We start from the raw sequence: 239,234 nt of genomic DNA on the forward strand, positions 1-239,234 counted from the left end.
CTTGGTTTTCCCCTTTTCTTTTTCGTCCCCTTCCCCTCTCTTTAGTCAGCCACTCCCTTCTTATCTTCCCAGAATAAAAGAGAACAAAATAAGAATAAAATAAAATAAAGCAATTATCTAATAACCACCCAAAACATGTCAATCATTATATATATGCTACAACATAAGTTCTACATAAAGAAAAATATCAAAATAAAAGGTCTAACTCAAAGACAATAAATCAAAATCGGGTGCGGGATATCACAGTTATGGTTTCGATTTTCATTGGCATATGTAAGGGTAGGTGGGCTAAGTTTTATTTTTTTTTATTTTTATTTTTTTACAGAAAAAAAGAAGAAGAAGTTTTATGTGTAAGAAAACATGTAATTAGTGAATATTTGAAGCTTAGATCTTCTTAGGCTCTTCTGGGAACTCTCTCATACTGTAAAGAATGAAGCATTTGTACAGAAGTATATGTACCCCTTCAAATGATAAGGTACCTTTTCACTTGTACCATTTGACTTTGGTCATATTACTTCATTCAGACAAACCCAAAAGTTGCAAACATAAATGACATCTTTTGATTTCTTTAATAAAAATAAAAATTTTAAAAATTTCTCCAACATAAATTTATGATATCAGCACCTTAGATGGATTAAGTAATTAAACTAACCGAGGTGATGCTGCCTCATCAATCCTATGTTGTACGTTTTACCACTGTATAAAGTTTATGAGGGGAATAACAACCATGTATGACAACAAATTCTAGAGCATAAAACCTAAGCAGGTGATCAGCCTCCCTTGTGGATTTGTATTGTTGGTTTGTTTTTTCACTGGACCTTGGGATTCGTGCATTGAGAATTTTCGTTGGGCCTTGTTGGATATGAGAAAATTTTATCGAGCTTCGTCCAAAAAGAACATAGAAAGAATAGTTGGGTTGGAAAAATTTAAGAGATTGGTTGGTGGATGATCAGAAGGCTAATAAAGTATTAAAAGAGAAAAAGCACACCATCATCTGACTGAGAGTGTTTAACGAACAATACGGTTGGAAAAGTGGTGATGGCATAGCAATGAGATATCTAAAACTATATACCTCTTGATACGGTATCAGAAAAAACTCATAGCATAAAAAAACCTACCTCATATCCGTGGACATGCATCACTAAATATCATATCTATGGAATAGGCTAGGTAACCAATGAAACTCATAGCATAAAAAATTGTTAAAATAAAAAAACCGGTAGGCATAAAGTTTTTAGAACTTGAAAGTCACGCCTACTACCTTATAGCCATGACGTTAAACATACCTTATACCCATGACATTAAATAATATTAAACATACCTTATGGCCATGACATTAAATAACATACCTCTAGAATAGGTAACTAATAAATCACATAGCAATGAGGTATGTAAAAACCTCATGAGATGATATCAACAAAAACTCATATGACAAAACAACCTACCTCATAGTCATGAACACCACTAAATATTATACATTTGGAATAAGTAACCAATGAAATTCATAGCGTAAAAACATAAAATAGAAAGCCAGTAGTCATTAAACTCTTAGAACTTGGAAGTCATGCCTGCTGCCTTATAGCGATGACATTAAATAGCATGCGTCTAGAATAGGTAACCAAGAAATCACATGGCAATGAGATATCTAAAACATTACACCTCTTGACAAAGTATCTAAAGAAACTCTTAGCAGAGTATCTTTAGCAATGCTAGCTTTTTAAATTAAATTTTAGCCAAAGTAGCTAAAAAATTAAGGGGAAATGATCATTTACCCAATTTCAACAACAAAATTGCCCACTTGCTCTACTAACAGTTTTTTTAACCCCATTTACCCAAAACACTCTAAGGGATTATTTCCCTACTACCCAATTAATTCTTTTTTTATTCTTTTTATTTATTTGGGACTTTTTTGCCCTCTCCTTTTGTAATACCCCGAAAAATCCAAATTAAATTCCGTGGTTTTTTAGAAATGATTTTGCAGTAGTGGGAGCGAGTACGAAGCTTGGAGAAGTTATGGAATTAGTTCGAACGATTTTATTTTCGAAACCGAACATAATTTAGAGTTACGACAAATCGACTTTTGATACATACGGAATTTGGGAAAACTTCCTTCATGAAAGCTGTAGAGCTCGTCGATACGAGTCCGTGCTTTTGCGGAACATAAGGATCGGAATTTGTGTGAATTAGTTATCGCATTTAGAAGAATTTCCAAGTTTAGTACATATATTTTTGGAAACTTTCCCCATTTAGGGTTTCCATTTCTGTCAGCTGTTTTCTTCCTCTTCACCTTCATTCTCTCTCTCTTTCTCTCTCTCTCTCTCTCTCTCTCTCTCTCTCTCTCTCTCTCTCTCTCTCTCTCTCTCTCTCTCTCAGCCGAAACGAGCTCAAAACAGAGCAATTCTTCACCAGCTGATCTCTCCCTCCTCAGGCCACCTCAAGACGTCGGAACACCTCCATTAGCTTCGCCTCGACCTTGCACAGCTGCCAGTGGCAGCCTTGTGCGCAACACGGCATGAAGCGACGGCGGCGGACTTGGCTCCGTTTGAGCCGATTTCGAGTCGATCTCGATATCTCGAGCTACAGGCCACCAATTCTCTTGATTTTTGGCTCATTGGACTCGCCTCAACTTTTTGAACAAGCACCAAGAAGGACCAGACCTGGGTAGATCGATTTCACGTTCGTCGGAGCTCAACCCTTCTAGATCGAAAAGCAACCTTTCGATCCGGATATCTCGAGTTACAGACCACTATTCCTTGTGATTCTTGGCCTGGTGAACTCGCCTTGAGTTTCTGAACAAGTATCCAGAAGGGATCGAGGCGAGTGGTGGAAGTTTTGACGTCGAACTGGAGTTCGCCGTTTTCTGCAAATTTTCCGGCCACCTCCGGGGATCCCAGGGGCAGTTTCTGCCCATTTTTATGTTCTACATGTTCATACAATCATTTCGATATATAGCATGTGAATTTTGGAGATTGTATGATTTAGTTATGAATTTTACAATTTCGATCGATTTCGATCGTTCGATTTGTGATCTGTGAAGATCGGACCGTCTGACAGACTTATAGTTTTGATATAATGATCGCAGGACTGTCCCGAAGACTTTGTGTGGTCATGGGTGAAGATCCGACCGTTGGATCTTCATATAAGTGCGTTCTTGAAATGTACGCTAAGTTAATTATCGTATTTGGTTAGGTGATTGACGGTTTGAGTTGGTGGACGATTGGGAACCGTATTTTAAGCTGTTGAGAAGACGCAGCGGGATTAGAGGTGAGTAAATCTCACTTGGTTCATTTACGAACCGAATTTCATTATTTACATTTAATTGCTATGTGTGAAAAATGGTTTTGAGAAAATGAGTTTTTAAATATAAAAAAAATTAATTTCACGGTTTTCTGACGTGTGAACTATAGTTGGCATTAGTGGTCATTCCTGAGTGGATGATTACGTGTATATATATATTTACGTGATTATATATGGAATGGTGTGACATTGAGGTGTGTGTGGAATTGTGATAACTTGGTTATGATATGATATTGTTTTGGATATTGCCATGATTAATTGTGATAATGATTATTGATAAATGTTGTGATATTCATGACGATCTTGTGAGTTGAATGAAAGGTAGAGAATGTAGGGTTCCGAGGACTAAATGGTCTAAGGATCTTCGGTTAATGATAACCGGAGTGTATGTGCTCTGAGGACAGGGGAAAAGTCCAAAGAGCGACGGTTTAATGTTAACCAAAGTATATTGTTCTGAGGACAAGGAGGTCCAAAGTTCGAGGGTTATCAAGTTAACCTGGGCCGTTTACTTGAACCTAGGCCAAGGTGACAGGTGACGATGTGGTTAGAGCTATAACGTGTGGTGGGATAGGACCAAAGTGGTGATATTTGTGATTTGAGGATTTTGAGATTGTATTCCTTGTTGTTTTCCCGTGAGTTGGTTTGACGTTTTCTTTGTGGTTGTTGAGATTGTTGGTTGTTTACTTGAGTTAAAAGAATTGTGATTTATTAAATCAATCGTTCATTTCTTATTTACTCACAAGCTTTGCAAAAAGCTTACCGGGTTTTGTGTTGTTGCAATCCCGATACACTATTCAAACGGTGTAGCGGATAATTCTGCAGGTCAGGATAACCAGGGTGGAGAGCGAGCTGAGTAGGGCAGCGGGGTTGATGTCTGCACTTGGTCTATTTTGGTGTGTTTTATAGACTCTTTTGAGCATAACTTTTATTTATGGTGGAATTGTAATATTTGACTCGAGAGATAGTTTGCTACGAGGTTTGTTTTATGTTTTGTGAGACGTTGGTTAAGAAAAAAAAATTCATGACATTATTTGCATTGGTTATTATTCATGTTTCGGATTTGAATTTGTTATTCAAAATTCGGGGCGTGATAGTTTGGTATCAGAGCGTAAGGTACATATTTGGTGATATGTTAATACCTTCCGAGTGATGGCCCGTCTGCAGCGGATCCCCATCGTGTGCTCGTCGGTATTAACAATGTCATTGGGTATGTGGGAGTGTTAGGAGTGTTAGGAGTGTTAGGAGTTGTCTAGGACGTATTAGGAGTTGAATTAACCTCAATGTGTTAGTACCTTGGTTAATATGGACTTGTATTGACTTATGCTATGTTTAAGTGTTATACAAGTTTTAACCACGTATTGCTTTGCTTCTGAGGTAATGGACAAATTGGGAAGCATAACTAAGGGTCGAGGTAGACCCTGAGGTAGAGGTCGAGTCCGATGTAGGGACAAGATGTTTCTATGGAGACAGTTGAGGATGAGGTGGAGGCATCAGAGGTTGAGCTGCATGTTCCACCTGTGGTTGATGTGATGGATGCTACTCTCGGGTTGAAGGGGTGAAAAAGATTGAGAATCTAGGAGCAGTTGGAAAGAGAATTGATCTCACCAACTCAAGATGATAGGAGTGTGAGAGATTATGAGGCATAATTCTCAAGACTATATCGGGTTAGGAGACAAATGGATGCAAAGAGTTTGGCCATAAAGTTTTAGCTAGGGCTAAATGCTTCGCTTTTGCATGACGTAACTATTTGATAGAACTCTTTTTGGTTAGGGTGTTAGCCATTGAACATGATTCTCGACTCATGTGGAACTTTTGGGTAGTGTTGTGGTTAGGGAAGAGATTGTTGTAGTTTTCAAGTATAGTGATGTAATTTGGGAAATACTTAGGTTACCTTTAAGGAGGGTAGTAGAGTTTGCTATCGACGTGATACATGTATGGTACCTGTATCAATAGCATCTTATCGGATGGCACCAACTAAACTTGAGGAGTTGAAGGTTCATGAGCGGAACTACCCCACTCATGATCTACAGCTAGCTACGGTAGTGTTTGCCTTGAAGATTTGGAGACACTATTTTATGGAGAGAAGTTCAAACTCTTTTATAATCATAAGAGTTTGAAGTATCTATTCTCCTAGAAGGAGTTGAACATAAGGCATTGAAGATGGATGAAGCTCATCAAAGCCTATGAGTTCACTTTGGAGTATCATCCCGGGAAGGCCAATGTAGTGGCGGATGCTTTGAGTAGGAAACCCCGTATGATCATGGTATCTTGACTTATTCCAAGTCGTTTAAGGATCATGTTAAGCATCTGCGGTTTGTGCTAGAGATTCTAAGAAAAGAAAAGTGGTATGCAAAGTTTGGGAAGTGTGAAGTTTGGCAGAAATAGGTTAAGTTCTTGGTTTGATTGGATATTATTGGCGATTCACTAACGGACCCTCTAGTATTGCGTTCGTTGTGACCAAGTTGACCAGAAAGGATGTTTAGTTTGGTTAGGCAGTGGAATGAGAAAGGGCATTGATTGAGCTGAAGATTAGATTGACTACAGCTCTAGTGTTGATTATTTCCACTAGTGGCGATAGTTTAGTCACCTATGATGATACATCTAATCAAGTTAGGGTGTGTGTTGATGCAATATGGCGGTGTTGTTGCTTATGCCTCTAGACAATTGAAGATTCACTATAATGTTATCTGTGTAGTGAAATGCTTTTGTAGCAGTGCTTGTGTAGTAGCCATTGTAGCGGTGCCTTTTGTAGCAACCCTTGTGGTAGTGCGTATAGTACTCCTGTAGCAGAACTTTTTGTGTTGTCTGGCTGATAGTTGTTGAGGAGTTGGCTCATATGTTCTAGTAGGGACTGAATTATGAGTTCAGGGAGAGAGTGGTTCCTTTTCAGTTGCCTCCCATGGCAATGAACCTTGTTAGTGCTTTGGCAATAGAGCTAATACTCCAAGCTCCTCATAGGAAGATGACAACTATGAAAGATTTCTGAGGAAAAGGAAAAGAGTAATCGTAAGGAGTGATAGTGCGTTAGGTACTCGGGATGGGCCTTAAAAGAGGCAGAAAATCCTTCAGCAAACTCTGACTGTTGTAGCTGTTGAATTTAGTTCGACTACACACGTTGAGCAAGTAGCGCTCTTGTTATTCCTCGATTTTAGTGAAGCATTGTTCTCCGCACATTTGTTTTGTGTTGGTTGTTGGTTGACTTAGATGATTCTAGCTAGATCACTGGTTGACTTGTTATATTGGTGTACTTTTGAGAATGAATTGTGATGATACATCCTTATAATTGTGTGGTGTTGGATTTTTGCTTGATGTCTGTGGTTAGACTTTTGCGTGTGACTACCCATTGCAAGTGGTGGTTGTGGGTGGTTGGTTGTATGATGCACGCCTCATGGTTGGGAGATTGTATGGGTTGGTTGAGGCTACACCTTATCGTGATTGTGTTATGAGATGATAGAACACTGTTGAGTAGTGATACATGGTTCATTACTATTATGATTGAGTTTCTGTGTGGTTTTGATGCATGGAGAACTTGTTGTGATTTTGTGATTTGATGATTGTAAAAGAATGTTGTATTATTGATTTGAGTTGAATGGCAGGTTTCTTTTTCAAATTCTCATAGTGCTAGAGTTACATTATCAATGATGTGTTACATATACTGTTGTGATAATAGGGTTCTGGACTCTTGAGTAGTCTGCGTTTAGTGCAGTAGTTTCAGAGTCGTCATTGGGTTGTGTGCGGGGATGGAATTCAAGAGATGGTTGTGTTACCATCAAGTGCTATGGTGAGAATGACTAGTGCGGTGATACTAGGTAGGGTGCCAATTTTAATTGTGGGTCTAAGCAAATGTCATTTCGAAGTTTCGAGACCATCCTAGAATGTCACAAGGATCACTCGAGCTGTGGGTATATCATTTTACCCACAGAGTGAGTGACGGATTGATCGAATGTATGTTGAAGGCATTTGTTTTGAACTTCAAAGCGAAGTTAAGACTAAGGTCTGCTAAACCTGTTGCGATTTTGGTAAGAAGTGGAGATTTAACATTTGAGTTGCTTTATCTCCTAGTGTTTTTGCTGTGCGAAACCTAGTGATGTGCTGCAATTACAGAAGTTGTGATGCATAAAATGTTTGAATGATCACCAAGTGGAGTGGTAGAGTGTCGTAGTGTGGTGATGCTAGGTATTGTACGTACCTGTACCAGATGTTTGACCTAGACATGTCGTACTTCGTGGAGTGAGGACAATTCTAGAACGCTATGAGGAATTACTCGAAGTGTGAGTACAGTATGTTATCCGTAGAATGTTAGAGGTGATGTTTAAGGCATGCGGTTTTAACTTCAAATGTGAGGTTAAGAATGAGACTGTGTGAAGTGCCTTTAATGGAGAAAGATGTCAATGAAGGAGTTAGTGTGCTTAATCACAGTACTGTTGAAGTGGAAGTTGGTGCGACCATAGTTGGTGGTCAGTTTGTATTCCAGACAGGACTAAAGAACAGCGTTAAGTGAAAGTTTTTGACTTGTTTAAAGGTTGGCAAGGTCATCATGATGAGAGCAATGTTGTTCAAGGGCTAGAGGCGGAAGTGAAGATGTGTTATCTGTCCCTGGACAACCGGTATTTCGTTATCGATGTCAAAGGTCAGATACTGCTAGTAGGAGCAGGAAGTTCCTAGACTGCTTTTAGGACCATGCATGGACATTTGATTGTCGTCAGGTTTTTTAGTCTAACTAATGCACCTGCTACCTTATGGAAGTAATGAACGGTATGGTCAATCCCCACTTAGATCTATTTATGGTAGTATTCGTAGATGGTATCTTGATTTGATTCAAGTCTTTGGAGGATCATGATAAGCATATTCGGATTGTTACGACAGGTTCTGAAAAAAAAAATTTATGATGAGTTTGAGAAATGCGAATTTTGGCAAGAAAGGGAAGTTTACATCAAGGTTGTCGGACCTTTTGAGTCAAGAAAGTTGTAGATTGTGGGGTCACCAAAGTAGCTTCAAAGGAAGGAAGTTAACTTGGTCATGGTATTGTGATGTCACCATGGTGAGGGTGACGCATCTTGGGAGTTGGGATCAGATATGAGATTAAGGTATCCACTGTTGTTCGACGATAAGCGTATTTGAATTTCGGGATGAAATTCCTTTAAGGAGGGTAGATTGTAATACCCCGAAAAATCCAAATTAAATTCCGTGGTTTTTTAGAAATGATTTTGCAGTAGTGGGAGCGAGTACGAAGCTTGGAGAAGTTGTGGAATTAGTTCGAACGATTTTATTTTCGAAACCGAACATTATTTAGAGTTACGACAAATCGACTTTTGATACGTACGAAATTTGGGAAAACGTCCTTCATGAAAGTTGTAGAGCTCGTCGATACGAGTCCGTGCTTATACGGAACATAAGGATCGGAATTTGTGTGAATTAGTTATCGCATTTAGAAGAATTTCCAAGTTTAGTACATATATTTTTGGAAACTTTCCCCATTTAGGGTTTCCATTTCTGTCAGCCGTTTTCTTCCTCTTCACCTTCGTTCTCTCTCTCTCTCTCTCTCGGCCGAAACGAGCTCAAAACAGAGCAATTCTTCACCAGCCGATCTCTCCCTCCTCAGGCCACCTCAAGACATCGGACCACCTCTATTAGCTTCGCCTCGACCTTGTACAGCTGCCAATGGCAGCCTTGCGCCGCAACACGGCCGGAAGCGGCAGCGGTGGACTTGGCTCCGTTTTGAGCCAATTTCGAGTCGATCTCGATATCTCGAGCTACAGGCCACCAATTCTCTTGACTTTTGGCTCATTGGACTCGCCTCAACTTCTTGAACAAGCACCAAGAAGGACCGGACCTGGGTAGATCGATTTCACGTTCGTCGGAGCTCAACCCTTCGAGATGGAAAAAAAACCTTTCGATCCAGATATCTCGAGTTACAGACCACTATTCCTTGTGATTCTTGGCCTGGTGAACTCGCCTTGAGTTTCTAAACAAGTATCCAGAAGGGATCGAGGCGAGTGGTGGAAGTTTTGACGTCGAACTGGAGTTCGCCGTTTTCTGCAAATTTTTCAGCCAAACCGGACTGTTTGAGGTATTTTCAATCACTTGCGTTCATTTTCTGACTTCGAGCTAGTTATGAAAGTTGCTCAAAATGATTAAATGAAGAGGAAAAGCTCGGCCCCGACACCATAGGCGGTGGTCGGCAACGGATCTATCCCTAACTCCGACGGCCTTTTCCGGCCACCTCCGGGGATCCCAGGGGCAGTTTCTGCCCATTTTTATGTTCTACGTGTTCATACAATCATTTTGATATATAGCATGTGAATTTTGGAGATTGTACGATTTAGTTATGAATTTTACAATTTTGATCGTTCGATTTATGATCTGTGAAGATCGGACCGTCCGATAGACTTATAGTTTTGATATAATGATCGCAGGACTGTCCCGAAGACTTTGTGTGGTCACGGGTGAAGATCCGTCCGTTGGATCTTCATATAAGTGCGTTCTTGAAATGTACGCTAAGTTAATTATCGTATTTGGTTAGGTGATTGACGGTTTGAGTTGGTGGACGATTGGGAACCGTATTTTAAGCTGTTGAGAAGACGCAACGGGATTGGAGGTGAGTAAATCTCACGTGGTTCATTTACGAACCGAATTTCATTATTTACATTTAATTGCTATGTGTGAAAAATGGTTTTGAGAAAATGAGTTTTTAAATATAAAAAAAAATTAATTTCACGGTTTTCTGACGTGTGAACTATAGTTGGCATTAGTGGTCATTCCTGAGTGGATGATTACGTGTATATATATATTTACGTGATTATATATGGAATGGTGTGACATTGAGGTGTGTGTGGAATTGTGATAACTTGGTTATGATATGATATTGTTTTGGATATTGCCATGATTAATTGTGATAATGATTATTGATAAATGTTGTGATATTCATGACGATCTTGTGAGTTGAATGAAAGGTAGAGAATGTAGGGTTCCGAGGACTAAATGGTCTAAGGATCTTCGGTTAATGATAACCGGAGTGTATGTGCTCTGAGGACAGGGGAAAAGTCCAAAGAGCGACGGTTTAATGTTAACCGAAGTATATTGTTCTGAGGACAAGGAGGTCCAAAGTTCGAGGGTTATCAAGTTAACCTGGGCCGTTTACTTGAACCTAGGCCAAGGTGACAGGTGACGATGTGGTTAGAGCTATAACGTGTGGTGGGATAGGACCAAAGTGGTGATATTTGTGATTTGAGGATTTTGAGATTGTATTCCTTGTTGTTTTCCCGTGAGTTGGTTTGACGTTTTCTTTGTGCATGATTGTTGAGATTGTTGGTTGTTTACTTGAGTTAAAAGAATTGTGATTTATTAAATCAATCGTTCATTTCTTTTTTACTCACGAGCTTTGCAAAAAGCTTACCGGGTTTTGTGTTGTTGCAATCCCGGTAAACTATTCAAATGGTGTAGCGGATAATCCTGCAGGTCAAGATAACTAGGGTGGAGAGCGAGCTGAGTAGGGCAGCGGGGTTGACGTCTGTACTTGGTCTATTTTGGTGTGTTTTATAGACTCTTTTGAGCGTAACTTTTATTTATGGTGAAATTGTAATATTTGACTCGAGAGATAGTTTGCTACGAGGTTTGTTTTATGTTTTGTGAGACGTTGGTTAAGAAAAAAAAAATTCATGACATTATTTGCATTGGTTATTATTCATGTTTCGGATTTGAATTTGTTATTCAAAATTCGGGGCGTGACACCTTCTTTCTCACTTAGAGAGAAAAGTCATCCTCCACCTTGCTATGCTCCGGTGACCAGTGGCCGGTCGCAGACTCCGGCGACTGTTCACCGAAATCTGGCTACAGGACTGGTGACCGGATTCCGGCGTCTGAATTTATTGCCCCATAATAATACCCGGTAACCATATTTTTGCCCCCCAATACTCATATTATTACCTCTCAATAATCATATTATTGCCTCCAATAATCATATTATTGCCATCCAATGAATTGTGTAAACTCCCAAAACCAAAATGAATACACTATAGGCACAATTGATCAATTTGTAATCATATTATTGGCCCCCAATAATCATATTATTTCCCTCCAATAATCATATATTTGCCCTTAAGTGAACCAAAATGAATACACTAAAGACACAATTGTTCAATTTATATGTTCAATTGTACACGTTCACTTTTTTTTTCCTTCCCCATTCTCGGAGCTCACAGTATACAAAAAAAAAAAAAAAAAAAGGTGCTCTGGGCACCAGATCAGATCGACCGGAGCCGCTTCACCTATACTCTTCCAGAGCCGAGCAATTTTGCAGCACGACGTTCATTCCCTTGGCTCCAAAGGTGCACGATCCACAAGATAGCTTCTTCAAACCTTGGAGTTCTTTGTGGATGCCAGCATGCCTGCGTCGGTCAAATCGCGGCACGCGCGGAGCTTCAGGTTGGTGAGGTTCCGGCAGCGCAGCGGGATGGGAGCTTCAGATCTGTAATCGGTGATTGAGGGTGGTTGACACCAGATCAGTGATCGGCACCAGATCGGTGATTGGCACCAGAACGGTGATCGGCGATTGACGGTGGGCTTGAGGTCGACGAAGATGGGGCTTGGGATGTGCTTGCCGACGCCGGGCTCGAGGTCGACGAAGAAGGTGTTGAAGGCGTGGTCGCCACTGCCGGCTGGAGAGAGAGACAGAGACAGAGTCCAGGAGGAGAGAGAGAGAGAGTCTGAGAGGAGAGAGATCTGTGAGTTTCAATTTGATTAATAGGGGCAGAACTATCAGTAGATGTTGAATTGGGTAAATGGGGTTAGAAAACTCTTAGTGGAGCAAGTGGACAATTTTTAAGCTGAAATTGGGTAAGTGGTCACGGCCCCAAAAATTAATTAAGCTAGCCACTTTTAAAAATTCGTATGCATCAATTATCTCTAGTTTAGATAATTTTGAATTTATCTATACTATTATGAAGAAAATAGTGCTTGTCAGCCAAAATAGACGTGAAAAGACGACTAAATCTTTAGACCATAGATTATCTAAAATTATATTTTAATAAATAAAGGACATAATCGTAATAAATAAAATAACATAAAAAAATTCTAGTTTGTTTTCCCCTGAAGTCTCTCTCTATCACTTCTCAGTTCCCTAGCAAAGGAGGAAAAAATAAAATAAAAACTTCCAAACTCCCCACGTTTTCTCCCACGCTCTCAACAACCTACCTCATAGCCATGAATATTATTAAATATCATACGTACATTTGGAATAAGTAACCAATGAAACTCATAACATAAAAAAATAAAACAAAATAAAGAAGCTGATATGCATTAAATTTTTAGAACTTGAAAGTCACGCCTACCTACTACCTTTTTTTTTTTTCAATTGCCACATGAAAGTCAAGTGTTTACCCAAGTTAGTATGTGTATAAAAAGTACTATAGTAAAAAAAACCCCTATGTTAGGTATGATTATACAAACTTAATATTTAATGAAACTGCATCAAATGCATTGAGTGCACCGTAATGAAAAGTAAACAACATAAAAACAACCATGAACATTGTTATCCCCAATGTTAACCAAAACAAGAAATACTATCGATAGTAAGAATCATCGATATTGGTTATTTATATGAACTACCCCTATTTTTTTTTATTTTTTTTTACAATTTTTAATCGCACCTATCCATCCCATGCCATGATGCCAATAACAATTAACTTGTAACCTCAACGATATTGGTTATTTTAAATGACCAACTGGTTACAGGTTACAGGTTACAGGCTAGGTAGATTAGACTCCTTTCAAAGTATTTTCGCTTAAAGGTTATCAGACTTCCAAAATCTCAAGAACACTGAGACTCATTTATCATTGAAAGTTTCAACACAATCTTGAAGTATCACGTTGGTTTGATATCGGGGGTCCTTAAAACTATGTATATAGATGAGTCCATACATCACTATGGTACAATCTTGTTTCATATAAAAAATAGTCCTAATAATAGTTCTACCTTACCAAAAGAAATTTTTTGATATGGTGCTTGTCTTTATTTACATGTTAAAGGAAATGAATTGAGTACCTCCCTAATTATATTGTGTTTCATTGATACATTGATATTAATTATTGCTCTCTTATATTTTTCTTCTATGTGACATAAACATTCAAATATGTGGGTGAGATTTTCTCTTTTATGTGTGAGTAGCTAGACGTAGTGGAAGCATTTCTCAATAGTAGACCGTACTTGAGTAAGTTAGTGACATTTTGTAGACCTTGGATTTCACGTGAAATGCGAGCTTATGAACGGGAATATGACCAATAAAACGTCAGATGACTGTGCGCGTAAATCTGCCTATAAATACTCATAGAAAAAGGTTCACTTGCCACCCCCAACAATTTCTATAGCTAGCTCTTGTCGATCACATAGTACTTCAGTAAATTTTTAAACAACTATATCTATGGATTCTAGTATGCACTTGCAAGATCCTCAAGTTGATGAGCAACAGATACTGCAATGGCAAACGAAATCTGAACCCTCTTACTTTGTACATGATCAAAGACGATCTGCAAATTACAAGCCAAATATTTGGAAGTATGAGTTCCTCGAATCCCTTAACAGCAAATTTGATGTGAGTTCCCGCTAACTTTTTGCTACTTCTCCTATAGCCAATTTACTACATTAACTTATTAATTAATTAGAGTATATGTAAATGCAAGCAGGGAGAATGTTATCGAATTCAAATTCAGAAGCTAATAGAAGATGTAAAGGAAATGTTTGCTAATTGTAAGGAATCAGATTTAATAACCAATTTGGAGCTGCTTGACAGCATCCAAAAACTAGGCCTGAACAACCATTTTGGAAAGGAAATCAAGAAAGTCCTAGACACCATAACATCTGTTGAACTCGAAAATAACAGCAATCCTTACATTAGTTCAAGAGGTGATCTCTATGCTGCTGCACTACTCTTTAAGATTCTTAGGCAGCATGGTTATAAAGTTTCACAAGGTATACAGATGTTTTAATTGGTCAATGATTTTATCTCCTAACTAATCTAACGTACATACTAATCCAGTTTACTAAAATTTTTAGATATATTTGGTGGTTTGATGGATGAAATGGGTACATTAAAGAAGAAAACATTTGGGGATGTGAAAGGAATGCTTGAAATGTTGGAGGCCTCAAACCTAGCTTTAGAAGGTGAAAATATCCTAGAGGAGGCTAAAGCTTTCTTAATGGTCACTCTCAGAGATACCAATACTAGGTGTGATGATATAGACAATTGCACTTTCAAGCATGTGACTTATGCCCTGGAGCTTCCATCACAAAGGAGAGTGCAGTGGTTTAATGTGAAATGGCACATCAAATCCTACGAGAAAGACCATATTGATCAAGCCAACATGACCACTTTACTTGAGTTGGCTAAACTTAACTTCAACATGGTTCAAGCCACACTCCAAAAAGATCTAAGGGAAGTATCCATGTAAGTAGACCAAAATAATCTTTTGCTTTTGAGAATGAAAGAATCTTGGTCTTATTCAAAAATAGTCTTCTTCACTTTTCTTATTTGGACGAATGTGCTTTGTGGTTTCAATCAGGTGGTGGAACAATCTAGGTCTCAATAAGAACTTGGACTTTGCAAGAGATAGACTGGTCGAATGTTTCATGTGTGCCGTGGGATTAGCTTTCGAGCCTGAGTACAAGTCCTTTAGAAAATGGATAACTAAAGTCGTCAATTTAATTCTCATCATCGATGACGTTTATGATGTTTATGGCTCATTAGAAGAGCTAAAACATTTCACCAATGCTGTTAAAAGGTTAGTTTTTCAAGAGTGCTTATGTAGTAAGCACTTTTGCATAGTACGTTGTTGTTTCATAATGGTTAGATCAATAACATTGTTTTAAACTGAATAGGTGGGATATTAGGGAAACTGAGCAGCTTCCAGAGTGTATGAAGATCTGTTTCCAAGTACTCTACAATACTACTTGTGAAATTGCTTATGAAATTGAGGAGGAGAAAGGTTGGAACCAAGTGTTACCTCATTTGCGGAAAGTGGTATTAGCCTTCTCCCTTCTCATCTGTCTAATGGTAGCCAAATGAAATAATTGTCTTTATCCCCAAAGTCTCGGGGCTTCAAGTTATACTTCTTCGCACATATTGTTTTAGACAAATGCACATAAAAAGTCGAGAGCCCTATCTTTATAGTTTGTATCCATCGAATGGACCCTAAATACAACTCTAAATATTTATGTTGATGATGGGTAAAAAATGACAATTTGTAATCTTAATTAATCATGATTGAATTGAACTCTAATTGTCTTCAATTCATTTCAAACACTTACAGTGGGGAGATTTCTGTAAAGCATTATTGGTGGAGGCAGAGTGGTACAATAAGGCCTACACACCGTCCTTTGAAGAACACCTTAGCAATGGTTGCATTTCATCATCTGCTTTGCTGACTTTGACTCATGCCTTCTTCTCCATGACACGTGCTGAAGGGGCCAAAAACATTGCTGATTTTCTGCACAAGAATGAAGATCTTGTGTACAATATCTCTTTGATAGTTCGACTCTTAAATGATCTGGGAACTTCTGTGGTAATTTTAGTTTTGTTGGTTTCTCCCTTTTAGAGCTTATTTTGTTTTCTGAGTACTATGCTAATTAAGTGGTTAATTAATAGGCTGAGCAAGAGAGAGGTGATGTTGCTTCATCAATCCTATGTTACATGAGAGAAGCGAATGCTTCAGAAGAAATAGCTCGAAAGCACATCAAAGGCATGATAGACAATGCATGGAAGAAAATAAACGAAAAATGCTTCACTCAAATGCCTGAAATATCTTCATTCTTCAACATTATGACAAATATAGCTCGGATTGGGCATAGCCTTTATCAAGATGGAGATGGATTTGGTGATCAAGAGCACGGGACTCGGGGACAGATCCAATCTTTACTAGTTGAACCTCTCTTGTAATTGAGCTAAACTAGCTAGCTAGTAGTAATGATCTTAATAGTTTCTTACTGTCGTACTCATATTAGCTATAAATGAGGTGCTCAAATCATTGTAGGCAATGTCAATGTCTCTAGTAAGTATTGCGATTGTAAATAGTGTAATAAAGATATCGAGAGTGTATATATGATCCAATAATATATCTCTCGATCTTACTATATATGATTTGACTTCACCTATTCCCCTTCTAAAACCTTAAAACTGTGAACTAGCTATCTCAAAATCAGGAGAAGTCTCGAATATGCATGCTGCAACATACGCAGCCAACATTTGATTTGTACCCCAGATGTTCTTCGTCTGATGCTAAAGAGCGATAGTAAATCCTTGATCATTTTCCATATTAACCTGCATTCCAAGTCAATTGAGTTACCATGCTGTTCTATTCTGTACGAACAAATTGGGTTGATTACCATGCATAGTCATGGACATTTAACTCAGACAAGCCTCTACTTAAAGCTTCGTCTGCTAAACAAGAGTAAAGGGGAGAGAGGATCACCTTCATGAACTCCTCTACCACATGAAAAGAAGCCCACTATAATACTAGTGAAAACTTAACAAACCAACTACAATTTAAAACCCCACTCACGCATCCTATAATACTAGTGAAAACTTAATTAACCTATAAACCTCTACGATATAAAATAATCAACATGCTACAGATCACTGGCCTAGTAGTTTAGACTTCGCTGAAAGCATTTGTCACTTAATGGTATTCATACTTCCAAAACTTTAAGAACACTGAGAGTCATTCATGACCCAAAGTTTCAACAGAGTTAGGTTTCATTTTGGGGTTAGGAGGAGGCTGGAATGCGCAGGCTGTAAGTTGAAGCTGTTGACAAGGGAAAACGTGGCTTAAGCAGAGTCACACAATCAGTGAAAGTATGAGCATTTAGTAATTTTTCAATGGACGGTCATTAGGAGTGAAAGAGGTGGCCGTTAAGGTAAAAAGTCAGGGGGACTGATTGGTCTATTGTCACAATACGACAAAAAAGCCAAGCTTATTGGATAAGCCACCAGCCCACCATGTCTCTTGTTCATCTTATTGATCAACCTAGCATTTTCGTCTACTCTGCAAAAAGCACATTCAGAGTGAAGGAAAATGGTCGGTCAAATATAAATCGATGAGATCTTTGTGTAGTTGAATTTAAAGTTTGTTTAGATATGAGATATTGGAATGAACAATTTTTGACATTGGGTTCAAGTGTTCCCTGGTAATTGCACCCATTCATCGGGTTTGTCTAAGTTAAATATCCATGAGTATGCATGGTAATCAACCCAATTTATTCGCACAAAATAGAACAGCATGGTAACTCAATTGACTTGGAATGCAGGTTAATATGGAAAATGATCAAAGATTTTCTACCGCTCCTTGGCATCAGATGAAGAACATCTGGGGTACAAACCAACAATTGCTACCCCTCCGTCTTACCAGACGTTGGCTGCGTATTCCAGACTTCTCTTGATTTTGAGATAGCTAGTTCACGGTTTTAAGGTTTTAGAAAGGGAATAGGTGAAGTCAAATCTTATATAGTAAGATCGAGAGATATATTATTGGATCATGTATACACTCTCGATATCTTTATTACATTGTTTACGACCGCAATACTTACTAGAGACATTGACATTGCCTACAACGATCTGAGCACCTCATTTATAGCTAATATGAGTACGACAATAAGAAACTATTAGCATCATTATTACTAGCTAGCTAGTTTAACTCAATTAAGAGAGAGGTTCAACTAGTAAAGATCGGATCTGTCCCCGAGTCCTGTGCTCTTGATCACCAAATCCATCTCCATCTTGATAAAGGCTATGCCCAACCCAAGCTATATTTGTCATAATGTTGATGAATGAAGATATTTCGGGCATTTGAGTGAAGCATTTTTCGTTTATTTTATTCCATGCATTTTCTATCATGCCTTTGATGTTCTTTCAAGCTATTTCTTCTGAAGCATGCACTTCTCTCATATAACATAGGATTGATGAAGCAGCATCGCCTCTCTCTTGCTCGGCCTGTTATTTAATCACTCAATTAACATAGTACTCAGAAGACAAAATAGGCTCTAATATGAAGCAAGCAACAATAATAAATATACCGCAGAAGTTCCTAGATCATTTAAAAGTCAAAGTATCAAAGAGATATTGTACACAAGATCTTCATTCTTGTGCAGAAAATCAGCCATGTTTTCGATCCCTTCATCATGTGTTGTAGAGAAGAAGGCATGAGTCAAAATCAGCAAAGCAGATGATGAAATGCAACCATTGGTAAGGTACTCTTCAAAGGATGGTGTGTAGGCCTTATTGTACCACTCTGCCTCCACTAATGATACTTTACAGAAATCTCCCCACTATGTTTTTGAAACTAATTGAAGACTATTAGAGTTCAAATCAACCATGATTAATTAAGATTACAAACTGCCATTATTTGCCCATCATCACCATAAGTATTCAGAGTTGTATTTAAGGTCCATCCGAGAGATACAAACTATAAAGATAGGGCTCTCGACTTTTTATGTGCATTTGTCTAAAACAATATGTGTGAAGGACTATAAACTTGAAGCCCCGAGACTTGGGGGATAAAGACGGTTATTTTATTTGGCTACCATTAGACGGATGAGAAGGAAGAAAACTAATACCACTTTCCGCAAATGAGGTAATACTTGGATCTAACCATTCTCCTCCTAAATTTCATAAGCAATTTCACAAGTAGTATTGTAGAGTACTTGGAAACAGATCTTCATACACTCCAGAAGCTGCTTGGTTTCCCTATTATCCCACCTATTCTGTTTAAATCAATGTTATTGATCTAACCATTATGAACAACAACGTACTATGCAAAAGTGTACATTTCACATCCGCAAATGTACTCTTCTTTAATGTACCCATTTCATCAATGAAACAACCAAATATATCTGAAAAGTTTAGTAAACTGGATTAGTAATTAAGTTAGATTAGTTAGAAGATAAAATGTCACGCCCTGACTCAGATTAATCTTATAATCTCGAGTTAAGGTGTGAATCACATCTTAATTATAAAAGTAAAATTTCTATGACCAAAATGTGACAAAAAATAAATTAATAAATAAATCTTAAACTAACAACTAGATAACAAGATCTCAAAATTCAAGCAGAAGCATATATTACATAGTTTTTATCACATAGTACACTAGTACTCATTTCTTATTCCAAACATAAACATAAAGAAAACACAAGTTTCACAACCCATTTGACATTATATACATATCGGAACTTCTTGCTGTAATATCTTGATTCCATACCTACAAAATCTGTTAAGGGGTGAACTTAACTAGCGGCTTAGTAGGGACATAAAATGACAGGACCCGCCCCAGATTTCTTCTAAGGTAGAAGAAATTTTATCAAAAATTTGGCGGAACTTCCTCTAAAAGTGGACTACCCAAAACCTGTAGATAGACAATTACACTTCTAATGTCAAGCACCATCCTCAACTCCTGGACCCACCCTGCTCCCCAAATCACAACATCTCCTAATTCACATTACACAAATCTCAACTTAACAACATTAATCTCACAAGTTATCAAAGCAATTCTAAAACTCAAGGTATACAAGAATAAAAAGTAAAGTGGGTAAAAAATCGATAAATCCTACAATGCGGCAGCAATGACAACTATGCTTCAACTCCATGTACATCCGACCTCAACTAATCTAGCCTCCAAACTGGGCATTTGAAACCGAAGGGCCGAGGGGAAAGTATTGAAAAACACGTTAGCGTGAGTGGACGAATATAAATAAATGAGATCATTTACATGAAGCAATGCTTTAATACTTTCCCACATGTTCATCCTTTAAAATCCTGGATGCATGCAACGTTGATAAAACATTTATCTTTAAATCCGAGAATCTGGTAAAAATAAGTCAGCTCCGCTGGTTAAGCAAACAAATAATCTGGGGAAGATAAACATCACCATACAACAAAGGAGCCTCCCAGGCTCTATTCTCGACTTCGACCCACAAACACAAAGTAAGTGAGGAGCAGCCTTGATTGCAACTCACGTGAGGAGGAGAACTAAAATAAAGCAACCCAAGTATGGTGATGGAAAACATTGTGAAAACTGAAAGCCGAAATCCATAAAGCTTCCGCAAAATCTCGTAAATAAAAGCACGAATACAGTTCCCAACCATACTCGGAAAATCTCAAGAATAAATCAATAAAATTCAACGACGTGTCCCACTGTTAGGTCCATAATTACCTACTAATTATTCCCCTAATCTTGCACTGTTTCTTAACCTTTGTGTTTATTTATATATATTTATTATGTTTTCCTTATCATGCTAGGAAATGATGGAGAAGCTTGGAAATGCACTAAAAAAGTCAACTTTAGCACATTTTCCTACTCCGGCTAGGAGAAACCGAGCTAGGCAAGGGAGGAGGAGCGGCAGACTGACCAAATGAACTTCAAATGAGTTGAAACTTTCCATATCCATTCTAGACATATTAAGGATCATTTCTTATGAATATTGAAAGAGCTAGTTCAGAGTGGAAGGCCTTCAAACGATCGGCACAAATTTCTGACAAAAAGACGAAAACTGCAAAACCGGAACTGTACGAATTCCGGCAGCATTTCAGGCCAAACCACGGCGAAATAAGCTCTGAAATTTTATCTGGATGATCTACACTCATGGAGGAACATTTGGTATGAAGAAGTCAAAGGCCAATTCCGAACTCTCGGTGGAGATTCAATTAAAGGAAGAAAGGAGGACAAAAAATGGGTCAACAGTGGTCAACACCGGATTCCGGACATTTCCGGCCAAGAACATGTGTGGAGGACAGGAAAGAGCTGATTAGGGTTAGAGACTTTAGGTGGAAAGACTTTAGGTCTAGGTTATTTTGAAATTCAAAAGTTGAAAAATGACAAGTGGTCCAATTCTTACATCTTACATCTTTGTCTCCCATTTATTACCTTGTTCCCCTACATAATGACCCTTCTACCCTTACTTTTTCTCCTCCACCAAAATATCTATGGGCTTTCTAGGTCATTTCTATGTGGAGTTAAAAATTAGATCCATATTTTGTGCTTACACATTTGTCAATCACATCTAGCCCTTCATTCCTTTTGATCTCCACCCTTGATTTGAATTGCCTTGGCATTTAAATAGCACATTCTCTCTCCCCAAAACCATTCACCCTTCTACTCTCTCATTTTACAACACCAAAATCTCTCTTTTCTCTAATTCTAGCATAGTTTCTCTCTAGTTTTGAGTTCTAGTTCATAGTTGCTTAAGTTTGTGTGAGAAATAGGTGTGTAGGCACTTGGATTTCACCAAAACCGAAGTTACTACACACTCTAAATCAATCACAACACTTGCTTTCACATATCCAAGCCTTTGTTTTTGCTTGTTCTTGAGTTTGTGGATGTGTATGGTGTTTTGGGTTGTAAAAACCGAAAATCCCATATCTTGAAGCAATTCTCTCATCATTTTACATCTAGAGAGCTAGGTGGGATCTTTGACATCTTGGTTTGACTCCACCAAGAGTCAAACCCGTGGGTAGTTCTTCCTTTTCCCTTCCTTCTCTCTTTAGTTTGATGTTTATGGCTTGTACTTGTAATAACATGTATTGTGAGTAGTTGGATTTGAGGCTAGGGCTAGCCCTAGCCAAACTTATGTGCAAATAATGTAAATTTTCATGTGTTTTGATATTTATGCATGTTTTGAATCTATAGGCTTCTAAACTTTAATGCTTACTAAATGTGTTTGCTAGCTTAGTCACCTAGAAAGCATGTTTAGGAAACTAATGAATCGGAAACTTGAACTTGACCACTTCTTGAATCCATGAGCATGAGTAGCCTTTAGGTGGTGGCTTAATGATTCCTACGAGAATTGTTAAGTTGCTTGAATTTCTTACTTTAAACTTAATGCATAAACCGTGAGTTTAATTGCTCTAAGGGGGTGTTAGGCTTGCGGTTTATAGCCCACTTGTGTTTTAATGAAATATAAATGGGATTAAGGTTGTGTAATTTAACTTAGCTTCACCAAAGTTTGTTGAGTTGCATGATTAGTTGGTTTCTTGGTAGCTTCACCATAGCAGTAAGGGGAAATTTGTCAAAGCATGTTACTACATCAAATATGGGTTACATTTTGTGCATGAGTAAGGTTAGGTGTGATGCCCAAGTCTCTACTCCTCTCATTGATTTAGTCTCCACATTTTTATTAGCTTAGTTTAATTTTTGTGAAACTTAGTTTATCGTAAAACTAAAATCAACCAAGCCATTTACTACCGTAATTGTTAATACCATCCTTGCAATCTTTAGCTTCCAAAGGGCTAAGGTTGTGAACTTGTAAAAAGTTAAATTGCATGTTTTTCTAGGCTTTTGCGGGAATCTAGCTAGGTTTGAGTTTCTCCCAATCCTTTGGGTACGATACTCTTCACTTCCCTATATTAAAACTTGACCTGCTACACTTGGGAGTAGGGAACATCATACACAAATTTGCACACACTTTCATACTCAATGATGTCCACAACACCCACACGCCAAAATATTCTCGAATCAATAACAAATAAGCGAGATTAAAGTAAATTCAAAAATCCATATAATATCCATTTATCGGAAAAATTCATAAATCCCATCGAAAATTCCCATTGTCGAAGATCCTTTGGAAAACTCAAAATCGACGAATGAGAACAATATTTAATTTTGGAAATCACCTCGGAAAATAATTCGTCAAAAATCAATATAAATCATAAATCCAAATTCGAGCATAGAAAACTCACTTTCGAAAATCACAATGGAAAATCCAATCAATATTCCAAATAAATATTCCAAAACCAAATAATATCCGAAACTAATTAATATGCTCGACAAATAATATGATAATTAAATAAAGCATTAATTCAAGAAATAAACGCATGCATCATTATTTAAAACAAAAATCCACTCACAATACGATTTAGGCAACTACGCATACAAATTTCTTCGTCGAGCAGTAGCTTAGTACGCTGTCTTGTAGACAACAATACATCTTAAATAACCGAACAAAAGGTCCGAAATAAATTACTATAATTACGCTGAAAACTTGATATCGTCAATCTTCTGAAACCTAAAAGCTCCAAAACTCTTGGAAATCAAACCATACTCCACCAGCAACATCGTTTCATCAACTCCAGCATTCTAGAACAAAAACGAAGGAAATCCAAAGGTTGGATCTCTGGAAATCAACACCTGAAACTCCGAAACTTCGTAAATTCTCAATCGATATCAAACTTCTTCCAATTTCCACCAAACTCATACCTACAAGTTCTATACGCTATAAGGAACCCAACCAACAAAATAGGAGGCTAGAATTGGTCCCCATGCACCTCCATGCGCCACAAACAGTGGCGGCGCGTGGCCAACCCTCGAACCAGGTATCAATACCTATGCCAAATTCTTCATCACAACAAGCCAATAACTTTCCAAACTACAACAAAGTCCAAAATTACCTTGATTGGTCAGAAATCAGCTCAAAAGGAAAGAGGCCGAAATTCAAACCCTAGAAATTTCCAAACTTCGATTCTTCCTCCACACTGTTCAGTGATGCAAGAAACTTGTATGACTAGGAAGAGCACGTTGGTAGCTCTAAAACGCACTCGGTGACATGACTTGAAGTGGCCAAAAAAGGGTGAATCGATGTCGGACCAAAATAGTGGCTATGTTCGGAAAACACTTCTATTCTGTCTCCTCCAACCATACTGCCTCAAGCTACCGCCGCAGACTTAGAGGGGAGGAGGAGGCGGTCCTAACCGGACCGGTGCGGATAATGGCAAGAAAAATAGAAACAGGTCGAACAGAGAGAGAGAGAGAGGAAGAGAGAGAAATTTAACGCAAGGTAGGTTTTCAGAAATATAAACCTATCACAGTAATTTCTCCTTTTATAGAAATTTATGCAGAATAATAACTTTTGCTTTTGCGTCCATAACTTTCGCATCCGAACTCCGATTTCAGTGTGCCACATATCCACGGACTCGTTTAACGTCCTATACAACTTTCGTAAGAAAATTTTCTCAAAAACTTAGCTGAACAAAGTCAACTCTTAGGTCCACTAAATGATCCAAATGAAGGTAAAAGTAAAGATTTTAATCGTTTACTGTCCAAATGACCAGTAAACGGGTAAATTAAGATATGGGATGTAACAACCTCCCCACCTTATAAAATTTCATCCCCGAAATTTCATAAAGTCGAAATAGAGGTAGGGCGCACACACATCAATCCGAAGTACACATTCACGAAGAAGATGGCATGTATATCAAACAAAAGTGGTGATAAAAGTGTACAAAAAAAGATGCACAAAGAAATGGATGTGCAATAAACTAAATGACTAACTTGAGAGAAATTTCATAAAACCAAGCTCTCAAAGTATTGGTCACATGGCCGAGTTCTCAAGTGTCGGGCAAGTTGTCAAGTGTTGGGTGAGTATTTTAAATTTTAATGTCTTGAACAAGTTTTCAAGTGTAGGCCAAGTTTTTCAATTTGTGGATGTCTCGGCTAAGTTTTCAAACGTTGGATGTCTAGATTGAATCTTTAGTCTTCGACAACCCAGCCAACCAAATTTCTCAAATCTTGGATGTCTCGGCTAAGTTCTCAAGTTGTGGATGTCTCGACCGAATTTTCAAGTTCTGCATGTCTTGACCGAGGATCTCGATCACATGATCGAGTTGTCTTAAGACATTCTACTTTTATTTAAGTCTTATAACCATTTAGCTTCAAAGCCAATGCTTATGAAACTGGAAAGGCTATGTTTGCACCTGTTTTTTGCACGTCGACCTAGTAAGCTCTCGCTGTTGGATGAGAGAAAGTTTTGGCTGAGATTAAGTAAGGGCCAAGAATGAAGTCACTCGATCATTTGGCCGAGAATGAAATTAATTAGTCATTCAACCAAGATGAGAAAATCAGCCAAATAAGCATTGGGTCGAAGGAGAATATAAAGTTTAGATGGTACAATCAAAATGAAGGTATTGGCCACCCACTAATAGCCGGGTGGCCAGCTGGAGAGGTAATGATTTAACAAATTTTTGTTTTCTTTTTTCCTATATAGTTACATTGATGCTTGTTTGATAACTTCTTAGTGCAGTTTTGTTTTGTTTATTTAGTTACTTTTGCTGTATTAGCCGAGTTTCAGCTCTTTTATTTCTCTTTAGTGAGTTTGTTATATAGTTGTGTTGTAGCTATGAGTTGGGCTTGATGGCCGCCTCTGTTTTCTCTTTGAAGCTCCTAGTTTTGCCTTTGTGGCCCAAACCCTGCTTTGGTTTACTAGATGTTTATATAAGTCCAAAGAAAAAGGAAAAAGTGCGTTAACACTATTTCTCTTACAGGTTGGTCAAATGTATGAGTTATGGGTCATCGAGAACAAACCTGGACAACAATATGATTTAATGACCGTTACGTGGATGGAACATGGACTAATTGAATGGCCGGATATATGGTTAATCCACGGCCTGAATTTGTTTTGAATCACCAATTGAATTAGTGGAAAATTATGGAATCAATAAAAAAAGTACAGAAATTTTATATGAAAACTCCCAAAAGAGCTAAGAAGAGTTGGATGAATACTTTTAAAAGCATAAAGAGAAACTGAACGAGGATTGGCAGAAGTATGAAGAAGAGTCCATGGAGAGAAAGAGAAAGTCCGAGGAAGAATATCGAGCTTGACAAAATACATATATGATTTCAATGGTATCTCATCCACTTCACCCATTCATCCAATACAATGAGGAAATTTTTAGTTCAGTTGTAGAAGATGAAACCAGCCCAGAAGCTCCGCAACTGGCTGAATTAAAGATAGAGCCCAAAATTAGTCATTCAAGTGCGCTCGAAGAAGTAGACAATCATGTGGTTGAGTACATAGACAAATTGGTTGAAGAAATTGAACTTTTTGTCATGATTGTTAGAGACAAAGTTGACCTAGAAAAATCATAATCACCAAAATTTGAGGTAAAAGACGAAGTTTGTGATTCAAGTACATGTCCGAAGGTTGAAATATCGGCTTACATGGTGGCTGAAAATCAAGAACATACTACAGGTGATTTGAGTATAATGCTTCACGACCTCCAAAGGCTTGAACCGAATGCAGAAAACAAAGAAATTTCTGAGTTCGAAATAAAGCATCGTTGGCCACCACCATAACGGCTACAAGAATTTTTACATTTTGTTTTCTTACCTTAGTTTCGGCAAAAATGAATAAAAAAATATTCAAAAAAAGGTTGTGTTAGTAGTGCAGATTTTACTTCTATATTTGTTATAGGCCAAAATAAACTAAACTCAGCCGAGTCAGCTAACAAAGTTGGTTGGCTAAAGTAAAAAGAATATCTCAGCCCAATTAGCTAAGAGATTTTGTGGCTGAAGTAAAAAAAGAATTGTAGGTCGAGTTGACGAAGAATTTGTTTAGCTGAAAAAAAAAATGTCGGCCAAGTTAGACCAACAATTTTGTTGGCGGAAGTAAAAAAGAAAAGTCGGCCGAGTTGACCAAGAATTTGGTTGGCCGAAGTAAAAAACACTGTCAGCCAAGTTATCCAATAGTTTGGTTGGTTGAAGTACTTTAGAAGTCGGTCGAGTCCACCAAAGAAGTCTTCAGTTTACGAAGATGGTCAAAATCTATGTACTTGTGGATTTTATCATCCTCACTTCTGATTTCTCGCGGGCTTCAAATTCTTTTTGAGCCTCAAGATAAAGAGGAAGACTAAAACTCACAGTAGACAAGCAAGTCTGAACTTCATAATCATCCAAGTAAGAGAATTGGTTGGTTTGAAATGAGTATCTCAACCGCATTTATAAAGACAAGAAACACATGAAGCTTATGGTTGTGTGTGTTTGGGTATCATTTGAACTTTAGTGAGATACTGTGAAGGTGTGCACACATGCAAATAAAGGGTTATGATCAATCATGAAACCACCCGTGATCCAAGTTCATGCAATAAACTAAGTGACTAACTTGAGAGAGATTTCATAAAATCAAGCTCTCAAAGTATTGGTCACAGGACCGATTTTTAAAGTTTCGGGCAAGTTGTCAAGTGTTGGGCAAGTATTTTAAATTGTAGATGTCTCAACTGATTTTCAAGTGTAGGCAAAGTTTTTCAAATTGTGGATGTCTCGGCCAAGTTTTCAAACATTGGATGTCTTGACTGAGTTATTAAGTCTTCGACAACCTGGCCGACTAAATTTCTCAAATCTTGGATGTCTTGGCTAAGTTCTCAAGTTTTGGATGTCTCGGCCGAATTTTCAAGTTCTGCATGTCTTAATTGAGTTGTCTTAATGCATTCTACTTTTATTTAAGTCTCATAACCACTTGGCTTCAAAGCCAATGCTCATGAGACTAGCGGGGCTATGTTTGCACTTGTTTTTTGCATGTCGACCTACTAAGTAAGGGCCAAGAATGAAGTCACTCGATCATTTGGCCGAGAATGAAATTAATTGGCCATCCTGCCTAGATGAGAAAATCAGCCCAATAAGCATGGGTCGACGGAGAATATAAAGTTTATTTCGTACGATCGAAATGAAGGTGTTGACTGAAATCAGAGTCACTCTACCAAGATTAAAATTTTGAGTCATCAACATGTATTAAAGTTTTGAATCCTACGACATGAGTCATACAAAAAAAACAAAAAAATCCAGGAAAAAAACAAAAAAAATCAACTAAAGAAACATGACTGCAAGGTTTCACATGAATCTAAAATGTGGACAGCAAAAGAGCAAAGCTTAGCATTAGATGGAGCACACTAAAGAGTAATAGGGGAAACAAAAAGGGTGAGGATAAGGCAACAAAATTATCTAATAAGTAATAACCAAAATGTGCTCCACATTCCTGTTGTCTTCAATATAGACTTACAATTTTTGAATTAATTCTATATATAGGAGGTAAGCGACCAGATTTTCCACGAGGGAAGGAGACTGAAAACAAAAGACAGAAAAAAGGGTAGTGTTGTATTGACATGAACACCAAGCCTACTTAAATGAAAGCTTCCACACCTCTCGGACATTAGATGAGCCATCTGCAACTTCAGCAACCATGCTAGAAACCAGAACACCTGCAGACAGGAATTCCAAGGGAAATTTCAATTTCCTGTTTATACATCAGTAGAAATATCACTTTGAGACAAGGATGGAGGCATAGACTTTACAATAACAGAGTCATACGTCCAAAAACAAATAAAATAAAGCCAATAAATATGTATATGTCTGCGAATCTACAGCAGCTTCATACCTTTTATGCGTAAACATATCCATAATATTTAACATAGAAACCATATTAGTAACAAATAAATAAATAATTATTTTAAAAAAATTAAAAAATAAATAAAATAAAAAACCCACTCATGCATGATTATAGTATGCTATGTTCCTATTCACTTTCACCCAATGAATCAGGTAGACAGGAAACAAGCCAACAAATTCTATGGTGATATAATGCTCTGTAATTTTTTTAAACATGAGTCTAAATTTCCAACTAGCTCACCATCTTTCTCCACCACTGATAGGAACCTTCGAGTTCCCCCTCCTACTCCAAAATAATGCTTCTTGGCTGCCAAGTAGACTACTCCATGAGGACGAGTGATGCACTGTAATCAAACGTATTAGACCCAAAGCAGCTTCACGGTCTGAATCTATAAGCAATGAACAACTATATAGATAATACCTTCTTTATGAGTTCATAGAGATGCTGGAGAGTGGAGATTGAGTAAACTGTCTCTGCCATTAAAATAATATCATATTGAGCATCTGGGTTTTCCCTGAACTAACATTAACATCCTTGTGAGTGTTTTGTGCATAGGGAAGATGGTTATGGACTTCACGCCAGTCCCCAGCAAAAAAAAGAATTTCCGCCCCCTTATCACACTTTGTCTCTTGCAATGCTGGGGGTTGGAAGCTTGGAACATTTGCATTTACATTGGGTATTGTGAGACATTGCAGGACCTCAGCATTGAAGTCTTGGAAATGAATAGCAGCTGCACCCTGATGCAACATCAGAGGCTTAAGGAATATTATCTAAGATGCTAAATTTATAAGCATAAGGGACAAAAACTAACCTCAAGGCAGGCAAAGATACCAGGAAGTCCATGACCACAGCCAAGCTGGAAAATTAATCAAGGAGCACAGTAAGGCGTACAGAGGAACGGGTTAGAGGAGATAAGTAACGCTGGTCTCGAATTATATGTCAACCAGGAAAGTCATTCATTAGAGATATTTACTCATAGTGGTGATACATGAACTGTTTACCCGTGGTGATGCAAAAGACTACTTGTTATAAGAGTTTTAAAAGGCGAATGCGTGAGCGAGGCGTTTTGCCTAAGCCTTAAGCCTCAAAAGCTTTGAGGCGCTTTTGAGGCGGAAGCTTTTCACACATTACCTTTTAGGGTTTCTTCTAAAGAATTAGTGTGCTACATTGACGTTGACTTCTCCTATGAGATAGAGTTCTCTAAGGATGTATATACTTTGAAACATATAAATATATATATATATATTACTAAATAATAAATATAAAACTTATTCTGATCTTCATTTAAAAGAAAGAAAGGAAAAAAAAAATGCCTTTTGGAAGTAGCCTCGAGGCGTTTTGTTGAAGCCTCGCACGCTTCATGCCTAAGGCACGCCTCAAGGCGCGCTATGTTAAACACTACTTGTTATCATACAAAAATTTATCTAGTTAAAAAAATGAATACATAATTACTGAAGGATGGATCATTGGAGTAACCAAAATTGGACAAATAACAAAGGATTAAACTATCCATCAAGTTTACCATTGTTTTTCTAATTGACAGTTGACTATTCCAAGCTAGGACATTAGGCCGCAAAAGCTTGACATAGCCATCTATTAGGAATTATTAGGTTAGTTTTCTTGAGACATAGATCCTTAAGTTGACAAGCAAGACTCATGGAGGATGTTGACATTTATGATCATAACAATTTGAGTGCACTACTTAAGTCAACAATCTCAATGAAGTAGCAGGAATTTGACCAAAAACCAACAAGTTTGTGTTTGTAAGGTTAAACTGCATTTCCAGGCAAAGAAGCTCGTGTTTACAATTTAACAAAAGCACCTTGATGACTAAACGTATCTATACTTGTACATGTGACTACCATCCAAGATGCACGCGCACTACACTATTAAGTTATAAATTTCAATAGCCAAAGCAATAATTAGGAATCTGTATGAACAAGAACTACAGTAGCAAGGACCAAAGAAAATTAGCATGCTTAACTGGTAACATGTTTAAACATAGTGGGAACAGTATACAATCACCTGAATTTATCAGGATGCCCACCTCTAAAACTTGTTTACCGGCAAATGATAGATGTCCATTTTGAACTTCAGAGTTCAGAGCTAAGAGCTTTTACTAGATCAAGTGAACCTTCCCATAGCTTTAGTCCAAAACCAAAAGACGTACCATCATTACATTTGAACAACACATCATAAACAAGATTGACATCATTCAACAACTAATATACAACATCAGTTAAATATTTTGCAATTTATTAAATCAGTATTACCAAAAAAAGAAAGATAGAAAGAACAATATACACCTACCTTCATATTTCCCGGGAACTAAATCGGAGTTGGACAGCTTAAAAACATCTTGAGTACTAACTCGGCCCTGTATTAAAAGCATATATGAACTCTAAGTTACACTCACATTAAGCTAAATGTTACGGAGAACCAATAAATATGAAAGAACAATGAGTGACCTTGAGCAATGTAAGTCCACCCAATTCTACTGGCTCCACACTGTACTTCACAGACTGCGAAATCTATTCCCACAATAAATCAAATATTGAATGTTATAGCTTGAAACTCCATTTGTGCTTGTGGGTTTGAATTAAACTAATGTATACCTGAGAGGGAAGCACTTCGACGCAAGGAGGTGGAGGAGGAACAGGGGGCTCTGATTGGTCAAATAATCCTGACCCTGATGAGGAGAAGAGCCGAAATGGTTCGAAACTTGGTTTCTGAGAAACGCAGAAATCGTATTCAGTTTCAGATTGGAAATCGGTATAAGGGAAGAAAGCTAGCTCTCTCACCTCGGACTCCATTGCTGTCTGCTCTCTGCTCTCTGCTGAGTCTGCTACTCAGAGCTTTGGGGTTTTGGGGGGGTTTTTTGGAGTTTTTCCTTGTTTCGGTTTGGGTTACCAATATTTTGGGCTTTCCTTGTTGTGGCTTGTCCTGTCATTGTTTTGGGCATTTTCAATGACTTTCCAATATCCTAGAATTGCAAGGACTAATCTTCTTTTTGTTCCGATCGGGACGTGATTCTTCACTTTTGAAGAGCTCTATAATTCTTCAGGATAATGCAAAGGGCAAAACAACTTTAACAATGTAAAAGAGAGTTTCTACTGGGACCTCCAAATCTGCTCACTTGACCTCACTCTATTATGAATTATTAAATGACATATATAACCTACTATAAAATGACAATTAAGGACAATAATTATACTAAAAAATATTATATTTATTTTATATAGACTTTCTAATTCAATAATATTAGATTGTATTTCTTATTATTTTCCTTATCTATTTTCATTTTCCAATTTCACTATATACTCGTTAAAACATTCATATATATTTAATAAAAATTAAAAATATGATTAAGATCATGTGACATAAAAATGTATGATATATATGTTGAACGCATATTGGTGAGTGAAAACAAAATAAATTCTCTTATGATTTATGATCTAAATCTAAGTCAATTCATTATATTTGTACAAAATAAAAAATAAAAAAAACTAGTAGTTAAAATATATATATATTTAAATAATTAATCATGTGGTATAAAAAATACAGAAAAAAAATAAACATTAAAAAACAAATGATTTTTTTTTTTTGCACAACTAAAATAGAAAAAAAAAAAACAGAATAGTTCATGGCATTTTCTTATTGATTAGACATTAATTTTTGAAACTCAAGTTTGATTAAGAAATGTATATTTAGTTAAGATTTATAGAGTGATTAAATCATTGAAATGACTAAATTTTTTATTTTAAAGATAATAATTTGTTTGCAAATTATATGAGTAAGGTTATTTGAGGAAGTTTAGTGAGGTTGAGTGAGTAAATTTAGTATTTGAAAATTTGATAAGAGGTGTAAAAAGCATAGAGGTCAAGTGAGTAAATTTGGAGGTTCCAATAGAAAAACTCATGTAAAATGAGTATATGATGATAAAAAAATTATGTCTTAATTAGCTAACAACTTAGAGTAATAATTGCAGTGACCGTAAGTAGGTTGATAAAGCACATAATAGGTTACTTGGTATTCTTGTTTTTCACCACCAAAAACCACAAACACCACCCAAATTAAGGTTCAGACCATCGGAGCCAGAGGTGGAGCCACGTTGGGGCACAGTGGGTCCCGTGCCCCAGTCAGATCTTCATTATATATGTTTCTAGTTTCATATTTAGATGAAAAGCAGTTTTGATGCAGTGGTGGAGGTATTCAAGTATTTTAGCCTGTTCCCAGGTTCGACCGTTAGTACCAGCCACAATATATCAACCTTTTTTTTTATTTCTTCATTTTTATAACATTAGTACCATTCTAGCTTCTCAACACAAAAACATTAACACTATCCTTTCATGTAGTTGAATGTTTGATTAATAAAATATCTAATTTTTTTTATAAAAAAATTGATCTTTCTAATTTTTTATTTTTATTAAAATTTTAATATATTCTAAGTTTAATTTAAAAAATAAAAATTTCAAGTGCCCCAATAGAGATCAATTTCTGGCTCCGCCGAGCCATGAAGTTACTGAACAAGAATTCAAATGAACAATTCACCTATTCACAAAACCATGACCATTAGCTTCGTCAACACCAATCACTCTGACCAAAATAACTTAACATGTGACCAAGATGCACCAACATAGAATAAAACGGTTAAACCGATCACAAAGAAAATACTCAATAGAGTCGAAATTAAACTCCGAAACAAGCCTAAGACAGTTAAGAAACACAACTCCATATAAGGGGGAAAAAAAAGGCAAGTCCCCCATACTAATTTTAGCCGAGAACCACTAAAGATCCGGGAGTATTCAGAATATGATGTAGATTGTAGAAAATTATATGCGTGTTATTAACCAGAGCGAGAAAGAGAATGAAACAATTTTAAATTTTATTTAATTTCTACTGGAGTGTCATGTTTTTATTGACAACTTCCGTTTTGAATTAGCATTTTCCTACTTATAGAAAAAATATGGGATATTGACCCAATGCCCAAATTTGAGCCAATATACTCTCACTTACTCCACTAAGAGTTTTTTACTCTCATTTACCCAATTTAATATTTAATGACAGTTTTGCCCTATCAATTAAACTAAAACTCATCTCCTCTCAGACTCTCTCTCCTCCCAAACCCAGTCACCCAGACTCTCTCTCTCTCTCTCTCTCTCTCTCTCTCTCTCTCTCTCTCTCTCTGTGACAGGACCCGACCCAGGAATCACCCCAATTACCTGGATACGAGCCTGCGGGATCCCCTTTAAGCGAAATCCTACCGAAAATTCGGCAGAACCTCCCCTAAATATGGGCTACCCAAAAATTCCACAAACCTGGACATGATTACAACATTAACTTCTACTGAACCTACAATATCATATTTACAACCCAAGCACATAAATTACATCCGGAAAGTTCAAATCCCAACATAACCTCCATAAGCAACAACAATCCGAACAACAACATCCATCAAACTAAAGGAAAATGATTATCAGAGCAACACCTAAACTAAGCCGATATCATACAAGGTAGGTTAAGTAATAACCTACGGACAAAAACGGAAGCGCTGATTTCCAAGGTCCTTTAAGCCTGGACGCGATCTCTGCTAATCTGAAATCTGGGCATTTGAAAATGAAGGGCCCAGGGGAAAACATATAAAATCCATTAGAGTGAGTGGACAAAACCGAAACAAGAATCAAATAATTTATGGTATGCTTTCCCATTTCTCTTTCCAACAAAACAAACATGCAGCGAGACTTCATAAAAAATTTCCAACTCACTCTTTTTTTCCAAGAACTCAGTTGAGGACTAGGAAGGACTGCTTCCTAGGCATCTCATGCCATCGGGGAGGGACTGCCACCCGATGACGCACCGGAAGGGACTGCCAACCGGAATAGGAGGCGGTGATTAGTTGGGACTGCCAACTAGCCACAGGTAGTAGACGGGACTGCCGACTAACTATCTCAAGTCATCTGGAAGGGACTGCCAACCAGATGACGCATCGGATGGACTGCCAACAGAGCTGTAGTCTGGACGGGACTGCCGACCAGACTATTATCTAGAAGGGACTGCCAACTAGGTAAGATACGCATGCGCCAAAACTGGCCTCCTTGTCAACTGTTTCCTTTTTGATCCTTTTCTTTCCATAAAATCACATTTACTCAAATAACAATCCATTTCAAAATTTAATATCATGCTGCATGCATTATTTAAATAAAACAAAGGTCCACTCACAAGTGAGTCCCGCAGCTAACCCTGCTACCTGCTGGTGTCCTCCTCGCTCGAGGCCTCAGTACGTCCTGTCACAATAGAATAGAATATAATTGACCATAATAAGGAAATACTCTCAAAATCAACTCATTCCCCTCGGAAAAGCATCTGTTATTCCTAAATTGTTATAAAACTCCCACACTTCAATTCGGAATTAAATTCTATAATTCCTTACAATCTCAATGCCCTCCAACTCATAACAACTCAACCGCTTTTTAATTCGATTTCTTAACCATTCAATAACCTCGCTTTATCTAAACCTTCCCAAGGACCGTTCGATAACTTAATCAATTTAATTTCACTTCCTTCATCACAAATTACCACCAATAAATAAAATAATTCCTTTCCAAAAATTTCCATATTCTTTCCTAGCTTCCCTTATTTCCAATTCACAATTCCAACTCCAACATTCTCAAATTCTCTCTACTTCCTAACAAATAATTTACAATAGATTTCACCCAACACTACCAACATGACAATTCCAACAACCATGCTCAACAACAAAATCCAACAAAAACTCAATATCCAACAATACCAAGCTTAACACAAAACTCAAAGTTTAAAACCAATACCAAACAACCTATCTATTCCAAAATCAACTCCATAACCCACACAACCATCTCCATACCTGCAACAGCCACCAAAAACAAGCAGAAAAAGTCAAAATTTAAACCCAAAAATATCAAGAACTTGGCAGCACTGTTCACGCTACTGTTCACATCTCCAAACACCCTCAAATCTTCCTCCACCGGCCAACACAAGCTGCAATAGTTAGATATGATCATCAACAACAACCCAGCAACCCAAAACTTCAAAGAAATCCGGCGGAAATCGCCGGAAAAACCCAAATCGGAGCCAAACCCCGATTTTCCCCTTTTTGCAATTCTCTTCAAATCTCTAAAACCGAAGCTACCCAAGGTGAAAGACTTACATGGCTAGAAGGAGAAGGAAAAGAGGATCACGCCGTGCCCAACCTTTCGTCCTAGGGTGGCCGGACGGCGACGAAATCTCCGGAGAGAGAGAGAGAGAGAGAGCAGCGGCGGAAGAAAAAAAAAGAAAGGGGGAGGGGGCTCGGGTTCGTCTCGTTCTCTCTCCTTCTTTTTTTTTTTTCGATTCTATTTACTTTCTCTCTCTTCCCATCTGATTTTAACCCCTTTTTACCACAAATAGAAGCTCACAAAAAAAGAAAACCATGCCAAAAATAGAAATTTCTATTTTTGGTCATAACTTTTCCGATATAAATCCAATTTAAACAAACTACGTGTCCACGAACTCGATTTTTCGTATTCTACGACAATCTCAAAGAAATTTCCTAATTTAGTTGACTAAAGAAAAGTCACTCCTCAGTCAACCACGGTAAAAAGTAACTAGTAGGTACGGGGCATTACACTCTCTCTCTCTCTCTCTCTCTCTCTCTCTCTCTCTCTCTCTCTCTCTCTCTCTCTCTCTCTCTCTCTCTCTCTCTCTCTCTCTCTCTCTCTCTCTCTCTCTCTCTCTCCCCCCCCTCTCTCTCTCTCTCTCCCCCACCCCCAGCGCCTTTGTCGAGGCCCAATCCGAGGCCATCGGAATCGCGCCGTTGTCGACACTCGAATCGGTCCGGCATCAATCGGCTCTCAATCTTTTGTCGTGCAGTCGTTGAGGCACAAATCAGTCCGACATCAAGGCTCAATCCTTAACCGGATTCATGATTTCGATGTGAAAAACCAAAAATCAGAACTAACCCAGTAGAAGTCTCAAGGTCACAGAAGAAGAAGAAGAGATTAGCACATGTTGTTGTAGATGAGTTGGTGAGAGGGAAGAGATTGAGGTGGTCAGCTTGAACGACCATTGAAATACACGGAGAAAAAAGGCTTGCTATGAAGCAAGCGTTTCTCTCATCGGTGTCGGCACTTTTGGGTTTTTAGGTTGAAACTATGAAATATTATGTGGGTCTTTGTCTATGTATCATGCGTTTTTGCCTTTCTGGGAACTTGAGTCTTGTTTTGGGGATAGCTAGAAAGAAAGGAAGGAAGGAGGATGACAACACGTGTGAGGAGGAAATGAACAAAAGGCATGCAATAGAGGTGGCAAGCCTGGATGGTAGTGTTTATTTACGGTTTGGTTTAGGGGATAATAAAATGTGTGATGTGTCAATGCTCAATGGGCTTGTGGATTTTTATGGGAAATGTCGGACTTAGACCAATTCATTTTTCTCATTCTTATTTCAGGGGGCAATAATCATATTACTAGAGGCAATAATCATATTATTAGAGGGCAGTAATGTTTCTACTGGGGGGCAATAATCATATTATTAGGGGGCAGTAATGTTTCTACTGGGGGGTAATAATCATATTATTAGAGGGCAGTAATGTTTCTACTGGGGGGCAATAATCATATTATTAGGGGGCAGTAATGTTTCTACTGGGGGTAATAATCATATTACTAGGGGCAATAATCATATTATTAGGGGCTACTGGGGGGCAGTAATAATATTATTGGGGAACAATAATATTCTCCTGTGACTTATGAGATCTCCAACGAACTTTTTGAGAACTTCCTGCGACCGGTGACTGGATTCTGGCGACCAGTGACCGGAGTCCCGCGAGCATTGACGGGACTCCGGTCAAGTCTCCGTTGACTTCTCTCTAAGTGACAATGGGAGAGAGGGTTCAAGTGGTAAGGAGCTTGTTTCCCTTAAGCAAGGTCTCGAGTTCGAGCCTTGTGAATGGAGCTTCCCCCCTAAATGGGGTCCGACCCGGCTCGAGAGGGATTAGTCCTTACCTACGGGTTGGTTTAACCAAAAAATTGTCTCAATAATATATACAAAATAATATATATAAAAATACTTAATTGGGTATTAGGGCAAAAAATATATAGTTTGTTGGGTAAGTGGGAAATCTTATAAGATGCTTGGGTAAGTGGGGTTAATGAAGCTCAATTTTGGGTAAATGGACATTTTCCCAAAAAATATTAGCATTTTCCTTGCAGACGATCTTTTCTTATTTTTCTATTCAAGGGAGGTGTTTAAAGAGTATCTTCTTTTTCTTTTCTTTTTGGGGAAAGTAATAAAGAAAAGTATAGTTGAGTGCTTCATAATCAATGAATATGGTAAAAAGTAAATAAGTGAGAAAGAGATAGTAGTGACCGATAAAGGTCCATTACAAATAAATAATTTAATGAGACAAGGGAGAAGATTCAGAGCACCGACATGCACTTACACCAACATGAATGGATGGTTAGATTGCATTAAATAAACCTTTTGTTTTTTTTAAATAAGGTTGGTAATAAATATCAAGGGTTGAAATTATTTTATAAGTGTTGGGTTACTTGCATCATCAGTGCATAGAATAATTTCTAAGAATTCCAGATCATGCAATTGTAAAAAGTTTTGCATTTATGGGATTTCAGGGTTTATTAAATAAACAAAGGGGAAATGATCATTTACCCAATTTCAGCTTAAAAATTGCCCACTTGCTCCACCAACTATTTTTTAACCCCATTTACCCAAAACACTCTAAGGGATTATTTCCCTAATACCCAATTAATTCTTTTTTCATTCTTTTTATTTATTTTTGAGACTTTTTTGCCCTCTCTTTCTTTCTCACTTAGAGAGAGAAATCATCCTCCACCTTGCTGTGCTCCGGCGACCGATGACCGGAATCCTGCAACCGATTACCGGAATCGGGAATCCGGCTACCGGATTCCGGCGTCTGAATTTATTATTAATACCCAGTAACCATATTATTGCCCCCAGTAATCATATTATTGCCCCCCAATACTCATATTATTGCCTCCCAAAATCATATTATTGCCGTCCAGTGAATTGTATAAACTCCCAAAACCAAAATGAATACACTACAAGCACAATTGATCAATTTATATGCATATTATTGGTCCCCAATACTCATATTATTGCCTCCCAATAATCATATTATTGCCGTCCAGTGAATTGTATAAACTCCCAAAATCAAAATGAATACACTACAAGCACAATTAATCAATTTATATGTATATTATTGCCCTCCAATACTCATATTATTACCTCCCAATAATCATATTATTGTCCCGCAATAGACATATATAACTACTCAATAAAACTTTTTTTTTTTCATTCTTCTTTCTTCTTTCCTTATAATCCTTCTGCCAAATTTACAAAAAAAAAAAAAAAAAAGAACTTGAGAGAATTTCACAGAAGAAGAAGAGAGAGATAGTTTGCAATGGCGAACGAGAAGCCGCTGAGGAAAATTGCAGAGGCATTCAAGGAGCTGGAGGCAGCCGTGAAATCAGAGACCGGCGAAGTGGAGGTTGTGCCGATCTCGCAAGCGTGTTCTCTCGTCTCACCGCTGTTTCAAGACGGGCACGGAGCTGGAGGCGACGATGGGCATGGCACGGACGCCGGCGACCTGAGGCTAGAGGAATCGAACGTAGCGGCGCGCTGCCACGAGCATGGTGATGGTGTCCATCTTCTTCTCCCACGGTGGCAGCTTCTACAGCCGTCCGGTGCCTTCTGAGCCGCGAGAGAGAGAGAGAGAGAGAGAGAGAGAGAGAGAGAGAGAGAGAGATCGGGTCTGTGGTCAACATATCGCCGGCCGGAGGTGGGAGGGAGGGAGGGAGAGATCAATGAGGGGTGAGGAGAGAGAAAATAGATCGAAGAGAGAGAGGGAGTCTGAGAAAGAGAGAGAGAGAGAGAGAGAGAGAGAGAGAGAGAGAGAGAGAGAGAGATGTAATTTATTAATTAAAATAGGGGCAAAACTGTCAATGAATGTTGGATTGGGTAAATGGGGTTAAAAAATTCTTAGTGGATTAAGTGGGCAATTTTTAACCTAAAATCGAGTGAGTGGTCACGGCCCCATAAACAAATAGTGACAAGGTCGAGAGATTTAAAAGAACTAATGACCTTCGTCCAAGTACAAGTCTATTATATTGTTCTTGTATAAGGTACTTTTGTACATACCTAGATCGGTCATAGATGAGTTTTAACTTTCTGTGCACGATTGAGCAACTCTAAAAACTGTAGTCGACGGCGAATATACGTCACCTTTAGGCCGCGTTTGGTTCGCGGAAAGGAAAGGAAAGGAAAGGAAATCAATACCTTGCTCTTTCCATAGGCATGGGAAATTGCAATTCCTAGCAATTTCCTTTCCAGTGTTTGGAAAGAATAGGAATGTAGTCAGAATACACATTTTAGTTTTCATTGCAGGGGTAGTGCAAAAATCATACAAACAACAAATATAGTTGGTTATATTAGCAAATAATGATTTTGAGCATGGACAATTTAGTCATATAAGTTTGCAAGTGGGTGGGGCCGTGGAGGAGAATCAGTTTCCTAAGGTGGGTGAGGGGGAACAAGTTTCCTCCTCTTTTCTTTTCATTTGGGAATCATTTTCCCTTCCTTGGCCATCCCAAACGCAGGAAAATACAGGAAAGGAAAGACTTTCCTTTCCCAATGCCCAGATTCTGTGAAACAAACACGGCCTAATAGGAAGTTTGAGAAGTTCCATTAATTGTGTGCCGACACTCTTAATTTGCATGCATACATGTGACTAGTACGTAATCAATGATAGAGTATATAATGTACTAACGGGCAATTGCATTATAACACTCTTTATTATTAAAAATATGTTGCATATAAATATTAACAATAGGATTTGCTGATTCTTGCACCGTCAGTGCACAGAATATTTTTTCGTAATGAATAAATTTTATGTTTTTAACCAAAAGTTATATAATGTTTTGAAACGGTGTAATTTTGGAGTTGATAGTCATTGAACTATTAATCTTGTGTTCCACACAAATAGCTTTCTAGCGGTTCTTAGAAGTCGTGATTAACAAGACGATTGACAACTAAAAAAACAACTATTGTTATCGATACCGTATTAAATCAAAAATAACTGAACTCAATGTTCATTTCTAAGAGTGATGAAACATTGTATTATATCTCTTTGTAGCAAGTAGGTAGACAACTCATTTTCAAATTTTTTCAGAAGTGAAAATGGACACCGATTCAATATCTCCCGATTACCAAATTTTAATACTTTAGAAGCACAATTCCACACTATTTGGCTAGATAGGATACCAGAGTGTATCATTGATGTAATCGACTTTGATCATAGGCACCTCCATTGAGGTTGCCCTTAATGAAATCCTCTTCTTTGTGTCAAAAAATACTTTATAACACTAAATAGTTGATTTTTATCATGTAAAATGCATGAACAGAAGAACTGACTAGAAAGTACGTGGCAGCAGGAGATGGAGACATCAATATGACTCTGGACGGCAAAGTTATTAATGACATCAAATGGGGGCGCATGACATGGGAGGGAGACCATGAGGCAATGCCCCAATTTAACGCCCATGATTGTGGTTTTTGAATCTTTGTCTCATTAGAAATTATTCTATGCGCCGACGGTACAAATGACCCAACACTTATAAGATGATCTCAACCATTGATATTTATAATTAATATTTTTATTAATAACCTAAGAGTGTAATTAATCTATTTTAACCATCCATTTTTGTCGGTGCAAGTTGTTTGGCTCCAGTTTTTCTTGAGCTGGTCAACAGTCTCTTTTCTGCGCGGGTGTGCCAGCACCGTTCGGGTGCGGTCGTCGGGGGTGTCCCTTGACCTGACTTATTTTGAGCGATTGTGAACGAGGAGAGCACCAACCTCGTCGCGGGGGTCTTCTGTGCCTCGTGCTGGAGGACTTTGTCTTGTGTCACCAAGTCGATACTCGACGTTGTAGGTTGAGCATAGCGAAATCACCGGGAAGTAGAGAGAACTTACCAAAGCGTGACTTTAGCTTAGCTGGTTTGCGAGGGCGTTACCCTTACTTGGCTGGTTCCTTAACCATTGTGGTTGCGGTACTATAGTCGGCTCCCGAGGATACTAGGACCGAAGCATTTTGACAGAGGGTTTGGTGGCATTGACAGTCGGCTCCTGAGAAGACTAGGACTGGAGTGTGATCACCGACAAGAGAAAGAGAGGGTTCTCCGGAGAGACTTGAGTAATCGTAGAGATTAGTTGATGAATTGTGTGTGTCCTTTGTTACTTGTTGTAGCCTCTATATATAGGCTACCAAGCCATAGTGATTGGCCTTAAACAAATCATGATGGATTTTCCAATTAAGCACTAATGGAATCATGATAGGTTTTCCTATTAAGCACTAATGGAATCATGGAGCACTTAATGAAATTATGGAGCACTAAAATGACTAAATAGAATTATGGTGGGTTAGGCACTTAAGCACTAATGGAATTGAAAATGATGAGTTTTGGAGTGGTTTTGAGTCACTTTCTGCTCCTTTATTCCTTCAAGTATATCTCCATCAAGAATTTAGAATGGGCCTTCGACTTCTTCATATCAAATTATCCACCATGAGTGTAGATCATTTTGGTAAAATTTCAGAGCTTACTTCCATGTGGTTTGGCCGTAAACGCTGCTGGACTCCTTACAGGTTGGTTTTCCAGTTTTGTCTTTCGGAAAATTGGACTAATTGTTTGAAGGTTTTCCACTCCAAAATAACTCTTTCACTATTCATAAGAAATGATCATTGGGATGTCTAGAATGAATCTGAAAAGTTTTAGTTCATTTGGATTTCGTTTGGTTAGTCTGCCGCTCATCCTTCCTTGTTTAGCTTGGTTTCTCCTAGCTGAAGTAGGAAAATGTGCTAAAGTTGACTTTTCATTTCCATGCTTCCATCATTTCCTTTTCTTGCAGCTCGCATAATCTTCCATAATTCTGCAGGTAGGCTTTATTTAGCCTCTAAATAATATATTTCGAACTTGTCGACAATATATAACTTGAGCCATAAGCCACTGACATTGGCTCAATTTCTCCAAGACACGCCTTGTCAGGCCACTATGCTCATTTTTGGTTCAAACAACACGTCGGTGCACTGAATCCTTCCCCAGACTTTTTCTTTTATGTTTAACAACGTGATTTTTGTTTTTCATGTTTAAGTTCGAGGGATTCTATTTCACCTTTGACCGGTTGCATATTTTCAGATTGCCCCCCACTAGATTGATTACATATGCATAACTTTTTGACCAAGGTAGAACAAATTCAATGGAAAATTATGATGGACTAACAAGTCAAGAGAACTAACAAATTAGACATTTTCTCTGGCAATTACATAAGTGTATGGCGCTCTCGCTGACAGCCAAAACACCAGCACCAAAATGGAAACTCTTTATAGTCAAGATGGACCAAGTTTCACGACACTAAACACCTCCAATTATACATATACTAAAGCCGTTAGAGCACTGTTCATTAAAAAAAATATGGTTTTGCCCCATTTTGACTGAAAATACAATCTTGCCATAACAGTTTTTTTTTTTTGGAGAATAATTTTGTTTTGTAGTTGTAAATTTTTACAAATCATGGAAAAAGTTTATTTTTGTTGTCTCATTTGTTGTTAATCTATTATCAATAACAAAACAAATCATATTCTAAGTAACGTTGATGGTTTTTAGATTGCGAATATTGATCTATTACATATGAAACTTGAAAAAAAAAAACCACCGCATTGCGCGGGTCAGTTTGCTACTGATCTTCAAATTACCCTATTTTTGTGATTTTTATTGAATTAGTTAGGGCACCTAACTAACATGTCACGGTTCATGAGTAAATGATTTTTCTTTTTAATCAAATAAACAACACATATATTATAATTAGATTTTGTTAGTCAAACTCACGACCTCACTTATAAATGAGAAATTTATATCACTAAACCCAATAATAATGAGCGCAAATGATTTGATTGTGGGAACATAAACATATACAATTAATAATATTGATAATTTTTGAATTAATGATCCTTAATTAAAACTAAACCCAAAAGAAAAATTTAAGGGTTCTTGACTCAAAGCACTCAAATTAGTCAAAATTATCTCACTTACTCCAACAACAGATTTTTATTCTCTCTAACCAAATTTAAACTAAATTGACATTTTTGCCCTCAGCTTAATTAAAAAATTACATCCATGCCATGCGTTCTCTCTCTCTCTCTCTCTCTCTCTCTCTCTCTCTCTCTCTCTCTCTCTCTCTCTCTCTCTCTCTCTCTCTCTCACATATCTGATTGGCGAAGCAGTGCCACAGTCGAAGCAACCATCTCGGCGTCGCGACGCTAGAACTAGGAGCTGGTAGGCGATCTCGGAGTCGGACCTGGTAGGCGATGAGGACCGATCTCAGTTTCCGATTTCATCTCCCAATCTCTGCAGATCTGATTCTCCTTCGTTAGCCTTGAACTTTCCGATGAAGAAACCCTAAGAGACATGTTCCAATTGGAGCAGGGGAAGATCCGAAAATGAATTTGATAGCCCAAATCCATTTTCCTCTCTCAACAATCGGCAGAATTCCGATTACAACGACTGAGGAGGACTTGTTGTGATTGCTTCACATGGCCGACGTTCAAACTGTGATTCCGGCCGGCGTGCTTCCGGCGAAGATGTTGGAGTCGATGTTGATGCTTACTATGATTCCGGCTAGCATGCTTCCGACAAAAGATGGGTCGATGTTGGTGCTTACGGCGATCTCGACCTGCTAAAATGGTTTTGGCTCTATTTTTGGTTTTTTTTTTTTTTTAGAAAAGCCTGTATATTTTGGTAAAATGAGGGCAGAATGTAAAGAAAAAAGAAAAGAAAAGTTCTATTAGAGGGCAATACAAGTCTATTGAGGGGCAATAGACGTTTTGAATTGATGTAATCTTTTTTTTCTTTTCCTTTAATCAAAGTTTTATTTGTCTAATTTTAGGAAGATTAGTTCCCATTCTGGTGACCGAAAGTTTTATTAGGGGGCAATAGACGTCTATTAGTACAACAGATGTCTATTGGGGCGCAATAGACCTCTATTGCCCCTTTATTGGGGGGCAACAGACGTTACTTCTATTGGGGGGCAACAGACGTCTATTGGGAGTAATAAACCTTTCTGGCGACCTATGAGATATTCGACGACCTCTTTGGGGACCTCCAGTGAGGTTTTCAGAAAATTCCGGTAGGCAGTGGCAGAAATCTGGCTACCAAAATCTGGCGGCCGGTGACCGGTTCCGGCGAAGTCTCTTATGGTTTCTCTCTCTTCCACTCTCTCTCTCTCTCTAAGTAACAAAAGGGTGAAGGAAATTATTTAGAAAAAATAAAAAAAAATCTTAATAGAGTATTAAGGAAAACCTCCTTTTTGAGTGTCTTAGACCATGATCATCGGGTCAAATGGTCAATTTCCCTCGCTACGTTCTCAGGGCATCTCCAACAATGGAGTCAAAAGCCAAAATGACTAAGGGGCTTTTTTTTCACCATCTCCAACCCAAATCAAAAGGGTGTCAAAATGACTTTTGAGCCATACCTTGAGTCAAAATGACTAAGGAATAAAGGTAGAAAGCCAAAATGGCTTAGGGGAAGAAGGCTGGGCCCCACCTTCCACTATTTAAAATGAGCAGTTCTGATTCACTCCTTATGAATTCGATTAAAAATGGAAGGCCAACATTAATTGATACCAAAATTAAAAAATAAATATATAATTACTTAATTTCTAATCTGACAGTCAAAAAAATGCGATGAATTAAACTCAACGGCTAATAATAGAGTAATGTAGTTTTAAATAAGAAAAACTTGAAAAAATAAAATAAAAAATTTCTAAAAAAATTTTAAACGACTATATATTATATAAGATTATTATATATGATTGATAGGAGCATTTTAATGCGACGTTTTACTTGCTTTTCCCTACATTTTCTGCATTATTTCCTTAATAAAACTCTGTTTAGGAAAGTTTCCATTCTTTGATTTGGAAAGTTCCTATTTGTAGAAAGTTTCTATTTTTGTAGTTTCTATTTATCATTTTTAGTAAGTTTCCATTTTCGGTAGTTTCTATTTTTCATTTTTAGAAAGTTTCCCATTTTCAGTTTAGGAAAGTTGCCATTTTTCATTTTAGGAAAGTTTCTATTTTTCTTACTAGTTTCTATTTTCAGGACCTCCGAGCTAAAAAGTGGAAATGAACTCACAAATGGAAAGAGGAGCTTGCGAAAGTCAAGGGGAGCAAAAATGAGAAACAATGAACCACGGAAATGAGCAGAAATGAAGAAAAGAAGTTTTCCTGCTTCAACCAGGAAACCCTGCGAAAAGGAGGAAAGCTTACCTATGAAGTTTCCAACGTTACCATGAAAAAGAAATGGAAAAATGAAGTGTTATGACGTTGGAAGGTGACAAGGCTTGAACTTGAAGCAACAAGGCCCAAGAACTCTCAAGACTCATTAGATTTTTTGCAAATTGGATCAAAGGCCCACGAAAGCCCAAACAATTAGGGTTTGTGACGCAATGATTAAACCCTAGGAGAGTTTGCCGTCCAAAGCCAAGAGAGAAACAAGGAAAATGACGTGGAAAATCAGAAAATATAAAGAAGATTTCGATTGAGATTTTCTAGGGAAATATTTATGGAAAGATAATCCCTAGGAGACTCCTTGCCGTCCAAAGCAAGAGGAAAAGAAGGATTTGCCGTGTAAAACCCTAGAGAATTCGGCAAGGAGATATTCAAGGGAGAAATATAAGGAAAGAGAAAAAAGTGGAGACCAAGAAAAGCTCAAAAGAAGTCTAGATACATTCCTTAATTCCCTAAAGGAAGTTTGGCCGAATTGAACTACAAAAAATCAGAAATTATCTCTATATTTCGGCAAGATTATTTAGGGAATTAATATTGGAATTTTGTGATTGGTTGGACCACCTCATAGGGCTTATGTGGCACGCAAGCATTGGAGGAAATTATGTGGAGCAAGCATCACATGCCGTGAGGTTTCTTAGGGTTTTGGACGGCTTGGAGGCCTAGGGGCCGTCCCCTATATATTCTCACACTTTCTCAACGCAAGGGGTTCCATTCTTTACATTCTAGACGTTAGAAAAAAAATCAGAAAACTCTCTCTAGCCTAGCCGTGCTCTTCTCCATCCTCTAGGGCAACCACGAAGTGCAAGCAAGGCCAAGGAAGAAGAAGACAAGCCGTGCACTACCTCCATCACCATCCTTGAAGATTGCTTTCGAAATTCAAGAGACCCGTCATCACTTCATTCATCTCATCTTCATCACGGTGTAATCCGATTCTCCTTGTAACCTTTGCTTTGTAATTTTCGTTGGTCTTGCCTTAGTTGACACATATGTTTGAACACTTGTTGATTTCTGAAATTTTATGATCAATTGTTAATTTTCAGATTCATATATTGCGATTTATGGTTGCTTTTGTGTGAGTGTTTGATTAAATTTGCATGATAGAAATCTTTTGTATGATAATCTTGAATGGTTCGAAACATTTAGGGTTTTTATGTGAATGTTGCTACGAATTTGAGAAACATGGATCAACTTTTTGGTTTTGTGTTCTTGAATCAATAAGTAGTAAAGGTTTTGTGCAAAAACCGAATTTAATCAAAGAAGATTGCAATTAGGTGAACTTTTTCATACTAAGTTGCACATTTGAGTTGATAGCCTTTCTAGGTGCTTATTGCGTTAAACATGTATGATTGACTAGCTTTCTAGGGCTTGAATGCATGTTTGATAGGATTAGTCTATTTGCTTTCACTTAGATTAATTAGCATTGAAAGTAAAATATGGGGAATTGTTTGCTTTTAACGTTTCACATGATCAACTCCTCTTGCATGACTATGATGAACAATGATGAACTTGAATCAATTTTAATCATGAGTTTCGACTTTGATCCTTGTACTCACATCCCATTTGTGTTTTTATGTTTTTACATTTTAATTATTTAGTTAATTTAGTATTTATTTTCGGCAAAAGAAAACCAAAAACAAAATCCCCCCTTATTTTCGTAAATAATGTTTATAATTGTGAATACCTTTGCGAATATTATACTTTGTTTTAATTTTAATTGTTTAATTGTTTGACAATGACAGGTGTACCCTCAATCCCCGGAATAGAACGATCCCTATTTACTTTATACTACTAATGACATTTCAGGGTTAAATTATGCGCTCGCTTTCGAGCGCATCAATGATACATAAATTCATATTGTAGTTAAATAATTATCTAAAATAATTAAAATTATGAAATGGTTATGACTTTTGACTAAAGGGAGTTGGAGATGCAAAATATGAATGAATAGTAATGACACTAGGGGTGTCAAATTTTCCAAATGAATTTGACTTTTGACTAAATGGTTGGAGATGTCCTCATGCTTAGTCGCGTACTTTAGCTTCCAACAGAGTGATAGGGGTTTCTCCCTCAGTAGAAAATTTTCTCGAATCCATGAAAAGAAAAAGCAATAGTTTTCTGCTCTCTCCGTCTCATGCATAATGCCTCTAAAGTTAATTTTGTACTTGCACGCCACATTGGCCCTCTCAATCCCCATTATTAATGGAGTGGGGTTTTCAGTTTTTTTTCCCTTCTCTTTTCCTCTTTCCCCAAACCAAAGCAATTCCCAAATTCCCATCTTCTTCTCTTTCCCCTCTCACTCACTCCAACTCTCTCATGAAGCTCCAATGGAGAATCCACTCATAGCTAAGTGCTCTCATCTCCTTCATTTTTTGCTTTGTATTGCTTTCATTTGATTATTCAACTTTCTTGGGTGTCAACAATGGTGCCAATCTTTTAGTGAATAAACAAGGTCACCCAATTGGGTTTGTGAGAACCAAACCGTTTTGATTACTTCCCGGTCTAGCCTAGATTCTTGTACTGGTCGGTATGTTTATATACATGATGATCTTCCTTCCAAGTTCAACTCTGATTTGCTCAAGAACTGTAGGCTTCTTACTAGAGGGACTGACAAGCCCAATTTGTGTCCTTACTTTGAGAATTGGGGTTTTGGTCCTGAAATTGAAAACACTGAAGGGGTTTTAGCCAACAAGAGTTGGTTCTCCACAAACCAGTTCACTTTAGAAGTCATATTCCACAACAAGATGAAGCAGTATAAGTGTTTGACAAAAAACTCATCTCTGGCTTTAGCCATTTATGTGCCATTCTATGCTGGCCTTGATGTCAGTCTCCATTTGTGGGATTCCAATCTCACAGTGAGAGACGCTTCGGCTAGAGATCTCAATGGTTGGCTTTCGAAGAGGCCCGAATGGAAGGCGATGTGGGGGAGAAACCATTTCTTGGTTGTAGGGAGGATTTCATGGGATTTCAGGACGCAAACGGATGAGGTTTCGGATTGGGGGAGTAAACTCAGGTTCTTGCCGGAATCGATGAACATGAGTATGTTGTCAGTTGAAGGAAGCTCATGGGGAAATGACTATGCTATTCCATACCCAACAAACTTTCATCCTGCAAAGGATAGCGATGTGGTTCAATAGCAGAACAGAATGCGAAAACTAGAGAGGCCTTACTTGTTCACTTTTGTTGATGCTCCAAGGCCTGACCAGCAAAACTCGATTCGGGGGGAAGATTATTGATCAGTGCCTAGCTTCAAGTGTTTGCAAGTTGATAGATTGCAGTTCTGGTGGGATTAAGTGTGACAACCCGGCTAGTGTTATGAGGGTGTTTCAGAGCTCAGTTTATTGCTTGCAGCTTACAGGGGATTCATACACTAGGAAATCAGCTTTTGACTAGATTCTGGCGGGTTGTATTCCTGTTTTCTTTCATCCGGGTACTGCTTATTTGCAATATTTATGGCACTTACCTAAGAATCATACCAAGTATTCGGTGTTTATTCCGGTGAGGTATGTAGAAGATTTGAAAGAAGGCCTCATTGAGAGAACCTTGGTTGGAATTTCAAAGGAGGAAGAATTGGAAATGAGAGAAGAGGTTATAAGGCTAATACCAAAGCTGGTGTATGCAGATCCCATGTCAAGATTAGAGACCGAAGATGCATTTGATTTATCTGTCAAGGGAATTCTCGAGACGATATAGAATGTTAGGAAGGTGATTAGAGAATGAACAGATCCTAGCATTGGTTTTGCAGATGAGGATAGTTACAAGTACACATTTCCAAAGACATTAGAATAATTTTTTTTTTTTAGTGCAATTCTTTCTGATTAGAAAAAAAAGTGGTAGAATAAGAACTGCAGTTATATAAATGAAAATAAAATTGTTGCAGTTCTGGGTCTAGAAACACAATGCTTGTTCTTTACTTCTGAGGTTTGATGGAAAAGAAAGAGAAGCAAATAGAAGGTCCCAAATTTATATTGCATCTCTCAGAATATGTACTTGCATTGCCAGAATTATAAACTAAAGATCTGATGTTCTTATTGTCTTGAGATTGTTAGTCTTCGATTGATTCAAGTTGATTCCAATATGTAGGTTTAGTATGTTATAGAGTGAAAAAGTGTATATCTGAGTCCAAGATCTGAACAGCAGTCATGTAGAGACTACTTCAGGGTCAAACATCCTCCTTACACTACTCTTTTTCTTCTTCTTTTTTCTAGAAGGAAGGGTCGTCAATCCATTAAAATACCAAGAATGTAGGTAACAACAAGAAAATGAAGATTTTACCTTTGTATCTAGTGGAATTTATGGTTTTGGAAATTCAAAAATGGTAACTTTAAATGTAGTTTGGACATTTTACATATTCTTGTTTTTTAAATATCAAATCACGATATTTAAATTTGAAAAAATTGAAATCTCTGCCAACTTTTTGTCAGCGAGAAATGTTAGTTGGTGATATTAACATTGTCATTTCTTTTTATAAACTGTTGAAAGTATTCCAAAACGATCATACAAAATAGATTCAAGACTGACTTGGAATAGAATTCAGAAAAACTATGAACATAATCTTCCTTTTCTTTCTTCATCTTTCCAGATTCAGATAATCAAGTGGGTGACCAAAGAAGACAAACAAAAGCAACAAGTAAGGCCTTTCTTGTTTTCTCACTTTATTCTATCACTGAAACATTTCACTGTCTTTTTCTGGACAAAAGCTTGTGTGGTACGGAAAATGTCATATTTTCAACAGCTTTCTTCAGTTGATAACCGTCATATTCATGGACTCTGTCAAGAACAAGAGGCTACTACCGCATATGGAACTGTTGTCTGTCAGCCTCCTAAAATCCCAAGACACCCTCCCAGAAACCAAGAATGGTCTCTTCCTCACATATTCTTCCATTTAGTTTTCTTGACAGTGCAGTTTGAATCCAACAAATGGAGATTGGCATCAAAGCCAGCATAGAATGGCTATAACTAGAAGTCATTACAGCTATAACTGTTTAAGCAATAAGCAAGAGGCTGTAATAGGCTATTGATTGTTCTGTACTGCTTATTTGTTCAGTACTGCTTATTTTAAGTATTCATGATTCAGATAACAGGATATATCAGCTGGGAGTTCAAAGAAATTTGCTTTCTGCACTTGCAATGTTAAGATAATAATATTAGAAAGTGAAACTGATCAAGCATTTGATCAAATCAGAAAAGGAGATACATCTTATGGAATTATGAAAAGAAATTAAATATACAAATTTATCTTGCGGTAACAACACAATTCGAATATCCTGAACTAGCCACAAGCTGTAGAAATTTGTTGGCAATATCTTTTTAGTTTAAAAGGAAAAAGAGAAGATGTATTCTTTGGTTGCTGGAATATGGATCTGGTTTCATTTCTAAATCTGCACATCTATTTTTTTTTAATCATCACTTTTTGTGCTCTCTAAACACAAAGTTTTGCATACAATAAACTTTATTCTAGTGTCTCAGGAAATGTGTATTTTAAACTATCTTCATCTGCAAAACCAATACTAGGATCTTTTCCCTCTCTAATCAACTGCCTAACATTCTCTATTCTCTCAAGAATTCCCATAACAGCAAAATCAAATGCTTCTTCAGTCCCCAGTCTTGACCTGGGATCTGCATATACCAGCTTTGGTTTTAGCTTTATAACCTTCTTTCTCATTGATAATTTCCTCCTTTGAAATTCCAAGCAAAAGTTTCTCAATAGAGACTTCTTTCAAATCAGTCACATTCTTTGCGGGGATAAACACCAAATATCTGCTATGATTCTTTGGTAGATGCCATAAATATTGGTTATAAGCTGAACCTGGATGGAAGAAAACAGGAATACAACCAGCCAGCAAGCCCAGCATAGAGTCGAAAGCTGATCTCCTAGTGTGTGAATCCCCTGGAGGCTGCAAGCAATAAACTGAGCTTTGAAACACCTTCATAATAGTAACCGGGTTGTTACAATTGATCCCATCAGCACCACAATTTACAAACTTGCAAGTACTTGAAGCTCGGCACTGATCAATAAGTTCCCCCTGATAGATTTCTCCATGCCAGGCCTTGGCGCTCCAATAAAAGAAAACAAGTAAGGCCTCTCTGGATATCTCATTCTGTTTTGCCACTGGATAATCTCACTATCCTTTGCTGGATGAAAGTTCGTGGGGTATGGAATAGCAAAGTCATTTTTCCACAAGCTTCCTTCTACCGAAAGCATACTCATGTTATTTGACTCTGGTAAGAACCTAAGACCACTGCCCCATGGCCATTCCGCATTGTCGTTAGTCCTCCTGAAATCCCAAGAAGTCCGGCCAGTCACCATGAAATGGTCTCTGCCCCACATTGTCTTCCATTCAGGTTTCCCTGAAAGCCACTTGACTATATCTTTACCCGAAGAGTCTCTGTATCCCAAAGATGGAGACTGGCGTCAAGGCCAGTGTAGTATGGTACATAAATTGCTGAAGCCAGAGTGGAGATGTTTGTCAAGCACTCGTACTGCTTCATCCTGTTGTGGAATATGACTTCTAACAAGTAGGGGTTTGTGGTAAACCAGCTCTTGTTTGCTAAAACACCTTTAGAGCTCTCAATTTGAGGACCAAGGTATATTCACAAGGTAAGGACATATTTTTTTCGTCACCAGAATCACTAGTACTCCTTGAAGTAAGTGACTTACAGTTGCTGAGCAGGTCATAGTTGAATTTTGTAACGTCCCATATCTCAATTTACCTGTTTACTAGTCATTCGGATGGTAAACGACACTTACTTTCACTTTTTACTTTGTTTCAATACTTTTAGTGGCCCTAAAAGTTGACTTTTTATTCAGGTCAAAATTTGAGAAAATTTTCTTCATGAAAGTTGTAGAGGACTTTAAACTGAGCGTGTGCATATGCGGTATGTAAAAATCGGAGCTCATATGAAAAATTTATCAGCGAAATACTGAATTTACTGTTCATGGTAGATAGTATAAATTTGAAAAAGTTACTGTGGCCGGTAAGTTTTCATTTCTTCTTCTCTCTCCTTCCTCCCGCGTTTTCTCCCTCTCCTCGCTGCTCTCTGTAACTCCGGCCATCTCCCTCTTCTGGCCACCTGGAACGAACAACTGGCACCGGTCGACTCCTCTACTCCTACCCAACCTCCCTACGGTGACAACTCACGGCGTCTTGGCCGGAAAACGACGCATCGAGCCTTGAAAGTTCACTGTAGCCGATCAGAACTTTCATCGATTTTCGGCGATTCCGGCCATGTCCGACCACCAAACCGGCGTCGAAGGTTCAGTTTTTGCCAAGGATCATTTTGCCCCTAGCCTTGAGCCACGATTTGCAGTGTGGAGGTCGAATCGACGATTTCAAATCATAGGGTTCTTGGGTTTTTTCTGGAAAAACTTCTCCAGCCAATTTCGATCACTTACAGGTAAAATTGGAACTTGTTGTAGTTGTGAAAAATGCTTGGACTGTTGAGTAGGTGGTGGTGCCAAAATTTGGTGGTCATCGGAGCTGGTGGTGGTGGCGGCGGCTGCAGCATGTAGGGTAGTGTTTTGATTCTAATTTTTAGCCCATTAAATCCTATAAATGTTGTAGAGCTTGTATGTGAAGTTTGGTGAATTTTGGAGGAGTTTGGAATTGTTTGTGATTTTCCGAAGTTCGGAGTTTTGTGATTGAATTGTGGGAAATCCGGCCGTCGGATTTCCCTCATTTTCATTGTGGAATATGTAAATCGAGGAATTGGTGTTATGGGTGTGATTTGGGTTGAATTTGAGAAGTAATGGAGATAGGGATTTTTAGGTTTCCTTTAGGTTCGTAATTATTTATTCGAATTGTCATTTATGGAAGTGTACTTGTGTACAGGACGATATATTGAGCTACCGCTTGACGAAGGAACTCGTTTGCATGGTCGCCAACCAGTACTGTGAGTGGACGTTTGATTTTGAATATTGATGCATGCATTTATTTCTCTAAAGTAATCCTTTATTTAATTATCATCTTTTATATTTTGAGCATATGATGATTTGTTATCGGTAATGAATTGTTTTCGGATTTAAATATTGTATTTTTATTCATTGATTTGAGAATTTTGAAGGGTTTTCAAAAATGGAATTTTTGTTGAGGAAACGATTGATAGGAGCACAATGTGCGACGATATTAATGAGTATGTGCTCCATTTTAGCCTTGTTTCTCCCTTAAGTTTCATGTTTTGAGTCATCGAGTCATTTTAAGAGTCTTGTGGAGTGTTTGGCGTGAAATAGGAAGAAAACGCAAAATTCATGAAGAATCCTAGCGGGATCAGGATTCCTCACCGTCATGCTAATCTGTGGGCCTTAAGAGAGAATTTATGGGTGTATTTTTCTGAAATTAAATTGTTTTACTTTCTTTTATTTTCTCTAAAAGAATTTAATTTTGTGCCCTTTATTAAATCAGGTTGACCAAGCAATGAAGAAGGGAAATAAAGGAGAAAGACGTTTTCAGTTGAGGAATAAAAGAGAAAGATGTTTCAGCTGGAAAATAAAAGAGAAAGACGTTTCAGCTTGGAAATTAAAAGAATTGCCCCATTATGAGAGGAGTTAAGGCCATAAAGGAGACGTTTCAGTTGGGAAAGCCAACCAATGCTCCCCTATAAATAGACAACGTCCAGAATATAATTGGCATCACTTCCCAGCCAAGATAATTCCTTGCCTATCACTTCCCAGCCAAGATCACTTCCCAGCTAAGATAATTCATTGCCTATCACTTCTTGGCCAAAAACTTTTCCGATACTCTGCCCAATTCACTCCTTAAACTTCCATCACCTACAAGACCGTGACACCATCCATCCATCAATCTACAAAGCTCTTAGGCGCTGAGTCAAGGACGCTCCACCACCATAGCAGAGACGAGTTCATCACCTTGTTGCTAAGCCGCTGAGGAAAGCTTCAAAGTGTAACTATGACTCTACTTACAATTTTTATTTCGGTTTTGTGCGTTTCAATTTGCGAGTTGTGTAATTGGAGACACGGAATTTTCAGAATATTTTTATTAATATTTTTGAGATTTTCAGTTTATTATTGAGTTAATTTCGAGAATTCTTTTATGATGCATGTTACAATCTTGTGCCCTTTTACGTGTTTAGGTAATTTTCAGAGTTAGGTTAATAAGTTTGCATGCTAGAATAATGGTGAGAGTTCTTGTGTGTTTTCTTAATTTGCCAAGAGTAATTGTTATTTGTTAAGACGCTGAGTTAAACAAGTAGCAATTAGTTCTAAAAAGTGGTAAAAACTATGTTCAATGGTTAAACGATTCTGGAAATTACGTGTTAAATTCTATGTCTAATGGTTAATTTGCACGTGTGAGTTGATTCGAGGGTTAGATAATACTACTAGTTAAGAGAATTACGCTGAGTGTTTTCAAAAATTAGTAGTATTAGGCTTGGTAAGGACTTTTCCGATTCAAGCCTACATTAGAATGAATCAGATAAGTGGATTGATCCGCTGAGGCTTTTCATTTGAGCTCTTATCTAGGCATTTAAGGTGGGCACATTTTTGTAGCATGTTGAAATGAATTTTCTGTTTTTACACTTAGTAATTTCCGAGTGGTATTGGTCTAGGTTAGGGAAGTCGATCATTGTATATAGTTTTATTTGTTTTGTTTTTATTTTAAGTAGATTAGGAACCAAATTTCAAAACCCCTCATTTTATTCTTTTATTTGTTAATTGACCTTTTTGTGTAGGTGTACCCTACAATCCCCGGACTGAACGATCCCTGCTTATCCTATACTGACAACTACATTTTGCAGGGTTAAATTGTGAGGCTATTTCAACCGCATCAATTTTTGACGCCGTTGCCGGGGATTGTTAAAATCCCTTGCACTTAAAGTGTCATCGATTTTGTTGTATATAGAATGCATGCTAATTTTTGTACTACACTTGTGGAATGGTGACAAGTGCACAAATGGACCTAAACCATAAGCTCAGTGGGGTGATCTTGGCTGGGAAGTGATCTTGGCTGGGAAGTGATGCCAATTATATTCTGGACGTTGTCTATTTATAGGGGAGCATTGGTTGGCTTTCCCAACTGAAACGTCTCCTTTATGGCCTTAACTCCTCTCATAATGGGGCAATTCTTTTAATTTCCAAGCTGAAACGTCTTTCTCTTTTATTTTCCAGCTGAAACATCTTTCTCTTTTATTCCTCAACTGAAAACGTCTTTCTCCTTTATTTCCCTTCTTCATTGCTTGGTCAACCTGATTTAATAAAGGGCACAAAATTAAATTCTTTTAGAGAAAATAAAAGAAAGTAAAACAATTTAATTTCAGAAAAATACACCCATAAATTCTCTCTTAAGGCCCACAGATTAGCATGACGGTGAGGAATCCTGATCCCGCTAGGATTCTTCATGAATTTTGCGTTTTCTTCCTATTTCACGCCAAACACTCCACAAGACTCTTAAAATGACTCGATGACTCAAAACATGAAACTTAAGGGAGAAACAAGGCTAAAATGGAGCACATACTCATTAATATCGTCGCACATTGTGCTCCTATCAACGATTGATCTAATTATTCTTTTAGCGTGTGTGACACGCTGTTGATTTATGTGACTTTTTACGAGAATTTTCAGGTACGGTTGGGAATCGTACCCGTGTTTTTATTCGCGGGACTTATGGGGAAGCCGTATAGATTTATTGGATTTGAAGGATTTTTACCCACCATACCTAGGTCGATATATTTTATTGCTAGCTAGCCTATTAGTACTCCTCCCTGCTTACTATGTGTTTGTGGGTGAGTAAAGCAGAGCATGGGATGCTCCAGAGTGTGGGACACTCCGATCCGAGCCTGAGAGGCTCCCTTCTTTCGTATGGTGATACTTCTTCCCCATATCTTATCGTTGCTTGACTAGCGGGGCTAGTCCGATTTTCACTATAGCCAGCGGGGCTGGTCTTATCTTCTTGAGAAATGAGATTTCGGTTTTACGATATATTTTTCAAATGTTGTGACTAGCGAGGCTAGTCGGTTTATCATTTTGAAATTCTTGGATTTAAAGCTAAATGTGTTTTCCTATTGTTGTATGCATCAAAATTTTTAAGAGAATAAATGTGGGAAAGTATGAAATCCTTTTTCTTTTAAATTGTTTATTTTTGTCCATTCATGCTAACGTTTTTCTTCTACTTTCCCCTGGGCCTTTCGGTTTCTAACGTCTAGTTTGCAGGCGTTATTAGTTGAGGTCGGGCGTACATGGTTCGAGGTATAGTTGACGAATAGCTTCCGCACTTCTTCGTTTGGCTCTGATCTATTGTGGGTTAATGTTTTGGGTAGTCCACTTTAGGGGTGACTCTGCCAGTTCTCGATAGAGTTACTCTACGGTGGGCCCCGCAGGGCCACCTAGAATTTCATGGTGAAATCCGGGGCGGGTCATATCAAAATTTGGCAGGAAGATCATCATAGACATAAATGTAACCACCGAAGCAAGAATCAAATATGTGGTGAACATGACTGTTCCCCCAAATGTTAACCCAATTGCTGAAACCCAATGAAGTTGAATTGTGCAGGCAAAGCAATGCAAAGCATAAACAAAAGGACACGAGTATGCCAAACAAGACTTCTCGAGAACACTTTCCGGTAAGTAGGTTTCTCCATTTGGTCTGGATGAGCAGCTCTCTACAAAGAACAACACAATTTTCAGTTAGTAAACTCCCCATGCAGAAGAGAGAATGGAGATTGGAGTGTGTCTTCACAATCTTGATGAGAAAATGATAGAAAACCTCTGTTTGCAAAACAAGAAAAGAGCCTATAACAAGTATGAGTTTAATATTGTTTAAAAAATACATGCTACCTTCACCTAAACTTGATTTTTTTCCAAAGCATCAATATTTTCAAACCTAAACAGTATCATCAAGTTTGGAACAAATCAAAGCTTAAAAAGGAAGAAAAAAAAAAAATCCTTTTTCAGAATTTGGAGACATTTCTGCTTTTAATTCTCTACAACCAAACATTGCGTTTATCATATGGTTGATCAGAAACCCATCTAAATTCAAAATGCTATAAAGATATTGACACCATTGAAACATTGCATCAAAAGTCCATACAAACCCCGAAACTATTCGAAGAAGAAGAAGAAACCTACCTCAAACCAGAAGGACTTGAACATTGCCACCACAAGTCCTATGATCAGGATTCAAGAGTCGCAATGAAGCCAAAAGCTAGACTGTTTCTCCATTGCAATGATCATCAGTGTGGAATATATATATATATATATATATATATATATATATATATATATATATATACAGATCCAATCCAGAGCGGAGCTCCGCTTTGAAAATTAACGTGTGAAGTTCGAGTTTTGGGTCACTTTTCGGTTGCATATCCACATCTCGACCGTTCAGTTTTTAGGTACTAGTGTATAGATCGTCTCTGCAAATTTTCAGCCAAAATGATGATCGTTAAGGCATTGATAATTGCCTTAAAGCTAGTACGGTTCAGGTTGACAGATTCAGTCCGTCCATTAGTTTAAGCGAGTTAGATACCTTAACGATCATCAATTTGGCTGAAAATTTGCAGAGATGATCTACACACTAGTACCTAAAAACTGAATGGTCGAGATGTGGATGTACGACCGAAAAGTGACCCAAAACTCGAACTTCACACGTTAATTTCAAAGCGGAGCTCCGCTCTGGATAGAATCTGTATATATATATATATATATATATATATATATATATATATATATATATATATGGTTTTGAAAATTCAGGCAAATTGCACTACTAGTAAAACAACAATTACCCACAGATTTTAATCTGTGGGTAATAAGACTTTCTACCCTCCAAGATGCAAAATAAGGTGAGAAATGTTTCCTAGCATGGTATTTTTGGTTTCTAATAAGAGAAATGAACCAAAAACACCATGCAACTCGACAAAGTCTCTGAGAAGTATGATAAGCAAGACTCAAATATATGAAACTAGAGTTGTGATTGATCAAAAGTGTATAGATACTTCGGTTTTGGTAAGGAAAAACCAAGAACCCAAGAAACTATACACCTATCTCTACACAAAACCATGAAACTATGAACTAAAGCTATGAAACTAAGAGAAATGTGTGAAGAGATGTGTGAGAAAGTGAGAGGAGAACATGAAAAATGTCCACCATGAGGGGAGGGTGTTTTTATAGGCCAAGAGTGATGAATGGAGGGTGGAGATCAAAGGAAATGAAGGGCTAGATGTAAAGAACAAATGTGTAAGCACAAAATGTTGATCTAATCTTTAACTCCACATGAAAATGACTTGGGAAGTCCATAGATATTTTGGTGGAGGAGATGAAGTAAGGGTATAGGGTCATTGGGAGACAAATGTGTAAGATGTAAGACGAGGACCATATGTCATCCTTCAAATTTTGAATTTCAAAATAACCTACACCTAAAGTCTTTCCATCTAAACTCTCTAACCCTAGTCAACAGCTATTCCATGCCCTCCACACATGTCCTTGGTTGGAAATGGTTGGAAATTCAGCATTGACCTCTATTGACCCATTTTTTTGTCCGTTTGCGCACTTTCTTCTCCTTTCTTCCTTTAATTGAATCTCCACCGAAACTTCGAAATTGGCCTTTGGTTTATTCATACCAAATGTTCCTCCATGAGTGTATATCATCCTGGTAAAATTTCAGAGCTTATTTCACCGTGGTGTGGCCGGAAATACTGTCGGAATTCATACAGGTCCGGTTTTGCAGTTTTCATCTTTTAGTCAGAAAGTTGGATCGATCTTTTGACAACCTTCCACTCAGAACTAGCTATTTCACTATTCATAAGAAATGATCCTTAGGATTTCTAAAATATATCTGGAAATTTTCAACTCATTTGGAGTTCATTTGATCAGTCTGCTGCTCCTCCTTTCTTGCCTAGCTCGGTTTCTCCTAGCCGGAGCAGGAAAATGTTCTAAGATTGACTTTTTAGTGCATTTCCAAGCTTTTCCATTATTTCCTAGCATGATAATAAAAAACATAATAAATAGATATAAATGAACACAAAGGTTAAGCAAAAGTGCAAGATTAGGGAAATAATTACTAGGTAATTATGGACCTAACAAAATACCTCACACTTACACTTTGCTTGTCCTCAAGCAAAAACATAAACTAAACTAGCACAAACAAACTAAAAGTCTCGCTTACATCCTTGGGATTTTACCATTTTCCCTTAGAAAACCATGACTTAGTGGATTGACTTTCAATTAAACAAGCTTAGAAACCAAATTTTCGAAATGCAAAGCTAGTAATTGGATTTGGAAAGTCATGCTCAACATAATATATAGAATGCATATACCATGCGTGCCACCATAAATGATTCACATGGGATTAACTTGAACCACATTTGTCTAACCATCAAACTCACATGGATATCACTCATTTTCATTCAAGTGTTTAATGGTTAGTGTTTGCACTAAAAAACAATTCAATTGACATGCTTTCCATAGGCTTGCTCTTCCATCTTTTCTCCACATGCTCATTGCATAAGTTCCCTTGGATCACAAGGTCTTTTATTTAGGTTGTAATGGGGCTTAGGTGAGGGGTTAAAGAAATGAAGGGAAAGGAAATTACAAATTCTAAGCCTCCTAATAAGCAATTCTCTTGTTGAGTTCCTTTTTCGCTAAGACTCCAGGTGCTTTGTAAAACCTTCTTTTTTCTTTTCACAAACCCAAAAATTAAAGGACTATTAAAAACTATTATTCCCCCTTTTGTACAACCCACACTCTTTTTGTATTTATTTTTTTCACTCATACTATTTTGGCACAACAATTTTTCTATTTTTCATTTTTCTATTTTCTTTTCTTTTGGTGACCCTAGTCCATATTGACTTTGAATAATTCTTTTGATATTTTGAACATGTTTCTAGGGTCACCTTTTTCTCTTATTGGCTACAACCCGTAGCTCTCACTCACACAATATCCTACCCACCTCACACTTATTCTTTTTTAATTCCTCAAACCCATTTACAAGCACCAAACTAATAATAGGACTCACATTGCTTACCACTTGGCTTAGAAAAGGTAGGAAAAGTGTTTAAGTTTTATAAAGGTAGATATTTGTGGTGGTGGAGAAATGAAAAGGCTAACACATTTTTTTTTAAGGCTCGAAATGGCTTGCTAATGGATTTTTTCTTTAAGGACAAAAGCTATTTGGCCATGCTGGATTCCTAATGCCTTGGTCTTCCCCAATAACAACTCATGCTTGATATAAAGTTTCGAAAGATTTGGAGCAAGTTCTAGATTACATGCACAATGAATTGATCACACAATGAAAGAATTAGTGCATTTGAAACTTGTATGCACTCTCTTAGGCTCAAAAGCTCACATAATTAGGCATAGATAGTTTCAACAATTTTAGTCCTCATCTTTTCCACATGAATGCATCTAAAATGACATAGGCAATATGAGTTTAAATGCACGTGAGCACAAAACGCCAAATCCATTTATTAAATAAGCATTGATTTTTCAATCGCTAAACATGCTCAAAATAAATCAATCCAGTTAGGCATAAGTTTGGTCTCATCGTCGGGGGTTATTTCAGTTTAGGAACCACGCAAGCAAGTCAAAATCTTTTTGTATTTTTCAAAAATTTTCAATTTTTATGGATTTTTCAATAAGGGTAACAAATGAAGAAAAGGATAAGGAATGTTATTACTTAGCCTTACCACCTCACACTTAAATCACACATTGTCCTCAATGTGCCGTTATGAACAATTGTGAATCATGTGCAAAGCGTAGGACCAAATAAAAACTTCCTAATGCTAGTCAACATAATTTATTAACAAACTAAACATTGGCTTAACAAGCACCTCACACTTAAAACATCATATAGTCCTTAATGTATAATAAAGCTATTAAGATCCTATCAATGTTTTGGGGAGCATGCATCATTAAGGCCGCAACTAGCATTTAATAGAACTAAATTAACTACATGGCAAGAGAGAAAGGCTAGCCACCTCACACTTGAACTTTGGATAATCATTTGAATAAAAGCTAAATCTTTTGTGTCTTATCCATTGACCAAGGGTGAAAAGGCTATCAATTACTCAACTTGCCGCAAGCATAACAACACAAAAACACATAGAAATACAATCAATTCATACTAGGAAAACTAAAGAGTAGAGTTAGAGAAATGCAAAATCTTTGTAGATCGATCCCCCACTTAGCTCTATAGTCCAAAATAGGTGATAACCTCACAAGGCCAAGTTAGGCACTTGCCATCTCTAGCTCCATGCATCACCAATTGAAGGAACCTCACACTTAAGCTTTGAACACATCAACCCATGCTCTCGACTACTCCCAAACTCCCAAATTCTTCATCTTGGTTTATTCTTTTCACCATTTTGGAGTCCGCCAATCCGGGTTTAAGTTTAAGGACATTAACAATGTCCAATGTGACTCAAACTAAAACTTTAAGTATTTCTAGAAAATTAGAACTCAAATTAGAATTTGTAATTAGAAAAGCAAAAGGGAAAAGAAATCCAAATTTGGGTGTTGTCTAACACTCAACAGTTCAGTAACTCCTAATGAAATACGACCAGGTAAGAGTAGGAAGATATTTTGGTGGAGCCGAAGCTCACTTGAGTACACTTCTCTCATTCAAATCTTACCTAGACATCGTATTCAATCGGATGAGCCTACTTGTGAAGGGTGAATAAACTCGACGTTACAAAGATGGAATCCAAATCCTATTTACTTAAAAAACTACAAGTTCTAATCAAATTCAAATTTGAAAGAATTAAGTCAAAGCACTAATTTTAATTAATTAACTAAAAGGTGAAATTGCACAAGTAATAAGCAAATAGCAAATAGGCAAGACTATCTTACTAATTTCAATATGCTCAATTTAGTCTTTTTTTTTACCACAATTTACAAATTTACTTACCCAAAGTACTTGTAGCAATTTCAAAAATTAAACTACCACGCAAAAACTACCAAATAATTAAAGGAAAAAAAATTAAGATAAACTAGAAAAAATGGGTTCTCTAGTCCCACGGCAACCTAATAGGGATTGAGTTTTACCTCAATCCCCGGCAACGGCGCCAAAAACTTGTTGGAGACATCATTGAGTGTGAAAATATGTGCAAATTTGTGAGATGTTCCCTACTCCCAAGTATAGGAGGTCAAGTTTTAGTAAAGGGAAAAAGTAAAGAGTATCGTACCCAAGGGATTGAGTAACTCTACCCTACCTAGATCACCGCGAAAATAAACCTAGAAAACACATGCAAAGTCTACCTTTTTACAAGTTCAATAGTTTTGGCCCTTTGGAAGCCTAACTACCAAAAGTGATATTAACAATGGATAGTAGTGAATCGGCTTTTGAATTAATTTTAACTATATTAAAATTAAAGTGCAAATAAAGCTAAATAAACTAACAAAGTGTAAGAAATTTGATCAAATGAGTTAAAAGGGGTTGTAAGGCATCACACCTAACCTCCTTTGTGTAAATTTTAAGTAACCAAATCTAACATGCTAATGCCAAGATGGAATCCCCCTCAGTTCTCTTGATTATCGAGTAACCAAGAAACAATTATACTAGAGAATGTATTGAAGCTACCCCTTGATTATCGGACATAACTCTCCTACAATCATTTTAGTTTCTACCAATTCCTTGATTATCGAACACAGGTAGACCTATGTAGATGCAAGCTAAGATCCCTTGATTACCGGACACCTAAGCCACATCCACATGATAAGCTCAATTGTAAGGACCCAAGCAACCTTATTTGATTATCACAAGATTACCATTTCTACATTTGCAACATGCTTAAGTTTACTAAGTTTGTCAAGCCTAGCATACTTTCATGAAATTATCAACATTTACCAACCTTAGGTGACAAATCTAAGAAGTATAAATGATGAACAATTAAACTAGCAAAGTAAAAATTCATGGCATGATCCATATTAAATTTAACTACATAGTTTGTACACAAATTCGGCTAGGGCTAAACCCTTGCCCCAAATTTATTCTACTCACAACTCATAGTTCCATAAATTAAAGCCATAAACTTGTAAAGCATCAAGTTAGGAGAGAAAATAGTAGATAAAGGAATGAATACCCACGGGTTTGGTTCCAAAAAGAACCAAACCGTACCTCTAAAAACACTTTCTACCCTCCAAGATGCAAAATAAGGTGAGAAATGTTTCCTAGCATGATATTTTTGGTTTCTAATAAGAGAAAAGAACCAAAAACACCATGCAACTCCACAAAGTCTCTTAGAAGTATGATAAGCAAGACTCGAATATATAAAACTAGAGTTGTGATTGATCAAAAGTGTATAGATACTTCGGTTTTGGTAAGGAAAAACCAAGAACCCAAGAAGCTATACACCTATCTCTAAACAAAACTAAGAAACTATGCACTAAAGCTATGAAACTAAGAGAAATGTGTGAAGAGATGTGTGAGAAAGTGAGAAGAGAACATGAAAAATGTCCACCATGAGGGGAGGGTGTTTGTATAGGCCAAGAGTGATGAATGGAGGGTGGAGATCAAAGGAAATGAAAGGCTAGATGTAAAGAATAAATGTGTAAGCACAAAATGTGGATCTAATCTTTAACTCCACATGAAAATGACTTAGGAAGCCCATAGATATTTTGGTGGAGGAGATGAAGTAAGGGTAGAAGGGTCATTGGGAGACAAAGGTGTAAGATATAAGAGGAGGACCATTTGTCATCCTTCAAATTTTGAATTTCAAAATAACCTACACCGAAAGTTTTTCCATCTAAACTCTCTAACCCTAGTCAACAGCTGTTCCATGCCCTCCACACATGTCCTTGGTTGGAAGTGGTTGGAAATTCGGCATTGACCTCCATTGACCCATTTTTTTGTCCATTTGCGCACTTTCTTCTCCTTTCTTCCTTCAATTGAATCTCCACCGAGACTTCGGAATTGGCCTTCAGTTTCTTCATACCAAATGTTCCTCCATGAGTTTATATCATCCTGGTAAAATTTCAGAGCTTATTTCACAGTGGTGTGGCCGGAAATTCTGTCGGAATCTGTACAGGTCCGGTTTTGCAGTTTTTGTCTTTTAGTCAGAAAGTTGGATAGATCTTTTGACAACCTTCCACTCAGAACTAGCTCTTTCACTCTTCATAAGAAATGATCCTGAGGATGTCTAAAATATATCTGAAAATTTTCAACTCATTTGGAGTTCATCTGGTCAATCTGCCGCTCCTCCTTCCTTGCCTAGCTCGGTTTCTCCTAGCTGGAGCAGGAAAATGTCCTAAGATTGACTTTTTAGTGCATTTCCAAGCTTTTCCATTTTTTCCTAGCATGATAAGAAAAAACATAATAAATAGATATAAATGAACACAAAGGTTAAGTAAAAGTGCAAGATTAGGGGGATAATTACTAGGTAATTATGGACCTAACATTATCCCTTTGGTGGAAAGGACATGGAATGTTAGAAGGAATCATGGTTGCATTGTTTCCTTAAGTTGATTTGTGTGAGTTGTTGATTGATGTTCATGAGTTACTCATACAAGCTTTCAAAAGCTTACCGGGTTTGTTGTGTGGCAACCCGGTGCACTATTCAATGGTGTAGGGGTTAATCCTGCAGGTCAGGGTAATCATGACTGAAGCTGAGGTAGCTTGTTGGCAGCAGAACGGGTAGGAAGTAAATTTTGTTGGCTTTGCAATTGTTATAACTTTCGTTATGTAATAAGTTCTGAGGAGCATTTACGTTTTATTTTGTTGTTGGCAATTTAATTCGTAAGCTTGTGTAATATATAATTCTTTAGGGCGAATGTATATTGACATAGTGCGTTCAAGGCATTAGTATATACTTGGTTTAAAGGGGAAAAAATTCCAGGTATTTTGTATTGATGACTGAACGATCACGCATGTATAATTATGAGATTATATATCGATTTTTATTGTGTTAAAAATTAGGGGCGTGACAATATATTTCTCTAGAAGTCTACTAACACCATAGAGACTAAACTAATTTATCGTACTACAACACTATCACAAAACTCAATTGATCACAACTGACATTGCACTCACCAACCTTAAAACCATAACAAAGTATCTATAGTCATTCAACAAATCAACGGTTATTGCAACTTAAACAGATTTTGCATATTGACCGGTTCCTATTGAAAAATTAGACTAATTAAAATCTCCATCTGTCGTTCCACTTATGCACATAGAAATCCCTATTAATCACATGTATAGGTAACGACTCTTCGTTAAGAATAGTTGATTAAATATTCAAAACCCACATCTTGTAATCAAGATAGTGAAAAAAGAATATAAAACTTCTAAATCCATACTTTGTGCGAAGACTCCAAAAGGATGCTTTGCTCAGTTACTCAATTGCCACTGATGCGCTTAAAAGCAAGCGCGCAATTTAGCCCTAAAAAGTCATCGTTAGTATTTGACAGGACCCGCCCCGGATTTCATCTTGAAATCCAAAGAGGCCCTGCGGGGCCTACCTCAGAAGAAATTCTACCAAAAATTTGGCGGAACTCCCTTTAAAAGTGGACTACCCAAAAACATGTAGAAAGACATTTACACTTCTAAAATAATCCACCCTTAATCTTCTGGAGCCACCCTGCTCCCCATATCACAACATCTCCCGTTTCACAAACAATTCTGAACTTAAGAATATTAATATCCTGGGTTATCAGAGCAATCTAATGTACAGGTGTACAAGATGATAAAATATAAGATAAAGGACTAATACTTTTAAAATGCGGAAGCTATGACAGCTATGCCTCAACCCCATGTACACTCGACCTCAAGCTAAATTGGCCTGCAAACTGGGCATTTGAAACTGAAGGGCACAGGGAAAAACATTTAAAATCCGTTAGAGTGAGTGGACGAAAAATAAATAATTTCAAATGAATAAGTAAAACTTAACGCTTTCCCAAGTTATTCTCTAAAACCTCGCATGCAGTAACAATATTGGAAATACTTTTAATCATCATCTTTACTGCAATCTTAATCACTTAAAAATAGAACATCTTGCAATCTCTTAAAATCTCATCCTCAATCCTTATAAAAATATCATTTTCAAGAGGCTCGTTTGATGACTAGGAATGGCTGCTGTCTAGTCATCTCATGCCATGTAGGAGGGACTGCCACCCAGATGACGCATCGGAAGGGACTGCCAACTAGCCACAGGTAGTTAGAAGGGACTGCCAACTAACTACCTCATGTCATTTGGAAGGGACTGCCAACCAGGTGACGCATCAGAAGGGACTGTCAACCGGGATGTAGTCTAGAAGGGACTGCCAACCAGACTATTACCTAGAAGGGACTGCCAACTAGGTAATATACGCATGCGCCGAAGATAGCCTCCTCAATAAACCGAATAGCCTCCTCAATAAACTGGAAACAACCTCTTTTAATTACTTGCTTTCGGACAGAAACTCACTGTTACTTCAATAAAACATTAAAAATTCACCAAAAGCATAACTCAGGATTATCTCGCTAACTCAAATCTCAATATCTTAATAAATCCTCGAAAGTATAGATCAAATACTCTGTAAATCAATAAATGCTTTCGGAAAGAAATCTCAATCTAACTCAAGGCTGATAAGTGCGGAGCTCAAAACTCAATAAATCTCGATAATTCAATCATGCACAAATATTTGCTAAATCCTTCATACTCGTATATCATCATAAAAACTGATATTCGAAATCAATAATTCTCATAATATTTTCTGAATCAGTCGCTTCCCGAAAATCATTTCCCAACTCAATAACTCATAAATAATTAGCTTGAAAATATATTGAAAGCCCTCGGGAAGGAAATCCACTAAAAATTCAGTAACTCATAGGGCATAATAAATCTCAAGAAATCAAGCTCATAAAATCATAATACTCAATAATTCAAATTAAACCTCAATCGAAAATTAATAATATACTGCATGCACATTTAATTTAAAATAAATGTCCACTCACTGTACTATTTAGGCGACCACACAAACGGTTTCATTCATCGAGCAGTAGCTCGGTACGTCGTCCTGTACACAATTATAATTCCTGAATAACAATCCGGAAATTAAATACCATTCCCACATCATATCCTCATAAATCACCTATCCACTTCTTCTTGGATTCAATCCAAACTTTACCACTATTACCAATTCATCGATTAAGTATTCCAAAGCAGAAACAAGGGAAAATACGAAGGTCAAATTCCCATAATCGACACCCGTCTCACTAAACTTTAGAAATTCATAATCCATAACAAATCACACCACAATCCACTAAAATCACATTTACAAACTCTACAACAAATATAGGATTTAACTAGCTAAAAAAAAACATAATATAAATCACTGTTCATACACCGTACTATTCACCTTCGCACTATTCATGCGGTGACACTGTTCATGCGGCGGCCAAGTCCTCCTCCGGCCACCAAATTTCATCCACAACATCATCTCAACATTTCCAATAACTTTCTCAACTGTGACAAAGTCAGAAAAATTAAGCACTCTGAAGTACAGTGAAATTTTCCAATTATGCTTTCTTCCTCCATGCTTCTATCTGGGTTATGAAACTTGGCGAGCATGAAGAGTGGCTCAAGGCGCTTCTAATGGATCTGGGTTTGTGACCGGAGGTGGCTGGAAATTGGCGTTGACCAATTCGCTACAGTAAAAAGTGTTGGCTTCGATCTCCACATTTCCAGCCAAATCGCCATAAACAACTCCCACATGCATGTTAAGGAGGAGGAGACGAGTCTATTGATGCTCGCAGCTCGCCATTTAGTGGCCTAGAGGTGGTGAAAGAGAGAGTTGCAGAAGAGAGACAGAGAGAGCACGGGAGAAGGAGAGAGAAAAGAAAGAAAAGTTACCTGGCCACAATAATTTTTCAAATTTATACCGATCTACCATAAACAGTAAGTTGCATATTTTGCTTATAACTTTCGCATATGAACTCCGATTTTTACGAACCAAGTATGCACGCGCTCGGTTTAATGTCCTCTACAACTTTCATGAAGAAAAGTTTTTCAAATTTTGACCCAAACAAAAAGCCAACTTTTAGGGCCCCTAAAATATCGAAACGGAGCCAGAAAGTAAATGTAAATGTTGTTTACCCATCGAACGACTCATAAACTGGTAAATTTAGGTTCAGGACGTTACAGTATATGGTAAATATGGATCGTTCTAACTGGGGATTGAGGGTACACCTGTCATTGTAAAACAAATAAAGAATTAAAATAAATACAAAGTATAATATTTACAAAAATATATACAAATAACTAAATAAAAGGGGGATTTAATTAAGAATTAGGGTTTTGAAAATTAAAATAAATAAAAGAAAGAAAATACAAAAATGCATGTACAAGAATGAAACGTAAGAAACAAATATCAAAACCAATTCCATGTAATCAAACTCAATTCGAATCCTACAATTGATCATCTAAGTCATAAGAAAGAAGTCGATCATGTGATACATTTGAAGTAAATGATTTCCCATATTTTACTTTCCTTTACTAATTAATCTAAGTGAAAGCACCTAGATCAATCCTATTAAACATGCAATCAAAGTCTAGAAAGCTAGCTAATCAAGACATGTTCAACACAAGAAACATAGAGAAAGGTTATCAACTTAAGTGACAACCTAGTATGAATAAGTTCATCTATTTGCAATTCTCTTCAATTGAATTCGACCTTTACTACTTGTGATTTAGGTTCACAAAACTATTAGGTGAATTGTTTACCTAAATCTAGCATCAATTACATACAAATCCTATAAGTACTGTCGACCCAAATAAGATAAACATATAAAAATTTTCTATCAAGCAAATTCAATTGAACAAACTCACATAAGCAACTTAGAATCACAATTATGAAATTTGAAAACTTTATTTAATCATAGAATTTGGGCTTAAACTTTGCCCTAAACGTTATTGTTAACTAGAACAAATTCATACGAAATCAAACAAGGAAATCAAAAGATTACAAGGAAAAAGAATGAATTACACTGTGAGTGGAGATGGATATGGAGAGCTTGAAACGTTGGGATCTTGAATCTTGGAAGCAAGTCTTCAAGGTGGATGATGGAGGCTAGGTCTTCACGACTCCTTCTTCTTCTTCCTCTCCTTGCTTGAAAATGCAGAACTTGAACTAGAGAATGGAGAGGGAGCTTTGACGTTATGGGAGAGAGAAGTGGTGTGTTTAAACGTCAAGCATAGGGGGGTTTATATAGGGGGATGGCTAAGCTTCATGATCCTTCTTTTAATTTCTCAAGGAATTAATCTGATAATGCCACACAGCTTTGACCAATCACGTAGCACCACGTCAGCTCTGTTTGTGTCATCCAGCCAATCAAAAAGCTCCAAAATAAATCCCTAATATATTGTTGCCGATTTTCCCAAGATTTTATCTGATTTTATTCACAATTTTCGCCCAAATATCTAGGCATGAACCCAGACAATGTATCCGGACTCATTTTGGACATTTTCTCCCTTAAATCTCTCCATGACTTTATCCTAACATTCTCCCCTTGATTTTCTCTTGATTCACATTAAAACTGCAGATTTTAATTCCTTAATTTCGGCTAACATATCTTGAGGGAATTGAGGGATGAATCTGGACTTGTTTTGAGCATTTTCTTGTTGCACAATCCCTTGAAACTCTCCCTTGATATTCTCAACGTAATTTCCTTGATTCTCTCCTTGATAATTCACATTATCTCCATCATTTCCCATGGCAAAAATTAGATTTAACCTCCCAAAATATCTCTAACGTCAAATTCAAGCCATGTGGTCTCCTAGAGCCTTCAGGTTTCCTAGCCTCATTAGGATTCCTGTGTTGACTGGGATTCCTGGTCAGACCAGGAAAACTCCATTTTTTCATTTTAACTCATTTCCTTGTCATTTATTCCAATGTACCTAGAAAATAGAAACTAAATTAAAAATGATTAAGTAAATGAAATAACTAAGAAAAATATGAGAAAATAATTATTAAAACGTCGCATAAAAATGCTCATATCAGCATTCAGCCACTTTCTTCTATAGAGTTTTATGTATATTTTAGGGTTTACGTTGGAGAAAAAGTGTTTTCCAAGTTAAAACCACATATTGTTAGTGGAGGTAAGAAGAAATTTTTATTTGTTTTTATTTTCCCTCTTTTGTGTCCTTATTGATAATTTGACATGAATTGACATTGTCATCTATAACTTGAAAAAAAATAAAAAAAGAGTTCAAATACCAAATTTAAAGATATGATTAGAAGCTCCCAAAAATAAAAAATAAATAATCACGTGCTGCCTCTAAATTCTAATCCAAAAGCCATCGATTGGCGCGAAACCGTGTGAATGCCAAAAGCAAGCAACCCCACAGGCCACAGCCTTGGTTTAGGGTTTTAGCTGTAAAAGCCCCAAATCCCAAACCCCTCCCGGGCCGCGGCTCTATGAAATCCTCAGTCTCGGCCATAACCCGTACCCCAACCCCCAACATGGCCTTAGCCTCCGGTCTCCGCCTCTCTTCCTCTATCCTCCGTTACCGCCTCCCTGCACCGCTCAACTCCACCCGCTTCTGCGGCCTCCGCCACAGCCTCTCCGACCTCCGTTTCCTCTCAGCTTCCTCCTCTCGTACTAGGCCCCAGCTCCGCTCCATCAAAGCGAGGCCCCGCGACGACGACGACGACCTCCTCGCAGGCGGCGAGGGGCAGAATGGGAATGGGAGCGTCCTTGTCAAGGACTCAGATCAGAGAATCGTTCGTGTTGAGCTCCACAAGGAGGCCACCGATGCCTACATGGCCTATGCTATGTCTGTACTGCTCGGCCGTGCCCTGCCGGACGTTCGCGACGGTCTTAAGCCAGTGCACCGCCGCATTCTGTAAGTCGCTGTTTGGTTCCTCAGAAATGTAATGTTTCAGGCAAGATGTAAGAATTGAATTCTCATTAGTCTGCTTTGTGATTTATGTATTTTGTTTCCTGAAACTACAGGTATGCAATGCATGAATTGAGGCTTTCGTCCCGAAAACCATTCGTGAAATGTGCTAGAGTTGTTGGAGAGGTTCTAGGAAAATTTCATCCTCATGGAGACACTGCTGTGTATGATTCCTTGGTGCGAATGGCTCAGGTAAATGGACCGTTTCCTATTCATGAACAATTAAGGTTATTCGAGACAAGTGTGATAGTACAACACTGATTTGCCCTCGATTGTTCTAATTTTACATTCTATTGAAATATGTGGGTAAAACCAATTGATGGACGTGTAATAAATTGTTTACCACAAACCATTCGTAGACAAGTGTTTTGCCTGCAATTTTTATTGAATTCCTGTCTACATTTCCATCTATTTCTGGATGCCCTGAAATTTCGTTCGCAACTTTTATATTTTATCCCCACCCCACAACTTCTTACAAGTAGAGTGATGCATGTGCTGACCTTATGGGACTCAGAGGCTATGGGGATTTTAGTCAAGTGGAGTTTCTGTAGTGTAAAGAGTATTGAGTTCAAATTTCTTCGGGTGGTATTTTTGGAGACAAATTACATGAACTTTACACTGGATGATATTTGGGAAGCAAATGTTCCATATATCCCTTGTGTTTATTCATTCATATATTTTTCTTTTTAATAGGGAGGCTTTTAATCATTGTTATATGTACAAGTAGGTCAAGGAGACTGCAGCCATAACTTTGTTATCCAGTTGAATAGGAGTGTTGGGATATCTTCTGTCTTTGTTTGGGTTGTTGTGTTAACTTTTATGAATATTTTTTTTGATGGAATAGAGACTTGTTAGAGTCTAACTCTATGTTAAGAGAGCAAGAAGTTTAGGTTCTTTGGTGTTTGTGGCTGGAAAGAAACAGCGTCTTGAGGAATTGGACACTCAATTCGGAAATAAAAGCTCAGTATTCATGGTAGAAACAGGCTGCACACTTCCTCTCTCTGTTTTCTCCTTTTCCTATGTATCTCCTACTACATTGGGTGATGTCTTCTTGACATCCTTTCAACCAAGTTCTTTTTACGTATCTATATACATAAAAAATCCCTTCTTTCAAGTAACTCCAGGTCTTTGGTGTACTGCATTTACACTAGGGGGCCCATAGTCATGTGGAGTTTCTCTTTTCTCTATGTACACCAGGGTGATGTCCGCTTGACATCTTTTCAACAAAATTCTATTTATTTTTATAAAAGAATCCCTTTTCAAGTAACTCCAGCTTTCTGGATTCTACTCCATTTGCCTTTTCGGTTTTGGTTAAGGTTTGCATTATTGAAAGGTTTAAACTATAAAAGTTCTATATAAGAGGTATTATGATGGTGAGGAAATATTGGCAGATATTATGATATTGATAGTCGTCAATCTACATAAATACAATGGTCATACCAAGTCATATGAATAAAATCGTTGGAACTGTATTTTGAAATTGAAATGCACATGTCCCTTTTGAGCTCGGTACTGTCCATCCATGAATGGGATAGTTAATATCAACCTGACGACAATGCAATAATTTTATTTCCTTTCACACTATAAGCCAGTTTTGTGAGCAATTATATATTTACGCAAAGCCTACTTACTACTCCTGTGTTAGGGTAGGTTTGTGTTGGAGTTGAAACTTACTGGTAGGGTAGCTGGGTGTTTCTCTCAATCTTCTCTTGAAGTTACTTTTGAGTCCAGCTGGATATTGGGTGAAATCTGGTAAATTTTCTAAATTATCCAGGGATATTGATATTTCCTTGATATCAGTACAAGATCAGAAATACTGGAGAAATATCGAGCTTCACTGTGCATATTTTATTGATGACTGAAAAGATAGATATATCAGGATACAGCAGATATTTCAAACTTATTCAAAAATATTACTTCATCTTTTCTAACCAAAGTTTACTTGCACTCTTCTGATTCTATTAAATCTTAATTTTCCAGGATTTCTCTTTACGATCCCCACTGATTCAAGGGCATGGGAATTTTGGTTCAATTGATGCTGATCCTGCAGCTGCCATGCGTTACACAGAGTGCAGATTGGAGGTATGTTTATAAATTACTTGTAACTCAAGCATCATATGGATGCTGAAGTGCTATTTTTATAAGTATGATCTGGAGATGAATTCTAAGATCTTTCTTTTCCAAAAGTGGTCAACCTCTCTCTCTCTTTCTCATTATGGATGCTGAAGTGCTATTTTTATAAGTATGATCTGGAGATGAATTCTAAGATCTTTCTTTTCCAAAAGTGGGTCAACCTCTCTCTCTCTCTCTCTCTCTCTCATTCATTTGTTTTTTAGTAACCTTTTAGTTTTCAAAAAGGTAAAAATCTTGTTCCAGATATTTTACTTCAAGCATTGCACATTCACAGAATGTGAACAAGTTGCAGTGTGCTGGAGTCTGATGCAAACTCAAGGAGTGTAGGGAACCTGCTCCAAAACCTTTTTACTATTAATTTTTTTTTTTCCCAGCATGTAGTGCTCTTTTCCAAATAGCTGTGCCACAGTTAGTTGTCCAAGTAATTGTGAGATGGTAAATAGTTCCCCTCAATTATCAATAATAACTATTAAAATGAAAACCACAAATGCTTTCTTCTCATTGTTCATCCCCAAAAAGATCTGTTATTGCTGTCTACTGCCTAGTATATTAACTTTGCAGGCATTCTTTGGTGCATTAATAGTTTGTTCAGTCCGTGTTTTGCAATTTACAAGAATATATTGATCTTAATTAATTATTAACTATGTAAAATTTATGTTTGCAGGCGCTGACCGAAGCAATGTTGCTGTCAGATTTAGAACAGGATACGGTCAGAGCTGTTTTGTGCATTATCTATTCATAAAGCTATACTGCTTGCTCCATCAATGTTTTTGTGAATAAAGTGCTTCATTTGTTGCAGGTTGATTTTGTTCCAAACTTTGATAATTCACAAAAAGAGCCATCACTTTTACCTGCTCGCCTTCCAAATTTATTATTGAATGGTTCTTCAGGGATTGCGGTATTTTTCTTAAGTTCCATCATGTTTGACTAGTAAATGCGAAATCTGTTTTGTTCTCTTTCTTTTAATTGTATATCTTCTATACACATGTGGGTGAAACAATTGTCAGGTTGGCATGGCAACAAATATCCCTCCGCATAATCTTGGGGAATTGGTGGATGTTCTTAGTGTGTTGATTCATAATCCAGAAGCTACAGTAAGTGATGAGACCTTAATGCTTTTAAGTTTATGTTATGTGTTTAAATTAGTTATTATTATTATTATAATTTTTTTTTGTAATAATGGATTCGTCTTTTGAACTGGTTCATTATCATGGCTGTTCTTATTACTATGAAAGTTAAGGAAATAGTAAGCCAATCAATTAAAGATATAAACCCACAAAAAAGTGTATCCACGATAAATATGTGACCAAAGCCTTCCATGTTGTTGATTTTTGGTTTCCCCTGTGACAGCTGCAAGAATTGCTGGAATACATGCCAGGACCTGATTTTCCAACTGGAGGAGTGATTATGGGCAACCTTGGGTAAATAATACTTTTTTAATTTTTAATTTAATTTAATTTAATTTTTTCAGTTGGAGGAGTGGTTATGGTTTCATTTAACTAGATAGCTTTTCTGTACAGTTTTGCTTGTGTAATCAATAATGTTTTGGCATATGTCTGTGGTCAAGTATCTTAGAGGCATATCGAACTGGGAGAGGACGTATTGTGGTCAGAGGAAAAACTGATATAGAATCTCCTGATTCTAAAGGCAAGCGAAGTGCAATCATCATAAAGGAGGTAATGTTTATCTTGGTCTTCTTGTCTGGTTTGCATTAAATATGCATTCATAGTGATTGATGCTTTGTGAATTATTCAGGTCCCTTACCAAACTAACAAAGCAGCTCTGGTGGAGAAGATTGCACAACTTGTAGAGGATAAGGTGATTTAACTGTTGCATCACCCACATGATATTTAGTTTTTGAGGTCATAGATGGTTGTTGTTTGCTTTCTGCTGTTTTGTTGTTTTCTTCTCCCTTTTCATGTTTGTTCTTTGTCCTTTTTTCTTCAGATTTTAGATGGCATTAGTGATATTAGGGATGAGAGTGACCGCACTGGAATGCGTGTAGTGATTGAGGTATGTTCTTTTTTTTTTTTCCTCAATCCTTTGCTGCTCTGTGCATTTTGAAGCTTTTAAATACTAATATTCTAGGAGTTCGCATACTTTTGTCTAAATGGATCAGTGAAAGACTGTTTGCAATTGGATAATGATTCTATCTCATCCTCTTTCAGCTCAAGCGAGGATCCGACCCATCTATTGTTCTGAATAATCTATATCGCCTCACATCTCTCCAGTCCAGCTTCAGCTGTAACATGGTTGGGTAAGTGATATCTTTCTCAATATCCACATATGGGCAGACATACAAGATACTGGCCTTTTGCCTTTTCATTGGTCTATATTAGTGTTTTCAAAGGAGTTGGTTGCGTGCGCCTGAGGAGCTAATTGGGGCAGGGTGGCAGGAATTTGCCTTTGGCTTTCTGTAAATTGGCAGTTTGCTCAGAATGAGTATGCCTTTCTCTGTGAGGCCACATTTTTTTTCAGAGGCATTGCTGCAATCTGCAATGTTCTTTTTTTTTTTTTTTCCTGCAGTGAGATCTGACATTGAAGATCTTTTTTGTCTTTTCAAATCTAGGTGATAAGATCACTCTTCTTGTTTTTTTTTTTCTGCCTATCCTCATAGATGTCGTTTTATTTAAGTAGTATTTTTGAAGGAAGTGCCATTCTGTTTGCTAAGAACAGACTTCTTCTGCAAAAAACCACATTTGCAATAAACCACATTTGCAATAAACCACTTTTTTTTTTTTTCCTGCAGTGAGATGTGACGTTGAAGATCTTTTTTGTCTTTTCAAATCTAGGCAATAAGATCACTCTTCTAGTTTTTTTTCCGCCTATCCTCATAGGTGTCGTTTCATTTAAGTAGTATTTTTGAAGGAAGTGCCATTCTGTTTGCTAAGAACAAACTTCTTCTGCAAAAAACCACATCTTTAATAAACCATCTGATTGGTGACTGTATTCCTTCTGATGAGTTTACTGTTAATAAGTTCTGATTTCTCATTTATTGAACTACTGTATTCTCTTGGTTTAAAGTTTCTGCTCAAGTTATGCATCTAACACTTATTACGGATTTTCATTTAGTATTTTTGTCTGTACACAGTATTCTCAACGGTCAACCTAAACTGATGGGTCTAAAGGAATTGCTGCAGGTGACTACTTAAGTTTCCTGTTAAAAATATATATGTAAACACCCGCCTAGAGATTTGTGTGTGTGTGTGGGATAGTATTTAAGTCGCTTCTTTTGCTTGACCAAAGAAAATGAAATTACCATTTGTGCTTATATGTGTAGATGATTTTATCCTTAATGAGACATGGTTAGCGGGTTTAAGGCAAATGGAGTCAGAACAAGACATATATGCTTAGGCTTCATTTACTTCGGAAAGAAATCTCTTCAGGACAAATGTTCTAGCAGAAAACTGAGAAAAATCTTCCTTTTTTTTTTGGGGGGGGGCTTCTCGGAATGTTGTGATTTGTTCATTCTGATAGGGCTTTTTCTCAAGTTGATAGTTGACCTTATCATTATTCAAACATTTATTGCCTTGAGAAAACTTATGTTCATGAAAGTTAAGGCAATGCTTATATACACTGAAAAGGTTGTCTGTTCAAACAAACATGTGGGAAATTTCCAACCAAGAGTTTTTTCTATTTTATTACATAGTATCTAAGACAAACAGACTAGGAGCGTTATGTCAAAAATCAAGCTTGGAAGTAAATGCAGAAGATCTGTTTCAACTTCAAGAGATCATAATAAGATATTCTTGCCTTGTGCTTTATGTCAGTTGCATCATGCAAAAGATCTGTTGTGATTACAAGTCAGCTAAAGTTTTCAAATTCCATATATCTCCATTGTAATATTCAATGGGCCCTTTTTCGTTCCTGCTTCTAGTTATCTAGCCACAAGTCTTCATTTGTAAGATATCTGATTGGAGGACAATGTTTATATTTGCTTTTATAGTTTTATTCATTCCATTTGGAAATTGAACCACTAGAGTTAATGGAAGATGTTTTATGTAGTTTTCACCATTCCCTCATTAATACCTTTTGTTATGGGTGTGTATGCAGGCATTCCTAGACTTCAGATGCTCTGTTATTGAGAGACGTGCTAAATTCAAACTTTCACAAGCACAGGACAGAAGACATATTGTTGAGGTATACTCATTAGTTTACTATTTTCTTTTAACATTTATTTCCCTAAGTTTTCCTGGTACTCGTTTATTATGTGGTTGCATGTTTTCCATAAACCAAGTCTCAAATCTTGAGAGAAGATTTGATATTTTACATTGCTTTGAAATTGTTTGAGCTGTTTTTTGTGCATTGTTGTGTTATTGTTACTATTTTACCGTATCTATATTTATGGTACTGCACTATGGAGGGGTGGTCCTTTGAACTTTCATATTTCAAATTGTTGAGGGATAAATTGTGCCGTTCAAGCACTTTGTACAAATGTTTCTGTTCTGCGTTGACTTTGTCATCAACACATTAAAATTTATCTTCTTCTTTACATAGGGTATTGCTGTAGGCCTTGATAATTTGCAAAGAGTAATGCGTATAAGTTTGGAAGCTTCTAATAATGCAATTGCATCATCTCTTCTAAGAAATGGTGAGCTCCTCTGTGCCCTTAAGTTTTCTCATCTCTTTTCTATCTCTGTTCTTTAAATATGATATAGTAGGTTTTGGTAACCTGATGGTACATTGAGAAGAAAAGAAAAGCCCACTGGGGGTCAATGTATCAGTAAAAGAAAAAAGAACTGATAATGCAACTGGAGTTTCTTGTTTTCTGTGATTAAATTTTTCTGGTATAAAGTGGAATCTATTAGTTTTGACACGATGTTGGATGTTTGGGCACTTATCTTGGAACTAGTGCAATAAAAGTTGATTGACACTTATCTTCATCTTGCGTTCAGTAGATTATAGTCCACTGTTAATTTAATTTGGGGTCCATCTTGTCTTGTGGTGGTTTTATTTTTTTGTTGCTTTACTTCTTTTCAGCAGTTTCCTTTGTTATCTTTCCTTGAATCTAGACCTTGCAGTCTTCAGGTAGGAATTTAAGCATGCCTAAATTTTTTTGGTGTTCCATGTGCAAGATTGGGCTGCACAGGAGGGAGTTTGTTATATAGAATATTCCTTGACATGTTAAGCTTTATGGGTCTAGATGTTTAAGCAAACATTTCCTGCACATGATCGGGCCTATTTGACCGGTGTGTTTTGGGGGGGGCGGGGGTGAGGTTTGGGGGTTATACATGTAATTGGCCGTCACATTTTGAGGAAGCATGCTGAGAATATAATTAGAAGCTTTGCATCTACAACTCAAGTATACCAATCAGATCATGGGCGTCTTCATCCATTTGCCAATTAATTTGGTGTTGGATGCTCTAACTTTAACTACTACAATGGCAGGTTCAATTGAACGGATGAAACCTAACTTCTATTCATAATAATATGTGAAGCCATATGAATGTAGCTGGTAGATTCCTAGACTTACATGGTTACATTCCTCTGCTGGTTTTGTCATTTTCCTTATACCTTATCATAAATATTATTTATCCATTTGTTCTTTGTATTTTTTAATTAGTTGGGGCAGCTGTTTTTCAGCAGTAAACATGGGTTGAAAATATTAGCATCCTCTTATGTTTTATTTATTTATTTATATATTTTTTGCAGAGTTCAACCTTTCTGAGAAACAAGCTGAGGCAATATTAGACTTCAACTTCAGAAGGCTTAATGTTATGGAGGTGCAATAGTAACCCTATGTAAATGCAATTTTTGTTTGCTTGGTGACAGATCTAGGATCAAAGTTTCAGCTAAAATCCCGATTCTCCTTGTTGTGCAGAGGAAAAAGTTTGATAATGAAAGTGAATCGTTGAAAGAGCAAATTTCAAAATTAGAAGAACTATTGTCAAGCAAAAAACATATATTGCAGGTATAGTTGAAATTGTATATGCTTACCAATGAAGCAGTCCATTATATGCTTATTTTCAAGAATTCAATTACTGGGATATACCTGTTCATGCTGATTCAGATATATATTGCCTTTGTTTTAATATCCATTTACAAGTTTCTGATTTTTGATAAACACCAAGTGGCTACATTGCATTGCGATGATTGCGATGCAATGTTGAAACTAACTTGTTAGGACAACCACCTGTTTGGTTGCTTCCTCATCTTATTGTTCTTGTGTATAAAATGAATAGCATTAAATGAATAAACTTTCAGTTGCTGATAATCTCCTGGCTAAGTTTGGCATTATAGCTGGAAGTTTAACTAGCTTACAGATGTTGGTTCCAGAAATTCATATAGGACTAGGTTTTACTTAGTTTTCCTCTTATTAATCGATAATATCTTAACCGTTTGTCATTACGAACATTGGACTGATGAAGTAGTTGGTATCAGTAAGTAAAACAGATGCACTTATTATTATTATTCTTTTTCTTTCAAAATTCTTGAATTGTTTCTTACAGTTCATTGTAGGTGTTATTTTTCTTTCCACACTTGAATTAAAATCCTAAAAGCAAAAACTTTTTATTTTATTTATTTATTTATTTTTGTTTCTACCAAAGCTTAGAATCTTCACTCTTCAACCCATTATTATCATTGGAGTTGAGTTATTGTCTTGGAACAGTTATTGTTTTGGGATATTTATGTAGACCAGGAATTTTATTTTCCAACCGGACAAGTTTTCCACGTTTCCGTGTTTACTGTCATACAGTAATGTTTTGCCAAAATATTGTTATCATAGTAATTCTGCAATGCAATAAATTTCACATCTTCAGGTTTTATCATGCCAATATGAAGCATATTTGTTCCTACGTGTGCTATATATTTTTATGCTTCTAACACGAGCTATAAGAAAAACGAAATCAGCTAAATCAAGCTAATACTAAAAACTATTGTACTGCAATAATTTTCAGTGATGTCCGGCAGATTAATTGCATGGGAAAAATATGCCTGGTTGAAATGGGAAATATTTCTGCAAAACCTTAGTGGTACTTATCATTTGTTTTATATTTGGTTTCTTCATTATCTTTTTACTATATTTTTCGGCCGAGGTTTGAAATAAATGCTCTAAATTATGCAAACACATTTTATATTTTCCCGTCCTGTATCTTGCTGATTCTTGTTGTTGTGGTCAGAGTTTGTTTTATAATGCTTAAATAGTTTTAAACTCCTCTGTGTAGATTATTTCCGAAATGCAAATCTTATCAAGTTGATTATGAACTTTATTGCCTTGCTCCCATAGAGGATGGCTAGAATTTCATTTGAATGGGTACGAGTCGGCTGTTGGATGTTACGTAGATTGAACTTGATATGAAACAAAAAATAAAGTGGTGTACACTGTACAGTCAGTCTTGGTATTATCATAGCGTATGTCCCATTGTCTAGGAATGACTTTTAAACGTTCTTAGTACGAGTATCCCATTATCTTTACTATCTTACTGTTCATATGCACTCCAGTTTCATGTAACAATTTCTTTTTCCTTAGATTGAAGTACATGCTTATTTACTTTTTATTTCTTGTTTTTTCAAACAGGTGGTTGAACAAGAAGCAATTGACATAAAAACCAAGTTTGCTAGTCACAGGCGTTCGATGCTGGAGGAAACTGATGGTGGTCAACTTGATGATATTGATGTTATTCCAAATGATGAAATGCTTTTGGTATAGGCCAATACATACTTTTGAGGAATTTTTAATTTTATATGGCCCCCATTTCGTTTTGCAAATAGGCTAAATGCATACTTACGAGTCATTCATACTTAATGTATCGTTATAAGCTCCTAAGAACTAATCCTTCCTCAATTTTCCTTTGCATATAATTATCAGGCCTTCAGTGAAAAGGGGTATGTTAAGCGGATGAAGCCCAACACGTTTAATTTGCAAAATCGAGGTACCATTGGTAAATCTGTTGGGAAATTGAGGGTAAACGATGCAATGTCAGACTTTATTGTTTGTCACGCACATGATCATGTTTTGTACTTCAGGTACCACCTCTCTCTCTCTCTCTCTCTCTCTCTCTCTCTCGCATAGTGGGTAATTGTAATAGAACTATTCAACATTTTGAGACATATATGATTAGTTCAAAGATTGGTTCTATAAGGCTCTAAACGCCCTGTTGTGTCAATAAGCTTCTTCACTGCCACAACCAAGGAAGTTGAGAATATGCACGTAATAAATCCTGTGTTTTTTTTTCCCAAAAGAAAAAAAGAACAGGAAAAGTTAAAACACAATAGAAAAGGCTTGATTTCCATGTCTTATTTTTTTTTTCCCTAAATTGCTACTTACTTTCCAGTTTCCACCCCACGACTTATTTTTAAATCTACTGCATGAAATGCTAAGCCATTCATCCCATACAATAGGCTGCATAATAATTTGCATTTGGTTCGTGATTAAGATTGTTATCTGTTACAAATTGAGTTGTTTGTTTTTCTAGATTGTACTCACAACATGCCTGGCATTTATGTGGTTAATTGTCTGATTTGTGACAAAAAATATTAATTGTGCAGTGATAAGGGAACAGTCTACTCAGCTCGTGCATATAAAATTCCTGAGTGCAGCCGCACAGCAGCTGGTACGCCACTGGTTCAGGTAATTTATCTTCTATCCTAGTAAACAAGCTCTTTTTGTAGCAATTCATTTCACATAGAGCAAGATTCTTGTTTTTCTTCAATTATGGATCGTAATGTGTTTATGTTGGAGGCAGATCTTATCTCTGTCAGATGGCGAGAGAATTACATCTGTTATTCCTGTGAGTGAGTTTGCTGGAGATCAGTTTTTACTAATGCTTACAGTGAATGGCTACATAAAGAAGGTGTCTTTGAGTTCTTTTTCATCAATCAGGTCGACCGGAATCATAGCAATTCAACTGGTTTGGCTTCTTCCCCGATTTATTGTTGTTTTCTGTTGATGCATAAAGTTGTCCTTTGATTCACAGCTCAGTGATGATATGACAGGTCCCTGGTGATGAGCTGAAATGGGTCCGTTGCTGCACAAATGATGACCTTGTAGCGATGGCATCCCTAAACGGAATGGTCATCTTATGTTCGTCTGATATTGTAAGCTTACTGCACTTTGTTGACTTTGTATGTAGTTCAAACCCATTTGTATTATTATTATTATTACTTTTATTTATATTTATTATTATTATTATTATTTTAAATTATGAAAGAACAAGAACTTTGGCATGCAAAACTGCTTTTTCCCTATAGTGGTCGAGTAGTGTGGCATGCGAAATTCAGTTGTCATCATGAAAACTGCTTTTTCCCTGCAGTACTACTTTTATCAATCTTCCAAGAAATGATGAATTGTCATCATGAAAGAACATGAACTCTGGTGCAGAATTGCCTTTTTTTTTGTTTTTTTGGTTCCTGTATTGGGGTACGGAATTGGTGTGCAAGTAAGGGTGTACAAATTACTTGTTTCGCATAGACTAAGCTTAAAGTTAGAATTTGTTAAGGTAGCGTTAAATACGAACTTCTTGTTTCAATCTTGGTAGAGAACTAGTACAACGGTACAATCTTGTTGTTTCTCATTACGATACTGTTAATTCAACCTGAAGGGTAGTTATACTTGTAACTTGGCTTCTTTTGATGTTCATCCTTGTTATGTACCAGATTCGAGCCCTAGGCAGGAACACTCGGGGTTCTGTAGCCATGCGACTTAAAGAAGGCGATAAGATGGCAAGCGTAGATATTATACCAGCAGCTATGTGGAAAGACTTGGAGAGGGTGTCAGAAGCACCAGAAAGCACGTAAGTCTTTAAAACTAACATGTCTTCTCATCATTGATTAGCATCTTACTAGTCTTAAGGGTGCCTAGGTTATGGGGCTACCAAAACATATGAATATAAGTGCTTCTGGTTGGATGTTTGAGCTGCTTTTGCGCAATCTGAGTGTTAACTCACTTTTTAGGACAGGGAGAGAGGAAGGAAGAAAAATGAAGAATAAGCTAGCATTCAGATCTTAATATGCCCAATGATCAGTGCATATGCAAATTTTAAGAGCAGTACATTACACTATACTTGACCCGTTCAGTGTCTAGGTGCACTCAGATTAGCTTTGTTTACAGAATTTGGGCAGATTATATCAATGTCCATCGTGTATCTAGAAAGTAGATGATGTGATGAATAGGTGGATTTTGGAAAGAGACGGAAGAATTAAGGATATTTAGGTTAGGGGTGGAATAGCTCACCTAAGGGAGAATTACTTGACATAATTTTGGGATTTGCTTTCAAGACTTGTTGGTGGACTAATTAGTATTATGATAGAGTTGTTTGGGATGTAAATGGCCTTCTCTCTAAACTCAGTAAGTTGGGATCAAGAGAGTTTAAAGTTGGTTTTACTCTCCTAACATACTAACGCACTGCAACCAAATTATTTGATATATACATGTTATATTTTGTTTCTTCAAAGGAAAAATCTTTATATTCTGTTTGTGATTTTTCAACAGGGCTAGAAGTCTGAAAGGCCCGTGGTTGTTGTTTGTGTCTGAGAATGGATATGGGAAGCGTGTTCCCTTGAGCAGATTTCACTCTTCCCGTCTGAACAGAGTGGGTCTGATAGGTTACAAGGTATGATTTTCCTAATATAAATTTTTTGGTCCAAATAAAGATCACGAGAATGTACAAAGATTAGTTTGTTTTAATTCAATGGCTTAAGATCTGTTGGGTTTATGTCGTTTTCACTGCTCCATTTCAGTTTTCTGCAGAGGACCGATTGGCAGCAGTTTTTGTGGTTGGATTCTCTGTGGCAGGTGATGTTGCTAAAACTAGTTTCTGTTTTTTTGTTTTTTTTTTTTCATGTCTTTAAGCATTTTCCTGAACTCGTTTTAATTAAATTAAATTAACAGAGGATGGTGAAAGTGATGAACAAGTGGTCCTAGTAAGCCAAAGTGGTACTGTGAATAGAATTAAGGTGCGGGATATCTCAATACAGTCTCGCTATGCAAGGTAAGTTTTGAACTCGTGCTTTGGGGGCTTATGATCTGAAATTTATTGGTCATACTGTTATGTGCATGATTTGCATGTATGATGGACAAATCCATATTATCACATCTAGTGGTTGGACAAATCCATATATAATATTTTTTTTCTCAACACATTTTCCAGGGGTGTTATTTTGATGCGACTCGATCTTGCTGGAAAGATTCAGTCTGCTTCATTAATATCAGCAACAGATGAGGTGCCAGAGATTGAAGTTGATGATGAAGCTGCAATTCATGGTTGAGTAGATGTAGATCCAGCTAGACTAACATGTTTTAACTGGGAACACTACATTATGATCTACATTTTTGTCATATGAATGAAGGCTTGGTTTTGGTGCATCATCCAGCACATCATCCAAATGAGCCTGAAATGAAGTCTTTTTTGCGGTTTAGGTGCGACATAGACTGCAGTGGAAGTCATTTTGGTCGCATTGTCAACCTCGTCATCATCTCTTGACAATATGAAACTTCACCGACCATTTTGATTTGTAGGCTGTATAGTAATGCAAATCTGTACAGATAATAGTGCTATAAATTTGAGATGATTCTAATGAGAATGGTGTATTGAAACTTTCTTTCTCATCTGTCACAACTCGCAAGTTTGCTTTATGGTTTTCTTTTTCTACTCGTTGTTCTATTCATTTCCTTGATCTGTCTTAGTTCTACTAATTAGGCAATATAAATGTAAACAAAAAGGACATGATGCTCTTTTGCATTTCACTTATCTCCCGCATATGGAAGGATGACTTATTACAGGGGGCCTGCCATCTCTCAGTTCAAACTGGTCCATGGATTTGAGACAATCTTCATACCATTAACCCTGTGACGTGCGAAATTCGTTCTCATAAATTGAGGTGCACCTTTCAGCTGGATCCCTTCTGTCTAAATGAAGGAAAATGCAAGCTAAATTCCAGTCTAAAATTCTCATGTAATAATATGAACAACCCCAAATATAGGATTTCTGAGACTCTAAATCTCAAGATAGATTGTCTGCAGTCAAAAAGCCGTTGCTTCTTTAGGACATGCTTAATTTTGTCTGGTGGCCCGAAATCAAATTTAAGCTTTTCCATATATGAATTTCTATAGCAGGAGATCAAAACCTTCCCTCACTCCCTTTTCTGTATTGGAAAACTCTGTTCCAAAATTTGGAACTGAACATTAATTTAAGTATAGATGGTATATGGGGTGGTAAATGTACCCAGGTTCCAACATGTCTTTTACCGTCTTCAAATCTCAATTCGCTGGAAATGCATTGCTGCATAAGCCTGCATTCTAATTTGAGAATGCTTATGAGTTTCTTGATGAAAATGTGACAGGTTAGACGAAGAAACCAGAACTGAATGCGGCAAACTACCACTAGAAAGCTGCCCCTGATGATGTAACCAGATCAGTGTCATCTCGCAGCCACCAAGAATGCAAAGAAGCCCTGAACTGTATGGCAGATTCACAATTTATTTATGCTTAGTATCTATTTTGTGTAGAATGATCAGACGAAAGAAAAAAGAATATACAACGCTAAGAGTTGAACAACCAGCCCACCAAGATCTTGTACATGACAACCGTCACTGAAGCACTGTTTTGCAACTGGGATGATGTACGTGCAATTCAATGAAAATTAGAATAGGACGAGCAACGGACATATAAATTAAACAAAATGCTTTGAAACTGAACAATTTGCATATTATACCCTTGATTTTTAAATCTATGTTTCCAAACACCAAGTATAGCACTCCTTGAATAGTCACCATATCCAAATGGGAAAAGAGTTTTTTTTTTGGATATATGGGGACCAAAAGGCCCAACAAAAGCAAAGAAAAATTACATCTCAGAATTTATAATCCTAATTCTAAGACTTTCACACAAGTCATCGAGCAAGCTAGAAATAACTTGTGGAGGGGGTTGCTCCATGAATTGAGCTCCAATCTCTGCATCCAAACCAACTTTGAAGAGAATGTCGGCAACCTGATTTACTTCACGATAGACATGCTTAAGATCATAGATGTGCAATTGTCTTTGGAGAGCTTGGCAACAATCAATAATAGTCTTTAAGGGGTGCAAATCATCCACACCTTGTTGAACTAGGGAAACTAACACATGAGAATCACTTTCCACTAGAAGATGATGGCAATGATGAGAGAGAGCCATTTGTAGTCCCAAAAGTAATCCCCAAGCTTCCGCTTGAAGGACAGAACCACAACCAAGGTTAGCATAAAACCCAGAAATCCAAGCACCAGTGAAATCTCTCAAGACACCACCAGCACCAATTTTCCCATTAAGATTTCTAGCACCATCAACATTTAATTTAAAGTAATGCTCAGGGGGTTTCTTCCAAGACAAACTAACAGAAGATTTACTAGACTGTTGAGGCTTGAAAGAGTTAGCAGATTTCCATTCCCTAGCAGAGTCTATAACAACTTTCCCAGGATTAAAAGGATACTGAAACCCCTCATCAAACACCATTTTATTCCTCCACTTCCATATGTGCCAACATGTATACACAAATATTGAACACCATTGAAGATTACCATAACAGATTTTCCTACATTGAGAATTAGCAAAGAACCACCCATACCAATCAAGCTGCATAGTCCTGGAAATAGTATTTTAGCCTTGTTTCTCCCTTAAGTTTCGTGTTTTGAGTCATCGAGTCATTTTAAGAGTCTTGTAGAGTGTTTGGCGTGAAATAGGCAGAAAACGCAAAATTCATGAAGAATCCTAGCTGGATCAGGATTCCTCACCGTCATGCTAATCTATGGGCCTTAAGAGAGAATTTATAGGAGTATTTTTCCGAAATTAAATTGTTTTAATTTCTTTTATTTTCTCTAAAAGAATTTAATTTTGTGCCCTTTATTAAATCAGGTTGACCAAACAATGAAGGGAAATAAAGTGAAAGACGTTTTCAGTTGGAAAATTAAAGGAATTACGATGCAATCCCATCCGTCCAATGATGAAGGGTATGATTGACAAAAGCCAACCAATGCTCCCCTATAAATAGGCAACTTCCAGAACTAAATTTGCATCACTTCCCAGCCAAGATCATTTCCTGGCCAAAAACTTTTCTGAGACTCTGCCCAATTCACTCCTTAAACTTCCATCACCTACAAGACCGTGACCACCATCAATCTATGAATCTCTTAGGCGCTGAGTCAAAGACGCTCCACCACCATAGCAGAGACGAGTTCATCACCTTGTTGCCAAGCCGCTGAGGAAAGCTTCAAAGTGTAACTATGACTCTATTTACAATTTTTGTTTCGGTTTTGTGTGTTTGGATTTGCGAGTTGTGTAATTGGAGACATGAAATTTTCAGAATATTTTTATTAATATTTTTGAGATTTTCAGTTTATTATTGAGTTAATTTCGAGAATTCTTTTATGATGCATGTTACAATCTTGTGCCCTTTTACGTGTTTAGGTAATTTTCAGAGTTAGGTTCATAAGTTTGCATGCTAGAATAATGGTGAGAGTTCTTGTGTGTTTGCTTAATTTGCCAAGAGTAATTGTTATTTGTTAAGACGCTGAGTTAAAACATGTAGTAATTAGTTCTAACGGGTGGTAAAAATCATGCTTTAATGATTAAATGATTCTGGAAATTACGCGTTAAATTCTATGTGTAATGGTTAATTTGCATGTGTGAGTTGATTCGAGGGTTAGATAATACTACTAGTTAAGAGAATTACGCTGAGTGTTTTCGAAAATTAGTAGTATTAGGCTTGGTAAGGACTTTTCCGATCCAAGCCTACATTAGAATGAATCAGATAAGTGGATTGATCCGTTGAGGCTTTTCATTTGAGCTCTTATCTAGGCATTAAAGATGGGCACATTTTTGTAGCATGTTGAAATGGATTTTCTGTTTTTACACTTAGTAATTTCCGAGTAGTATTGGTCAAGGTTAGAGAAGTCGATCATTATATATAGTTTTATTTGTTTTGTTTTTATTTTAAGTAGAATAGGAACCAAATTTGAAAATCCCCCATTTTATTCTTTTATTTGTTAATTGACCTTTTTGTGTAAGTGTACCCTATAATCCCCGGACTGAACGATCCTTGCTTATCCTATACTGACAACTACATTTTGCAGGGTTAAATTGTGAGTCTATTTTAGCCGCATCAATTTTTGGCGCCATTGCCCGGGATTGTTAAAATCCCCAACGCTTAAAGTGTCATCGATTTTTTTTTTTTATATATAGAATGCATGCTAATTTTTTGTACTACACTTGTGGAATGGTGACAAATTACGATTTCGGTTAGGCCAAGCTTTAATTGTGATTTAGTTTAAGTTTTATGAGTGTTACGAAATTAAGCATGTCTTGTATCATTGTTGTACAATTTGTAGAAGTTGTTTTTTTTAACCATATTGTAAATTGAATGTGTTTCACTTAGATTTTTTTTCAGCATGTTGTAAATTGTATATTGTAAATTGTAGAATGAGTTTTTTTTTTTTTTAGCATGTTGTAAATTGTATGTGTTTCACTTAGATTAATATACTTAGGTTATGAATTTAGCTAAATACTTAATTGTTGTAAGTGTGTAAAATCGTATGAGTAGACAAGGGCCCTTTTATTAATATTGGCCTAAACCCTTCATTAGTACCTTGCTCAGGTCTCTTGAGGTTGAGGGCGGCCTTTATTAGCACTTGGAGAATGGTCTAACACATAAGTTAATTTCCCAGCTGAGTAAGGGGCATACGAATGGTGTCTTAGATTGGGACGCTGGGTGATGGGTTCAATTGGATCTCAGAGATACTATAGAATGAGCCTAAACCACCATGTGGGAGTAGCCGATAGGGGCCTAAACCTCAATGAGGGAATAGCCTCTGTAGTATCACTAAAATGAGTCCTCCCTCTCACTTACCTCTTAATCTAGCCATTCGGCTTTCTGAAACAAAGGAAAGAGATTTATGTCTGGGCGACTATCCCTATATCGTATCTCACCAATAGTAGTGGTTTCTATTGAGCTCGACTTACAACTTGGAATCAATTGAGATATTAACTATGTTTATAATAAACTAAAAAAAAAAAAAAAATGTTGTGTGACATGCTTAAGGTATATTGGATTAAACATGACCTCGTCGAGGGTAGCTGTTCTATAGTTCCATTGCACACCGAGGTCCTCTGTTCCAGTACCTAAGTATGTAAATGTAAAAGTAACTTAGAAAGTAGGAAAGGCATACTGTTTATATCCGTACCATGTATATGTTACTAACACTTGACCCAAGGAATGAGCACGTGTGAACAAGGAGAAGAGTCCAGGCTGAAGGACTATAAACTTAATGGGGTATTTGATAGGAGCATTTTAATGCGACGTTTTAATTGTTATTTCCTCATATTTACTTAGTTATTTCCTTAAATGAATCTTTCTTGTTTAGGAAAGTTACCATTTTTAGAAAGTTTCCATTTTTAGTAATAGTTTCTATTTTCAGGTCCGTGGAGCAAAGTCACAAGCTGAAATAAGCTCAAAAGGGAAAGAAAAGCTAGAGAACGTTGGAGGAAGATTCCTGGAGGCACTAGGAGACTATATGGATCAAAGATGACACATGGATGCCCAAGAATGTTCTAGACTATTGTGGATTTCGGCAAATGGATTAAAGCCCAAGTGATTAGGGTTTTGTGATGCACAAAGAGATATTTTTGGGAGGAGTTATGTGTTTGCCGTGAAATGCCAAGAGAGAAACAAGGAAGTAACGTGAAAATCAGAAAATATCAAGGAGATTGACGCCACACAAGGAAGGATATGCCTTGGAGATTTTCTAGGGAGAGTTTTAAGGGAAAAGAGATTATTGGGGGATTAAATCTGATTTTAGCCATGGAAATTGGGTGGATATTATCCTATAGCCGTGAAAATCAAGAGAGAATAAAGGGGATGACGTTAAAGGTAGTCCATGGAGAGATTTAAGGAAGAAAAGGTTCAAAAACAAGTCCAGATTCGTTCCTACAATTCCTAAAGGAATTTTGGCCGAAAATAAAGAAGAAAATCAGAATTAATTCATGGAAATTTTTGCAATAATATATTAAGGGATATGGACTTGATTTTGGAGAGTTTTGATTGGTTGGATGACACACCAGGGCTTTCATGGCACTACGGGATTGGTCGAAGCTATGTGGAATTATTAAATAGAAGATTCATGAAGCTTGGAGGCCAAGTCCAACGTCCCCTATATATACTCCCCATATTTTGACGACACTTTACACCCCATATTTCAGAAAAATCACTCTCTCATAACGTCAAGTCTCTCCCTCTCCATCCTCTAGTGCAACCCACGGATTTCAAGCAAGGCCGGAGAAGAGAAGAAGGAGCCGTGAGCAATTCATCCATCAACCACCATTGAAGACTTGCTTCCAAGCTTCAAGGATCCAAACGTCAAGCCTCCATCTCCATCATCCATCCACGGTGTAATTCGACCTCTTTCTTTGTAACCTTGTTTGATTTTCGTTGGATTGTTTCAAGTTGACATTGATGTTTGAACAAAGTTATTAATTCCGAAATTTATATGATTGAATGAGATTTTCGATTCCTATATTGTGATTCTTAAGTTGCTTTTGTGAGATTGTTTAATTAAATTTGCTTTATTGATATCCTTTATGTGTTTATCTTATGTGGTTCGAAACACCTAGGGTTTACATATAATTGTTGCTAGATTTAAGAACATGATTCACCTAATTGTTTTGTGAACTTGAATCAAAAGTAGTAAAAGTTTTGGACAAAAACCGAATTTAATTGAAAAGGATTGCAATTAGATGAACTTTTTCATACTAAGTTGTACACTTGAGTTGATATCCTTTCTTTTGTTCTTCATGTATTAAACATGTATTGATGATCTAGCTTTCTAGAATTTGATTACATGTTTGATAGGATTAATTTTTGTGCTTTCACTTAGGTTAATTAGTGATGGAAAGTAAAAAATGGGAATCGTTTGCTTTGAATGTTTCACATGATCAACTCTTTCTCATGACTTAAGATGAACAATATTAGGGTTGAATCGAATTTGATTATGACTTTGGTTTTGATCTTTGTTTCTTTCATTTCATTCTTGTACTTATGTTTTTGCGTTTTGTTTGTTTTCTTTACTTTGTTTATTTTCGAAAACCTAAATCCAAAACCCCCCCCTAATTCATAAATATGTTAATAGTTCATTTTATTTTGTAAATTATATACTTTGTATTTTTATTGACAGGTGTACCCTCAATCCCCGGATTAGAACGATCCCTATTTACCGATGCTAACAATGACATTTTCAGGGTTAAATTATATGCTTAATTTTAGCGTATCAGTATTAGGGAAGACCTCCTTAGAGTGTTTTGGGTAAGAGGGAATTAAAAAAACTTAATGGAGTAAGTGGGAAAAAAATCCCTAGAAATAGGATAAATGGACAAAAACCCTTTCTGTTAACTTAAAAAGGAACATTTTCTCTACCAAACCACCCTATTCTATCATCCAATTCACACCACTTTTTACAATTTTTGTACGATTCTGGCCATGAAAAGAACCATATTATCTAGAGTATCTGAAACATTGTGCTAAGAACAACATTTGATATTGGGCTTGTCGCTAGTGCTTTAATTGCTACCATGACCTCTCATAGAAAAAGCCTCCATATATTCCATCATTTTGTAGAGCATGTAATTTCTGAATCAGAGTTTGAACTTTATTAACCTCATAGGTGGAGATTAAGCTAATAGGGAATAATTGTTGTCACTGAATTTCAGTAATGTTTCTGATTTAACCTACTAGAGGGTAAATTATCTTGAGTAGATTATTGCCATAAAGCAGAGAATCATTAATGTGAAAACAATTTTGTTGAGGAAATCACACCACTACTAATCATCATCATTCAAAACAGTATTCTAAAAAACTCTGTAGGTGGCGCCTAAGCGTTGGAAGGTGAGTGGTTGCCGCGATTAAGGGTACATCGCTCGAAAAATCATTTTTGAAGTTAGTCGGATGCCTAGATGAGCTTGACAGGCGCCTGGGCATTCTGAGAGGGCAAGGCGGTTAGGCAATTCGGCAAATTCATCTATCTCTCCTCAACTCTCGCCACCTCTCTCTTTCTCTTCTGCCTCTCATTTTTGACGCCTTACTTCGCAGATCTAGTGGCATTTAGGGCTCTGGGTCGCCAATCTGATTGTAACAATCCCTCTCTAACACTTGATAACGAAGGCACTCTCTTCGTTGAGATGACCAGCAACCACCACCACCTTCGAGGAGCCTATTTAAAAAATAGGTTTTTTCAATTTTATTTATACTTTAATGGAATAATTGATAGAAGTATTAAAATGGCTAATAGAGCGATAATATAGGTACCTCTAGACTCTCTAAAAATTTGTAGGTACTAAAAAGTGCATTTCGTGATAATTCAGGTACCATATAAAAAGTTTACCCTTATTATATCCCCTAATTTGATTTATGTAGGATTGGTGAGTCGTCTAAATCATTGGGGCGATAGTTTTTCGCTTGTGTTGCATTTTTTTTTCTTTCCGAATTTTATCACTTTGTAGGGCACAAAACTCAAGTCCTGCCAAAATACAAGTTCAGCGAATGCTTCACATACTGATGCATGCCAAGGCACAAGGCACACTACCTACTGCTGATCGGCAAATTGATAATTTTTGTCCAAAACCTTACTTGTTCTCTTTGCTTGCAGACCAAGGAAAACACACTCCATTTTTGTTTTTTCTTGGGTCTGACACTCCATTTTGTTTGCCACAGCCAGTTTACAGTAGTCAATCCCAACACGGACCTTGCACATGTGTGTTACTCGTTCTCTTTTGAATTTTCTTCATGGCTACTCAGATGGTTTACTACATTGTCAAGTGTCTACTACTTTGTTTCATCCACTGAAGTTCTTAATTGGGGAAGCTTGGAGGTAGCTAACAATCGGTTTTGGTGAATGCTTGCTTGCATGACTTCCAATTTCATCAGTCCAAACCTGTGACTCCAGAAAATGTAGTACAATGTAAGTAGCCTCCAGGAACCTCATGAAAGAGGTCCATGAGAACTTAATATTATATATTCCCTTGCTGTAAGAAAAATCATTTAGAATTCCAAAGCTCATTTACGAAAGAGTATCTTGAATCTTATGGCCCATTGGCAAAAGGGCATGCACACATTGACCACCAGTGGCAATAGCAATTTATGTAGACAAATATTCCAACAGAAAATGCATTAATTTTTCACAACATTTCTATTGTTTACAAAAAAAAGGTTAATGGTGTACTGGAACAAACAAAAGGACACAAAAAGCTCATCTCAAAGTATTTTATGTAAAAATCATACCAATTGGTAATCAAGATGGCAGTTACAGATGTTGTCAGTTTCTAACCGGACTTCCTGCTCTTTAATTTGTAAATGAGGTTTGGTGAAACTTCATACTCAACAGATGAATTTAGACATTTCGTTTATGTTTGAGCTTCCTCTCACACTTTTCAGAAATAGAGGTTTCCATACTCTTCACTATTCTCGTCTTTGCTGCTCACTTCCTTCAGCCCTAGTTATGTTTCAACATCCTTGGTAGGTTTACATCCTCTGTCCGTAGTTTGGCTTCAAGCTCCACCGGGAGTTTCACATCTCACTTCCTTTGTCACTTAATTTCTCGAGTTCCTCAGGGGGTTTGCTGCTCACTTCTTTTGGCCCTGATTCCACATCCTCTGGAGTTTTGCTTTTGCTACCTACTTCCTCTGGCCCATGTTCTGCTTCAAGATCCTCATGGTGTTTCCTGCTAATTTCCATCGGCCCTAGTTTTGCTTCAAGATCCTTGACTGCAGAGGTTAGTGATCTCACATCTCGAGCTAGTGCCAAGTTATTGGATGAAGATGCCTGTCATTAGGTCAAGCATTCTCATCTTAATTAGCAGTCACCAAAAAAGTGGTATCACAATTTAAACAAACAAACTCATTAAAATACATAGCTAATAATATATGGCTTTATCTATCATTTATTTTGATATGCTTTGTATTATTGTCTGATTCATGTACAATAGCGAAGATGAGGATGAAAGACTTTAAATATTTTATAGAGAATTTCTTCAAAAAGATACTTTAAAAAACTTTGCAAGGAACCGTCAGTTCCCGCATGCATATTCTAAAAGGGTAGGCATGATAACATGATACTTAAATCACAAAAACTAAAATATTTTGTTCAAACACATTTCTGCTATTGGTGGAAAGAGAATTGCAATTAGTGGATTGAAAAGTATATGCATGTCTTTAAACAACTAGTCTTAGCGAATGCACTTTGTGAGCTATTTTAAGGAAGAACAATATGACTTTCTGGAAGAAAAAAATAACGTAAAATAAATAAATGATGAAGAACAATGTGGAAGCATGTAAACAGATCACAGACTCTGACAGTTAATATATTTGGTACTCAATCATGCCACGGCAGAAGCATAGTTATTTTTCTTATTCAATGCTTTAACTGTCTTATGTTTAAATCTTGTAATACCAAATAGCAGATCATTCTGACGTTTGCTCTTAAACTGTAGTTAACAAAAGTGCAGCCAAGATATAAAGAACTCACGTCTTTTAGTTGCTCCAGCCTTCTTTTCAGATCTTCCATAGATACTTCCTTATGAATACTTTGTAGAACAAACAGCATGTGAGAATGGAGATCATCTGAACGATGCTGCTCAAGCTTACAATGTGGTACCGGGGATTGACAACCCACTGCATAGAACGGACAACTAACAAGCTTCATTGGACAGATGGTAATACAATGTCTGTCCATTTCACGTCTCATGATCATGTCGGAGCAGTTTTGTTCGCATGGAATTATCTTGAAGGGGCAAACTGCATCATGTTTATCCACCTGACTTGCACAAAATATGGCATTACATCCTTCATGTATGCAACTCATAGACCTATAGCTACACTTTAGAACATGCGCTTCAAGCTCCTCTGGGGTGTGAAATTTCATATTGCAGTGATGCTCATTCTTAAGGTCGACATTCTTTAGCAAATTCTGTGCTATTGTTTCTCTTTTATCAACCAACCAAAACCCATTTATTTCCATCTCTTGAATAAAATCATCTATTTTATCTTCTCTCTTTTCACTGAGCAGCCATCCTGAAACCCGACTAAACAAATTTCTCTTGGAACTTGCAAAGTCATCAACAAAATCAGAAATTATGTCATAGGGATGATCAGAAACTTGTCCATCTTGGCCCCCTTCTAGGATAACAGATTCTGCAACAAAATTCTCACTTCTTTGAGTGATATACTCCACCATTTCCTTTCTCACATCGGCGGCCACAGAAGCAGGGATCTTGAAGATATCACCAGATGTGTTATCAACACATGCAGTAGCTAATCCAGGAATGAAAACCTGAGCTATCTTGTGGACTAATTCTGTGCTGTAAAGTTTACAGTGGAATGAAGGACCTCCATCTTTCCCATCTTCTATCTTTTCCGGTTCCAGTTCCACATTAGTCGCAGGTAGGTCATTGATGGTTGACAATTCCTATAAACAATACCCAATAATCATTGTTTTCCAAGAGGCACATTGTTAATATGAAGAATTTTGAAGTTCAATTGCGCATCAGATATTTAAAAGCAAACAAACAAACTCTTCCATATTTTGGGTCTGATCCCTAGTTGCCAGATACCGCCAGAGTTTTCTCAAAAACAAATTGTCAATGCTTTAGCCTCACAGATTCACAATGTATCTATTGGTATCTGAATTAGCGTGTAAGAAACCAATATGGAAACAAAAAAAAAGCTTATGGGTGGTCGATTTAACACATACAAAATCCAATAGAGATTTGAATCACCTGCATCATTTTTGTAAGATAAGCGTAGGGGATGTCTCTTGTTCAAAATCTGACTTCAGTTGTAGGCATTCTGCAATACCCAATGCCAATATATCAAACATCATACTCAAACAGAAGCAGAGTCCAGATAGATGGATCAAAATTCAAAAAATGAAATTACCACCCAATGAAGAAATTCAGCATTCATCACTAAACCTGGTCCAATTGGTTTTGTGGGTATTCGTCCTTTCGAAGCTTGGCCGTGCAAATCATGTCTGACTCTCTCCTGGACGTTGTTGGTACTTGGTACAAGGAGAAAAACAAGGAAACGTTCTCTGAATTATATTCTGAAAAAAAAAAAAGAATAAAAAAAGGAAAATCCAGCAGAGAAGTTTTGAATATTCCATTCATTTCCTTATTGCAGCAGGAATGCAACAACGATGCCAACCTAAGCTGATAGTCTGACATTAAATTCATTAATCTCTTTCCAATTGCTCGCGTCTTTTCCCCCTTACAACTAAAGACTAATCTATCACCTGAAAGTATGGAGCTAAAAGAACAAAGACAAATCTAGATGATGAATATTGGACACATCCGAAATGGGGTCTTCTAAGAGAACATTTTCCATGTGATAGATTCCAATATTCAGAAACGAAATAGCAAAACCTCAGAATTTGAATAAGAGAAGATTAAATGAATACAGAATCATATAGAGTAGTAACAAAACCCCCAATGTCAAAACCCACTGCAGAAAACTAAACACAATCAAACTAGCAAATACAAAAACATGATAGCTCACAACTATTAAAACTAAAACAGATAAACAACCAGAACCTGCCCAACAGAGCAGAGCAACAAACCCATTGGAGCATAAGCAAATATCAATTTTTTTACATAATCAATAAAACAAGCAGCTGAAGATGAACATTTCAGAACATAACTACTATACAGAATCAAAACCCCAATTAGAAATCATGACCATACTGCTAATTCAATCAATATGGATGAAGCAAAAAGTATAATTGAACACACCCGAGCCTGCTCAGTAGAGGGAGAGTTCAGTCTTGCTCGCAGCGCAAACTAGAGACCGAGGAATGGATTTTTGCCGGGGAATCTGGTCTCCGGCAAGGTTGAGAATGAAGAATGGAGAGAGAAGAGACAGGGTTGAGACTTGAGAAGATACAAACCCTAAATTGAATCGCGGCTTTAATTTTCAAAAACAACAATTTTGGGTATTTGGGTAAAATCTGGGTACCCACGGGTATTACTATTACCCCATACCCGAGTTGGTTTTATATGGGTATTTTGTAATTACCCATAACCGTACCATAAACTAATACAGTAATACCCATACCCGTTAACCTCTCTGAACAATTACCTACGGGTACCCCTACCCGTGGGTTTTAGTGCTATATCCCTACACCGGCCCTTCTTATCTCTTAACTTAAAAAGAAAACAATACAGTTCCACTAAAATAAAACATAAATAAAATAATCAAAATATATTTATAAATATAAATGCACACATATATAATATATATATATATATATTTCAGAAATTCTAAAATGAGAAATACCACAATAAAAGATAAAAATGGTACATATTAAAAAGTCTTCACTCAAAGATAAAAATACAAGTAAACACATTCTCCCCCTCCTTATAAAAATTTCATCCCGAAATTTGCAAAATCTCGATCAACACATGTAACAAACACCAATTAATACTGAAAACAAACCAAAATCAATAAGAACCAAATTGTCTCAAACTCAAGTAGACAAGGTATGCAAACATCAACTTTTTACAAAAATCACAAAGGTCAGTTTTGAAAGTCCAACTCTAGGGAAGAAAAGTACCTGGAATAATATTATTGAATGCTTCCTATTAAAATTGAGCCAATTAAACTTTCAAAATGTGTTCTTTGGAGAATCCCAAAGAGTTTATGAGTTTGTGAAGGTCACATATTTTGGTGCTGGTGAATGGTTAGTACTGGTACGGAGAGGAAAATGAAAGGAAGGGCTTCAAATCCCTCCCTCCCTCCCCCCGTTGACTAAAAACTACAACGCACAAACAAAGCAGTGCAGCCAAGCAGGAGTTGGGGGAAAAATTGAAAGAACACTGTTATGAAGGATTTTACTATTCATAAGAGCCTCTGAGCTTTAGAAGAGAGAATTTCAAACCATCTGCTAGAGGTTGTAACAATCCGGCATCGTGAATTAGCAAATACAATAATACAATTTATGGCAGGTAGGGAAAAGCACACCGTTAATAATTAAAGTTTCACTTCATTGACAGTTTGTGAGGCCTGCACTACATCAACAACGTGCATTAATGTGCCCCGTAATTTTTATGTCAGACTACTCTGTTTTTCTGTAGTGTCCCTTTCCTTACAAATTTTACACTTGCTCTATCATTAACAATTTCATGCTCTAATGGTAAATAGGTTGGTATAGCTCGACTTAGAGCGCAAAGGCTATTGATGGCAGAGCTCGACACATACGGCCCCACCATCACCATCCTAGCCACCATTTCTTCCTTCCTCTAGCACTGCCTCATAATGATAGTTATACAGAAAATCATAGTATACATATGTAGGAAACAAAACAATATTTTTTTCTGAGTTAAAAAGGCACGCGCACACACACACACATATATATATAGGTTATTAGTTCAATCATCTTCAATTGTTACTTTGTTTGGTTCAGTTACTATTCATCCATTGAAACTATTTACTCATATGGGAAATTTCTTTATTGCTCCTTTGCTAATAAAAACACAATTTAAGGCTATGCCGCTTTAGTATGGGGTATTTTAAAACTTATAGAACAAGACCTAAAGCCTCAGAACCAACGTCTTCCCAAAAGAGAATCAAAACCAATGTGAAACTTCTCCCAACAGACCATCAAAAATGACTTAACTCAAGCATGAGTTCCTTCAATTCTACATCATCTCTACGTGATTAAAGGTTGATTATTATGTAGGGGCATACATTCTAAGACATAAATACAAGTAGAAGATATATCTATATACATACATATACTTTCGGCAAAATTTTATAAATTAGAGTCTCTCAGTTTTGTTTCCATCTGTCTGCTATATTACACATCTCCCAGGCCGGGAATTCCCCTAACTTGAAGTAAATCCATGTTACAAATATGAACTCCAGGACAAGAAGAGCATATACAGCTCCCAGACTAGCCTTGTAGTTTACAATTTAGACCTGCCTTCCCCACAAATGTCAAACCAAATGAAAAATACAAAAAAGCCTCATTTCAAAGCCCAAGAATGAAACTGAAAACGCAACAGCATCAAACTCTTATTCAACAACTGAAAAGCAAAAAGAAATATCTCTCAGTAGGCTAGGCATGATGTTTCCAACTATCTTGTTTAGTTTAGTGCAAACCCATAATCTTTGATGGCAATATGTATAGAAAACAAAACATTTGAACCCAAATAGTTTAGGGATTTTGTGGCTTAGACTTACAGGCAGGTGCGGCAACGAAGAAGAGAAGGCTGTGAGCGACTTGAGCTGAGGGACAACAGAGACTGGCCGAGTTTACTTTGTATTTAGATTCGCCAACGACGTCGTTTGGCTCCTTCTCCAATCTCCACTGCCTCTACCTCTATTGAAGTTCTTCACCTCCTCCATCGCGTCGAATTTTCATGCTGCTTTTATATCTGAATGTGACGACGTCGTTTGAGTTGTTACTGTCAGGTCAAAACTACTTCCCTTTTTTTTCTTTTTATGAGTTTACTTAATGATCGAGTTACCCAATAAAACAGAAAAACCATAGAACTCTCTCTCTCTCTCTCTCTAGAGAAATTAAGGCCAGCGGCACGGAAACTCCACCTCTCGTTCGGTGGCACTCCGACCAGCAGCAGGGTAATGAGTCCTATGGGTTGGCTCTGCTCGGAGGCTGGACGTGGAAAGAAATCTGACAAATGTTTTCCTGCTTCTAGTTATCTAGCCACAAGTCTTCATTTGTAAGATATGTGATTGGTGGACAATGTTTATGATTTGTTTTTTTTGTAGTTTTATTCATTCCATTTGGAAATTGAACCACTAGAAGATGTTTTATGTAGTTTTCACCATTCCCTCATTAATACCTTTTGTTATGGGTGTGTATGCAGGCGAGGCATTCCTAGACTTCAGATGCTCTGTTCTTGAGAGACGTGCTAAATTCAAACTTTCACAAGCACAGGACAGAAGACATATTGTTGAGATGAATAAAAATTCCCTTACTCTCTAAATCCCTTTTCTTTCTACAATCGAGATTGCTGCCCTAGTTCTAGAGTTCTGTTTATTTGTCGTGCATCAGAATGTTATACATGTAATTGGCCGTCACATTTGAGGAAGCATGTTGAGAATATAATTTGAAGCTTTGCATCTACAACTTTTGGTGTTGGATGCTTTAACTTTAACAACTACAGATCATGGGCCTCTTCATCCATTTGCCAATTAATTTGGTGTTGGATGCTTTAACTTTAACAACTACAATGGCAGGTTCAATCAAACAGATGAAACCTAACTTCTATTCATAATAATATGTGAAGCCATATGAATGTAGCTGGTAGATTCCTAGCCTTACATGGGTTGCATTCCTCTGCTGCTTTTGTCGTTTTCCTTATACCTTATCATAAATATTATTTATCCATTTGTTCTTTGTATTATTTAATGGCAGCTGTTTTTCAGCAGTAAACATGGGTTGAAAATATTAATATCCTCTTATTTATTTATTTATGTATTTTTTGCAGAGTTCAACCTTTCTGAGAAACAAGCTGAGGCAATATTAGACTTCAACTTCAGAAGGCTTAATGTTATGGAGGTGCAATAGTAATCCTATGTAAATGCAATTTTTGTTTGCTTGGTGACAGATCTAGGATCAAAGTTTCAGCTAAAATCCCAATTCTCCTTGTTGTGCAGAGGAAAAAGTTTGATAATGAAAGTGAATCGTTGAAAGAGTAAATTTCAAAATTAGAAGAACTATTGTCAAGCAAAAAACACATATTGCAGGTATGGTTGAAATTGTATATGCTTACCAATGGAGCGGTCCATTATATGCTTATTTTCAAGAATTCAATTACTGGGATATACCTGTTCATGCTGATTCAGATATATATATTGGTTGCCTTTGTTTTAATATCCATTTACTAGTTTCTCATTTTTGATAAACACCAAGTGGCTACATTGCATTGCGATGATTGCAATGCAATGTTGAAACTAACTTGTTAGGACAACCACCTGTTTGGTTGTTTCCTCATCTTATTGCTCTTGTATATAAAATGAATAGCATTAATTGAATAAACTTTCAGTTGCTGATAATCTCCTGGCTAAGTTTGGCATTATAGCTGGAAGTTTAACTAGCTCACAGATGTTGGTTCCAGAAATTCATATAGGACTAGGTTTTCCTTAGTTTTCCTTTTATTAATTGATAATATCTTAACCGTTTGGCATTACAAACATTGGACTGATGAAGTAGCTGGTATCAGTAAGTAGAACAGATGCACTTATTATTATTATTATTCTTTTTCTTTGAAAATTCTTGAATTGTTTCTTACAGTTCATTGTAGGTGTTATTTTTCTTTCCACACTTGAATTAAAATCCTAAAAGCAAAAACTTTTTATTTTATTTTATTTTTTTTCTACCAAAGCTTAGAATCTTCACTCTTCAACCCATTGCTATCATTGGAGTTGAGTTATTGTCTTGGAACAGTTATTGTTTTGGGATATTTTATGTAGACTAGGAATTTTATTTTCCAACCGGACAAGTTTTCCGCGTTTACTGTCATACAGTAATGTTTTGCCAAAATATTGTTGTCATAGTAATTCTGCAATGCAATAAATTTCACATCTTCAGGTTTTATCATGCCAATATGAAGCATATTTGTTCCTACGTATGCTATATATTTTTTTGCTTCTAACACGAGCTATAAGAAAAACAAAATCGGCTAAATCAAGCTAATACTAAAAACTATTGTACTGCAATAATTTTCAGTGATGTCCGGCAGAGTAATTGCATGGGAAAAACATGCCTGGTTGAAATGGGAAATATATCTGCAAAACCTTAGTGGTACTTATCATTTGTTTTATATTTGGTTTCTTCATTATCTTGTTACTATATTTTTCGGCCGAGTTTTGAAAATAAATGCACTAAATTATGCAAACATATTTTATATTTTCCCGTCCTGTATCTTGCTGATTCTTGTTGTTGTGGTCTGAGTTTGTTTTATAATGCTTAAATAGTTTTAAACTCCTCTCTGTGTAGATTATTTCTGAAATGCAAATCTTATCAAGTTGATTACGAACTTTATTGCCTTGCTCCCATAGAGGATGGCTTGAATTTCATTTGATTGGGTACGAGTCAGCTGTTGGATGTTACGTAGATTGAACTTGATATGAAACAGAAAATGAAGTGGTGTACCCTGTACAGTCGGTATTATCATAGCGTATGTCCCATTGTCTAGGAATGATTTCTAAACGTTCTTAGTACGAGTATCCCATTATCTTTACTATCTTACTGTTCATATGCACTCCAATTTCATGTAACAATATCTTTTTCCTTAGATTGAAGTACATGCTTATTTACTTTTTATTTCTTGTTTTTTTCTTTTTCAATCAGGTGGTTGAACAAGAAGCAATTGACATAAAAACCAAGTTTGCTAGTCACAGGCGTTCGATGCTGGAGGAAACTGATGGTGGTCAACTTGATGATATTGATGTTATTCCAAATGATGAAATGCTTTTGGTATAGGCCAATACATTCTTTTGAGGAATTTTATATGGCCCCCTTTTCGTTTTGCAAATAGGCTACATGCATACTTAAGAGTCTTTCATACTTAATGCATCATTATAAGCTCCTGAGAACTAATCTTTCCTCCATTTTCCTTTGCATATAATTATCAGGCCTTCAGTGAAAAAGGGTATGTTAAGCGGATGAAGCCTAACACGTTTAATTTGCAAAATCGAGGTACCATTGGTAAATCTGTTGGGAAATTGAGGGTAAACGATGCAATGTCAGACTTTATTGTTTGTCACGCACATGATCATGTCTTGTACTTCAGGTACCTCACCTCCTCTCTCTCTCTCTCTCAGCATAGTGGGTAATTGTAATAGAACTATTCAACATTTTGAGACATATATGATTAGTTCAAAGATTGGTTCTATAAGGCTCTAAACGCCCTGTTGTGTCAATAAGCTTCTTCACTGCCACAACCAAGGAAGTTGAGAATATGCACGTAATAAATCCTGTGTCTTTATTTTTTTTCCAAAAGAAAAAAAAAGAACAGGAAAAGTTAAAACAGAATAGAAAAGGCTTGATTTCCATGTCTGATTTTTTTCTCTAAATTGCTAGTTACTTTCCAGTTTCCACCCCACGACTCATTTTAAATCTACTGCATGAAATGCTAAGCCATCCATTCCATCCCACACAATAGGCTGCATAATAATTTGCATTTGGTTCCTGATTATGATTGTTATCTGTTACAAATTGAGTAGTTTGTTTTTCTAGATTGTACTCGCAACATGCCTGGCATTTGTGGTTAATTGTCTGATTTGTGACAAAAAATAATAATTGTGCAGTGATAAAGGAACAGTCTACTCAGCTCGTGCATATAAAATTCCTGAGTGCAGCCGCACAGCAGCTGGTACGCCACTGGTTCAGGTAATTTATCTTCTATCCTAGAAAACAAGCTCTTTTGTAGCAATTTATTTCATATAGAGCTAGATTCTTGTTTTTCTTCAATTATGGATCTTAATGTGTTTATGTTGGAGGCAGATCTTATCTCTGTCAGATGGCGAGAGAATTACATCTGTTATTCCTGTGAGTGAGTTTGCTGGAGATCAGTTTTTACTAATGCTCACAGTGAATGGCTACATAAAGAAGGTGTCTTTGAGTTCTTTTTCATCAGTCAGGTCAACCGGAATCATAGCAATTCAATTGGTTTGGGTTCTTCCCCGATTTATTGTTGTTTTCTGTTGATGCATAAAGTTGTCCTTTGATTCACAGCTCAGTGTTGACGTGACTGGTCCCTGGCTGCACAAATGATGACCTTGTAGCAATGGCATCCCTAAACGGAATGGTCATCTTATGTTCGTCTGATATTGTAAGCTTACTTCACTTTGTTGACTTTGTATGTAGTTCAAACCCGTTTGTATTATTATTATTATTTTTTAAAAAAAATTATGAAAGAACAAGAACTTTGGCATGCAAAACTGCTGTTTTTTTCTTCTCCCCTATAGTGGTCGAGTAGTGTGGCATGCAAAATTTAGTTGTCATCATGAAAACTGCTTTTTCCCTACAGTACTACTTTCATCAATCTTCCAAGAAATGATGAATTGTCATCATGAAAGAACATGAAATCTGGCATGCAGAATTGTTTTTTTTTTTTTTGTTCCTGTATTGGTGTGCAAGTTAGGGTGTACAAATTACTTGTTTAGCATAGACTAAGCTTAAAGTTAGAATTTGTTAAGGTAGCGTTAAATACGATCTTGTTGTTTCAATCTTGGTAGAGAACTAGTACAACGGTACAATCTTCTTGTTTCTCATTATGATACTGTTAATTCAACCTGAAGGGTAGTTATACTTGTAACTTGGCTTCTTTTGATGTTCATCCTTGTTATGTACCAGATTCGAGCCCTAGGCAGGAACACTAGGGTTTCTATAGCCATGCGACTTAAAGAAGGCGATAAGATGGCAAGCGTAGAGATTATACCAGCAGCTATGCGGAAAGACTTGGAGAGGGTGTCAGAAGCACCAGAAAGCACGTAAGTCTTTAAAAGTAACATGTCTTCTCATCATTGATTAGCATCTTACTAGTCTTAAGGGTGCCTAGGTTATTGGGCTGCCAAAACATATGAATATAAGTGCTTATGGTTGGATGTTTGGGCTGCTTTTGCCCAATCTGAGTGGCAACTCACTTTTTAGGACAGGGAGAGAGGAAGGAAGAAAAATGAAGAATAATCTAGCATTCAAATCTTAATATGCCCAATGATCAGTGCTTTTGCAAATTTTAAGAGCATTACATTACACTATACTTTGACCCGTTCAGTGTCTAGGTGCACTCAGATCAACTTTGTTTACAGAATTTGGGCAGATTATATCAATGTCCATCGTGTATCTAGAAAGTAGATGATGTGATGAATAGGTGGATTTTGGAAAGAGACAGAAGGAAGAATTAAGGATATTTAGGTTAGGGGTGGAATAGCTCACCTAAGGGAGAATTACTTGACATAATTTTGTGATTAGCTTTCAAGACTTATTGGTGGACTAATTAGTATTATGATAGAGTTGTTTGGGATGTAAATGGCCTTCTATCTAAACTCAGTAAGTTGGGATCAAGAGAGTTTAAAGTTGGTTTTACTCTCCTAACATACTAACACACTGCAACCAAATGATTTGATATATGCATGTTCTATTTTGTTTCTTCAAAGGAAAAATCTTTATATTCTGTTATGTGATTTTTGAACAGGGCTAGAAGTCTGAAAGGCCCATGGTTGTTGTTTGTGTCTGAGAATGGATATGGAAAGCGTGTTCCCTTGAGCAGATTTCACTCTTCCCATCTGAACAGGGTGGGTCTGATAGGTTACAAGGTATGATTTTCCTAATATAAATTTTTTTGGTCCAAATAAAGATCACGAGAATGTACAAAGATTGTTTTTTTTTTAATTCAATGGCTTAAGATCTGTTGGGTTTATGTCGTTTTCACTGCTCTATTTCAGTTTTCCGCGGAGGACCGATTGGCAGCAGTTTTTGTGGTTGGATTCTCTGTGGCAGGTAATGTTGCTAAAACTAGTTTCTGTTTTTTTCCATGTCTTTAAGCATTTTCCTGAACTCGTTTTAATTAAATTAAATTAACAGAGGGTGGTGAAAGTGATGAACAAGTGGTCCTAGTAAGCCAAAGTGGTACTGTGAATAGAATTAAGGTGCGGGATATCTCAATACAGTCTCGCTATGCAAGGTAAGTTTTGAACTCGTGCTTTGGGGGCTTATGATCTGAAATTTATTGGTCATACTGTTATGTGCATGATTTGCATATATGATGGACAAATCCATATTATCACATCTAGTGGTTGGACAAATCCATATATAATATTTTTTTTCTCAGCACATTTTCCAGGGGTATTATTTTGATGCGACTCGATCTTGCTGGAAAGATTCCGTCTGCTTCATTAATATCAGCAACAGATGAGGTGCCAGAGATTGAAGTTGATGATGAATCTGCAATTCATGGTTAAGTAGATGTAGATCCAGCTAGACTAACATGTTTTAACTGTGAACACTACAATATGATCTACATTTTTGTCATATGAATGAAGGCTTAGTTTTGGTACATCATCCAGCACATCATCTAAATGAGCCTGAAATGAAGTCTTTTTGGCGGTTTAGGTGGAACATAGACTGCAGTGGAAGTCATTTTGGTCGTGTTGTCAACCTCGTCATCATCTCTTGGTGATATGAAATTTCACCGACCATTTTGCTTTGTAGGCTGTATAGTAATGCAAATCTGTACAGATAATAGTGCTATAAATTTGAGATGATTCTAATGAGAATAGTGTATTGAAACTTTCTTTCTCATCTGTCACAACTCGCAAGTTTGCTTTATGGTTCTCTTTTTCTACTCATTGTTCTTTTCATTTCCTTAATTAGGCAATATACATGTAAACAAAAAGGACATGATGCTCTTTTGCATTTCACTTATCTCCCGCATATGGAAGGATGACTTATTTCAGGGTGCCTGCCATCTCTCACTCGGTTCAAACTGGTCCATGGATTTGAGACAATCTTCATACCATTAACTCTGTGACGTTCGAAATTCGTTCTCATAAATTGAGGTGCACCTTTCAGCTGGATCCCTTCTGTCTAAATGAAGGAAAATGCAAGCTAAATTCCAGTCTAAAATTCTCATATAATAATATGAACAACCCCAAATATAGGATTTCTGAGACAAAATCTCAATATAGATTGTCTGCAGTCAGAAAGTTGCTTCTTTAGGACATGCTAAAATAATGCTGTACTTGCACCATTTTTTTTTTTCATTTGCCTCGTTAAATGCTTCTTTAGGACATATGCTTAATTTTGTCTGGTGACCCGGAATCAAATTTAAGCTTTTTCATATATGAATTTCTATAGCGGGTGATCAAAACCCTCCTTCACTCCCTCTTCTGTATTGCAAAACTCTGTCTTCCAAAATATGGTTTAAAAAGAGCAAAATATTCAAAGAAAATTAAATTCGAGTATAGATGGCACATGGGGTGGTAAATATACCTAAATTCCAACCTGTCTTTTACCATCTTCAAATCTCAATTCGCTGGAAATGCATTACTACAGTCTGCATTCTAATTTGAGAATGCTTATGAGAACTCAATCCGGCAAACTACCACCAGAAAGCTGCCCCTGATGATGTAACCAGATCAGTGTCATCTCGCAGCCACCAAGAATGCAATGAAGCACTGAACTATTTGGCAGATTCACAATTTATTTACGCTGAGTATCTATTTTTTGTGTAGAATGATCAGACGAAAGAAAAAAGAATATATAACACTAAGAGTTGAATAACCAGCCCACCAAGATCTTGTTGTACATGACAACCGTCACTGAAGCACTGTTTTACAACTGGGATGATGTACGTGCAATTTGATGAAAATTAGAATAGGATGAGCAATGGACATATATATTAAACAAAATGCTTTGAAACTGAACAATTTTCATATTATACCCTTGATTTTTAAATCTATGTTTCCAAACACCAAGTATAGCACTCCTTGAATAGTCACCATTTCCAAAGAGGAAAAGAGTTTGCTAAGCAGGAAACCGAGCAAAAAATTTGTGAAAGGAATAACTAGATAGATTTCCTGTGATGTTTCCCAGGAGAAATCTCCTTAAGCACTACCTTTAAAGAGACTTGTTTTTTGCAAACATGAAACCACATGGTTCATCGGCATCAGTGCAAAGACTAAAGACAGCCTACTCTTGGAACACAAGAGGCTACTCAGATTTTCTTTTCCCGATGCACGACAACAACCCGGGAGTCACAAAATCAGTAATGCCTGCAGTAATTGTTGAAGGCCTCATATTAGTTATGGTTTTTCATGAGCACCGAGAAGAATACATACTATTAAGTTGTAATAACCAAACAGAGGAATGGATACCTCATGAGAGATATAAAAACAATCAGTCAGATTCAAGGGCAGCAATTTCATATCTGACTTCTTCCAAATGTTCATTTATAGCAGTGACAGAATCCTGCACCCCTCGAATGGCTTCCTTGAGATCATTATCATACTGGGCGTTGGCTTCTGCTTCTTCAGTTCCAGCCGCTTCTGTTATCTCATGGAGATGCACACACTGATGCTCCATTGGTTTCTCAAATCTGCAATTTTCATGACTCACTAGACGCTCCGAGGGTCTACCAGCCTTCTTCAACAACTGAAGTGTCGCCGTCTATAACAAACAAAGCACACTCAGAAGAATCGAGCAAAATCCCAATCAAAACGGTAAGAAACGCCCTAAGCATACCAGGTTCAATTTCTGCTTCTCATGCGTCTGAACAGCTCTGAGGAGATGGGCCAAATCAAGTCTGCCATAATCAGGACCCAGAAAAAGCGATTCCATGTGAAGGACTTGCCTAGAGCAATCGTTGAATTCCTGGGTGACGTCGCCGCAAAGCTTTTGATAGGCGGACTCGGCAGAGGAAGATGATGAAGACTCCATATAGTGGGCGAACCCCGTTCTGAGCTTGGTGTATGCTTCTGCTCTGCGCTGCTGAATTCCAAGGAATTCGCGAAGCAATTCAACGGTGGACACCTTCTTAGCTTCTTCTTCTTCTGCTTCCATTACTGCGTCGCCGTCGCCGTCCCCGTCGCCGTCGTCTCTAATTGTTAACTTCTTCTCAAATTCTTCCATCAGGCGATTTGCCCTAACTCCTCTTCTCCGTTCCTGATTTTATGAACCGAATTGTTTTTTCTATGGACACCCTGAAATTTGACTCAGTTAAAGAGACTGGGGCCATAAACCGAACCGGGATCATGAACCGGTCGAACACTGCACCGCTTCCTAAACACAAAAGAAACAAAGATGAAGGATCGATTCGAACCGTTTCAATATGGTCCGGATCTAGTTCAGCAAATAAACCGATTGACTCAGATTATAAGAATCATATTTTATTTAGGTTAATATTAAAAATAGTTAAATACTGTTTACTCCATGAACTTTTACCCAAAAAACGGTTCAGTCCATATCATTCTAATTTCACACGTTTACTCCTTGTACTTTCAATTTTGGACCAATAGGTCCATTCTATTACTCTCCATCCAAAATCTCTGTTAAGTCGATAACGTGGCGATCATTCTGCGCCAAAATGTCTATTTTACGCTCTCTTTTTTTCTTTTTTGTTTGACCCTTTGTTTGTCTCTTTTTTTTCTCTGCTCGACGAGGACGAACTCCTCTCGCTCTTTGCTGCGAGCTCTTTGCTGCAATACCCATGAGACGCGACACCTCCAAAGCCAACCAGACCCATCATACGGCTTGGGATCTTCCTCATCTCTCATAGCTTCTTCTTCTTGTTACTCTCACTCCTTCTCTCAGATGGGACGATCTGGGTTTCGAGGCGGAGGGAGAGATCTAGGTCGGGGACGGAGGTGAAGCTGGTCAAGTCAAAGTTCTCCGGCAAACTCGTCTTCATCCATGGACTCTCCGATTTCGCTTTTCCATTTGGCTCAAACGCCGTAGTTCAAGTCCAAGTTCAATTCTTCACCCCTCTCTCTCTCTCTCTCCCTCTCTCTCTCTCTCTCTCTCATCCCTGTGATTTAAGTACTTGCAAAAGTTCAGTGCTTTTTGATTTTGTTGAGAAAGTTGAATACTCAAATTACTTGGGTTTTGGGAGTTGTCTAGTTCAAGTGGAGAAACTGCTTCAGCTCCTCAATTCTTGCTTAAGTATCTACCTAGTCATCACCATGATTGCTGGATCAAATTTATGTAGTGATTTGGCTAAATTTGATTATGGAAATGAATTAGCTTTTGATTTGGCTAATTAACTGAATTGCAGCTCAAATATGAGATTGCTGATTGGTTTTCAGAAATTGTTGTTCTTGTAGTGTAGTTTGTTGTATTTTCAATTAACATTGCCAAATTGGTGTGAGGAGAGGGGTTCGTCGGAAGAAGAAGTGAAAAAGATTAAGGAGGTAAAGAAGAAGAGAGAGCTGGAAGAAGCAGAAGATATGAAAAAAAGAAAAGAAAAGGAAGTGAGGGTAGAATAGACACTTTGTCGCGGAAAGACTGCTACGTTAGTGATTTAACCGAATTTTTGGACAGAGAGTAACGGAATTGACAATTGACCTATTGGTCCAAAATTGAGAGCACAAGGAGTAAACGTGTGAAATTAGAAGGATAGAGACTGAAATGTGTTTTGGGTAAAAGTTTTGAGAGTAAACAGTATTTAAATCTATTAAAAAATATTTGTTGAGGACGTTTTGGTTCATCCCTATGTGAGTTTGATTTCACCCGATCATAAATTTCTATATAGGGGTGGGAAAAAACCTGAAAAATTGAAAAATCAAAAAATCAAGTCTGACCGGCTGGATTGTTCAGATTCAATCCGGATTTTAAAAAAATTGATAACTGGACCGATTCAAGTTCGAACCGCGTCGGACCTAATTCGGTCACAGTATGAGATTTAGTAAAAATAAAAAGCCCATTGGGACCTGTACTACCTATAGTATCACTATGTGAACAATATGGTACATAATTTATAAAAGAAGACCACTTGGTACTTAAAGTAATATTATGTCGGACCATTTATTACTTCCATCTACTTTTCTGTTAACTTAAAGGGGCATTTTCATCACTCAAGTCCCTTTCTCTACCAAACCACCCCATTCTATCATCCAAATCACACCACTATTTATAATTTTCATACGATTCTGGCCATGAAAAGAATCATATTACCTAGAGTATCTGAAATATTGTGCTAAGAACAACTTTTGATATTGGGCTTGTCGCTAGTGCTCTAATTGCTACCATCACCATGACCTCTAAAGCCTCCATATATTCCATCGTTTTTCAGAGCATGTAAACAAATCAGAGTTTGAACTTTATAACCTCAAAGGTGGAGATTAAGCTAATAGGGAATAATTGTTGTCACTGAATTTTAGTTATGCTTCCGATTTAACCTAGTAGAGAGTAAATTATTTTGAGTGGATTATTGCCATAAAGCAGAGAATCATTTATGCGACACAATTTTGTTGAGGAAGTCACACCACTACTAATCATCATCATTCAAAACAGTGTTCTAAAAAACGCTCTAGGTGGTGCCTAGGCCCTGGAAGGTGAGTGGCCGCCGAGATTAAGGGCTAGTCGCTTGAAAAATCGTTCTTGAAGTTAGTTGGATGCCTAGGATGAGCTTGACTGGCACCTAGGCATTTTGGGCAGGCAGGGTTAGGCAATTCGGCAAATTCATCTATCTCTCCTCAACTCTCTTCGGCTTTCTCTCTTATGCCTCTCAGTTTTGACGCCTTACTTCGCAAATCTAGTGGCATTTAGGGCTCTGAGCCGCCAATCTGACTCTGACAATCCCTCTATAACACTTGACAACGAAGGCACTCTCTTCGTTGAGATGACCAGCAACCACCACCACCTTTGAGGAGCCGATGACAAAAAATCTCGCCCTTGCATCCTCCCAGCGAGTCAGCGACCAGACGAGAAGAAAAAATCAACTCCTTCAGTCCAATTCCCATATCTGCCGCCAGAAGGCCATAACTGCCACCTCTCTCTCATAGAGATTAACCTAAGCATTTTGCCAATTATAATTGCCATTATTTTAATTTAGTTTATAAAAATTTTGTATAAAATAATAAAAAATAGGTTTCTGCAATTTTTTTTTTTTTGGATAAGTGGGAGATAAGAGGCCCAAAAAGAAAGAAAAACTAAACTTCGAAATTCACGATCCTATCTCTAGGAAATTCACACAAGTCATCAAGAAGAGAGGTAATAACTTGTGGAGGAGGATGCAACATGACATGCACCCCAGCTTCAGCCTGCAACCCATCCTTGGATAGGATATCTACAACTGCATTCACTTCTCTATAGGTGTGTCTAATATCAAAGCTCAGGAACTTTTGTTGGAAGAATGAGCAACAATTGAGGATTGTCTTTAGTGGATGCACTTCATCCACTCCATTCTTTACCATGTTAACAAGGGTTTCAGAATCACTTTCAACATACAAATGGGAGCATTGATTATCATAGGCCAATTTTAGCCCCAACAACAGACCCCATGCCTCAGATTGGAGAACAGAGCCACTTCCCAGGTTGGCATAAAATCCCGCAACCCAAGAGCCATCATGACTCCTAATTACACCACCTACCCCAATTTTACCCATTTGATTCCTTTCTCCATCAACATTAAGTTTAAAGCAGTGCACAGGAGGAACATTCCACTTAAAAGTAATTGTTTTTTCAGAGAATCACCTGAATTACCAGAATTTGCTGCACACCAATCCTTAGCCACATCAATGATTACCTTGCAAGGATTCAAAGGCATATGAAAATCATTCTCAAACACTACCTTATTTATCCATCTCCATAAGTACCAACAGGTGAAGACTAACACAGAACTCCACTTCAAATCCCCGTAACACCGCCTATGACAATGTAAATTAGCAGCACACTAACTACTCCAGTCTAGCTGCATGCTTCTAGCAACTGTATCAAGACATACAATATCATTCCAAACGACACGAGCAAACTGACAGTCTCTAAGCATATGGATCATAGTTTTAGGTTGTTCATGGCATAAAGGGCAAGAAGAATCCATAGTCATATGCCTTTTAGCCCTCTCAACATTGGACAAAAGTTTCTGGTGACATAAACACCACATAAAAGTCTTCAACTTGGGAGGGATGCATAGTTTCCAACAAAAGAACCAAGGATAACTATCAAATTTTTTCTCCTTTATAAGAGTAAGGTAGGCAGATTTAACAGTGAAATTACCATTTGAAGTAGCTCCCCAGATCAATTTATCATGTCCACCACCAAGGAAACCAGCAGGGATAATTTCTACTTTAATGGAATAATGGAATAATTAATGGAAGTATTAAAAGGGCTAATAGAGTGATAATACATGTACCACTAGACTCCCTTAAAATTTATATGTAAGAAAACTCATTTAAAATTTCAAAGCTTATTTACGAAAGAGTATCTTGAATCTCATGCACACATTGACCACTAGTGGCAATATCAATTTCAATAGACAAATATTCCAACAAAAAATGCATTAATTTTTTCACACATTTCTATTGTTTACAAAAGAAGGTTAATGGAATACTGGAACAAAAAAAAGGACACAAAAATAAAACTCATCTAAAAATATTTTATGTAAAAATCATACCAATTGGTAATCAAGAGGGCAGTTACAGATGTTCTCAGTTTCTAACCGGGCTTCGTGCTCTTTAATTTGTAAATGAGGTTTGTTGAAACTGCAGACTCGACAAATGAATTTACTTTATGTTTGAGCTTCCTTTCACAGAGATTTCCACACTCTTCACTATTCTCGTCTTTGCTGCTCACTTCCTTCAGCCCTAGTTATGTTTCAACATCCTCGGGAGGTTTACATCCTTTGTCCATAGTTTTGGCTTCAACCTCCAGAGGGAGTTTCACAGCTCACTTCCTTTGTCACTTAATTTTTTGAGTTCCTCAGGGGGTTTGCAGCTCACTTCCTTTGTTTCTAGTTGTGTTTCATATCGTTCTGGGTTTTTGCTGCCCACTCCTTTTTTTCCTAGATTTGTTTCAAGTTCCTGTTGAAGTTCGCTGCTCACTTCCTTTGTTCCTAGTTGTGTTTCAAGTTCCTCTGGTGGTTTGCTTCCCACTTCCTTTGTTCCTAGTTTTGTTTCGATCTCCTCTAGTGATTCACTTCTCACTTCCTTTGTCGCTAATTTTTCTTCATGTCCTGTTGGGGCCTTACCGCTCACTCCCACTGGCCTTGATTCAACATCTCCGAGGGGTTTTGAAGTACTGACTTCCTTCAGAGCTGGTTTTGCTTCAAGATCTTCCGCAGGTTTGGTGCTCAGTTCCTTTGTTGCTGGTTTAGCTTCATGTCCGATTAGGGCCTTACTGCTCACTCCCACTGGCTTTGCTTCAACATCTTTGGGGGTTTTTGAACTACTGACTTCCTCCGGAGCTACTTTTGCTTCACAATCTTCTACAGGTTCGGTGCTCAGTTCTTTTGCCCCTAATTTTTCTTCATGTCCTGTTGGGGCCTTACTGCTCACTCCCACTGTTTTTGCTTCAACATCTATGGGGGGTTTTGAACTACCGACTTCCTTCAGAGCTGCTTTTGCTTCAAGATCTTCTGAAGGTTTGGTGCTCAGTTCCTTTGGTGCTGGTTTAGTTTCATGTTCTGTTGGGGCCTTACTGCTCACTCCCACTGGCCTTGCTTCAACATCTTCAGGGGGTTTTGAACTACTGACTTCTTTCGGAGATGGTTTTGCTTCACAATCTTCTGCAGGTTTAGTGCTCAGTTCCTTTGGTGCTGGTTTAGCTTCATGTCCTGTTGGGGCCTTACTGCTCACTCCCACTGGTCTTGCTTCAACATCTTTGAGAGTTTTTGAACTACTGACTTCCTTTGGAGCAGGTTTTGGTTCAAGATCTTCTATAGGTTTGCTGCTCAGTTCCTTTGGTGCTGGTTTAGCTTCAAGATCCTCCACAGATTTAGTACTAACTTCCCTTGACTCTGATTTTGCTTCAAGATACTCCGATTGTTGGCTAACTTCCTTTGGTGCTGGTTTTACTTCAAAGTTCTCCTCAGGTTTATTACTCACTTCTTTTGGCCCTGATTCCACATCCTCTGGAGTTTTGCTTTTGCTGCCTACTTCCTCTGGCCCATGTTCTACTTCAAGATCCACATGGTGTTTCCTGCTAATTTCCATCGGCCCCAGTTTTGCTTCAAGATCCTTGACTGCAGAGGTTAGTGATCTCACATCTCGAGCTTGTGCTAAGTTATTGGATGAAGATGCCTGTCATTAGGTCAAACATTCTCATCTTAATTAGCAGTCACCAAATAAGTGGTATCACAATCTAAACAAACAAACTCATTAAAATACATAGCTAATAATATATGGCTTTATCTATCATTTATTTTGATATGCTTTGTATTATTGTTCGATTCATGTACAATAGCGAAGATGAGGATGAAAGACTTTAAATATTTTATAGAGAATTTCTTCAAAAATATACTTTAAAAAACTCTGCAAAGAACCCTCAGTTCCCGCATGCATATTCTAAAAGGGTAGGCATGATAACATGATACTTAAATCACAAAAACTAAAATATTTAGTTCAAACACATTTCTGCTATTGGTGGAAAGAGAATTGCAATTAGTAGATTGAAAAGTATATGCGTGTCTTTAAACAACTAGTCTTAGCGGATGCACTTTGTGAGCTATTTTAAGGAAGAACAATATGACTTTCTAGAAGAAAAAAATAACTTAAAATAAATAAATGATGAAGAACAATGTGGAAGCATGTAAACAGAGCACAGACTCTGACAGTTAATATATTTGGTACTCAATCATGCCACGGGAGAAGCATAGTTATTTTTCTTATTCAATGCTTTAACTGTCTTATGTTTAAATCTTGTAATACCAAATAGCAGATCATTATAATGTTTGCTCTTAAACTGTAGTTAAAAAAAAGTGCAGCCAAGATATAAAGAACTCACGTCTTTTAGTTGCTCCAGCCTTCTTTTCAGATCTTCCATAGATGCTTCCTTATGAATACTTTGTAGAACAAACAGCATGTGAGAATGGAGATCATCTGAACGATGCTGCTCAAGCTTACAATGTGGTACCGGGGATTGACAACCCACTGCATAGAACGGACAACTAACAAGCTTCATTGGACAGATGGTAATACAATGTCTGTCCATTTCACGTCTCATGATCATGTCGGAGCAGTTTTGTTCGCATGGAATTATCTTGAAGGGGCAAACTGCGTCATGTTTATCCACCTGACTTGCACAAAATATGACATTACATCCTTCATGTATGCAACTCATAGATCTATAGCTACACTTTAGAACATGCGCTTCAAGCTCCTCTGGAGTGTGAAATTTCATATTGCAGTGATGCTCATTCTTAAGGTCGACATTCTTTAGCAAATTCTGTGCTATTGTTTCTCTTTTATCAACCAACCAAAACCCATTTATTTCCATCTCTTGAACAAAATCATCTATTTTATCTTCTCTCTTTTCACTCAGCAGCCATCCCGAAACCCGACTAAACAAATTTCTCTTGGAACTTGCAAAGTCATCAACAAAATCAGAAATTATGTCATAGGGATGATCAGATACTTGTCCATCCTGGCCCCCTTCTAGGATAACAGATTCTGCAACAAAATTCTCACTTCTTTGAGTGATATACTCCACCATTTCCTTTCTCACATCGGCGGCCACAGAAGCAGGGGTCTTGAAGATATCACCAGATGTGTTATCAACACATGCAGTAGCTAATCCAGGAATGAAAACCTGAGCTATCTTGTGGACTAATTCTTTGCTGTAAAGTTTACAGTGGAATGAAGGACCTCCATCTTTCCCATCTTCAATCTTTTCCGGTTCCAGTTCCACATTAGTCGCAGGTAGGTCATCGATGGCTGACAATTCCTGTAAACAATACCCAATAATCATTGTTTTCCAAGAGGCACATTGTTAATATGAAGAATTTTGAAGTTCAATTGCGCATCAGATATTTAAAAGCAAACAAACAAACTCTTCCATATTTTGGGGTCTGATCCCTAGTTGCCAGATACCACCAGAGTTTTCTCAAAAACAAATTGTCAATACTTTGTTTGCCTCACAGATTCATAATGTATCTATTGGTATCTGAATTAGCGTGTAAGAAACCAATATGGAAAGAATGAAAAAGCTTATGGGTGGTCGATTTAACACATACAAAATCAAATAGAGATTTGAATCACCTGCATCATTTTCGTAAGATAAGCGTAGGGGATGTCTCTTGTTCAAAATCTGACTTCAGTTGTAGGCATTCTGCAATACCCAATGCCAATATATCAAACATCAAACTCAAACAGAAGCAGAGTCCAGATAGATGGATCAAAATTCAAAAAATGAAATTATCCAATTAAGAAATTCAGCATTCATCACTAAACCTGGTCCAATTGGTTTTGTGGGTACTCGTCCTTTCGAAGCTTGGCCGTGCAAATTATGTCTGACTCTCTCCTGGACGTTGTTGGTACTTGGTACAAGGAGAAAAACAAGGAAACGTTCTCTGAATTATATTCTAAAAAAAAAAAAAGAGTTAATTAGATTTTTAAGTCCAAAATTCACACCCCTTATTAGATATAGTCCGGTTGATTTTTTTTGTTAGTCGCGGTCCTATGACTCAGCTGCCACGTTGAATTTCTTTCCATTTATATTTTGCTGACTCAACACTACCAATTTTCATTTTCGTGCATTCTGAATGTACTCTAATTAAATACCTTAAAAGCTGAAAATACTAATTTTAAAGGCATTTATTGTATTCTTTATTAATTGCAATGTAATCAATATTTTGAAATTTATGGAAAAACGTAACATTAGCAATATTTTATTGTCCAATTGATTTCCTGTTTGAAATTGATAACTAAAATATATTGCCTTCAGTCCAAAATTGTAAACTTTATAATTGTTCCATAATTAGTGATCTGCAATTATGATATTATCTAATCACAACCATTGACATGTCAGTCATATGCCAATTGAATCACAAATTTTACAATTAATTCCATGATTTGGGCGTCTACAATTATGATATAATCTATCTTTTGTTTCTATATATATGTAATATATATGTTACATCTAGATCAGTAAATCTTCCAAAGCTTTATTCAACTTTCAGTGGCTTAATCACACCTTGAATTGTGGTAATCGTTCTTTTATCTCACAATTAATATCTATCTACCATATAGGTATGTGTTTTGTAATGCTTATATTCTTTCTTTTTTGTCTAGTGAATGGACAACATAATCGGAAAACTTGCACATCTGCAATACAAGAACTTCCATATTGTGTATATTTTTGTTAGCACTTGCATTGCTTTTTGAATAATTAATACATGAAAATGTTGGTTATTCTATAAATCAAATCTTTCCAATCATTTTTTCTTAGAATCCAATTTAACGACAATAGGAATTCCATTGGTCTAATTTTCACATCTTGGCAGCTAACTTTTGGTTGTTGAGTGGGATGTTGATTGAATATGTTCAACGTGCCCTATTTGTTGACTAAATATTGTCAAAATTGCGAACCTAAATGGTGTGGAAGCAATACTTCCTGTACGCCAAGTTCACTACAATCAACCAAGATTTTACCTTTCTCTAGATTGTAGGTAACAGAAACTTACACACGAGGTCAAGCGACCAACCTTTCTTCAAGACAATATTACAGCTGCAATACCTCTGCATTAGGATCACCATTCCTATATTATAGGTCCACTTTAATTAATAGTGTGGAATCAATATTTCTTGCACCCAGGTTCAGTACAACCAACCAAGATTTTACCTCTTTCTAGATTGTAGATTTGTAGGTAAAAGAAATTTACACACGAGGTCAAACGACCTACCTTTCTTCAAGACAATATTACAGCTGCTATACCTCTACATTAGGACCACCATTCCTATATTATAGGTCCACTCTAATTACCTACATGTAAGAGACTCCCAACAACAACCTTTTTCAACACACTATTATGAGTTAAAAGTCATCCAGTCATGCATATATAGCATTGCAATAGTTTTCACAATGTTCCATATGGCTTCACACTACCTATGCAACAGACTACAAATACAATATATATAGATGTGCGTCTCTGTTGGGCTACAATATATATATATATATAGAGAGAGAGAGAGAGAGAGAGAGGGGGGGGGGGGTGGGGAATGAAACCAGATTGCGAAAAACACATGTAACAAAAAAAACCAAGGACAATTTTTAAGTATTATTAACCAAAAACAAAGGTAGTTCCCAAAACATGCAATTCAAATTGTTGCCCTCTAATTTAAGGCGATACATTATTAACCAAAATTAAAATGCTAAAAAATCCCTTCAAGCTGCACTCGTTACTTCTTTTCACAGTTCTAGGCACCATTCGGCATATTTAAGAATCTTTCTAAAAGATGTACCCTCATATTCGCCATTACACCTTTGGTTAAGGTAGATTTCGCCACTCCCCCTTCTGATAATTTCTTGACAATGTACATCACTCCAATCTCACAATCCACACTGTCCAATGCAAACCAACTATGTTAAGCTCATATTAACACAAACTTGAACTGCTAATAATAACAACAAATGCCTACATTACCTTCCAGAATCTTGTTGTGGACATTCCTTGTTAGATCTTATAGGAAAATGTTCAACAGAGTTACCTCCCAACCAGATAAGCAAGTCCCGGTCTTCATTCGAGAGCTTGTATTCGGATCCATATTCGGATAAACCTTTGATCAAGGTCAGACCAAAGAAAAAGAAAACCTTTGATTAGCAAAGCAACCTCTGGACCATGCAACAACATTAACAAAAGACAAAAGAGGTAATTGATTTCCACATTATCCAATACACACAAACTTCTACCTTTGATTAAGGTCATACCACATAGAAAACTTTTGATTAAAGCTTTGTTAGTGAAGCTACCTCTGCACCAGGCAAGAAGCATAACAAAATAAAAACACGTTCAAACTCAATAGATACCCAAACACCTAGATCAGAGGTATAACTATACAACAGATGAATTCAGGTAGGAATGTTGACGGCAATTAACCTTGACAAGTGGTAGGAACATAGCCGGCAATTAACCCAACCAAAAAAAAAAAACCAGAGAAATAAACCAAACCTTACCTCTGATACCGGTACCCAGATGAATTCAGGAAAAACCTTCAGAGGAGGAACTAGGTGAGTGAGTAGGATTTGTTTCGCATCCATCGTCGTATTAATTTCGAAACGGAAATCAACTCAGTTATTATTGTTCCGTAATCTCTTCCCTGCATTTGAAATCTTAACGGTGGCTCGAAATTAGGACGGAGATAGTTGACCTTGTACTCATCAATGGGGTGGCTGGATGTTAGGAAGCAGAGAGATGGCGTGAAATCTTCTTTTCCAGTTTTTGGGTCTGTTCTAAATCCCTAATTTAGAATGGCAAGCATTGTAAATTGTTGGATATATAGAGGTAAAGAATTAGCTTACCTGGCGAGTAGCCGCGATTAGTAAGGAAATTGTATGTGGACTGCATCCAATATTGTAGGGTGAAAATTGACCTATAATCAATTAACTCAAAAAAAAAAAAAAGGAGGAAAATCCAGCAGAGAAGTTTTGAATATTCCATTCATTTCCTCATTAAATCGAGGACGGAAAAGGAAAGGTACTTATTATTAAACTATTTATAGAATGGTTGGGCACTTGGCATGGCTAAAATGAAAACAAGAGAAAAATAGGACAATGAATTCAGGTTAAACTAAACACAACTTGTCTTGTGAGAAATTTTTCAGCGCTACAGTAGAACAACGTGGCAATCTGATGTGGTGTGACGTCCCTATAATAATATGACACCTGGTTTCCAATAAATATAATACAAACCCAATTATGCCTATTTTTTTCTTTCAGAAAAGACCTTTTTGGGTCTTCGTTGATGGCCTATGAGCTCTGAAGCATGTTCATCTTCTTGCCTCTTATTCATCAGTTATACTTTCTAAGAGTGGAACAAATCCTAGGATAATAAGTCTTTGTTGTATCTTTGATTAACTTTTCAATCTTGAAATTGGAAGTTGCCAAACATTCCGTCCAATGAGGCCGCTGGTGGACTCGCCGTGAAATCGGCCGCCTCAATTTTCCTCTCCTCGCTCACAACTCCATTGTTCGTCGTCAGGAGACCGAGCTCATCCTCCAAAGCCTCCAGTAAGTAATTGGATCTCATAAATTCAATTTGGGTTCTTTGAAATTGAAAATTATAATCCTATTGATTGGTTAAATTCATGAAGTTTTGGAACGATCAGCTGCAAAACTCATTAATGAAAACCCAACCCATTGCAGTTGAATTTGGACAAAGCTTCTAAAATTTATCTTTATTAATTTCTCCTCTCATGGATGCATCTGGATACTGTTATTCCAAGTTTCGCATCCTTGATTATTGTAAGGTTTCATGTCTACTAACTATATTCAAGACAAGCTGTTTATTTGGATGATCGATTAGAACTGGGATAACATTTTTGGCAAAACGAATTGGAATAATTAGAGTTTCAATTGTATTAGGGAAGAGTCGCATGGAGGAAGAATAAAACCTAGAAATGGAGGAAGAAAAAAACCAAGAAATGTCTTTTCATCAGAGATCAAGATAGTGGGATTCCAAGTTGTTTTAAGAAGAAGACAGGTGTCATATTATAATAGGGACGTCACACCACATCAGATTGCCACATGGTTCTACTGTGGCATTGAAAAATTTCTCCTTGTCTTGTGTAAATATTCAAGGCCCTTGATACAAGGCTAACTTTAATTTCTTTGAAGACAACTCCTCATGATCACATCTCCAATTAAAAACAAAGACTTACAACAAACGAAAACACCAAAAGCACACAACAAAAACGTCACAAGAAAAATACTAAGTGATGACACAAAAACTACTAAGCCTTCCAATATTTTGTCTCAGAAATCTTATACTATCAAGACACCAAGATTAGCACTCAACCAAGAATCAATCATTAGATATTCGAGAGTTAATTAAAATACATAATCTACATATTTACACGGGGCAAATAATGATGATGGGGTGGAGCTTAGCATGTCTCAAACAAGTCATGATTCAACCTCATATGGATATAGCACTCTTTCTTCTCTCATATTCAAGGCTTATGCTGAAAAACTTTATTCACTCAAGTATATGTGAGAGATAATATATGTGTCAAACAAATAGCTCACATGTAATAAGAAAGAAAGGTTTTTTCGATATATATATATATATATATATATATATTTTATAAAAAAAGATCTCATTAAGGATACCAACTACTTGCACAAATGGACATAAAGCATATGCTCAACTTTTGTGACACATCTCCACAGATCAATCACCATTTTCAAGGCTCAAAGAAGTCATATAATTAAAGTTGTAATTGGGCCAAGGATTAAGGTTTAAAGAAACAAAGGGATTGAAAATTCACAAAGTATTCTTAAAACCTAGCAGAGCTTTCTTGATGTAGAGAGACACATCTTCGAAACCACCAAGGCATTGCAACGTTGAACTCCCTTCAAGGCTTAATAAAGTGCCAAATGTATCATGTTGGGCCCATACTTCATTCTAACATTCCTTTGAACATTTGTGAAATAGGTGTTCGCTCAAAAATTGTCTCGGCCGCTTGTCACTGGGCCGAGGGCTTCTTTGGCTTACACGTGTCCTTCTGGAGTGGTGATGTGAGCGGGCGTGCCAACTCGTAGCCGGTAAGCCAAGCAAGGTTTTGTTATAGATTGTAGATCTTGCGCCGATCTGACTTCTGATAAGTTGATTGTGAGCCAAGGAATGATCGATCTCGGCCGCGGGGTTCTCTCTGCCTTGAATGCAAGGACTTTAGCACATATCGGCCTTATCTGGCCACAGTGCTGTGTAACTCGGTGATTGAGGTGAAAGTGAAGTGATGATGATTATTTTTGTGATTTTTGTATTTTGTATAAAGCAAATAACGTAAAGTAAACAACAGAAAATAAAAGTGTAAGTAAAGACAAAGTAAAGTGCAGGAATGTAAAGGTGCAGCAAATAAAGTGCAGGAAGATAAACTGCTTGAATGTAAAGAGCAACAAAGTAAAGTGCAGGAAAGATAAATACCAATAAAGAAAACAATAAGATAAACACGTGAAGATTGATAAGTGTTGCAGAAATATTGAAATGTATTGAGATAAAATTTGTGTAATCGCGTAGAGCGTTTGGTCGAGGACCTCTAACAATGAATCCTATGGTCCTTTTTATAGTGAAGCTAAATTACTGAATGAAGGAAAAGAAACAATCTCAGCCTTTACAGTTAAGACCACATTGATTACAAATAGAACAATATTCATGTTTGTGATATCGTTATCAATGATTAATTCTATCATGAGCAATCAATCAGGTCTTATAACTGATGATTGGCAATAACACCTCCTGATGCTCATTCAAGTTAATTGCCCCAAACTTTGGTAACGTTTCTCCTGACAATCAACCTCTTTGATGTGCCGCGGTCATTCATTACGCCTTGTGGATCTGCGGTAATTCATTTGATCTCTCCCGATTTAATAACGGCTCTCTGCACAAGTTATCTTCAGTCATAAATTTGACAACAAACATTTAATGTGCCGCGGCTAATTGGCCGCGGTCATTCATTTGGCCTTGCGGGCCGGGCCCACCTATTTGCTATGTGGGCCTTGCCAAATGTAGGTTCAAACAATAGGACAAAGACCAAATTTCTCTTCAACGGCCTTCAATTTAAAACAAACTTCTTATCCACAATTAGATGACTAAATCCATAAACATTTACACATTTTTTCTTCTTTTTCTGTACACACACACACACACACACATATATATATATATATATATATTTTTTTTTTTTCAAGGCATACCTTTTTTTTTTTTTTTTTTTCCCTTTGGATCATGGACTAGTCTTACCCCCACAATTGTTCTTCTTCATCATCTTCATGTATGACTAACCTTGATCTAGTAAGTCTCGAAAATAAACTCCACTAAGTCTCTAAAGGGTAGAGGTATAACTATACTAAGGTTTAAGGATTAAGGATTATGAGGGTGATGAAAGAAAATGTTTAAATGTAGGCTCAAAGGGGCTAACTAAGGAGGGTGCACATCTTGTGTACACAAATGGGGACATAGGCTTTTTATGGCTATGGTGGAGGTTCCTAAGTGCTTTTATCCTTTCCGAGGTCCTAGTGTAGAGATATAAAGTTTCGAATAGCACAAAAGCAAGTTCTAGTACCTCTCTATAGACCATTAAACTTAATCTATGACAAGTAATCAATCAAGATGAAAGAATAATGAGATCATACAAAATCATTGCCAAGAAAATAAGATTATATATATTTTTTCAATAATCACTTAACAAAGAAAGGCAAATTGGCTCAAATTCTCACAAGAGTTAATTATGAATCAAAACTCATCTTAGCATGTTCATATTATGTACCAAAGTTAGCAAAAACCACATCTACTACACATACATATGCTTTTCATATATCGTAATTAACCAAGGAATATCATCATACATTATCTCAATATTGTGATCCACTTTTAGCCATAATTTCAAAGAAATAAGTATTCTAGACAGTTGAAAGGCATCGTAAAACCCAAAAACCAAAAATAAAAAGAAAAGTTAATGTAGAAAACATTTTGGACTTAGGGTAATTTCTCTTCTTCTTTCGGTAACTCCTTTTAGACATGACCAGGTGAGGAGGGGAGCGACTTTGGTAGAGCTAGGATCACTTGAAAACACTTATGGCATCTGAACCAATCCAAGACATCATGTCCTACTAAGATGAGCATGTTGAAGAAAATATTTCACCCAAAATTCATTCTGACGCAAACAAAAATAAAGACAACAATTTTATTTTTTTAATTTTCTGACAATTGTCGATTTTTTTTATTTGTTTTCCTTTTTATCCCACAAAACTAACAACCTAATGAAAGAAAAAATATAGGGTCCTTGATCCAAAGCACCAAAATTGGACAAAATTATCTCACTTATCCCAGTAACAAATTTTTATTCCCACTAACCCAATTTAACACTACATGATGATTTTGGGCTCCAAAAAATTAAAGATTACATACTGCCTTGCCTCTCTCTCTCTCTCCCCACGACGTGTGGGCTTGGGAGCCGCCGGCTTGGTTGCTGGAATAGCCTCCAACTACGCTGTCCCCTCTTTCTCATTTTTCCAATCTAAAACGATGTCGTCTCTTCGCGTCTACCTAGATCTGACCTCCTGGGTGTACCCAGAACCCGATCTCCTATCATAAACACCAGCCTGTGCATTCTCTTCTTCATTCTCTACTCCATCTTGAGAAAACAACCGAACAATTCCAAGGTCTACATACCGCGAGTTTTGGCTGAAGGCGGTTACAAGAAGAGTAGCCATTTCAATATAGAGAGGCTGATTCGTTCCCCCGATTGGTTCAAAGGGTGAGGAAATTGGATTCAAAATGCATCAGGAATTTTATGAAGGAACAAATTGGTACTCTCTCTGCTTTTTAGAGAGAGATAGATAGAGTACTGTGTGGTGGGGATGTCTGGGTTTTGGTGGCAGCTTTTCTGAGGGGGTTAATGGTTTGGGAATCATTTAGGGTAAGAAAGAGGACAAACTAATTATAGTTGTTTTGTTGTTAATGAGATCGTCCAGCAAGTTACCAAGATAGATATGCCAATTAGTTGAGGCCATGGACTTAATAGTTCTCTAGATTTGTACAGAATAAACTAATCTTTTTATTTCTTGGTTTATTTTGTAATATTATATTGTAAGCTAATCTCTGTTGCAATTTCTAATGAAATTACTTTTTTTTTTGTTCTATATGTTTTGATTGCTAAAATTTTCAAAATCAAGAAAATTATAATTTTTCATTGATTATTGGCTCTCAATAAAAATTTTATTGGGAGGCAATAAAGGGCTTTTGGGGGGGCAATAGAGGTCTGTTAAAGGTTTATTAGGAGACAATTGACTTCTATTGGGAGCAATAAATGTTTTCAATTGATGTAATTTCCTCATTTTTTTCCTTAATCAAAGTTTTATTTGCCTAATTTTAAGGAGATTAATTTCCATTCCGGTGATCGAAAGAACTATTGGGGGGCAATACAGGTCTATTAGGGAGGCAATAAACCTCTCTGCCTATATGAGATCTCTGACAACCTCTTTGAAGACTTTCGGGGAGGTTTCACAAACTTCTATTGCCCCCCAATAATAATTGGGAGGCAATACAGGTCTATTTGGGGCAATAAACCTTTCTGGCAACCTATGAGATCTCCGACGATCTCTTTAGGGATTTCCGGCGAGGTTTTCAGAGAAATCCGATGGGTGGCGGCCGGTGACGGAATACGGCGATCGGTGACTAGAATCCAACGATTGAAATCTGGCGAAGGGTGACCGCACTCCGGTAAAGTCTCCTATGGCTTCTCTCTCTCTCTCTCTCTCTCTATCTGATAAATGGGTGAGGGTAAAGTAGTCTCAAAAATAAAGAAAAAACTTTTTTATTAGGGAAGACTTATTAGAGTCTTTATGGGTAAAGGGAAATTAAAAAAACTTAATGGGGTTAGTGGGAAAAAAATCCCTTGAATTAGGGTGAATAAACAAAAACTCCAAAATATAAATCTTTTCTCCCACACTTAAATTTTGCATTGTCCTCAATGTAAATCAATTTAAACCATGAAAAGGAAAAATAAAAGCATAGCAAACGAGAAAAGAAGACAACAAAACAAATATAGTTGAGAAAAGTAGAGAATGATCTACAAGATCTCCCAATGCACGCGACATTTGAAGAAGAATCAAAGAGACCAACCTCAAGGCTATTAAGCCTCGACTTACTTACATAAACTCCATGCCAAAGATGCTCCATTGAGTCTCTAAACATTCGGGAAAAAAAATTTCAAAACTGAATTTCAGCAAAAATATTGCAGATTGATCTTTCTGTGTTTGACAGCTCATATCTACCTCACACGGCATCAGAATCCAGATCTGTTACTTGGACGTAAAAAATTGTACGATTTCTAAACGTTTGTAATGAGAAAACAGCAAGCCTCCAAGGTTTGCTGAAATCTGACTGTGTGGATTTCAGGCTGACTGATCTCTATCCACTCAAATCTGAATATCTAAAGATCTATGCATCACATGGAGAAACCCTTTAGTAGAAATGAAGTAGACGTCCAGGGCTTTGATTTGATATTAAGCACACCTCCAGAAGACTATGGGAAATATATTCTGTTTTGAGGTTAAGTCGCCCGACTTGCTTCCCAGTTTTCTGTTTTTCTGCTCCAAACATTCTGTACTCAACTTAGGATTACAGATGCTGTGAAACCTGGAATCTGGATCTGCCAACACTTGTAAAGTAGACTCCTGGGGCATCGGATCCATATATAGTACGTCTTCAGATTCCAAGTGAGCTTTAAACGGTAGCCGTTCAAAGTGAACTGATCTGTGAGGCAGAGTGAATTTCCTCATACTTTTCTTCAACTATGTGACCTGCACACAACCTAAAAACATAAAAAAGACCAAAATATGAAGCAAAGAAAGAGATGAAGATGAATAAAGAAAGCGTCCCTTAGAAAAAGCTTGAATGCCGCAATCTTTCTCCTCCATTCATTGGGTTGCCTCCCAAATAGCGCTTGTTTTAATGTCTTTACCTGATGGTATGCTCCATGGATCATCTCCGGATGTTGACTTGAACTTTCTGGAGAATGTCCAAAACGTGTCTCTTATCTTCCTCTTCCTTTGATTCAGCAAATCTGTTTGGACAAGGAAAACAATAAGAAAGAGGATTAATAGAAACCGGAATTGAAGAGTTAGGAGTTGTACCTGATACGTCCAAAAGATGCACAACTTAAACCTTGCACTCAAATATCATTATTGGTAATATACTGATCAAGCAAAGGTCATTACCCACGGAAGATTGTTCCTAAACTATAAATCAAATGTCACAAACTACTCCATACTATGCTACTAAACAGTTTAAGAAAATAAATTATTTAACTAACCTAGACCTGATCGAATTTTCTAAAACTTTTATAGGACACTAAAGACACATTGAATAACACGTGATCAAAATTTCAGAACAATCGGAGTTGATTTGGTATATGAAATAATTCACGCAATACTGAACACAGAAAGTTAACAAAGCAGAAACAGATGTTATAACTTTAAAACTATTGATAAAAACAAAGCTAAGGACTCATTTTCTACCACCAAACACACTCAATCATATCAAAGCTCAGTTATGGAATCCTAATTCTCAATTCAATTTACCCGAAGTTAACTCACAAGCTCGAATTAACCCATTACCTTTTCTTAGTTCCTTGTTAAGTGAATACAAGCCCACCACTTAATCTATTTCCGATTATGCAACCTAGACACAAGCTCGCTGAGTTTAATATATCAAAATCATTAAACAAGAAAAGGGTTTGGATAAATCTAGGGTCAAAAGTACATTGTAGTCTTGCTAAACCTAGGGTTTGAGTCACATGTAATTCAAGAAAACATTTTGCTACTCAATTGGAATGAACACATGACGTATACGAATCCAGTGTTACTCCTAGCGTTTGAACCATAACCTATTCATTTAGTTGCACACCTAAACAAACAAGCAAAGATTCATCTTGTAGACACGGTGAAACAAACATTCAATTGATAATATAGAAAACTAAAAACTGAATTGTCATCAATATGAATTGAACATGTTTGGGGCTTTGAAATTGCCCCTAGCTACAAAAGTATTAGCTAGACATAGACGAAGAAAACAAAAAACTAAAAGAAAGGAAGGGGAAGAGATGGTGGCTAGATGATGGCAGAGGATGTTGTTCTTTTTCTTCTCTTGTGCGGCAGAATCTGCGTCTAGAGTAGACGTCCCTTCTTTATTGCTTAGGTTAGGAGATTTTCACTTCTTTTCCTTTTAGGATTCAAATAGCTTCTCCTCTATGGCTTCTAACAATTTTCACTCCTTAAAAATATGTCATTTATCTCTAATAAACAGAGATATGCAGTTAATACTCGTCCTTGGGCTGCTAAATGGAATTCGGGCCTCAAATCATGGATTTCCGTCAAAGTGTCAGATTCTCAGATGGTCTGACCTTGTTGTACTAAATCAGTCATAACTTCTTGTAGAAAAATTATATGAATGAACCGTTAAATGTTCGAGACACTAGACATCCAAGGCTTTCCAATGGTATAAAGTTCACTGTCTGGTTCGTTCTGAGCTACTCTCAGTACTCTGTTGAAGTTGACTGATCTGCACAGGCAGATTTACTGATTTAGCTTCTTTTCTTCTACTTTGCTCCAAAACATCTACAAAACATACAAAAGAATTAAATGACTCAAATAGATAAAAACTAGCTAAGAAAACATGAAGAAATCAATATAAAATCATGTACAGGAGGTCCCAGCCTCACAGTTGAACATTGCAGGGTCCTTTTGAAGGGCCTTTGATGACGTTAGGACACTATCCTTGTCCTTGGTGACGTCTCTGATGTCCTTAGTGACGTTTCTGATGCCCTTGGTGGCATCATCAAGCACTCTCCCATTCCTTAAGGTCACAGCTTTGGCAGATTCATATTGAGCCTTTGGATTTGGAATTGTGTTGCTCGGAAGTTTCCCTTGCTCATGTAACTTGCTCAAAATTACCATCTGCCTTTTGAGGTCAGCTATATCCTTGGCTTGATTTTTTTGACTCTGAATCAAAGCTTGAGTAGAAGATGTTAAAGCCTCAAACATTTTATCATAATTAGGATTAGAAGATGAGGAATTCAAAGGAGTAGAGTTTAGGGGATCCTGAGGCTTCTGATAGAAGCCTGGTGGAGCACGATTATAGGAGTTGATGTTCTGATTAGGGTTCCCGACGTTGTCATTATCCTTCCATCTGAAGTTTGGATGATTTCTCCATCCTTCATTGTAAGTTTGTGGACGGTTTTGCCCTTGTTGGAACCCTACGGAGTTGGCACTCTCCCATCCACCATTTTCAATTAATTGAGGGCATTGATTAGTCACATGTCCTTGCATAGAGCATACTCTACAAGCCAATGCTTGCCCTTTAGTAGTCAAAGCCTGAGACACAAGTGAAGTAAGTTTATCAATTTTATCTTCCAAAAGAGAATTAGTACGTATCCCATTGACCCTTGCTCGTGTTGAGGATCCTATGTCTTCAACTTGTTGGGTATTTAGTGCACAATTGGCTATCAAGGCCTTCCCTTCAGCTGGTGACTTGTCAACAGAAGAATCTCCAGAAGTAGCATCAATCATTTGTCTTTCAAGAGGGAGGAGTCCTTCATAGAAACAAGTGAGAAGATTCTCATCCTTCACTATATGTTGAGGACATTGAGCGAGCAAGGATTTGAACCTCTCATAGTAAGCTGAATACGACTCGTTCTGTGCTCGAGTAATTCCACTTATTTTCTTCTTTAGCATGATAATACGAGACGTAGGGAAGTACTTTTCCAGAAACACCTTCATCATGGCGTCCCAAGAAGTAATGTGTCCACTTGGTAGCTCGTATAGCCAATCCTTAGCACGATCAGCAAGAGAGAAGGGAAATGCCTTTAGCTTTAAAATGTTTTCATCTGCTCCTTGCGGCTTCATACTTGTACAAATGAATTGGAACTCCATCAAATGCTTATAAGGATCCTCCATAGAGAGTCCATGAAAAATGGGAAGGCGGTTGAGTAGTCCAGACTTTAATTTGAACTCGGCTGTTAATCCTTGAGCCGCAGCAGGGTAAGTGATGATGCATGTAGGAATGCCTCTGGTCACAATAGAAGAGGAAAGCTCCCTAATTGATTGAGCCGCCATAAATGGTGGAGCTGTTGGCGGTTTGGGCTGCTCGTCAAAAATAGGGGAGTCCTCGTGTATCTTTTCTTCTTGAGATGAAGACGAACTTATCACTTTGAGTTACTTGATACAAAAATCGAAAGGAAGAATGGATGAAAGATCAAAGTGGCCACCGCAACTCTTTGAAAGCAAGATGTTGTGAAGCTCCTTTGGTGAAGTCTTGAAACACCTTGATGCAAGAGAACTCTAAGGGAGGGATGATGGATGCACGGCTTAAGCAAGAAGAAGAACAAATTGATTAAGGATTGTGAAATTCGCAGGAACCAGGGAACAAGGGTATTTGGACGTCTAAATAAGAGAATGAGCTGTGGAAAACGTCGAATAATAGCCTTTATATATAGTAGACATCCACCCTAGCTTTCTTCTCCAAGTCTGCTTGAGAATCTGACTCCATATTAATGTAGGTTTGCTTTTTGAATTTTCTGATTGGTCCACGTCCTTCTAGCCAATGAAATAATTTCATGTCCTCAAGATTGAGTCATCATCTTCCAAACCGTATCCAAGTATGATTAGGGAAGCCTTTGGACGTCTTCTAGAATGTAAATATAAATTCGCGTCAAAAACCAGATTTACAGGCAGCTTGACCTTCTTGTACTAAATCGACAATAACTTTCTCTAGAAAAATGATATTGACAAACTGTAAAAATCTATAGAAACTAGACATCCGAGGCTTTCCAAAAATATAAAGATCATTATCTGGTTCGTTTTGAGTTGATCTCAGTGCTCTGTCGAAGTTGACTGATCTGCACAGGCAGATTTCCAGATTTTGCTTTTCATGCATCTTTTCTCCTAACTCCTGCTTGCGTCTCATGCGCCAAACACATGTATTTTCCGTGTTTTAATCTCCACAAGCCATGCATATGTCTCATTAAACATTATGCTTCTCATATGCCATTTAAGTCTTTTATTTCCTCCTTTGTTCCACAGGAATCCTAAAACAATTATAAAACAAACATTACTACTTTATATTAAGAGAAATAGCGTGACAAAATGGAAGGAATTGTCAATATAAATGTTGCATATTATGCTCCCATCAGAGCAACTTCAGAAGCTTAGCTGGGGTTCTTTCCAGGAGTCGACAATTACGTCCCTGCCATGTATAAGGATGCACTTGTCTTTGATCATTACGGCACCGTCTGCCACGTAATTCTTATGCCAACCACGACCTGTGTTCATTCAAATACTGATTGAAGACATGTATGCATCAGAGGCTTCATGAATTAACATCTACTCATTAAGCTCTAGAGCTCTAGTTGTATAAATGGGATCTGCCCTATCTAGCTTGTCATTGATCAATTCATGAATTTAACACCGACTTCAAAGCTCCTTATATCGTGTTCATCGACAAAGCTAAATATCCACAATCAATGATCCTTGTGAAGTACTGGTAGACCATATATATGAGCCTTTTACGTAGCTCCTTTAATTCTCAAAGGTTCATGCTTCTTAATTTCGAAGGACAATGCGGATATGCATTCCAAACAGATTACAGATCCTCTAATTACTTAATTTGTGTAAACCTGTTGCTAGATATTTCCTTCTTTTCTTCTCTTTTTCCTTATGCACAACACAGCGATCTCTTTGCATGGACGGTGAGAATAGATGCTTCTTGAGATTGAGAATGAAGCTTTGCAGGTCCCCTTGTGGCTTGACGCAATGACAGGCTTTGCAATTGCATGAGATAGCTGCAGGCTGCAGCTATGTAATTAGAGATGGTCATCACCATACGCCAATTCAATTTTGCATGCTTTCTCCAATGCTTAGTTCACCATGCAGCTTTGTAATTGTTTCCAATATGAAACAAATTTGTATAACTTTGATCTTGACGGCTGAAATTCATGCGCTGCTCTCACAAATAACAACAGTTTGTCCTTTGACGTACAATGGTGATCCGGACCTGGAGTGTTTTGATTTTGCTTCTTAAACTCGAAAAGAACAACATAGCTTGTTTGTCGTTTCCCAAATGTACTAATATTTAATGTGATCTCATCGAGATTGAGGCCAACAAATCCTCCAAATCAAGTTGGAGTGACCTCCCTAATTGTCCACCAGAGCATGGAAGAAAGAATATCTAACAAAAAGGGGTACTGCCGTGGTTCCGGCCAAAGACCGCTCAATGCTGAAGGCGGTAAGAAATTAGCTCTGGTGTTTAAGATTTGCCTACCTGAAAATGGGGGTCTTATGGCCTTTAATCCTTTATAATAGAAGTAGATCTCCTTTTACATAATAATAACGCCAAGTTGCACTCGACCAATGGTCCTTTATGGACTTATGGTCCACTCGTTGCTTGGGTCCTTTAAGGACCATACTCGTCCCTTTAGGACTTGTAGATTGATGAGGATAAAATTTATTACATCACTTGCACCTAGATTAGAATCTAGGTATTGTTGGAAGTCTACTCAAGTTGGGGAACACGCACATTAGAATTCATACTCCAACTCGTCAGGAGTGCTCCCAATGGAGCACTGGGTCACGTTTAGAACCTTGGAGCATTGAAGCACTCCACCTTGCGGAACACTCCACTCATAGAGCGCACTTGTCCACTCGAGGAACCCTAATATTTAGTATCAGCTCGGTCCTTGGGTAATTCTACCCTGTCAACAAATAATACCAATAGTTAATGGTAATAGCATTTGCCACCAGATGGGGCAAACCAGTAAGATCTCATGCTGCTTTATTTCATCATTCATCACCAAGTGTTCAGACCAAAAAGAAGTAAAAGAGCCATCCATAGAGGGCCAAGTGCTTGTATAAATGATTGAATTGTTTCGAGCACGATGGTGGTGAGGGGATGGTTAAGACAACCTAGCAACAAAAATCAGAGCTTCCCCACTTCTCCAGAAAAGGAAAAAAAAAAAAAACACCTGTCCTCCGAATGCTTCTCCTCACTTCTGTTCAAATGTACTAGTCAAATACAAATACAGGACAGGAGAAGTATCACCAGCTCCCAAAAAGAACACTGCATGTCACAATCGGTCCAAGCAAGTGGTTGATGCATGGTCTGAAAGTTCAATTCTGCAATCACCAGGATGTAAATTGGAACGTCCAATATACATAAACTTTCCTGAAAACTTCTCCGAATTCATCAATTTGTCTCAACTTTGATTCTGACATTAACCACATGAGGAAGTAAACATGGCGTTGGTGCACAAATCATCTCTCATCTAGAAGCAGAGGCCACCTTTAACCATGTGTCATAGACTCCATAATCTTTCACTCTGTCCAAAAGCAGCATACTAATTACAAATAATAGATTACAGACCAGTAATATATATAAAAATTTGTTAACATTTTTTATTTTTATTTAAAGATACATCTGATGTAGAATGGCTCTTGTTTTCAGATTGCCTACAACAATTTTGGTGGATTTCAAGGAGTAAAAGTCAAGATTTGTGAAACAGGAAAGTAGATTGAGGGATTGGTCTAGAAGCATTGTGGGGATTTTTTATTTATTTATTCTTATTATGGTTTAAGGCTTGAATGAAATTACAGCAAGAAACAGGACAAAATAATACAAATTGAGACTGTCTAAATCCCAGCAAACTAACAAATCATGCAGATAGAGAAAAGCAATAGGGACATTCTTTTCCGGAAATTGACAAAATTTCGTGTAAAATCAGTGAATTTTTGCACTAATAACTGTATCATTACAGCATGCAGATAAGAACACAAAGACACGTGTGTTGAAAGAGTTTCAAACCATTCGTGATTCATCAATTTTCTGTGATGCACTTTCTTACATCCAATGTCTATGCTATGGTCATAGACTCATAGATTCTAGTTAGTTAAGAACCAGTATTTCTGGCTCGTCACCTAAAGTGTTGATTATATGTTCTACAGTAATGGCTAGTGTGGCTAGTGTAATCATCACAATACTCAACAAAACAATGTAAGCATACATTTAATCCTACGTTTTCCAGCTGCACGTTAAAGGCCTCAAGACTTAGATTTCTACAGCCAACAGGTACCTTTGGGTTTCATAACAACAGTATGAACACATTGTCCGGGAAGTAGACAAGTCAAATAGGGAAATTGTATGCAAGTGTATATAACTGTAATGGTCAACGCACTAATACAAGACCAAAATGTGTAGATATCTAAATAATCTTATCCAGTCCAGCCAGAAGTAACTGTTCAATCTGGTAGGTTCCTACCATGTACTGCAAAGTCTATATCAGTTGGTACTGAGTATAATTTAATCAGATTGTATAAGAAAATTACAATGACCCAACAAAAAAGTGTGATTGACAGTTTCAAATTTAAATGAACCGCCACTAGGAAAGGTGAGTTTAAATATTATTTCAATGAGCGGATTTGTTAAATAGATAAAGAATTGAGTGAGTAAGTTATATGGACCAGCTCCCACATAGTGTGCATGGAAGAGAAGCCATGACCCATAAAAATGTTGGATGACTATTTATCCCAATTCCCAAGGCACAAAGAATAATGAGAGATTACCATAAAACAATTAAAATTAAAAAATAAAAACACTATCAAGTTTCATGCATATCTTTCACTTGTAAAATCAACTCACACAAACAAGTTGTGGGAGTTAAAAAATAAATGTGTGCATACTTATGAGAGATTACCACAAAACAAAATTCAAATTCAAAAATAAAAACACTATCAAGTTTCATGCATATCTTTCACTTGTAAAATCAACTCACACAAACAAGTTGTGGGAGTTTAAAAATAAATGTGTGCATACTTATGAGAGATTACCACAAAACAAAATTAAAATTCAAAAATAAAAACACTATCAAGTTTCATAAATGTGTGCACACATATATCCACCTGCTCTTTTCAGTCTCTTGTAACCATTGGCTCCAATACCAAATATCTAATACTGTATAGTCCATCTACTACTAATGAATTTGTCAAAGATGCTTGGATTTTTCAGATAAATTAAACTGAGTCACTGATAAGACAGTCACACCATATAAGGAGTAAAATAAAGCTGCCAAGATCAAAAACAGGTTTTTTACTTACAAGTAAACATTGTTTGGATCAATTTCTGGAAACAGGTTAATATAAAAGCGAAAGCCATCTGGGCTAATATCCCTGCATAGAAAACCTGCAATAATACCCAATATTAATCTAAACCTTAACTATAACAGAAGTTCTTTTGAATAGGAACCTGGTTCAGATATAATGAAAACAAATATTCACTCTTGTCAAAATAAAGTTGTTCAACGATTCACCTTTGCTTTCAGCAGTTAGAAGATGCTCCTTGGCCATGCCTGGCGCAACACCTAGTGTGATTGCAGCATCACTGGCACTTATACCAGTTCGAAGAGCATCGGGCTTTGTTGCAAGGGTCTTGATCCTAGCAAAAATCTGAACTTGACAAAGGTAGTGAGTTAAAACCTATTTTTATGCCACTTGAAATGATATCTACTGTTAAAATTGTATTTTCCATTGATTTGTTCATTTACAATGTTTACAATATATAGGAGGAGCAGCATCAGTTTTGCAATGCTGTAATAACTAAATTTAATACAATATCAAAACTGATCCTAGATTGATGCACTGCAATATACAGCTATCTATATTTATAACAATATCAAAACTGATCCTAGATTAATGCACAGCATTATAGCCATATCAATGGCTAGTGATTGAGGAAGATTGATTATCTTTAACATCTACCGTGCAAAGTATGATCAAATATGCAAAGCACAGCATCATATGGAAAACCTTACATTTCCAATATATTATTTCAATTTAACAAACACAAACTGGCTAGAAAAATTTAAATAAAAACCCAAATCAAGGGTTTGTAGCAGGTTAGTTTTGTGGCAATCCTTCAGTGCAACACACTTTTGGATAAAAGAAAAGAAAAATGATCCTGAGTTCTAAATGGATAGCAACGATAGCTTCTAAACTCCATATAAGCACAGTCATCTTTAAACATCATTTACCATGTGACCACAACGTGAATGAACAAAATGAGGAGCAGCCTGATGTACAGAAAGAAATTCCTCTAGTATGCTAAGCAATATCTTGTAAGACAATGGTATCAAGTAGTTCCTAACCCTTCTGTTGCGAATTTTAACCAGTAATTCTGAACACTGTACAACCAAATATGTACACGTCTGTAAATAAAATATATGTGTGTGTGTATTAATTATGCGAACTTCTCTGACAGCTATATATAATATGTACAATTGTACATATTTGGTACTAATTAAGCTCCAAATGCTTGGTCTTCTTTTTTAGACTACTTGAGCCAAGTTCTAGCATGCACATTAAGGTTTAGAACCAAGTTGAGTTTTTTCTAGCTTGTGGTAGACTTGATTTAACCAAGTGAACTTGGGAGCTGATCTTCAAGATGGAGCTCAGGCTTGTACATTAAATCAAGTCTACCACAAGCAAGAAAAAACTCAACTTGGTTCTAAACTTCAACATGATTTCAGTCCTATTTTCAAGCCATGAAACTACAAGACAGTAGTTACTTTTTATAGTATATTATTAACATTAGTTACATGTACAATTTAGTAAGCTTTCGTCTTGCTTGAATGGGAATAAAAGTGTCGCCTTGAGATTTTGCATTTCAAGAATGGATGCAAAACAGACATATCGTATGGATGCAGAGCAATAATGGTGAATGTAGATAGATATATTTAATACAAGTAACCTCTAGCAACATTAAAGCCACATATGAGCACCATATCACTACTATCTAGCATTTCTATGAACCTTTCACTGGTTTATAGAACTTTGTTCCTAAATCTCATCGTATCATTTAAAGGTTGTCATGAAATCATGATACACATACATTTCACGATTTATACTAACATTAGTGAAAAAGGAGAGTTTTATCATTACAATTGTAAGATTCAACCAAAATGAAACAGATAATAAAAATATAAGATCACCTCTTCATCACTGTGGGACTTATTCTGGATTACCATCACCCCACTATCAAATTTCCGAAGCATTACTGGGCTGCAAACATAGAACAAGATAATATTATGGTAATAACAAGACCCCACAAAATTCCGGCATACAATTCAATAATAGACAGTTATTTGCAGGGATGATCCTTGCATAGGAATCTAAAGAATAACAGTTGTCATCACTGTACTAAATTGTGTGATTGTCAGAAAGAGGGTAGCGCATCAAAAAATCATTTTCGCAGGAGTCCTCTCTAGATATGTCCATGCTCTTAAATAAACAAAATAAAACCCTAAACCCTAAACCCACTTACACATCAAACTTCTCCCAAAGAAAACATGCTTGCAGCAGATCCTCTGGCGAGATCAATTCTGCATAAAGAGAGATACAATACCATGTTTTACCCATTAAATATGATGGCAAGGAACCAAAACTTAACAAAATCATTCTAACAAGGAAAAAAAAAATGGAGGCCTAGAAAAGACAACCTGTTCCTCGAGCACGATTGAAGAGACAGTAAATATCTATAAGATTTATCATTCCTCCAGCTCTCTCAAGTGGAAGCCTGACAAAATCTGCCAACTATTTATCATAAAAAACAAACAAACAAAAAAAAACAGATAATTAGTTTTTTTTTCTTAAAGTGGAGATAATTTCTAGCAAAAAGAAAAGGAGGCGGGAAAATATTTAAAGCAGTAGTGAACATCACGCATTGTTTATCCTAATGGAAAATATAACCCAAAAAATAAAAATAATATATATATATATATATATATATATATATATATATATATAGAGGGCTTCCACTAAGGGATCCCTTTTTTTGGTCTTTTATAGGGATAGGCATTAGACCAACTTTTAGATCATATTTTCACATCTTAACCGTTCAGTTTTTAGGTCCTAATGTATAGATCACTTCTGCAAATTTTCAGCCAAATATATATATATATATAGAGAGAGAGAGAGAGAGAGATAGATAGCCCAACAAGATCAAATAAGGATCAATAATGGAATAAAAAAATTGAAGCATAATTTCATATGGCCTTGTCCAAAAAATAGAAAATATCATTGACAATCTGTTCTTCTCACTTAGTGGAGACCGTGTAGAGCATGTAGATCAGAGGGATTAGAGTACATGGCTCATGTCAGGGGTTCCAATCCTTCCTCTCACACAACTGCCAAAAAAGGAAGGACTCTTCCTTTTGGGGGTAGAAAAATCATGATCTGGACAGCATACTAAAGGCTAGGGAATTTGGATGTGGATCTGTTGTGTCAAAATAGAAGAGCTCCCTTGTCAAGAAAAAAAGTTGATGGTCTCCTTTCAAAAAGAAAAAAAAGAGAAGAAGAGAGAGCTTCATATAGTGTGACACATCAAGGTCCAAGGGTGATATTAGCTTCTCTTCAGTGACACAAATATTCAAGTAACAAAATCTGGCAAATATAAGGTTTAGAACTTTGAAGACAATTTGCTCAAAACTTAAATTCCGTAGTTTCCTTGCTTTGAACACATATTACAGTGATAAAGAAGAAGAACGAACAAAGTGTTTCACATGAATTGAAAAATTGAAAGATAACAACCTGACGAGACAATTGTTGGTGGTAAAGAGCACCAGCAGACTCTTTGGTGACAGGCGATATAATACCAACACTCAGCAACCAGTCTTGCATTTCTTGTTTGGAACCCAATTCCTCGTCCTCTGCTGCACCAGGCTGAGAAGTCGAGCCGGATAAAAGTTTCTGCCTCATTTTCTCTGCTAGCATCACCATCTCTTTAGCTTTACTCTGTAATATTAATATTTGTCTACAACTTAAAACCAAGCAAAAAAAGAGAAAAAAGCATGGGTTCTAAATATCTACACTCCATTTATATATGTGTGCATAAATTAAAGCGCATATTATAGATTTCATTTAACCAAATAAAAAATTATCTAAACAGTAGCACAACAGCACAGATACAACCATGGCTTCGAAATTATCTACACTCCATTTATATATAACCACATATTCTAGATGTCATTCGACCAAAAAAACAAATCTAAACTGCAGCACAAAAGCAAAATAAGAATACAGCCTACTTTAGGGCTCAGTTGCAAATTTTCCCTTCTTGCAGTCTTCAAAATAAAAAAGTAAAACCAAATAATCCATCAAGAAATATTAAGAGCAGTCCAATCTTCACTAAATAAGACACATACTGACGCCTGGAGCTTTGCATTTATATTTTCTCAGCAAATAAACAAATTTCAACAATTCCTCTTCCACGTAAATCCTCATCATACCAAGAAAGCATTGAGATTAGCAATGCAATTTCCTTCATTTAATCAATAGTCAGATTCTAGTTTCCTAGTTGAAACGATAATTTGATTCTGGAATCCTACAATTATGTCAGTAAGCAAAGAAAAGAGTAGTAATTACCATGAGAGCATTCAAGTCCTGGAAAGCATCCTGCAAGCTCTTATCAGTAGTCTCCCACATCTCTTGTTCCTTCCTGAGTATTCCAGACACCCCAACCATCCTCACCGTTCCTTCCTTGGTGTATAATCCAGAAGAAGTTGACCCAGAAACCGACTCAGAACCCGAAGTGACATCTGCATTCCCAGTCTCCCAGGCTCTTCCCCGCCAGTTATCCCAAAATTTGGTCAAAAACACGTCCAAATCAGCACCCTTCCCCCTCACAACCATTGTAACGACGACGGACCTAGAACCTGAACCTGAATTTGAAACTCGGCCGTCGGGTGACACCGAAAGCTGGAACCGGATCCGGGGCGAGGCAAAGATGGACTTGAGGGACTTTTTGGCGGAGAAGATGTGGCTGATGGAGGCAAGTGGGATCGCTGAAGAGGCTCCTTGTGAAGAGGAGTCAGAGACCCACAAGAGGCGGTGGGTGGTGAGAGTGAGGATACCTGATTTGAGGTTAGGGAAGTTAGGGAGGTCTTCGCATTCGAGGTCTACAGCAGAGAGGAGCGAACATTCAATCTCTGATGGGAGGAGGACTGGGCGTCCACTGCTTGTTAGCTCCACAGCTTCCAGCCAATTTCCGGCCATTGCTGATGTTGACGGGAATGTTTAATTTGCCGCTAGGTGCCCACCGAGGAACCCAGAAAGGGTGGAATAGACATCAGCCAGGATAAGGTGAAGGAGTTAAAGAAACGGCAACATAAACCTTCAGGATGGCAAGCAGAACCTGGACAAAACAAAACCAAAAGTCAGTCCAAAATAAAACCAAAATTCATCCCAGCACAAACTCACTGATTGAGATAAAAACCAAGGCAATAGAGCGTGATCAGCTTCAGCAAAAGCAAGCCAGAACAAATATAAAACCCACTAAGGAATTGACGGATCCAGATGCAAAAAGAATTACTGAACATACAAAACAATTGAACAGAAAAAGGTGGATAGAACCACGAGATCGGCGGAAAGGCCACAAGGATCACCCATATCAGAGATTGGACCCGATGGAAGTGGACGAAGCCAGTGGGTTATTGAAAAAACTGAGACAAGCTCAGAGATGTCACCACAAAGGAAAAGCAAATCGACAAAGATGAGCTCAAGAATGTTTAGGATCACAAATAGTTACACAGCTATTAAAAGAAAATTGCTGCAAATTGTACCTGAAGCCTTCCTCGATTAAACAGTTGGAAACTAACCAGTTCAAAGTTCTTCACAAAACTATCAACTACTGCCAAACCGGACTGGATCTGAATCTATGACAGATCGACAAGAGGTGGTCTGATTGGATAGAATTGCAGATCCATGTAAATTTGATCACAGAGGAACATATGGATTTGCTCAGAGGACAAGATGTGCTCAAAGGAACACAACATCCATCAATTATTCACCATAAACGAGCTGACAGTCTTTCTTAAACAAAAGATTATTGAAAGATTCACTAAAGACTCCAAATCTATAGAAATATAACTAGTTAGATAACCCGCGCTTTGCTGCTGGTCTTTTTGTTATTGATATGTGTTATTGATGGAACTATAGTGATTGCATAATAGATAAACGATATTTCTAACCAAGAATAATTTGATGTTTGTATGTTTTAGTTTAAGTCCAGACAGATAAACAATATTTGAAGCGATATCAATTGCTGGTTTAGTTGTTCCATGTCAATTAAAATTTGGTTTTTTTTTCAAAAAAAAAAAAAAAAAAAAAAAACTAATGCTTCTTTTCATTGCTGAAATTGTAGAAGATATGGTTTATACAAATATCATAATAGCACAAAAAGCTGAAAACTGAAGTAGGATGTGTGGGGAACAATTTCTACATGCACTTTTGTAATCCAGTGATTGAAGTCTCTTTGTACAATTGTCATAACTATCCATCTACCTCTGCAGTAGCAAACTATACATATATGATATATCTATATGTTTACTCCCCATATATATATATATATATATATATATATATATATATATATATATATATATATCACATTCTTGTCTTGCTATATATAACATCATTTACACCACAATAGCTGTAATCTAGAGAAACATACAAACAAATAAAGCAGGAATGAAGCTGCAACTGAAAATCAATTTTATCTAGATATACGTCTGCATTAATATATCGAAAATCACCCTTTACACTAAGGATCACAATTGATGATAGTACATATAGGATTAAAGTCAGCAAATGCAAAGTTCATCAACTTAGTTTTTGATGGAATCTGAAGATTACCTGAATATTAAGATGCACGGGAAGAAGGATAGGTAATTGCTCTGTCGCACTCGACTTATGCCAAAACAGGGCAGCAACTGTGCTTGAAAAAATCAGTCCAGCAGTGTTCACAGCCAAACTGAAAACAGCCAGAAAAAGATGAGCATGCTAGCAAATTTCCATCAAGAAAATACAAACTAAACAGTATAGTGTTTGGCATAAAATTATTCCAGTTCTCCTAGTTCCATTTACATCTTTGTTCAACTGCAACAAAACAGCGACTTAGAAGACAAAAAAGAAGACTCCAAATACACTAACTGGCAGAACCAATCAAGAAAAACACATGTTAGTTTCTAGTATGTCAAGAATACGGTATTTTAAACAATAGTAAATCCTACTATAAAACAATGCAGAAGATAACACATGTCTTGGACAGACTAAACCCAAAGCCTACCTATGCCAACATGCCTTCCCTCAATCTGACCAAGCCAAGGAATGCAGAAAGAATTCTTAGCCTATGCAGACCTGAAGGGCAGAAAATCACACTTATTTTTTCTAAGTATCAAACTGAATGTACCAAGTTTACGAAGTTAATAAAAATATGCTATGCATCCGAGAACAGAAGCCAACATTCAAATTAGTAAATATCCATCAAGTGTGTGTTATAACAAAACAGAAACCCATAACACCGAATTAATATCCAAAACTAATGAAGGAAGATGATGGTCATGTTATGGTATTTCTTGCTTCTGTCCAACATCTTTTCTAATAATGGTGAGCTAAAATGTCATTGGAAAGAGCCACATAAAAAATTATTGTGGAGAGAAAGAATGTATTATTTGTTTATTTGAAAATAAGAGTGCATTACAACAATATTCTTCAAAAACGACATAATGGTCGGACAAAAAGAGATAACAAAGCCTCTTCAATATGGTATAAATTATCTAACTACTGAACTTATAAAAACAGCAGCAATCATAAAGATAGAATGTGGTTCAATTATGTTTTAGATTCCAAAAGAGTTCCTTGCAACATTTCCTCCTGGCATTTAGGGTTGTTTTCGTTTTCATATTTGAGGACTGGTTTCAGTAAACTACCCAAAGCATTATGCAATAAAACAAAATAATTGATTAGACAACAAACAATAATAACATGGAATGTGCATGATCCAAAGAAACGGCTTGGTTGAAAAATACCAGAAATCTCATTTATAAGCAAAAGGAACCCAAATCAACCTCTTGCGATTCTGGGAAAAAAAAAAAGAAAAAAAAATTACCGATTTTGATTGCTTCCCGTCCCCCTCTGAGGTATCTACCTTCTTCCCCTGTCAATTTCATATAAAACCAATCAGATGACTCCAGCTCTTGCAATTATGGGAAACAAATGAAAGTGAACTACGAACCTTATCAAACTTGGAAGAATTTGAAGCTCCTTTATTCTTGTTCTTCTTTCTTCAATCTCTTTCTCTCTGAATGATGAATTTCGGTCTTTTGGGCAAAGAGAGAGCATGATCGCATCAGATTGACAAATTGCTTTTTCAGCTCAACAGCAACTATTCTAATGAATCAATTAGATATCAAACCTTGGCTGGGTGCAACGGAGGCGCCGGCGATGGTGGGTTGACGTCAAGCCTTTCCCAGTAACTCAAACAACTGCAAGGTACAAATGTGTAGAATCATTCAGATTTTTAAACAATGGTGATTGGCCTCAAACAAAAAAAATTAGAGAATTTTTTTTTTCTTAAAAGATTAATTCCAAAAAAAAAAAAAAAAAGGGAAGTCAGCGACGTCGCTAAAACGACATCTTTTTTTTTTTCTTTTTTTTTTCTTTTTTTTTACACTCAAATGCTACTCCTGCTTATACCATGAAAGTGCAGTGAAAATAGGAAACCTCATTACTTCAAAAAGCTTATTAGCAACAGAATCTCCCAATAATAACATAGAACTATCCAAACACAAGTTTCCAACCAATTCCCAAACACTCTTCATCAAATCCATGATTCCTCTATAGGATCCTTCTCTTTATCCAAATTAGGCTTCAGCTTGTCCTCCTTGAAATGCAAATCCAACCAGTTCTCCTTTTAAGCTTTAATCAAAGTGGTCATGACCCTTGTAGGCTTAACAAGCACCTTACACTTCTCTGGAACAATCTTCTTATGCAGTTTAGATATAACACATCTGTAGTTCTTTCCTTGGACATCATACCATTCACACCATTCTCCCCAATGCCCCTTTGCTTATGTTTTGCCCTTTTTTGCTATTCTAACATTATCATTCATGTTTATTGAATAATTTTCTTGTTGACATAGTATCTATAGAAAAGTAATTTAACCATATCATGTTATTTGTTTTTCTTTCTCTTTGACAGTCAATTACTTGAACAAGTACAGTTAGGAAGAATGGGTAACTTCTTTCTTTTTGTACCTTTTTATTTTTGAACTTTTACTATGATTTGATTGTTTGAGAAAGATGGAGAATCAAACTTATTCATGCAAATGTCACAGAGAAATCAAGACAAGAAAAGCGAAAAGAAGCTCGGTTGGCCAAAAATGCCAGAAAAAACGAGTCTTGGCTCCTACGTCAGGTATCTTGTACCAACAAGCATATACTTTGCTTCTATTTCTTTGACGGTGATTTATTTGTATTTTTGATGTGGGTTCTTAGTTATACTGGTTTTTCTTCCAATGTTGTGTTGTTTTATTGAAACTCTTTCCCTTTGAAAGCATGGACAATATGGGTTTTCTGATTGTGTTCGTATACTGTGATTTTATATATGCAGAGAGCTCAAAAGCTCAAAAGTTCAAAATCTACAGATTCTTCTGTTCAGAATCTGAAAGACAAAACAGATTCACCTAATAGTTTTGTGAACTTATTTCATAAGTAGTAAAGGCTTTGAACAAAGGTCGAATTCAATTGAAGATGATTGCAAATAGATGAACTTATTCATACTAGGTTGTGCACTTAAGTTGATAACCTTTCTCTATGCTTATTGCGTTGGACATATATTGATTAGCTAGTTTTCTAGACTTTGATTGCATGTTTAATAGGATTGATCTAGGTGCTTTCACTTAGGTTAATTAGTAAAGGAAAGTAAAATATGAGAAATCATTCGCTTCGAATATTTCACATGATCAACTTCTTTCTCATGACTTAGATGATCAATTATAGGGTTTGAATCGAATTTGATTTCATGAATTTGGCTTTGATCTTTGTTTCTTACGTTTCATTCTTGTACATGTGTTTTTATATTTTCTTTATTTTGTTTAGTTTAATTTTCGAAACCCTAATGTTAAAACCCCCCTTATTTTATTATTTTGTATATATCTTTTGTTTTATTTTTGTAAATATTATACTTTATACTTTTATTAATTCTTTATTTGTTTTACAATGACAGATATACCCTCAATCTCCGGTTAGAACGATCTCTATTTACCATATACTAACAATGACATTTTCAGGGCTTACTTTTAGCGTATCAAAAGCACCGTACATGGCGGAAAATCAACAGCGACGAACCCAGAGTGATCTCTCTCCCTTGGACACTGTTGGGCATGAAATTGGTCATGTTTTGTACCTCTTCTCATGTTTTTTTCCATCCATACAAGCCTTGAAGATTGATTTGAAGTGTGGAGGGATGAATCAATGTTTGAAGATGAGCAGCTAAGATCTTTCGAGCTTGATCTAGCTCTATATAGCCGAATCAGCCTTAGTGCCAATTATGAAAGTTGTGTGGAACTGATCTTCCTAGTTTTAAAGTCGGGCTGCCAGTGAGTAGGCTTCACGCACAGCCGCCTGTGGCACATGGCTGCTTGTCCGGCCACTCCAGGTGCAGTTCCTTGCTCCGTTATCTTGTCTTTGTCGAGACGAACGTGAAAGTATGTTCAGTTTTATGTTTGCTTGATGTTTTTGTGCAGCCCCAGAAATTCGTATTTATTTCTGAGGATTTTTCGGAATCTAATTTATGGTTATTGGACGGTTTCATCGCTCGTGGATGGAGCGGAAGTGTTTCAGACGAATTTCTATTTGGAAAGTATGACTTTAGAAGGGGGCTCAAGGTTGACTTTTTATACATTGGGATTCTCCGAAAACTTCCTTCACGAAAGTTGTAGAGCACATCGATACGAGTTTGTGGACATGTGGAACGCGTCAATCGAAGTTCGTATGGGGAAGTTATGACTTTCGAAAAAAGTTTCCATTTTGGTATAAATAGAAATTTTCCGAAATTATTTTCATAATTTCCAAGTTTTCATTTCCGGAAACTCTCATTCTCTCTCTTTTCTCTCTCGGTCGACGTCTTCACTATCAAAGTTATCTGGCTGACCCGACCCGAATGGAATTCCTACCCGGTCAGAACTCCATTTTCCGGCGGCCTCTACCTGTGAAACTCTCGAGATCGTTTCGCCACCTTGCTCCGGTTCTCTCTTTGGTGTCCTCTAGCAGCGATCCTCCTCCACGGCGGCGCTGCAAGATGGCAAAGATTGAAGTTTTTTGGACCCGGCCGGAAATCCTTACTCCAGTGACGACACAGCTTCAAGCTTCCTTCTTTGGGTTCGTGGAAGCCTTCTGGTTCGATCTATGGTGTTTGTTTGGATCGATTTACATGGAAATCAGTTCAACTCAGATTGAGCAAAAATTCAAAGCTTGTGAGGTAGTTTTCGACCCTTTATGTTTGTTTTCTGACTTCGAGCTAGTTATGAAAATTCACAAGCATGCTTAGATGAATAGCTTTGATGTTGGAAGTTTTATGAAATATTGTGTTTTAGCTGTGGCGGCATTCCGACGGTGTTCTGGCCATCTAGGGGACTGTTTCTGGTATTATATATGTTCTACTCGTTGATACGAGCGTTTCGATATATAATATGCAAATTTTGGAGTTCGAATGGATTTGTTATGATTTTTACCATTTCATATTGGTGAATTTATTCAATCCTTGAGGATTGAAGCATCGGATCGACTTGTGGTTTGGACACATCGATCGTGGAAGTGTTCCAGAGACTTTGGAAGATCTCGGAAGTGGTTTCGCCTAAATTTGGCGTTACCTTGAGATTTTGGTTCGATTGGGGATTCGAACTTTATTGAATTGTGATTCGTTAACTGAATCAGAGCTGTAATTTCTTAGGTGTGTGACAAAGTATTCCTTGGACAGCTATTTTGGGTGGTTGAGCTGCCTTGTTTTGTATTGAAGACGCAGCGGGAGTTCGAGGTGAGTAATCTCACAATGTTCATTTACGAACGGGCTTACGTGATTGTTTTGATAGTTATTTAGTTAACTGCAAACTATAGTTGGTATTAATTAGTAGCAATCCTGAGTGAATGTCTACGTGTATATATATATTTACGTGAAATATATATGTGTTGGTGGATTTGTGTGATAAAACAATAATTATGGGTGTGTTCATTTTATTGTTTTGAGTGTGACTTTTCGTGAAACAGTATTTTGTGAAAGGGTTGATTTCTATTGTTTTGAAAAGTGTTGTGTATTTGTGAAACATTTTAGTTTGCGGTGGGTTATTTAAATATGGGTCTTCTACCGGGAGTAATTGATAGGGATCAATTACTGGGAATCTTTCATTTTAGATTCTTGTAACATTTTGGGTCCACTGCGACTCCTTTAAATGTTTTGGTATTTATACCGTGGATCCAAAGACTTACGAGTTGAGGATTGTGGATCACGAAATGTGATCGTGGGTGGGAAAATCGGGAATTCACGCCTTTGGCCGGGTTAGTGAATACAATCAGTTAGAGCTCTAGTCTGGCTGTCGTGCTTTGTTTCTTAATTGAAACGTGATTTGTTTATTAATTTAAACGTGATTTGTATGAGTTTATCTCGTGCTTTGTTCTTGATTGAAAAGTGATTCGTGTGAGTTTTTCTCGTGATTCGCGTGGATTTATTCTGTGTTTTGCGTGAGTTATTTGAGTTACTCATACGGGCTTGCAAAAGCTTACCGGGTTTGTTGTGTGGCAACCCGATGCACCATTCAAACGGTGTAGGGGTTAATCCTGCAGGTCAGGGTAATCATGGCTGAAAACTGAGGTAGCAAGCTAGCTGCTTTACGGTAGGAAGCTAATTTTGTGACTTTACCGTTATTAAGACTTCCGCTTGTAGTGAGCTCTGAGGAGCACTTATGTTTTATTTTGTTGTTGACAATTTAATTCGTAAGCTTGTGTAATATATAACTCTGTAGAGCGAGTGTATATTAACCTTGTGGGTTCAAGGCATCAGTATGTACTTGGTTTAAAGGGAAAAAGTTTCCAGGTATTTGTATTGATGACTGAACGATCACGCATGTATAATTATGGGATTATATATTGATTTTTATTTGTGTTAAAAATCAAAGGCATGACAGTTTTGGTCGAGTTAGGTTATTTTCGGTTTCTGTTCGTATGATTTTCGATCCATAAGAATCCGACTGTTGGATTGTCCTTTTGTTTGGGCGACTTGATCCTAGGAGTGTTACAGAGACCTTGAGATGTCTCCAATGAAGTTTTGTCTTGTAGTTCGTGTATTTCAAACTTAAATGCTCATGTACCTTATTGTGTCATATTGAGAGTGACATTGATGTGATTAGATGATTGACAGGGTTTGTGTGAGTGGAGTTTGATGACTTTATGATTGTCTCGATTTGTGTGTGAAGACGCAGCACAATATTGACTTGTGTAAATCTTACATTATTCTGGGTGTTTGATTTGTTCTGTTACTGTTTTATTAAAATTAATTGTTAGCTGTAAAATTATATTTATCGAAATAATTATTTATTTTAAATTATATGAACTTGATCGTCAACAGTTCATGGGTAAGTAAAAACAAGGATTTGTTACAAATGATTTTCGGTTTGAATTGATTGTGAAATATAGTTGGAATTGTTTGGTGAAGTGAAAAACATTGTTTTTCGTGATTTGATCACTATTGGTTTGCCAAAAGATTTTGAAGAAAATAAACGAAATTTGAAAAGGGAAATGACAATGTGTTAGATTTATGTTTTGAAAGGAATCACTATGCCAATAAACTCATCAGACGACAAAGCTCAGACAACAGAATGATTGTTTTCTGTTGTCTGATTTTTTTTAACGACAGAATAATAAAAAACTGTTGTCTGAGTACTATGATATACAATGGTAAGTTAGTTTTGAGAATAGGGGTCGTGTTTAGACAACAGAAAACTGTTGTCTAATAAATGGGGATTGTTGAAGTCTTGATTGTGTTCCAACTTATATTTTTTTGGCACAACTAGTGAAACTATTCCTCCCCGATCAGATTGTTAACCAAACTTCTCTCTTCTGCACAGCGTCCTCAAACCAATTTTTTCCCCTCCCTCGCGTAAAACTGAAAACCCATCGCCCACAACCCAAATTTCTTGCCAAATCCGAACTCTCCTCCAATCAAACCTGAAAACCCAGAAAAACCTCAGCCCACCATCCCTATCTCGCTTCGACAAATACAAAAGAACCTCATCCCCCATCTCTGTGAAACACATAACCCATCTCAATTACTTTTTCAAACCATAGATCCAAACCAGCCAAACCATCTCAATCCCTCTCATGCTTCGTGTTGGTGTTGCAATTGAGAATATTTCATCGGTCTCAATCCCTATTGTTGGGTAAGCCCTTTGATTAACTGTTAATCAATTTAGGGTTTCTGTTGGATTGGGTTTTAGGGTTTTAATTGGAAATTTCCTTTCAAATTTGATTTTTGTTTGGTGGGTTATGTTCGAATTGGCATACAAGATTATCTTTTGTCTGTGTTATGTTCGAATTTCCTTTCAAAGGTATGATATTTATCTCTAAAATCAGAGAAGGAGCTGAACCAACTTTCTGGGGGTTTGGATTCGAATTGCAGGAGTTTATGGGTTTTCGTGGATTTGAGAAGGAGATGATGGGTTAGTTAGCGTTTTCTTTCCGTTTACCTATCTAAACTTTGTTTTGCTTAATTATCTCTGTTAAGGTTTGATACATGTGGTATATTTGAAATATGTGCATCTTATTTGTAGGAGAGTTGGGAAACGAAAGGCTACTCTCCAGTTGATAAGTGTAGCAAAGGAAAGGCCAAGCAGATGAAGAAAGCCAAGAAACACCCAAACAAGCAAAAGTTCTATATCTTTTGTCTTTTTCAAATTCTGGTGCCACTCTAAGAAAGACCCCACAGTTTTGTGGGTTGATGACAATACATCAACAACTGCAAAGCTTGATACTGGCATGTTAATTGCTGTGAAGACGAATAACTGAGAAGGTTTACAGGGTCACAAGGAATGGTTGGTCAGTTTTACTGTCTGCTTACATACAAAGTTTCAATCAGTCTTCGTGATTCATTTTGTTATCCTGAACCTAGCCTCTGTTCAAATCAATTGAGTATGGCACACATATAAGAATCTAATACACACATTGATATTCAATTTCTGAGGAGATTCAATTGGTTAATTACCAGTTGTCCAAGAAGACATTGTTTGGATTCATGGAACAATCTTAATGGATCTCTGTCCCTAAGAGTTGTTATAGATAATCAATTTTAAATGTAATGTTTTCACATAAATTTATTAGTGCACCTTGAACTATAGACATAAATTAATTTACTACCTAGGACTTGCCCTACAATATTGTAGACCTGTTTATTTGCTAAGTTGTATTTGGGTTTTGTTTCAATTTTCAAAATGAGTAACATTTTGCCCATCGATCACTTCATTGATTGAAAATCCTCTACTTTTATTTCTAGTTCTGCCTATCTAAATATTAATGGTGTATTTGCAATCAGATTAGTTTATTGCGTTTTGGTTTGAATAAGAAAATTACAGAATGCCTAGCTAAAAAGTATATATTGAGGAGGACGCAATTAGACCATATCTAATAAATATAATATAACGTTTTAGCTGCAATGCTAATCCTCTTTGCTAGCTTGCTCATTAACATGGAGGATATATATATATATATATATATATATATATATATTGTCCTTTTCTTGCCAATTCAATTCTGATTTAGCTGAAGTTATAGTTGGAAAAAGTAACTCATGGAGTGATAGTTGAAAACTGTGCTTATAATTCTTTATGATCGACATCTAAAGTGGCTTTGTTAGTAAGTACTAATATTAGGTTGTTTATTTGGTTAGTACACCAAATTTATAGTTGAAAGCCCTATATCATTTAAGAATATGAATATGCTCTTTATCTTCAACAGTTTGAATTTCTGAGTATTGTCTGCTTACTTGAGTAGTATAGTTTTTCCTAGTTATGACATTCTTTCCCACTAATTAAGTTTCTTGTTTCATTTATATCCACTTCTCCTAATTGTTTCAGGGATCTAAAGGAGGTTCAGTGAAATTAACTATTCATAGTGGACCTGAAATCAAGCACTTGGATTTAATGGAAGTTTAGTTCTTCATTTATCCCTGCAAAATATTGTTATTTAATTGTCTAGACTTATGCTTTGTTCTAATAAGTTAACTTGGAGGAACAAATGATGCAGTGAAGTCTTTGACCAAGGTAGTAGATACACAAAGAGCACATGAGTAATGAATCTGGTATATTTTCTATTAGTTGTACAGCTTGATGTATCATGCATTTTGCTTCTCATTGTATCATAAAAGTAGTATTTACATAGTGAGCTAAGTCCAAAGGAAGTCGTGTCATAGCAAAGTAATTGTAGTGCCTAATATCAGACCATTAATTACTATAAATGTTAGCAACTCTCTAGATGCTAAGGGTATGTAACTATTTGTTCCTTTTGTCACTGAACTAATGCTGGTTGATGTTGTCACAGAAAATGGTCTTCACTTTTTAGACATGGAACTTGGGAGTACTGGGACCAGTTGTTCTACAAGGATCAGATCAAGGAAACAGAGATCTATCAGGGCAAAAATGGTCATAGAAGGTCTATAAAGTTTAGAGCAAGTAAGTTTGTGTACCTTTTCTCTTACTTGCACTGGAAATAAAGCAATCTTACATTTTCTAATGCATTGCTTTTCTAAGTATGGCACACTTCGTGTGCTCAATACCACATAGTAAACTCTATGTATATTTTTCTTATGCTATTTTTTGTTTCTTTGTTTAGTGTATTGTTTTTCACATGTAATTATATGAGTCCAGTTATTAGAACACTTGTGTCTTTTCTTTGACAGCTTTTGGGACCAAGAGAGTAGAACAACAGAACTTGTGGTTGCAGCTATGAAGACAAACAAGATGTCCGAGGTCAAGTTACATAAATGTATGTTTTCAAGGTTGTTTGAAACTGTAGGTGTGGTACTTTCATATGGCATTGCTGGTAGAAGAGAAAGGGGAGCAAGGGTAGAAGCTCGAGAGCTTAAGAAAGATGATGAAGTGTGGCTGGTCAGGAGAGCAGTTTAGAGCACCAGATGATCTGGTATTTTCATATTATGTGGATTTAACTCGTACAGTTATAGTTTGCTTGATTGATGTAATGAGATCTGGATACTTGTATGTTTTCAAATGAAATCAATTATAATGATAATTTGATTGAAGTGTTTCTCTTACCATTACAATTAAAATTTTTAGACCAGATTTCTTAATATGGTGTCGTGCAACTGCACTTACTAAGACATACGAACCAAATAAAGCTGACGTCTAAACCAACATCAAACAACAGAATTCAAGCAAAGGTCTTTTGTTAACAGGCTTTATACATCGACATATAACTGTGGTTTCTAATTGAATCACACAACAGAAAGACCCAAGAAAGTTCAAGCCTCTATATATTCAGACGACAGATTTATGTCATTTTAATTAGAAAGCCACAATAGAACATAAGAAATATATGTTGTCCACAATTGATTCAGACAACAGAAAAAATCCAAGATAGTTCAAATCTCCATATATTCAGACAACAGATTTCTGTTGTCTTAGTGAAATACAAACGATAGAGTTTTATGAAAAGATGTTGTGCAAAAACCTTTATAACAATATATAACTGTCGTTTTGTTACATCTGCAACAACAGAAAGTCATAATTCTGCATATTTGGAAATAATCAGACAACAGATTATTGGCCTGCCTCTGTTGTTTGAGTGAAATATAGATCACGGGTAATATCTGTTGTCTGAAGGCCTAAGAGATATCAGGCTACTAGACAACAGAAAATTTTCGAATCAGACAACAGTCCTCGGCTGTTGTCTGATGGGTTTATTGACATAGTGAATATGTACGATTTGTGAAAATGTTGAGGTGTGAAAACAATGTTTAGAAAATATTTTTGTTATGGTTTTAAGGTTGTTGGAGATAAGGAAACAATATTTTGAGGTGATCAGTTTTATTGTGATATTGAGATTTGCATTTTGAGTGTTATGATTAAATAAGTAGAGTGTGGTGTAGTAGGACTTGTGTTGCAGAATGAGTGTGGTGTATGATTAAATAAATAGTGTGGTGTAGTAGGGCATGTGTGGCGGAACCAGTGTAATGATCTATGTGATGATTGTTATGAAAAGGATATGGATTATTGTTTAGTGATTGATGTGTGAGCTTGTTAATGTGGTGTATGGAGTTATCAGTAGATGAACATGTATTGATTTTCTTCTAGTTTATTTATATTAATGAATTTTTTGTTTTATTTAGTAATATCCTAAACTAAATTATATGCAGAGATTACTGTTTTTTGAATTGATTGGTTTTAATATAATCTTCTGAACTAAATGATATGCAGGGATTACTATGACTTCTATTGATTTGATTTTAATATAATCTCCTTAACTAACTTACATGTAGGGATTACTATGATTTGCTTCATGTGCTCTTGATGTGATCTCCTGAACTAATTCATATGCAGGGATTACTTTTTACTTGGTTTAAATTATGAGTGCTTTACATTTTTCGAGAAGTGGTTATTGAGATTTCAATGATTTTGAAAGGTCATTGAGGTGACAATTATTCGGTTGACATAAATGGAGGATGATTTTGGATTATTGGTGTTTTAAATGTTTTAAAATGTTACTTTAGTTTGATTGTTTAGTTGAAGTTTTGTGAAATTAGATGCATGAGTTAAGAGTCAGAGCATGTAGGTTTTAGTTTTGAGTTAATTTACATGAGCATGATACTTGATGTTTTTGTTGTGATAATTCCATATTGATTTTGTTAGGTTGAGATGGTTTAAGCATGTGTTCTGTTGGTTGTTTTGAGTTTACTCACACAAGCTCTCATAAGCTTACCGGGTTTGTTGTTTACAACCCGGTGCACTATTCGACGGTGTAGGAGTTTATCCTGTATGTTAGGGTGAACGTGATTGGAGCTGAGAAGTATCTTGTTGTTGCAGTTATAGGTTTAGAAACTTGTTAGTCTTCCGCTGTGTAGTGAATGTGGTGAGTTTGTTTATTTAATTGAATTGTATATTCAGTTTAATTTGTAAACTTAGTCTAATGTAATAAATGATTCTAAAGAATGAGTCTGTATTGACATTGTGCGTTCAAGGCTTCTTTGTTTACTTGTTCTTTAATGAATTTTTTTTCAGGTATTTTGTATTGATGTTTGAACCATCACACGCCAGATTATTTATGTTTGTTTATTTATTTATTAACTGTGCTTAAAAATTGGGACGTGACGGTCCATAAGTTGTCTCACTTATGTGAAGACGCAGCGGGAATTTTAAGGTGAGTAAATCCCACAATGTTCATTTATGAACAAAGTTACCTTATCGTCTCGGAGTTATTAATTTAACTGTGACTATAGTTGGTATTGGTGACATTTAAGCAAATGACTATGTGTGTGTGTATTTACGTGATATATATATATATATATACACACACACACACCTTATTATAGTGTGATGTGTGATGAAAACAATATGCATGATTGTGTTCATATTATTGTTTTGAGATGTGACTTTTCAGGAAACAATATTGTGGAAATGATGTTTTCTATTATCTTGAAAAGTATTGAGATTGGTGTAACATTTTTGAGTCAAACGCGACTTATTTTAAATGTATTAGTCTTTGTACCAGGGGGTCACATATGGTGATCAGGGAAAGGAAAATCTTTTATTTAGATTTATGTAACATTTTTAGGTCTTGTGTGACTTATTCAAATGTTCGGTCTCAAGACCAGACGTCACAGATGGTGACCAAGGCATGTAATCGGGAACCAAGCCTTTGGTCGGGCTATTGGTTACCATCAGCTAGAGCTGTAGTCTATCTGTCATTGCAACTTGCAACTTATAGGGAGTAATGGTAGATGCTGCTTGAGACTTATGAGTACGTATTTTAAAAGAGAGTCTCAAGAGTATTCTTTTTTTTATTATCCATGAGGGACTTTGAATTTCATATTGATTTGTTGAGTTATCAAATAATATATTTTTGTCACGGTGGTGACTTGTGTTGTTCCTTTTGAGAAAATGACTCGAAGTTTGAAACGAATTGACAGGACCAGCCCAGGAACTTCACCCTGAAATCCGATGTGGCTCTGCGGGGACCACTTGTAAAGGAGATTTTACCTAGAATTCGGTATAACCTTCCCTAAAAGTAGGCAATCCAAAACCTGTGAGAACACATTTACACTTCTAACAATCCACCTTACTCTCCTGGAGCCACCCTGCTCCCATAAACCAAACTACTCCACATCCAACAAAACCAAAAACACAACTTTAGTACCAGAATTTCAACCAAAGAACCTCAAATTAAGTTACAGCAAATCCTCGTAGTTGATTCAAAAACCCTAAATAAAGAATACCACAAATTTATATACAACAGCTCTAAGGTGATTAGAGCAATCTAAGGTAATGAAACTGAAATGATAACTGGTAGGTTAAACAGATAGACTACAACAAGATGATGGCAGCAGATGCGGATACTATGTCTCAACTCCTAGTATGCCGAACAACAACACTGTGAATTGGGCATTTGAAACCAAAGGGCCCAGGGGAAAGTATTTGCAAAATGTCAGAGTGAGTGGACAAAAATAACTAAATCGAAATAAATGAAAAGAAATAGTTTAATACTTTTCCCGCTTCAAAACGCTTTTAAAAACCAAGCATGCGATTTACCAATAAAAAGAAAAGAATTTTACATCAACCTTGATGAAATCATGTTTATCGGAGAGAGAAGCCAACAATTTAAGGCTCACACATATATTCACCCAAGTGCACAACAATAGCTCAAGGGGTTCTCAAACATACCTGCATACATCTGTAAGGCCCCGTACCTTAAAATCTAAATGAGTTACGTTTTTATTGGTTTTGACCGAGGAGTTGACTTTTGTATTTTGTCTGTTAAGTTGGAATTTTCCTTGAGAATGTCGTAAAATACGTAAAATCGAGTTCGTGGACACGTAGTTTGTTTAAATCGGATTTTCTACGGGAAAGTTATCACCAAATTGGAAACTACTATTTTGGGTAAAGGTTTTTAAATGAGTTTTTATTTTTGGAATAGAGGAGAGAGAAGTCAAAGCAGCCCAAGGAAGGACAGACCCGACCTCCCCCTCCTCTTTTCTTCTCCTTTGCGTCATTTCTGGTTTTCCGGCCATTTCGTCGCCTTCCGGCCACCCCAGGACGAACCGCTTGGCATGGCGTGATCCTCTCCCCTTCTCTACCTAGATATGTAAGTTTTTCACCTTGGGTATAATTGATTTTTGAGTTTCGAAGAGAATTGCAGAAATGGGAAAAAATTGGTTTTTGCTTTGATCTTCAGTTTCCGGTGATTTCCGGCCGGATTCTTTGGGGGTTTTGGTTGTTGGGGAAGTGCTAAACGTGTTCCTAACCTTGTTGCGGCTCGTTTTGATCGGTGGAGGAAGATTTGAAGGTGTTTGAGACTGTGAACATTACCATGAACAGTAACTTCCGAATTCTTGCGTTCTTGTTTGATTTTTCCGGACTTTTCTACTTGAATTTGGTTGTTGTTGCAGGTATAGGAACTGTTAGATTTAATCTATGAATTTTGTGTTAGATTTAAGGTTGTTTGGATAGTGAGTTTCCTTGGAGTTTTGATGTTGGATGTGGTTCTAAGGGTGTTAAGATTTTAATCTTGGGTTGAGAACTTGTTGTCATGTTTTTAGTGATGAGTTGAGATTGTTGAGGGGTTGGAGAAGTAAAATGGGTTTCAAATGTCAAAAGAGAAATTGGAAATTTGGAAGAAAATGTTTTGTTGTAACCTTGTTGGCAAATTGTTGGTGGAGAAATTTGAGAATGAATTTGGAAATTGTGAAAAGGGAATTGTTTTATAAAATGGTGGTTAAGTATAGTTAAGGAGTTGGAATTAGATTGGCCAAGTTGTTGAGCGATCCTTGTGAAGGTTAAAGGAAATTCTAAAATTGGAGAATTTGATTGTTAGAGGAATTTTGGGTAGTGAGTATTATTTTTTCCAAAGGATTAAGCTTTGTTTATTAGATTACTTCCTTATTGAGGTTAACTTTATCCTGTCAATTACTACAGGACGTGCTGAGCCCTCGAGTGAGGAGGATACAGGCAGACAGCAGGGTTAGCTGCGAGACTTATCAGTGAGTGGACTTTTATTTTGTTTAAATAATGCATGCAGCATGGTATTAAGTTTTCAGTTGGAATATTATTTGAGTAAATGTGACTTTGTGGAAAATAAAGGATTTTAAAAAGAAAACAGTTGACAAGGAGGCCAGTTTTGGCGCATGCGTATCTTACCTAGTTGGCAGTCCCTTCTAGGTAATAGTCTGGTTGGCAGTCCCTTCCAGACTACAGCTCGGTTAGCAGTCTCATCCGATGCGTCATCTGGTTGGCAGTCCTTTTCAGATGACATGAGGTAGTTAGTCGGCAGTCCCGTCTACTACCTGTGGCTAGTTGGCAGTCCCAACTAACCACCGCCTTCTATTCCGGTTGGCAGTCCCTTCCGATGCGTCATCTGGGTGGCAGTTCCTCCCATATGGCATGAGATGCCTAGGAAGCAGTCCTTCCTAGTCATCAATTGAGTTTTCTTGGGAAAGATTAAGTTGGAATCATTATGGGTCTCGCTGCATGTTGGTTTTATTGAAAAGAGAAATGGGGAGGCATTCCATTAATTGTTTCAGATTTTGTTTCGGTTTTGTCCACTCACTCTAATGGATTTTATATATTTTCCCCTGGGCCCTTTGTTTTCAAATGTCCAGATTTCAGATTTGCCGAGATCGCGTCCAGGCACTAGAGCCTTTGGAATCAGTGCTTCCGTTTTGTCCGTAGGTTATTACTTAACCTACCTTGTATGATATCGGCTTAGTTATTAGTGTTGCTCTGATAACCCTTTTTTAATTTGGTGGATGTTTTTGTTTGAATTGATGTTTATTATGGAGGTTGTGATAGGATTTGAACTTTCCGAATGTAATATTTATGCTTGGAATGTAAATATGGTATTGTGGGTTGAGTAGAAGTTAAAGTTTTAATCATGACCAGGTTTGTGAACATTTTGGGTAGCCCATATTTAGGGGAGGTTCTGCCGATTTTTTGGTAGGATTTCACTTAACGTGGGCCCAGTAGACTCGTATCCAGGATTTCGGGGTGTTTTTTGGGTCGGGTCCTGTCAACATCATTACATAAATCTCCGACAATGACAATCTCTATCTAGGCCTCTAGTACATCCCTCCTCTCGTGGAGTCACCGCTATTTCTAGAGCCACCAGTACATCCCCTCTCTCCTGGAACCTCCATTTGAAGACCACTAGTCCATCCCCTCTCTCCTAGTGTCTTCGACTCAACTATGTAGCTACCAGTACATCCCCTCTCTCCTGGTGCTACACTCCTATGAGACCACTAGTCTATTCCCCCTCTCCTACTAGCTCAAACAACATAAGTCACAATTCAACGAACAAACAAATATATCAAGTCATACAATAACTAACATAAAAACAAATCACAATTAATTCTCCGAAATCATCATATGCTCAAATTCTAATATTAGATAAAAAAAATCATTTTTCCAAAATTTCCAAGAACCATTTCACAAATATTTAATTCAAATACTTAGAATCGCATGTAATTCAATTTAAAATAAATATCCACTCACAGTATACGGCTAACGTGACATCCAAGTTTAAGGATCCTCGTCGAGCGATAAGTCGGTATCTCGTCCTGCACACAATTATATTCCGTAAACAACAGTTCGACAAATAAATACGATTCTAAAACGAATTCAGAAAATCCCTTGTAAACCAATATCTCCATTTCTTCTCGGATTCAACCCAAACTTCACCACTAATATCAATCCGTCGATTACAGTATTCTATAGCAGAAAATAAGGGAAACCCGAAGGTCAAATTTCCATAAATAGACATCTGAAACTCCAAACTTCAGAAATTCACCATTAATAACAAACTTCTCCAATTCCCACCAAAATCACATTTACAAGTTCTACAACTCACAAGTAATTTATTGTCACGCCCTTGATTTTTAACATAAATCAAATAAAAATTGATATATAATCTCATAATTATACATGCCTGATGGTTCAGCCATCAATACAAAATACCTGGAAACTTTTTTCCTTTAAACGAAGTACATATTGATTCCCTGAAACCCACTATGTCAAATATTGACCACTCCACAGAGTCATATATCACCTAAGCTTACGAATTAAATTGTCACTACAAAATAAAACGTAAATGCTCCTCAGAGCTTACTACATAGCGGAAGTCATAACAATGGCAAAGCCAACAAAATTTGCTTCCCACCCTTTCTGCTGCCAACAAGCTACCTTAGCTTCAGCCACGAGCACCCTGGCTTGTAGGACTATACCATCGAATAGTGCACCGGGTTGCCACACAACAAATCCGGTAAGCTTGTGAAAGCTCGTATGAGTAACTCATGAACATCAATCAACAACTCACACCAATCAACTTAAGGAAACAATGCAACCATGATTTCTTCTAACATTCCATATCCTTTCCACCGAAGGGACAACAAAAGTCATCACTGTGACAAAGTACTATTTGCTAACATAACAATCCATAAGCAATTCAAGTCTCATCTAGACAATAAAAGAAAGAATACTCTCGAAACTCTCTTTTAACTATACATTTATGAGTCTCCAGCAACCTCGACTATTACCCCCATAAGCTATAATGACAAACAGACTAGAGCTCTAACTGATCGTAACCACTCACCCAGCTAAATGCGTGATTCCTGATTTCTTGCATTGGTCACCATCTGCGACCTATCACTATCTGTGACATATGATTTTCAGACCCCGTCTGGTCTTAGAATCAAACGTTATGTAAGTCACACCCAACCCAAAAATGTTACATAAATCTAATTGCAGATTTCCCTATCCCTACTAATCATCTGTGACCCTTGGTACAAAGACCAATACATTTAAAATAAGTCACGCTTGACTTAAAAATATAACATCAAACTCAATACTTTTCAAACAATAGAAAACATCTTTTTCCACAATATTGTTGCCCGAAAAGTCGCATTCAACAATAATATGAACACAATCATGCATATTATTCCTCACACATCACTCACAAGAATATATATATTTCAGGTCAATATATATATATATATACATAGTCATTCGCTTAGGAATGTCTACTAATACTAACTATAGTTTGCAATTAATTAAATAACGCCCAAAAAAATAATGGTAACTCCGTTCGTAAATGAACTTTGTGAGATTACTCACCTCGAAATTCCATCTGCGTCTTCAATATAGAACAAAGCAGCTCAATCACAAAATAACCATCCAAGAATACTTCGTCAAGTACCAAATCACTTACGGTCTCAACTTAGTAACGAATCACAAACGATTTAAGTTCGAAACCCCTATTTTAAACTAAAATCCCCAAAAGTGGCGTCAATCGAGGTGAAACCACATCCGAGACCACCCAATGTCTCCAGAATACTTCTACGATTGATATGTCAAAACTACAAGTCGATCGAACGCTCAAATCTTGATGGATCGAATCAACAAACGGTCTGAAACCGTAAAAATCACAACATATTCATACGATCTCCAAAAATTACGTATTATATATCGAAACGCTCGTATCGACAAGTAGATGATATATAAAACCAGAAACTATCCATTATATGGCCGGAAGGCTGCCAAAACGCCGCCACAGTCGGTGGCACAACCACCTCAACCACCACCGGCCAAAACTCAAAAGTAGATTAATCCAACCGTCCAAAATGTCAAGAACACCAAATAGATCAACTTTAATACCTGAGGTTCAAGCCAACTAGGCCTATATCACCGCCTATCACTTCCACAAGCCGCCGTGAACTGTTCACCTTAGGTTGATCCGATTCCAACGTGAATCGATCAAAACAAACACCACAGATCGATCAGGGAGGCTTCTACGAACTCAACCCAGAAAACTTGAAGCCGTGACGTCGCCGGAGCTAGGAATTCTGGTCAGGTTTGACTGCACTCGAGTTCGCCTTCTTCCAGCGCCGTACACAGTGAAAATTGTCGATATTGGACGCCATAGGGAGGAGCGCACGGTGGAGGCGAGTCGGTCTGGTCTTGCTTCACAGGTAGAGGTCGCCGGAAAAGCTGAGTCGGGTCGGCCGAGTACGGGTCAGGTCACGAACGGAAGAGAGAGAACAGAGGTTTTGAAAAATTTCCTGAAATGGAAACTTCCAAATTGAAAATAGTAAGTTTCTGAAAAGGGAAACCCCTATTTATAGAATTTTCCAAAACTTCAATTACTCATAACTTTCTCATATGAACTCCAATTTTCACGTTCTGCATATCCACGAACTCGTATCGACGTGCTCTACAACTTTCATGAAGGAAGTTCCCTGAGATTCTCAATGTATAAAAAGTCAACCTTGAACCCCCCCTAAATCCACACTTTTCGAATAATAATTGTTCGAAACAATTCCACTTCACACACGACATACGAATAAAACATAATAACAATAATTTATACAACTGGTCTATTATTAATTACTAAAATTAAATAACAAAAATCCAAGTCATCACATTTATCTAGCTAAAAACAGAAGCCAAAGTCCTGCCCTACACGAAGTAAAAAGTGAAAGTAATTGTCACTTACTGTCCAAATGACTAGTAAATAGGTAAGTTGAGATACGGAACGTTACAGGAATCATGAATGAGTTCTTTTCCTTAGGATGATTGGTGGTTTTTGCGTGATTAGTGTGAGTTGTTTGATTGATGTATTTGAGATTACTCCTACAAACTTTCATAAGCTTACTAGGTTTATTGTGTGGCAACTCGATGCACTATTCAATGGTGTAGGGGTTAATCCTGCAAGTCAGGGTAATTGTGGCTAAAGCTAAGATATTGTGTTCGCAGTTGTACTGGTAGGAATAAAATTTTGTTGGCTTTGCCATTGTTATGACTTTCACTATGTAGTAAGTTCTGAGGAGTATTTACATTTTAATTGTTGTTGCAACTTAATTCGTAAACTTGTGTATTATATGACTCCGTAGAGCGAGTCTGTATTAATAGTGGGTTCAGGGCATCAATATGTACTTGGTTTAAAAGGAAAAAGTTTTTCGGGTATTTAATTTGTATTGATGGCTGAACCATCATGTCTGTATAATTGTGAGAATTATCTTGATTTTTGATGATGTTTGAAAATTAGAGCGTGACAATGCTCTATAGTGATGCAATCCCTCACCTTATCTTTTGCATTAAGAGTAATCATATGTAATCTTGTCATAAGAACTACCCTGGTTACATGATGTTTATTTATCTTGTGCATTATTGAAAAATAATTTGGTTATTGTTGTATATTGAAGTCTTTAAGGTATGTCAATACTACTATTGCTAAAGTATTTGTGTTTCATTATATACCAAACTATTAAGTAATTTCTATTAAACCTTGGTGGCTTGATGTTTCTTGTCCATGTAGTTGCATCAATGTTGATTCCTCTAGAATGACCATAACTAGAAGTGGGCAAAAGAACCCGAAATATCAAAACACCAGCTCGGATAGGCTGGTTCAAGACGGTTATTATTATTATTATTATTTTTAATATATATATATTTTATTTTTTTATAAATTTGACAAACGGGGCCGGTCCAAGTTCGAACCGAGTCATACCTAGTCCTGGACAAAAAAAAAAAAACCATCGGGTGTGATTTTTAATTAACTTAATTTTAAAAAAAAAAAAATATATATATATATATATATATTAGGTGTGAATCGGTGCGTCTTCTTCTTCTTCCTCTTCCTTTCAATTGCACAGAAACGCCATCAAAATACTTCCCTACTTCTTCAGGGCAATGAACTTTCGAGATCAAATCCACCACTGCTAATGCAATGACGCTGTAGTTTCATTTCTTCAGATGCTTCAGCTCTGAGGCTTTGGTAGATGGGGCCAAAATAGCTGAAGATCAGAGCTGCATTATTGAGGCCAAGTCTAGAGTTATGATCGAAGCGGACCAGATACAAACAGACAATATCAATTCGTGGGTTCTTACTTGACTCGCCGCCTTCCACTGCGCCAAGACCAATTTCTTGATCAATGTTTGAGTCTCCCTCCAGTTCAAGTGGATTCAAATCGAGAATCCTTCAATTGTGCTCACCCTGGAGCGCCTTCTCTTGGCCTATGTACCCTTCGCTGCTTGTTGACTCTTCACTTAGGCGATAATATCTGCCGTTGGTATGAGCAATGCTTCGCTTCAACTTGCAGATCAGCTCAACGTGTTCTTTTTTTGGGAGCCTTTTGGACTCGAAAGCCTGAAAAGTAGGCCTGAAAAAAAATGTCTATCTGAATCAGATTCAGCCCCTGAAATAGAAGCACATTATTTAGGTCCAGTTCGAAAATTTCGATCTGGGTTCGGCTCTCCAAATTTTACACAAGGCCCGACCCGTGGCCAACTCTAACCATAGATAAGTTATGAGTGATCAGCATGTAAGTTGCATTCTTTTGCTTCTTATGTGAACCAATTAAATGAGCTAGTTTTTTACATGTTTGATTTTGTATGGCACAAGCATATGTGAAGAGACATGGACATATTAGTTTGCTTACATCTTTATTTTGTATTCTTATGTTAACCTTTGGGGCTATATCACTACACCAATTTTGTTATCAGACAACACTTTTTGCACAACGAAAAAAAAAAAGTGTTGTGTGATGAAGAAAAGTGAATCACACAACATGTTTAGTAAACTTACGTTGTATAAGGTGGTTAAAATTATGAAGTTTTTGTTTAGAAGGTCATTGCACAACGGTTACAAGAATAATCTGTTGTCTGAATCATAAAAAAAAATAGCGGCAGATTTCCCTCCCAGATCGACTCAAATTTGGCTCCAAATTGGTACTACATAGCACAACAGTATAGTTATCTCTGTTGTATGAAAGTACCATGCAAAACATGATACAACAGTTTTTGACTTTTTGTTGTGTGATGAAGTGGGAAATATTTGAATGTGCCTTTATTTGGCCCAAAATGGCACTCGAGCCCCCCAAAAACCTCCAAGTTTTGATTGAAATATAGCACCAAATTGATAATCAGACAACCAAATGAGTTGTTTCCGTTGTGTAAATGAGCATTGGCTAGCATGTTACTTTGGTTGCATATTATAGCGGAAACTTTTCCCTCTTTGGAACCTTAGCTGAGATTTAATTTGTTCACAATCAGACAACAAAACTTCGTGTTTATGTTGTCTGATTTATAAAGCAAAAATTAAAAGCCCGCCTTTGACAACTTAATTAGCTAGCTAGCTAGGTTTATTGGATTTACTCTCCCCGCGTGTCAACACTTTGTCAAAACAGCCGTTTCCTCTAAAACCATCACTCTCTCATCAAAACACCATGGCTCTCTCATGAAAACACCATCTTGCATCAAAACACATGCATCTCGATTAGGTCTATCTCTCAGAAGCCATGCCAACCCATTCCCTCTCTCATCTCCCCTCAGCTGCAAACCAAATAGGAAGCCACTTGGAGTTTTGATTCTAAGCAAAATCACCACGAAGCACTGACCTTGTTGTTCTTGTGCAGCCCACTTGAAACCACTGAGCAGATCTCTCTCTCTCTCTTTTTCTCTTTTCTATCCGTCACTCGCTATTAATGGTGCTCCGGCCACGAACCCGTCTATAGTGAGCAGTTTGACGGCGAATCCTACCAGACTTAACCGCCACTGTGATCTGTCGAAGCTTGTGGGTTCAGGTAAGATTCCAATTCCACCTCTTGAATATGGGTCATCTAAATTCGTGTAATTCATGCTTATTTTCATTAGTTATGTGATTGTATTGAACTAAGAAAGCAAAAATAAGCATGCCCACAAAGAAAAAAAATGATGTAGTTACTGTGATTGTGTGAGTGGTTTCCCACAAATTCTCCTTCTCTAGATTTGGTCTGTTCGCCCCATTCTACCATGTTTGGATTTCCTAATTTTGATTTTAGGGTTTTTTGGGGATTTTTTTTCAACCGAAAAGATTGTTGCTTTAGGAAATTGGATAACTGATTTGTCAAATGGAGATAAGGTTTTTGACATAAGTAAATTGCTCAAGTAATGTCGTAACAAATAGCAACTCTGTTTGATTAGAGTCCAGGGAACAAAATAGTATTTGATTGGTTCAGACTTACAATTTAGATTATCTAAATTGGTGGTGAGTTGATGGTGTTAGTGTTTGGAATATGATTTGATCTTTTCATGATATTGTTAGACCCCAGAAAGTGAATTTAGTTTAGGCTTAGTAGATTCAGTGTTCTTTTTGCATTTGCCTTGATTGAAGATGTATATTCTGTGCAGTAAAGTGATTGTAAATTCATGGAAAAATAGAGGGTTCTGTTACAATATTGAAAGTATGGAGTATCATGGTGACTTTCAGTTTCCATTGGCTTGTATTGCTTGAATGTTGAATGTGAATCTTACTTTCCAAACCGAAAATGTGGTGATTTTTCTTCAATTGGTATTCCGTAAGTGAAGGACAACATTTCAAAACAGGCCTAATTGTTTTTTTGTGTACAAATATCGTTTTGAAGTTTGGATATATTTGTTTTTCACCTCAGGTATGATAGTGTACGAAAAGCAAGTTGTGAATATGCACTTTAAAAACATGTATCTATTTGGTTGGAACTAGTTTTCTGAGCTTTTCTTTTTTCAGTTTCTTCTTGTTGGGACAGAGAAGAATGAATTTTATTGGCTTGCAATGAATTTTTTCATGCTAATCTTGCTTATAGAAAGTGATGTGATTATTATTAACGGGAGGAAATAATGTGGTAAAAGCTAGTTTTTAGGGAAGAAGGGAGTCCTATGATATATGTGCTTAAGACCTTTCTTCTTACAATCATATGAAGAGTCTTATCCCTCTTGGGAATTGATCGGGTGGAAGAGGAGAATGTCAAACGACTCAAATACCAACAGAAGGCTAAAAAAAAAAATGAAATTAAGTGAATGGTTGTTTTATGCATGCATTCAAGTGCTAGTTAGTTACCCCACATTTTAACTCTACAAATGTTTCAGTTAGGGCTGTCAATGGGTCGTGTCGGGTTGGGTTCGTGTCGGGTCAAGGTATTTGTCGTGTGGCAAGATACAAACCCAAACCCAACCTATTTAATAATCGTGTCAAAAATTTAAACCCAAACCCAACCTATTTATTAAACGGGTTACCCGTTTCCAACCCGCTTAACCCATTTAATAAATAGGTTGTGTCGTGTTTGACAAAATGACCCATTTAAGGGTTAACAATGCGACCAATTTAACTAAAAAAATGCATAAATTGATTAAATTCACTAAAAATTCTACGAGACGAATAATATAAATAATTATATATAATTCATAAATAATTAAATCCAATAATTATAAAGTAAAATATTTCAAATTGTCTAATCCTATGATCAAATACTCTCAACGTCTAAAATTTCAGGATGAAGTATAACATAATCGGGTTATACGGGTTCACTTCGTGTTGGCGGGTTGACCCGTGGCCGACCCATTTATTAAATGGGTCATGGCGGGTTGACCCATGGCTGACCCGCTTTTTAATCGTGCGGGTTCAACCCGCTTTATTTCGTGCGGGTTTCGGGTCGTGTTATCGGGTCGTGTCGGAATTGACAGCCCTAGTTTCAGTGCTGTTATGTGTTTATCATCTACTGTTGTGAAAGATGCATGAGGATAGTGTGATCATGTGATGCAGTGTTGAACATGATGCAAATTTGTTTTAGCTTGTCGAGACATAATTAGATTACTGAACTTAGAAGACATAAAAGATGTAGAACTGTCATCCGGTTACCAAGAGTGGTCTCATAGACTATACATCGAAACTGTTTCAGTCTAGGGTCAATGTTGTTGCTTTTGAAAGTTCAATATTGTGACTTCAAATGTTAAATTTGAACCACATAAACTCTACTCCCTCCCAAGGCTATTAGGGAACTTGACTGAAAGTATTTTCAAAGTCCTCATTTAAAGAAACTACGGCTTAGAAACACTACTAATATCTAGAATTGCTAGCATTTAACAAAACATGTTGTACAAGCTCCTAAATCTTGTAGATTCTAGTCTTTATTCAAGAATGCCAATAGGTTACAAAAAACTATGGCCTTTGAGTACTAAGCGCTGGTGGTTTTATTGAACAAATTTCATTTAGGTCTTGTCTAGTCATGCATTATGGAAGCTAGGAGTTGTTGACCTTTCTTCCTAAATCTGATGGCCTTGTTTATTATTCTCAGCAGCCGCACAATTAAGGCATATATATCTAGTGGAGTTGGAAGAAGCTGTAGAGTGAGTTGGACTCGTGCACTGAGCGTCACTGCTATTGTTCGTATTCATTGCTGGAGCTGGATTGGTGAGTACTGTGAGCTTCACTGTTGAATTTGTGGACTGCTATTAAATTTGTTTTGAAGCTTTAATTTGTTGAAATCTATTGTTCTATGCTTAATATATATCATGGTATCATTGGATTTGTTCAGGTGAAATGTGTAGGACTGGTTTGGTTCATATATACTACATCTGCAGTTAATGTTCTTATTGGAGAATTGTTTGGATGTTGTTTTAGCATAGCTTTTCCCAATGGAGAATATGATATGTGTTTGTTCATGAACCTCCTTTAATTTTTTTTTTTTTTTTTTTGCATTTTTGTTTTTGGATTTGCTTAGCCTAAATGTGTATCGATTTGTTTTTCTTCATATAGTGGTATACTGTTCTGTCTTGTTATTGCATTTTCTTACCCTAAATGTATATCGATTTTTTTTTCTATATATATTATGCTATTCTGTTTTGTCCTTGTTATTGAATTTGCTTAGCCTGAATATATGTCGATATTTTTTTTTTCATTGACTGATATTGGAGCATGTATATATGTAAATAAACTGCTGTCGGTGATTAAGAGTACCAGAGTTTGAATTGGTAGAGTTTATGGAACTTAGTGAATGCATGCAGGATATGTGATTGGAGTTTTGTTGCTCGATGATGTAGTTTTGGTTTGTGGTTTTTGTTTAATGTAGATGGATAGGTCATGGGTGCATGCTGATAGGAGATCTCATGAATATAAGTTAGGGGTGGCAGAGTTTTGTCAGTTTGCTTTGGGAAATACTAGAGACCCTAACCGTATTTGTTGTCCTTGCACAAAGTGTGGAAATGTGAAAGATTTTTCTGCATAAGTGATAAAGGATCACTTGTTTGTAAATGGGATTGACACAGATTATGTGAAATGGACAGAACATGGGGAGGTTGTAGTGGAGTCGGGATCATATACGGATAGTGAAAGTCTTGAATCAGAGCCAATTGAATCTGACTCTGTACAGGGTAACATGAGGGCAGATTATGAAGTAGAATTAGATAGTGATGTGGAGTTGGAAGGTGATGAGGATGAGGAGCTTTCGAGTGAGTGTAATGAATTCAAGAAATTTGTTGACGATGCCAACAAACCCTTGTACCCTGGTTGCAATAGGCACACCAAGATGAATGTACTTGTGAGGCTTTACAACTTGAAAGCCAAGCATGGGATGAGTGATTCGGCTTACTCGGACTGGTTGATTGCCTTTGTTGAGTATCTGCTGGAAGGAAACGAGATACCTTCTCTGTGTACGAAGCAAAGAAGAGTTTGAGTGCATTAGGAATGGATTACACCAAAATACATGCCTGCCCTAATGATTGTATTCTGTACAGAAAATAATATGCCGATGACACTATTTGTCCTACATGTGGTACATCTAGGTGGAAAATATGACAAGAAAGAAAGAGAGGGAGTCCCTGCAAAAGTGTTATGGTATTTCCCTCCTATTCCTAGGTTCAAAAGAATGTTTCAATCAACTGAAACATCAAAGGCCTTAACTTGGCATGCCACCAAGAGAAACAAGGATGGCTTAATTCGCCATCCTGTAGATTCTGCGGCTTGGAAGTCGGTAGATGAAAAATGGGCAGATTTTGGTAATGAGCCACGAAACCTACGACTTGCATTGTCAACGGATGGGTTCAATCCCTTTAGCTCCTTAAGCAGCAAGTATAGTTGTTGGCCCGTTATTTTGATAACCTATAATCTACCTCCATGGTTGGTAATGAAGAGGAAACACATGATGCTTACCTTATTGATATCGGGCCCTAAACAACTAGGAAACGACATCGATGTTTACCTTGAACCATTAATAGATGACTTAAAGCTGCTATGGGAAGGGGTGAATGGAGTTTACGATGCCATCAAAAATGAAACTTTTACTCTTAGGGCTCTACTATTCTGGACAATCAATGATTTTCCAGCGTATGGTAACCTTTCAGGGAGTATAGTGAAAGGCTACAATGCATGTCCGATTTGCCTTGATAAAACAAACCTACAAGGCTAGTTCACGGGGGAAAGATGGCCTACACCATTCATCGGCGATTTTTAGGAAGACACCATCCTTACCGAAAGCTAAGGGCTGCTTTCAATAACTAGCCAGAACATGCAGTAGCTCCAGTGCCATTGACTGGAGACGAATTGTTGAGCAGGGTGGAGGCTGAAGTTCCACATTGGCCGTTTGGAAAAAAAAAAACCTGCTCCTGCTTATAGGGGGCTAAGGATGAAACTAGGCCATGTTGGAAGAAGAAGTCGATATTCTTTGAGCTTGAATATTGGAAGTATCTCCCTGTTAGGCACTGCCTTGATGTCATGCACATTGAAAAAAATGTATGTGATAGTCTAATAGGGATGTTGTTGAACATTCCAGGCAAAACTAAAGACAACTTGAAAACTCGTTTGGACTTGGCGGAAATGGGTATAAGATGTTGCACCCAAATCTAGATGGTCCGAAAAAGAAGCGCTTGCCATTGGCAAGCTGGAACCTAACATTAGATGAAAAAAGATGTATGTGTGGATCATTTTATGGCATGAAGGTTCTTGAAAACTACTTTTCAAACATTTCAAACCTTGTTTCAATGGATGATTTGAGGCTGATTGGACTTAAATCCCATGATTGTCATGCGTTAATGCAACAGCTGCTCCCAATTGCTATCCGAGGGGTGTTGGAAAAACCGATCAGGGTTGCAGTAATCAGGCTTTGCCTTTTTTTTTAATGAAATTTGCAGCAAGACTATAGATGCTTCAAGGCTTCCCAAAATCCAAAGTGATCTGGTCGAAACTTTGTGTGAGCTTGAGAAGTACTTTCTGCCATCTTTCTTTGACATAATGATTCATTTAACAGTCCACTTGGTTAGAGAAGTTGAGCTATGTGGACCGGTTTGCTTCCGATGGATGTATCCTTTCGAAAGATATATGAAGGTCTGCAAGGGCTATGTTAGGAATAAAACGCATCCGGAAGGGTGCATTGCTGAGTGTTACATAGCTGAAGAGGCGCTTGAGTTTTTAGGTGAACTTTTCTTTGATGATAGGACTGTTGGCATCCCAAAAGAAAACATCACAGCTGACAAGCCTACCTCTGGTGCAACTGTTGAGTTTGTTTATGGCAAAGAATTTCAGCAAGCTCATCTCTGCGTGCTTCAAAACACTGAAGAATTTAGAAGCTACTTTTTGTAATTTGATCACTATCTATGTTTTTTTACAGTTTTGCTTATTTTCTTGTTCTAATGCTTATACACTAATACTTAATAAATATTTGTGTAGGGAACACACGGAACAGTTGAAGAGGGAGTTTCCCAAGTACAAAAAGAATAAAAAGTGGTTGGTGGACAAACAAAACATGACTTTTGCTCAGTGGGTGAAGGAGAGGGTAAGTAGTTTCCATTTAATGTAACTGTAATTTATAGACTGATAAAGCTTTTAATAATGCAGAACACAGTTGGTATAATGTTTTATTTTATTTTGCAGGTTCAATCAAAGGTTGCTGAACCAGGTTGTGACGTCCCTGAGATTGTGAGGTGGCTAGCAGATCAACCAAGCCATGAAGTCCCGAAGTTTAGTGGTTACCGAATAGGGGGAGTGCAATATAACACTAAGTTGCGCGATGATCTTAGGTTGACACAAAGCAGTGGGGTTTATTTGGTTTCTAAGACCCCTCAAGTAGCTAGTGCTAAGGATAAAAACCCTATTACTGAAGACATGAGCTTCTATGGGGTGATTACCGAAATATGGGAGCTTGACTATAGTCATTTTAGGGTTCCTATTTTTAAGTGTGATTGGGTAGAGAATGAGAAGGGTGTTAGAGAAGATGATATTGGGTTCACTTTAGTTAATTTAAATAGGAAAGGTTATCTAAATGACTGTTTTGTTTTGGGAAAAAGTGTGGAGCAAATATCTTATGTTGAGGACCCTGTAGATCGTAGGTGGGCAGTTGTGGTGAGAGTCTCAAAAAGAGATTACATTGATTCTGTTCAGGAGGATGATGTTGGGGACACCATTTTTTCCCACCCCCCCCCCCCCCCCCATCGCAACTACAATGCCAGCTATTCAGTCACATGATAACTCTCAAGATGAGGAGCCAATGGGTTATAGGCGTGCAGGGAATGAGGATATAGTAGTTGAGGGAGAGTAGTTCATATAGTCGTATTGATGTAATTTATAATGGTCATGCCTAAAGGATACTTGGCTCACTAAATATGTTTTTAATGTTGGTTATTTTCTGTTTACATGATTGTGTGTTAAGTGTTTGTTATTTTAAATACTCTTATTTTTTGCTTGGATATGTGTTAAGTGTTTGTTTATTTAATTACTATTATTTTCTGCATTAATATTTGTAGTAATATATGTTAAAGTGTCTGTTATTTTAAACATTAGCAGATTTGTTTACTAATATGCAGCTTATATGTTTGTTATACAAGTTACTCATATATGTGGATTTGATATACTAATGGGGTTAACATTTGTGTAGATAATGGCTGCATCACAATCTGCTAGTGTATCAAAGAAGAGAAAGTCGAAAGAAAATCGTTTGAAGCCTAAGAAGACTAAGTCTTTGAAGTCACCGACATCATCATCATTTTCCGATTTATCTCATTCAAAAAAGGGAAAGTCAAAAAAGAAAGAACCTGAATCAACTGGGGGCCTAAAGTTGCTGAAGCGGCATGCGGTGACTATGTCACGCATTACAAACCGCAAGAGTCGTAAATGCAAGAAGGTTGTTTTATTTAACAGAAAAGGGACCCCTTGTGGGAAGGTGGCTAAGCAAATGCAAAGCTACATTGGTGTGTTGGCAAGAAGGAAGGTACCGGTAATAAGGGAAAATTGGAAAGCCGTAACTCTTGAAGAGAAGAACAAAATCTGGCAAAGTGTTCAGGTGATTAAGTTCCTTATCTGTTTTATTTAGTATTGAAGGTGTAGTTAGTTAGGTTGGTATGATAGTGTTCATTGTTTTCATTTTTCAGTAGTTTCTGAACTTGAACTGATAGTTAGCAATGAAATGTGCACATATTCCATTTTTGATTGGTCTTGAGCATAAAAAATTAGTTTTTGGAATCTGCTGCAAGAAAGTGGAGGCAATTCAAGTGTCTACTTACTTCCAAGTACGTTATCCCCTATTTGGATGATCCTGAAGCCTTGCAATATCCTCCAGATGATTATCCTTTCATCAATGCTGATCACTGGACAGAATTTGTCAAAATGCGGACAAAGCCCTCATTCTTGGTATAAATGCACTTGTATTTCAATCATTTAGTTGTAGTCATATAAAATGCAGTTATGTAAATATCGAATACTCATTTAACTAATTAGTACCCCTATTTTGCAGGAAAAGCATCATGAGCAACAAGAAAGGCGCAACAAGAATAAGTATCCTCATAGAATGTCCCATAAAGGATATGCAGGGTTGGAGGCTGAGTTGGTTAGTGAAATTGTTTTCTAACTTACTTATGTGGGGTTCCTAGTTGTAATGTATGCATTAACTATCCTATTTTGTAGGCTGATGGAATGAGTGATGGAGAAGTTGATAGGGCCACTTTGTGGATAAGAGGACGCCAGACAAAGGATGGCAGTTTCAAGGATGAGGAGTCAGCAAAGACCGCTGAAAAGATAGTAAGTCCATATATTTATTGGACTATTTTTGTATGTATAAGGTTTGTTTAGATGATATGTGATGATATTTCCTAATCTAAACTATCAGACAAACTTGAAAAGAAAGCTTGACAGTGGAGAACTAAGCGCTGAAGGAAGTAATGATGTCTTAACATTGGCGTTAGGGACTCCGGAGCATGGGGGGAGAGTGCGGCGAGTAGGAGGTTTTGTCACTCCCTCTACTTACTTCCACCTCCCTAAACGTAGAAAGGAGAGCATAGAAGCTATTGTCAGACTTAGTGTGCAGAAAAGATTGTCAGAGGAGAGAGAGAAGATAGTAGAGTAGGCAAGGGAGAAGATACTAGAGGAGGCAAGGGAGGAGATAATCAAGGAAGCGAGGGAAAAAATTGTTGCAGATGAGTGGGCTATGTGGGCGGCCAAGTTTGCTGAACTTGAAGCAAAGATAAATGGAAAAGAGGCTGCAACTATTCACCCACATGTATCTGGCCATGGAAGCTGCTCAATGACAGCTAATGAGATTGCTCAAGAAACGGATAAAGGTCCGTTGGAAGAAGTAGTGAACAATGTGGATGGAGCTAAAATTCTGAGCGTTTTTGAAGAAATGGAAAACAAAACCATCATGTGTAAAAGGAAAGGGACAAAGGTTGTTAAGGAAGGCAGGTTGGATAAAAGTCCTGGGTGCAAGAAAGGGAATGAGTTTCCCAAGTTGCTTGAGAAAGTAGTTGTCAACCGTGAGGAGGTCAATGAGGCTGTTGAAGAAAATGTCAATATGATAGATATCAAGGAGCCGGAGAATGAGGAGGGGGCAGAATATGTGGATTTGACGATGCGTCAACCTACATTAAAGGTAATTTGGTTTTACTTAAAGCGAATAATGAACTGGAAAAAGATCAAAGTTCGATTACTGCATACATGTGTTTGACGCCCAAGCTGAACCAGTGGGGCATTTCATGATTTTTGAAAAACCTTTACTTGTAGATTTACTCTCAGTTTTTGACAGCTTAAAGGAGACTCTTCAATGATCATTTTAAACTTGGTTTCGTGAAAAACTAAGTTAAAATGCAAGTTATATATGTTCTACTCGTTGATACGAGCATTTCGATATATAATATGCAAGTTTTGGAGTTCGTTTGGAATTGTTATGATTTTTGCAGTTTCATACCGATCAATTTATTCTATCTGTGAGGATTTGAGCGTCCGATCGACTTATGGTTTGGTCACATCGATCGTGGACGTATTCCGGAGACTTTGGGAGGTCTCGGATGTGGTTTTGCCTCGATTGGCGCCACTTTGGAGATTTTAGTTCAAAACAGGGGTTTCAGACTTAAATCGTTTGTGAATTATTACTAAGTGGAAACCGATTGTGATTAGGTACTTGACGAAGTATTTGGACGGTTATTTTGTGGGTTGGCAACATTGTTATGTATTGAAGACGCAGCAGGAGTTTCGAGGTGAGTAATCTCACGAAGTTCATTCACGAACGGGTTGACCTTATTGTTTTGAGAGTTATTTAGTTAACTGCAAACTATAGTTGGTATTAGTGGCCTTCCTGAGTGAATGACCACTTATATATGATATGAGCATTTTAATGCGACGTTTTAACTGTTATTTCCCTATATTTTTTGCGTTAATTCCTTAATAAAACTCTGTTTAGGAAAGTTTCCATTCTTTAATTGGGAAAGTTCCTAATTGTAGAAAGTTTCCGTTTTGTAGTTTCTATTTTCCATTTTTAGAAAGTTTCCGTTTTGTAGTTTCTATTTTCCATTTTTAGAAAGTTTCCATTTTAGTTTAAGAAAGTTTCCATTTCTTATTTTAGAAAGCTTCTATTTTCAGGTTTTTGGAATAAATAAGCTGAATTGAGTTCATAAGTGGGAAGAGAAGTTTCATGAAGATGACATGGCAAGGAGAGAATCAAGGAAGAGTTTTTTAAAAAAAGGAAAATATATTTTCCTTGGGGATTAAATTTGCCGTGTAATATTTAAGGAAAAACAAGGTGACAACGTGGGAATTAAAGATGATTGATTGAGGATTTCAAGGAGAGATTTTCTTGGGAGACTTTTATGGAAAGAAATATTGTTGGAGGAATAATTTGGTGTGATTGCCAACGTGAAAATCAGAAATAATCAAGGAGATGACGCCAAGAGAGATTCAAGGGAGATATTTATGGAGGGAAAATATGTGTGCACCAAGGAAAAGCTAAAAAGGCGTCTAGATTCATCCCTAAATTCCCTAAAGGAATGTTGGCCGAAATTCATGAAGAAAATCAGAATAATTTCAAGGAAATTCGGCAATTAAATATTAGGGAGGTATTTTAGAGAATTTTGATTGGTTGGAACACATCACAAGGCTTACTTGGCATTCTATGATTGGTTGGACCACATCACAAGCTTACTTGACGAATTCTCATTGGTGGAAGCTATGTGGAAATTTCTGATTGCTTTGTGAATCCTAGCCGTGCTCCTATATATACCCACCTCTTTGACGTTGAGAGGGGTTCCATACACCTTAGAAAAATTCAGAAAAATTATATTGTTGCCGTGAGCTTCTCCCATTTTCTCTCCATCCTCTAAAGCAAGCCACGGAGTTCAAGCAAGGCCGAAGGGAGAAGAAGGAGCCGTGACCTATTCCTCCACCATCCACCATTGAAGACTTGCTTTCAAGCTTCAAGGATCACAACGAAAATCATCCATCCTCATCTTCCATCCACGGTGTAATTCGACCTCTACTTTGTAACATTTGTTTGAATTTCGTTGGTTTTGTTTTAGTTGACATTCGTGATTGAACAAAGTTATTATTTCTGGAATTTTTATGATTAAATGAGAATTTCGATTCTATTATTGTAATTCGAGAGTTGCTTATGTGAGTTTGTTTAATTAAATTTGCTTTATAGATATCTTTTGTATTTTAATCTTAGGTGGTTCGAAACATTTAGGGTTTTGATATGAATGGTGCTAGATTTAAGAACATGAAATCAACTTTTTGTTTTGTGTAACTTGAATCGAAGTAGTAAAGGTTTTGGACAAAAACCGAATTTAATTAAAGAGGATTGCAATTAGGTGGACTTTTTCATACTAAGTTGCACACTTGAGTTGATAGCCTTTCTTTGTTCTTAATGCGTTAAACATGTCATGATTGACTAGCTTTCTAGGGCTTGATTACATGTTTGATAGGATTAATTTTTGTGCTTTCACTTAGGTTAATTAGCATTAAAAAGTAAAAAATGGGAAATTATTTGCTTTCGAATATTTCACATGATCAACTCCTTTCTCATGACTTAGATGAACAATATTAGGATTTAATCGAATTTGATCATAGTTTCGGTTTTGATCTTTGTTCTCTCATTCCACCCGTGTATATATGTTTTTACATGTTCTTTATTTTATTTATTTTAGTTTTTAATTTAATAATCCTAAAACCCCCTAATTGTGTTTACTTGTATATATTTCTTTCTTTGTTTTATTTTTGTAAATAATACCTTTTACTTTTATTAATTTGTTTTTACAATGACAGGTGTACCCTCAATCCCCGGAATAGAACGATCCCTACTTGCTTATACTACTAATGATTTTTTAGGGTTAAATTATGCGCTTACTTTTAGCTGCACCAATATATATATTTACGTGGAATATGTATATTCTTGTGGGTTGATGAGTGAATTGAAGCAATAGGTATTGATGGGTTTCATTCTATTGTTTGGGGGCTTGACTTTTCGGGAAACATTTTGTGGGAATTGGGAATTTCTATTGTTTTGAAAAGTGTCAAGATTTGGTGTGAGTTGCTTTGATGTGATTTGAATGTTTTGATCTAACGACTGGAGGTCGGAAGATCTGAGAGTCACAGGTTGTGATTTCTCCTTTTGGTTGATTTAACGTTTTGATCTGACAACCAGGGAGGTCTGATGATTGGAGGTCACGGGGTGACATCTCCTTTTGTGTGAGTTGAGTAACTTTTGGGTCCTGAGTGACCATTTTGAAAGGTTTTGATCTGACGACCTGGGAGGTGAGGATTTGGGGTTGCTGGGAGTAACCTCAGGCATATATATCGGGACTTCACGCCTTTGGCCGGGTTTGTGGATACGATCAGTTAGAGCTCTAGTCTGTTGCCATAGTACATCATGGGGAGTAGCGGGGAGCTATCTGATGCTCATGAGTACGTGTTTTTAAAAGGGAGTTTCGGGGATTCTTTGGAGGACTTGTTTGTTATATTTAATTGTCAGAATTTCAATTATTATGATTTTGTCACGGGGTGACTTGTGTTGATTTGAGAATGTGTTTTAAAAGGGAGTTTCGGGGATTCTTTTTTTTAAATGTCCTGGGAGGACTTGTTTGTCATATTTAATTGTAAGAGTTTCAATTTATATGATTTGGTCACGGTGTGACCTTTATTGTTTCTTTTGGGAAAAGAATGTGCTGTTTTGGGAAAACATGGTGTGTGTTCCTTTTTACGAGTTGATGGGTTTCCTCGTTAGGCGAGTTGTGCATGTGTGGTTTTTGAGTTACTCATACGGGCTTGCAAAAGCTTACCGGGTTTGTTGTGTGGCAACCCGGTACACCATTCAAACGGTGTAGGGGTTAATCCTGCAGGTTAGGATAATCGAGGTTGAGGCAGCGAGCTAGCAGCTTTACGGTAGGAAGCCACCTTTGTGACTTTACTTTTGATAAGGACTTCCATTGTATAGTTACTCTGAGTAGCCTTTACGTTTTATTTTGTTGTTGACAATTTAATTCGTAAGCTTGTGTAATATATAACTCTTTGGATGTGAGTGTATATTAACTTTGAGGGTTCAGGACATCAATATGTGTGTAAGTTTAAGGGAAAAAGATTTCAGGTATTTTGTATTGATGACTGGACGTTCACGCATATATAATTATGGGGTTATATATATATATATATATATATATATATATCGATTTTCATGTGTGTAAAATCAGGGGCGTGACAGGTACATCATTGATCATATTGTTGTTTTGGTGTAGTGCTATGCGTATGTATATTTCTGAAAAGAATAAGCAAAGTCGGGGTTCAGTCCATTGGAAAAATTTGGCTGTAAGTTTCACCACTTGTGGTTTTCAAAAAACAGTTTTCCATGCCAAGTTTTCACTTGTTCATTCATTTGCTTGTGTTTAGGGCATTCCTCCCCAACCTAGCAACAAGGAGTGCGGGTACTTTATCATGCGATATATGAGAGATATCATTGAGGATAAAGACATGTCATTGTTTTCTTCCAAGGTATCAACATATATAGCTATAAATATAGTCACTTGACTCAATTTCTATTCAGTGTGTTATTATATCTATGCCTCATTCACCAAAATGATTAATTGATCCTTTTGATATAATTAACTGATTTCAGTGGGAGAGGAGAGGCAGTAGCCAATACATTCAGGCAGATATTGATCAAGTGCGAAATGAGTGGGGGAAGTTTGTTGTCAACACATATGTGCACGAGTCATGAAGTAGCACACTTGTTGCTGGTACATTTTAGATAAGGAAAGCATCTTTTTTGTGCTTCTCTGCTGGTACATTGCCATGCACCATGTGTAGCATATTTTGGAACAATATATGTGTATTAGCTTTTTGATGTCCCAAGTAGATGGGCATGCACTAGAATGCTTTTCTTGTGTAAAATGTTGGTTTCAATGATTGAGAAATGCATCCCTTTTGCTTTTGAAGTTTAAAGTAATGGTTATATGAATCATTTAATGGTTTGCAATGTTTGTATTTGATAGAGTACTGTTCATTTCGTAAATAGACCAAATGAATGCACAATCTAATTCAGGAATGGAATGTTCAAATGATCACACAACAGACCAAAGCTAATGATCACTGCCTGTTGTCTGAATGACCAAAAATGGGAGAAAAACACATTGTAATCAATATATCACACATCGGTTTTTAACGAATCAGTGTCTTCTGATTAATACTCAGACAACAGAATTAATTGAACTCTCTTGCCTTCAAAGCTAATCACACAACAGAATTAATTGAACTCTGTTGTCCTGCAAGTTAATCACACAATGGAAGCAATTGAACTCTGTCGTCCTAAAGTTAATCACACAACAGATATAGTCTAAGAACTGAAGTTTGAAGAGCAATCAGATAACAGACAAAATAAAAAAATGTTGTCTGACATGCTTAACATACAACGGTTGCAAACTGGCACTGTTGTCTGAAGACGCCCCTCAACTGCTGCGCAGCTGCGCGCTTGGCATCTGCTGAGCCATCTGCCGAGCTATCACACAACAGTTATAACACATACCTGTTGTCTGTGTGTTTATCACACAACTGTGTTCCACCGTTGTCTGATTTTTCATCAGACAACGGCTCACTCTACAACGGTGGGTCTTTAAATCACACAACGGTTTTCTGCCGTTGTCTGATAACAAATAGGCAAAGAAGTAAAGAAGATAGTAATGCTTAAAGTTTGTGAGCCAAAGGATAGATGATTGTACTTGATGTTTGTGTGCAATTACATAATAAATTTGTGAAAATGTCCATTTACTCAAATTTGAGCTACACTAACCTCATTTACTGAAACATCTTATAAGATTGCCCACTTACCCAACAAATTACATATTTTTTTGCCTCAATACCCAATTAAGTTATTTTTTATGAATTTTTGTTTCTTTTTGGGACAATTTTGCCCTATCTCCCTTTGTCACTTAGAGAGTGACTTCACCGGACTTCGGTCGCGGGAATCCGGTCTCCAGCTGCAAGACTCCAGTGAGGGCCACGGGACTCGCCGGTGTCCGGTTTTATTGCCCCCAATAAACATTTTATTACCCCCAATAATACCCAATAAACTTGCCCCCCAATAAACTTTATGGTCCCCTAATAAACTTTTTATTGCCCCCCAATAAACTTTATTGTTCCCTAATAGGCCAATAAAAATTTATTGTGGGGTAATAAAAGTCTCCGACGACATTTTTGCAAACTTCCAATAACCTCCAGACCGTTGACCGACATCCTATTTTATTGCCCCCCAATAATATCCAATAAACATTTTATTGCCCCCCGATAAACTTTTTATTGGCCCCCAATAATACCCAATAAACATTTTACAGCCCCCCAATAAACTTTATAAAAATTTATTGAGGGTTAATAAAAGCCTGCGGCCGTCACAAGATTCCGGCAGCCAATGACTGGAGTCCAGCGAAGTCTCTAATGACTTTTTAATTTTTTTAAGGGCAAACTTGTCTTTTTATATTTAAATTTGGTAAATGGGCACACAAAACTTTTAGTGGAGTAGTTGACATTTGTTGAGCCCAAATTAGGTAAATGGTCAAGAGCCCATAAAATTTAGTTATTCTAATCTAATTCTCAGCTAGGCCTCATCATTTAGCCCTTTGACCCTAAGCCCGCCCTAAACCCGCCCTACCTTTAGGGCCGAAGCCCGACCCGGCCCTACCCTTTCTCAAATAGGGTAGGGTAAGGGTCATGCAAATGAAGCCCGGCCCTACCCGGCCCAACCCTAAAATTTATGTATTATTTTTATTATTTTCTATTACATAGGGTTTGTTTTCTTTAACTATTATTTTACATTTTTCCTCTTTTATTTAAAAGAAAAAAAAAACTATTATTTTCCTTGTTACACAACAATTAATATTGATAGATTTAGAGAGATAGTTAATTGAATATAATCACCTTAACTAAATTTATAAATGTTATAAGTGAATTTTTGGGAGAGGATCCTCCCCTAACCTTCCAATCTACCTAACCTACCTAAGTTTTCAATTACGTAATGACACGTGTAAAAACAACATCTAATGGTTTATATGGTGCCACGTAGTGTTTGACATCAAAATCCAATACACCCCATACTTTTCTCCCAAAAACCTCGACTGTCCTCAACATCCTTTGGGAATCTCTTTCTCCGCCTCGGCCTCCCCGTCATCTCCTCCCTCCTCTCCTCCCTCGCCGACGCCAAGTTCCAATCCTTCCCCGGCTCTTTCCTCATGACCACCGCCAGCAGAAAGTTCTTCTCCAATGACATCGACCTTGCCTGGGCCCAAACCGGCGGCTCCTCCTCCTCCGCTGCCCTACGCCGGCTCCACCAGATGGTCGTCGCCAGGGGCGGATCCATAAATTTTTTTCAGGTAAGGCAAGTCAATGGCAGGAGGGGAAGGGAGGAAAATTAGAGAGAAGCTACATATTTTGGAGGCAATTGTGAAGATTTTGCCTTGGTTTTGCCCTGTTTTTGCCTTGATTTTGCCTAATTTCTGTCATTTTCTTCCCCAATTCACCTTATTTTGCCCTATTTCTGCAATTTTCACATCCCTTGCCTACACCAAATCATTGTAAAATCAAAAATCCAGTCCAGGCAAGTGCCCAAGCTGGGCTCTATGTGGATCCGCCCCTGGTCGTCGCCTTCAAGCCCGTCGTGGTAGCAGATCAACGGAGAGAAAAGTATGAAAATGTAAGATAAGAGATAAATAAAAGAGAGAATATTCTCTCCGTTGATCTGCTACCACGACCCATGATGACCCCCTATTCTCAGCTATGCAGGAGCAAGAGGAGTTAAAAAAACAAATTATTGTCGTGGGCAACGTCTCAGTTAAGGTCACAATCAAAAAAAAAAAAAACGTCTCAACTAAGGTAAGGTTGGGCTGACCCAATCCATTGACGTGCAGAGGTCGTTTGTTAACTACATGATTACATGTCCAATGTGACCCAACCCCACGCATGAAATGCATGAAGCATTATCCTTCTGTTAAATGGGATTAAGATGAAAGAACGGATTAGGGGCAAGTTATTAAAAAAGCAGTGAACAAAGCATGATGCAAAACTCAATTCAATGCGTCAATTTCAGACACCCTCACGCTGCACATTTAAATTAACCACCTAAATAAATAACAATAATCAAAAGCGGAGAGAAGCCGGAGCAGTCCTTCTAGAAGGTCTGAAACAAAGACCAACAACTATTTCTCTCTGGCTGGCTAGCTCAGTTGTCTTTGTTCTCTCCTTCCCTTTCTTTCCCTGGACTAGTTTTCCAATCAATACATTTTGAATTTTTTTAGTGTTGGCTGTCGCGGACGCCACCCATTACGACCTTTTCCCCCTCCGCCTCCCCTATTTTCTTGCAATATTCGCCCACCATCCCAATCATGCCTCTGACCTTTTACATTTCTCTATCCTCCTCCTCCTCCTCCCTTCATCCTCCATAACACGCTTCTTTTCCTTCTTCTTCAACCCCCATTATTGAAGCCACCTCATCTCTCTCCACCTCTAACGTGTAACCTCAGTCGAACCTTCTTCTTTGACTCTTACTCTCTCTCTCTCTCTCAACTCATCTTGGTCTTGTCTATCTATTTGTCTAGCTTACTTCTTGGGACATAGCATACCATCTACAAGTCTGTTGCGATTTAGTTGCCAAATATACAAACTTTGATCGGATTTAGCATCTGGGTATTTGTGTTGACTGAATGCTGTGTAACAAAGCAGCAGCTGATCTGATCTTGTTCAGATCATGACCTCAAACCGGCCTCTTTTGATCCCGTCTCCAAGAACACCCAGCACCCACGATCTCCCGACTCTACCTGTGTTTCCCGATTCAGCAAAACCCAGTTCCGCCATGGATTCTGAAAACCCACAACCCACTTTGAATTCTTCTTCTTCAAGACGTAGCATTTCTTCCGTTCAATCCAAGCCGTCCATGCGGTACGGTTCCAGAGGAGCTGATTCCGAAGGCGCCGCGTCGCAGAAGGAAATGAACGATGAGGATGTCAGGATCATACACATCAATGATCTTGCCCACACCAATGAGAGGTTTGAGTTTTCCGGCAATTCTATAAGGACCACCAAGTACTCGGTTATCACTTTCTTGCCTAGGAATTTGTTTGAACAGTTTCATAGAGTAGCTTATTTGTATTTTCTAGTGATTGCTGTGCTCAATCAGCTCCCCCAGCTGGCAGTTTTCGGCCGGGGAGTTTCCATATTGCCATTAGCATTTGTGTTGTTAGTTACTGCTGTTAAGGATGCGTATGAGGACTATAGGAGGCATCGGTCCGACCGGATTGAGAACAATCGCCTTGCTTCGGTTTTTGTTAACAATCAGTTTCAGTTGAAGAAATGGAAGGATGTACAAGTTGGTGAAATCATCAAAATTGAAGCAAATGAGGGTATTCCTTGTGATATGGTTCTGCTCTCCACCAGTGACCCAACTGGTGTGGCTTATGTGCAGACTATCAATTTAGATGGGGAGTCAAATTTGAAGACCCGGTATGCGAAACAAGAAACCCTCTCCAAGTTGCCTGAAAAGGACAGGATTACTGGGATGATCAAGTGTGAGAAACCCAACAGGAATATTTATGGATTTCAGGCATTCATGGAGATTGATGGGAAAAGACTGTCATTAGGTCCCTCCAACATTGTGCTTCGAGGCTGTGAGCTCAAGAATACTCATTGGGCCCTTGGGGTGGCTGTATATGCTGGTCGTGAGACCAAAGTTATGCTCAATAGCTCCGGAGCCCCATCCAAGAGGAGTCGTCTCGAGACCCGTATGAACCACGAGATCATCATGCTTTCGCTGTTTCTTGTCGTCTTGTGTTCAGTTGTCTCTCTGTGTGCTGCTGTTTGGTTGAGGCGCGAAAATGATAATCTGGACGACATACTTTTCTACAGGAAGAAGGACTACTCTGAAGGTGAAGTCAAGGATTATAAGTATTATGGATGGGCATTAGAGATTGTTTTCACATTCCTCATGTCTATCATCGTGTTCCAGATCATGATCCCCATCTCTTTGTACATTTCTATGGAGCTCGTCCGGGTGGGTCAGGCTTACTTCATGATACGAGATAGTCAAATGTATGATGAGGCTTCTAATGCAAGATTTCAGTGCAGAGCTTTGAATATAAATGAAGACTTAGGACAAATTAAGTATGTATTCTCCGACAAAACAGGTACACTTACCGAGAACAAAATGGAATTTCAATGTGCAAGCATTTGGGGAGTTGATTATAATGGTGGGAGAGGCAGTTTGGAAAAGGACCAATTGGTGCACAATGTTCAAAGTAAGAAATCTTTTCTTTTGATGGTTATGCTCTCTTGTGATTAATATGGTTTATTGTATCTTTTACTGTATTCCAATTTCTTGTTTGCTTTATTTGGTATCAGTTGATGGAATTGTTTTGAGGCCAAAGATGAATGTAAAGGCTGACCCAGATCTTCTACGACTACTAAGAAGTGAAAAGGACACAAATGAAGGCAAACATGTGCATGAGTTCTTCCTCGCATTGGCAGCTTGTAATACTATAGTGCCTCTTGTTACAGACTCGTCTGATCCAAATGTGAGATTGATTGATTACCAAGGGGAGTCTCCAGATGAACAGGCATTAGTTTATGCTGCTGCCGCCTATGGTTTTATGCTCATTGAAAGAACGTCTGGTCATATAACTATTGATATCCAAGGAGAAAGGCAAAGGTAATGTCTCAACTGTATAATTCTTCAAGACATCAATTTATAGCAGATATCTGTGACTTTGGATGAACATGCTTGTATAATGCTTCTATAGCAAAATAGTTGACACTTAAACTTCCTTTTGGGAATAAAGACCTTTGATTTCTCAATCATAATTACCGACTCATGGCAGTGCAGGTTCAGTGTTCTGGGTTTGCATGAATTTGATAGTGACCGGAAGAGAATGTCGGTGATATTGGGGTGCCCTGATAAAACCGTGAAAGTGTTTGTAAAAGGTGCTGACACTACCATGTTCAGTGTAACAGACAGAAGATTGAACTTGAACATAATACGCGCAACAGAAGCCCATATTCATGCTTACTCCTCTCTGGGTTTGAGAACACTTGTTGTGGGGATGAGAGAACTCACTGCTTCAGAATTTGAGCAGTGGCACTCTTCTTTTGAGGCAGCAAGCACTGCTTTAATAGGCAGGGCTGCTCTGCTTCGCAAGGTTGCTGGCAACATAGAGAACAATCTCATAATTTTAGGTGCCTCTGGTATTGAAGACAAACTGCAACTGGGGGTGCCTGAGGCCATAGACTCTCTAAGAACTGCAGGGGTTCAGGTGTGGGTTTTGACGGGGGACAAGCAAGAAACTGCCATATCAATTGGCTACTCATCAAAGCTTCTTACAAGGAGGATGACCCAGATTTTAATTAACAGCAGCTCTAAGGAGTCATGTAGACGGAATTTAGAAGATGCCATACTCATGTCTAAGAAGCTCACGACTGTGTCTGGCAATGAACACAGTACCCGAGGAAGTTCTGGAGATGGCATAACTTCATTAGCTTTAATTATCGATGGTACCAGCCTTGTTTATATTCTTGACAGTGAACTTGAGGAAAAGGTAGATGCCTCCCGACCTACGAGTTTAGTTTTCTAAATGTCTCTGTGATGTCTATATATTGAATTATTTTGTTTTGTATTGCAGCTATTTGAATTAGCAAATAGATGTTCTGTGGTGCTCTGTTGCCGAGTGGCTCCTCTGCAAAAAGCTGGAATTGTTGCCCTTGTAAAAAAAAGAACTGCTGATATGACACTTGCCATTGGGGATGGTAATTATTATTCTGTTGATCAAATACCAAAATCATTATCTTATGCTTCCAAATTCCTATATCAATATCCTCTGCATTTCGTGTTGACGTTGGAAACTCTTTTTTGTAATATTATTAGGTGCTAATGATGTTTCGATGATCCAAATGGCTGATGTTGGAGTTGGAATCAGTGGCCAAGAGGGTCGACAAGCTGTCATGGCTTCAGATTTTGCAATGGGGCAGTTCAGATTCTTAGTTCCCCTCTTATTGGTACATGGGCATTGGAATTACCAGCGAATGGGCTACATGATACTTTACAACTTTTATAGGAATGCTGTGTTTGTTCTTATTTTGTTTTGGTGAGTAAATCTTTCTTGAATACAACTTTTCAGTTCATGCCTAGTGTGGTTGGTTGAGATTTAAGACGGTAATTTTACAGATTTCAATTCTTTCCTTGAGCCTGAACTTTGTCTTTAGCTATATCTTCTTTTTTAAAATAAGGATAAAATATTGAGTGAAGATTACTGAGTTGGCTTTAGAGAGCTCATAATCTGATGTGAGGATACAAATGTAATTGATGTGACATATTTGAATAGAAGCTAGTAGGTTGGAGATGGCCAGATTTGGATCCATTTTAGGTCAAACCTATTGTGTGTGGTATTGTTGATGTTTGACTTGTACCTGCCACTTATAATAGGACGAGTGGAAAAAAAAAAAATCAGTATGATACCTCCTTTATTACTATTATTATTGATAGTATTACCATGTTTGACTTATATTTTCATGTGGGTGTGTGCAGGTATGTGCTCTTTACTTGTTTTACTCTGACAACTGCAATCACAGAATGGAGCAGCATGTTGTATTCTATAATCTACACTGCATTACCTACAATAGTTGTTGGGGTTCTTGACAAGGACCTAAGTAGAATGACCCTTCTATCATATCCTCAGCTATATGGAGCTGGTCACAGACAAGAGTGCTATAACACGAAATTATTTTGGGTAACAATGGTTGACACATTGTGGCAAAGTGTGGCTGTCTTCTTTATCCCCCTTTTGGCATATTGGGGTAGCACCATTGATACCTCAAGTATAGGAGATCTTTGGACTCTTTCGGTGGTTATATTGGTTAATATACACTTGGCTATGGATATTATTCGGTGGAGTTGGATTACACATGCAGCTATTTGGGGATCTATCATTGCAACTTGGATTTGTGTCATTGTAATTGATGCTATACCTTCACTGGTTGGCTACTGGTATGTCCCCTAATTTAGTAATATTATATATTTAGTATTTTACTTTTGCTCAGACAGACATGCATTTACACTACTGCCATACCCTATATAAGTTGCAGTGGCAAACATTCATAATGTATTTCAGTCAAAGGATGCATATGGCTACTACTAATATGCCCTCCCCAACTCCTTAAGTCATTCAAAGTGCAAATAGCTCACAATAATAGTCCAGTAAAGAACATACCATTAAACTGGATATTACATTACATTTAAGTTGTTTCATGATGTCTAACTATTTTTAGCAAAGAAAATATATATAGAAGGTTAATAATCTCGCTAAGTCCATATTTAAAATTTTGCTAGTGAGGTAACTCTATCAAGTCACTGCCATTCATTATCTAGGCAGTCAGGAAGAAGAAAAGTCCATTCCTTGAAGAACTGCAGAATTGCCAGTAGTAATTCATCAGTACATTGTGATGCACATAGGGCAAAATTACTGGGCAGTGGTAAAAGTAGCACTTTTTGATTGAGAGACATGTTTAAACAGAATTTCTGCATCGTACTAGGTTATTTCTGCAGGGTAGATAAAATCTTGAGATTTCTATTATCTATCCATGCATGTGTTTGCGCCACTTACTTGTATTTTACTAGGTTATTTATCTTATCTTTTCATGCATGTATTTTTAGCACTTGATCATCTTGTAGCATACTAGGTTTCTGCATCGTACTAAATTATTTCTGCAGCCTCGATAAAATCTTCAAATTTCTCTCATCTTTTGCATGTATTTGTACCACAAGAACATCTTGTATTGGACAATACTGGAGCATTTTGCAAGTCTCTCCCACTGACGACTAGAGTGTCTCCCATAGAACATCCACTTACAGAAATGTAGTCGAAAAAAAAATTAAGATAGTATCTATTCAATTACAGTCTTGCAACTGAGTTCGGAAACGCTCCGCATTTTACTGGGAAGTATCGAACCATGGGAACGAATCTACAGGGCTATCACTGTATTAGAACTATTGGATGGTGGATTCAAATTTTAATTACCTGCACTTACATACGATTTTGAGCGCGTTGGAAATTCGATCAGTTTCTTTCCTTTCTCCCAGAAATAGCAAACGAATCATGTGTAGCAAAAGTTTCAATTATCTACATGATGAGGACATCATAGCCAAACCTTTTAAGGTTTATGAGCGAAAGAAATGGAAAAAGAGAGCAGCTAGTCATTCCCTTTCCATATGGTTTGATTAATTGCTTTCAATCTAGAAGTCTCTAGGCAGGTGTCTTTCAGTTTCAGTTTGGGTCAGTTTCAGTTTGGGATTTTTAAGGTTTCTTTATTACTTCAGTTTCAGATAGGAGTTTAAATTCCTTTATTAGGTCTTTTATGCTTCAGTTTTGTGAAGTGTAACAGCCCTAGCTATGAAAGAGTCTTTAATGCTAGTTAATATGAGCTATCTGCTCAAATATAAATAAGTGTAAGTGCCAAGTGGCCAGATATGTTGTGATGAATAAAAATTTCAGAGAGTTTCTGAGTTTTCCAGAGATTGGAGTGTTGGTGTGAAGCCTTGTGTGTGAGTGAGAAACCTGGGAGGGAATCCTAGTTCTTAGTTTTCACTTTCTACCCTAAAAAACCTGTGTGTTAAAGCCCTATACCTTAGAGTTTGTTGATCCTGGTGTCTAGGCAGTGATTAAACTGCATCAGTTTTGGTATCAGAGCTGGACAAGCTCTGTTGTCTCCTAGCTCCAGCCAAAAGAAACTTCATTTAGCCATGGACCTTGAAACTTTGGCTAAAGCAATAGAAGGTTTAGCTGCCCAAATTGGTCATCTTGAGACCAGAATACAAGATCAGGCCGTGGCTTCTGACCGTCGTTTGGCAGAGATTGAAGCTTCCATCTACAATGAAGAAGAGAGTGTACGTGGGGGACCAAGGATGCAACCTAGAAGGAATGTTCGCAGACAAAATGTTCCACATAACAGTGGGCAAAATGGACATGATCCTGAAGAAAAGGCAATGAAGTCTATGAGGATTGAAGCTCCTACTTTTGATGGCCAGCTGAATGCAAAGGTTTTCTTGGATTGGTTATCAGACATGGATCATTATTTTGAATGGTATGAGTTGTCTGAAGATCGCAGGATAAGGTTTGCAAAGATGAAGTTGGTGGGCAAGGCTCGAGATTGGTGGTCTAATGTGGAAAGACGAATTGCGAGAGATGGTGAAGATCCTATTGCTCATTGGGATGAGATGAAAGAAAGGCTGAAGGAGAAGTATGTTCCTTTGTCTTACAAGGAACGCTTGCTTGACCAGTGGCAATCTCTTCGTCAAGGAAGCATGACAGCTGCTGACTATATTGATAAGTTTGAAGAATTTATGGTGAGATGTAACATCACCGAAGACCCATCAGTAACTCTTGCTCGTTTCAGAACAGGTCTTCGTCCAGAACTTCAAAGAGAGCTGATTCCTCATGATGTACATTCATTAGAGCGAGCTTATCAATTAGTGCTGGAATTGGAGCGCTACTTGAAGACCCCTACAACCCCTGTGTACAAGCGGGTTGATCAGCGGCACTCTGAGTTTCGTCCTAGCATCTCTGGAACAAAACCGTCTCCATTCTCTAAGGGCTCCAATACTTCCAATTCGTTGGTGAAAGCTGAAAAAGAAAAGGGATTACAATCTGGTATGCGAGGAGGGGGATCTATAAGGTGCTATAGATGTCAAGGTTATGGTCACTATGCTGGTCAATGCCCAACTAAAGAGCAAACTCGAAGTTTGTTTGCAGCAAGCACAGAAGAAGAGGCTGATGCTCAAGGAGAATTGGAGGAAGAAGTTTATGAGCCTGAAATTCCAGCTACTGATGATGATTTGGAGGGTGAACCTATAGACATTGTTCAACCAAGAATGGCTGTGGTTAGATGCACTTTGACTCAACCTAAGAGTACTGAAGATTGGCGGAGAACAAACATTTTTCACACTTATGTCAAGTGTGGAGACAAAAGTTATAAGGTCATCATTGACAACGGAAGCTGCATCAATGTTGTCTCCCCTCAAACCATCTCTAAACTGGGTTTAACCGCTGCTGATCATCCTCAACCTTATCGTGTGGCATGGATTGACAAGTCTTCCATTCCCGTGACACAGCGATGTCAAGTTCCTATTCAGTTTTCATCTTACAAGGATACTGTTTGGTGTGATGTGGTGCCGATGGACGTGGGACACATTCTTTTGGGCAGACCATGGTTGTATGATCTGGATGTAACCATTTCGGGCCGTGCCAACTCATGCTCCTTTATTCATGAAGGAAAGCACATCAAGTTGAACCCAATCCAGCCCAGACCAGTACCTCAACCAACACATAGCAAGGGAGGACAACAACCAAAATCCCTTAATATCATCAGTCCAAAACACTTTGCAAGGGAGACAACAGGTGAATCTATTATTTTTATATTGATTGCAAAGGAATCTCACCCTTTGACTAGTTTGGAGTTGTCCTCGGATGTGAAATCAATCCTTGAACAGTTTACTGATGTATTTGCCGAGGACCTTCCAAATGAACTTCCTCCTCTCCGGGATATTCAACATGCAATTGATCTAGTCCCTGGAGCAACATTACCGAATTTACCACATTATCGGATGAATCCAACCGAGCATGCAGAATTGAAAAGGCAGGTTGGTGAGCTTCTTGCAAAAGGGTTCATTCGGGAGAGCCTTAGCCCATGTGCTGTTCCTGCCCTTCTCACACCAAAAAAGGATGGCTCTTGGAGAATGTGTGTGGATAGCAGAGCCATCAACAAAATCACAGTCAAATATCGGTTTCCAATACCGAGACTTGATGACATGCTGGACATGATGGCAGGAGCTACTATCTTTTCTAAGATTGATTTGAAGAGTGGTTATCACCAGATCCGCATCAGACCTGGAGATGAATGGAAAACAGCCTTCAAGACAAAGGATGGTTTGTATGAATGGTTAGTCATGCCATTTGGACTAACTAACGCACCTAGCACTTTCATGAGAGTTATGACACAAGTTTTGAGGCCGTTCATGGGTAAGTTCTTGGTTGTCTATTTTGACGATATTTTAATTTATAGCACATCCAAAGAGCAGCACCTTAATCACTTGAAGCAAGTCTGCACAGCTCTTAGAAGAGAGAAGTTGTTTGCAAACCTTACAAAGTGCTCATTCATGTCCAATGAAGTTATCTTTTTGGGATTTGTTGTGTCGTCAAAGGGAATGCAAGCAGATCCAGAGAAAGTCAAGGCTATTGCTGATTGGACAGAACCAAAAAACATACATGAGGTGCGTAGTTTTCATGGATTGGCTACCTTTTATCGTCGATTCATTGCTGGGTTCAGTTCTATCATGGCTCCCATTACTAATTGCATAAAGAAAGGGGAGTTTCGGTGGACAACTGCAGCTGCAAAGGCATTTCAGGAGATCAAAACCAGAATGATTAATGCTCCTGTTATGCGCCTTCCTGATTTTACAAAGCCTTTTGAGGTTACATGTGATGCTTCAGGTGTTGGAATTGGTGGAGTTCTAAGTCAAGAGGGGCATCCTATTGCATATTTCAGCGAGAAGTTGAATGAAGCAAAGCAGAAGTACTCTACCTATGACAAAGAATTTTATGCAGTGGTTCAATCCTTGCGGTATTGGAGACATTACTTGCTGCCACAAGAATTTGTCTTGTATTCTGATCATGAGGCTCTGCGATATCTCAATTCACAGAAGAGATTAAACCCACGACATGCAAAATGGGCTGAATTTATTCAAGAGTATACTTTTGTGCTGAAGCATAAAGCTGGAGTGGAGAATAAAGTAGCAGATGCTCTTAGCCGCAGGAATTCACTTTTACACATTATGAGTGTGGAAGTGGCTGGATTCGATAATATGAAAGAAGAGTATTTGAGTTGTCCAGACTTTGGAAGAATATATTCAGCTCTCTTGGAAAAGCAATCCAAAAGCACTGAGTTTGTTCTACAAGATGGGTTTCTTTTCAAAGGAACCAAACTTTGTATTCCTTGCACATCGGTGAGAGATTTCCTAATTTTAGAGCTACATGCTGGTGGGATCGCTGGACATTTTGGCAGAGACAAAACCATTGCTCTTGTGGAGGATCGCTTCTATTGGCCTAGTCTCAAACGTGATGTTGCTAAAGTTGTTGAACGATGCCGTACTTGTCAGTTGGCAAAGCATAAAAAGCAAAACACAGGGTTATACACCCCGCTGCCTGTCCCACATACTCCTTGGCAAGATATTAGCATGGATTTTGTGCTTGGGTTGCCTAAGACTACACAGCGACATGATTCCATTTTTGTGGTTGTGGATCGTTTTTCTAAAATGGCTCATTTCCTTCCTTGTTCTAAGACATTTGATGCTGCTGAAGTGGCCAAGCTTTTCATGGATGAGATTGTTCGGTTGCATGGTTTGCCTAAAACTATAGTGTCTGATCGTGATGTTCGATTCATGAGTTATTTTTGGAAGACTTTGTGGCACATGTTGGGCACCAAACTCAAGTTTTCATCTGCTTACCATCCGCAAACAGATGGGCAAACTGAAGTGGTGAATAGAAGTTTGGGAAATCTGCTGCGAAGTTTGGTTGGTGAACATATCAGGTCTTGGGATTCAATTTTACCTATTGCTGAGTTTGCATATAATAATTCAGTTAACCGGACTATAGGCATGAGTCCCTTTGAAGCTGTTTATGGTCACAAGCCCAAAGCTCCAATAGATCTCATTCCCATGACGGTTTCACATAGGCCATCACAGTCAGCTAATGAATTTGCAAGTCATATTCATGAGCTGCATGCTGAGATTAGTCGTCGGATTAACAGGAGCAATGAGCAATATAAAAAGGCTGCTGATGTACATCGAGCATTCAAGGAATTTTCAGTGGGAGACTTTGTCATGGTTCGAGTTAGACCTGAACGTTTCTCTAAAGGGAAGGCAAAGAAGTTACAAGCTCGCAGCATTGGACCTTTTAAAGTATTGCAGAAGGTTGGAACCAATGCATATGTGTTAGAACTCCCTCCAGAAATGGGAATCAGTTCTACTTTTAATGTGGAAGACTTACTGCCCTATAGAGAACCTATGGTGCCTGTGTTGCCATTTTCTTCTGAATTTTCACCAATCACCCCACCTTTGCCTCGTTCTAAAGTTCCTAAGAGAGATGTGGTGGAAAACATTGTGGATGAGCAGGTTGTTTCGACAAGACAAGGTGGCTACCAGAAGTACCTAATTAAATGGAAGGATAGACCAGATTCTGACAACACTTGGGTAACTAAGGAGGAGCTGCAGCGCATCGATCCAGATATTCTGGAAAGATACTACAGCTTTATCTCACCGGAGGCGAGTTCTTCCCAGCCGGGGAGAATTGATGAGGACATCATAGCCAAACCTTTTAAGGTTTATGAGCGAAAGAAATGGAAAAAGAGAGCAGCTAGTCATTCCCTTTCCATATGGTTTGATTAATTGCTTTCAATCTAGAAGTCTCTAGGCAGGTGTCTTTCAGTTTCAGTTTGGGTCAGTTTCAGTTTGGGATTTTTAAGGTTTCTTTATTACTTCAGTTTCAGATAGGAGTTTAAATTCCTTTATTAGGTCTTTTATGCTTCAGTTTTGTGAAGTGTAACAGCCCTAGCTATGAAAGAGTCTTTAATGCTAGTTAATATGAGCTATCTGCTCAAATATAAATAAGTGTAAGTGCCAAGTGGCCAGATATGTTGTGATGAATAAAAATTTCAGAGAGTTTCTGAGTTTTCCAGAGATTGGAGTGTTGGTGTGAAGCCTTGTGTGTGAGTGAGAAACCTGGGAGGGAATCCTAGTTCTTAGTTTTCACTTTCTACCCTAAAAAACCTGTGTGTGTTAAAGCCCTATACCTTAGAGTTTGTTGATCCTGGTGTCTAGGCAGTGATTAAACTGCATCACTACAACTTTCATAACATGCATGTAATATATGCATCATATTGAACTGTTTCATCTAATGTAATGTGCAGTACTTGACAACTTGGCATATGTATATACTAACCTGCGCAACTCCTGTGTTTGGCAGGGCCATTTTTGATGTCATGAAGACAGGACCATTTTGGTTATGTTTGCTCGCGATCATCATAGCAGCACTCACTCCCCGTTTTTGTGTAAAGTTTCTGTGTCAGTACTATAGTCCTTCTGATGTTCAAATTGCAAGAGAGGCTGAGAAGTTTGGCAATTTAAGGGTGTCAAGTCCTGTACAAATAGAAATGAATCCGATCATGGAACTCCCAAGGAGATGACAATTAAGGTGACATTATTCCTTTTTGCACCACCGTTTTTTTCTTTTGTAATATATGTTATTCTTTAGGCTGCTCCAGAGTATGTCTCTTGGTTGCCTCATTTTCATTGGTTTCGGATAGAGGTAAGAGTAGTGAGTTTATGTTCTCTGCCCCTCTGTTGTAATTTTTGTATCTCACAAGATTCATCGAGTGTAATTAGCTGGAAAATGATTAGACATACGTTACATGAAATTACGAAAAGAGTAACTTCTAACAAGAGTTTCTTCTGGCTGTCTTCCCTTGATGAGTTTATCTGATTCTGGTTTGGTGCGCGTCATTGTATGCGATGATTGCATGAATCTGGATATCCTTTTCTTTGTTTCCAGAATATTTAGTAATTAAATGGAAGTTGCTATTGCTGGAATCTCATATTATTTGAGTGCTAAAAATGGGCTCTCCTGTCAGTAAAGTACACCGGTGGTTCCGGACCGCATCACTTGAAGCACGACATTTCACGACATGACATGATTGATGATTCCACTATAGCTAAACAATGACAGATCAATGAATTTATCACGTGGTGGTCCAAGAAAATTAGCTCTCCCTAAACAATATTACACTTATCAACGAGTGTCTTTGCAGGAGGAAAAAACAAATAAGAAATGTATGCAGTAGTTATTAGTAGACTTCAATCAAACTCTGGTAACTCGAGAGAAAAATCCAAAAAAAAAAAAAAATTGTCAACAAGTTGTCACGCCCCGATTTTCAAGCATAATTAATAAACAATTAAACATAAATACTCCAAGCATGACGGTTCTGAACCCAATGTCAATACAGACTCAGGTTTGAAAACAGACATCAATATAATTTGAAATTTTTTTTCTTTAAAGAACAAGCAAACAAAGATGTCCTGAACCCAATGTCAATACAGACTTATTCTTTGGAGTCATATATTACATTACAATTTACAAATAAACTGAATCTACAACTCAATAAGTAGACAACTCACCACACTCACTACACAGCGGAAAACTAATAAGTGTTTAAACCTATAACTGCAACAACAAGATACCTCTTAGCTCTCATCACGTTCACTCTAACCTGCAGGATAAACCCCTACATAGGATAGTACACCGGGTTGAAACAACAAATCCGGTAAACTTTTACAAGCTCGTGTGAGTAAACTCAAAACAACAAAACAGAAACACATGCCTAAACCATCTCATCCTAACACAATTGATATGCAATTGTCACGACAAAGAAAGAAAATCAAGTTCACATCTTACAATATCATGCTCACGTACGTTAACTCATATCTAAAATCCGCATGCTCTGACTCTTGACTCATGCATCTAACTTCACAAAACTTCAACTAAACAATCAAACTCAAATGACGTTTTAAACATTTTAAAACACAACAATCTACAAAACCAACCTTCATTTGTCTTAACAAAAATAGTTGTAATCTCAATAACGTTTCAAATCATTTTCAGTCTCAACGACAAAACAACGAAATCACACTCCTTTCCTTTCACCATAAAGCATTTGTCAAAAATTATGACCTCACAACTCACTACAAATCTCAAACCACAACCGTACTCACAATCGAATTAAGAAAAATCAGTAATCCCTGCATAAAAACTTAGTTCAGGAGATCACATTAAAAACAATAAATAGAAATTATAGTAATCCCTGCATAGAGTTTAGTTTAGGAAATTACCTTAAAACAAATAATTCAAAAAGCAATAATCCCCGCGTATAATTTAGTTCAGGAGATTACATTAAAACTAGGGCTGCCACTTGGTTTGGTAATTACCAAACCGACCGAACACCAACCAATACTTTAGGTTTGGTAAACCGACTTTTTGGTAACGGAGACCGATAAAACCGAAATCGAAAATTACCGAAAAAGTTGGTTTGGTTTTGGTAAATACCGAATCTACCGATTATCTAAATATTAGCTTTATATACTATGGTTTTCAATACACATACATGTATATTAAGAAATAAACATAAAAGTTTTCATAATAGTATGAACATTACTCAATATACTACATAATTAATAGTACATGTATTTTGAGTAACCTAGTCCAAGATGGTTAAATAACCTAGTTTTATTGAAAATGGCAAAAATTTGATGTCATATATACAAAAGAAACCTATGATTAGTAGATGAATACGAAGTTTACGGTTATAAAATTGAAAAAACTAATTTTGTTCATTCTAATTTATATTACAAAGAATTAGTTGTTTTAAAGTTGGTAATATCGAAAACCAAAATACCGAATTTGGTAGATATGATTAAAAACCGAAAATTTTGGTTGGTAATTGGTAGCTCAATTTTGAAACCGAAAGGTTTTGAAGTTGGTAATACCTATAACTGATTCGAACCGACCGAGTGACAACCCTAATTAAAACAATTCAATTCAGAAAAACAGTAATCTTTGCATATAATTTAGTTTAGGAGATTATAAAGGAAAACAAGCAATTCAATAATAGAATTGAATTAAATTTCAGTTTATAATCTAGAATTGAATTCAATTTCAGTTTATATCTGTAAAAAAATGATTTTACACTTTATCTGTAAATATCTGTAAAAAATGATTTTATGTTTTAGGAAATCAGAAATTGAGAGGAATTTGCTGTGTATTCTCATTGATAATAGGGGCCTCTTTATATAGAGGATTACAATGCATAGAATCTCAATCATACAAGGAAAGTAATTCTACATTGATTAGGATTCTAGATCCTTCTAATTAAATCCTATTACCACTAGGTCAAGTAACCTAGAGTTTGGGCTAAACACAAATTAGGTTTTCCTTGAACACTCCCCCTTGTGTTGCCCAAACGCGGTGCTTTTCTCGTTGCCTCGTTAAAAACCTTGCCGAGTAACAAAAACCCAGTGGGACAAAAATAACCTCGGTCGAAGGGGAAAAAGAGCACAACACACCCTTCACGTTTCGAGGTGAACATGTAGACATCTCCCCCTGATGTCTGCACCTCCCCCTGATGACTACGATCATGGGAGTTCAGATAATTTCCGCAAGCCAATTCTTGCCACATGTTTCTCCTACGTGGATTTGGGCAATGACTTAGTAAACAAGTCTGCCTCACTGTCCTCAGATCGAACCTAGTTCACTTTGATCTCGAGGAGTGTCTGTTGTTGCTGATTAAGCTTGGTTTTGTCGCTTTTGATGTAGCCTTGCCTCATTTGTTCAAAACAAGCAGCATTATCTTAAACGCTCGTAGGCTCATCTGTGGTAGACTTCAAACCACAATTGTTCGAACATGCGTAATTATGAATCCAATCCATATTCATTCACGAACCACTTCATGAAGAGCAATGATCTCTGCATTGTTCGAAGATATAGCGACTAGGGTCTATTCTGTAGACCTCCAAGATGTCAAGGTCTTTTCCCATGGTGAACACTTAATCGGATTGGGAGTGACCATTGTGTGGGTTAGAGAGATACCCAACATCAGCAAAACCTTCCAAAACACATGTCGTTTTGGGATGGGGATAATGGACGCAGGCCAGTGTTGGCGGCGTACCTGGTGTGTGATGGGTCCGAATCCATCATCTCTTTGTAGGGATAGAACAAGCCCATATCAATCGTACATCTCAAATATCGAAAGATATCTTTTACACCAATCCAATGGCGTCGCGTTGGCGCAGAGCTATATCTAGCTAACAAGTTCACAACATATGAGATGTCCGGTCTTGTGCATTGGGATAAGTACAATAATGCGCCTATTGTACTAGGTAAGGCACTTCTGCCTCTAGCACATCTTCGTCATCATCCTTTCGACGAAGAAGATCCTTTTCAGAATCAAGACTACGGATGATCATAGGGGTGCTTGAAGGCTTGACCTTGTCAAAATGCCTAAGCATCTATCGACACGATGCTCAAGTTCCAAACCGAGACATAATCGTGTTCTCCCAAAATCCTTCATCTCAAACTAGGATTTCAAGTGTTCAGCGGTTTCCCTTAACTCTTTAAGGGCTTCTAATGAAGATCATGCCCAACATGAACCGCGATAGAATCTGAAACTTGTCATAGAAACGCGTGGGCATATCCCTTCCCAATCAAGTAGTCACTTTAGTGAGCGTTTCAACCTCTTTGTAAACGCGCTCCATGGTCTAGAGCTACTTGACTTGGGTAAATGAAGTTCACCATGAACCTTCATGTATATTCCGTATCTAGATCCCTATAGAGATACGTAGTGACCACATTTGTAAGCTGCATGTTCAGTTATTCGGAAACTACCAAACTGACAGGGTAGTGGAGTGCAATGACATCCATTACGAGAGAATATGTCTCATCGTAGTCGATTCCAGGGCGTTTTGTGAGAAGCCTTGCGCCATAAGGCGAGATTTCCATCTCTTTTTCTCATCACGCTTTCTAACGAAGACCCATTAGTCAACAGGTTTTATGTTAGGAGGTGTTGGCATCTCTAGCTCGAAAACCTTCCTCTTCGTTAGAGAATCCATCTTAACCTGGATCGCATCTTTCCATTTAGGCTAAATTTCTCTACGTTGGCATTCATTCATCAACGGAGCGTGGTTCGATATCATCAGACTCAACAAACTCATGCGCAACGAAATACGCAACTACATCACCAATTATGATGGAGTTTCTATCTCACGTCTCATGTACACTAGTGTAAGTTTCATAGAGCTCTATATTCTCAGGAATAGGTTCTGACGTTGAGGCGTCCCCCAATGATAACCATAACCCGGAAGATACTCATGAGACAGATTTTGAGTGTCGATGATTCAAGGATTGGTTTGTGCCAATGTATCCTTCGAACTCACGGGCCTCCCACGCATCCTAGCTGGGGCCATGACCTATAACGCCAGAGTGCCACTCTCTTTGGCGTTGGCGCCATGCCTACCTCCATGTAGGGTGGCGCTACGTCTTCTTATAGGGACGTCATTCCTTGCAGGCATGTTTGCAGCATATTTGTGTGATCTCGTCACTTTGACAGGGATCGAGATGAGACATAGTGGGGACATGCCACGACAATCCCTGTCGTTCCTGCTGAACATCCGTGTTCTTATCTGTCACGCCCCCAAATCCAAGGCCAATATTATACTGAAATATGGCTCGTGAATTTGTGACGTGAGTCAAAACAAATAAAATTTTCTTCTTGAATAAATCAACAGGAAGTAAAAAAAATTATATACATGTTTGAATAGTATTTTTATTAGAAAACAAATATCGGTAATATATTTACAAAACCAAAGTTAAGCAAAATTCGAATCAGTACAGGTATTCACTAGAAATAGTAGTAGAAAAATATTATTTTATCTAGTAGGTTCATCCCGTTTCCCCAAGCATCTACTCAATACCTGAAAACAAGAAGGTGTAGCATCATGAGCAACACAAGCCCAGTAAGTACACAACTTACATTCTTATATTAATGTGTCTTATAAGAAATCAAAACTGAACAACCAATTAAAATGTACCAAGAACTATTTATATGTTCATACAAATTCTTAAATATGTATATATACACACAATACATACACACATATATACAAATATATTCATTCGTGTGAATGGTTTATGAGACTGGTAATAAATCACTTAATCACATCTCCTTATTGAACCAACAAATATTGCAGCATTAATATGTGAATAACATTAAAGCAATACATGCTTGATCACAACCAACAAATATTGCAACATTAATATGTGAAATAACATTAAAGCAATACATGCTTGATTTTCTTTTTACTAACACCCTCACATATTAAAAATATATCATAGATAAATATTTAATCAAAATAACATAAGTACACTTCTCTTTTTAGTGAATTTTCATATTAACTGGTAACAAATCATAAATCCACATGCTAGGGACCGACGTACTATTCCCAAAGCATGGGACAACCAGGTTGACTGGTATCAAATCACAAATCCACGTACTAGGGACCGACGTACTATTCCCAAAGTACGGGTAAGCCGCAGCATACCAAAGACACAACTAAGGCATGTATACTCAAAGTAAGCATACTTCCTAAGAGTATAATAGTGCACTATCTGAAGGGACTAGAGCCACAGCTTAACTTCCACATAACACCAAAACACATTTACCAGTAATTCACTTAAGCACGGGGTAGTAGATAACACCCGGCTTCACAATTGTACTTTTCAGACATAATCAAATTCACAACATACAATCTTTATAAATTGTATATCGTAATATATGTATATGTACACACACATATAGATACATATACTTAGGAATAATCTCATATGAAAACATGTATAACATAATTGTATATCACAATTAAATAAATTCACTAGCAAACAACATAATTAAAAAGAACCTTGTACATAATTGAAATCAAGTAAAATAGGTAATAATAAAGCACAAGCATTAAATAAGTAACTATAAACAATTTAACAAAATTAAATTATAGTTAGTATAAACATTAAAAAGAAGCTTATACATAATTGAAATCAAGTAAAATATGTAATAATAAAGCACAAGCATTAAATAAGTAACTATAAACAATTTAACAAAATTAAATTATAGTTAGTATAAACATTAAAAAGAAGCTTATACATAATTGAAATTAAGTAAAATAGGTAATAATAAAGCACAAGCATTAAATAAGTAACTATATAATTTAACAAAATTAAATTATAGTTAGTATTTCAGTCCTTATGTCCAAATCCATTGAAGTTCATCAACCATGTTCATGTTTCTCCGATTAGAGTCATCAAACTTCAAGATGTGTTATGTTGTCCATCACAAGTCCGAATTAGTCAAATGAGTACATCATTTCAAAGGGTTTTTCACAAGGAATCCAATGGAATAAGTCATGTAGTCCAAATCAGAGTGATATAGTCCAGAAATGGTGAAGAACCTTAACAGTGCAGAAACCGATATTTTTAATACTGTCCTTTTATATCTCAGTCTTTACGTATAGTATAAAATTACCATTAATTCTTAAACTTTCCAGATCACAAGTAGAGGTCCTAAGCTTCAAATTGATATAAAGTTTGTAGAAAATGGTTAAGAAATGAGGGAGATATGAATTTTTGAAGTTGTGATGGCTGTATGAGATTTCCAGCAAGTTTAAAAGTTGAAAACTTTGATTAGCCTTAACTTCTTCATTTCTTAACCTTTTTTAGTGATTCAAAAGCCTAAATTAAAGAACTTTTGATGAGGAATTTAATACTGTAATTATTTTTGACAAAACAGATTTTTTTATATACGAAAATACTGGTTTGCAGCAAAGCAGATCCTTTTCCATCTTATCATTGATTATGTAGTTTGATAAATCTTAAAGACAAAAGAACATAAAAATGTACTCATGTACTTACTTAAGAAACTCAGGAGTGAGGTGAAGATTTTGGTCTTGAATTCAAGCTTGGACTTCTTTAAGAAAAACAAAGGGAGCTTCTAAAGAGAAAAAGGATGAAGGATTTGTGTGGGAATCTTGAGTTTTCTCTACAACTAAGGAGGCTTCAAATCAGTTTTGCACTTGATTTTTAAGCTTGTAGGAAATATGATAGAGATCATGTGTTTAAATAGGCTAGAATTAAGCATAAAATAAGTAAGTGACAAATTATTATAAGGTGAGTGACTAATTACTATTTAGGTTAAATGATTAAAAGGTAAGATAAAATTAAGAAAAGTAATAAAAGAAAGAAAGCATAAATCCACTTGCTAAATATATATATATATATATATATATATATATGTATGTATGTACACACACACATCCATATGCACATTTACCCAATTAATAAGTAAAGAACTTTAGTACTTTCTTAAGGTAAAAAAAAAAAGAAATTACAATAACTAGTACTAAAATGACATGCATCACAAAAATAATATAGATGAGAGTCTTAAGCTCAATAACAAAGATTTTTCAAATATAGTTAATAATATAGTGTTCTATAGTTGACACTAATTTTCGGGTTATTACATTATCTCCCCCTAACGACGGGAAGACTGTCTCATCAAAGTGACAACCCGCAAATCTAGCGGTAAGGAGATCGCCTTGCAAGGGCATTAAGTGGCGGACGATTGTTGGAGTCTCAAATCCAACGTAGTTGCCCATTCGTCTGTAAGGACCCATCATAGAGCGTAGTGGCGGCGCAATTGGCACATAAATGGCACACTCAAATATGCGTAAGTACGATACTTGTACCCAGTCACTAGCTGTAACGCAGAGGTATATTGAGTGGCGGTGGGTCGTAGACGAATTAGCATGGCTGCATGCGATATTGCATCACCCCAAGCGGATATAGGAAGATTGGTGCACATTACCAATGTTCAGACTACCATCGTAGTCGTTTCCGTGAGACCATTTGGGTGTGTTCATGGGAATATAATGTCCAACATTAGTCCCAATGCAATAACCATCGAAAGTCTTTGATGTAAACTCTCTAGCATAGTCAAATCCAATTGACTGAATAAGATGATTCGGGGAGTGAGCCCGTTGTCACATGATATGTGCTAGGAGTGTAGCATAAGCAGCATTACAAGTAGACAATGGCACAACACGTGACCAGTGTGTTTGCGTTTCAACCAACATCATGAGATATTTAAACGTCCGCAAGTTGGTTGAATCAATCCACAAAATCCCTACGGATTCTTTGTAAGAACAGAATGAGTAATGGCATATCCTTTGCATAGGACGGTCTCAGTCCTAATTTCCCTAAGGAAAAGGCTTAGTAAAACGAGCGAGAGGCCTTAGAAGCAACCATTGAGTATTAGGCCTGAGCGTTCGAAACGCTATGTGAAGCAAGTTGGTGATTGCAGCATCACCTAGGGCGCCATCACCATGATGGACGCCATCCATGGAGTCATGGATAGGGACTACGCCAGCCCTAGGCTGGTGGTGGACGGAGGCGGTGCCCTAGGCAGCAGCGTCGGTCACACTTAGTCTAAGAATCAACTTTTGATTCATGCTTCATTTCGCTCGAAAGAAATGATGTCCATGTGAAGTCTTTTGTAGACGGATCATCATATCATGACTAGGATGATCTATCCTATCGTGACAAAGCCAATATGTGTATAAATCCAAGAGATCTTCTCTCATAACTTTATTGGATTTAATAGCTCGAATAGTGACATAAAATCCACTAGAGCGACACATAAACTTCTCTAAGATGCGCCTTTGTTCGCAATCATTAGAGGTAATGCAAAGGAACTCATTTCCGTTCTCTACATGCATTTTCGCATGGAATTCGTTGGCTATTCATAGGTGTGATTTTCCCTATGAGCGTAGAGAGCTTTTGCGACAATAATCAAGGTGCCCTTTGGCAAGGGGAACTTGGGCTATTCCATGTCCTTGAATTAATATTGATGGCCTAGCCATCGTAGTCACAAAGTAATATGCTTAGAATCAAAATTGAGTCATAATGAAAAGAACTCGAAATTTTATTCATAAGCCAACGGAGTACATCATTGTTTCTATGAACAAAGAAAATCTAATCCAATAAAAAGTAATATGGCAATCGCCTACATCTCTTGGAAAATAAAAAGACTTAATCAAAATCGCCAGTTTCTGGGTCTTGATCTTTGTAGTCTTCCACCCTTAGATCTAGATCGCCATCTTGATCTTCTTGTGCCATGTAATTTGCTTCCCTTGCTTCACGATACGTCTTGTATGCGTTTGCAACATTCTGGGGTGCGGTACATGATTTGGCCCAATGTTCAATTGATCCACATCGAAAACAAACATCATTATGGTCAGGCTCCCTTGATCGAGGCGCCATTGGGGCGCGATTTGGACGACCTATCCTCTTGGTGGCGTTACCACCATGGTCGGAGGCTTCGCCTCTCTCTCTCTTCACACATTGACCTCCACGGTTCCGTGCACGCCTCTCTTGGGGATTTCCTTCCTCTTTAGGGCGAACATATGGACCAGAATATCCAGAATTGTCCCTATCCTTAGGGTTTCGCTCCTTGCGTCCTCTATTGGGGGCGCGACTATAGTTAGACTCCGGAATAGGCTTAGTTCCCACGGGTCTAGCATTATAGTTCTTCACAAGAATATTGTCGTGCTTTTCAGCTACGTTCATGGCGCCAATGAGCTCATGAAACCTTGTGATACGTCCTGCATTTACATCAATCCGATAATTCTTTGAAATCATCAGTGCAGAGACGGGGAAGGTAGAGAGAGTCTTCTCGATCAACATTGTATCAGTTATGACTTGGCTACAAAACTCCATCAGAGACTTGATACGAAGAGCTTCCGAGTTATAATCAAGCACAGACTTGAAATCACAAAAGCGGAGGCTATGCCATCGCACTTCTAAATCAGGAAGCAGGGAGTCACGAACGTTGCCAAATCGCTGCTCAAGTTCTACCCATAGCTTTCTTGGGTCTTCCTCATTGAGGTATTCATTTTGGAGCGCGTCATTCATGTGCCTTGTCATGAGAATTATGGCTTTAGCTTGTTTTGCTTCGAAAGCAGTAGCTTGCTCAATGGAGAGCACGTTCTGACCAGGCTCTTGGATGGCTCCCAGAAGTCCATCAGCCTTAAGATGTTGGCGCACATCTCGGACCCACCTATGGTATCCTGCGGCAGTTGTTTCTAGTGGAACGAAATTCAACTTGTTCAGGTTACTCATCCTGAAAAACAACACAAGATTAGGGTTAGTTTCGGAGCGAAAAGGCTACCACGAAAAACTATTAAATTTCTGAGCGTAGTCGCTTCCAAGAAATTAGGGATTTTCTGAGCGTAGTCGCTTCCAAGAAAATCCGATTCCAAGAGGGGTTTTGGATTAGATCGAAACAACGATGTATGTGGTCGATCGTTTTCTTCTCAACAAACTTTAAGTTTGGAGGACTCTACAAGCTCCAAGCTTGGAGTGAGCACGAACCCCCACAGTTCGGCTTTTGGTCTCCCCTATAAAGAAGAAAAGGGGGGTCGAAGAAGGGATGTTGGAAGTCCCCGAGAAAAGAAGAAGAAATTGAAATAAAACTTCAAAAACGGGAACTTTTAGAAAGTTTACCTTAAAAGATGGTCGGAAAAGTCGTCGCCGGAAAGTTACTGTAGCTACCGGAGTTACTGTAGCTGACAGGAAAAGTCGCAGGAAGTTGGCCGGAAAAATCACCATAAAAGTGGCCGGAAAAGTTGCCTGCGGTGGTTGACCAGTTTGCTGACGTGGCACTGGCGTGGCAGATGACGCAAGGATGACGTCAGATGGGTCGGCTGCTGGGCCTCAGGCTGCGGCTTGGGCTCGGCTTCTGCTTCCTCTTTTTTTTTTTTTCTTTTCTTTCTGCCGGTTCGGTTTCTGCCTTTTCTGGTGGCCGGTTCGGATGGTTCTAGGCCAGTTCCGGTGGGGGATTTTCCGGTTCCGGTTTTCTGGGGTGGAGATGCTGCAGGGGGTCGAGTATGGCTGCAAGAGGTGGTGAGGAAGGCTTTGAACCGGGCAAGGGAACTTTTGCTTCTTCCAGTGGCCGGTTCGGTGGTTTGCGGGCCGGTTCTGGTGGTGGGGCCGCCGGTTTTGAACTGCTGGAGTTGAGATCTTCAAGGTGGGTGGCGGTGATTTCTGGGATTTGAAAGCTACGAATTTAGGATTTCAGGGTTAGGGCTTCGTGCTGATAACGTGTTTTAGGAAATCAGAAATTGAGAGGAATTTGCTGTGTATTCTCATTGATAATAGGGGCCTCTTTATATAGAGGATTATAATGCATAGAATCTCAATCATACAAGGAAAGTAATTCTACTTTGATTAGGATTCTAGATCCTTCTAATTAAATCCTATTACCACTAGGTCAAGTAACCTAGAGTTTGGGCTAAACACAAATTAGGTTTTCCTTGAACATTTTACACTTTATCTGTAAATATCTGTAAAAAATGATTTTACACAGATATTTCTTCACTTTATTAGAGATATATCCTAAAATTCTTCATTTTTTACAGATATTTCTTCACTTTATTGGAGATATATCCTAAAATTCTTCACTTTATCGGAGATATATCACAAATATCATAGACCAGTGAGCGACTTTCAACCACCTAGAGTATCTTTTGTTTTTATAAACCTATTATAACTTGTGGTGTATAGGTTGAAGACAATAAAAAAAAAAAAAAAAAAAACGAAAAAATAGAAATTTTGTTTTTTTAGTTTTTTTTTTGTCTTGAAATGACCATTTTAACCCTCAAAGTGAGTCCGATAGTCAGAGTTAACGTCCAATTTGGACGGAATGGTAGAAATTGGACACGGCTGATTGAAATTGGAAAGTTTGGGGGTAAAAATTTAAAATTGAGAATAGAGGGGGGTGTCATGACACCCCCAAACCTCAGGGGGGTAAACTGAAATTCATCCTAGAAATAAACTTGAAAACAATACACAGTCATCTACTCATCACACCAATCACCATATCAACAATCTCAACATCAATCACTCAACAACAACTCACATCATTTACACAAAATCATTACGCAGATCATTGCACAGATCACCACACTGGTTGTCAAATAATATTGTTTCCTCATCTCCAACAGCCTCAAAACAATAATGAAATCATTTTTTTTTTAATTATTTTTTTATCAAGAAGAAACTTCATTAATAATGAACTGGATACAATGAGTTTTGGCAACATCTCAACACATAAATGGCCACTGGACTTCATACTGGAACTCCAAAATGACTGAGACTTCAATCAAACTTTGGTAACTTGAGAGAAAATTCTAAAAAAACAAGTTGTCATGCCCTGATTTTCAAGCATAATTAATAAACAATTAAACAAACATAAATACTCTGGACGTGATGTTACCGTTGTATGGTGGTGTGATTATGTTAATGGGACCAACAGAGGTTATTGGAGTTTGCACATGGGAAATGTGACGTCCCGAACCCGAATTCACCGGTTTACTAGTCATTTGGACGGTAAACAACTTTTACTTTCACTTTTACTGTCATTTCAATGCTTTTAGGGGGCCCTAAAAGTTGACTTTTTGTTCGGGTCAAAATTTGAGAAAATTTCCTTCATGAAAGTTGTAGAGGACGTTAAACCGAGCACGTGCATATGTGGTACGTAAAAATCGGAGTTCGTATGCAAAATTTATAAGCGAAATGGTAAAGTTACTGTTCATGGTAAGTTTCTATAAATAGGACGAGTTACTGTGGTAAGTTTCCATTTTCGGAAACTTACCGAGCCCTCTCCTTTCTCTCTCCCCGACTCTCTCTTCCTCTCCGACCTCGTCACCTTCTTCCGGCCATAACTCCTCCATCCGGCGACGGATTTTGACGTGTAAGATGTCGTTGGAAAGCTCTCTTCCTTCTCTTGATTTCTGGGTTCGTTTCGTAGCTTAATATGAACTGTGGAAGGTGCAGCAACGAGAAGAAGATGACGGTCACTGTAGCATTTTTGAGGCAGCGTCGATATTTTCCGATTCCGGCCACCAACCGGCGTGCCACCGGTCACCAAAGGAGCGCCTCCTCCCTCCGAGCACCCTAGCAACCTTGGTTTTCCACGATTTGGCCGGAAAACCACGGATCGAAGGAAAAACTCCTCCGGCTGCAGTTTGAAGCTTTTGCCGATTTCCGGCGATTCCGACCACCTCCGGTCCCCATCTCGCCGTCGAAGGTTCGGTTTTCATCACTGATCATTTCCCCTATGGCCTTGTATCACGATTTGTTGTGTAGATGCCTAATCGACGAATTGAAATTCTAGGGTTCTTGAGGATTTCTGGGTTTTTGTTCATTGAATCGATTTCGGCCATTTTTAATTGTTATTTGGGAATGTTGTAGTTGAGAAGTTGAATCAGTGTGTTGACAAGGTGCTACTGCCAAATTTTGGTGGCCATCGGAGATGGTGGCGGCGGCGCCGCCACTGTGGGCGGCGGTAGCGGCGGCTAGGGTAGTTTATAAATTTCAATTTTTAGCTAGTTAAATTCTATAATTATCATAGAGCTTATATATGAAGTTTGGTGAATTTTGGAGGAGTTTGGAATTGTTTGTGAATTTTCGAAGTTTGGAGTTTTGTGGTGGAATTATGGGAAATCCGGCCGTCGGATTTCCCTCGTTTTCATTATGGAATATGTAAATTGAGGAATTAGAATTGTGGAAGAGATTTGGGTTGAATTTGAGAAGTATTGGAGATAGGGATTTTCGGATTTCGTTTAAGTTCGTAATTATTTTATCGGATTGCCGTTTACGGAAATATAATTGTGTACAGGGCAATGTCGCGAGCTACGGTTAGATGAAGGAACTCGTTTGCGTGGTTGCCAATAGTACTGTGAGTGGACATTTGTTTTTAAATTAATTCCGCATGCAGTATTATTATTATTTTCTTCCAATTGAGATTTAATTATGTTTTGAATATTTGAGATTTAGTTTATCGAGATTTATTTATGGATTACGAGATTAGTATTGAAATTCCTTCCCGAGGGCTTTTAGTAGATTTTTGAGATAGTCATTCATGAGTTATTGAGTTGGGAAATGATTTTCGGGAAGTGACTGATTCGGAAAAATATTATGAGAATTATTGTTTTCGAATATCAGTTTTTATGAAGATATACGAGTGCGAGGGATTTAGCAAATATTTGAGCATGATTGATTTATCGAGATTTATTGGGTTTTGAATTCCGCACTTATCAGACTTGGGTTAGATGGAACTTTCTTTCCGAAAGCAATTATTGAATTATAGAGTATGTGATTATGCTTTCGAGGATTTATTGAGATATCGAGGATTGAGTTAGTGAGTTATTACTGAGTTATGCTTTCGGTGAATTATTATTGATTTATTGAGGTAATATCGAGTTTCTTTCCGAAAGCAAGTGATTGAAAGAGGTTATGTTCAGTTCTTGAGGAGGCTATTCAGTTTATTAAGGAGGCCAGTTTTGGCGCATGCGTATCTTACCTAGTTGGCAGTCCCTTCTAGGTAATAGTCTGGTTGGCAGTCCCTTCCAGACTACAGCTCGGTTGGCAGTCCCATCCGATGCGTCACCTGGTTGGCAGTCCCTTCCAGATGACATGAGGTAGCTAGTCGGCAGTCCCGTCTACTACCTGTGGTTAGTCGGCAGTCCCGTCTACTACATGTGGTTAGTCGGCAGTCCCGTCTATCCACCGCCTCCTATCCCGGTTGGCAGTCCATTCCAATGCGTCATCTGGGTGGCAGTCCCTCCTAGATGGCATGAGATGACTAGACAGCAGTCCTTTCTAGTCATCAAACGAGCCTCATGAAAAGGATGTTTTTATAAGGATTGAGGATGCGATTTTAAGAGGTTTCAAGATGTTCTTGTTATGTGATTGAGATTTCAGTAAAGAGGATGATTAAGAGTGTTTTCAAGATTGTTACTGCATGCGAGGTTTTAGAGAATAACTTGGGAAAGCATTAAGTTTTACTTATTCATTTGAAATTACTTATTTTTCGTCCACTCACTCTAACGGATTTTAAATGTTTTCCCCTGGGCCCTTCGGTTTTAAATGCCCAGTTTGCAGGCCAGTTTAGCTTGAGGTCGAGCGTACTTGGGGTTGAGGCATAGCTGTCATAGCTTCCGCATTATAAAAGTATTGGTCGTTTATCTTGTATTCTACTTTCTTGTACGCCTGAGAAATAGATTGCTCTGATATCTCTTGAGATTAATATTCTTAAGTTTCAGAATTGTTTTGTGATATGAGAGATGTTGTGATATAGGGGGTGGCTCCAGGAGAATAAGGATGGATGATTTAGAAGTGTAATTGTTTTTCTACAGGTTTTGGGTTGTCCATTTTTAGGGGAAGTTCTGTCAAATTTTTGGTAGAATTTCTTCTAAGGTGGGCCCCGCAGGGCCTCTTCGGATTTCAGGGTGAAATCCGGGGCGGGTCCTGTCAGTTGGTATCAGAGCATTAGGTTGTTAGGTTCTGTAGACTCGTTTCTATTCTAGTTACCTTATATGCTTGATGTTACTCAGTACCTCCCGAGTGATGGCCCGACTGCAGCGGTTCCCCATCGTTTACTCTTCGGTGCTGAAGTATTCATCAAGTATGTAAGGTACGTGGTTAATGACTTTCATTCAGGTGCTATGCCTCGTATACGCCGACCTCATAGGGATTTCTCCGCGTATCAGATTAATTACGTGTCTTGCATCTTTTCCTGGTGATGGTGATGTTAGATTACTCTACAGGTTTGAGTTATGTTACGAAATGTGATCCGAGGGAATGTGGTGGTTATCTCTCCCTCGATGCCAACAAGTTTGTTGGGGCAAGGTTTAAGGTGCAAGACTGGAGTTCGATTTTGTGTTTGATTGTTAGAGTTGAGTGGACATAGCTTTGGGCTGTCTCTGGTTGCTATAAATTGCTTTGGAATTAGAATTTTTGATGGAAATGGAACTAGTAATATTAGTGGTTTTGATGTTGAACCCAGTTTCAGGATTTGTGGTACATAATGTGATATGTCATGTATGTGACATTTGTGATATCATTGATAGTTGTTGGAGATTACTTGGAAATCATGACTGGTTATCTTGGGCCTTTGACCTAACCATGATATTTGGATCTAGTTTTGTTTGGATTGGAAGAAATTGATTTTAGATACATTGACTTATAATTGATCCTTTTGAAGTTTTGGATCGTATTGAGTAAGGAGATAGACAGAATTTAAGTTTTTGATATAGTTTTATGTTTGAAACTTGAGTATTTAGTTGGACGCATAGAGCTTTACAATCGAGTTACGATATTTGCCAGTATTTAATTGAGAAGATTAGAAACAACTTTTGTATATGAGATTGTGCCTATGCGTGTACTCAATTGGTTATCCGTTTTGGTTGAAATGGTTGTACCTAAAAATTGGAGAATAGTGGTAGTGATCTCGTTGGGTATTCATAATGGTGCAAGTGGAATTACTTGTGATACGGAGTATGATTCGAGTTATAAATTGTGGAGCCTTAAAGATTAATTGTGATAGATTTTTGGTGAAGTTTTTGCTAGACAGTTGGATTGTGATATTGTAAGAGTGGTTAGTGGAATAACTTTGAGGAAATAAGTTTCCTAGTTGGCTCCGGAAATACTTCTAATTAAGGTTTGACCAGAATTCTTGTTATATGTGGGTCAAACGTAATACGGTATGTCTGTGTAGTGGCGTATTTCAATGGTAATTAAATGGAGGAATTGGATCGCCAGGTGGTTGGATTAATTTCAGATCCAGGTACCGCTTTGTGTGAAATGAGATGTTGGACGGGTGTCTGTTTTACATCAAGGTTGTTGTCCGAGGAAAGATTCTGTGAACGGTGTTTTATCATCTAGGAAAAAATTGGTTGTTGCTTGAGTTGAATACGTACATTAACAGATTGCTTTGAAGGAATTAAGTGAATTTTTCTACCTTGGTACCGTTACTGGTGGAATGGGTTAAACAGTTTGAAATTTAGTTTTCACTTTGATTGATCTTTCTACCGTATGGTGGCCCTTGATTGGAGAAGTATAGAAAGCTGTTGGTACGATTGATATTCGGTCACCATCACGGGTTTATAGGTATGATGACTTGGCAAAATGTTCGAGTTGAGTTTGGAAATTGTTTGTTTGGAGTTGGGTTTTATCAAGGGTTTCAATTGACTCTTGAAGTACTAAATTGTTGAGCGAGTATGGTTGAGTTGTGTTGTTGGATTTATGCTTAGCGAGATAAGGATTGAGAAATTTTGGTGCAATCTTAGTTAGCGCGGATTAGTTTTTGAAATTGTTGTTGTAGCTGGAATATTATTGAATAAGTGTTGTTAGAGGGTGGATCTTCAGCTACTTTATCCTCAGTTTAGTGATGACAGCGTCGCTTGGGGATACCGGCTTTGAGCCATGTCAGGAGAGTTCGCTATACTCAAGTACTTGCAAGTTTGACGTTGATTATTGGAAGATTATGGTGTGGAAACATAGAGAAGAAAGAATGGACTATCTTGCTAGCAGTCTGGTACAGAAATTTTGAACATAAACAGGTGTGTGAAATGTGTCGCCTTATGGCCAGCAGGGTATGTATCAAAGAAGTTTCTCTAGTTGACTTAGATGTCATCTCAAGGCTTTGATCAATGTTTTAGTCAGGTATCAAAGTAGCGCAATGAAAGTGTAGTGGCCCCATAACATGCATGATTAAGAACTTATAGGTTGGTTCGAGGCTACTCTTTGATATGCTTGACAACTATGGGATCTCTACGTGCACGACATTCGATCAGAAATTTAAGCACAAACAGACAAAAAGCAAGTGCGGTTTTGTGGTTGGTAAGGAAATTGGTTGTTTCAGACATGTGGGTTATCAGTGAGCATCTTGTGGTGTTTTATTAACTGTTGGACTTTACATAACCCGTGTATGAATTGAAATTGTTTTAAGTGTGAGTAAATGTATTATCATGTTGTTGGTGAACAAAGTGGATCTTCACTGTACGAGTTATATGAAAAGGTATGAATGCTACTATTCAAACTGCATAGTTTGTGATATTGATACCATGAGTCATCTGAACTATTATTTGACCTAAATTTCTTGACGTCGAAGTTGTGTACTTGTGAGTATGTACTACTACATAGTTAGGTAAGACAAGGGTATCCAACTTGGAACATTGATACATTTGGGATTCTAAGTATATGTTTTGGTTGCATGTGTAATCGAGATTGTCGAGATTATCAGCTACTCCAGTCATTGACTTAAAATTACAAAGGGAAAACTTAATCCAAAGAAGATTTGATTTTCGTTATGCAGTTTCAAGGTGTAGTTCGTTCAAGTAACTGACCTTGATTTAGCCTTGAGTCTTTATTCTGAGAATTTTAGTAGGTGTTTCTGCTCACATAGTTGAACAGTTTACAGATTGCTTCAAACATAATGCTTTGACGATGTTCTCCCTCAGTTGTTAAGGACTGTCAGTAATGAGTGGAAGTAAATCAATCTACTAAGACACTGAATTTAGTAAGAACACTGTGGGAATTATTCAGATAGCAATAATTGGCTAGATTTCAGCTAGAGAATTGTTTCTTATAAGGGTTGATCTCCATGTTCTAATTGGTCAAGTTTTGGATCAGTTTTGAAGGTAATTTCTACATGATTTGAGCAGACTTGCACATCTTTTCTGTGCCTTATCATCGCCACGGCCGTACGATTGATGTGCTATTCATCTCGTGACTGTTTACTATGGATTGGCGTGTGCACCCATCTCTACTTCAACAGTATGGAATTTCGAGGACGAAATTTTTATAAGGTGGGGAGATTGTGACGTCCCGAACCCGAATTCACCGGTTTACTAGTCATTTGGACGGTAAACAACTTTTACTTTCACTTTTACTGTCATTTCAATGCTTTTAGGGGGCCCTAAAAGTTGACTTTTTGTTCGGGTCAAAATTTGAGAAAATTTCCTTCATGAAAGTTGTAGAGGACGTTAAACCGAGCACGTGCATATGTGGTACGTAAAAATCGGAGTTCGTATGCAAAATTTATAAGCGAAATGGTAAAGTTACTGTTCATGGTAAGTTTCTATAAATAGGACGAGTTACTGTGGTAAGTTTCCATTTTCGGAAACTTACCGAGCCCTCTCCTTTCTCTCTCCCCGACTCTCTCTTCCTCTCCGACCTCGTCACCTTCTTCCGGCCATAACTCCTCCATCCGGCGACGGATTTTGACGTGTAAGATGTCGTTGGAAAGCTCTCTTCCTTCTCTTGATTTCTGGGTTCGTTTCGTAGCTTAATATGAACTGTGGAAGGTGCAGCAACGAGAAGAAGATGACGGTCACTGTAGCATTTTTGAGGCAGCGTCGATATTTTCCGATTCCGGCCACCAACCGGCGTGCCACCGGTCACCAAAGGAGCGCCTCCTCCCTCCGAGCACCCTAGCAACCTTGGTTTTCCACGATTTGGCCGGAAAACCACGGATCGAAGGAAAAACTCCTCCGGCTGCAGTTTGAAGCTTTTGCCGATTTCCGGCGATTCCGACCACCTCCGGTCCCCATCTCGCCGTCGAAGGTTCGGTTTTCATCACTGATCATTTCCCCTATGGCCTTGTATCACGATTTGTTGTGTAGATGCCTAATCGACGAATTGAAATTCTAGGGTTCTTGAGGATTTCTGGGTTTTTGTTCATTGAATCGATTTCGGCCATTTTTAATTGTTATTTGGGAATGTTGTAGTTGAGAAGTTGAATCAGTGTGTTGACAAGGTGCTACTGCCAAATTTTGGTGGCCATCGGAGATGGTGGCGGCGGCGCCGCCACTGTGGGCGGCGGTAGCGGCGGCTAGGGTAGTTTATAAATTTCAATTTTTAGCTAGTTAAATTCTATAATTATCATAGAGCTTATATATGAAGTTTGGTGAATTTTGGAGGAGTTTGGAATTGTTTGTGAATTTTCGAAGTTTGGAGTTTTGTGGTGGAATTATGGGAAATCCGGCCGTCGGATTTCCCTCGTTTTCATTATGGAATATGTAAATTGAGGAATTAGAATTGTGGAAGAGATTTGGGTTGAATTTGAGAAGTATTGGAGATAGGGATTTTCGGATTTCGTTTAAGTTCGTAATTATTTTATCGGATTGCCGTTTACGGAAATATAATTGTGTACAGGGCAATGTCGCGAGCTACGGTTAGATGAAGGAACTCGTTTGCGTGGTTGCCAATAGTACTGTGAGTGGACATTTGTTTTTAAATTAATTCCGCATGCAGTATTATTATTATTTTCTTCCAATTGAGATTTAATTATGTTTTGAATATTTGAGATTTAGTTTATCGAGATTTATTTATGGATTACGAGATTAGTATTGAAATTCCTTCCCGAGGGCTTTTAGTAGATTTTTGAGATAGTCATTCATGAGTTATTGAGTTGGGAAATGATTTTCGGGAAGTGACTGATTCGGAAAAATATTATGAGAATTATTGTTTTCGAATATCAGTTTTTATGAAGATATACGAGTGCGAGGGATTTAGCAAATATTTGAGCATGATTGATTTATCGAGATTTATTGGGTTTTGAATTCCGCACTTATCAGACTTGGGTTAGATGGAACTTTCTTTCCGAAAGCAATTATTGAATTATAGAGTATGTGATTATGCTTTCGAGGATTTATTGAGATATCGAGGATTGAGTTAGTGAGTTATTACTGAGTTATGCTTTCGGTGAATTATTATTGATTTATTGAGGTAATATCGAGTTTCTTTCCGAAAGCAAGTGATTGAAAGAGGTTATGTTCAGTTCTTGAGGAGGCTATTCAGTTTATTAAGGAGGCCAGTTTTGGCGCATGCGTATCTTACCTAGTTGGCAGTCCCTTCTAGGTAATAGTCTGGTTGGCAGTCCCTTCCAGACTACAGCTCGGTTGGCAGTCCCATCCGATGCGTCACCTGGTTGGCAGTCCCTTCCAGATGACATGAGGTAGCTAGTCGGCAGTCCCGTCTACTACCTGTGGTTAGTCGGCAGTCCCGTCTACTACATGTGGTTAGTCGGCAGTCCCGTCTATCCACCGCCTCCTATCCCGGTTGGCAGTCCATTCCAATGCGTCATCTGGGTGGCAGTCCCTCCTAGATGGCATGAGATGACTAGACAGCAGTCCTTTCTAGTCATCAAACGAGCCTCATGAAAAGGATGTTTTTATAAGGATTGAGGATGCGATTTTAAGAGGTTTCAAGATGTTCTTGTTATGTGATTGAGATTTCAGTAAAGAGGATGATTAAGAGTGTTTTCAAGATTGTTACTGCATGCGAGGTTTTAGAGAATAACTTGGGAAAGCATTAAGTTTTACTTATTCATTTGAAATTACTTATTTTTCGTCCACTCACTCTAACGGATTTTAAATGTTTTCCCCTGGGCCCTTCGGTTTTAAATGCCCAGTTTGCAGGCCAGTTTAGCTTGAGGTCGAGCGTACTTGGGGTTGAGGCATAGCTGTCATAGCTTCCGCATTATAAAAGTATTGGTCGTTTATCTTGTATTCTACTTTCTTGTACGCCTGAGAAATAGATTGCTCTGATATCTCTTGAGATTAATATTCTTAAGTTTCAGAATTGTTTTGTGATATGAGAGATGTTGTGATATAGGGGTGGCTCCAGGAGAATAAGGATGGATGATTTAGAAGTGTAATTGTTTTTCTACAGGTTTTGGGTTGTCCATTTTTAGGGGAAGTTCTGTCAAATTTTTGGTAGAATTTCTTCTAAGGTGGGCCCCGCAGGGCCTCTTCGGATTTCAGGGTGAAATCCGGGGCGGGTCCTGTCAGGAAAACGTAGGTGCTTGGAAATTTTGGCAATCTAGCCCCACAAATCCACGTGCATTGGATGAGAGGTGCTGGGTAGCTCGATTGCATTGATGAGATGTTGAAAGAAGCTTTTGAATATATGGTGAGAGGTTTCAGAAGGTGGTTATGATAATTGAAAGGAGAAGATTGTATGCACCGACAGTGCAAGTGCACTGTAGATTATTTTAATCTCTAAAAAAATAACAGCCACTCATTTAATCCACTCCTTTATATATTTTAATATCAAAAAAATTACATCCATTCATATTGCAAGTACCCATGCACTGACGGTGCATGGAATACACTCCCGATAATTGAATGGTCTAGGAATGAAACAAAGGGGCAAGGCAGAAGGGATTAAGATGGTTGGGCTAATTGAAGTCGAGTGGTTGAGGGAATAAATCTGGATACAGTGCTAAATTAATTGGGGAGATGATCTCACCGGGGCTGAGACTAGCTCAGGGGATGCTCACGAAGGAGGAGGGACAGAGACTAGCTCAGGGTATTAAAAATATGCGCGCACATCAATTAAGAATTAGTATTTGAGTTTATCAGGTGCACGCAACTAATTTGATAATCAATTACAAGAATTGACATTTTACTGCACATAATTTCTAATAGAGATAGCATTGCTTTCTGCCTGATATTCAAGACTATTTTTCCTCAAGTCTCTCTACACACACTACACAACTAAGGGGAAAAATAAAAGGTGAAAAGTTATTATAGACTGGAAAATATTTGTCACCGGCTCACAGGGCACAAATGGCAGTCACAAATCACAACTATCTACAACTCCCACCAAGAAGAAGACAAGGATGAAGAAAGAAGCTAAGGATTCCATGCATTTCCGTAGAACAGACTCAACAAGCCTAGCAAGACAATCACAGAGACGCGGCACATTGTCAAATGGACTAGTTCAGCACCAGCGGCACAATTATCTCCCATCATCAACTGGTAATGTGAACGGGTTCCTCATGGTATCATACCCAGAACTCGTATCCCCACCACCTCCATGACTAAAAGTTTCCAGTGTTATTTCATCAAGCAAGTGTTCATTCTCCTCTGCATTGGATTCATCATTACTAACCCATGGATGCATTACCATCCTTCTCAGTGCCTCAAGCTCCATTGCCACTTCCTTCATGGTTGGTCTTTCTTTTCCTTCTACTTTCAAACACCTCTTTGCAAGGTTTGAAACTTCCTTAAGCTGCTCAACGTTTGCTCCATTAATGACACTACCATCAATCACCTCTACCAATCGGTCCTCTCTCAGGGCAGAAAGAAAATACATGGCTAGATTTCTCTCCTTTTCCGGCTTGTCGACCGAAAGCGCCTTCTTTCCTGTTAGTAGTTCCACAAGAACAACCCCAAAGCTATAGACATCACTCTTGTCAGTCAACTGGCTCGTCTGTAAGTATTCAGGGTCCAAATACCCTACCGTTCCTTGCACCACTGTAGAGAGCTGAGCTTGATCTGACGGAACCAATCTGGAGGCACCGAAATCAGACACTTTTGCTGTAAGATTATCATCCAAGAGTATGTTTGTGGACTTGACATCTCTGTGAATGATGGGAATAGAAGCTTCAGAGTGCAAGTGTGATAGCACTCCAGCAGTTTCTGCAGCTATCCTTAAACGAATTTCCCAAGCAAAGTTGGATTCCTTGCTTTTGTTGTGGATGTAGTCGAATAGCGTACCATTGGTGACAAACTCATAAACCAGTAGTGGGACTTCTGTCTCGAAACAACAACCCAAAAGCTTCACCACATTCCTGTGATTAATTTGGGAAAGCACCACTACTTCATTAATGAATTGCTCTATTTGGCTTCGATCCACAAGTTTGGATTTCTTGATTGCAACCACTGTTTCCTTAGCTCTTTCATCTGCTATAATCCCTTTGTAGACTGTACCGAAACCTCCTTTGCCAACGATTCTGGCTTCACTGAAATGGTTGGTAGCCTTCTTAAGTTGGTCTTCGGTGAAGATTTTGGCCGTTTGGTTAGAGGCACCACCTTGTCGTTCCGAAAGCTGTTGCTTTAACATCAATCCTCCATTTTGGATGAAGAACTTCTCCTTGAGCTTCATGAGCTTCCATCTTTTGTAGACCAAGTACAACCAAGAGATGCATATTAATAAGGATATGAGGCCAACACCGATCCCTACATTTCCAACACACATCCAAGCATTAGTAGTTCTGGTATTTTTCGTAACCAAATGGAGCAGAGTATTGCTATTGAACTTACCAAGTATAATTTGAACAAATATTGTTTGGTGGTCAGCGATGCAATCTACCGAGTCTGCTGTGCCATTGTTATGGTACCCCTTGTGGCAAGCACACGTATAGTTCCCCTCTGTATTTATGCATCTTTGTTTGCACTTGTTGGCAATCACCGGATCCTTGCATTCATTAATGTCTGCATAACGACATAACATATATAGTAGTTACAGATATGAACCAACCAATCAATAAGTAGCTTGTAATTGAAGTTTCTGAAAAGTAAAATACGTACCAGTGCATCCATTTAGGTATGGATTCCCTTCGTAACCTTCGTTGCACTTGCAGCGATACCCGAGCCCATTCTTGACATCCAAACACTTGGCGTTCCCCTTACATGCATTGTTCTTGATCTGGCTGCATGTCTCATTTCCAATCGACCAATCGAGAACCACTGGAAACTGAGAGACATTTCTTAAATCGCTCAACATGTCGGAGGTGAAGTTGAACTTACCCTCTTGGACAAGAAAAGCATAGCTGCAGGGATTGAAATTCCACACTTCCGTTTGATTATTGTAGCTGCCTACGCCTACGGTAAAGTAAGTCATTCCTTTAGCAATAGGTGTTTGGCAACAACCTATACCAGAGCATGAATAATTAGAAATAGAGGCCGTGCTTTGACATATTGAAAAGCAGCCACCTGTGTACATGAGGCTTATACCCTGGTAGCCCTTAATTTCGGCATAGGTGTCACAACCAACACCTGTGAATTTGTTGTCGGTGTCTGAGATGTAGAACTTTTTCAAAGAGAGATAAGGGTTGTAGTTGCCATAATAGGGCGCACCTGATTTGGTAAAACAAGCCCTGGCTATGTCTTGAGTAATATAGAGTTTCCCATCAATGGATATGTTTGTGACCTCAATGTCACTCACTCGAAGAAATGGCTTCGAAGGGTTATAACTTGTGCTATTACAAGTAATGAGGAAATCCTCATCATAGTAACAACCCTCTCTTGTTCCAAACGGATAGGGAATGCTAACATTGCCACATTTGTCTTGGCAACCCTCTCTTGTAATATCCACCGTTTGGGATGATACTAGTAGCACCTCTATTGCAACCAGCACCAATCGCAGCAAAAATATTTTCTTTATGGTCGCAGACATGGCTAGCTAATCAATTCTAAGTTGATCTGTTGTTGGAACAAGGAATTTGGGAGTGGAAAACTTGTGAGAGAGTTATGGTCCTTTAATGGCAGCTAGGAGCTAGGAAGACAGCTTGGTCGAGTCTTTCTACTCGGAAAGCAAGACTTAGGAGTTGACTGTCCTAATCATGAGTAACCCTACGCAGTAGGGCTGGGTCTTGTTTGATAGAAAGAGAGAAGAAATCAATCAAATCAACATCCTTGGTATTTGTTTATTGTTTTTGGGTAAAAAGTATGGGCTAGTGGGTATTGTTTTATTATTTTTGGGGTAAAGAGGCATTGCTGGTCGGTAGTCTGGTGGCTTTGCTTTAATTGGTTGAGTCTCCGAGGTGAAAAGGCATGATAGTGGGTATTGTTTTATTGTTTTTGGGTAAACTTCTAGTGGGTATTTAACTATTTATTATACGCACGTAGCATCATGGTCCAGCCAGCCATAATGCGCCTCTTGGTCTTGCCTCCATCAGTGAAAGTGGCTAGAGCGACGGAGCTTCTGCTATCCAGCTGGTGACCCTCACCTGCCGTCTGTTAACAGCGCGTGGGGTACAAACGCTGGCAGAACCAAAAAAGGCGTGTTTGACTTGGTGAGGCTGTAACGTCCCGAACCAGAATTTACTGATTTACTAATTATTAGGACGGTAAACGACATTTACTTTCACTTTTACTGTCGTTTCAGTACTTTTAGGGGGTCCTAAAATATGACTTTTTGTTCGGGTCAAAATTTGAGAAAATTTCATTCATAGAAGTTGTAGAGGACGTTAAACCGAGCGCGTGCATATGCGGTACGTAAAAATCGGAGTTCGTATGTGAAAGTTATAAGCGAAAGATTAAAGTTACTGTTTACTGTTACCGTTCATGGTAACTTTCTATAAATAGCCGAGTTACTGTGGTAAGTTTCCATTTTTGGAAACCTACCGGCTTTTCTCTCTCCTCTCCCCCGATCCTTTCTCCTCTTCGGCCCGATTTCTTCTTCCTCCGATTTCTTCCTCCTCCGGCCACCCCACGATGGAATCCGGGCACCGGCAAGCTCGCCTCTTCATCCTTGTCACGCCTGTGGTGGTGTTTTGCGGTGGCTCGGCCGGTGGAGCTCGGAATTGAGTCGTGAAGTTCACTGTAGCAGTTTGGAAGTTTTGTCGATTTCCGGCGATTCCGGCCGTCTCCGGCCACCAAACTGGCGACGAAGGTTCGGTTTTTGCCAAGGATCATTTCGCCCCTAGCCTTGAGCCACGATTTGCAGTGTGGAGGTCGAATCGAAGAAATTTCAAATCCTAGGGTTCTTGAATTTTCTGGAAATTTTTCACCGGCCAAATTGGAGCTCTTCCAGGTGAAATTGGAACTTGTTGTAGTTGAGAAAGAGGTTGGGTTTGTTGAGTAGATGGTGCTGCCAAATTTTGGTGGCCATCGTTGGTGGTGCGTGGAGGCGTGTAGGGCAGTGTTTTAATTTCAGTTTTTAGCCCATTAAATTGTAGAAATGTTGTAGAGCTTGTATGTGAAGTTTGGTGAATTTTGGAAGAGTTTGGAATTGTTTGTGAATTTTTGAAGTTCAGAGTTTGTGATTGAACTGTGGGAAATCCGGCCGTCGGATTTCCCTCGTTTTCGTTGTGAAATATGTTAATTGGGGAATTGGTGTTGTGGGAGAAATTTGGGTTGAATTTGAGAAGCAATGGAGATAGGGATTTTCGGGTTTCGTTTAGGTTCGTAATTATTTTATCGGATTGCCGTTTATGGAAATATAATTGTGTACAGGGCAAGCCCGCAGGAACTCGTTTGCGTGGTCGCCCAATAGTACTGTGAGTGGACTTTTGTTTTAAATAATGATGCATGCGTTTATTTTCTTGAATTAATGCTTTATTTAATTAACATATTACTTTTCGAGCATATGAACTGATTTCGGAATTTGATTTCGATTTATCTCGTGGATTTGCTTTCAATAATGATTTTCATGAAGTAATTATGATTTATACCGGTTGTGAATTTCGGTTATTAATTTGTTATGCTCGGATTCGAATTTATGATTGATGTTGAATTTCAACGAATTATTTTTCCGAGGTGATTTCCGGAATTAATTATATTTCTATTCGTTGTTTTGAGATTTCTGGAAAGGTTTTCGAAATGGGATTTCGATGAAGTTATTTCTTATTTATCTATCTACTTTCGGTTTTGGCATTGGGAATGCCTTGTTGATGATCTAATTATTCTTTTAGCGTGTGGGACACGCTGTCGATTTATGTGACTTTCTACGAGAATTTCCGGGTACGGTTGGGAATCGTACCCGTGTTTTCTTTATTCGCGGGACTTATGGGGAAGCCTTACTGATTTTCGATTTTCGTATGATTTTAACCCATCATACCTGGGTCGTCATATTTATTGCTAGCTAGCCTATTAGTACTCCTCCCTGCTTACTATGTGTTCGTGGGTGAGTAAGAGCAGAGCATGGGATGCTCCAGAGTGTGGGACACTCCGACCTGAGCCTGGGAGGCTCCCTTCTTTCGTATGGTGATACTTCTTCCCCATATTTTATCGTTGGCTAGTCCGATTTTCACTGTAGCCAGCGGGGCTAGTCTTATCTTCTTGAGAAACGAGATTTCGGTTTTACGATATATTTTTCGAATGTTGTGACTAGCGAGGCTAGTCGGTTTACCGTTTTGAAATCCTTGGATTTAAAGCTAAATGTGTTTTACCATTTGTGCATGCATCGAGTTTTTAAAGAGAATAAATGTAGGAAAGTATGAAATCCTTTTTCTTTAAAATTGTTTATTTTTGTCCACTCACGCTAACGTTTTTCATCTACTTTCCCCTGGGCCTTTCGGTTTCTAATGCCCAGTTTGCAGGCGAATTAGTGGAGGTCGGGCGTACATGACATTTGAGGCATAGTTGTCACTACTTCCGCAATGTAGGATCCCTTGATCCTTTACTCTTCTTTTTATATATCCATGTGTATAGTAGTATTGCTCTGATAACCTTTGGGATTAGTATTGTTGAGTTTTGTGTTTTGTGAAAGTGGAGTTGTTGGTAATTGGGAGTAGGGTGGCTCCAGGAGTATAAGATTGGTTTGCTTGAAGTGTTTTTGTGTGTTTTACAGGTTTTTGGGTAGTCCCTTTTAGGGGTGACTCTGCCGAATTTTTGGTAGAGCTATCCCTAAGGTGGGCCCCACAGGGCCACCTCGGATTTCAGGGTGAAATTCTGGGCGGATCCTGTCAGAGGCTTAGTTTGGGATTGTTGTGCTGTGAGAAGAAGCACTTCCTAAGTTGCTGTGAGAGGAAACACTTCCGAACTTGCTGTGAGAGGAAGCAGCTGAGGTGTTTGGTAAACTATTTTTAAAAGTGCTGTGAGAGCGAAAAACAATTCTAGGTGTTTGGTAAGTTGAAGACAAAAGTGTTTTAGCTGGGTATAATTATCAAAATGGTCATACGTGCTACGGTATGCTACTAAAATACATAATTTTATTTTTTGATTATATAACCATACCAAATAAAAAATTTCGCATGTATTATCTTTGTATCTTTGCTTGGACTAAATAAAAGATTTACTTTAAACCCTTCAATATGCATAGTATGTTTTACTATTACACAAAATAAGTCAAGAATATTTAGATTAATTTCCCGACCATAGTTCAACGGGAACGATTAAATTCACTTGAAATTTGCAACTAAATGCTAATTAAGTAGTGCAATTGTATTTCTTAACATCTCCATTTCTTGTCCTCCCGAACCATCTCCTTCATGTTTATTATCCTCCCTGAACAATGTCTACATTGGAAAAGGATCCTGCTAGGTAAATTGCCTCCCTGATTGCCAAGGCCTTAGCTGCCATTGGCAAAGGGGCTAACAATTGCACTGCTCTTCCAGCAAGCAAGGAAGCAATCAAAAGTTTTCTCCTCCTTACTATCAGATACCTAAAGCAAGGAATAAGCAATTCACAGCAAAATATGTGAAAGGGAGAAATCTGTGGTATACAGAATGCAAGTAGAGACTTGGAAGCTAAAGAAAACTTGTTATAAGGAAAAATGTGGTGAAATTCATATGATAATGAACTCATACACAAAATTTGGCAATGCTGCCTTATAAATGACTCCCTTCTCCACCATATTCTGAGCACTACAAGCTAAAACAGTTCCTCATCCTACATTGAATCACCAAAGTAAAAAGTACATAGAGAACAATACCAATGCCTAAACGCTTTAAGCAAAAATAACGAATAAAATTTAGACTACATGAAGCAGTAGAGCAGAACACACTCACAATGCTCTCTACAAAACTAATGCTTTGGAGCCTCTGAATTACTCAAGTATTTCTTCAAAACATCCATATCGACCCAAAATCAGCCCCACTTGAACCGGTGGGTTGGCAAACCGGCAGGCCAAATTTGGAGCTTAATCAACGCCGCCAGCACCACACCAGTGTGAGGACATGTAAACATGCTAATAGAATCCACTTGCGCCATTGGCATCCATCAACTCCTCCTCGATCATCTCCTCCATAATCCCATCCTACTTCTTCAGTGCATACATAGCTCTGTCAATCCAAACAGGATCCCCAATCTGAATTTCAAAGAATTATGACTGTTACCTTTTGCCCCCAAACTAGTGAACTGAATAACCTTAATAATTCCTAGGAAGCAAAATATTTCTGATTATTTACTTACAAAATATGTTTGTCATTGTTTTATGCTACTAGATGTTTGTTATTAAGTACATCAACCTTGTAGAAAGAATTGTAGATTGTCTAATGAGAACAATAATTCTGAGACTTTTATGACCTAACTTGTAAAGACTTTATAGCTTTTATGTTCTGGTAATCACATTCAAAGTCATCAATGCATAATAGATCTATTTCAAGGATGAGTACATCTTGCTCTTCGTTCGTCATCCAAATATTGGACTCAAATGGACCCATAAAGTTTCAACTCAAACCGTAAACCTACACAAATCATACACTAGAAGAACGTAGCAACATGTGAAAGCTAAAATCATGGGAACTTTACAAGAGTCTCTAGAGAGTTACAGTCATTACCAGAAACTTGGCGAATACCAGTGATACATCCCAAACCGTAGTTCCTAGATGCTTTGAATTAGGATCCTGCGGAAGATGGTACAAACTTGCTACAGTCAGGGAAGAAACTATTACAATATATAGGATTAAAGAAAAACTAAAGTTGATAATGGCTAACTCATGCAACTGATACAAGATGCCTACTTAGCCTAGTAGGTATGCTGTAGTTTATTATTAGCCATGGTAATGCAATAAACATGTACACAGGTAGATTGGTAAACAGATCAAATGAATAAGTATTTTAGGTCCATTCTACCACCACCATATACTGAATCATACATATCTCTCTGCTTTGCAAATATTAGAAGAATCTTCTTTATGAGCACTAACTTCATCACTTCTTATTCTAAAATCTTTCCTAATGTAAATACTAATAACCCAAAAACAAGCAAACGATCAAAACCTGAATGAACTACAACTCATGCCCCAAAACTTCCAAATCCATTATAAATGTGCTAAGCGAGTTCAACCTGCAACAGCACATACAAACAGTTTCAATAAAACAATCTTTATACAAAGGAAAGCTCTTCGTAACCCAAAATTCATAAAAAATAAATGAAATAGAATTGGAGAGAGAAAACCAGTCTGGAAGTCGAAGTGATGAAAAGGAAGGAGCTTACCTGAAACTGAAATGGGCGACCTTTCAAGAGTTTGTAGTGTTCACTCTCTGCCAAACTCTACATATAATTGGAGTGATTGCATAACTAAAGAGGTTTAAAAATTTATACTTCATATCCCAAATTAAGCAAGGAAGAAACTTCAATAATGCTTAAAAGCACAAACCCAACTCACAAAACAATACCAATTACATGAGCACGAATATGAAATCGAAAAAAAAATCGAACCCGAGAGTATGGTGAGGAGAGCAAGATTGAACCTTTTAGTGGTGGGAGTAGCGATTATGTGGGAGTGCCGCAGCCGCTTCAGTGTCTGCAGGAGACTCCGGTGCCGCCGTTTTTGTGCAAAGACATTTGATTTGGTGGACGACCCGTTGTTGGATTTGATCATATCGTGGGGTTCTACTAGAAGAAGCTTCGTGGTTTGGGACCCTGTGGAGTTTGCGAGGCTTGTCTTGCCCCGAAATTTCAAGCACAACAATTTGCAAAGAGAGAAGGAGGAGAAGTTCGATGAGCAACAAATGTTGCAAAGTAGTTTTGACGGCAAAGAGGGGATGAAGATCAAAGCTGAACCCTATTTGTTTCAATGTAATTTTCCGGAAAAGAGGAGGACAAAATTGGTAGTTTAACAAATTTCATTAAGTTTCTACTGTTGCTCCGTGTTTTTCCCCAAAGCAGCTGCAAAAGCCACCAATTGGTAGCTTCTCAAAATCAGCTGTGGGGAGAAGCTATTTGGACCTAAAGCTACTTTTGAAAATTTTACCAAACACTCTAGAGTAGACCCAAAAGCAGAAGCAGTTCTAAAAGCAGGTCAGGAATCAATGCCAAACTGAGCCTTATAAGTCTGATTGCTTTTGACATGTATGGGTTTCAGATTAGGGCTGTTATCAGTTTTCAGTTTTCACGTTCTCACTCACCTCGACGCCTCCAAACTCCAAACCGAAGCCGAGCAAAAAAAAAAACCGTAGATCTGCAACAGCGCCGGTGAAATTGGATTCAAGTGTTGGTGTTGAAGAAGGAACAGCTGACGAATGAGCATGGAAATCGAGAAGATGGATGCAAAGTTTAAGCAAGGCGACTTGGTTTGGGGAATGACTGGCTGGGAATAGTATAGTGTCATTACTTCCATTCAGTATTTGTTTTAAGATTCCCACCACCGAATCTTAAGAGTATAGTATCATCACTTGGTTTGGGGAATGAATGACTGGCACCAATGTTGATGTGCCTTTCTCTTATTATACTGGAATTCTTGGTATATATCCCTGCTACCCCTATTATTTCAATTGCTATTACTACCACTTTCTAATTCTTCTTCTGCACAATTGCCTCTGCTTGAAACATAAAGTTGGTGCATTATCTTTGTATGTCACTCATTGTATTGGCTTCTTCTTATTTATGCTGAATGGTGAGACTAGTGAATCTAGGGTGAAACAGGATAAGTCGGTCAGCTATGAGTAGAGAAGTGGCAGTGACAAATTATACATACATCTAACGCCGAATCACTGTTCCTCGCACTGTTCATTCAACTGTTCATTTAATAGTAAAATGGCGTCTTTGCCCTTCGTTTTTGTTTCAATTTCAGTTGCAAGATGCCCTTTTCCCCGATTGCTGCTTCTGAGACTTTCTGTTCGTTTTGGTAGAGAGAGAGAGAGAGTGAAAGGAAAAAAGGAGTGATCGATCTAGATTTAGAAACCGTGAAAGGAGAGATAATTTAGAAAGGAGCAGGAGGGATCTGATTCTGGGTTTGTTTTGGGTTCCTCGGGGCAAAACGGTTGTTGCCACAAGAAAGAAGGGGTTGCGATAGAAAGGGATAGAAAGTGATTGAGATTGTGATCGCGCTGTTGGAGTAGAAATGAGAGGAGGACGGATCGAAGATTTCATCGATTTTGAGAGGGAGTTTTCAGGAAAGAAGAAGAGATTGGGCGGGAGGTTTCAGGAAGATTTTTATTATCTGTGTGATCTAGGCTTGGGTTTGTTTTGGAAGAGGTGTGTGCCAAGCTTTTGATCGAGTTTAGGAGATAGGTTTCGAGAACAAAAGAGGTATGTGTTTGATTGGTTTTTTTCAGTTCTATTAAGTTAAGATTGGGTTTTTTTTTTTCTTTGGTATGGTTTGGGCTTCTATTAGCTGTGTCAATTTGTGCTCTTGATTGGGTTTTTTGTTTCTGAATTTTATATATTTTTGTATGAAGATTTGAATGAAAAACACTTTGGATTTCAGTTTCGGTTTCATAGTGATCATGGTTTTGGTATGCATATTTATTAGAACAAAAAGGTGAATTAGCATAACATAAACATTAGCTCTGTATCAAAATCAGGTAACGAATTTATGGTTTGTATCTGAATAAGAATAAGAAACTAAAGTACTGCAAATTTGCAAACAGCTTTGTCTCAATAATTTGCTGATGACGAAATGAATTCAAATTCAAATACTCAATAAGAACTTCTTTTACATAGTATTCATTTAATAACAATGAATTCAAAATCAGATTTACACAATAACAAAAGTTAACTTTGTTAAATCCCCTATAAAAACTAAAGAGCTGCTGCTACTGATATAAAAACTTCCAAACAATGGTCACAACTTCAATGTTGTGGAAACAACATAGGGGATTTAACAAAGTTAACTTTTGTTATTGTGGAAATCTGATCTTGAATTCATTGTTATTAAATGAATACTATGTAAAAGAAGTTCTTATTGACTATTTGAATTTGAATTCATTTCGTCATCAGCAAATTATTGAGACAAAGTTGTTTGCAAATTTGCAGTACTTTAGTTTCTTATTCTTATTCAGATACAAACCATAAATTCGTTACCTGATTTTGATACAGAGCTAATGTTTATGTTCTGCTAATTTACCTTTTTGTTCTAATAAATATGCATACCAAAACCATGATCACTATGAAATCGAAACTGAAATCCAAAGTGTTTTTCATTCAAATCTTCATACAAAAATATATAAAATTCAGAAACAAAAAACCCAATCAAGAGCACAAATTGACACAGCTAATAGAAGCCCAAACCATACCAAAGAAAAAAAAAACCCAATCTTAACTTAATAGAACTGAAAAAAAACCAATCAAACACATACCTCTTTTGTTCTCGAAACCTATCTCCTAAACTCGATCAAAAGCTTGGCACACACCTCTTCCGAAACAAACCCAAGCCTAGATCACACAGATAATAAAAATCTTCCTGAAACCTCCCGCCCAATCTCTTCTTCTTTCCTGAAAACTCCCTCTCAAAATCGATGAAATCTTCGATCCGTCCTCCTCTCCTTTCTACTCCAACAGCGCGATCACAATCTCAATCACTTTCTATCCCTTTCTATCGCAACCCCTTCTTTCTTGCGGCAACAACTGTTTCGCCCCGAGGAACCCAAAACAAACCCAGAATCAGATCCCTCCTGCTCCTTTCTAAATTATCTCTCCTTTCACGGTTTCTAAATCTAGATCGATCACTCCTTTTTTCCTTTCACTCTCTCTCTCTCTCTCTCTCTACCAAAACAAACAGAAAGTCTCAGAAGCAGCAATCGGGGAAAAGGGCATCTTGCAAATGAAATTGAAACAAAAACGAAGGGCAAAGACGCCAATTTAATGTTAAATGAACAGTGCGAGGAAACAGTGTTTCGGCTTTAGATGAACAGAAACGAAGGGCAAAGACGCCATTTTACTGTTAAATGAACAGTGCGAGGAACAGTGATTTGGCGTTAGATGTATGTATAAAGAGCTGCTGCTACTGATATAAAAACTTCCAAACAATGGTCACAACTTCAATGTTGTTTTGATGTTTGCTTTTCTTTATGACTAATTATCACTACTAAACAATTCTCCTTTGCATTTTTTTTTTAATGATTTTTCAATTTCATACTAGGATATGTCTGCTGGAGCAAGGGATAGCTTACAAACCCAGTTTTCAATTTCATTCATATCTGTTGTTTAAATTTTCCCTTTAGCATGCATATAGAAAAGTTAAGAAACAACTTAAGTGCAAGAAGCATTTTGTTATGCATTATATTCTAACTCCATTGATAATATTACTCAAGTATCTGCCTAAACATGCAACAACTGGGCTGAAAAATTAAACATCTTCATCAGTTATCTCTAAAAGTAAAATACACTTGCTTACTTCATTTCAACAAGTTTTGCCAATCTCAGATTTTGTTTGGACTTATTTTAAATTTAAAAATCTTGACATTGATAAAGCTTTATGAGAAAGGGTGACTATTATGTACAACACTTCTCCCCTTTTTCCAACTATTTCCTTTGATTCTTTTTTCTTCAATTTCGGTCGAGAATTTGGTGTGTTCTCCCACTGTCCCACATATATTCAAAATCTGTACAGTGCATAAATGTTTTAGTCTCTCATGTTATGCAAGAAGTAGAGCAACTTATCAACATACTGAACTTGAGAAGTAAACTGCATGGAAAAGACTTGGTGTGGTCTATTGTTTTTAGATTCTGAGCAATGTTTAGGTTTGCTTTGTTTTGTAAGTGTTTTTCTGATTTATTTTCAACGACTGACGTTCTGATTTTGGGGAGACACACCAGATCCTGATAGTCTGTATATGTTTAGTTTGAGAAAAATCTAATTGGAAACAGTTTTAACAAGCTGCCATTGCCCTTACTAAATTGTCACGAGACTTTAGATCGTTATATCTTCTCATATCTATAAGACCTAGATTGATGGAGATGGATTTCAAGTTAAGAAACTATAAGACATCATTAAGTGCTTGAATGCAAAAAGGACCAGGGGCCTTTTGAATTATTTGAATGACATTAGTGATTTATCCCTTTTTCCCAGCTCCTGCTCTGAACATTGTAGACCACACTCCATTCTTCACTCCATTCTTTTTTTACATCTTCTTTTATCACTTAGTTGTGTGCATATGTCTGGTTAATGTAGCTTTTCCTATTGCTTTTGCAGATTATATCCTCAGAGTGTTGAGAAGGCTTCACAGATTGATAAGTTGTTTGCGCTTCTCCAAACAACATTAATAATTTTCAAAAGTAGAATACTTAACTGTCATTAAGATTCATGACTTTCAGTTCAATTTCGATTGGATTGGAAGATGTTCTTTTCCCGATCTAGAGTTCTGAGACCGTCCATTTGTTTTGGTGAAAGGAAAAAAAGTGATTGATAGAGAGAGAGACTGTGAGAGGAAAAAAAGAGTGATCGATCTAGATTTAGAAACCGAAAAAGGAGAGATAATTTAGAAAGAAGGAGAACTGGGATCTGATTCTGGTTTTGTTTTAGGTTGCTTGGAAGGGTTTGACTTACCCACATCGGTTGATAGTCGGTAATTTAGAAAGTAGGAGAAGAGGGATTTCGGTTTTGCCCTTCGTCGTCGGTGAATTAGGGCATGTCGCTGTTAATTTGGATCAGAGGGTCGGTTTTGAAGAGAAAGAGAGAGAAAGGTTGTTGTCAGGCCCAAAAAAAAAAAAAAGAAAGAAAGGTTTGTGGTGTTTGAAGAGAAAGAGAGAGAAAGAGGATTTGGTTTCAACAGTACCGAATTTGTGGCTTTAGCGAGTTTGACAAGAGTTTGTGTATAAGTTTTCTGCTTCTGCTGCTATTGCTTTTGTCAGTTTTTGTGTGATTCGGTTTTTGAGTGGGTCTTTTGTTGTTGGTGGTTTTGAATTGGTATAGGTTTCTGCGTTTTGGGGGGGTTTTATTTGTCTGCGGGTCTGGGTTGTTGATTATTGATTGGAGAGGTTTCAAGTTATGATTTTATTGTATGTTATATCGATGGGGAAGTTATTGGAATCTCTTAGATTGTTGGTTGTTCTGGAATTGAAGGCTTTTATTTGATTTCTGCAGATTTTATGCAAAAGAATTTTGGCACCATCTTTCTGCAGCTGTTCCTTTGCCTATTGCTCAGTGTCGTCTTGCTTGCTTATTCTTATTCAGTTATAAACGGTAAATTTTATTACATTGCTTCTGTATTGAGTTTATATGTAGTATGTATAGCCATGATAATATCAAGTTTTCTAATTGTTGTCACTTGATTTTGTAGATTTTAGGAGCAGTTTGCAGCCAGATTATTCAACTGTCTTGAATTCAGGTATATATATTTTCAAAGAATGTGAATTTTCTATATTCTTAGTACAGTAAAACCCATGAGCAAATTTCATATATGTATATTTAGCAAATTATTGATAATGGAACTATTTGTGCTTTGTTTGTTGAGTTTTGTTTCTCAGTTTAATTGCTTTTACACTGTTTTGTTTTCTTTTTCTCTTTTGGTAAACTACAGTTCCTACATTTTGATTGTTAGTCCCTGAACAATTTGTTCAAGTCGAATTTGATGCCATGTTAAGTCGGCTGGGGTTGTGGGATTCATTTTATTGAGTAGAGGAAAAAATGACCTTTGAGCATGTTTGCGTGTTTATCAATTTTTTGGATATGTGAAATTTGGACTTGGTTTTTTTTTTTTTTTTCTAACAAGAAAACATATTAAAGCTAGATATTGCTCTTAAAATCAAAAGAATTAGAGAACTACAAATAGGATCAGGTAAAGAGTTTCTAAAACTCAATGAATTGTCAAATTATTAAACCTTGGTTCTGCTATTTACACTTTTGTTCAATATCAGTCTTTTTTTTTTCCCTCCTTCTTCTTTTTCCTTTGGACACTTCTGTTCAATATTAGTGTTCAATATCATTACTTTGCATTCACATTACAATAATAGAAGTTAGTTGCACTGTTTTTGGATCAGCTACTAGGTTGGGTCCAGGATGATTTATTTTTGGCTTGAGTTTCTATATCACTATTGATTTGTGTGGTTTTGGATATAAGAAGTTTAAGGTATAAGTAGATATTTTTTTGGACCTTTAGATCTAACCTTAATCTAAGCTGTGATTTTGCTCTATGTTTTGTTATTTTCAAGTTTTTCTGTTTAAATCTATGCTAATTAGTTCTTTTGCTTCATGTGGTTTTATATTTAAATCTGTTTCACTTCATTGTTTCTTTGTGTTTGAGTGTATACATAATAGCATGTTATAAATTTTAATTGAATCATGCAGAGATGGAAGATAAGAGTGTGAGGAGAGGAATGAAGAGATTATTAGAGCAGTGTGCTGCTGAAAGAAGTGGATCTGATCGTGTTAACTCTAAGAGGTTTAGAACAAGTGGGTATATCTTATGGGTTCTGGAATATTGTTGTATATGAATAGTTTTCATAAGTATAATTATTTGCTTAGAAGTATGAATTAATTAATGTTGTTCAATTTTTGCTTATAGTGTTGCATCCACACATTGCTGATCCATCAAATCAACCTCAGAATCTAGATGCATTTGAACATAGTGAGGATCAAGGAAGAAGTGAATCTAATCCTGTTAAATCTAAGAGGTGGAGAACAAGTGAGTACATGTTATGTCTTTTGGAACATTGTTGTATATAAATAGTTTTACCAGCTATAAGTATTTTTTTACAAGTATATATCAATTGATGTTCTTTCATTTTTGGTTATAGTGTTTCATTCAGATATTTCTGAAGCATCAAGTGAATGCGAGACTGTCGTTATTGAGAATGCAGAGGTGGCACCAAAGAGTATGATGAAGAGAATGAACAAATTATTACGCCAGTGTCGTGCTGAAAATCACAAAATTGGAGAGGCAACTGAGCAAGGAAGAATTGAATCTAATCGTATGTGCTCTCCATCATTGATTTATATTCATGTTGTTTGATTTTTGGTTATTGTGAGGGGCATTATTAATGGTTTTCATGAAAACTGGAGACATGGTAACCACATCCATATTTTTGTATATTATTGTTTACAAAGGGCGGGTAACTATTGGTGATTATTATTGATATGTTTATAATAAAACTCCTGAAAACTAAATACATGCATATTCAATCCTGAAGAAGGTTCTTCTTTGTTCTAACAAATTGCCTTGGATTCTAAATCAGTAAATTGATTGTCATATGTTAGCCTTGGATTCTAAATCCATTCATGGTTGCGGAAGGTAGATTTTTTAATTATTTTGATGTACTGAGTTAATTTTAATCTGAGTTAATTTTAATAATAGTTATGCTTTATTGTATCTAACATTAACTGATGGTTTGATAAGTGTGTGCTTGAGGGATTTGTTTTCTGTTTAATGGGAAGTTTTGTGAAAGTATTACCTTGCATTACTGAGATTATTAGTTTTGGTTCTCTTTTAGTTTAATGGTTTTCATCACTTTATCATCATCTTTTGCTGGTTTCCTTTTCTCTTTGGAATTGTTGACGTCTATTGTATAAATAATTTTAGTGTCGTCTCTGTCTTTTATGAGCTATTTTTTTTATATCTTTTTCATGTACTACCCCTGTATTTCTTCTCCTGTCCTTTTTTCTTCCTTTGCTGCAGAAAAGATAATAGAAATTCATTCGATGATAGTCAATTTTTGATATGAATGAATCATAGAAGTTAATAAGTATGTTAAGAGTTTGATTAGGAAATATCTGATGATTAAGTAATGTTTTCTGATGAAAGCTGTAGATATGGTAACTAAGTGATAACCATCAAGTTTTGATTGCTTTGATTGCTTTTCTTAAGAGTCTGCTACAAGGTTCTTTTTTGTTCTTTGCATTGTAAATCAGTTCGTTGGAATGTTTGTATTTATAGGAAAGTATGGGCCAACATTGTAATCTGTTTTGCTGCTTTTTCTGATCTTGATACTTTCACAAATTATAATGGTCGGTGTTGATCAGTATGTTCACAAATTCTGTATAGGTGAATGTTTACAACCATTTGGTCAAGCATCATATCAAAGAAGTAGACAAGGTTAGTCTTGCCAAATTTTTGTAGTTGTTGTTGTTGAAAAATAATGAAATTATCTAATAGAAACAAGTATGATCTTCACTGTAGGATTGGTTGTCACATACGAGGATTCTGGCGATAACATCTATACCTGCGATTATTGTAATGCACGTTTTTGGTCTGGAGAAGCTATTAAAAAATCATCTGCAAATGCACCTCTTATTTATACAAACTGTTGTAAAAAAGGTCAAATCAAAATCGAACAAGCAAAACCAACACCCATTTTTCTTGAAATGTTATTAAATCCTGATAATGGCCCAGAGAGCAAATTATTTAGAGAAAATATCAGAGTTTATAATTCAATGTTTTCTTTTACATCAATGGGAGCAACAATTGACTATAAAATAAATAGTGGATTAGGTCCTTATATTTTTAAAATTAGTGGTCAAGTACATCGTTTGATGGGTTCTATATTACCTTCTGATGGACAGCCTCCTAAATATGCTCAATTATATATATATATATATATATATATATATATATGATACAAAGAATGAGGTTACAAATCGTATTAATGCAATTGATCCTAATCATATTAATCAAAATATTAGATTAAATATTGTTGAGGGACTTATTAAAATGTTCGATGAAACTAATGAATTAGTAAAAGAATTCCGAACTATACGAGATAAATATGAAAGTCATTCTGTACCTGTATTGAATATGACTATACTTAATCGTCAACCAATTGATAGCAAACAATATGAGATACCAATCAATGAAGAAATCGGTGGTTTAATTGTTGGTGATATAGGAGAGCATAATTCAAATAAAGATTTAATCATTGAATCAAATGATGGACATTTACAACGGATTTCTAAAATACATCCTAAATATATGTCATTACAGTATCCAATACTTTTCCCATATGGTGAAGATGGATATAAACCAGATTTAACAATGCAGCGAACTACAGGAAATTCTACAAAAAAAAGACACAGAATATCTATGCGAGAATATATTACATATCAAATTCAAGATAGAAATAATGAAATAAATACTTTATTAAAAGGTGGATGATTATTCCAACAATTTTTAGTTGATGCTTATGCAACGGTTGAAGAAGATCGGTTGGATTGGATTAGAAAAAATCAAAAGAATTTTCGAACTGAAATTTTGAAAGAGATGTATACTGCTGCTAGAGCTGGAATGAATAAAGCTTCGAATTTAGGAAAAAAAATCATCTTACCAAGTTCTCATACAGGAAGTCCAAGAAATATGATTAATAATTATCAAGATGCTATGGCAATTTGCAGACAATATGGTAATCCTGATTTATTTATAACTTTTACTTGCAATGTTAAATGGATAGAAATTCAAAGATATCTACAAGATAAACCAAAGCGTAGAGCTGAAGATAGACCTGATATAATTTCAAGAATTTTTAAAATAAAATTAGAAGATATGATTACTTATATCAAATCTGGAGAACCTTTTGGGAAAATTGAGGCACATGGTCATACAATAGAGTTTCAAAAGAGAGGACTACCTCATGCTCATATGTTATTTTGGTTAAAAAAGGATTATAAATGTTATACAGCGGTTGATATTGATTCTATCATTTCAGCTGAATTACCAGATAAAAATACAAATCCCAAACTTTTTCAAATTGTTAGTGAATTTATGATACATGGACCATGTGGACAATTTAATTCGAAATCTCCTTGCATGAAAAACGGAAAATGCTCAAAATTTTTTCCAAAGTCATATAATACAAATACTACGTTTGAATTAAATACGCCTTCTATATATAAACGTCGTGACGATCCTATGAAATTTGTAGTGAAAAATGGTGTTCAGATTGGAAATAATTTTGTTGTGCCTTATAACTCAAATTTATTATTAAGATATAATGCTCACATAAATGTTGAGTCATGTTGTCAGTCTATGTTAATTAAATATTTATTTAAATACATTAATAAAGGTCCAGATCGAGCTCGAATTTTATTACGTGAGGATTTAAATGATGAAATTGCAACTTATCTTAATTGTAGATATCTAACTCCTCATGAATCTGTTTGGAGATTGTTTGAATATTCTATTCATTCTCGACATCCTGCTGTTCAGCGTTTAGATATTCATATGCCCTTGGAACAAAATATTGTTTTTAATGAATGTCAATCAATTGAATCAATAATTCAACATAAAAGTGTACAAGATACTATGCTTACTGGATGGTTTAAAGCAAATATGATTTACTCCGAAGGATCTGAATTGACTTATACAGAGTTTCCAAGTAAATTTGTATGGGATGACCATAAGAAATGTTGGACACCAAGAAAAAAATTTGAAAGTATTGGTCGAATAGTATATGTATATCCTACAGCGGGTGAATTATATTATATGAGAATGTTATTAAATATTCAAAAAGGCTGTCAAAGTTTTGATTCAATAAAAACAATTAATGGTATTGAATATCCTTCTTATCAAGAAGCTTGCCAAGCTTTAGGTCTATTAGGTGATGATAAAGAATGGATTGAAGCATTACAAAATTCTTTACATGCTGCGACAGCTTTTGAGATCCGTCAACTATTTGTTACAATTATTTTGTTTTGTGATGTTGCAGATCCCGAAAGACTATTTGATTTATATTGGGTAAATATGTCAGACGATATTTTACACAAAGTTAGAATTGAAGTTGGAAATCCAAATTTAATTCTCAATGAATCAGAGCTAAAAAATAGAGTATTATTTGAATTGGAACAAATATTCAATAAATCATCAAGTTCATTGAAAGATCATCAATTACCGATGCCTGATACAGATATGATGTTTGACGAACTAAAACGCCAGCATGTGAGTTTAATCGCTCAATTAAATATAGGCCAAAAAATTGTATATGATGAGGTTATTAAAGGTATTGAACAAAAAACATGTAATACTTTTTTTGTACATGGCTATGGAGGAACTGGTAAAACATTTTTATGGCACACAATTATAAATAAATTAAGATCTGAAGGGAAAATCGTTTTAGCTGTTGCTTCATCTGGAATAGCATCATTATTATTACCAAACGGTAGAACTGCTCATTCTCGATTTAAAATACCTTTGGTAATTAATAATCTATCAATATGTCCAATAAAGAAAGGTACTCAACTTGCAAAATTAATTGATAGAGCAGAATTAATTATTTGGGATGAAGCTCCAATGTGTAATAAACATTGTTTTGAAGCACTAGATAAATGTCTTCGTGACATTTTATCAGACCAAAATAAACCATTTGGTGGTAAACCTATTTTATTGGGCGGAGATTTTAGACAAATTCTACCTGTTGTCACAGGAGGAAGTAAAGAGCAAATTATTGATGCTTCATTAAATAGTTCATATATATGGTCATCATTTAAAATATTTCACTTGACAGAAAATATGAGATTAACAAGAAGAAATTTAACTGATGAAGATAGAAAAACTATTTCTAATTTTGCAAATTGGTTATTATGAATTGGGGAAGGTTGTATAAGTTCAATAAATTATGAAAATGATGAAGATACATCTTGGGTTGAAATTCCAAATGATTTACTTATTCATAGTTATACAGATCCAATAAAAGCAATTTTTACTGCTACTTATCCAAATTTTGACATCAATTACAACAATTTCAATTATTTAAAAGAACGTGCAATCGTCACACCACGAAATACAATGGTTCGAGATATAAATGATTATGCTATAAATTCATTACCAGGTCAAACAACTACTTATTTAAGTCATGATAGCATTTTATTAAATTCTAGAGATAATGAAAACATTAACGTTTTATATCCTATAGAATTTTTAAATAAACTTGAGTTTAATGGGCTACCTTCACATAAATTGATTTTAAAAATTGGAATGCCAATTATGCTTTTAAGAAATTTAAATCAAATATCTGGTCTATGTAATGGGACAAGATTGATAATAACAAAATTATTTGATCGACTGATTGAAGCCAAAATATTAACAGGAGACTATATGGGAAAAACATTTTTCATACCTAGAATTGTTCTTACTGCATCTGAAAATAAATGGCCATTTATTGTAAAAAGGCGACAATTTCCAATAAGACCCTGTTACGCTATAACTATTAATAAAAGTCAAGGTCAATCATTGAATTACGTTGGTATATATTTATCTGAACCTGTTTTTACACATGGTCAATTATATGTTGCCCTTTCAAGAGTTACATCAACGAATGGATTAAAAATTTTAATAAATAATAACAATGATCTTCCAAATAAATATACTAAAAACATAGTTTATAAAGATGTGTTACAAAATTTGTGCATTAACAGATGACTAAGTTTCGTTAATTTTTGTCCAAATTTGAATTAAATAATTGTGAACCAAAATAAAATAAAAACCCTAGACCAAAAGATTGCACACTTTA

The 239,234-nt window shown here is 37.3% G+C and overlaps 10 protein-coding genes, 3 long non-coding RNA genes and 4 pseudogenes across 24 annotated transcripts; 7 read left to right on the forward strand and 10 right to left on the reverse strand.

Moving 5' to 3' along the window:
• The first annotated feature begins 13,715 nt into the window (after positions 1-13,715).
• Positions 13,716-16,226, forward strand: LOC112203530 ((E,E)-alpha-farnesene synthase). Its single transcript, XM_024344491.2, has 7 exons — positions 13,716-13,886; positions 13,978-14,263; positions 14,348-14,738; positions 14,854-15,072; positions 15,170-15,311; positions 15,601-15,852; positions 15,936-16,226. Exons 1-7 carry the CDS (start codon positions 13,716-13,718, stop codon positions 16,224-16,226), a joined length of 1,752 nt encoding a protein of 583 aa, XP_024200259.1.
• A 1,758-nt stretch (positions 16,227-17,984) lies between these two features.
• On the reverse strand, positions 17,985-19,153 carry LOC112203538 (annotated as a pseudogene).
• Positions 19,154-28,018: 8,865 nt separating this feature from the next.
• LOC112181881 lies at positions 28,019-31,420 on the reverse strand (annotated as a pseudogene).
• A 7,517-nt stretch (positions 31,421-38,937) lies between these two features.
• On the forward strand, positions 38,938-49,530 carry LOC112203548 (probable xyloglucan galactosyltransferase GT14). The gene is made up of 2 exons (XM_040505437.1): positions 38,938-39,197; positions 48,373-49,530. Exons 1-2 carry the CDS (start codon positions 38,938-38,940, stop codon positions 49,001-49,003), a joined length of 891 nt encoding a protein of 296 aa, XP_040361371.1. The 3' UTR covers positions 49,004-49,530.
• Positions 49,531-51,280: 1,750 nt separating this feature from the next.
• Positions 51,281-52,545, reverse strand: LOC112203557 (annotated as a pseudogene).
• Positions 52,546-71,111: 18,566 nt separating this feature from the next.
• LOC112188815 (DNA gyrase subunit A, chloroplastic/mitochondrial) lies at positions 71,112-85,401 on the forward strand. The gene is made up of 26 exons (XM_040515155.1): positions 71,112-71,639; positions 71,750-71,885; positions 73,674-73,775; positions 74,491-74,535; positions 74,626-74,724; positions 74,834-74,920; positions 75,177-75,247; positions 75,394-75,502; positions 75,582-75,644; positions 75,774-75,839; positions 75,995-76,083; positions 76,918-76,966; positions 77,880-77,966; positions 78,324-78,417; positions 79,479-79,549; positions 79,648-79,737; positions 81,346-81,471; positions 81,637-81,794; positions 82,317-82,398; positions 82,514-82,678; positions 82,764-82,865; positions 83,424-83,560; positions 84,259-84,379; positions 84,507-84,561; positions 84,658-84,757; positions 84,917-85,401. Exons 1-26 carry the CDS (start codon positions 71,212-71,214, stop codon positions 85,032-85,034), a joined length of 2,850 nt encoding a protein of 949 aa, XP_040371089.1. The 5' UTR covers positions 71,112-71,211; the 3' UTR covers positions 85,035-85,401.
• Positions 85,402-93,921: 8,520 nt separating this feature from the next.
• LOC112188822 (TNF receptor-associated factor family protein DDB_G0290931) lies at positions 93,922-100,181 on the reverse strand. 8 transcript variants are annotated; one of them, XM_024328075.2, is made up of 5 exons: positions 100,012-100,181; positions 96,747-96,832; positions 96,552-96,621; positions 95,303-96,241; positions 93,922-94,600 (listed from the first exon to the last, which is right to left on the reverse strand). In XM_024328075.2, the coding sequence occupies exons 3-5, from the start codon at positions 96,558-96,560 to the stop codon at positions 94,346-94,348; spliced, it is 1,203 nt and encodes a 400-aa protein (XP_024183843.1). In that variant the 5' UTR covers positions 96,561-96,621; positions 96,747-96,832; positions 100,012-100,181; the 3' UTR covers positions 93,922-94,345. The 8 variants fall into 8 exon arrangements, with proteins under 8 accessions (XP_024183843.1, XP_024183851.1, XP_024183817.1 ...); XM_024328083.2 differs by having other exon boundaries at positions 96,715-96,832; XM_024328049.2 differs by having other exon boundaries at positions 96,712-96,832.
• Positions 100,182-100,961: 780 nt separating this feature from the next.
• LOC112188863 lies at positions 100,962-107,128 on the forward strand (annotated as a pseudogene).
• A 1,053-nt stretch (positions 107,129-108,181) lies between these two features.
• Positions 108,182-109,554, reverse strand: LOC112188856. Its single transcript, XM_024328089.2, has 3 exons — positions 109,043-109,554; positions 108,676-108,967; positions 108,182-108,573 (listed from the first exon to the last, which is right to left on the reverse strand). The coding sequence occupies exons 1-2, from the start codon at positions 109,427-109,429 to the stop codon at positions 108,698-108,700; spliced, it is 657 nt and encodes a 218-aa protein (XP_024183857.1). The 5' UTR covers positions 109,430-109,554; the 3' UTR covers positions 108,182-108,573; positions 108,676-108,697.
• A 4,552-nt stretch (positions 109,555-114,106) lies between these two features.
• Positions 114,107-117,822, reverse strand: LOC112203586 (titin). Its single transcript, XM_024344531.2, has 4 exons — positions 117,682-117,822; positions 117,490-117,559; positions 116,237-117,175; positions 114,107-115,533 (listed from the first exon to the last, which is right to left on the reverse strand). Exons 2-4 carry the CDS (start codon positions 117,496-117,498, stop codon positions 114,175-114,177), a joined length of 2,307 nt encoding a protein of 768 aa, XP_024200299.1. The 5' UTR covers positions 117,499-117,559; positions 117,682-117,822; the 3' UTR covers positions 114,107-114,174.
• Positions 117,823-119,500: 1,678 nt separating this feature from the next.
• LOC121051440 lies at positions 119,501-120,664 on the reverse strand. Its single transcript, XR_005805735.1, has 3 exons — positions 120,404-120,664; positions 119,874-120,006; positions 119,501-119,791 (listed from the first exon to the last, which is right to left on the reverse strand). It is a non-coding gene; the product is annotated as an uncharacterized LOC121051440 (long non-coding RNA).
• Positions 120,665-129,646: 8,982 nt separating this feature from the next.
• Positions 129,647-131,065, reverse strand: LOC112203593. Its single transcript, XM_024344538.1, has one exon. It carries the CDS (start codon positions 131,063-131,065, stop codon positions 129,647-129,649), a length of 1,419 nt encoding a protein of 472 aa, XP_024200306.1.
• Positions 131,066-133,721: 2,656 nt separating this feature from the next.
• LOC112192771 (vacuolar protein sorting-associated protein 36) lies at positions 133,722-144,384 on the reverse strand. 2 transcript variants are annotated; one of them, XM_024332643.2, is made up of 13 exons: positions 144,243-144,384; positions 144,063-144,147; positions 143,937-143,984; positions 143,115-143,185; positions 142,682-142,799; positions 140,414-141,182; positions 139,580-139,783; positions 138,490-138,583; positions 138,315-138,372; positions 137,983-138,052; positions 136,306-136,441; positions 136,094-136,178; positions 133,722-134,322 (listed from the first exon to the last, which is right to left on the reverse strand). In XM_024332643.2, exons 6-13 carry the CDS (start codon positions 141,041-141,043, stop codon positions 134,265-134,267), a joined length of 1,335 nt encoding a protein of 444 aa, XP_024188411.1. In that variant the 5' UTR covers positions 141,044-141,182; positions 142,682-142,799; positions 143,115-143,185; positions 143,937-143,984; positions 144,063-144,147; positions 144,243-144,384; the 3' UTR covers positions 133,722-134,264. The 2 variants fall into 2 exon arrangements, with proteins under 2 accessions (XP_024188411.1, XP_024188418.1); XM_024332650.2 differs by lacking the exon at positions 143,115-143,185.
• A 5,612-nt stretch (positions 144,385-149,996) lies between these two features.
• Positions 149,997-152,502, forward strand: LOC121049982. Its single transcript, XR_005801654.1, has 5 exons — positions 149,997-150,257; positions 150,426-150,536; positions 150,648-150,908; positions 151,947-152,132; positions 152,410-152,502. It is a non-coding gene; the product is annotated as an uncharacterized LOC121049982 (long non-coding RNA).
• Positions 152,503-182,775: 30,273 nt separating this feature from the next.
• On the forward strand, positions 182,776-195,144 carry LOC112188960 (phospholipid-transporting ATPase 1). 2 transcript variants are annotated; one of them, XM_024328208.2, is made up of 7 exons: positions 182,776-184,889; positions 184,993-185,299; positions 185,474-186,182; positions 186,267-186,390; positions 186,509-186,728; positions 187,169-187,627; positions 188,405-189,152. In XM_024328208.2, coding segments are annotated over exons 1-7 (3,363 nt in total). In that variant the 5' UTR covers positions 182,776-183,346; the 3' UTR covers positions 188,406-189,152. The 2 variants fall into 2 exon arrangements, with proteins under 2 accessions (XP_024183976.1, XP_024183968.1); XM_024328200.2 differs by lacking the exon at positions 188,405-189,152 and adding an exon at positions 194,655-195,144 and having other exon boundaries at positions 182,777-184,889.
• Positions 195,145-217,557: 22,413 nt separating this feature from the next.
• LOC112186682 (wall-associated receptor kinase 1) lies at positions 217,558-220,465 on the reverse strand. Of its 3 annotated transcripts, none has more exons than XM_040512932.1 (4): positions 220,049-220,465; positions 219,500-219,793; positions 219,233-219,403; positions 217,558-219,148 (listed from the first exon to the last, which is right to left on the reverse strand). In XM_040512932.1, the coding sequence occupies exons 1-4, from the start codon at positions 220,365-220,367 to the stop codon at positions 217,926-217,928; spliced, it is 2,007 nt and encodes a 668-aa protein (XP_040368866.1). In that variant the 5' UTR covers positions 220,368-220,465; the 3' UTR covers positions 217,558-217,925. The 3 variants fall into 3 exon arrangements, with proteins under 3 accessions (XP_040368866.1, XP_040368864.1, XP_024180958.1); XM_040512930.1 differs by having other exon boundaries at positions 219,905-220,465; XM_024325190.2 differs by having other exon boundaries at positions 219,500-220,465.
• A 13,144-nt stretch (positions 220,466-233,609) lies between these two features.
• LOC112203601 lies at positions 233,610-235,173 on the forward strand. The gene is made up of 3 exons (XR_005806508.1): positions 233,610-233,711; positions 234,782-234,832; positions 234,917-235,173. It is a non-coding gene; the product is annotated as an uncharacterized LOC112203601 (long non-coding RNA).
• Positions 235,174-239,234: the final 4,061 nt, after the last annotated feature.

The sequence above is a fragment of the Rosa chinensis genome, chromosome 1, assembly GCF_002994745.2.
Source record: "Rosa chinensis cultivar Old Blush chromosome 1, RchiOBHm-V2, whole genome shotgun sequence".
NCBI lineage: Eukaryota > Viridiplantae > Streptophyta > Magnoliopsida > Rosales > Rosaceae > Rosa > Rosa chinensis.

Bases quoted from the DNA above. Each gene is read 5' to 3' on its own strand.
- LOC112188815 (XM_040515155.1), top strand. From the start codon at position 71,212: ATGAAATCCTCAGTCTCGGCCATAACCCGTACCCCAACCCCCAACATG. The intron at 79,550-79,647 runs GTGCAATAGTAA...CTTGTTGTGCAG, and splicing joins GAAGGCTTAATGTTATGGAG to AGGAAAAAGTTTGATAATGA. The intron at 82,679-82,763 runs GTTTGGCTTCTT...ATGATATGACAG, and splicing joins GAATCATAGCAATTCAACTG to GTCCCTGGTGATGAGCTGAA.
- LOC112203593 (XM_024344538.1), bottom strand. From the start codon at position 131,065: ATGGCGGCTCAATCAATTAGGGAGCTTTCCTCTTCTATTGTGACCAGA.
- LOC112188856 (XM_024328089.2), bottom strand. From the start codon at position 109,429: ATGGAAGAATTTGAGAAGAAGTTAACAATTAGAGACGACGGCGACGGG. The intron at 108,968-109,042 runs GTATGCTTAGGG...TGTTTGTTATAG, and splicing joins AGAAGCAGAAATTGAACCTG to ACGGCGACACTTCAGTTGTT.
- LOC112192771 (XM_024332650.2), bottom strand. From the start codon at position 141,043: ATGGCCGGAAATTGGCTGGAAGCTGTGGAGCTAACAAGCAGTGGACGC. The intron at 139,784-140,413 runs GTAATTACTACT...TTAATATTACAG, and splicing joins AGGACTTGAATGCTCTCATG to AGTAAAGCTAAAGAGATGGT. The intron at 136,179-136,305 runs GTGAATCGTTGA...GTATTATTGCAG, and splicing joins TCTAACTGCTGAAAGCAAAG to GTTTTCTATGCAGGGATATT.
- LOC112203530 (XM_024344491.2), top strand. From the start codon at position 13,716: ATGGATTCTAGTATGCACTTGCAAGATCCTCAAGTTGATGAGCAACAG. The intron at 14,264-14,347 runs GTATACAGATGT...TAAAATTTTTAG, and splicing joins TGGTTATAAAGTTTCACAAG to ATATATTTGGTGGTTTGATG. The intron at 15,073-15,169 runs GTTAGTTTTTCA...TAAACTGAATAG, and splicing joins TTCACCAATGCTGTTAAAAG to GTGGGATATTAGGGAAACTG.
- LOC112188822 (XM_024328075.2), bottom strand. The intron at 94,601-95,302 runs GTGAGTTCTTTA...ACCTAATGACAG, and splicing joins GGCTGGAGCAACTAAAAGAC to GCATCTTCATCCAATAACTT.
- LOC112203548 (XM_040505437.1), top strand. From the start codon at position 38,938: ATGGCGAACGAGAAGCCGCTGAGGAAAATTGCAGAGGCATTCAAGGAG. The intron at 39,198-48,372 runs GTGGCAGCTTCT...TTCCCGGTCTAG, and splicing joins GTCCATCTTCTTCTCCCACG to CCTAGATTCTTGTACTGGTC.
- LOC112186682 (XM_024325190.2), bottom strand. From the start codon at position 220,367: ATGTCTGCGACCATAAAGAAAATATTTTTGCTGCGATTGGTGCTGGTT. The intron at 219,404-219,499 runs GTACGTATTTTA...GTCGTTATGCAG, and splicing joins ATACCTAAATGGATGCACTG to ACATTAATGAATGCAAGGAT. The intron at 219,149-219,232 runs GTAAGTTCAATA...TTGGAAATGTAG, and splicing joins ATTTGTTCAAATTATACTTG to GGATCGGTGTTGGCCTCATA.
- LOC112203586 (XM_024344531.2), bottom strand. The intron at 115,534-116,236 runs GTGAGTTCTTTA...ACCTAATGACAG, and splicing joins GGCTGGAGCAACTAAAAGAC to GCATCTTCATCCAATAACTT.
- LOC112188960 (XM_024328200.2), top strand. From the start codon at position 183,347: ATGACCTCAAACCGGCCTCTTTTGATCCCGTCTCCAAGAACACCCAGC. The intron at 185,300-185,473 runs GTAATGTCTCAA...ATGGCAGTGCAG, and splicing joins ATCCAAGGAGAAAGGCAAAG to GTTCAGTGTTCTGGGTTTGC. The intron at 187,628-194,654 runs GTATGTCCCCTA...TGTGTTTGGCAG, and splicing joins CCTTCACTGGTTGGCTACTG to GGCCATTTTTGATGTCATGA.